A 232,451-nucleotide genomic window follows, 5' to 3' on the forward strand; every position below is an offset into this window, starting at 1 on the left:
AATAGACCAGATTGTTGCTAATGAAACAAAAGCACACCAAATGGTTGTTAATGCAATAACTCGGTTTCAGGTATTTTTAAAATTGTATCTTTATTGCTGCTTTGTGGCCAACATATTTATTTTCCCCCCAGTTATAATACCAGGATTATTGAGTTATTAAGAGTTACCTTGAGATGGGCAGCCTATAAATTTTATAAATAAATACAATTATTGACTGATAAATAATATACTGAAGTTTGCCTATCTGCAACTTCTCTATTTTTGCTTTACATTTACTTTAATCTCACACTTGCATAACTATGTAAGATAGAAATGTCATATGTTGTTAAATTAACCATAAGATTTCTTTACCATACCATGCAAACGTGTTCATGGGTATGATATATATGAGTGTAAATATATATCTATGTGTATTTGTGTATATATATACACACAGAGCTCACAACCTTAATATTTGCCTCACTGAACCCAATATATTTCTGGGCCAAAAGTAGATAAGATTGTTAGTCAATTTATGGTAGTCTGTGGGAAAGGGAATTTAGAATTTGGGTGTCACCATTAAGAAGACTCTTTTTCTAGTTATCATGGCATTTCATTCAACTAAAATATTTGGAAAAGGTAAAATGTTTTCCATGACCTCATAATTATAGGAAGACTGGAATAGGAAGAGTTAACACTTATTGATATTTGATCCTTCACTATTCAAAGATGCAAAGTAGATAATAACATCCTGAATTATAAGCAACCAAAACTACTTTGGAATTAGGATAATTAGGGATTCTTCTGTCTTTAGCATTGAACATACTAGAACAGGGTGTCAAACTGGATTTCTTCGAGGGCTGGATCAGCATTGTAGTTCTCCTTTGTGGGCCGCCCTGCCGGGGTGGGTGGATGGGAAATGGGACCGATGCCTCCTGCAGCACCTTGCTGGCGAAAATGGGGCACATGGCCCCCCATGGCCCATTTTGGCTGCCAGAGACACCGCGGCCCAGATTTAAGCACCCCACGGGCCAGATCCAGCCCATGGACCTTGAGTTTGACACCCCTGTACTAGAACACATTATTGATTTTTATATACTGTAATTAAGACCCTTGGATTCATTCTGCAATCTTGATGGTGTATCAGCCAATGAAACTTGACATGTTAGAGGTCCAAGTTCGCCATCCTTACAAAGGTATGCAAATGTATGTCATTTTAGTGATGAGATAGGAGTAAAAACACTTGACATATTTGGAACATCTGTTCAATTTTCGGCTCAGAATAAATTCAGGAGAAAAAACTTTGGATTCCCACCCCCCTCCACCGCCCTGTCCAATAGAAACCAGATTTTCAACTCTATTGACTTTCACACTTTTACTTTTTCAGACAAGCTTAAAATCAGACAATTCACCTGAAATGTGGGAGGACTGATAAAAACTGCACATGTATCTGTGGAAAAATGAAAGTGGAACTGAACAGAACTTCATGTTTCTAGATAAGACTGGGACCATTGCATTTTGATAGCACAAAAAGTAACACAAACAAAAGGCAACTTGAGTTATCTTTATACAGGTAGTCCTTGACTTACAATCATTCATTTAGTGACTGTTCAACGAGAACAGTGACATACAACTGGCCCTCGCACTTATGTCGGTTGCAATATGCCCAGGGTCATGTGATCAAAAATTTGGGCTTGGCAACCAACATGTATTTATGATGGTTGCAACGTCCTGGAGGGTCATGTGATTCCCATTTGTGACCTTCCCAGGTAGCTTCCAAAAATGAAGTCAATGGGTTGTTTAATGGTTGGGTGATTCACATAACAACTGCAATGATTTGCAAAGCAACCATGGAAAAAAGGTCATAAAATCAGGTGCGACTCACTTAGCAACCATCTTGCTTAGTAATAAGAAATTCTGGTCCCAACTGCCATCGTAAGTTGAGGACTATATATGTATATATACACTGCTCAAAAAAATAAAGGGAACACAAGCCGAAGACATCCGAGATCTGAATGAATGAAATAGCCTTATTAAATACTGTATGTTCGTTACATACAGTATTGTGTTCCCTTTAGTTGTTTGAGTAGTGTATAAACTACTGTATGTAACAAACAAAGTATTTAATAGGGCTATTTCATTCATTCAGATCTCGGATGTCTTCTGCTTGTGTTCGCTTTTTTTGAGCAGTGTATATGAACAGTGAAAATGATCTCTGAGTAGCTCACACACATTTAACTATTGTGCCCAATGCTACCCATCCTATTCATTTCTCAATAGAAGTGTCCTGTACTCCATCCTTCTGCTCAACATCCTTCCTGATGCCAGGAACTGAATCTTCCTGTGCTTCTAAAAGAATGAAATGAAATCCACCCTACTCTACACCTTGCAATGCACATAAATAGAAATGATATAAAATTGGGTTTTATGTTTATTTTTATTTGCTGCTCATCTTGTTTCAAAGTGATTTTCTTCTAATAATAATAATTTTAAAAAGCTGCAGCTGGAAAGTCTTTCAAAAATCTTACTAAACTGGTTGTAGGAATATTATGGATATTCAGATTCTCCACTATTCTGCTCATATAAGTCACAATTTCATTTCTTCACAGAACAGAATAGAATAGAATATAATTCTTTATTGGCCAAGTGTAAAGGAATTTGTCTTGGTGCATACGCTCTCAGTGTACATAAAAGAAAATATACATTCGTCAAGAATCATAAGGTACAACATTTAATGATAGTCATAGGGACCAAATAAGCAATCAAATCCTATTAGAAAACAGTCAATATAAATCTTAAGGATACCAGCAACAAGATTACAGTCATACAGTCATAAGTGGGAGGAGACGGGTGATAGGAATGATGAGAAGATTAATAGTAATGCAGACATAGCAACTAGTTTGACAGTGTTGAGGGAATTATTTGTTTAGCAGGAATTCTGGGTGCTTCCCTGCTAATTTTTCATTTCATGCTTCTGGCTTTCCTCCTTCATGGAGTTTTAAAGGGTGGGAATTTTGCATTATAGTCCCTTTGCATCTGTCCTCTGGCTGGGATTAAACATTTACAAATGGTAATTAATAGAAGCATCAGGTCCAACAAGGTTTCCCCTTAACTACACAACCCTGGCCTTATCTTGCCCCAGCCTAGAATTTAAGCGGTCTGTTGCTGACCCTTATCAAAACCAAGTTTTCCTTGCTTAAGCCAACCCACTTGGACCATAATGTGTCTCGGGGTATTGTTTCATTCCCTTTTGGTGAGAAATGAGGTCAAGGGGCAGTGTAACCAGAGGCATGGGGGAATTGGGTAAGGACAGCCAGTTCCTTTCTTGAGGTCATGGATTTGGGGAGGAATATCCGCCATGTCATTATGTAACCAGATGTTTAGCAATCATTGGCCTGAAAAATATTGCCACCAGCCCCCGAGAACAAACTGGTTAGCAATATGGTCTGAAAGGAGGCCATTGTTAGGACTGTCCAACTTCAGGTTGAGAGGTACATTAAACCGGCGTTTCTCAAACTCGGCAATTTTAAGCTGTGTGGACTTCAACTCCCAGAATTCCCCAACCAGCATAGGAATTCAATTTTGGGAGTTGAAGTCCAAACAGCTTAAAGCTGCAGAATTTGAGATACAACCCTAAACTAATGGGGGCTGGCTTAAAAGGGGGAAAAAAGAAGTTTGGATCTGGAGTACAGGTAGTCCTCAACTTAGAACAATTTGCTTAGTGACCGTTCGAAGTTTAGTGACTGTTTGATGTTACAACGGCACTGAAGAAAGTGTCTTATGACCATTTTTCACACGTATGACCATTGCATCGCCATGGCCATGTGATTTACATTCAGATGCTTGACAACTGACTCACATTTATTACTGTTGCGGCATCCTGGGGTCATGTGATCACCCTTTGCAACCTTCTGACAAGCAAAGTCAATGGGGAAACCAAATTCACCCAACCATGTTATTAATTTAACAAATGCAGTGGTTCCCTTAACAAACATGACAAGAAAATTCCTAAAATGGGGCAAAACTCACTTAACATTTAATTACTCACATAAATCTTGGGCTCCATTGTGGTCGTAATTCGAGGACTACCTGTGATAGCCTAATTATAACTGAGAGAAAGTCTCGCGGTTGGAAAGGTAACAACTGCCTTGTCACCATCTGAACGTTTTTTCAACTTTTTCCTCTCCAATAACCTTTCCCGGCGGCTCCACCTCACCACCCGGGACCCTAATTTGCCCATCTGCAGCCTTCCCTTCGGGTCTTCAGTTACCGATCGGCAACCACCGGGTGCATCTCTCCTCCTCCTCCAATCTTTGGGCTCAAGCTGGCGTCCCCGCAGGACGTGCTCCTCGCGCGGGGTCTGCCTCTCCGCCCCCTCCAGGGTCGCGATTCCTCGTGGCCGGCCTTCCTTTCCCCTCCCGCGACAAACCCCTCCCTCCCCCCCCCACCGCACCTCTGGAAAGCGGCTATCCCGACCTGCAGGTTGCACAAACGGCCCCTTAACCAAAACCGGCTCGCCCGTCGTCTTTTTTTCCGAGCCGCTTCTCTCTCTCGACGGCTTCCAGCCGCTAGAGATAGAAAATCCCCCCCCCCTCTCCCCACCTCCGCCCTTTCTCCAGCACCTCAGGGGAAGGCGTCTGGGCTGGCCCTTCTTGCCCTGCCCTGCCCTGCCCTTCCCCACAGCCGGGTTCTTCCCCAGGTTCGCATTCTGAGGCGGGAATCCTTTTAAAGTTGAGGGGGCAACCGCCGCACCTCCGGAGGCCCCTTCCGAAAGCAGCGCGCGCCCGCCTTTCCTCCCCGCGGCGTCCCAGACACCAGCTGCTCGACCCGGTCCTCTGCCCTCCGCGTCTCCTGCCCGGCGAGCTTCAGACGGAGCCGCCCGCCCTCGCCGCCTCAACCGTCTCTCTTCCTGCCTCCCAACACACACACACCTCCCCGGCTTCTCTCTCCCTCCCTCCCTCCCTCCCTCGCCTGGCCAGCCCAGCCCGCTCTCCGCTCGCCCCTCGGCGGCGTCCGGTGGCCCCTTCCCAGCCCTGCCCGCTCCGCTTCCCGCCGTCCCGCAGCGCGCGCGCGTGGGGTGGGGTGGGGAGGGAGCGAGCGAGGGGCAGGCAGCGGCCTCTCCGCCTCCTCCCTCGCCTGCAGCGCGCCCGACGGCGGCGGCGGCGGCGGCGGCCAGAGCCCGTGCGGCGCGGATCGCGAGCCGCCTGACGGACGCCCGATGGTGCCGCGCGGCGACGGCGGGGGAGGTGCCAGGCGCCTTGTGCAGCTCGCGCTGCGCTCGCCCTCACGGAGCCTGCGCCTCTGGCTGCTGCTGCTGCTGCTCCTGGCGGCTCTCGGCCACGCGTGGACCTACCGCGAGGAACCTGAGGAGAGCGACAGGTGTGTGTGTGTGTGTGTGTGTGTGTGTGTGTGTGTGTACACAGTCGTTTTCTTTCTTCTCTCTCTCTCCCCTCATTTGCTTTGCCTGCTTTTCCAAGCTCCGCTGCGCCGCTTCCGACGCCCGTTTGGCGACTCAGCGCCTGTCTCTCCTTTCTTGTCCGCTTCGCAGGGAAGTGTGTTCCGAGAGCAGAGTCGCCACCACCAAATACCCGTGCTTGAAGCCCGGCGGGGAACTCAGCACCTGCTTCAGGTGAGTGGCGCCGCGCGCTCGCGCCTTGGCCGCGGGTGGAAGAGCTGCTGGGACGGGTGGTGGTGGTGGGGCGCGTGGGTGTCAGCTTCTCCTAAGGACCGGAGAGAGAGAGAGAGCCCAGGTTGTGGGGCTCGGAGCCATCCGTCAGCTCGGGGTAAGGCGCCCCGGACGCCGGTGCTGCAGACTTTGAAAGGGGAGGGGATTCCCTAACACGTCGCGGAAGGTCGCCCTCGCCTCGTAAGCACCGAAAGAGACCCAGCGAAGCCTTATTAGCCACAGGTTGATTAGAGGAGGAAGGGGGCGTCTCTTTATTTATTTATTTTATTTTTATTTATTTCAATATGTATACAGCCCATCTCCAAATGGACTCAGGGCGGTGAACAGCCAGAACTAAAACACATGCCAATACAAAATTTAAAATTATTAAAAGAATTACATAACTGGCCCAATTTAAAACAATTCAATTAAAACCCAATGACAATTTAAAAACGAAAAAAGACTAAAAAAGGGGGGAAGGAGTTCACGCCAGCCCTGCTTGATGGAAAAGAAAAGTTTTTAGGGCACAGCGAAAGACCCGGAGATCCGATATCCTTCGTATCTCCGGGGGCAAATCGTTCCAGAGGGCAGGAGCTGCCACAGAGAAGGCCCTCCCCCTGGGGGTCGCCAGCCGACATTGCCTGGCTGACGGCACCCTGAGGAGTCCCTCTCTGTGGGCGCGTACTGGTCGGTGGGAGGCTATCGGGCGGCAGAAGGTGGTCCTGCAAATACCCAGGTCCTACCAAAGATACCCAGCATCTTTGATGCTGCTGCTGCTTTGGTTCCAAAGCCCACTAAAGATGGGAAGGTGAGCAGAGGCATAAAAAAAAAGAGAGAAGTAGATGGATAAGTTCCTTTAGGATATGAGTTACGGATTTATTTTTATTTTATTTTATTCATATTTATATGCCGCCCTTCTCCCGAAGGACTCAGGGCGGCTCACAACAATAAAAACAACCAAACAATAAATTAATGCTAAAATAATCCAATTAAAATCCCCAACAGTTAAACTAAAAACTCCCAGCAGATCAGGAGATTTGCTGAAAAAGCCATGTTTTCAGGCCACCGCGGAAAGAGTGGAGGTCGGGGGCCGTCCGGAGCCTAGTGGGTAATTCATTCCAGAGGGTCGGTGCGGCCACAGAGAATGCCCTCATCCTGGGCGCCACCAGCCGACATTGTCTGGCCGATGGCACCCGGAGGAGTGCAGCCCTATGTGAACGCACTGGGCAGTGGGAGGCCGGTAGGAGGTGGTCCTGCAACTACCCCGGGCCCATGCCATGTAGGGCTTTATAGGTAAGTACCAGCACCTTGAAGCGGATCCGAAAGATCACCCGCAGCCAGTGCAGCTCGCGCAGGAGAGGTGTAACACGGGAGTAACGGGAAGCTCCCATAACAACCCGGATCATGAATGAATATCTGTGTCCCAGGATAATGTTGCAGGATCTAATCTGGGTTGGAGCTTTCAGATTGGTAACGGTAACAGAGTTGGAAGGGACCTTGGCTTGGAGGTCATCTAGTCCAACCCCCTGCTCACACAGGAGACCTGTACTAGGGATTCAAACCTCCGAACTGCTGACCTTTCAAAAGCTCAGTGTCTTAGCCACTGAGCCACCTAGTCAGGCTCAGGAGAAGATGGTGCTGGAGCCCGTTTTAGGGAACATAACTTTCTATAGTTATGGATCTTTGAGGAATTCAGAGGCGGACCCTGTCTGCTCTCAGCATCCTAGCATGTATTATTGGCCCCATGACAGTCCCTTCCAAACTTAATGGGTTCTCTTTCCTTCAATTCTCAGGACCCTTCCTTACTTGCCCCTGACCTTGGTGCCACCTGGCAATTTCATTTTCTGAGACAGTCTTAAATCCTCCTAAACTGTACAGGTGTTTCATTAATGTTTATTTTGATCATCTCAAGTTACATACAAGGTGCTAGAGTTGGTCACGGTGACTTGGTAGGAGATCAGGTGATTGTCAGAGATCAGGAAGAGGCAGGATGGGGGTGGGGGTTGGTGAGAGGAACAGCTGTATTCATAACCATATAGCTTTTGTTGACTCGGAGTGAGAGAGAAAACTAACTCAATAGTGAACAGAGACAGCTGATCTACTATAATGTATTTCTGGATACAGGCAATGCTTGTTAAGTTCTCTGATTTGAACCCAAGGCCGCCTATTGCTCATCCTGACTTCAAACAGCTGTGAAGCTGGCGGTGAGCAGTTACAGATGGGCAGGTGGAGGATTAAATTGCAAGAGTCTTGAGTGCCTGAAGTTTCTTCTCATTTGCTCATTGTGTGATTTTGTACACAGATCTCCAGTTAGCACTTGTGTGGGGATCACTGCTTCCTTCCAAGTTTGTTCTGTCTTGAAGTTATAAATTGGACCCAACGTAAGGCATTTCACAGATAAATTTGTTCATTTTCGTCTGAAATGGATTTCCCTGCATTTATTGCCTTCTCGACCCTCACAATAGCTTTACATAAAAGTGCATGTAATATTCCCACGCACAAGGGGAAAAGTTTTTTTTGATGTGTAAGGAAGCAGGCTGCTCAACCGTTGTATATTTCTGATTACAGCTGATTGTCAGGAGCTTCCATAAGCCTGGCCACTGATTACTCAGTATAATTAAAACATGAAATCCTAGAAATGCTTTCTGCACTATCACATGAGCCAGGCAAAAGTCATGTCTGCTTTAAAGAGTTACAAATGGGTTGTGTGTTCATGCTCCCATGTGCTCCGAACCACTATTTTTGGAAGAGAATCTGAAGTTGTGCACAGTCCCGGTATGCTTATACATCAGAGCTACAAATTCTGTTTCTTTTTGTTTGATAATTTCAGTAAAAAAAAAAAAAAGGTAAGGGCCGTAAAAATACCTCCTTTTTTCTTTTTAGTTTAACACAGAAAAATCAAGATATAAGGGAAAATCCACAATTACTTGTATTCAAAATCCTGTAACCTGATCTACCATTGGTTTGTTTGGAATGTAGTTAATTTTGCTATTGATAGTCTTTTTGGTTTTGGTTTTGAAGAGTTTTCCAATGAGACTGAAAATAGTTAGGAAACAAAACCCAAAACATCTTGAATATTCATTAAGTCTCACTGAAATCTGTTTCTTTAATGAATACGATGATGATCTAATTTAAATTTTAACTGATTTTGTTTCCATGTAGGTTCTGCGCTCCTTAAGCATAGTCAAAACATTTTAATTTGTATGTATAATTCAAATTATGAATCACAGCAATGGATCTGTAAGCAGATTCCCACCAACGTACTACCAAACTTTGTTCTTGCACAATGTGTGCTAATTGTATTCAGAATTACTGAATATGCTCGTAGTTAAGGATTAGTGTTGCTGCTATACTATTTACAAAATTTACCGATGTGTACAGTGCTGAAAATCTAACTGCTGTAATTTATGGTTGTTTTCTCCTAGTATTGAGAGGAACATCTGTGGGAGAAAGGAAGGCAGAGAGTCACAGCTTTTTTAATACAAGGGAACCAATATTTCCCTTCAGCATAGAAGTTGTGTTTTAATTATAGCAGTGCCTAAACCAATGGTCAAATCACAGATAATCCATGAGGATTATTGACATGGATCTTCAGCCTTCCTGCATTCACCACTGGTTACTTGGTCTCTACCTGCTTGCCACATTGATATGTTTCACTACCATTCAGCTGTCTTCTTACCATCTCAGCGTCCGTCCTGATGTTCACCACCTCTCAGTTCTTTTGATGTTGTAGAACTCTTGGTGTTGTATGAATTCCATTTCCCTAAAAAGATCACTCTAAGGAGCTTGTGGATTGGTGGTGATCAACTGGACATTTTCTTTGTTCCTCTCCAGAGGCTGTGAGACAGCATTGCTTACAAGGAAAGATAATAGTGGAATAGTAATTGTTTTCTTTATTGTGTGCTAATATCTTAGTACCAACTATAGAATAAAACAGCAATTGATACAATAACATGTTGGGGGTTTCATGGAAATAGAAAGTCCATGAGATGATGCAAGATGCATTTGAAAGATGCTATTCCTTTTGCCTACAGTCTTATTTATACAGTAGTCCTGATTTAGAGTTCTCTAATTTAGAGTTCCTCATTTAACTAAATGAGGCAACGACTGCCTCATTTAGCAAGTGCTCCAAGTTACAATATGATGACAAAGTACTGCCATCAACCAGTCGTCACATGTATGACTTTTGCAGGTCTGTAAAACAAAGAAAAGCTGAAATAAAATCAGTAAGCACAGTTACGATTTCACTTAGTGACTGCTTCACTCAATGATAGTTATCAATCCCAATTGTGATTGCTAAATGAGGACTACTGCATTTGTGTGAATTTATTCATTGTTGTTTTAGATTTGTTTTAATGTTCTTTTTCTTGTACATTGTCCAGAGACATGCTTATGAGAAGGGCAGCTAGATAAATTTGCTAAGAAAATAAAATATTACAATACAATATTACAATTGATAATAACATCATAGTATAAAATAAGGATACTCTAAAATTAAAAGGTCCAGGATAATATACCGGTAATACTATAGAATAATATTAAGCTCTATACTTTCAAATGAACAAACATTTATTTTAAAGAAATTTTATATTAAATGAAAAAATAAAACAATATTAAATAAATAATTCATATTAAAATATTATAAAAAATAACTTGAAAACTCTTAATACAAAGTAACAATTCATTATTTGCAATCATTCTTCTGCTCCCAAACTGTCTTATCTTGTACTAATCAAAGGCCCTCTGCTGTTTATACGTAACTTTTTTTCCCCCAGTTTGTTGCATTCATGCTGGGTTTGAATTACTAATTTGTAAAAATGTTTCAGTAGGAGAAAAGCTCACCGAAACAAACAACTAGTAATACTAAAATTCAGAGCACAAATCAAGGGCAGTTCCTAACTTGACTATGCTAAGCAGAATGTTGATCTCATGCAAGCACAAATAAGAAATATGGTTCTGAGTAGCTAAAGAGACTCCTGGGAGTCCCTTGGACTGCAAGGCGATCAAACCAGTCAGTCCTAGAGGAGATCAACCCTGACTGCTCTTTGGAAGGCCAGATCCTGAAGATGAAACTCAAAATACTTTGGCCACCTAATGAGAAGGAAGGACTCACTGGAGAAGAGCCTAATGTTGGGAACGATTGAGGGCAAATGAAGAAAGAGACGACAGAGAATGAGGTGGCTGGATGGAGTCACTGAAGCAGTCGGCGTGAGCTTAAATGGACTCCAGAGGATGGTACAGGACAGGAAGGCCTGGAGGAACGTTGTCCATGGGGTCACGATGGGTCGAACATGACTTCACAACTAACAACAACAAGCTAAACTATGATCTTTCAAGTGGGCTATAGATCTTCCCACCTCTTTGTACATTTTATGATATGAAGATTTAGTATTTATTTGTTTATTTTTTTAAAGTCATACTCTTTATTCATATTGAAAACATTATTCCCCTGGCACTTAGATTGGTCTTTACCCATCTGGCCTGAAGACTTGGCTTTGCCATCTTGCCTAAGGATAGTGTTGGTATGTAGAGTCTGTGAAAAACTGTATGGTTGGTAAATTGCATTATATTTTGGCAGACTGTTTTTTTAATAGTTTTTGCTGCTTTCAATGGGTTGTACTGGTTTTTGTTGTGTGTTTTGGGATTTTTTTTGTTTTTTTTGTGTGTGTGCCTTTATTTATTTATTTATTAAATTTATATGTTGCCCATTTTGCCATCAAGAGACTGAAGATAAAAACCACAGTGTAAAACATAAAAATATTAACAATATTATATTATAGTATAGTACAAGATAAAAACCACAGTGTAAAACATAAAAATATTAACAATATTATAGTATAGTATAGTATAGTACAATACAGTACAGCACAGTACAGTACAGTACATTACCCTACCCTACCCTACATTACATTACATATTATATTAATTATATTATATTATATTATATTATATTATATTATATTATATTATATTATATTATTAACAAAAATATCTAACGAAAAAGCTGATATACAAGGGGGTGGAGATAGAGTCTCAGTTTTAACTTTGTGAGCCTTGTATATGAAATGGGTGGCTCTATAAATTAAGCAAATTAAAAAAAATAGTCTCTGGGTATTTTTTTTCAGAGTAAAATCATCATCCATAAAACCAAGACATTCCCCAGATCATAATTCCCACTGGCCTAATAAAATAACTTCAAAACAAAATCCTAGAGATCAGTGGAAGAATGCCCATTAAAAACCAGTGGGTTTCACAACACGCAGTTGTGAGAGGCTAGATGGCTTATTCTACAACATCAAGGCCATCGCTCATACTGTTGAGAAGATGCAACCCCAAGCAGACCCTATGGATAATGTTACAAGTTGTGCTAAATCATTTTTGAGGAGAACAATCCCAAATACAGATAGTCCTTGACTTACCGCAGTTCATTTGGTGACCGTTTGAAGTTACAATGGCACTAAAAAAAAGTGACTTATTGGCGTTTTTCACATGACCACTGCAGAATCCCCATGCTCACATGATGAAAATTAAGACAGTTGGCAACTGACTCATATTTATGACATTTGCAGTGTCCTAGGGTCATGTAATCACCTTTTGCAACCTTTGGACGAGCAAAGTCAATGGGGAAATCAGTGTCACTTAACAACCATATTATTAACTTAAAAATCACAGTAATTTACTTAAAACTTTGGCTAGAAAGATCGTAAAATGGGACAAAACCCACTTAACAGCCATCTTGCTTAGCCACAGAAATTTTGGGCTCAGTTGTGGTCATAAGTCAAGACTACATGTATTGACAGTAATGTCAAACAAAGCCATGAGTTCATAAATCAGTTTGAATTCTTATCCAAAAATTTAGATTATTTTTTCATATACAAAATTTAGTTTAAAATGCCCTTCTGGATAAGGATAGAAAAGTATACTCAAGTGCAATCATAATTATTTAATTTAATTTATTTATATTCTTAATGGAGAGGATTTTTGCTTAACTGAGTGAGCTGCACATCTTTCCAAACATTTATTTTGTGGTCTGTGATTGTGGAAACATTGGCTTAGGCAATTATTGTAGAAGTTATTCTAAGAGCAAATTGGTGTTTCTTTTTTTCAAATTGGACATGACTCAAGTGTTTGCAAGACAGAACTGATATCAATATTGAAATAATGTGAAAATTTTCTGGCACTGTAGAAATAGTTGCCATATAAAGATAGCATAGCCATTTTCTAGTACATTTTGTCTTCTGTTAGCCAAGTGGTATTGTGTAATACACAAAAGTACTGCTTGCAGGTTTACAGTTACACATTGCATCATTTTAATGTATCATTTTATTTTAAGTGAAAGCCTATAAAATATCATCTTGGAAATGTAAGATTTTGTAAGTGATTTACTTTATATAGAATTCTAATATTCTGCAGATAGTAGCATTGAATGACCGACATTCTTTTTATCAATAAAATGGATTAGGTATGTGCAAAATGTTCCATGCACAAACCATTTCAACTATGAAACATCCACATTCAGCTGGTCATTCCGTGTGGATTCAGCTGGTCTGGGAATAGTTGTGCTATGGGCAGAAATATTCTGGAAGAGGAACAGGGACAAAAAAGGACATTGACTGTTACAAATAGTGATTAAGGGAGAAAGAGAAAGATCAATGAGTTGATGAACAGGCCATCTAGAGTAAACAGAGAAATGAAATGCAATGTAAGTCCTTAACTTACAACTGTAATGGAGCTTGCCCATTATGGTTGTATGTTGAAACAGTTGTAAAAAGGTCAATAAAAGAGACCAATCCGATTTGATGACCTTTTTTGCGGTGGCCGTTAAGTGAATGTGGTGATGGTCATTAACAGAACTAACAGTAGTTAGTAAATGAACACTGTGGTTATGCTGAAAACTGTTACTGCTGGGTTTTGGCAAAATTGTTGTAAAAGGTAGTTGTGGAATTGTGGAATGCTTAAATGGCTGTAAATGCAGCTGTGTTGCTGAGGATCTGAAGTTTGGTCATATGACTGCAGGTGTGGTCTGACCGTCAAATCTGGGCTGTAAGTCCCCTTTTTTGGGTTAGTTGTAACTTCAAATGATCTCTAAGTGACCAATCGTAAGTTGAGGGCTACCTGTAACATTGTTGAACTAGCACATATGACTCTGAATTTTGTTTGTTGTTTTGTTAAACGGAAAACTAGAATAGTGTTCTGAGTTTTGTTTTTACTGTCCAAAACACAATTTCCAGATTGCTCACACCCGTTAGATTATGATTTATGATTTGTAAATGAAAAATGTTTTCAAAAGGAAATCTTCCTTGTTAGAAAAAGCAATGAAATCATTTTGGTAGGAGTAATATAGAGGTTTCTAGTATTACTAACTGGAATTATAATTCAACTAATAACATGTACTTCAGATGTTTGCATTAATGCAACATAATTCTATGTCTGTTTAACTAGTCAGAAACATGCTTACCTTTATGTCTATGGAGATTCTCAATCATCCAGGTCATTGTTGTCCCAAGGGACAACTGGACTTTCTTGTTGTTGTTGTTTTCTTGAAGACATTTCGCTTCTTGGATGAGAAGCAAAAAGTCTTCAAAGAAAAAACAAGAAAGTCCAGTTGCCTCTTGAAAAAGCACCTTTGGGACAACCATGACCTGGATGACTGAGAATCTCTACAGACTTGGTTGTTTTGAGTTCAACCAAACTTAAGTAACTGATATCACCTTCTATGACCTACATATTGTTTGCAGAATTCAAGCCTTAATCTCTTAAATATCTCTAAAGGTTAACAATTCAAAATTTATTTTGAAGTGAAAATTTAAATATTTGCAAAACCAAAGAATAATGCCACATAACACTATAATAAGGCAAAGTTAGGGCAAAAAGGGAGAAAGTAATGAGGCAGATTATACCCCTTGTTAACATGCTATGGGTGGGCTTCAAGGCAGACTAAAAACAATTTGAGAAAGAGCATGCTAACTATTTGGATATGCAAATTATGTAGCTGAATCATAATCAGAAAAATATGCATGTGTTTTTGACTGGAATACAGCTATAAACTTGAAGGGCTTCCATGTAAAAGCTAAGCATAATGTATCTGAAACATAGTGCATTGGCTTTGTGAAAGTGTGAAATTGCCGAGACATTTCTGCTGTGATTATACTATCGTTATATCAACAGTACATACTTGGTGTATCTGCTAGGGTCTGCAGTATGTTGTTATGACACTAGAAGACTTGTGAGATGTGCAACTATTGTGGTTTGTATGAAGTGGCTTTCAAGGGAAATATTCTCTTGGTGCTGAAGTCAGAAGATAATGAGTGTCTTTGAGACACCCTGTGTGTGTCAAAAGCAGCTGATTACCCTACATGTGTAAACATTTGCTATAAGCTGCAAGCTAGTCAAGAAGATGTATGGCGGGTTTAATGGTTCCAAGCTGTTTATAAAAATTGTTAACTAGACCCAGGCAGACAGCAGTGATTAACACTGAAAGGGTCTGACGTTTTCCTTAGTAAATACTTTTGGCCTCTGTTGGCATTCAAAGCCAGTTTGGTGCAGCCAAATGAAACCGATAATTACTTATGCTGCTGGGTGCACCTGATGATAGCAATTCCTTTTCAGCTTTATGGCACCAAACCACTCTCATTGTTTGCTTATTATCTGTCGATCCCCTGATCTGCAGCTTTTTCAGTCTCTGCATAAGGAAGGGTACATGAAAGATTCCCAAACTGAAATTAGACTATTAATTTGACTTTCTGGCTACAATCCAACAATGCTGTACAGTATGTGGATATATGAGAAAATGATGTACAGAACCTTGGCATTTGTAGAGTTTTCCTCTTCTCTTAACAATTTACATTGCTAAAGAAGCAAACTTTCCTGATTTGAAAATTGAATTTTTATTTATTTTTTTCAAAAAAGGGGCCTGTAGAGCAAGCTTTGGCAAGAATCTCTGATCCCGGAGGCATGACTGCCAGCAACAGCTACAAGGAGTCAATTATATGAGCAAATAAATTTACATATCCTTAAACTCCAAGGGCAACTAAGGAATTTAGTCAAGCCAAAAAGAAAAACATTTTCAGCTGAAATTTGGAATAACTTTCAGTAAGGATCCATAAAAAAATAAAAGTCAGGAAAAAAAGGGGGGGTTCAAACCTATGCTGGAAATGTAACCCACAAGATGGGACATTTTATAATGCTTGGTGGATGTATAAAAAAGTCAGAAAAATTTGGAATCAATTACATACAATAATAGAAAGATTTTAAAGATACAATTGAAACCAGAGATATATTTTTTTTGGTATTGATGGATAAGCAGCTGGAAAAAAATTATGGAACTTTGTTTTTATATATGATGATCGCATTGAGATTAGTATATGCACAAAGGTGGAAAGATTTGACTTTATCCATAATGGAGGAATGGATGGTCATAATGCACGGTTTTTGAGAATTAGAATATAAATAATAGATTATAGAAAAATGTAAATAATGCCGTAACCATGGAGTAAGAGGTTATTTTATATTTATACTTACAACTGCTGTAAAATAAAATCAGAAGTCACATCATTACAATTTTTTAATTTTATTTCTGCACTCTTTTCTTTCATTTTTCTCCTCCTTTCATTCTAAATATTAGTTCTGGTTCATTCTTATTCTGTATTTTAATTTTTTAAATAAAATGTTATTTAAAAAGGAAAAGGGGTACACTTGTTTTTGTAGAAATGTGGGTAGTCTTCAATTTGTGACTGTAATGGACCCCTCATTACATGTGATCTCCTTGCTTAATGACCCTGCTCTCCTCATTGCGGTCATTAAGCAATCCCACAAGTTGTTAAGCAGAGCATGGAGTGCCTCGGATGGGGGAGATCCCAGGAATCCTATTGCAGTTCTAGACCTACTCTGCAGCAGCTCTCCAGCTCTCATGTGGTCTGCCCTGGACCTTCCCCATTCCCCGAGGCACCCTTCCATCTTTCAGGGTCCCTGCAGGCCTTGTGCTGATTTTCCCACCTCTCTGGATCCCTGCAGCTCTTGGACTTGCTTGCCTTTCTATTGGACCCTAGATCTTCTTCCCCACTCCTCCAACACTGATTGGTCACTTTTCAGTAAATTCTTCTACACAATTTTCCTACACAGTGGAGGCCGCATGGTGCTGTGCCAGAAGTCCCCAAGGGTGCCATTTTGGGAGCAGCTGCAACGAATAATGATCTCTTCAAAATGGCACTTGCTTTCCTGACAGCACCACGTAGCCTCCTTTGTATAGAGAGGTTGAGAGGAGGAGCAACCAGATTTTCCTTCTTGAATGTGATCTCCAGATGGTGGGGACAAGAGTGTGAGAAGGGGGTGGGGGGGTGGGGACATGCTGCAGTGTCCCTGCAATTGGCCGTAAGGGTGGGTGGATTGCCAAATACCCAAATTTTGTTCACGTGACTGCAGGGCAATACAACAGCCATAACCTCAGGCAAAAGTCATAAGTCTCTTCATTCAGTGATTTCCTAATTTCAAACAGTTACTAAAATAATGGTTGTAAGTCAAGGACTCCTATCTGTATTTGTAAAATAAAGCATTAATAAATGGCTTTATTATTATATAGGGTAAGGTAGCCTATCTTAGATCACAAATGCCAGGGTGGGTAGGATCTAGATCAGGGGTGTCAAACTCAAGGCACGCAGCCCTCCCTAGCTCCATTTTCTCTGGCAGAGGGTTGCAGGAGGCTGTTGCAGCCAAAACTGGAGATCGGGACCCTGTTTTCGCTGGTAGAGTACTTGGGCCACCACAGGCGCCTCCGACACAAATGACGCCGAGCTGGCCACTCCCATTCTGACCAGGCCCATCCCAGCCCCCCCGAGGTCAAACACAATCCTGATGTGGCCCTCAATGAAATCGAGTTTGATACCTCTGATCTAGATCATTTAGTAATGGCCAGGCATTTATGCTAAGCTGTTTTCATCTTTCTGAACAAAGGCTTTGAAGTTGGCGATTCTTGCTTACTGCAGGCTCTCTATTTATCAGGCTTAGTTATGTCCTCCTGGTGTCTCATTAAAAATGAGAAGATCTCAACTCCTTGAATAGGGGAAGACCTTGACTGAACAGGTCATGAACTCCAAAAGGCATCTTGTTGCTCAGGTGACACAACCTGATGTTATAGGTTTTACACTGCAGAATATGTTTGAGTGACTAATAAGCAAGAACAAAGTAATGAGGCAGTGATGGTGATGTGTTAAAGGAAGTAGTACCATAAAGGATACTAGATGATTAATTCCATCCAGAATTAATCAGCCAGAAATGGACAATCTGTGGTCTTCCATAACTTTTTGGGACTGTCATTCTCATTAGACATGTTGGTGATCAGTAACCTCTGTTCCCCATCCTTTCCTGATTAATTTGTGCTGGGGCAGAGAGGATGTTGTCAGGGTTCTAAGTAACACCCCCCAAAAAAGAAAACTTCAAGGCTTGTTTCCTCAAAGTTCCATTTTATTAGAGATGCCACATTTGCACATCTGGGAAAACCCGAATCTGAAAGCTTCCAGGTTTTTTCCACTCAAAGAAAAGTTCAAGTCCCTAACACCCACAAGTCCATCACATGGTCCAATCAAAGCACCGTCCCAACTGGAGATACTTCCCAGTTCCAGGTGCAGGGCAAGATGTCCTTGACTTCTTGAGAAAGGAATGATGTTATGACTACATATCACCCATGCTCCATACAATCCCCCCTTCCAATTTCCCACAGTAGTAAATGTGGCAGGTCTGAAGACCTAATACAAAAGATAGCTTCCAGGCCTTACAGGCTGCCCCACCCACCCACCCTCCCAGCCAGAAAAGCATGTCCTGAAAGGAGAGTAGCATAGTCGTTAATCATTCAGGCCTGACAGATGTTGTCCAGCAATGAAGTGAGATTTACGTACAATTTTATCTAAAGCCTGTTCAAAATCTCTCATGCAGATTCTTTTGACTCTACTATTTTGATGTTCTGTGATGGGATAATGGAATTGTGTCCAATATATTTGAAGGACGTTGTATTGGGAAACGTGGTACAAATGCATTCAAATAGATCAGAATGGAACAGTTTGGGACAGCACTTTTTCCCCCAGGGTCTATAAGAAATTTTGGATAACTGCCTACTCAAAGATTAGATGTCTGTCCTATTTGTTAAGGATCTGCAGGTGTGTGTGTATAGATAGATAGATAGATAGATAGATAGATAGATAGATAGATAGATAGATAGATAGATAGATAGATATTTTTATAGAGATAAATAGATATAATATAGATATACTGTGGATATAGATATATTAACTTCAGTTGGTTCACAACTCGAGTGGATCCAGAGAAGAAAAGTGCCTCATTGAATGATCTTCATAAATCCAATACTTCTCAATGTTTCTTTATTTCCATCTTAAATTAAAAGAAAGAACAATCATGCCTGCTGTTGAATTTTAGCTGCATCAATGGTGTTACTATAATTAAAGTTCCAGTAAAAACTGATTGAGTTTCACCTTACCAAACTTCTGATTTGCCTTCTATTTCTGAACCTTCTGGACATTATCTTCTATTTCTAGAAGATTTTGATTTTCTTGATTAGTACTTTATATAAACTCAAAATATCCTTCTCTGCTAATGTCTAATATTTATCTGACACTGGTTGTCAAACAAAATGTTATTATTTGTTCTTCTGAGTAATTCTGCAAAGGCCAGCTTATCTTTCTCACCAAATTATACGGCCATACTTGGATGACACAAACTGGCTATAAAAGGTCAGGAAAGAGAACTCTTTTTATCCTACCATTCCTGTGTCCTTTGGGTGGTTCTGACCCAGAACCACTGATAGATGCAAGTCCTTCCCACGCAGGTAGGTTCAGGGTTGTTCTAGACACAACAGAATTCTCTGTACTTTCTCTGCCTTCTTACCAGTTAGCTACATTAGTGGCCAAAATTGTGGAAACCTTTTGGGAGAAGTGTATTTTTGAAGTTTGATGGCTAATAACACCACTTTTTTTTTTGGAGTAGTACCATAAAATTATATATCAAGGGAAAGTTAATTTAAACAAGAATGTAATGCTTTTTCAACCTTTGTTTGAGAGATAAAAGTGGCTTTTTTCATGGAATTCTAGATTTTAGGCCAAATTCCTGCAGTCTGCGCCTAACAGTCCTTGCACTCAACTTCACATTGCATTGCGCCATTTCATCTTGTATACACCCAGATGATTTTCTTCTATCACGTAGGCACAGTCTCTTAATTCTTCTATCATCACTTGCTGTTGTGCAGCTGCCTTTACCAGTGTGGTTTTGTAGTGACTGAGTCTCCTTATACCTCTTCAAAAACTTAGAAATGCCACCTTTGGTTAAGTTTCCACCAATTTTTCTTCTAGCTTCTTTATAACTCTAGCCTTGTTCACTTAATAATACTATTTTACATCGCTTTCTGGGCGACCAGTCAACTGTTTGCACCATTACTTTAATTTTATTATGTTTTACAAGCTCACTAAATGAAAGAATACATAAAAACCCCAACCAACTTGATAGCGATCACATAACACACTGACAAATGTCCTCGTCTCAGCTTCAGTATATGACATCGATAACTGAATCCTTACATTCTTGATTAAATTATCTTACCACTGATATATAATTTTATGGTACTACTCCAAAAAAAAGTGGTATTATTAGCTATCAAACCTCAAAAATACATTTTCCCCAAAGGGTTTCCACAATTTTGGCCACTGTAAATGATAAACAGGTTTGACAGAAACAAGCAGAGATAGAAGCTATTGCTGAAGTTACTGTGGACCATGTGTCTGCTGGAGGCCACAATTTTCTGTGGAAGAAAGACTTCCAGGAATGTCAGGGAAGTGAGAAGAAGATAAGCAGAGGCAGCTGTAAGTTTGCAAGGAAGAAAGGAACAAGTAAAGAGGTAGCAGTCCAGTAGCCAGAAAAAGGATATGCAGAGAGTGAAGCAGAGCAAAGACAGAATGCTGGAGGAGAAAACAAATTAGGAAAAAAAGGGATTGAAAGTGAAAGTTAAGAGAAGGGTAGTTAAAGAGCGCATCACCCATTTTGGCAGACATAATATCTTGATTTATAGGGTGCTCTTTGAATGTCTCAAACAATGAACTGTGAAAGTAGCACACAAAACTCAGATACAAAGCTAAAAACAAGTACTGGAACACACTGTAAATATGTCAGTAAGTGAACAGGAATTAATCTGGAAATTAGGAAATGGAATTTAATAGTCACTGAGTGAAATATTAGGACTTTTTGTTAATAAACTGAAGTATAACTTTTGTAACTGTTGACCAATAATCAAACTCCTAGTAGGGCAAAGACGCCCTTACACATCATTTGTCTCGTGGGTCTACAATACCAAGCAAACTCATGACATACTTATAATATTAGGCAGCACTTCTTGGAATGTCCATACAATACAACTACAGCTTTTCTTCAAAGAGTCTTGACATTACTATGAGCATATGGAACATTTTAAATGCTAAAGAAATCTGCAAGATCTCCATGGCTATTTTGAATTATCAGTAAATTAAGTAAAACCCTCCTGTGCTCTTCCAATTTTTAAAAAGGGGGTGGAGGGACTGAAGTTTAGCTGGACTTCTTGTGTGGTTTTCATTCAAAGTGTCATGGATCTGCTTCCAGCAGTGTCAGAGGCAAAATTATTTTTCATCCCTAACTACTATTGCTTTTCCCCTTCTAATCCTTTTTGTGGGCATTTGAGAAGGGATGTTCATTTCTGCACGTAGCTTTCTCAAGTGCTTGTAAATCCTACCAACTATAGCTTTCTGACAAAAATTTAAAACAGACACGTGCATAGGATTACATTGTTTAAAAAGGCTTGATGGGAAACTCCATCTGTCTACGCAAGATGATTTGAACAATGGTGCTCCATAAAGTGTAATTTAAAAACCATCTCAATTTTTCATATTTGGGTTTCAGTTATCTCCATTTTACTGGGGCTAAGCATTGACTCAAGTGGTTTGTGGATTGCAGCCAAAACAAAGCATATGGAAGGAAATTACTGGATGATTGCATCTAACCAGTATCTGTGCGGTATTGTCTTATTTTGGCATACGGTACAGTACGAGATTGTGATGTACCATGTAATCAAAAGATTTCCCATAACATCCATAAATTTTAAGGTGGGTGGTAGCATGGCCACATCCTAGTCCTCCACAGTAAGCCGGTACGGTAATTCATTCAATAGTTAACAAATTAAAAACTGAGGACAACATAGTGTGACTTTTCCAAGGCCACCCAGCAAAATCCTTGGCTAGGCTCTGATTTGAACTTGAGTCAAGAGCCAATATAAACTACTTCTTTTTTTTTTCATTTATTTAGGGATTGTTTTTGTAAACTGCCAAACCAGTGGTCTGATTCTTTGAATGGCAATGGGGCAAATTGTTTAGCTTGATTTTCTGCAGATCTACTTAGAAGTAGTTCAGTTGGACTCTCTTCCATGAAAGAATGCTACAAAATAAACCTACATGGCTTCATTTCAAAATAAGTTCCATTGCATTTCTGGAGCCTGTACTCATATGTGTTTGTATTTGCGCTTGTTGGGGTAAGTGGGTCCCCTGAAATGTCAGAGTTTATTGAGTTGCATGCCTCTCAACCGTTGGGGCATGGATTTCAGAAATCCTAAGAGGCCAAATTCCAGCTTGAGGGGCTCCTATAACTTTATAATAAAAATAAATTAATGACACATGAAAAGTAAATGAGGCTACAGCAGAGCGAGCCTATGCTTCCTAGCTTATTCCTTTTATTGGCTACCTGGCAAAGCTTCTATGTGCCACCCAAGAACTCGTAAGGATTGAGAAGCTTAGAGTTGTGGGGTCTGGATGGGGAAGAACAGGATCCAGCTCAGCCCTGGTAAGACTGAGTGGCTGTGATTTTGAGGCTCCCTGTTATGCAGAGACTTTTTATCATCACCGCTGAAAAGGGTAGCGTTGTCTTGCAACAATTGGTGCACAATTTGGGGGGCTCTTTCTGAACTCATGGCTGCTGCTTGGAGAACAGGTTGGCAGCTTGGCTACAAAGGCCTTTGCACAGTTGTGTCAGTTTCTGGATTGGGAAGCCTTACCTACAAAAACTCATGACTTGGTCACCTCTCGGCTAGATTACTATAACACACTCAATGTGGGGCTGCCCTTGAAGAGCATTTAGAAGTTGCAGTGTAGAATGCAAGGACGTAGGCAATTTTGGAGATTTCAGGGTAAACTCATGTGTGACACTCTGCTCTGCAAATGGCACCGGTTCCTAATAGGCTTGTGGGTACAATTCAAAATGATGGTTGTCATGTATAAAGCCCCTGATGGCACAGGACTAGGATATCTGCAGGACTGTCTATCAGTGGGAGTTTTTGATTGCCTTGTCAGAACGGGCAGGAAATCCATCAGGAAATTTCATCTTGTGGGACCCAGGAATTATATTTTTTCTGTCATAATGCCAGCCTTATGGAACAACACCCCCAATGATGCAGATGGCCCTGAGTATACTGGGTTTTTACAAGGCATTATAAATCTGAATGTTTCCTGGCCTTGGACCAGGAAGTTAAACCTAACCTCTTGGTGGATTTGTTTGCTTGGTCTTGAAGGATTAAAGCTGATTTATTTTAGATCCAGTCATATGCAATGATATTATCTTTTTTATTCATTAAACATGAAACTCAGTCAACTGATCAGTTAAAAATTTGTCATAAATACCATTGACTGGTGCTAATGGTTGATATGGGTTGTTGCCAGCATCCTAGGTATCGACCAAATATCATCTTCTTCTTCTTCTCCTCCTTCTCCTTCTCCTTCTCCTTCTCCTTCTCCTTCTCCTTCTCCTTCTCCTTCTCCTTCTCCTTCTTCTTCTCCTCCTCCTCCTCCTCCTCCTCCTCCTCCTCCTCCTCCTCCTTATCTCTTTTATTCATTAAACATGAAACTCAGTCAACTGATCATTTAAAAATGTGTCATAAATACCATTGACTGGTGCTAATGGTTGATACGGGTTGCTACCAGCGTCCTAGGTATCAACCAAGTACCTTCTTAAAATATATGATGTTCCGAGTAGCACAGTTTTTTGCAGTTCCGCTGGTGTTATTGCAGGAATAATTATTGTTGTTGTTGTTGTTGCTGTTGTTATTATTATTGCTATTTGGGTTCTATCTAGTATATTATGCTTTGATTTGAAACGTTTGTGCACCATCCAGATTTATTGCTGTAAGATGAAATGGCTGTATAAACTGTTTTAAATAAATAATTAAGCCATTACCTTGTTGACCTTGACTGGGATTATTGGCTTAATTGGATCAGGTCTGGAAAGGAATCTACAAAAGAATCCCAAGGATGTAGGGTAGATTGGGAATTGGGGGGGAAAAATCCAGAAGAAGGCAGTAACAAGCCATCTCCACACCACAACTAAGAAAACTGCATGGAGACTTTTCTGCTATTGTTACAACCAGTGGTGGGTTGCTCCCAGTGGTGGGTTGCTCGGACCGGTTTGCAAGAACCAGTAGTAAAACCGGCGGTAGGCTCTGCCCACTGACCCGGATGTCATCATAGGTGATCTACGCATGCGCAGAAGCTTCTGCGTGCGGGCGCGATGCAAACCGGTAATAAAGGTAAGTAGAACCCACCCCTAGTTACAACTACATAGAAGAAAGTGGATTGTCAACCTAGCACACATACGTGCTGTAACTGGAATAACAATACAGCATCTTAAAATGAAACAAATTGTTCTTGAATTGTTCTTCAAACAAATTGACTATTTCTTCTTGAAACACTTGTTTTATTTATTTTTTGAAGCATTTATGTAGCTGTCCATCTTATAACAAAACTTGGGCAGCTCCCAATCAAAAGTTAAAATAACATCTAAAACCATATTAAGACTATAAAACTTAAACACATTAAAACATTAAAAATAACAAAAACCTGCCGCCAAGTCAAAGTTCTCTGATGCCTAATCTTATCCCAATGCTTGGGGGAAAAGCCAGATCTTCCAAGCTTTATGGAAGGCTAAGAGAGTAAAAACCTGTCAAACTTCAGAGGGAGGCAGAGTGTTCTATAGGACAGGGGCAGGGTTGAAATCCAACAGGTTCTGACAGGTTCTGGAGAACCGGTAGAGGAAATTTTGAGTAGTTTGGAGAACTGGCAAATACCACCTCTGACTGGTCCCAGAGTGGGGTGGGAATGGAGATTTTGCAATATCCTTCTCCCAGGAGTGGGGAGGAAATGGGGATTTTGCAGTATCCTTCCCCTGGAGTGGGGTGGGAATGGAGATTTTGCAGTATCCTTCCCCTGCCACGCCCACAAGCCACACCCACCAAGCCACGCCCACAGAACCGGTAGTAAAAAATTTGAATTTCACCACTGGATAGGGACTGCCACGAAAAAACACGCTTCCTAGCTCCCATCAGATGGCAATATTTAGGGGAAGCGACTAGTCACTAGGAGCATGTCCACTCTGTCCTGGTAGGATGGGCAGATGTCCGTAAGGAAAGGTATCCGACAGATAACCAAGTCCTGTGCCATATGGGGCTTTAAAGCTTGCCCTTTTTAGAATATTATTTTTTTTTCTTGAAATACTTGCTGCAGCTTCAGATAGTAAGTGTAATAGAAATCAAGCACTCCATAGTGGCAAGAACTAAATAATTAGATTTAATAGAGAAGAATATATGTAACTCAACTGTGGAATCCTTGGTGCTCCCTAAGCTTGAATTGCTTGCAACCATTTCATTATCCAACTAGATATCAGCAGTAATGAGTCCGTGGTTTCTTCCCTGTTTATATGCCCGGTTGGGGGGTGGGGTGGGGGGCGGGCGGAATGTGTTTTTTTCCCTTTGTAGTTCATTAGGGTATTTTTGTTTTGCCTGGTGTTAGGATTTTTTTGGGTTTTGTTAACTGGACAGGATGAATTCTGGTCTGTTTATTTCTTTCCTAGCCTTTTTAATTATCTCTTTAAATGATGTGTAAATGAGGTTTATCTTTATGTATCTATTAATGGCTGATTCGTCTGAATGCCAAACTTTCTGGGTTTTGGTAACTGGAGAGCCTGAATTCTGGTCTGTTTATTTCCTTCCTAGCTTTTTTTTAATTGTCTCTTTAAATGATGTGTAAATGTGATTTAACTTTATGTGTCTATTAATGGCTGATTTGTCTGGATGCCAAACTTTCAGGAATTCCTTAACTCGGAGAGCACCAAGGACTCCACAACAAGATTTAAATTCAACTTTCAATTACTTGGAATTGGATTTCATCTTCTTGTATTTCTTGAAACTTAAGTTATAAGCAAAGATATTTCAATTGATATAAGGAAGGACTAACCCTCAAAAACATCTCGATTGGATTTATAATTATTGTTGTGTGGTGTGTATGCGTGTGTATGTGTGTGTGTGAGAGAGAGAGAGAGAGAGAGAGAGAAATGGATAATCTGGCTTGGCCTTTTACTTTTTGTTGTTAATGATGGTTTTTATTTTCATAAGAACACTAAAACATCTGTTGAGTTATAGCTGAACTCTGGCAGCATCTTTTTTCTTGAGGAAGTCTCTTCTTCATGGTGCACATTTAAATTGTCTGTTTCTTAAGTAAATAAAGTAGCATGTAAACAAGACCTAAATGCATAAAAATGAATTTTTAATCAATGTGCATGTGCAGGATGAATCTTTGCTATAGTTGAGTGCATAACAATAATTTTATTTTCATGTCCATCATCAACAACATTGGGATCAGTTTGGGGTAGTCATTAAGGTGCTGGCCGAGAAACAAGGACTGAGAGTTTTACTCTTACCTTAGTTAGGCAGGAAAGCCAGCTGGGTGACTTTGGGCCAGTCTCTATCTCTCAACCCAACCTTTTCCCCATTTTTCTGTCATTATTTTAAAAGCAATAAAAGAATAAAGGAAAAGATAAAGCTTTTCTCTGTCCATTCGTGTCTGACTCTATATGGTGGTGCTCATCTCCATTTCTTTGCCAAGGGAGCCAGCATTGTCTGATGACATTTCCATGGTCATGTGGCCAGCATGACTATATTGCAGGGGTGAAATCTAAAATTTGTTACTACCGGTTCTGTGGGCGTGCTTGGTGGGGTGTGTGTGTAATGTGACTGGGTGGGTGTGGCCAACCTTTTTTTTTTTTACTTTTAAAAGCATTTTTTCTACAACCTTAAGAGGTTGCAGAAAAAAATGCTTTTAGAAGCCTCTGATGATCAAGCAACTCAGCTGGGATCTCCAGAGGCTTTTAAAGGCATTTTTTTCCCTACAACCTCTTCGGCTGAAGAGGTTGTAGGAAAAAATGCTTTTAAAAGCCTCTGACGATCCCAGCTGAGTCGCGCAATCATCAGAGGCTTTTTTTTTTTTTACTTTTAAAAGCATTTTTTCGGCCAAAGAGGTTGTAGAAAAAATGCTTTTAAAAGTTGATGATGATCTCACGGCTCAGCTGGGCATGGGGGGGTCATGCACCGATTTTTGCTACCCGTTGCCATCGCTACTGGATCGGGCGATCCGGTCCAAACCGGTAGCATTTCACCCCTGCTATATTGTATGCTGAGATGTATGGAGTGCTGTTACCTTCCCACTAAAGTGGTACCCATTTATTTACTGATATTTGCATCCTTTCAAACTGTTAGGTGGGCAGGAGCTGGGGCAAGCAAGAGGAGCTCACTCTGTCTTGAACCCTGGCTGTCAGCTTTCCAGCTGACAAGCTCAGCATTTTTAATTGCTGAGCCATTGCACCCCTAATAAAATAATAATTTTTTTAAAAAATGGTTACTACAATAAAAACTAATACAAGCTAAACTTAGAGAAAGAGAATACAAAAATGAATGAAAAAGTGCACGAAAAAGAAAAGAAAGAATATAGTAAAGAAAAAGTGTAGAATATATAGAAGTAACTTCCAACCTTCGTAACAAATACAGATAAATTTATAACACTAAATAAACAAACAAACAGAGCAAATTTGAATAGATAGAAAGTGTCTTCACATACTGTATAACAGTATGGTACGCTGGTTTAGCAGCTGCGACAGGAAGGTGCTACAGAGAATGATTAATTCGGCACAAGAAACCATCGGCTGCCCCTTAACACCACTGGATGACATCACCAGGTCTTGCTGTTTTAGCAGAGTAAGGAAGATACTTAGGGATGATTCACACCCTGGCTAGTGTCTCTTTTCACTTTTACCATTGGGCAGAAGACACAGCCAGACAAACAGGTTTAAAAACAGCTTCTACCTATGGGCTCTCAGACTCCTAAACCAGGGGTGGGTTCTAAATTTTTTTACTACCGGTTCTGTGGGCGTGGCTTATTTTGTAGGTGTGGCTTGATGGTCATGTGACAATTCTTTAGGATTTAGCAGAGGTACTGGTCTACCAGGCTTTTAACTGCTTGCAGAGCTGTACCGGTCTACTCATTTATTTTTGCAGGCACTGGTCTACCCATTTATTTTTGCAGGCACCGGTCTACTCATGTATTTTTGCAGACACCGGTCTACCACCAAACTGCCTTTTACCACTGATCAGCTATAGGGCGGCCCTTTGAAGCCCAGCGGCAAGAGTTTAAACAGTTTTTTTCCTTATAGCCCATCAGCTGGGACGCAGGAAGCAGCAATAGATTGGGGGTGGGGCCAAATAAAAGGTAAGAATAACGTGGGGGGGCGAGGGGGCAGAACCGGTTCGGTGACATCATATCGTCACTGCTACTGCTCGGTGGAACCGGGCCAAACCGGGAGGAACCCTCCACTGTCCTAAACACAATATAGCACCACAAACAGATTAATATGATGAATTTCATTGGTGCCAGTGTAGTGTGTAATATGCATATATCATGATATAAGATCATACACCAGAGTAATATACATGTTGCACAGAATATGATGTACATATGGAAACATATGACTAGGTTTTCCCCCCCTAACTACTTGTATAAGGATTATTCTTTATATTATTCATGTTGTCTTGTATTCTTGTATGGACTGCACCAGTAGAGGTTGAACCAATTTCGTTGTATACATGATGTACAATGACAATAAAGGCTTTGAACCTACAAAGAATCTTGAAATGGCTGGCAGGAAGATCAAAGAATCATAGGGTTAGAAGGGACCTTGGAAGTCATGCAGCCCAGTGCAGGAATCCTCAGACCGTCTTAGACAAATGACTGTCCGGTCTTCTTTTGTAAACCTCCAGTGATGGAGCACCTACAGCTTCAAAAGGCAGCCTGTTTCATTGCTTAATAGTTCTCACAGTCTGGAAATTCCTCTTCTTCTTCTTGTGCCATATCCGTCATCAGATGTTGGCGATCATGCTGGCGATCCTATTTTTATCAACAGCCGCACGAAAAAGTGCTGCTGAGTTTTGTCCAAACCAGTCCCTTAGATTTTGAAGCCATGATGTTCTTCTTCTGCCTGGATCTGGTTTGCCTTCAATCTTTCCCTGGAGGATTAAGTGAAGTATGCTATATTTTTCTGGGTGTCGCATCACATGTCCAAAATATTCTAACTTTCACTTTTTAATGGTTTTGATGATTTCCCTTGGCTTTCCCAGGTGGCTTTTCACCTCCTCATTTCTGATTTTGTCAACCCAACTTATATGTAACAGCCGCCTGTAAATCCACATTTCAGATGCTTCTAGTCTCTTCAAGTGGCTTTCTGTCAGAGATCAACTCTCCACTCCATAGAGCAGGATAGAAAAGATGTACAAATTCCTCCTTATTTCAAATTTGGACCACTCACTATACAGTGGTAATGCTTTCATTGATTGGTTCTTGTCTTACCTTGAGTACTCTGTAAAATAAATCCACACCCCTTGCCCTGTGATATCTGTGCATATATTGGAAGATTGCCATCATATCTGCCTTAATGTTCTCCTCTTTAGGGTAAACATATCCAGTTCCTTTTAACCTCTCTTTGTAGAATTTAGTCGCCAACCCCATTACCATTTCTGTTGTTTGTCTCTACTTCGTTTCCCCTGAAATAGCTTCTTTGTGTTCCAGGCATGGCCTCTAAATAAGGTACTTTGAAGACAAGTCACTTGATCCTGCATTCAATTGAGCAAAAGGCTCAACAAAACACACTGTTTATTTACATTATGAGTATGGATGAAAAATAAATTTAAAAAGCAGAGACAGCTTGACCTTCCTCTTAGTTATGTTTTGGCATATTGCTTTTTAAAGATTAAAGAAACATATTATACTACTTTGAAAATTATATGGATTGGAGAAGGCTAATAGCATATCAATACTTTAATTGAAAGTACTTATTAAAATCCAATAAAGATGCTGTTATCTACAATAGGAAGGGTTTTTTTTCAGGCAAGCCTTATGATTATGTGCTGTTATATTATATGGAAATAGCACACAACCTATTTTTATAATGGCACATTTTGGCAGCTGATGAAAAAATGAAAGATCCTTTTAAAAAATAATAATAAAGCAGCGGCAAAAGTGAGATGTGATACAATCTTGTTATGGGCCCAAACACAACAACAGTGTTTCCTTCAATCAGTTCTGCTCTTGTTCTTCGACCAAGGTGGTGTGTGTTTCTCATTAAGGAGAATAATTTATCTGTGCAAAGAATGGAATTTCTGAGAAGGAACATGTATAGTTCAGAAACTTCATTTGTTAAGATGCAAATTTCAAGACATAACTCATATTTTCTTGCTAATTGCTACATATGTTGTCAGATACTAGGAATGCTATGCTATCATTTATGAAAAATTAGAGGCTTAGCATTCAGTGACAAAGACTGAATATAAGTTCAAAACCTATTTTAGAACTTGGACTCTGCTTTCAGTGTACAGGTAATCCTTGATTTATGGCCACAATTGAGCCCAAAATTTATGTTGCAGTTGTTAAGTGAGTTTTGCTCCATTTTAAGACTTTTCTTGCCAGAGTTGTTATGTGAATCACTGCAGTTGTTAAGTTAGTAACATGGTTGTTAAGTGAACCTGGCTGAAGCGTGCACTTGTAGCAGCAAGCCTTCTGAGTAAGAGGCCCAGTTTAAGAGACTGTGCAGTCCTGAGCTGGATGGGAAGGAATAGGAATAGGAATAAATAGTAGGAGTAGGAGTTGGAGTAGGAGTAGGAGTAGGAGTAGGATAGAATAGAATAGAATAGAATAGAATAGAATAGAATAGAATAGAATAGAATAGAATAGAATAGAATAGAATAGAATAGAATAGGTTGGAAGGGACTTTGAGGTCATCTTGTCAACAGGAGACCCTATACCGTTCAAGACAAGTGGCTGTCCAGTCTCTTCTTGAAACCTCCAGTGATGAAGCACACACAACTTCTGAAGGCAAGCTGTTTCAAGAGGTTGAATAAGTTCAGGGTGGCCACATCCTAGAATCTGTCAGAATATATCTAGTAAGTTAGTAGGTTATAGCTTTAATTTGGCAAGATTCTGCCCATTAGGTGCAAGCAAATAAAGAATTGAACTCAATGGGATCTCACTGCTTCATCTCTGGATTTGGGCTTGGTATGAGGGATGCTAGGATGCCGATGCATTTTGAACTCATTATCCGGTGTTTCAGAACTCTGATTACGGTATACTTATAAATGTTTTGTTTTATAATGTATCAAGTTAATGAACTAGATTTGCACCTGTGTTCATTACAGGTAGTCCTTGACTTATGACCACCATTGAACCCAAAATTTCTGTGGCTAAATGAAACATTCGTTAAATGAATTTTGCCCCATGTCATGACCTTTCTTGCTACAGTTGTTAAGTGAATCACAGCACTTGATAAGTTAATAACAGGGTTGTTAAGTGAATCTGGCTTCCCCATTGACATTGTCAGAAGGTCACAAAAAGGGATCACATGACTCTGGGACACTGCAACCGTCATGAATATGAGTCAGTTGCCAAGTGTCTGAATTTTGATCACATGGGGCCATCATAAGTGTGAAAAACAGCCTTAAGTCATTTTTTTCAGTGCGATTATAACTTTGAACAGTTACTAAATGAACTGTTGAAAGTTGAGGACTCCCTGTATTGACTTAGGAATCTGGTTTCTTTTCATGCAATACTGTAAAATATTTAGGCAGTTTAGGCATCATACTCAGTTTGCATTGCTTTTACTTTGCTTACTTGCTCTTACTTGTTACGTGCCTTTTGTAAGGCTATCTATATATTTTTATAAACAACCAAAGGCAATTTTTATAATCCCAAAACAAAAAGTAACATCGAATTCTATATTAAAAAGCTTCCTTTTCCTAGTCAAAATATCCAGCCTTGTGTTCTTCACTTTTAACTATGGCAGGTATTCCAGTATGGAGGCATTAAAATCCGTAAGGCTTATGGCATCTTTGAAAACAGAATTTAATGTCTTTTACTATGCAGGAAATTACTTAGGTTTTTATCTTAATTGTTTGAACATTAGGGGTTGCAATAGAGATACTCTGTTGCATACTCTGTTCTGACCATGAAAAAGAAAAAATAAACAAGATAAGATCACGATAAACCTACATTCCCAGCATAACCATACTGTTTCTTTTAGGGTTGCTAATTAGCAAAAAAGCACATTTTTGGAAATCCTTCCTTTCGTTTGTTGACTGCAGAACATACTGTACTGATTTGAAAGACCCTTCGTGGGCCACACTAATCCTCCGTAAATTTATTTGCTTATTTATTTCATCTGCACTCTCTGATACCACATGGATTCTTGACAGTTCACACAATAACACTAGTAGCAGTAATAATGAATCACCCATGGTAAATAAAGTTAATAAATTATAGACAAAACCAAACAATATTGCAATATTTTATGCATTATATGTAATATACAGCACTCCCTATATATGTACTGTATCTGTGTTATATAAAGCCATGCACTGTATCTATGTAGAAATAATAAGCAGAGAAATGAAATAAGCTACAGAATGAAATTGAGCAAATGAATTCTTTTTACTGAAGTCATAGGTGTATTTTATGTCAGTATAATAGGGTGGAGTAAGTAGGGTTAACACTGTAGTAAATATGTATACGTCTACTTACTTTTCTAGTTAGAAAATTCGGTTCTGGCTAAATTAGCCTGAGAAAGATATTAAAACTAATCCCCAAGTTTTTAAATACTTGAGACCTGAGCATTTTGGATAAATAAAAGAGGTGGAACAGCTTTGTGTCCTGAAAGCCTGTCTTTAGGAAAAGATTATTTTAAAAAGGTTGCTGGGCAGGAGAAACTGGCTGATATTCTGAGAAATACAGAAAAAAAAGGCATTATGGATTACATTTTATTTCACATATAGTATAAGAAAGAGCTTTAATATTTGTTTCATTTGTGCCAAGATAGCATCCTAAATTGCTATAAATTTTAAGTTTCCACAATATTGAATTCATAGGGTCTGTAAATTTTCTAGAAAGAAGATAATATTATTTATACTCCTGTTGTTCACACACTGTGGGTGTTACGATTACTGGGATTGAGTGATGGATATAATTTTGGCAATTCCTTTGCAAGCTCAGCTGGTAGGAATTAAACGGGATAATTCATCTGTCAGCCTCAACGGTGAACAAAACATGTACAAAGTTTTTTTTAACCCTACCTTCCCTTACACTAATAATACCAGTTTCTTAATTCATAAATTATGGGAAAAGAGCAGAGCATTAAAACTGATATGTAGCCAATCAATGAAAGGAAGGGGGGAAAGGCAACTAGATCAACTTTCAGCCAGATGTTTCCGATTATCAGCCTGTAAGAATGATTGGTTATTGAACATTGACCAGAAAAACTATTAGGCCTCTTCCTTTTCAGATTTTTTAAAAAAATCCCCCTCTTCCTTTTCCTGAACTATTGGAGCAAGTAAATAGGTAGGAGAACATATTGGACAAATTTTTTAAAAAAATTAATAGCAGCATCAGGAAATGGTTTATGTTGAACGTTATTTAGAGGCTTGCTGGGGTATTTTATTCCTAAATCAATGGCTTCCATGTGCAGTTGGTTCAGGTTTCCAGAATGCTTACCCTTGAATTCTGTTACATGGAAAATAAAATCACAATTTTTAAGTTACAAGTAAGAATTATGAATACTGAGAGGAAGTTCACTCATGGATTAGTCAGAGTGTTTCTAAAATGACCTTTCCATTTCTGAGGGGAAAAAAAAATCCTTGCGTGACCTGTTTCTTTAACTATCTTACATTACATTAAGCCAGACCGAATTAACTAATATTCTGTGCTGTTCTTCTAAACCGCATTTAGGGAATATTGCAAATGAGGCTGTTTGTTCTCAACCTTTACAACCTTACTTGCCTCAGTTGCTAAGTGAATCACTGCAGTAGTTAAGTTAGCAACACGGTTGTTAAGTGAATCTGGCTTCCCCATTGACTTTGCTTGTCAGAAGGTCACAAAAGGGGATCATGGGACACTGCAACCGTCGTACGTATGAACCAGTTGCCAAGCATTTGGATTTTGATCACCTGACCGCAAGGAATGTTGCAATGGTTGTAAGTGTGAAAAACGGTCCTGAGTCACTTTTTTCAGTGCTGTTGTCACTAAATGTACTGTTGTATATCGAGAACTATCTGAGTGTTGTGGCCCGTCACAGGCCGCTGCCTGTGCAGCTAGTAGCTGATTCCGACAGCGAGGAGGCTGGTGTGGTGCTGCGCCAGCAGCCTGTGCAGCTGGCACTCAAGTCGGACAATGAGGAGGCTGGAAAAGATGCGGTGCCAGAGGCGGGGATTCAGCCAGAGTCTTCAGAAGCTCCAGAAGCTCCCATAAGTGAAGAGGAAGAAGAGGAGGAGCCTCTTCTCGATGCACGGGCGCGCAGAGCTACCAAAAGGTAGGAGTGGCTCCTCAGGAGAAGGTCTCCTTGATAGTAAGGCTTGGGACTAATTGGCTACTCCCTTAGCCTATTTAAGGAAGGACAACAACTGAGGTAATTTGCAGGGATCAACTTAGTTCACTCTCCTTCGCATCTTGATCTTAGTTCTCTGCAAATTGCTTCTGGGCTTTCTGCCAACCATAGTAAGATTACAATTATTTATTCTTTGGATTCTTGTAGGCTGTTAAGAAAGTTAATTAACAGCCTTTGTTTGAAAAAAAAACTGATTTAATTTAGTAACTAAGGTTTGTACAGACTTTGTGTGTGCTGCGTTCTTTGGGGTCCGTAGCTGGGGCAGAACACTGTATGAGGTAGCAGTGAGAAGAATATTAACTTAGCTTTGAAAAAATAGGAAGGGGTGAGAGAGAAATTGCATTGGCTTTCTTTAGGTTAGGAAGGAGAAATGTGATGAGGTTTTCATGATTCCATTGTTATAACCTATATCAATAGAATAGGCTTATAGTATTTACTTGCCTGTTTCCTGACCTGGTCTGCCTCCGACGGCTGATACCCATTTCTTTGAAAGAGCTTTGAATACAAGCAATGTTATTGGCAGAGGTTACTGCTTTTTGTCAGACTGACAAAAGCACTGTCAAGCTTCATCTCTTTCATACATGTACAAAGTCACACCTACAAATGGTATGAGGATTATGTTACAATGCTTTAGCACTGCATTTGTCATTTTAACTCCTTTTGCCCCCTGTCCCATCTGCAGTTGTTGCTTAGAATAAACTTGAGGAATGGTTAGATTGGGGAATAAAAAGAACCAGTGGTGGGTTTCAAAATTTTTTATTACCGGCTCTGTGGGTGTGGCTTGGTGGGCGTGGCATGGCTTGGTAGGTGTGGCATGGTGGGCGTGGCAGGGGAAGGATACTAGAAAATCTCCATTCCCTCCCCACTCCAGGGGAAGGTTACTGCAAAATCCCCATTTCCTCCCAATCAGCTGGGACTCCAGAGGCAGAGAATAGATGGGGGTGGGGCCAGTCAGAAGTAGTATTTACCGGTTCTCCGAATTGGTCAGAACCTGCTGAAACCCACCTCTGAAAAGAACCCTAAAACACTCAGAAAGTAATGACAAACTACTTCTGTAAGTCAGTCAAGGAAACTGCTTGGAAAAAATCTAACTGACCAAAGTGTATCTTTATTTTCTTGTCTTGAAGGCAAGAGATGTTGAGATCAAACCTGAACACCTCTCTGGAAGGCTTAAGTTACATATTATTATCTTCAGAAGCATCTTCTGTAGCTACAACCTGTCTATCCTACCTGGTCTAGCAGGGAGAAGATTCTGCTGGTATCCATTGCACAAAAGATAATGAGGGCTGGGACTTGGAAGAGACCTCCTCTACTGCAACACCTTCATTGTGGAACAGCTTGTTTCAACAACCATATATATTCTGACCCCCTATTCTTTAGGAAAGAATTGAGAGCCAGTTTAGTCTAGTGCACTGATGGCTAACCTTTTTGCTGTCGCGTGCCAAAAGCAGGGGGAGAGCGGGGGGTCGCGCATGTGTGTGCCCACACCCATAGTTCAATACCCCCTGCCCCGCCCCCCCATGCATGCACACGTGACCTCCACGCACTCTCCTCACTTTTGTCATGCGATGGAAAAAAGCTTACTGGTGGGCCCATTAGGCCCCTTTTTCACCCTCCCCAGGCTCCAGAGGCTTTCTTGGAGCTTGGGGAGGGCGAAAACAGCCTCCCCCCCTCCCAGAGGCCCTTCAGAGGCCGGAAACGGCACATTTTCCAACTTCCAGTGGGCCTGGAAGGCCCGAAAATCAGCTGGCTGGTACTGCATGCACACTGGAGCTGAGCTAGGGCAATGCTCGCATGCCCACAGATATGGCTCCACGTGCCACCTGTGGCACACGTGCCATAGGTTCGCGATTAAGGGGTCTAGTGGTTCAGGAGTAGGTCTAGCAACCAGAAGACTGTAGTTCCACTTTAGGCATGAAACCCGGCTAGATGACTTTGGACCAGTCAATCTCTCTTAGTCCAGCAACATTGTTGTGGGGAAAATAAGAGGAATGAATGAATATTGGTATGTTTCCCTCCTTTGTTTCCCTATGGAAACAAAGGAATAAAAATCTATTAAAATTGATGAAAAGTTCCCTTTTACAAGGCTTTAGAAAGAAAGTTTTTTAACTGGAAGTTAGCAACTAAGGTATGTTTATTTTGTATTTTTTAGTTAGAATTTTGATGTTACCTAGTTAAATAGGATAATTAGGAAGCTACAAATTACTGCAATGAGTAAATAATCTACCCAGATATATATATATATCTGAAAAAGAAACATACTATATAATTTGAGAGGTATTTGCATGGGTGCTCTTTTTTTCCACACCATTAATATTTTATATACCACTGCCAAATTAGAAAGGAGCATGAGTGCGCAATCTTTCCTTGATATTCTCAAATTCTCACATGAATTTTCTAATTGGAAGTTCAACTTTGTCCAGCTCTTCTCTTCCTGATTTTTTAAGGGAGGTTCCTGCCTTTGAGCTTTAAGCAATATCTTTCTGCATCCCCATGGATTGATTCTAAATAATCCCCAAAAGTTAAAAGTTTGGAGAGCTATTGATATTGCAGTGGGATACTAATGGTTTTAAGATTCTATGAAGTATAGTATAACAGAATAGGATAAGAGTTGGAAGGGACCTTGAAGACCTTTTAGTCCAATCTCCTGCTCAGCTAGGAAACCCTACACCAGACAAATAGTTGTCTAATTTCTCCTTTAAAAACCTCTTTTTAAAAACACCCCAACTTCTGAAGGCAAGCCGTTCCACTGATTGTTCTAACTGTCAGGAAATCTCTCTTTAGTTATTTATTTATTTATTTATTTTTATTTAGTTTGTCAAACATGTACGAGATAACAGGAATAAGTATAAACATGGATATGAATACAGGAAATGGGTATGAATAAATGGGGACAGTAGGACAGGGATGGTAGGCATGCTGGTGCGCTTATGCACGCCCCCTTACAGACCTCTTAGGAAGGGGGTGAGGTTGACAGTAGACAGTCTAAGGTTAAAGTTATGGGGGTTTTGTTGTGGCCCGCCAGCAGCCTGCACTGATCATGGCTGATCCCGATGACGAGGAGGCTGGTGTGGTGTCACGCCAGCAGCCTGCGCAGCCAGCGCTCGCATCGGGCAGCGAGGAGGCTGAAGAGGATATGGTGCCAGAGGCAGAGACTCAGCCAGGGCCTTCAGAACCTCCAGAGGCTCCTTCAAGTGGAGAGAGCGAAGTGGAGGAGCCTCTCCTCAATGCTCGAGCACGCAGGGCTGGCAAAAGGCAGGAGTGGCTACTCAGGAGGAGGAGGTCTCCTCGAGATCAAGGCTTGAGGATAATTGGCCACTCCCTTAGCCTATTTAAGTCACAATTTGTTAGTAAGTTTCTTGCTAGAAACAACTTGTAATTACCATCAGAGCATTTTTTGGAAAAGTCTTATCGTATCTTGCTTTCTGGGCTGGTTGCCAACCTTTGCCGGACTTTGGTTTATTCTTGCTACTTAATAAACTTGATAAGGACCGTTGGTGTTTGTAAATATCCCCGGGAATCCGGAGCTGGGGCAGAACAGGTTTGGGGATGAAACTACAGAGTCAGGTAATTCTAGGTTGGATTTCTCTTTAATAAGTTTCCATCCATGGCTCCTTGTCCTTCAGGTGCTTTGAAGAATAGGTTGACCCCCCCCCCCTTAGAAAAGTATAAATTCTGTCATTCAGATCATTAACTGGGATTAGTGTAACATCATTACTGAATTGGAAAATAAAACCTTCAGCTTTCTTTTTTCAGCTTGGAAAAAAAAAGATGGTATTGTCTTATGAATGGTGTTTTAATGAAAAAGTTGATTTAAAGAACATTGCCTTTGATAGAGAATTATTAAAAGCCATTTGCTGTAAATTAAATAGAAAATGTTTGGAGAGCAAATTGTTGTCTGAAACATGAACTGAAGATTTTACATGTCAACCGAGCTTGAAAGTAATCTGTAACCCATCAACATTCTCTCAAAGCAGCCCTATCTTTGGAAGGAAGAAATAGAGTGAAGATGGTTCATTGAGCTTGACTCAAAAGGATGAATACCTTCAGTTTAGGGAAAAGTACTCCTGAAGGATGGACAGACAAGTATAGAGAGATGGAAGACAGAATTCCCAGGGAAGTAAAGAAATAGAAGCCATGAAACTAATTTGTTCCAGGAGAATACATAATATAAAAAGAAGAGAAATGGTGGACCTGTGGTAATGCTACAGTTGTATTAATATGACAAAAAAAAAACCCACCTGCTTTCTATTTCACTGCCGGAATTTATCATGTTGGGCCCTAAGTAAGTATGAAGTGAAAGCCAATGATCAACCATCAAGAATGATGGACTGACATAGTGTAAATCTACCCCATCTGAATTTCCTGCTACCATGATACACTGGTTGCAGTTGGCTTTTGGGTACAAATCAAGGTTCTTGCTGGTATCTTTAAAGCCTTTCAGATTTTGATATCTGTAGGTGGCCTACTTTCAATAGTTTGCACCCCTCCAGCAAAGGGGTTTCCTCCAGATATCTTTACTCGGGGAATATCATCTCCAGGGACTTGGAAGCATTCCTTCTCAATCTCTGCCTCTCTTCTGTAAAACAGCATCTCTCTGATGTATGCCCCTCCTATCCTGTTTCATAGGAAGACAGTTAAAAAAATATTCCCTCTGATTTGGAAGGGTTTTTAAAAAAATTTTTGGTGAGGTTGATGAAAGTTCCTGATGTTATATGTAGATTGTGCAATATTACCGTGTTTTCCCGAAAATACGACCTACTCAGAAAGTAAGTCCTAACTTGATTTTTACATGTGCACCCAATATAAGCCCTACCCCCCCAAATAAGCCCAAATTAAGACCCCACCCACTCCAGAGTGCACGGATAAAAATTAAGCTGAGATGGGGGCGGGGGTGGGGGGTGAAACTGCCCTACTTCTTCCCTTTGAATAGTTGCAGCCAGGCTCTGAATCGATCCGGAGCTCTGTTATCAGCTACAAAGGCCTTCAGGAAAGTCTTGCTGGCCATAGAAGAAATAGACCGAGGTGTGCGAGGCCTGGCTGCAACTATCCGAAGCCCAAGAAGTTCCTGAGGGCCTCTGACAGCAAAAATGAGGCTGGAGGCGATGCACACATGTGAGGTGAGTCAGTGAATGACATCCCCCCAAAAGACCTGGTGCCTTTTTTGGTGGCAAAAATAAATAAATAAATAAGACATCTTATTTTTGGGGAAACACGATATTAATTTGCTTTTTATTTCATTATTTTAAACACAGGGCACGTAGGTTGAGACATGTACTGCTCAGAGACTTTTCACAACCGGAATGTGAGAGTTCCTGGAATGGTTGGTTTAGGATGAGAAGCAAGGCAATCAGAGCATGATCTCATAAATGGCAACACAGTCCAGGTGGGGAGAAATTTGGCAACAAGCATTTCAAATGATTCAAAGGGATTCCGCCCTTAATTAACTCACTATAAATATGATTTCCAAGTTTCCAAGATTCTGTGTTTATTGCAAGCTTGCATTAAATATACAATATGGAAACCTGCGTATTTCTTGGTCTTGTCAGCTATGTAAAGCATGAAATGGAGCAGTCTATAAACCCAGATGAAGTAAAATTAAAGTAAAGGTAAAGTTAAGTAAAGTAAACTAGTGGTCAATCCATGATACTATAGCCTAGATCCGTGATGGCGAACCTATGGCACGCGTGCCACAGGTGGCACGCGGAGCCATATTAGTGGGCACGCCAGCTCAGCTCTGGGGCGCATGTGCGCGCCGGCCAGCTGATTTTCCGGCCTTCTGGGCCCACCAGAAGTAGGGAAACAGGCTGTTTCCTGCCTCTGGAGGGCCTGGGGGGTGGGGAAGGCCCGTTTTTTTTTTTTTCTTACCTGGCTCCAGATCCTCTCTGTGTATCTGGGAACGGCGAAAACAGCTTTCCCACTTCCTTGGAGGCCCTATGGAGGCTCAAAGGGCCCATTTCCCCACTCCCGGTGGGACAGGAAATGACGTTTTTTCCTGTCCCCGGCCTCCAGAGACTCCTAGAGAGGCTCCTACAGACTCCTAGAGAGGTTCTGGAGGCTGGGGACAGCAAAAAATGTCACTTCCTGTCCCACCGGGAGTTGGGAAATGGGCTTTTTCAGCCTCCGTAGGGCCTCCAAGGAAGTGGGAAAGGCTGTTTTCGCCGTTCCCAGATACACAGAGAGGATCTGGAACCAGGTAAGAAAGAAAAACGGGCCTACCAGGCCATCATGTGCCAGGAGCGGGGGGGAGGGGGTTGCGCACACATGCGCGTGGGCACATGAGCACACGACCCTCCCCCGCCCCCCCCCTCTCCTGGCATGCGATGGCAAAAAGGTTAGCCATCACTGGCCTAGATATCTGTTTTGCAGCATGAGAAAGCATAAGAGAGCTGATAATAAAAGCAAATCATAATCAGAATAGAATAGAATAGAATAGAATAGAATAGAATAGAATAGAATAGAATAGAATAGAATAGAATAGAATAGAATAGAATTTTTTATTGGCCATACCATGTTTCCCCGAAAATAAGACCCTGTCTTATATTCTTTTGAACCCTGAAATAAACATTTGGCCTTATTGCCATGCTCTCAAAAGCCCGATTGGGTTTATTATCAGGGGATGTCTTATTTTGGGAGAAACAGGGTACCTGTAAGACAGTGTGATTTTAAATGCAAATGTTATGGATGCTTTGCTTTGGAATGGCTACTTCTATTCTATTCTATTCAGTTATGTGGTTGTAAGTCTGAATCCAGCTATCCAATAGGTGGTTTTTGCCACATATATATATATATATATATATATATATATATATATATATATATATATATATATATATATATATTTAATTTGATTTATATGCCGCCCTTCTCCGAAGACTCAGGGCGGCTTACAATGTGCTCAGCAATAGCCTTCATCCTTTTGTATATTTATACAAAGTCAGCTTATTGCCCCCACAACTGGGTCCTCATTTCACCTACCTTAGAAAGGATGGAAGGCTGAGTCAACCTTGAGCCTTGGCGAGATTCGAACCCTGCAGTAATTGCAGGCAGCTGGTCTTAAGCAGCTTAATAACAGGGTGCCTTAAACCCTTGTACTACCAAGGCTCTTATATTTTGCCATAAAAACAAGTCTCAAAGCGTGATTATGTTATCGTGGGTCATAAATACGAGCTTGTTGCTAAGTGCTTAAAATGCTATCATGTAACCGTGGGGATGGTGTGGCAATTGTAACGTCAAAGATGGGTCATAAGTAACTTTTTTCAAATCTGTCATAATTTCACACAGTCATTAAGTGACCAGTGCCAAATTGAGGACTTCTTTTACTTAAGAAATCTTATCAGTGATATATGTGCGTAATTGGAACAGGAGAAGACGTAGTGGTCCCTTCCAAATCTTTTATTCTGTTAGTGTTTTGGACCTTTGCAATTGATCAGAAGAAGATGGGAGGCTTTTGAAATTTGGATCCAAATCATTGAGATGTGACATGGAATTGAGCAGAAAGCACTGGCAGAACTGTGAATCTAAACAATTATTGTAGATGATATGCGTGTTTGTCTTAATTGTGTATTATACTTTTACTTCAAATCACAAGGCAACAGAATTAATGCAGAATCGAATCATTGTGCAATATATGTAGATTTACACTAGTTATGCAACCATTGTGGCAAGAATGTCTCTGCTTTTTGTCTGCAGATTTGCTAATCATAATAATGCTGTTATTCCAGGCAACATCAGTAGAGATGGATGGTACAATTGTGAATCTTCAGGAGTGCTGCCATAGTTCTTAACTGCATCTTTCAAACAAACAATACCGCTAATGTATACATTTTTTAGTCTTTGGAACTCCTGGAAGTGTATGATAAATATCAAGAACCACTAGTTAAGGTTCAAAATCAGTTTCTTTTATTTTTTTAAAAAAGTACCGGTAAATACTTTTTAAGAGGATAATACCTTTCCCTTCAAGATATATTTTGTAAGCAGCATCAAACAGGTGCCTATATTTTTCTAATCTCTCCCCACCATATGAACAATCGGCCAAAATTCCTTTTGCTTCAGTGGAGCCAAGCCGAGTGCCTTGATGTTGGAATGGATCCCGTTCTCCATCTCATCAGTATTTTTGACTCTAGTACAAACACATGTTTATTTTATTCAGTAATTCTATATACGTCTAACATTTCTTAACTAACTGGAAAATATGGTTTAACTTTAAACTGGAAAATACTATATATTTTTAATTGCATAAACACGAATGTTTTGGTCTATATTTTTTGATGACAATAAATCACTTCCTTCAGACACACATTTTCTGTCCCTCAGTTTTGTGAAAGGTATCTTCAGGAAATGCATTACTATGTGACTATGAAAGCAGATATAATACCTAATACCTAAGATGTTTAATATTATGCTTAATATTACTAACTAACATTATTTGTGAATGGTTGCTTTAAGCATACTATGATGATCGTTACAAGTTATACTCAAGCTGCCTTTTAAAATTCATTGTGCTGTTTGGAAATGAAAGACTATTTTGATGATTTTTTCCCCCTTGTTTGTAGAAGTACTCCTTGACTTATGACCATAATTGAGCCTGCAGTTTCAGTCATAAGTCATCATGATCAATGAGTTCTGGCAGTGGTCAATAAACAAATATGGGATGGTCATTAAGTGAACTCATTGTTCACTATGAGTCATTTTTTGTCAGAAACTGGAAGTAAGCACCAGTTTCTAGCAAAAATGTCATAAATCGTGGTTATGTGACTGTGGGATGCTATAAATGGCTGTTATGGTGGGCTGGTTGCCAAGCAACCAAAATACGGTCACGTGACCATGGGGGGAGGGCAGACATCAAAACTTTGAATCTGAGTTGTACAGTTGCAAGAAAAAGTATGTGAACCCCTTGGGATTACGTGGAGTTTTGCATGAATTGGTCATAAAATGTGCTCTGAACATCATCTAAGTCACAACAATAGAAAAACACAGTCTGCTTAAAATAATACTACACAAACATTAGATGTTGCCATGGTTTAATTGAATATAGCATGTAAACATTCACAGTGCAGGGAGGAAAAAGTATGTGAGCCCCTAGCCTAATGACTTCTCCAAGAGCTAATTGGAGCCAGGAGTGAGCCAACCTTGACTCCAATCAGTGTGATGATATTGGATGTGTTGCTGACAGCTGTCCTCCCCTTTAAAAACACACACCTGTTTTGGTTTACTGGTTTCAAAAAGCACTTTCTGATGTGAACCATGCCTCGCAGAAAAGAGCTCTCAGAAGACCTACGATCAAGAATTGTTGACTTGCATGAAGCTGGAAAGGGTTACAAAAGTATCTCCAAAAGCCTTGATGTTCATGTGTCCACGGTAAGACAGACTGTCTACAAATGGAGAAAGTTTAGCACTGTTGCTACTCTCCCTAGGCGTGGTCGTCCTGTAAAAATGACTGCAAGAGCACAGCGCAGAATGCTTCATGAGGTAAAGAAGAATCCTAGAGTGTCAGCTAAAGACCTACAGAAATCTCTGGCACATGCTAACATTTTTGTTGACACATCTACAATAAGGAAAACATTAAACAAGAATGGAGTACATGGGAGGACACCACGAAGGAAGCCATTGCTGTCCAAAAAAAATATTGCAGCACGTTTGAAGTTTGCAAAAGAGCACCTGGATGTTCCACAGCACTTCTGGCAAAATATACTGTGGACAGATGAAACCAAAATTGAGTTGTTTGGGAAGAACACACAACACTATATGTGTGGAGAAAAAAAGGCACAGCACACCAACATCAAAACATCATCCCCACTGTAAAACATGGCGGAGGGAGCATCATGGTTTGGGGCTGCTTTGCTGCCTCAGGGCCTGGACGGATTGTTGTCATTGATGGGAAAATGAATTCCAGAGTTTATCAAGACATTTTGCAGAAAAACGTACAACCATCTGTCCGCCAACTGAAGCTCCGCAGAGGATGGGTGATGCAACAGGAAAATGACCCAATCATACAAGTAATTCAACAAAAAAATGGCTTCAACAGCACAGAATACGCCTTCTGGAGTGGCCCAGTCAGAGTCCTGACCTCAACCCGATTGAAATGCTGTGGCATGACCTTAAGAGAGCGATTCACACCAGACATCCCAAGAATATTGCTACACTGAAACAGTTTTGTGAAGAGGAGTGGTCCAAAATTACTCCAGATCGTTGTGCAGGTCTGATCTGCAACTACAGGAAACGTTTGGTTGAGGTTATTGCTGCCAAAGGAGGGTCAACCAGTTATTAAGTCCAAAGGTTCACATACTTTTTCCTCCCTGCACTGTGAATGTTTACATGTTATGTTCAATTAAACCATGGCAACATCTAATGTTTGTGTAGTATTATTTTAAGCAGACTGTGTTTTTCTATTGTTGTGACTTAGATGAAGTTCAGAGCACATTTTATGACCAATTCATGCAAAACTCCACATAATCCCAAGGGGTTCACATACTTTTTCTTGCAACTGTAAGTGCTTTTTCAGGGTCTGTCATAACTTTGAATGGTCATTAAACAACTGGTTGCAATCCAAGGACTACTTGTAATCTGATTCCTCTAGATAGGTTAGAACTTTCAACTCCCAGATTTCCTAGCTAGCAGTAGGTACTGAAGTTCCAATGGTTACTTTTTCAACAACCAAGCTTAGTGAAGGATTAAATAAATAAGGGTAAAACAATTGAAATTAAATTTAGAAAAGTTAAAGCAGCCTTGATCAGCAAGGCCTTGGTGTAATCAAGAACATTTTAACAGTTGTAATCTCAGTTATATTCCTTTATTTCCCTTTCCCTCAAATATTTTGGAGCAGATCCTTAAAAATTTAACAGATATTTTCTGTCTGTGTTGTCTTACTGCCATTCAAAATCTGCGAGGCTTTATTTCCTGATAGAGTAAAGAAAAATATTTGTTATAAATTTTTAGTGGACTTCTCAAATCCAGAGAGGCATGAAAGAAAATTTTGAAATGGTTTCTTATGTTGTAAACTAACCCAAACAATTTCCACAGGGGGAATATGTAAATGGTACAATGCTACAACCATTCCAGGAAAAAAAAAGTTGTGGTTCAGCCGAAATACTGAGATGGTGGGAAGTAAAACACGGGTTTTTTTGTATGTAGAACTTTGTCTGAGGTGGACAAAAACTGGGGGGGGAAAAGTTTATCCAACTGACATTTGGCATCTAGCTTATTTTATGTCTTACTGTCATGTGAAAAATAAGGAGACCCTCTTGTATTTGACCAAATAGTCATCAGAACTGGAAAACTGCTTTCCACGTGGCTAGCCCTAAATCTTCACAGAGCTCACATTAATCACTTTCTTCTCTCTTGTTCTCCAGCAGGTGGTCTTTCATAACATGCTATGTCTGGAGATTTCAAGTAGCTATCTCCCTCAACTTACTTTATTTATAGAACTGACACGGCTGTCCATCTCAGTTCAGTGATGCTGGGTGGCTAACACCACAAAAAACATAAAACATTAAAAATTATTGTATACTGTGTTTACTTTACAATAAAGCAATAATACAATGCAACTGTGGTTTGTAATATATTACATACCTCACAGTTCATGACAACATATAATGGATTCAGCTGATATCTTGGCCTCAGTGCTTGAAAGAAAAGCCAGTTCTTCAAGGCCTTTGGAAAGGCTAATAGTATTAGGGCCAACCAAATATCAAGGGAGATGTTGTTCCATTGGCCAGGAGTTCCAACAGAGAAAACATGTTTCCTATAGATCAGGGGTCCCCAAACCCTGGTCCATGGCTCATTGGAGACCAGGCCGTGCAAGCGACCTGCGTGCATGCAAAACTCTATTTGTGCAAGCTGCATGTGTGAGCACGTGAAACCATCCCCTCCCCACCACAGTGGCTGCCACCACTGCTGGTCCACAAAGCCAGAAAGGTTGTGGAGCATTGCTATAGAAGGCAATATTTCACAGAAGAGGCCTTGAGGATGCCTACTTTGCATGGTGGAATGGACAGAGGCAATTAGTGACAGGAAATTCCACAAACAGTCTAAGCCTTTGCCATGCAGGGTTTAAAGATGATAACCAACACCTTTAATTGAACAACAACAACAACAACATTTTAGGAGTTGATACAGCTTGTGAATCAGTCATATGCTTTGGTGGGTCCAAAATGGCACATGCCACTTCAATCTGAGCCAGTTGCATCTTGTAAATGGTCCTGAAGACTAATCCCATATAGAGCACATTGTACTGTCCAGACAGGAAGTGACTAAAACATGAATGATTTTGACCAGAACTTCCTAATCTAAGAATGGTAAATTGGTAAAACTATTTGTACAAATCTTTGGATTTGTACAAAGATCCTTTTATAACCACAACTACCCAAGTGGTTCTTGAGGAGGAACCATGACGCCAAAAGAATGCTAAAGATTTATGTGTCCCCTGATGTCCTTTTTAAATGAATCCTTAAAATCTAGTCTTTTCCCAGGCCTTGGATCTGAGTGGGTGATAGAGCTCTTATGTGATGTTTTGGTCTTTTAAATGACTGTTGATTTTGCCAGGTTTTCCTTCTCATAATACTGTTTTTATTTATTTATTTATTTTATTATATTTTGCAAGCTGGAAGTAATTGTAAAAGATTGGGGTGGCCTATAAATCTTATAAATAAACGGTGTACATGTTCTATCTGGATAGTGCTGTTTGATCCACAACTAGAGGAATCTCCAGATTTTGGGGGGCATGGGGGTGGGTGAGCTAAAACATACAACCACTTGGTCTGGTTGAAATTAAGTAGAAGTCCATATTAAGTAGAAGTCCATATTTCCCAGACCTCCACAATATCAGGATTTCAAGTACGAAGCTTGATGATGTAACTTGGATGGTATGGATCAGAAATGTACAGTTGAATATCGCTAACAGAATAATAGAGTTGGAAGGGACCTCAGAGGTCTTCTAGTCCAACCCCCTGCTCAAGTAGGAAGCCCTATACCATTTCAGACAAATGAATGATGTGTCAAATGTCTTCTTAAAAACTTCCAGTATTGGAGCATTCACAACTTCTGGAGGCAAGTTGTTCCACTGATTAATTATTCTAAGTGCCAGGAAATTTCTCCTTAGTTCTAGATTGCTTCTCTACTTGATTAGTTTCCACCCATTGCTTCTTGTCCTGCCCTCAAATCCTTTGGAAAATATGTTGACTCTCTCTTCTTTGTGGCAGCCCCTGAGATATTGAAACACTGCTATCATGTCACCCCTTGTCCCTCTTTTCATTAAACTAGACATATCCAATTCCAGCAACTGTTCTAGCATATATATAACACATACAAATAGAGGTGTTCAAATAGAGGTGGAGGGAACAATAAACAGTGATATAGCCCATAGTAGAGAGGGGTAGTGTTAGGGTCAACAAAAATGCATACTTAATAATTAATCCAGATTCAATATCATCTTGTTATAATGTTTGTTTGTTTGTTTGTTTTATTTGATTTGTATACCGCCCTACTCCCGAAGGACTCAGGGCGGTGAACAGCCAAGCAATAAAATACATAAATACAAAAATTTAAAAAACCAGTTAAAATCAAATTAAATCATTTTGACCCAGACAAATTAAAACACCCCAATAATTTAAGAACAGATTTAAAATTTATATATTAAAAGAGGGAGGAGATTAGGCCAAGCCTGCTTGATGGAATAAAAGAGTCTTCACAGCGCGGCGGAAGGTGCGCAGATCCGGGATCCTCCGTATCTCTGGGGGGAGCTCATTCCAGACGGTAGGTGCCCCCACAGAGAAGGCTCTCCCCCTAGGGGTCGCCAGCCGACATTGTTTGGCTGACGGCACCCGGAGGAGTCCCTCTCTATGAGAGCGTACTGGCCGGTGGGAGGCTATTGGTGGTAGTAGGCGGTCCCGTAGATAACCAGGTCCTAAGCCATGGAGCGCTTTAAAGGTGGTAACCAAAACCTTGAAGCGCACCCGGAAGACCACCGGGAGCCAGTGCAGCTCGCGCAGGAGAGGTGTCACATGGGAGCGCCATGACGCTCCCATTACCACCCGCGCGGCCGCACTCTGCGCCAGTTGGAGCCTCCGGGTGCTCCTCAAGGGGAGCCCCATGTAGAGAGCATTACAATAGTCCAGGCGGGAGGTGACGAGGGCATGAGTGACCGTGCGTAACGAGTCCCGATCCAGAAAGGGACGCAACTGGCGAATCAGGCGAACCTGATAGAAAATCTTCCCGGTCACGGCCGTCAAGTGCTCTTCTAAAGACAGCCGTGAATCCAGGAGGACGCCCAAGTTGCGAGCCCTCTCCGTGGGGGCCAGTGATTCGCCCCCAATAGTCAGAGATGGCGTCAACTGACTATATCGGGACGTCGGAAATGTAAGAGTCTGGAATATCTGAAGTCAATGAGTCTTATGAAAAACCAATGGGCAATTGGAAAAACCAAAAGACTTTATGAAATCTATTGAGGTTGGGCAAGTAAAATAAATTTAAATAATTATAACAACATGTAGAATTTCCTATGACATACTGTATAATAAAGTGAATTAATTATTCATGCACCTCCTCCTAATGTTCAAATTACATGCCCCTCTGAAATCCAATTTAGTACAAATAGATACCTTTTGTAGTCATTCTAGAAGATCAGGAATTAATGGAAGTGACTATTGTTTTCTAATGGTTATAAAGTAGTCCAAAATTGAGAAAATGTGCAATTCTAAAATCAGAAACCCCATTTCAAAAAGCCATTTTTTCCTGAACAAATAATTAAGGTGAACAGGCAGGAGATGTAAATAAACCCACTTTGTAGCAATAGCACTTAGATTTATATACCAATTCACAGTACTTGATGACACTCCCTAAGCAGTTTACAGTGTCAGTACATTGTCCCCAACAATCAGGATCCTCATTTTACCGACCTCGATGGAAGGCTGAGTCAACCTTGAGCCATACTTTCCTTTAAACAGTTCATCTCTATTGTAGACATGGGTATTGGTGCTTATCAGAAAACTGAGCTCCAAAAACCAAGGTGTAGGATACTTGTGGGAGTGATTATACATCAATGAAGTCAGGGTGTTATTTTCTAGATCACGTCTGGAGATCAATTGTATTTTGTCTAGTAATGAGCCTTAGTAACTTGTTAGAAGATACTGCACTGGTAGCCATAATTAATGGCTGCATTTGGCTAATTTACTGCATCAGTATTTGCCAGTTTATTATTTCTGTTCTGGTTCTGTTGTTCAAGTAAGATATTGCTCACAATTGAGCAGTCACTGGTGTTCTCAGTGGGTTGTTGGATACCATGGCCTAGATCAAGAACACAAAACAAGATAGACTCTTTTGCAAATGGAGCATTTAAGTTGCTAAAATTAACGTAAAGCTTCTTGATATTTTAATCAATTAAAAGTGTCTTTTCCACAGAGTCTTCTTTAACAAGATTAATTGAAAAAGTAACAGACAAGGATAGAGAAATTTCAGTGACTTAGTTATTTTCACATTAACACCCAATTTATCTTTCAATTCATGGGATGGAACATTTTTCAGTCTTTTCATAATGGCTTTCTTATGAATTGGCAAGCTGGCTGCCCTTTTACCAGAAAATTGAGAAAATGTGCAAGAGGTTGTTTTCCAAATGTCTCCTGAATTTTTCTCAAATTCTGAACAGAATCTGAATCATGAAAAGACACACTTTCATTTCATTTCATTATCAGTACACAATTTTAAAAATAGCGTCTGTTCATTTAGGTTTCTTCCTATGGATGAGGAATGAATTTCTTTGCTTATAACTGTGTTTCTGGGGTGGGTTTCTTGCCTTAAATCCATGTTTCTACTTCCAGCACTTCATTCTTCTGAAGGACACCTTATCTATTTATATAACTTTGAACCTGCAGTCACTCTTGCAGTGACTGTTTCCCTATGACTATCATTAAGTGTTGTACCTTATGATTCTTGACAAATGTATCTTTTCTTTTATGTACTCCAAGAGCGTATGCACCAAGACAAATTCCTTGTGTGTCCAATCACACTTGGCCAATAAAGTATTCTATTCTATTCTATTCTATTCTATTCTATTCTATTCTATTCTATTCTATTCTATTCTATTCTATTCTATTCTATTCTCTAGAGTGGGTTATAAATATGTATCAATAGTTAAAGCTTCTCCTGCTGTAGGCTATACTTTGCTCACCAAATGTTTTCTTTGAGGAAAAACCTTTTCTCTTACATCTATAGATCAGCCAGTCTTACCTAAATGTAGGCTGTCTGAACTTAGAAATTGAGGGATAAAATAGTTCCATGTGCATTTATATTGATCTTTTACATTTACATGACCATTCCCCATTGAACTCGGTGACTCTGAGTTGTGAAGAAATATGTACAGAACCTGGCTTCTATTGAAGTCAGCATTTTAAAACCCTTTTGGCAAATCCTCTGTTCTTCTCTCTTTCAATTTCATACTAACAGTAAAGGTTATACATTATCCTGTGATTCAGATTCATGGATTGCTGCTTTTGACAGTTCAAGCTGCAAACAATTTGTTAGTCTCAGTGGATATTGCTTTTTTTTTTTTCTTGGCTTCTAATTTTGAAAGTCTTCACATTGGAATGTTGAACTATAAATGCAGGAACTTAGTACAAAAATATTTGAGTTCCAGCTTTTTCAAATGGAAGCTATATGCCTATGAAAGTTTGGAACTCATTGAGAGATCATCATGAGCAGCCAAGATTTAAGACTAATTGAATTAATAGCCATGCTCATGACTGAATTAGCATAGTTGCATGTCAATGATGAAAGGCTCATCAAGTTTGGGATATTCATCAAATTTATTTTCCAGGAAATGTTGATGCTTAAGATTCTTCCACTCTCCCTCACCCCCAGTTCAGTGTTCTCTAGTTTGTTCTCCAATTTGTTGGTTCTTAGAATTTTAATTTCCGGCCAATATGGCCTTGTTGAGATTCATCAGGTTAAGGAAGGATATCACACTAGGGAATGCAGGCCAGACAGTTTTAATCCCTGACAACATTATCTTTACAATTATGGGACAATACTCAGGCAACTTTATTACCACGAATATTGTGTAAAAATGGAAAGTATTTTACAATATTAAAATCCAGTGGGGGATTGAAATGCAGAACCTTCATAACTAATTCCTATGCAGATCAAGCAAAATTCCCATCCATACTTGGTTTTAACTGGTTCTCACTTTCAACTTCTGTTTGGGTCAACTGACAGTATATTCTATCACCCTGGGTCATGAAGGACTCAGTTTCATAATCTGAAAACTAGAATGGTTAGGAATGTAGGGGGAATGGTTCACCTATCATGCTATGTCTTAATGTGAGTTGTATAATTTTTGATGTAGCCCGTGTCAATCCACCCAGCTTATAAAGAAAGCATGCTTTTCTAATTTAGTACTCTGGAGTGAAAATCTAATTTTCCATTAAGAAGAATGAATCAGAGGGCCTCCAGATATATCAATTTAAATTATCTAAAAAGCACATCTCCTCAATTTAGATTATAACATTTAGAATCTCAAATAATCTGAGCACAGCACTGATTTAGAAAACTCTTCCAAGGTTACCTCTAATCATGAACATGTGATATTATCTGCATCTCTGAGCATTTATTTATACAAAGAAATGGAGGATATCAATGCTCTTGAGTTGTTGTCCATAAACTATATGATCAGAGATAGCAGGTGATTCTTCCTCCATGTTTATAACGAAGTTCTGCATACTTCAAAAATGTTTTTGGAAGAAATGCTTTTATGCACTTTTAGGAACACAGTATTTCTTTGCTAGTCATTAAAACAGCTACATCTTTTTATAGGTTTCTGCTTGAGCCTGGGGGTGGGGTGGGGACTGTTGATTAATTGCTGGCTGTTGATTAATTTATCATTGCATCATCAATGCAATTCCCAAGGCAAGAATATTTTTTTATTTCCAGGCTTCCACAGAATTGTACGAGTTGCTGGGTTCATACTTGAATTGATGGTGAACAACCTCTTCCAAATAATTTTTGAAGCATGAACAGCCTTAATGCTACAGATTCCATGAAATAATTTTTATGAGGCTAATAAAAACCCCAGTTCATTTTAATCACTTTTTATGTTTTACCCTGTTGGACACTTTTATAGGAACATCATCAGGAAGGTGATGGTATTCTGCATAGTAATAATAACAAGAATCAATACAACATCATGTAATCTGATTTGTATTTTTATTTTCTTTTGTGGAAGCATTTTGTGGCTAAAGAAGAAGTCTGCTGAAATATTGCATCTTGTCTCATATTATTACTTTTAGAAATGTGGAAGAAGGAAGAAGCAAAGTTTGGTTGACCCATTTTGGGGGGAAAGTGCCCCTTCAAAGCCTCCCATATTGATAATCTTGTCTTTGCTTTTTAAATATCCTCTTTTTTAAAAAAAATATCAGAATGTTTATGCCCCACTGATAGGAGAAAATAAACAGCAAAAAGCAGTTTTTAAGAGGCAGTTCACAAGGGAGAATTATCCTGTTCATTTCTCTGACTGCTCTCTGGCAAAAATATGTCATTTCTATCTGCATGCATTTACAACTTCTTTAACTCAGAAGCTCAAACTCTGAAGAAAATGTAACAGGCAAACCTTTAGCTACCTCCTGTGATCAGATGTTAATGTGCTACAGGGCACGGCTGACTCAGCAAATTATATATAGCATTTTTTGTTGCTCGTGACTGCAAGACAATAACATGCTTTTTAAAATTATTCTCCGTTTCATGTGTTCTCCGTGCTTTCTACGAGGCACTTGAAGCAGTTTATGGACAGTTCCAAACAACTGAAAGCTTAAGTCTGCTTAATTTCACTTTGAGGCCACATCTCTCACACACGTTTTCTTTCTTTTTAACCATTCTCTGTTCTTTTCAAACTCTGGTGCTGCTTCTTTAAACATCATTTTAACCATCTGGAGAAAATGTAGTTAACTTAGAAGTGATTATGTTATTCATTGTTTTGAGGAACAACTTATAGATTTATCTTGTTTCACTCTTACTTGTAGGATAAGTGAGTGATAAAGTTAGGAACTATTGGATGGAATATATATTAAGATGTTAATGATGATTCAACCAGAAATCTGAATAAAGATTGGAGACATGTTGGAAGATGCTTTATACTCTTTTACCAGCATTTTGCTGAAACCAAAGAAAGGGACATTTAAGGAGTAAAGGAGCTTTCTGTTTTTATAAATACAAAGTATTTGGGGATTGAAACAGTAGATACATCTGGTTTTTATCTCACATACAAAAATGTGAAAAAAGTTGTGTAATCTTAGAATATTTTCTGTTGAGCATATCTTTCCTGCTTAACAGGGCACCATCAGGCTTGCTTGTTTGCTTGCTTGCTTTTGACCGACAAAGCTCAGAGGGTTAGTAATATATAATAGGGGAAAGTACTTTAGCTGAGAACTTGAAGCTTTGGCTTAATTTCAGTTTGGATGTGTTTGGTCCATTCCAAAAAGACACAAACCAACAGCTCCTGCTTGAGAAAGCATCTTTCCCTTTGCTTTGCTTTTGCCATTCTATCAATAATGTACATGGATTAGGATACATGATGATATATACAGGTTTGGTGGTCTGATACATAGTAAATACAACCCCCAGAATTCCCAGTTAGCAGGTTCTTTTGGATTTGGATCTGTACAAACAAATGGAAAGATAGACAATCCTTAAGATCAGGGGTGGGCTGTTGGGGGTTCGCAGGGGTTCAGGAGAACTTCTAGCTAAGATTCAGAGAACCCCCAAATCCCACTCCTGGCTGGCCCCACCCACCCTGCCCCTCCCAGGAGTCCCCACCCAGCCCATTTTGGATGCAGGTAAGTGCAGGGCATGCACGGAGGTTTAGGGAGGGCGAAAAACGGACCTACCAGAAGTTCAAGAAGACCAGAAACCCGTTTTCACCCTCCCGGAGGCTCAGTGAAAGCCTCTGGAGCCCGGGGAGGGCAAAAAGCCCCCCCCCTGTGGTGCAGGAGGCTGACTACATCATGCCCACCCAGCAACCAGGCAGAGAACCCCTTCCTAAAATTTTTGAAGCCCACCCCTGCTTTAGATTCCCACATGATGGTGTCAAGAATCTTTCCTGCATAAATGCAAGGTTCAGTAGAAGGCATTTGAGAAATGATTCATTTCCCCCAGTCTGATTACCTTGTGTAAAAATAGTATCTGGATCTCATCTTTTTGATAAGGTGATGTTTGGATTCCCAACATAATTAACAGCTTCAAGAAGATATCAGAAATGCATTTAGGATGAGAAGCACAAAATTTTCATAGTTTTAAGGCCTATACAACAGATAGGGTTTCCCATGCAGTTGCATGTGGAAAGCTGCACCTGTTGAAGCTCTCTTCTCTGTATTCTGCAATAATTAAAGGGACAAAATGTTTTTAAAAAGCAGTATCTTAATAAATAACCCGTTTTATTACCTCATCAGTGCTTGCCTGTGTACGCTTATGTCCTATTACATTGGTAATCTTTAACAGGGAAAAGAAAAGCATAGCTGCTGTCCAACAGACTGTTAAAGGCACCAGAATAGCTGGGAGTGGGACAGCACATAAATTTAATAAATCATTATTAATTACTGGCATCTTGCACTCTAAATGTACAAAAGGAAATACCCTTCAATGTATAAACCCATTTTCCAGTCAGCATCACCTTGAAATCTTATTCCTTTTATTACCTAGAATACCATAAACCAGGGGTGTCAAACTCGATTTCATTGAGGGCTGCATCAGGGTTGTGTTTGACCTTGGGTAGGGGCATGACCAGCTCGATGTCACTTGTATCCGGAGCACATGTGGTGGCCCAAGCACTCTGCCAGCGAAAATGGACTCACAAGCTCCGTTTTCGGCTGCATTGGCCTCCTGCAACCCTCTGCCAGTGAAAACGGAGCTCGGGAGGGCCTCACATAGCCCTCCCAAGCTCTGTTTTCATGGGCAGAGGCACTGTGGGCCGATCCTTTGCTGTTTCTAGGGTGACACCCCCCCACAGTATGCTGTGGGCCAGATCCGGCCCCTGGGCCTTGAGTTTGACACCCCTGCCATAAATCAAAGCTGTTTTGTAAAGATACTGAAATTCCTTATTAATCTAAGATTTGACCCTTGCAGTGATCCCACAGGGTTAAGGGTGGGGTGGGGGAAAATCAGAAAAGCCCTTTTCAAAGATAAGACACTCATCTTTCTTCTTTCACCCAAAGAGCTGCATGGGTGCCTCTGAAAGACAGTGCCTGTTTTATCCTTAGCTTACTCTCCCCCCCACCCCACTTATTGGTTTGCAGTCAAGTTGTGTGCTTAAGCAAATCAGACATCCAGATGTCCTCTGCATAGTTTAAAAGTTTATTATGATCATGCAATTGAAATACTGCGCCTTTCTCCTCTTTGTTCTTGAAGCAGAAACCCTGCCTTGCCAATTGGCAGAACCCATAGGCAGAAACAAACAAAAAAACCCTTTTCTTTTCCTCTTCTCTCCTGGGCGAACTCTTGCAAAAAGTGCAGAGAAGAATTGAAAGCTGCTTTCTTAACTGCCTTTTTTTTTTTTTTAAATGACTTGGTAAATTGGAGACAAGACACTTGTTGAAAGGGGTTGGAAGAATAGGGGTTCTCCTCCCACTTCCCCTATTTGTGAAAGTACGACTTTGTATGTTGTAGACTTTACACTCAATATGGATATGTGTGTCTCTCCTGATTAAATTGGATGAATAAATTAAATTGGATTCTGCCTGGAATCCACACTGTATATCATACATTAATACGATTGAGCGGGTCCAGAAGTATTTCACGAGAAGAGTACTCCACTCCTCTGCTCAACAATAGAATCCCTTATGCCACCAGGCTTGAAATTTTGGGCTTGGACAATCTGGAACTGTGCCACCTGCGGTCTGATCTAAGCATAGTACACAAAATTGTCTGCTACAACGTCTTACCTGTCAATGACTTCTTCAGCTTCAACCTCAATAATACACGGGCAAACAATTGGTACAAACTCAAGGTAAACTGCTCCAAACTCAATTGCAGAAAATACAACTTCAGCAACAGAATGGTCAACGCCTGGAATGCTCTACCTCACTCAGTTGTTATATCCTCAAACCCTCACAGCTTCAACCTTAAATTGCCTACCGTGGACCTCAGCCACTCCTAAGAGGTCCGTAAAGGCAGTGTGCATAAGTGCACCAGCGTGCCTACCATCCCTGTCCTACTGTCCTCAGTTATTTGTATTCATTTCATTCATTCATGTCCATGTTCATATTCATACCTGCTATCTTGTACATGTTTGACAAACAAACAAACAAATAAATAAATAAAATAAAAGATTTTTAAAGCACCATATGCTCTATTCTCATATTGCTCCTTCTTCCCTTCTTGCTGCATTGCAGTTTAAGGAATCCTGGATTTATTAACCATAGTTTTCTATTATATCCAAGTTAGGGAATTATGATTCATAAGGATTTAAACAAATCACTGTCTGAAATTAGGAAGTTGATTCATTTCCTGTTTTTTTTCTCCAGTTCTCGTAACCATCATCTCCTGATTCAACTGAAACTGGAAAGTAATTAGTCCAAGAATTCTGCAGGCAGAACATTTAACAAATTTCTTGAAAGCTGCAGTATATAAATGTAGAGAAGATTAGACATGATGCTGTATTAGTTCATATTACAATTCAAATTCATATGGGATTTAGTGGATTTTCTTCAAATTCTTTGTGAGGTGTAATTCCTTTTAAATCACTTTCAATCAGCCATTGGATATTGAATGTAAAGATAATGCCATTAACATTTCACATATGAATATGACAACTTCCTAGGTTATTTTAGAAGAATTAAAAGCAAATTAGCATGCAGTGTTATTGTGGATGGCAATGGCCATTTTTGATTGAATGTTTCTGAAGGAAGTGCTAAAAGCATCTGTCCTTCCTAATGCATGTTGTTGTTGGGTTATTGTCTGTTTTCCAATACATACATACTGTTGTGGCCTGTTGGCCGCTGGCCCTTCCAGCAGCCAAATCAGAGGAGGAGGAAGTGTGGGAGTCAGGATCAGCATCAAGGCAACCTGAGAGCTCCGAGGGGGGAAGAGGGAACGGAGCTATCAGAGAGAGAGAGAGAGAGAGGGAGAGAGAGAGAGAGAGAGAGAGGCGGAGCCCGGGCCGTCCATTAGCCCTCAGATGGAGAGTCAACAGCCCCCAGGTCTGGAAGTGGCTGATGAGGAAGAAGAGGAATAGCTGGGCCCAGTGCCTGATGCGCGGATGTGTAGAAGGCAGAGGAGAGGAGAGCAGTGGAAATCTGTGGGCCGATCCTTGGGACGGAAGAACAAAGCCCCACCCTAGCTCTGGGGATAAAAGGCAGGGGTTGGAGAGGAATACATATGGCAGATAACGATTCATCTCCCTGCCGGACAGACTTGTTAGCCTGTATTGAGAGAGAAACTTTTTGCTGAGGCTGCTAGCACTCCTAATAAAGGAGTCATTGATTTAAATACATAGGGTTTGTCGTGTTTAGAGATCTGGGTCAGAATACATACATACATACATACATACATACATACATACATACATACATGATACATTGTTTCAGTAAAAAAAAAGTAAAAGATTCTTAGATTCTTAGCATGATTGCAAACATTGGAAAAGTAAAATATCAATTTTTCAGAGGATCCGTGGTATTTAAAGGTAAATAGCTTTGACTGAAAAATGGACACCATAAAAATGAAAATACAGTGAAGATAAATTGTCACAAAACTGGTTAGTGTTTATTGGGTAAATAATAACATTAATTGGTTGTATACCAGAAGAAAGGTCAGTCTGGACAAAAATATTAAATAGGGATATTTAAAAGTCCTTTAAAAATAGTTTTGTTTAATATCTCTCTTACACGTTCTTATGCATTAAATATAGAAGAAGTCACTCTACTGCAACTTGAGATTTCTCCTTGATCTATGCTATTAAAAATTGGGTTGGGGACAACAAATAACTTCTATTAATGATGTATAATTTTTTTTTTTTGTAACCTGAATTATAGCTTTTGTAAATGGATTATTTATACCTCCTATTTTTAGAAAATTTTTGGAAGGAAAAACATTTGGCTATCTGCCTCTTTTATGTCTTTTATGTCTTCAATCTGGGAACTTTTTTTCTTCCATTCAATCATGTCTGATTCTCAGATAATAAGCCACAAATGCAATAATACAGTTTTAGAAATGGAATTCCTCATACAATGCATTTTTGTGGTCTGTATATAATCTTTCTGCTAACTCTTAATTTTTTTAGTACCAAAGTAGAAAATGTTTACTTTTCTTTGCCAAAGAAATAATATTTTATCCGGAATGTCTACTGGAAGAAGTTCCAAATAATAATAAATAATTAGAAATAATTTTGAAAGACCCATTTTTTTAATTGCTGCAATTTAACCCAATTCATTTAAATATTACTCATTCCAACTTCTTTAAAAATTTCTTCCATACTGGAATATTTTATTACGTTACTCATAAATATTTGAAGGATTTGTATTCTATCTGAATGTTTAAAATATTAGATATCTCAAATATTTTACTTTTTCAAGGAAAAGTGTTTTAAGAAAGGTACTAAAGAAGATTAACTTTGATTTCTAAAAAAATCTATTGTTAATTCTGATATTTCTGCAATTTCTTACAATTCCATCTTAATGCATTTGATTGAATTATTTAAAAAAATGTAAATGTTTTAATTTATGACTGATTGGGAACCCTTATAGCTGTTTTGCATGAAACAGAAAAAATTGACCTTGTGGCCTGTGATTTGATGACTAGAATAAAATGCATAATAGAAAAAAATGAGCTTTTTTATAATCATAGGATAAGAGGTAACTTGGTAATCATACTTATATTTGCTGCAAAAGAAAATATACAGTATTTAGTATAGTAATTAATTTTTATCTTATTTTTTCTCCTTTTTTTATTACTACTGTTACTGCTAAAATATTTATAATAATGTTAAATAATAAAGGGGTTAATGAATAACTTTGTTTGTTACTTTTTGGGATTAAAAAAGTCCCTACATATTTCCCTAGATCATTATTTATTCAAATACTCCCAATCAGCCCGAAATCCGACCATGTCTCAGAAAATATCTGAACAAACAACATTCAGACTAATTTGCATCTCATAAAAAGGTATTTAAAGACCTGTTTTCTGACATACGAGCACAATTCAAAATGATCGAATGGTAACCAAATTGCCAAGCTCTGAGCACAAACAGCCTAACTACCAAACCCGAGCTACTAATATTCAAAGACATTTCAACTCCCCATCACCTTTATTCAATGCTCTCATTGCTTTTTGTATAAACCAGATTTGATTAATAAAAAAAGCAAATGATATGGTTTTATTATAAAAAAACAAATATTGGCAATTGAAAAGAGTTCACAAACTTTTAAGCACTACTGAATGTATTTATGAATTCTACTTCACAAGATTAGACCACTGTCACTCAGATCTATCACACCCTTCCCTGGTTTCTTAATTTCACAGATAGGAAGGAAGGAAGGAAGGAAGGAAGGAAGGAAGGAAGGAAGGAAGGAAGGTAGGAAGGAAGGAAAGAAAGAAGGAAAGAAGGAAGGAAAGAAGGGAGGAAGGGATAGAGGATTATTTTCATTACACTTGTTGATATTCTTTTTCATTTACTTATCTTAACACTTAACATCATAGTCTTCCATATATCAAAGTTATCACCAGATAGGCTGGTAAATGCTGACCTGATAAGTATTCTAGTCCAACTCCTTGCTCATACAGAAGACCCTACACCATTCCAGACAAGTGGTTGTCTAGTCCAGGGGTCTCCAACCTTGGCAACTTTAAGACTTGTGGACTTCAACTCCCAGAATTCCTCAGCCAGCAAAGGAATTCTGAGGAATTCTAGGAGTTGAAGTCCACAAGTCTTAAAGTTGCCAAGGTTGGAGACCCCTGGTCTAGTCTCTTCTTAAAAGCCTCCAGTGATGGAGCATCCACGATTTCTGAAGGCAAGCTGTTCCACTTGTTAACTGTTCTCACTGTTAGTAATATTCCCTATATTATTCTTTGTATTTTAAACTTTGATGGACTGACACACACAAAAAAATCCTATTTATAATTAACCTGGCTGTAAAACATCTAAACTTAGAGCCAGTGTGGTGGAGTGATTAAGGCATCAGGTTAGGAACTGGGAGACCATAAATTCTAATCCTGTCTTAGACAGGAAGCCAGCTGGCTGATCTTGGGCCAGTTACTTTCTCTTAGCCCTGGGAAGGAGGCAATGGCAAACCACTTGCCAAAAAACCTGCAATGACTTGTTCAGGTGGTCTCTGAGAACTGGACACACCTGAACACCTGAACAAAAGAACAAAATAAAAAATAATAATATAAAAGAGATATGTATTTATTTTCAACTTTTTTTTTTGAAACCTTGCTTGCCTCCAGTGTTTCACTGGATAATATTTTACTACCTTTTCATGCCTGCTTGGATACCAAGGATCCATAGAGGGTCAAAAGAAGCAGAAAAAATGACATTCAGAGCCAATAGCTTTCATACTGACCTAGCTTCTCAGGTAACTTTTACCATTTTAGCAATATTTGTATAACTGCCAAAGCTTGTATAATAAGTTGCCTAAGAAAGGTAATTCCCCCAAAGCTGAGCAAAAAAGGCTTGTATGGATGATCCAAAAGTAGCAAAGCAAAAATGGCAGAGCATTTGATATTTAAAAAAAATCCAGCATGGCCTGAGAACAGCTGTGAAATTGATTCAATCAGAAATGTAATTAAGCAACTCAAAGAGGAACTAAAGGCAAAATTGGGTAAGTCAGCTAACATGAGCTGACAGGATTTGGCAGGAACATTTGAACAAGCTAATAAACAACTAAAAGTATTGTCTTCTCAAGTTTCAGAGGGTAACCTAGTCTACTAACAAATATGCTGTGAGAAAACAAGCTTGATGTTGGAAGAGACATTACAGTAGACAGGTTAGATCGGGTTTGGCCAGTATACAGAACCAGAATAGAAGAAATAATCAGAGGATTAGAGAAAGTGCAGAAAAGACTGATATAATTGGTGATCTTATCTCAAAAGTTACTGACAAGCTATCGGTATTATAATTCAGTTACGTATGTGGAATATGGCCAAAGAATATTTATTCCTAGATGGAGATGCAAAAATCAAGACACATAAAAATAAGGTTTTTAAATGCTTAGGTGACAGACATATTTTGAAAAAGACTTGTAACGGGGGGGGGGGACATCGGGATGGGGTAAAGTGTTTTTTTCCCCTCTCCAAGATAGTAGTCCACTCACATTGTAAAAAAGATATCTTTTTTCATGAATGGACTGTATGGTCATTGGTCAGTTTGGTCTGGTGATTAAGGCACCAAGCTAGAATGCAGAAAATCGTGAGTTCAAATCCCAGGGTTGTTGTTGTGGGGAAAATTAAAATGTGTGCAAGATTAAGCGCCCTTTTCAAACTATGCATTGAAGAATGTATAAATTAAAGTGGACTTTCAAAACCACATGTGGATGCGTATAATAATACTACTGATCTATTATATTTATATGCTACCCAATTCCCAGCAGCTCTGATCCTTATGCCAGTATCATATAAGAGATCCTTACATTTCTTTTTATTTCAACCCTTGTTAATATTTCAACAAAGCTTCATTATGAATCTGTATAAAGCAGACTTATTTTTTTACTTTGCCACCTCGCATGTAGACATGGTACAGGTAAGCTGTTCTAAATAAATATGTATCGAAAGAATAAAATATGAGTGTGGAAAGCTATGAATGATTACTTTCTATGGCAAACCTAGATTTGTCTCCATAATGTGGGCAGTTTTCCATTCGTCTAAAATGTGGGAGAGATGGAATTTCATCAGCTCTAAGTATATTGTTACCCTTATCTTCTGCGTGACCTCCAAAAATAAAAATCAAAGGAGATATATGTGATGGTTGTCAGATGATCTTTCATCACAACAGTGGCTGATCCAAAACCCCTTAACTTGAACAATTTATGTATTTATTTTATTTACTTATCACATTTCTACATTCCCCATCTTACCCAAGTAACTCTGAATCAGTGCTCTTTCAGAAAATTAAAGATGTATCTCAGTGAAAGAGCCACATGTTTTGGATAAAGAAAGTTCTGGTCCTGATTACTGAAGTTTTCACTTTTGAAGAATTAAATAGTAGCTGAGCTGAATCCCTGGAGGATGAATCCATCAGAGTCCTGGGCAAGAGGGAATGTTTGCACTGAGATACAGGGAGTCCTTGACTTATAACCACAATTGAGCCTGGAATTATGGTCATACGTCGTACTGGTGGTTAACGGATCAAATCCTGTAACCTACCTAATTTTCTGATATTTTTTGCACCATCTAAAGTGATTGCTGCATTCAAGCAAATGCTATGTTTGTTAAGTGAAACTATTGTCCACAAGAAAACAACCAAGCTCAGAGCGCACCAAAGACCCCTCTCTTCGCTCTCTTCGCTCTTATCCTTTGAATTTGTGCATGTTCTAAACAGTGGTGGTATTCAAATTTTTTTACTGGGCGTGGCTTGGTGGGTGTGGCATGGATTGGTGGGCGTGGCTTGGGGGCATGGCAGGATACTGTAAAATCTCCATTCCCTCCCCACTCCAGGGGAAGGTTACTGCAAAATCCCCATTTCCTCCCGATCAGCTGGGACTCGGGAAGCAGAGAATAGATGGGAGCGGAGCCAGTCAGAGGTGGTATTTACCGGTTCTCCAAACTACTCAAAATTTCCGCTACCAGTTCTCCAGAACTGGTCAGAACCTGCTGAATACCACCTCTGCTTATATATATATAAGCAGAGGTATATAAACTGTGCCTTCACCAAGGGCTGTCAGATCTGAGCTACAAAATATTGAACAATCACTTGATAACCATAAGAGATAAGATGTTATCTTATCAGATGTTACCATAATGTGTTTGCTGAGAAATATTTGTAGCCCAGTTCTAGCAGCTTGAATTGACTTGCAACTCTAAATAAAATGAAAATAGACTCAAAACTCGGACAAAATAATAAATATAATGAAATGCTTTGGACATTTGGTGTCAAACAGTGGTGTAAACTGGATCTGGCCAAAGAACATTTTGGGAGTAAGGCTATCTCTAACTAGCGTTAAAGGACAACTGAGCTCATATACAGTACATTCCTTCTGGGGGTGTGCAACTTTGATTTGTGTGGAGATAAAAGTTGTAGAGAAGTTTGGATTTCTGCCCCACTTTTTGTTTGAGTGCTTAGTTTTCTGTCTCAGCATTTTCAGTTGTCTGCTTGGAATGTCAACGTTTTGCAAACACAAGCAGATTTAGCAAGCAGTTGCTAAAAGGGGGAGAAAAGCAGAAGGGTTTCTTATTAAGTCTTTTGTTTACTTTTTTTTTTTTTTTGCTGGACTACAGAAGTTTGGTTGATACCAGGGGTAAAATGCACTTACCTTCGCTACTGGATCAGAAATGTGAGCGTGTGTGCCTCGTCTGCACATGCGCAGAGCCTTCTACACATGCGCAGAGGGTCAAATATGGGACATGATGACGTCCCGGCAGGTGGGTGGAGCCTCCTGCCGCCGGCCCTACCGGCTCACATGAGCCGGATAGATCCGGCCGGATTTCACCCCTGGTTGATACCCCAAATGATTAGAGCATATATCTGGGGATAGTATTATCCTATATGTTACAATAAATGTTTTCTATTTAGGAGACTTGATCTTCTGTTACTAATTAGACTTAAGGCCAGTTTATGTCATTGAACCTTGTTCTGTTCCACTCTATCACTCATAGGATTAGTGAATTGTGTCATGACTTTCTAGTAATTTTCACAGAGAACTGAAACAGCAATGAATCTGAAAATATTTCTGCACTGGTTCATAGAACAGGCACAGTCTCCTTGAGATCCAGAGTTAATTATCTCCTTCCTGAAGCCTTGTGCTTTGCAACGAGGGAGGGGAAATTCATTCGTTATTGTTTTTTCAGCCATTGAGCTGTTCTTTTTACCGAGTGGTTTCTATATGGGCTTTAGAGGCAGATATTAAAGCTCTTTTATTACATAGGTAGTCCTTGACTTGTGACTACAACTGGGACCAGAATTTCTATTGCTAAGCAAGGCAGTTGTTAAGTGAGTCACTTCTGATTTTATGACCTATTTTTTGTCACGGTTGTTAAGCAAATTATTGCAATTGTTAAGTGAATTGTGTGCTCATTAAGCAAATCAAGAGCCTTGATAGTACAGTGGTCTAAGCACCCTGTTATTAACACAGCTGCCTGCAATTACTGCTGGTTCGAATCTCTCCAAGGCTCAAGGTTGACTCAGCCTTCCATTCTTTCTAAGGTAGGTGAAATGAGGACGCAGTTTGTGGGGGCAATAAGCTGACTTTGTATAAATATACGAAAGTATGAGAGCTATTGCTTAATGCATTGTAAGCCACCCTGAGTCTCCGGAGAAGGGCGGCATATAAATTAAAAAAAAAAAAAAATCCACTTCCCCTGTTGACTTTTCAGAAGCCGGCTGCGAATGTCAGAAATGACAATCACATAACTCCAGGATTCTGCAACTGTCATAAATACATACCATGCCTAAATTTTGATCATGTGACTGTGGGAATCAGGGTTGGGTTCTACTTACCTTTACTACCGTTTCGCAACGGGAGCACGCGTGAAACTTCTGCGCATGCACAGATCACCCGTGATGACCTCATGGCAGGTAGGTGGAGCCTCCGGCCAGTTTTATTCTATAGAACCGGAGTAAACCGGGGGCAACCCACCACTGGTGGAAATGCTGTGTTGGTTGTAAATGCTGGGACCAGGTCATAAATCACTTTTTTCAGTGCCATTACAACTTCAAACAGTAACTAAACGAATGGTTGTAAGTTGAGGGCCATCGATACATTGCAGAAAGCTGTTCATCTTCTTAAGAATGTTTGACCCTCCATATTTTACTACTTATTACTTTGATTGACAGTGATCCATTCCTTTTTAAGCATATGGGGTACATGTTGCTTCTACAGTTGCTTTCCCTTTTCTTAATGTCTATGGAGATTCTTAGTCATCTAAGTCATGATTGTCCCAAAGGTGCTTTTTTTCATGAGGCAACTGGACTTTCTGGGGTTTTTTTTTTTGAAGGCGTATCACTTCTCATCCGAGAAGCTTCTTCAACTCGGACTGGATGGTGGAGAATGGAAGGATTTATACTCCTTACAGACCGCTGGTCATTTTCATTATTTCAGCGAGTTGTTAAGGCCACCTGGGGTTTATCTGTGTCATCAAGGTCACCTGAGTGGTGCAAATGGGTGTGGAGCCTTCTTGGAACTGTTGAAAGGACTGTGTTTTAGACTGGAGATAGATGATGTCGTATTCCTCCCCCTCTGTTGAGAGACGGCTGTTTAGTTTTGACATAGATGGCCTCTTTGCCCTCTTTCAAACCAGTGGACCTCTCTGTCCAAGATGTACTGTCTTCCCTTCTCTTCCACTTCTCATCCATCCCCAGGCCTCCTCTGGAGGATTCTGTAGTCCTCTGGATCAGATTTGAAGGCACATTCACAGCAGCCGTGGAGGAAATCTGTTTTACTATGGTATCTTCTTTTTCTACTAAGAATCAGTATTCTGTGTAATGAACAAATAAGACACATAACTATGCCCATCCATTTATTTGTAACATGTGACTACTAATTATCTTAAGGATTAAGTTGACTATATTTTAAAACTCAGTTTGAATTTGCCTCTTCAAGTCGCATCTATTTTTCTCTTTGGTTTCTCTTTATTCAAATGCATCCATCAATCCATTCCCACGTTTCTTGTATATCCCATATGTCTCTCTTATATCTTGCCCTCCTGCATTTTCTTCCTTTACTTATTAACTGGATGTTATTATTTCTTGCTTGTCATCTGACCAATTATTTTCTAAAAAGCACAGCCCTATACACTTACAAACTCCTGCATGCTTGTCTGGGAATAAATTATTCTGTGCTTTGGAGTAGAGAAGCAGAGAATTGCACTGTAAAATTAATTTGTTTGAGCTCCTCGAATGAATGTTTAATTTGCTGACTTAATTTTATGTTGGTCCCTGTTTTGACTGGAAAAAATGTTTGGAAATGGGACTTTCAAATGAGGCAGAGTACTGAATGTGTAAATTGTGCAAAATATATCTAGTGTGCAAAGAGAAAATATTCTAAATATTGGCCCAGACTGCAGTAAAGGTTTTTTGACAAAATTCTATATGTATGCTAAATTTATCTTGCAAAGTGAAGATCAATATGTGAAAAGCTATGTTTCCTACAGGAAAGTGCTTTCTGGGAAAGTAATTTGGCTTAAGAAAGCTCACAGAGAGGACAAAGCTTAAGACAGCCTTTGCTAATCCTCCCCTAGTTTACATATGAGAGCTGAACAAGTAAATTGAAGTTTCATATCCTACAGGACAAGAAGCAGAGGCAACTGGCTTTGCAGAGAACAGCTGGTAGATAAGAAAGTTTATGAATCTCTTTCTCCTTCTATTCACTCCTCCCTTTTTACGACCCTGTAATTTATTAATTAGGGATAGAGTCCCAGGGACTGGATGGAGCTGAGAGGTCACTGGCCGGATGCCCTTCCTGACACCTACATGGAGTTCACAGCAGATTTTCCTAAACCTGCTTTTTTTAAAAGAATAAAACTGCCCTTGGTTTTTACAAAAGAGGACTGCAACATTTGCTCTATAAAATGCACAGACATTTCTACCCACTCTAGGGGGCGGGGAGTGCATCTTATACACCCAAAAATATGGTAATTTAACAACCTCCCCAGAGCTACTTACAACCGATTTCTCAAGTTACAATGGCTGCATCCCCCCACCCACCCCCTGTGGTCATGTGATCCCATATTTGGTCTTTGACAACCAGTTACCTTTATTATGACTGTTCATGGTTTCCTGCGGCCATGAGACTGCAATTTATTATTATTTTGCTAGTTTCCAGCATTTACTTGTGGTTTCCAGCAAAAAATGCCCATTGGGGAAAATGGATTTGCTTAATAAGAACTGCATTCGCTTAACAATCACCACAAGAAATGTCAGGGGAAAAAACCAACCAGGTCCAGTCCTGTGATGTCTCAACTTATGATTACAATAACTTACAACTATAATTCCAGGCTCAATTACGGCTGTAAATTGAGGACTACCTGTACCTCCATTTCAAATTCAAGCTATTAATTTTAATAGAAAATTTAGTATTTCATAATATATTACTTAATAAATTGCTAATATCATCTTTTTTTTCTTTAGTCATTGATTTAATTATAGTTTAATTCAGAATACTTGCATTCCTCTTTGATAGTCATGTTGGCATATTAACCAAGAGTTTTTCATGTGGTGGAATGCTGGGAACTGATTTATGCATTCTATGTCAGTGTTCCAAGTAACATACCCATAGCAAACAAAACTCCGAGGCAGGCAAATTCTTCAAAGAATAAGTTTATTGGATATGTCATATTGGCACAAGCTGGTGAAAACCGACTCTGAACCTTCCCACGGTTTTTACCTAATTAAAAGTAAAAATTTGTCACTTTCTCAAAACAACCAGTCACATGGTCCAATCAGAATGCTGTCCAGTTTCTAGGGGAGTCCAGTCCCCTCCTTCCGAGCACCTGGAGGAATGTCCTTGGTTCCCAAGAAAACGTATTTTGTTTTGACTGCAACACCCCAACTATCTCTATTTCTCCCCCTCCCTATCCCTCTTCTCTAGTGTCTCAGCATTGAAGTCTTAAAATGGCCTCAGTCAGGCCAGCTTCAGGGTTGACATTCTATCAAACTTCAGATTTTTTTTTTTCTTATGCAAGTTTAAATTAGTTTTGGAAAAATAAGGTTATATATGAGACTAGATCTTATTTTTTCCAATTAAACGAAATCATATTTTTCCATTTTTCATTATGGAAAGGTATCTATTTATATCATCTCGGATACTGTACAATTCATGCAAGCCTTTTTTACTTATTAGAAGTTGTGAACCATCTTGCAAAATACTTTGCTAAGTACTGAACAAATATTTTCCTACATAGACAGTTGGCCCTTTTTCTTCACAGCATATTTTTTTGTGTTCAATTTATTTATGCCTTTATGTAAGATGAGCCTTGAATTTCCAGTTTCGGGGAACTGAAAAACAGTCATTTTGTGAGTATATTCTCAACCAATCAAAGGTGCTCATTGGATCAAACACATTTGGGAACCTCTTCCCTAATTTATATTAAAGCAGTGACACAGTCTAAAACAAATGACAATAAATGTGGAAAATGAAAATGCCACCCCTTTTCAGCAACTTCACATTTAAATTAGTGATAAATGCTAGACTATCATCTTTCATGTTTTGAGTTATATATTTGACTACTGTGCAGAGAATCCAAGATTTTTTTAAAAGACCATTTTTTTAGTAGAATCACAAGTTGGAACAGACTTCAGTGCCAATTTGCTGACAGCTCTTGATTCTTTTTAATAGCATAAAGGGAATTCAAGGTGCCTCTCAAAGTGTAATTAAAGTCTCCTTAAAAGACTTAATTGAAGCTTTAGGGTTTATAGTATTCATCTCAAAGGTTAGAGTTCTAAAGAATTTCACAGTAAAAATGATTAAATAACTACTGGCTTTGTTGTGACAAGTACTTTGCTTTTCAGGAAGTCCTATTATCCATAATTAATCTCCAAAAAGCTTAATTGGGATTTTGTTTAGGTAAACTTTTTCCTTTTTTATTTTTGTTGAATATAATTAATTCTTGTTGCATTAACTTTTGAGTTACTGTGTTTTATATTTACTCCTTGGTGCCTAGTTCTCTATCAAACTAATTTCATTCATTTAAAGTATTTTTTTTCCTGACTAAATCCTATTACATACATTCTCAGCTTTCAAAATATCCAGCATTGCATGCAGAACAAAGCTAAATATGTCAAATAAAACAGTCCCGATAGATCAGCAGTCATAGTAAAAACAGTAGCAAAGTCATTGTTGTAAAACAAGACTGACACTGTAGTAATAAGAGGTCCTTGGTGCTCTCTGAGCTTGGTTGGTTTTTGTTTTTTGCAAAAGTTTTATTACCCAAATGACTGCAAGAAAACAACTAAGCTCAGAGACCATAAGGACCTCTCATTTCAGCCCTGAGCTATAAATATCCTCCTTTATCAACATAGAAATACTTTGGCAAAGTTAAAAATGTCATCAATTGAATGTTAATGCATTTATTTATTCATTCATTTATATCTTGCCTTTGTTATTTTCACAAATGACTCAGGGCTTTACACATTTGCTGGATGTATTTATGGTGAAATGCAGCCCTTAAAAAGAATCAGACTTTTTTTAAAAAAAGAGAATATTCAGCCATTAGAAACCATCACTGGGGGGAAAAAATCTGTCAAGCAATTTTAGGTTTGGTGATCCTGCATGATGGAATTTTTCTAGGTCCTAAATGTTTCTTTATTATATTTGTACCCCACCATAATTCTACAGGACTCATGGCAGTTTCAGAATGGTACAAATTTTAAAAGTTCTGCGTTTAAAATCATAAATGCACAAAAAAGAAATTTTTGCTCTCAGTTTTCTAAGAACAATCTTTTTAAAAAGCCACTCTTCTGTAAAAAATCTAGGCTTTTTCTCCTATGTACATTTAAGGATTTTAAAATAAGTATATGCTAAAATTATGCTAATAAAATTATTTTGTTATCTGAACTTCTTTACTTTCAAATTTGTGTTTTGTATTGTATTTTCATGCTATATAAAGGGCCGTCCGTATAATATATATTGTGGGATGAGAATGTAAAATATGTTCTTTCTTCTGTTGCATTACTTTTTTTTATTTTAAAAAAATGTGAGTGGCACATTAATGTATTGCCTGCTTATTAGTTTGCTAAATAGTCTATGAAACCAACAATTCTATTGTATAAGGGAGTATTTTGCTTTTAATTTAATAAATAAGAGTTAACACATATAAGCTGTAATAGATGTTGTGAATTGAGCTAATAAGGTTAGTAAACCATAAGTTAAGTTTAGAATGTATGGATCCAATCATTATGGCTTAGTAAGCATTAAGTAAACATTGTCAACCGAAAGGTGGGCAGTTCAGCGGTTCAAATCCCTAGTTCAGTGTAACAGGGTGAGCTCCCGTTACTTGTCCCAGCTTCTGCCAACCTAGCAGTTCGAAAGTAAAAAATGCAAGTAGAAAAATAGGGACCACCTTTGGTGGGAAGGTAGGAGTGTTCTGTGTGCCTTTGGTGTTTAGTCATGCCGGCCACATGACCACAGAGACATCTTCGGACAGTGCTGGCTCTTCGGCTTTGAAACGGAGATGAGCACCGCCCCCTAGAGTTGGGAAGAGCTAGCACATATGTGCGAGGGGAATCTTTATCTTTACCTAAGCATTAAGATTCAAAAATATCTTTTAGTATGCTATGTAAAGCATAGTTGGTGATCTGATTCATACAGCATGTGAAGCTATAATGTGGTGCTTAATATGGATTAAATGTATGCATTAACCTAACTATTGTGTTTGGATTGGATTGTAATATAATACACTTCAGATACTATCAGACTGTTCCTTCCAGTATTGTTGACAAATAAATAAATAAATAAATTTAGCAGTATTACAATGTTTTTCTTTTATATAAGTCTATAATTATTGTAATAATTTTCAAATTATTGTGGGCTGTCATCCCAATGCCCACAAATCCATTTTGACTACTGTATGATCATGGAGTATCATTTCCATTATCTGGATTTTGCCTTTTTTTTTTTTTAACGCCTTTCAGTTTTTAAACAAAGATTATAAGCAGCTAAACAGATCCTGCAAGAATAAAAATACTGTCGAACTTTGTTGAGAGTTAATTAATGATTATGTTTTTAACGCTTAATGTCATTGTTTCCATTTGATGATCATGAATGTGTTTGATCAGTTATGAGCAGGGTAATGAAGTCATTTTTAAAAGAATATACTTGATTGATTTGTCTTTGTTTAGTCAGATAACCATCATTGGTCAATTTTAAATGTTTAATATTGTTCTAAACTTCTGTTAGAGTCTGGATGTGGGTGAGATCAATTAGTTCATTTTTTAGGTTTACCAGGTTCACCTATATTGTTAGCCATAGTTTCCATAACCATAACAGTAAATAATAAATAAAATAAATAAAAAAGTAAATAAGCCACAACTGACTGGCCTCAGTTTACCAATTGTAATTACTCGATCTACCTAATTCACCCATCAATACAGAAATTGTTGTTCTCCTAGCTTTCTTATTAAGCTTTAAAGTTATTCATCTCTATTTCAAGACTTTGGGCCCCATTTTCAAAGAACTAAAAACATATCCACAACTCCTGTCCTGCAGCTATGTACATTATTTGTATCATGAAGGAAATTAAAGATTATAACATAACATCTATATACAACTAACATTTTTGTTTGTATAATTTATAACTGGGGGAAACAGAACAACAATTTTTGAACAAAATTATCTGAAACAGATGAATTTATAGAATGTGTCCAAAATCTGGAACATTCTGTGAGAGCCACACTCACAATCTTTTGTTTCTTCTCCTACCCAGCAGCAGTCACTTACCTGCCTGATGGGATGGGATGGGATGGGATGGGAAGAAGTTTTCTGATGCTCCCTGCCAGCTTCCACAAGGAAATGCAATGGGGAAGCCAGCAGGAAATCAGAAATTGTTCCAATTCCCATTCCCACTACTGTTTAGCCCACCTGTGGTCATTATGTTTCTCTCTTTAGAGAAGAGACTATCTCTGAAATGCTGATCCAGTGGGACACAGTTTGGCTAGTGTAGAATAAACTTATTGAACTAATTGATATCCAAGAGAGCAGTGCTGTATTTGAACGGAATTTCATGCTGTGAGATTTTGAGAGAATCCTAAAAAAGAAGAGGGGCTGGAATTCATAAGACTTTTTTAAAGAAATGCATGCTATTCCTTAGTAGGACAGTGTTTCAAGGAAATATGTCTTTATGCTATAATAATAGTGCTCCATTTATATACATGGTTGTATAGTAATACAGTTTTTTTTTCATGGCTCCCCTTAGGGGTTTCACTGTCACAGTTCCCAAATCATTATGCATCTGCTCTGAAATCTAATTAAGATTGTGGGTCACTGGTGGTTACATAACCACTATAGATATATAAAAATCCTGAAAGCTTTACATGTTTCTTAATTTTATTTTATGCTATTGACCCTGAGGAAACTTATAGACCCTTTTAGAAAAATGCATTTAAATGCAATAAAATAAAATAAAATTAGAACGCAAAGATAATATATATTACAAAGAAAACAATTCTATTCAAATATAAATTAAGGAATTTGAGAGACCAACACATATGATTCACATTTCTTTGAGGTAGAAAATGTTGTTCCCCAACTCACTTAATGGCAACAAGGGGAGGGTGGGTTAACTTCTGGAATATTTTAATTTTAAGAAGAGATTGGATAACCATTGCAATGGTGTGGGGTTTCCTGCTTGAGCTGAGGGTTGGACTAGAAGACCTCCAAGGTCCCTTCCAATGCTGTGATTCTGTTTCTGTTTCAGTATGCAAAAGATTCATTAACCCAGTTAACTAACTCCTCAGAGGGTATAAGTTTAACTCTAAATGTTATGCAGAGAAATAAAGTAACTTCATTTCAGTCAAGTTCTAGGAACACCTAAACTGAGTCTTGGGCTATTTGGGTGTTTGAGAAAGTAAGAGCAGAAGAAAAAATGTAGCTGGAAACCCATTAAAGACATTGCAAATGTCCTGCATCAGCCACATCTCCAAATACTGATTGGATACAGTGCTTATGTGAGGTTATTGATCTGCTAATACTCCCTCACTGTAAGGGCATACAGGTAATTGCACACTTCTGAAGAAAGTGGACTTTTGCCCCAATTCCCAACTTTCTCTTGGAGAGTTGGATGGCCTGATCCTTGGAGAGTTGTATGGCCAGATTGGATGGCCTTATCTTCCATCAGCTTCTGAAAATCTGATTTCCCTGCCCAGAAATCAAACAGCTTGGATGGAATATGCAGTGGTTGCTTTTGGTTATATTCTGTCCTTTTCTTTTTATGGTCTGGGTAATTTTTTGGGTTTTGTTTCTCATTTCTGTGTCTTTGTGCTTCTAACCCAGGGGTGTCAAACTCAAGGCCCATGGGCTGAATCCAGCTCACAGGGTATTTAGATCTGGCCTGCAGAGCCACCCTGGAAACAGCGAAGGACCTGCCCATGGTGCTACACGCAGCCTTCCTGAACTCAGTTTTCACTGGCAGAGGGGTTGCAGGAGGCTGTCGCAGCCTCCCGAACTCCATTTTCGCTGGCAGAGTGCTCGGGCTGCCACAGGTGCCCCCGACACGAGTGACATCGAGCTGGCCACCCTACTGTGACCATACCCACCCAGCCCCCAAGGTCAAACACAACCCTGATGCGGCCCTCAATGAAATTGAGGTTGACACCCCTGTTCTAACCGATTGTACACTGCATTAACTGTTTTGCAAGTTGGGTGGTCGGATAATTTAAATCAAATCAATCCATCCATCCATCCATCCATCAAATGGGGATTGACCTAGTTAGTGTAATTGTGTAGTGTCTAATCTACCAGTTAAGCACATTGACTCAGGCTAGTGACACACAGTGGCTTAAACATTGTGGGAACACCGCCAAAGGGTGAGCTGAATCCTTACATTCTGTTTTTCCTGTTTTATTACTAGCTGGGTCCTTAAGCCTTTCTCCCTTTCAAGTTCTCACACCATCCTCGATATTACATTCTCATCCTCCTTTCAGAAAATAATTAAAACCATGTGAGAATTCAAACTTGTGCTGCAATACCACCTCTTCAGAGAATTGGAAAACAGAGAAAAAATAACTGACACAAAAGGAAACCATTATTGCTTGCACACTATCTGGGAACTAAAACATTAAAACTATGTTCAGCAATACATTAAACCTAAACAGTAAACAGATGATGTAGAGAATCAGATGATAGAAGCAGTGGATTGGGCAAGGGTTCTGGAGTTGTTATATTGTGTTATTTTTTTAAAGGGCTATTATGTCAACATTTTTGGAAGATGGTATTTTAGTTTTAATCAAATGTCAACTGCACATTAAGAGTGGCTCATTTCCCAAGTCTTTTCTTTTTGTCCTGCCTCTTTGAAGGATTAAGCATGTCCGTAAGTAAGTTGTTTAATACAAAGCAAAATGGTGGATTGAATTGAGCTGCCTGGTTGATGTATGTCTGCAAAGAATAGAGGTAGAACTTGTTTACCGACTGCCTCATACAGTGAACATTACAGTTATGACAGTGATGAAGGGAAAACACTGAATACACATCACTGGAAGTCAGAAATACCTATGGAATTCCATATCATGGATGTTCATCAAATAAAAGACTGGCTTAGGTAGCAAGCATTAATGTGGATGCTGAATGTATCTCAGTTTGTCTTTAACAAATGACAAATTTTTATAGCCCTTATAAAAGGGCTATAAAAACCTAACATTTAGCTATTCTAAATTCTGTACTATAAATTGTCATTCTAAAAGTTTTTCTTGTAATTCTATCTTGTGGTATGTGGGAATGACTTTTGCAAACTCTTATCTGACCACAAAAGATGTATGATTGGACCAGCATATGGTACATATCACAAATGAGTAAAAAACATTTAGTGAGTTTCTTAAAGACAGTTTTGTTATATGATGTCATAACAACCTTTTTACCACAATTATGATAATAGTGGATCCTCCAAGAGTTCATGGAAAAACATGCAAAGAATTGTAACATGCATATCCAAAGGTAAGCTCTCCATGAAGAAGAATTTAAGTGCTTTTTAAATAGCTTGGCTACTGTGGTAAAATTACATTACATTTGCTTTAATTTCCACAAACTGTAATAAATAGGAATAATATTTGACATGGTTTGTATTAGGTGATCAGTTCCATCTCACAAAAACATTTGATAGAGTCACTTTCTACAACTCTTCAATAAGCCTTGATATTCCTTTCAATTTCTGAGAATGTAAACTTGTGTATTGTGTTTAACTGCACTCTGCAATTTTAGTCTGTAGAAATATACAGGCAGCTGCACTGTCCCAGGGTCATTATTTTTAACCTTCCCAGCTGGCTTCCAAAAAGCAAAGACAATGGGAGAAGCCAGATTCACTTACTGACCACATGATGCACTTAACAACTGTAATGGTATGCTTAAAACAGCTGTGGCAAAAGAGGTCATAAAATGGGACAAAACTCAAGACTTAACAACTGTCTTGCTTAGTAATGGTAATTTGGGGGTCAATTTTGGTCATAAGTCAAGGACTGTCTGTAGTTTCACTTTAGGATGTCTTCTTTGCAGTCATCTACTGATTAATGTTGTCCTTGTATTGTTTTAAAGTTTTCTAAAGAAGACTGAAGTTCTTGGCAAAGTCGGTGCAATTGCACTGAGATGACTTTAAAGATTAGGGATGGTAGGGGGGAAAAATATCCAAAGCAACCTTTTAAAGTAGAAGCAGCAGCTTTCATCTGTTTTAAAGTTGCTTCCTCTTCACTTTTTGTGGATCTGCCAGATGTGGTCTCTGATTCTCGGAGGATGGAGTCAGGATCTCTGCAACAATGACCACATGCAGTGTTTCCTCTAGCCTGAGACCCTGCTTTATTGGCTGGGGTGACAGCTGTCAAAATACCAGCTGGCAAATTATAGAGCAGATTCCACAAATTTAATGTTGAAACGGAACGTGTCAAATTTGTTTATCTCTTTGTTTGTAAGCTTGCCTGCATAATAATCCTAACGCAGGATTTTTTTCTCTGTATTGTTTTACTGGATTTGCCCATTTAGATGATTTAAATATTGTTCCTAGGTGATTTAATCCAGTAGTAATAATAGGTATTATTGTGGTTTGTCACATAGTCAGCCAGGTGTTTAGAATAGATTTGATGTTTTTATCCATTTATCATGTCCTCCCCAAGGCCCTAAGATAGGCAGACATTGTTCAATGGTATTAAATGCTTCATCACAGGATGTAAGCTGTTCCAAGTAAAGCTGCCTTTTGCAATTGACTGGCAGTGATCTTGTCAATGCCAATAGTGTACAAATGGAGCTCCAGATGTTTTCGGATTGCACCCAAGATGTCTGTTACTATTGGTACCATCTTTGCTTTCTTTGGACATAGTTGTTCTAATTTTATTTGCAGATCTTTGTATTTTGTGATTTTTCTCCAGGTTTTTTTTCTTTCTCCTCTGCTGCCTCCAGGTACTAAAGCATAATCTATCACTTTGATCATTTGTACTTCCTTTGTCTGGGGCAGGGAGCAACAAGAAGTTTGATCATTAATAATCTTTTTTTCAATTGCCTTTCTGGCTTCTGATATTTTACAGTTTTTTTAAAAAGTGCTCTTGTTTGCTCTTCTAAATACATTTAGAAATGCTCAGAACACTTGACTAGTCTGCACTACTATTAACCTTCTCATCGTCCCCATCACCCATCTCCTTCCACTTATGACTGTATGACTGTAATTTTCTTGCTTGTATCCTTACGATTTATATTGATATTGTTTCCTTATTGCTTATGTGTACCCTATGACTATCATTAAGTGTTGTACCTTATGATTCTTGATGAACGAATCTTTTCTTTTATGTACACTGAGAGCATATGCACCAAGACAAATTCCTTGTGTGTCCAATCACACTTGGCCAATAAAAAATTCTATTCTATTCTATTCTATTCTATTCTATTCTATTCTATTCTATTCTATTCTATTCTATTCTATTCTATTCTATTCTATTCTATTCTACCCTAAAAATATTCACCAGAAAGGATTATTGTTTTCTTTGAGCAATAAACCAGTTTAAAGATTGCCTTGTTGGAGATTCCGTTTGCTATAGAGAATAATCTAATGTTGCGTTAGAAGATAATTCACCGATAGGTTTGTCGTCTCCAATTTATTTTTCCAGATTTTAGTAGAAAGGATTTTCATAAGTTCCATAAACAGAGCACATTGCTTTTTATGAGAGAAAAGATAGGATACAACAAATACATTACGTCTATGAACAATGTCAGTTCCTTCATGATAAAGAATTGTCCAATATGATCAGGAGTTCTGCCATTGGAAGTTAAAGTCTCCAGGAGAATTAGAAAGCAATGTGCATCTGTTTTTGGATTGTAGCAGTGTGGCTTCATAGTCTGGTTTTGGTTTTGGGCTCAGTTCTTAACGTTTTGTTTATTCAAACATGCTTAATGGAGTTTAATGAATTCTGTCTGTATTATTAAGCTTTCCTAATACCATTACCCCAGTAAAGTAAGATGAAGCAGAACCGAGTCTATTGGATTAGAATTGTTTACAACTTATTTAAATAAACAAATAAATATGCCATGAGCTCCAGATACCACCAATATGTATAGTGCTTTGTCTAGCTTTTTTAAGCCAGAGAAGTTGGAGTTGAATTTTTCCACTATCTTAAAATCAAAGCCAAAAAAATGGTTATTCCAGCCCACAGCTCTTATTTAATACATTTCTGGTTTGCCCTTTAAAAAAAAAAAAAATGAGATGATTTGAGTGTTATCCAGCAGCTGAAGAGTTTTGTTGTACTTCAGATTCAAATACTGTATACCTTTTAAAGATATATTTATTAGAAACACACATAAATCAAATCTATAGTTACTTAGCATCATGTGAAATGGTGTGAGAGATGCAGCTTATGTAGAATTTGGCAAGAATTCAAGAGCTCCTCCATATGTGAACTCCACCATTCCCCATTTTGTCAAATCCTTCATTAAAAGTCTCTAGCATTTCTGCTTTTGATTTACCCCAAAATAGATTTTTGTTTTCTAGCTTGGCTCTGAAAAATAAAAAACTGTCAGACAATAGGCAATGTTATCCAACCAGCAGTTGTTGCCGTATATCTGTCATTACTCTGAGGAACTTCTCCTTGAATTGGTATGTGGAAGTAAAGCCCTAGATCACTGAACCTGACATATTTTCTTGGGGTTTTGTTACCTTCCTTAAATCATCATTTTCTTTTCCAAAGAAGCCAAATGTTTTTATTTTTCTTCCTCTGCTCTTGCACTTCTTTGACCGATGCTATTATAAAGATAGAGTTTCACCAAATGATCATTCAAGCATCGCATCAGATGAATGATGGTTTATGTTGGCCTCTCATCTTGACCTCTTGGAGCAAAAATAGAACATCATGGGTTTGAAGGTGGTCTTTTTGGGCCACTGTAAGAAAGTATCCAGATGTTGAGCAGCTTTTATGTTTTATTATCAGGTCTTAATATATATTACTAGCAAGTACCTTTTTCCAACTACATTTTAAAGTTTCTGTTATGCTGCATCAAGAAAACATGACTCTGAAAATTTGCAGTTTAAGAGTGGACAATTTGTCATGGTTAGGAAAAAGAGGTATGAACTGCAATATTTCAAGTTCGGGCCTCGTTTCTCATAAAACATATGGGGTGGCCTTGGACAAGTAGTTATTTATCAGCTCCATCCTTTTCCTCATCCAATCTTATTAGTAATGGTTATCTTAGTTGTAAGAATTATGGAGGTCATGCCTGTAAGCAGTTTAAATGGTTGGAAAAGGAGTAAATGCATGGATTACTTGTTAGAATCCCACATTCAGGCACTTTGAATTGGACATGGAGATCTATGGAGATTCTCAATCATCCAGGTCATGGTTGTCCCAAAGATGCTTTTTCGAAAAGACAACTGGACTTTCTTGTTTCTTTTTTCTTTTAAAATGTTTCACTTCTCATCCAAGAAGCTTCTTCAGTTCTTCACTTCATTTCAGGCTACTTCTGTAACTGCCTGATACCTGCAATTTGGCATTTCGAATGTCACCAGGCTCAAGGTTGACTCCATCCTTCTGAGGTGGGTAAAATGAGGAGCCAGATTGTTGGGGTCAATAGGCTGACTCTGTAAACCGCTTAGACGGGGCTGTGAAGTGGTATATAAGTCTAAGCGCTATTGCTATTCTTCAGCTTCTTGAAAGGAAAGGAAACATTTTTAAAAAAAAAAAAAACCCAAGAAAATCCAGTTGCCTTTTGGAAAAAGCACCTTTGGGACATTTGAATGGTATAATTAATTTGATTTCTAAAAAATGAGATGAGATAAATGGCTAAATTGTTTAAGACGGCCTTCTACAACCTTTTATTTTCCAGTTGAGTTCAAATCTATCTGGAGAAACACAAGCTTGAGTAAGGCAGTTCCAGATATTACACCATAATGGATTAGGTTTGTACAATGTGAGAAACCATAAACAGTATGCCATGGTTTAAAACTACCATATTTTTCGGAATATAAGATGCACCGGAGTATAAGACACACCAGAGTTTTTGGGAAGGAAAATAAGAAAAAGCTGATCGGCAGGTCGATCAGCCTCCTGGAATACCCCCAATCAGCTGTTCCCTGAGGTGAATTTTAGCAACAGGTTCCTTGGTTGTGAGCACTGTGCCTTGCTTTTTTTTCTGCCTCTGAAACTTCTGAAACTCTATTTCAGAAAAAATTTTCTTTTCTGCCTCTGAAAGCCTCTGAAACAGAGCTTCAGAAAAAAAGCCTCTAAAGCTCTGTTTGGGGGCTTCTTTTCTGAAGCTTTGTTTCTGATGCTTTTTTCAGCCTCTGAAACCTCCGTTTGAGAAGCTGGGCGGGGCTACATTCGGAGTATAAGACGCACCCAGATTTTCACCCTCTTTTTTGGGGGGAAATGGTGCGTCTTATACTCCAAAAAATACGGTAAACGCTACAAAAAACTCAATGAGTAGGTGAGGTAGAGTCTGCAAAGAGGCAAGGACCTGATATGGAGGATGAAGATGAAAAATGGGACAAAAAAAGAGATTCCTCTTCCCCTTGCAATTAATGGTCTTTCAAAATCTCTGAAAAAATGGGTCAATGTTTATCCAAAGGAAGAAGACGGTTCTCCTATAATAAGCCAGTGGCTGAACTCTCCCTGGGTCCACAGTGTTGCTATTTATGGAAGGAGTCTCTTCCTGTAGTCTTCCATTGGGATATTCTGGGAATCTGAGAAAGTGCAGATAGCTGAAGATAACAATTTGCAAGATAAAAATGGGATATTTTTTCCTTGCAAATAGGATATTCACATATGTCCTTTGACCGCCTCCACTTCTCTTTTAAAACAATTTCTACAGCAAATTTGCTTTTTATCCAATTGAATGAAAAATGCTTAATTCTGGAGAACCTATTTGTAAAATATATATTTTTACAAAAATGATTTATAACTTCATTATTGCAGTGTTTCTCACTACCTTTGATTTCTAATTAGTATTTCTGCAAGTATTAGATTAGATTAGAATTCTTTATTGGCCAAGTGTGATTGAACACACAAGGAATTTGTCTTTGGTACATATGCTCTCGGTGTACATAAAAAGACAAGATACATTCGTTAAGAATCATAAGGTACAACACTTAATGATAGTCATAGGGTACAATAAGCAATCAAATCATACTAGGAAACAATCAATATAAACCGTAAGGATACAGCAACAAGTTACAGTCATAAGTGGGAAGAGATGGGTAATAGGAACGATGAGAAGATTAAGATTAAGAAGATTAAGATTATTAAGTTCTGTAAATGAGAGGCAGGTCTCTTTATAATGCCAAGAATTTCTTGTAAATCTTTTGCTACCCTGCTCTATTTTGTCCATTGGAAAGGCAACAGAACTGGAAGATTTATGTATCAGTAGCTGCATTTCCATACAAAGCTGTCAAAAACCTCCATTTAGAAATGAGATTTATCCATCCTGGCTTTCTAGTTTTGTGGTCTCTAATGTACCATCATCATACCTTTGTTTTTCGTTCTCCTCTTCTTCCATGTCGTAATATACATTAGAGGATGTTTGTCTCCTTACTGAACAATTTTGGAAACAAACAACTAAACCCAGAAAGCCACAGACTGTATTTCTGCCAAAGGTTATATTAATGTTGGGACTGGAAACCACAATAAGGTTGAGGGAGATTTTTGAATAATGACAACCCAAAGTTGGCTGTATTGCATCCAGACCAAAGCAGTGAAATTAACACCACACACAACAATGAAAGAATGTCAGATGTTTACAAAGGGTCTTGCACTGCAGAAGCTGTGCTGCGCTCAGTTTAAGTGTGGCTTCCTTTGTAACATTTCAAATGTTCTAACTCAGTACTATACTGTGTGTAATTGCACTTATTCCTCCTCTCTTTTCCATTGATCCTGTGAATATCTTTTATTAAGAGCCGTGGTGGTGCAGTGGTTAGAATGCAGTACTGCAAGCTATTTCTGCTGACTGCCGGCTGCCTGCAATTTGGCAGGTCGAAGCTCACCAGGCTCAAGGTTGACTCAGCCTTCCATCCTTCCGAGATGGGTAAAATGAGGACCCAGATTGTTGGGTGACTTGTAAACTGCTTAGTGAGGCTGTAAAGCACTGTCAAATTCAAGGCCCGCAGGCCAGATCTGGCCCCAGGGATGCTTAGATCTGGCCCGTGGGGCCACCCTGGAAACAGACCGGTCTGCAGTGCTTCGCCAGTGAAAATGGAGCTTGGTAGGGGCGCACGTAGCCCTCACAATCTCCATTTTCACTGGCAGAGTACTCGGGCCATCACAGGCACCCTCAACACGAATGATGTTGAGATGGCCACGCCCACCCTTGCCATGCCCGCCCCGGCCCCCTGAGGTCAAACAGAACCCTGATGTGGCCCTCAATGAAGGAGAGTTTGACACCTCTGGTCTAAATGCTATTGCTACTAACTTTGAAATAAGTACAGGTAGTCATTGAATTACAACCACAATTGGGACCACAATTTCCATTGCCAAGCAAGGCAGTTGTTGAGTGAGTCACACCCTATTTTACTACCTTTTTTGCTACAGTTGTTAAGCAAATCACTGCAATTGTTTAAGTGAATCCTATGGTCGTTTAAGCAAATCCATCTTCTTCCCCATTGTCTTTGCTTATCAGAAGCCAGCTCAGAAGGTTGCAAATGCCAATCCCATGACGGTGGGATGCTGCAAGCATCATAAATTCATGCCAGTTGCCAAGTGCCCTAATTTTGATCACGTGACCATGGGGTTGCAGCAACAGTTGTGAGCGCAAGGACCAGATATAAGTCACTTTTTTCAGCACCATTGCAACTTTGAACGGTTCTTAAATGAATGGTTGTAAGTCAAGGACTTACCTGTAAGTGCACCAGTTGAAGATGCCACCAAGAGAATTTCACAGAGACAAGTTGAAAATGGAAAGATTACTAGGTGTGTGGTTTTTTTGTTTTGGTCTGTGATATAAACTTCCTTTGGGTGACTGAATTCATGCTAGATATTAATATTAGATTTTAAGCCCCCCTTTCTTTATGTTGTTATTGTTTTACAGAGCTTATAATTTTCCACCTGTCTGCTTAGCAGCTCCCATCACTGCCACTTGTCCTGAACGAATAGGCAAGGATGTCTAATTGTGTTAATTTCTACAATGTGATTTCTCGTGGCTCATTCCATGTAGTGTGATCTCGAATTAAACCACGTTTTTGCTGCTTTGCAGCATTTTTGAACTATGAGAATGTCCCATGTTTTGATTATCTCTTGTGGCCTTTTAGTTTACTTTATTGTCATTGCACCTCGTACAACTAAATTAAATGCCCTCTTCAGTGTACATCATACATAAGAAAACTATAAAAAAATAAAACAAAAATCCTTCACATTCTATACAGTTGAATTGAAAACCCCTGATACTGCATTAATATCATTAATTAATTAATATGCATTAATTGTTGGGTTCTGTAACCCAACAAGACAGACACAGACTTCAGAGGATAATTAGAACTGCAGAAAAAACAATTGCTACCAACCTGCCTTCCATTGAGGACCTGTATACTGCACGGGTCAAAAAGAGGGCTGTGAAAATATTTACATACCCCTCACATCCTGGACATAAATTGTTTCAACTTCTACCCTCAAAACGACGCTATAGAGCACTGCACACCAGAACAACTAGACACAAGAACAGTTTTTTCCCTAACGCCATCACTCTGCTAAACAAATAATTCCTTCAACATTGTCAAACTATTCACATTAGCCTGCATTACTATTGCTATTGGTCTTTTCATCGTTCCTGTCGTCCATCTCCTCCCACTTGTGACTGCATGATTGTAACTTTGTTGCTTGTATCCTTGCAATTTATATTGATATTGATTGTTTCCTAGTATGATTTGATTGCTTATTGTACCGTATGACTGTCACTGGGTGTTGTGCCTTGTGATTCTTGATGAGTGTATCTTGCCTTTTTATGTACACTGAGAGCAGATGCACCAAAGACAAATTTCCTTGGCCAATAAAGAATTCTATTCTATTCTATTCTATTCTATTCTATTCTATTCTATTCTATTCTATTCCATTCCATTCCATTCCATTCCATTCCATTCCATTCCATTCCATTCCATTCCATTCTATTCTATTCTATTCTATTCTAATATTACACTATACAGTAGAATTCAATATAGTTACTGCTCTGGGATAGAAGCTGTTTTTCAGCCTATTTGTCCTTGTTTTTATTGTCCTGTACTGTCTGCCAGATGGTAATAGTTCAAAAAAAAGATGCCCAGGGTGAAATGGATCTTTAAGAATGTTTTGAAATAGTGGTTGTAGTCAGGTGACAGCACCATGGCAATCCTGATTGGACCTCAAAACCTAAGCAGGATTGAGCATGGTTCAATTTTGGGAGGGAGGACAGAGTAAAAAAAAAGAAAAAAAAAAAGAAATGATGACAAACCATTTCTATATTGCTGCCAAGAAATTGACAGGAACCTATCCATGAAGTCACCCAGATTTTAGTTCAGTTTGAAGAAGTTTTATTCTTAACTTTATCTTTACAAATATGCAACCATGCAAGAGAATAAATGAAAGCAAGAAGGAAGCACGTGCTTTCCAGGCAAAAGATCTGATTTGTTTTTAGCTGTCTTGCCATATTCTCTGTCTCTGCTTTTCATCATTCTCTCGTTGTCCCAAACCTCTGTTTGTTCCTCTCCTTAAACACACACGGTCTCTGTTTCTGTCTCTCACATAGGATGGGAGTTATTCTCCAAAGTTCTAAGAGTTTGCTTACTTAAAATACTGACATCTTGAAAAACCTGCCCTAATTGCTTTGCTCCCATAAAAACAGCCTTTCTTGTAAAAGAAGAGCTGCCTTAAAAAAACAATCAAGCAGACCAGAGGACTCCTGTATCTGGACTGGAGGGGAATGAAACAGTGGTGAAATCCAAATTTTTTTACTACCGGTTCTGTGGCCGTGGTTTGGTGGGAGTGGCAGGGGAAGGATACTGCAAAATCTCCATTCCCATCCAACTCCAGGGGAAGGATACTGTAAAATCCCCATTCCCTCCCCACTCCTGGGGAAAAGATATTGCAAAATCTCCATTCCCACCCCACTCTGGGGACAGCCAGAGGTGGTATTTGCTGGTTCTCCAAACTACTCAAAATTTCCGCTACCGGTTCTCCGAGCTGCTCAAAATTTCCGCTACCGGTTCTCCAGAACATGTCAGAACCTGCTGGATTTCACCCCTGGAATGAAACATTACTTTTAAATCTAGGCGGATTCTATGAGCCAGTCTTTGATATCAACCTGGTAAATGCAAACACGGAAGCTATTAGCTTGCAGAATGCTTTACTAGTTGATAAAGGGGAATATTTATTTATTTATTTATTTATTTATTTATTTATTTATTTATTTATTTATTTATTTGCTTGCTTGCTTGCTTGCTTGCTTGCTTGCTTGCTTGCTTGCTTGCTTGCTTACTTACTTATTTACTTATTTACTTACGCATAAGATAACAGATATGTATAAACATGATTATGAATACAGGAAATGGAGACAAATAAATGGGGACAGTAGGACAGGGACGGTAGGCATGTTGGTGCGCTTATGCACGCCCCTTAAAGACCTCTTAGGAATGGGTGAGGTCCACGGTAGACAGTCTAAGGTTAAAGTTTGGGGGTTTGGGGAAGAAACCATAGAGTCAGGTAGTGCATTTCAGGCATTGACACTCTGTTGCTGAAGTCATATTTTCTGCAATCGAGTTTGGAGCGGTTTATCTTAAGTTTGTATCTATTACATTGTGCTCGTGTATTATTGCACTTGAAGCTGAAGTAGTCATTGACAGGTAGGACATTGTAGCAGATAATAATAATAAAGATATTATAATAATATTGGTAGCTGACAGTTGAAATGAGGGGTCCTTGGTGTTTTGTGAACTTGCTTGTTTTCCTGCAGGCATGTCATTAACCAAACTAGGTAACAGTGATGGGTTGCCCCCAGTTCGGACCGGTTCGCAAGAACTGGTAGTAAAACCAGCGGGAGACTCCGCCCACTGACCCGGATGCAGTGGTGAAATGTAAACTTTGTTACTACTGGTTCTGTGGGCGTGGCTTGGTGGGGGGGTGTAATATGACTGAGTGGGCGTGGCCAATTTTTTTTTTTTAACTTTTAAAACCATTTTTTCTACAACCTCTTCGGCTGAAGAGATTGTAAAAAAATGCTTTTAAAAGCCTCTGACGATCCCAGCTGACTGGCCTGATCGGCAGAGGCTCTTTTTTTTACTTTTAAAAGCATTTTTTCAGCCGAAGAGTTTGTAGAAAAAATGCTTTTAAAATTAAAATAAAAAGCCTCTGATGGGCATGGGGGTGGGGAGGGATTTTTGCTACCAGTTCTCCGAACCACCCCAAACCACCTACCTCCAGCGCTACTGGATCAGGCGATCCGGTCCAAACCAGGAGCATTTCACCCCTGCCCGGATGTCATCAGAAGTGATCTGTGCATGCAGGCACGATGCGAACCGATAGTAAAGGTAAGTAAAACCCACCCCTGCTAGGTAACATCATCAGTGCTAGTAAGGATTGGGGTTTGCACTCAGTTTATATTCTAGTGACTTGTCCTGCCAGTGTTGGTGGGAAGTGGTCTTGGAGGTTCTTTGGTTGGGCTGTTTACTATTAGATAGTTTGGCAGTTCCTTGACTGGAGTTTTGTTTACTTCTCGATTGTTGGTTTGATGTTAATCTATGCTTATCTGAATGTTGATTGCTGATGGGGAGGTGTTTTGGGTTTCCCCCCACTTTTTTTGGCTTGTTGATTGTCTCTTTTGCACAGTATGTAGATGTTGTATGTCTATTGACTTTACTAGATGAAAGTATTTATCTCTCCTGTCTCTGCTAAGAGGGTTCGCAAACAAAGACGGCCTGTTTGATCTGAATGCTGAGTGCAGAGGAAAGATAAAATGCTCTGTTTCAGTTCATTAGCCCACTTGGTCCCTTTAAAAATATATTTGAGTGGAGATTGCATAAAGTGGGGTGGTTATGTTGTGGCTTAGGTATGCATGCATGTCAGGTATTAGGATGGAAATGATGCCTTTTGCTCAGATACTTCTGCTGTCTGCAGGCTGCCTGCAGTTTGGCAGTTCGAATCTCACCAGGCTCAAGGTTGACTCAGCCTTCCGTCCTTCCGAGGTGGGTAAAATGAGAACCCAAATTGTTGGGGGCAATAGGCTGACTCTGTAAACCGCTTAGAGAGGGCCTGTAAAAGCACTTTGAAGCGGTATAGAATAGAATAGAATTCTTTATTGGCCAAGTATGATTGGACACACAAGGAATTTGTCTTTGGTGCATATGCTCTTAGTGTACATAAAAGAAAAGATACATTTGTCAAGAATCATAAGGTACAACACTTAATGATAGTCATTGGGAACAAATAAGTAATCAAATCATATTAGGAAACAGTATAAATTGTAAGGATACCAGCAACAGTTACAGTCATACAGTCATAAGTGGGAGGAGATGGGTGATAGGAACAATAAGAAAATTAATAGTAATGCAGACTTAATAACTAGTTTGACAGTGTTGAGGGAATTATTTGTTTAGCAGAGTGATGGCATTCAGGAAAAAACTGTTCTTGTGTCTAGTTGTTCTGGTGTGCAGTGCTCTCTATATAAGTGTGTGTGTGTGTGTGTGTGTGTGTGTTTACTTATATAAGTATATAAGTCTAAGCACTATTGCTATTTACTTTACAGAGACTTAACGCACCGAGTTCCTAGCCTTATTTTTGGAAATTAAAGATCTGGAAATGGTACCTTCAAAAAGCATGTCTTTTGCTGTGAGCACTGAGTCTGGGGATACTTGTAGCTTTGTTGGCTGTATATTGCTCAGCTAAAATGCAAGGCTGCTTTCTGTGGTTACCATGTTTTATTCCATAGTCCATTGTGTTTGCACTCACACAAACTGCAGAAGAGATAAAAGTAAAGAAAACTTTATCCTGGCAAATGTACCTAACCGGGATGCAAGCTCATGACTGTCCCATCAAAGAAACTTGAATTGCAAGTGGCAGATGACAGAAGAGAGGGAAATGGAATCCCTGGGCCTTGTTTCCTGATACGATTCATAAGGAGGCCATGGGGAATAAGCAAAATTCCCTTCCTCAGCAGCTGCGGTCGATGTTGACACCTTCATTCTGTGAGAACAGTTTCCATCAAAAGAGGATGGATAGTGTTCAGAAACTGAAAACACTTATGCTCCAGGTGGTAAAAGCTCTCAGTTGCCTTCTTCCCAAGGAAGATTTATATGTCTTCTGTTACTATTTTTGGCCTGGAAGTTACGCTTTTCTGTAAAAAATATTTGGCTTGCCAGTCTTATTTCTGAACATTTTCCTAATATATAACGGCTGTGTAACAGCCAGGTAGGTGTGTAACTGAGAACATTCATTGAAATGGAAAGAAGGGGATGAATGAACAAAGGAAACAGAAAAGAATGAGAAGATTGACAAGAGTTTTAAATACTGATTTTCCATCCTATAAAGGAGGAGAAGAAGCATATTAAATAACAGTTGGGTTTTTAAAATATTTTTTTCCAAGTTTCACTTGGACAACTACAGTGATTCAGTGAATGACCACGGTTAAAAATTCATAAAATAAGGCAGGAACTCACCTAACAAATGCATCACTTAGCAAAAGAATTTCCTGTCCCAATTGTAATCATAAGTCGAGGACTACCTGTAATTAGTTCTGGGAATGCTATAACCGCTCTCAAGCTCATACTAGTTTTTAGGAAGTTCAGATGTAATAAGTCACATTTGTATTTACATGTAATAGCGGGAGAGGTGCCTTCATTCGCGCCCACCAAAACTGTCAGTTCGTTAGATGGAGAGTTTTCAGAAATGTTACAAAAATGCCACAATGCCCGAACTGCTGGGCATTTCGGGCATCGTGACATTTTTGCAACACGGCCAGGTGTTGGGAGTCCGGCACATATATTTTTAACCCTTTCCATGCAAGGCCATCACACCACGTAAGCAGTTGCTGGTTTGCCTGGAACCAAGGGTCGGCGAGCAGGGCTGTTTGTAGCAGTGGTGAAATCCAATTTTTTTTACTATCAATTCTGTGGGTGTGGCATGGTGTAGCTTGGTGAGTATGGCTTGGTGGGCATGGCAGGGTGGGCAAAATCTCCACTTCCACCCCACTCCAGGGGAAGGATACTGCAAAATCTCCATTCCCACCCCACTCCAAGGGAAGGATACTGCAGAATCCCCATTCTCTCCCCACTCCTGGGGGAAGGATATTGCAAAATCTCCATTCCCACCCCACTTTGGGACCAGCCAGAGGTGTATTTGCTGGTTTGCCAAACTACTCAAAATTTCTGCTACCGGTTCTCCGAACTACTCAAAATTTCTGCTACCGGTTCTCCAGAACCTGTCAGAACCTGCTGGATTTCACCCCTGGTTTGTAGGGAATGGAGAATATCATTCCTATCTTTCTCCCGTGGCCCCATACCTTGGTCCCTTTCATCCACCTGTGCCACTTTCAAGGGTCCCAGCACCATAGCGTGCACCATATCTCCTGGGTGCCATTGTATTGTGGCTTTCTTGATAAAGCATCAGCCAGGAAGTTCCTTCCTTCAGTGTGAAAGTGAAGCACCTGAAGTACAGTGCCCACCGAACTTCTTTGGGTGACAACTTACGTGGGATCTGTAGGGCCTCGAGGTTTTTATGGTCGGTCCATACCAAGAAACAGCATGTATCAAAGAGAGAGATGGAAAGAGGTAATTTTGAAATACCAATGAAAGAATTTTGGCTTATTTACAATTCACAAGTTGAGTATGTCCAAGCAGTAAGCATGCAACTACATATCTGGAGGCAGACCTCAACATTGCTGAAGGCTTATTGCTTTCTGCCATAATTCTTAGTTCATCTTATTTCCTCATTCTGTTCCTCAAAGCTTTCGTCTGTTCCTGATGCGTGAAGCTTCCTGTCCTTTTCTTTCCGTTGTCATTTTCTCTAAAGACTAAAGAAACCTTCATGTGGTAAACTGGAAGAAATGGAAGGTTCAAATGTTCTCTGGAGACTATTCCTACTTTGTATGGTCACTAATTTGAACGAGGGAAGTAAAAGAATATATGTAACTCAAATCAGAAAATAAGTTTCTTTTCTGCTCTGAAAATATTTTCTCAATGGAATAAGTTGTCGTTCTATAAAACTTATAAAAAAAGGCAATACATGTAGTCCTCGACGTACAACAGTTTGTTTAGTGACCGTTATAAGAGCACTACAAAAAGTGACATAACTGTTTTTCACACTTACAACCTTTGCAGCATCCCCATGATCATGTGATCAAAATTTGGATGCTTGGCAACATATTTATGACAGTTGCAGAGTCCCTGGGTCACGTGATCACTTTTTGCAATCTTCTGACAAGCAAAGTCAATGGGGAAGCCAGATTCACTTAACAACCAAGGCAAGAAAAGTCATAAATGGGACAAAATTCACTTAACAAATGTCTCACTTAGCAACAGAAATTTTGGGCTCAATTGTGGTCATAAGTCAAGGAGTACCTGTATCATTTCCAGACAACTTTTTCCGACTCTTGCTCTTTCACTCAGATTGGCCTCTTCAATGAAGAGGCTGCTTGGCTAGTAGATAGATCTCCAAGATGAAGAATCGTTGGGTGAAAATTGGTGGCAATGATGAGGCTTAAAGTAAGCTACATTTAGTGGTTTATGCTTTCGAATGCTGGTGTTGGAAAAGACTCCTGAGAATACCAGGGCCAGCCAAGAAAACAAACAACTGGAGCATTGAACAAATCAGTCCGGAGTTCTCTGTCAAAGTGTAAATAACCAGATTCAAATTATTATACTTTGGACACATTATGTGAAGATAGAAGGAAAGAGAAAGCGAGGATGACCAACAGCAACATGGAAGGAACTTAGTTACAGTGGAGCATCTTTGGAAGACCAGGTTATGGATAGATTGCCATGGAAAAACCTACCTAAGTAGAACTGCATTAAGATACCACTATTACATGAAAGTACTCTTTAAATATCGTATTTTTCAGACTGTAAGACACTCCAGACTATAAGATGCACCTAGCTTTTGGGGTGGGGAAACAAGAAAAAAAAATCTGCCTCTGCCTCCCAGCATCCATCCAGTATCCATCTGGCCTGTTTGCTGCCACGGCCCATTTGCCCCCGCGGCCCGTTTGCCCCCGCGGCCCGTTTGCCGCCACGGCCTGTTTGTCGCCGCGGCCCGTTTGCCACGGCCCGTTTGCTTTCGCCGCTCCCCATTCACCGCCACTGCCGCGGCCCATTCTAGAACAGCTGATCGGTGCCACACCAACCCCCCTCCCTCCCCCACCGCAATATTCGCTGTATAAGACGCAGACATTTCCACCCACTTTTGGGGGGGGGGGGGAAGTGCATCTTATACTCCGAAAAATACAGTACTTGGAAAAGTTTGATATGGAAAACATAAAGATCAGTTCTCTATCATTCCAAGGCAAAAGACATGAACTAAAGAATTTAAATTGTAGAAAGTTCCAAGTGAAGTTTAGGGGGGGAAAATATTAATAATAAGAGGTTTTTGACCACTTACTCAGAAGAGGTGCTTTAATTTGGATTCTTGCACAGAGTAGGGGTTAAGCCTGAGGGCCAAAATAGCTTTTCCAACTGTATAATTAGCTGCTGGAATTAGCTTTTCAACCCAGTGTTAATTGCAGCATATTTGAAAATAATCGTCTATTTATATGCTGCAATATTATCACATCTACCTATTGCAATTACTCTTTCATGCAAAACAGTGACATTCAAGTTTGCGATGCGTTTTGTAATCATTTTTTTTATAAATCTGCCTTGTTTTTTCATTTCATTTTTTTTTAGCACAGCAGAACTTAGTTAGGACTTGGGTTATGAATTGAGTCATTTTTCACAGAATGCACTTATCAGCAATAAATTTGTCTTTAACCAGATGAAGTAGAGCAAGATATAACTCAGAGTTACATATTTTGACATGTCTCAAATAACATTTGGACAAAAGCAAATTGGTGATATGATATCACTGCAAGCACGTGTCTTGGGGAATAGTGCCTGTTTATATTAATTGTCCTTCTGAGAAATAGCACATTTGAAGCTAGTGTCCAAATAACCTTCAACAAAAGCATTGTGTGGACTGGAAGGAATGTGCCATTCATAGGTGATTAATTGCAAGAAAAGGGGGTGATCCTGAAACCAACACGGAATGGCCAATAACAAGAAATTATGTCCCATTTATATTCAGATTGTTTCTTTTATTGCAATTAACAAATACTAATTCCAATTTCCTAAAAACTATATTTTATGGCATATAATATTTCTGTTGATGGACTGTACTGGAATATGTATCTGGTTTAGTTAATAAAATATTATTACTTTGTGGGTAAACAACTAATATAGGTAGTCCTTGACTTGCAACTATTCGTTTAGTGACTGTTCGAAGTCACAGTGGCACTGAAAAAAGTGACTTATGACTGGTTTTCACACTTACAACCGTTGCAGTAGTCCCATAGTCACATGATCAAAATTTGGACACTTGGCAACTGGTCTGTGTGAGGGTTGCTGTGTCCCTGGGTCATGTGATCAGCTTTTGCAAACTTTTGACAAGCAAAGTCAAGGGGAAGCCAGATTCACTTAATAATCCTATTATTAATTTAACAACTGCAGTGATTCACTTAGCTGTGGCAAGAAAGATTGTAAAAGAGCAAAACTCACTTAAATGTCTTGCTTAGCGATGGCATTTTTGGAATTTGTGAACTATCTGTATTTTATTTTATTACAATGCCAGGCTGGATAATTATTAATTCCTTTAGCTCAGGGATATGGAAACTAAAAAAGAAAGGAGCTTTACCTTTTTGTTCCCAAACCCCAGAAATGCCAAATTTAACAAATCTTGCACCAGTCCTGAAATTGGAGGGATTGCTCATTGTATAACAATGCAGTTTTACCAGCCCCTTTTTCTGGGATGTTTTTGGACTTTGTAATCTAACCTACAACATCATACAAAAATTCTAACCCACTTCTTGTTGAACTTAGTCTGATTCCAGTGTAACAATTAATTAGAATCAAAACAACCTACGTGCTCATTCTGTTTGTCCGTTTCAGTATTCCTAGAACGTTTTTAAACTATGTTTTTCTGTTATCTCTGAACATGAAATCTCGGGCTACAACTAGCATTGCAAAAAAACATCTTAATCCTATTTCACAAAATCCTTAATCAGACATTATTAGAAGCTTTGAGTTTGGAAACTCAAAAGTACACCAGGGGAAATCAGAATCAGAAAATGAATCAGTAGAGTTGGTCTTAGGTTATTGTTGTCAGCGAAATTTAGGACTAACTCTACTTTGAACATTTGTTTATTATGATATTATAATTTATCTGACTTGCTGAATTCTGCTCTAAAATATCCTGTTTAAGCAGCAAAAGAATGTAAGGTTTATTTTATTCAATAAACTGCAGCACTCAATTCCAGCTGCGTTGGAGTAGGAATTTTGGGAGTTGAAATCCAAACAAATCACGTAGAATTCATTTAACTTGCAAGGTTTAAGATGAAGATATAATATTTTGAGACTCATACTTCACTGTGATCCAATCTAGGTGATTGGCTTCACCATTTTCAAATAAGTAGTATTTTATTGAAATAAATGTAGAAACAAGAGAGAATGTTGAGAGACCTGACTAGTTTAAATCCAAAATAAGAAGTTACATTCAAGTAACTCAGGCAGACACTTCCCTAATTCACATGAGTATAAATAAAGCAAAGCTATATTGGCCAGATTCTGTTATTATAGCCAATATTAATAAAATTAATACAATTAAAATTGTATCTTCTTTTGGAGCTGATTTTATTGTTTGATCTATGTAGTGGGGCTGATAGTTGCAACAAACATAATTTCAGTGAAATAACATTACATTTACATTTACTTTAACTGTTATACTTGTAGACCATTGTATGTTTTGTCATTGATATATTACTCTAGTTCTGATTGCTATAGCAGACGATTCATCTTCTAAAAATGCTAAAAATACAACAAGGAGACCAGATCTTTTTCATATCTGGTGGCAGTGTTTTAAAACTCAGGAGTTCAGAAACTGAAAATGCTTCAAGTGAATCAAATCATGAAAATAAAATTCCCATTTCAACCTGCAATATTCTTGATAAAATATTTTAAATTACATATCCCTTCAAAGAGTCCAGAATTTGCTTTGATTATGCTGATGATATTGCTGCAAAAAATATTAAATGCTTTTTTGCTGGAAAGATTGAGGTTGTTTGAATCTCTCAATAAAAGAATGGCTAACTAAGTTTGGGGGTATGCTTTAATGTCTAGAATAACTCCATGTGTTAAAAGCAAACATGACAGAGAATTCATAGGCCATAGTTTCCTAAGTGGATTTTGGTTTTTCTACATATAGAATATATATTTTAATTTCACAGGATATAAAAACAGAGATTTTTACTAATATAGATTGAATTTATTGTAGCCTATAATTTTACTCAGTAATTTATTCTGACCATAAATCTTGATAGTCATTCTAAGTCTAAAGTCATCGAAACATAAAAAGCTTCTGGCAGAAAAAGACTCAGTGGTCCTTTGAGTCTGCCCTTTGACATTTCCTTTCCTTTCCTTTCCTTTCCTTTCCTTTCCTTTCCTTTCCTTTCCTTTCCTTTCCTTTCCTTTCCTTTCCTTTCCTTTCCTTTCCTTCCTTTCCTTTCCTTTTTTCCCTTCCCCTCCCCTCCTCCCCTCTCCTCCCCTCCCCTCTTCCTTCCCTTCCCATGTCCTTTCCTTCCTTCCTTGTTTTAATTATTAAATTTTATTTATTTTATTATTATTTTTTAATAGTTGTCAGATGATAGGCTTGTGTTTATCCCGAGCATGTTTACACTCAGTTACTGATGATATCATATTAGTTATCTTTATCTTTTATCTTTTATTAGATTTGTATACCGCCCTTCTCCTTTCGGACTCAGGGCGGTGAACAGCCAAAATAAAAACATTTGTACACAAAAGTTAAAATAATTTTTTAAAAATAATTAAATGAAATTTGGCCTATAATTTAAAACATTTCAATTAAAAATCAGTATCAAATGGCTAACTGAAAAAAGTAAGTTTTTAGGGCCCAACGAAAAGTTTCTTAGTCATTCTAACTTTAGAGTTTGTGATTTTCAATCTGAGAAAGCAGTACAACATATTTAGTTATTTAAAACTATGTTGTGCTGGAAAATGATAACCTAACCTCCATGACATTTCTAAATTGTTGATTTAATCATTTGTATTTTACTTGTTATTCTGTGTTCTTTTCTTTTTATATTTGTGTATAAATTTTTAGTAATGTTTAATGAAAATGGAAAATAAAAAAGGGGATACTTTAGAATTTACCATCCTAGTCACTGAATAACACTTAGCTGCTCCTGCTAAGATTCTCCAGAGAGAATTTAGGCCTTTTTGGAAATGGAAAGTTGTAATCTCCTGCCCCATTTTGTTTGCTTGTGAGTATGTATGCATACTCACACAAATTACAGAAACACAAGGGTATCTATCAGGTTTTCCCTTCTTAATGGATGTAAGACTTCCAGAAGTTATATAAATCATTTGGCTTTCTCATGCATTTATTTATTTATTTTATTTATTTGTCAAGCATGTATTAGATAATAGATATAAGCATAAACATGATTATGAATACATGAAATGGATACGAATAAAAAGGGACAGTAGGACAGGGACAGTAGGCACTTTGGTGCGCTTATGAACGCCCCTTACAGACCTCTTAGGAATGGGGTGAGGTCAACAGTAGATTGATATATGCATATCCCATAAACTGCCCAAGCACATGTAAAAGGAATAATTTTATTGCAAAAATAAAAAGTGTCAAAATTGTCTTCTCCAATCTTGTTCTCCATTGTGGGTGGAGACAGCAGCCAGGCCTGGGATGTACTCATCCGTTCAGATTGGTGGACTGAGTCTGTCAAAGTTGCTAAGTCCCGCCCTTGTTGCTATGGACTTCCAGCTTTTGACTCAGTCCGTCAGACTGGATGGTCGTGTGGGATTGTGTCTCTGGCCTTATTGTCTTCTTTCTTCTTTCCTTATCATCTATTTCCCTGATACCCTTCCTATTTTACATCGGATTTGACTTTGGACTGTACTTGGACTTTGGCTTGTGAGTTATTGGACTTTACATCTCTTCTAGAGTGTGTTTTTTTCGGCAACTGGCTTCAGCTAGGCTGCTGTGGGATCATTTTACTACTTGGACTGTTGATTACCTCGCCCCGTTGATTAACACCTTTCCGGGGCATTGTGGAGCTTCGCGCTCCCTTTAAAGGGGCGAAAATTGCCTGTGGTGGAGTTTCGTGCTCCCAACAGCTGGTAGAGTTTGTGTGGAGCTTCGCGCTCCCAGAGAGTTTAGTCGGGCGTACATTTTGGTGATTTGACAGCTGCTGCCCAACTTCGTTTCTGTCAAGGAGAATTTCGTGCTCTCTCCCGTTTGGGATTGTGCTGCCTTGCCGTTTTACTCTCCACCCGGCTTTATTGGGGCTACGAATTGCTTACCCTTACGCCCAGGCTGCAATTGCTGGCAGTTGGCAGTTTTTTCTCAGAGAAGTTTCGCGCTCCAGTTTCTGCAATCGTGACCGCCATTTGTTTCCTGCCGTGCCCGCCATTTTGTTTGCCGCCAGAGCTGTCTCAGCTAAAGCGGCTTCTTAAAGGGCCTCCAGACTTCGGTCTGTGCCTCGTTTAGTGCAGCCTGAGATAAGAAGAGCTTTGAGCTCTCTAGTCATTGAATTCTGCCACATTCCGCTTCTTGGGAGCCACGGACTAGGAAGCTTTGCGCAGCCTACAGCTTACTGACGGTTGGCATTTCTTCCGTGGAGCTTCATGCTCCCATTGTGCCACCTCGCGGCCGTCATTTTGTTTGCCACCAATGTCGCTTCAAACTGAGCGGCATAGTTACAGGCCTCCAGGCTTCGGTCTGTGACTGATCTGTTTGTCACCACATCCCGCTTCTGCAGCCTTACTGTAGCCTGGCCTCCAGATTTCTCTCTTTGTTAGTCTAGACTTCCACAGGAGTCAAGTGGCTGATTAACACACCTAGTTGTTCTGCAGGTGTCTGTGGCATAATTACAGTGACTATTACGGATAGATCTGACTTCTAAATATAGAAAGGGATTATACGTCATCTGTTCCCTAATTTAATTATGCCTAAGGCGGTGGCCAAATCGAAACATGGCTGGAAAGCAGGTGTGGAGGACCACGGTCCTTCTGATAGGTGGGCATCTTCTGCAAAGTTGGCCCGGAAAGATGTTCCACCAGACCCAGACGCTAGTGGTCAATCATCTAGCTTTCATCATAAGTCACACAAGCATTCTGTCACGTCCAAGGATGAGAAGCGCAGGCATAAAGTGCTCCAGAAGCTATGTGACAAGACTTCTTCCAAGGCTGTTTCTTCTTCTCTAGCTCCGGACAGGCTCGCATCTTCCAAAGGGGTGGATCCCCCTAAAGAGCTGCCTACTGCTGTTACCCTAGATCAAATATCCCTTCAGGACTGCCCTATCACCATCCCAACAGCTGGGTTGTGGGGGTCCGTCTTACCTGCAGAGCCTGCGCCAATGGCAGTGGCACCAGACTCTATGAATGTTGATGTTTCCCAACAACAGGGGTGTCCTCAGCTTCTGGGTCCTGAGCAGTTACAACAGCTGATTACCTCGGCAATCCAACAATCGTTGGCTGCATTTCTATTTACAAATGTTCAATCAAAACTTCCATAGTTTAGTATTTTCATAGACAAGTCATTTACTGTATATGCAATGAGCAATAAGAATAATATCTCTTTTCAACATCCATTTCCTGGTGACGCAGACTTAGATGTACTGATGAACATCTGCCTTGCAATTTAGTCAACTTTGCTGGGTATTAAAAAAAATACTGCTTTTATTGAAATTGGCAGGTTGGATGTGAGCTAAAAATCAACTTAAAAGGAAGAGGCCTACATAAGTAGTTGGAATTCTTCAGAAGTAGGAAAGGTATACATTAAAATGTTCCACATAGTTTTCTCAAATAAACACAATAATTTTTTTCCACTGTATTTTTCTAATTATAAATATTTAAAGTGTGCACAGATTTATCTTGAGAGAAAATAAACTTGGCAAATTCAGGCAGCATCGTAAAAATATGTATTGTAAACCAAAGTAACACAATTTTGATTTATTCTGTTCTTTGTTAAAGGACAAACCAGACCAGTGAACTTTGTATAAAGAATTGTGGTAGACTATTTACAGTGTTGTTTTTACAGCTGTGGTATTTGCCACCGCTACTTTAGATTGTAGACTAAACTGTGTATGACTACTATTTGCACTAAATGTTTTCTGTTTTGTGAAAACAAAAGTGTTCAAAATTGCACTCTTAAAATACTCATTTTGTAGTTTCTTATATTGGTGGAATTTCTAACCTATGTATAGAAATCATAGGCCAGTGGTGGCGAAGCTATGGCATGCATGCCAGAGGTGGCAAGCAGAGCCCTCTCCTTCTCACACGAGCTGTTTCCCCAGCTCAGCTCCGCCATGCATGCGCGCTCGCCTCCTGCCAGCCAGCTGGTCTTTGGGTCTCTGCTGCGTATGTGTGAGGGGCAGGGCACAAGTGGAAGGTGCGCACACATGCACCAGAGACACCTGCGGGGGCGCACACACATGCACAGGGTGAGGCGCATGCGGGGGCACATGTGTGCATTGCATTTGGGGGTTCGTGTGTGCTTTGGGCACTAGGTCTGGAAAAGGTTAGCCATCACTTTCATAGGCTATCCTTATGACTTCAGAGGAAGAAATTCCATACAAGTAACATGTGATGCATTAAGTGAAATCCCATCTACAGGTGTTCTTTAACTATCACAATTAAGTCTGAATATTTCTGTTGCTAAACAAGACAGTTGTTAAGTGAGTTTTCCCCCAATTTTACGTCCATTCTTGCCAGAGTTATATGAATCACTTCAGTTGTTAAGTTAGTTCCATAGTTGTTAAGTGAATCTGGCTTCCTAATTCACTTTGCTTGTCATAATGTCGCAAAAGGTGATCACATGACCCCAGGACAGTGCAGCCATCATCAATATGACAGCTGTCATGAATAAATTTAGCCAAGCGTCCAGATTTTGATCACATGACCATGGGGATGCTGCATGGTTGTAAGTATGAAAAACGGTCATAAGTCACTTTTTTCAGTGCCATTTCGAACTGTCATTAAACAAATTATTGTAAATCAAGGACTACCTATATTAGCCCATGGAAAAGATGAAATGGCTTCATTGATCTAAAACAGTAGTTTTTTGCTATTGGAAAAATGAGAGTCAAAAATCTATTTGCATGAATTCTCCACTGAAGTAGTAACTCATTTGCCTGTATTCAATAAATTCTTGTAGCAAAGTTCTGCTATTAACGCATGCTAACCACTAACACGTGTGCAAGTAATCCTGTTATACATCTTCATGACAAATTAAAAGTGTTTTGCTCTCAGTGAGTACTGTATTTTTCGGAGTATAAGATGCACCTTTTCCCCCCCTGAACGGGGGTAAAAATTTAGGTGCGTCTTATACACTGAATGTAGCCCTGCCCACCCACTGGCCCCCATCCTTTGGCCTCTGCCTTGCATCAGTTACCTCCTTGCAAGCAAACAGCAAGAAAAAACAGCTCCTTTCAGGTTCAGCACAGCCTAATTAACACAAGTTGATTGGATCGGCCTCCTGACTCTCAGCTGATTTGCTCTCAGCTGTTTTGTGGGGGGCCTCTGCTGCTTGCTGCAAGGAGGTAAATTGCTAGAGCAGATTTTTTTTTCTTGTGCTAATCAAGCTATGCTGAAAACGAAAATGAAAGTAAAGCAGGCTGTTTGCTGTTACGAGGCAAAATTAGGCAGAGGCAGAGGCAGAGGGCGATCTCTTTTTCTTCTTTTCTTCACCAAAAAGGGTAGGTGCGTCTTATACTCCGAAAAATATGGTAGTTATTAACCTCAATGGTCCTTATAAAATTAGAATGAACAGATTAGATCTCAAGCCAGAAAGGAGAAATAAGAGGATGTGTTATCATATAAAACAACAAAACAATATTTCTGTTGGCTATGTAGATGCCCTCGCCTACCTCTTGGAAGAAAGTTTGAAAAAGTTTTTCTAAGAGGGATGAAAGGTTAAAGTTGACTTTGTTCCTGAAAAATCTACATAGACTGATATGGAGAACGTGTCATTTGCTTTTCTCTCTTGTTTTTTGGTAGAAATAGAGAAAAATGCAGGGCTAATCCATTTAGTTTATTCCTTTGGGGAAAATGAATGAATGAATATGCACACAAACATCCACACACAGAGCGCATAGAGTAAATATGAGTTAATAACCAGTGGTGGGATTCAAAATTTTTTACTACTGGTTCTGTGGGTGTGGCTTGGGCATGGCATGGCTTGGTGGGCATGGCTTGGGTGTGGCAGGGGAAGGATACTGTAAAATCTCCATTCCCATCCCATTCCAGGGGAAGGTTACTGCAAAATCCCCATTTCCTCCCGATCAGCTGGGACTCAGGAAGCAGAGAATAGATGGGGGCAGGGCCAGTCAGAGGTGGTATTTACCGGTTCTCCGAACTACTCAAAATTTCCACTACCGGTTCTCCAGAACTGGTCAGAACCTGCTGAATTTCACCTCTGTTAATAACATACAATGATACTTTTTTTTTTTTTTAAAGTCCTATTTTGCCATCATTTATTTCAAACAGTGCAACATATGAGAGAGTTCTGTAGAATTTTGGCATAATGAGCATCCAAACACAAGCTGAAAAAGATCACTCTGTGTCCCTTTAGAACAGGGGTGTCAAATTCACATCATCACATGACATATCGAGACTTTTTCCCCCTTTGCTAAACCGGGCATGGGCATGGCCAACGTGTGACACATCCAGCCCACAGGCTGGGAGTTTGACAGCTCTGCTATAGAAAGACCTAGATTGGACCACACCACTGATCTGAAAAACCTGCATCGTAACAGGCAACAGCCTTCAAAAGTTGTTAGAGAAAAATTATTTCTCTATAGCTGTGCCTATTGATGGCTTTTGGAATGTACAGATGCGTGGGCCAATCAGAGGGCAGCTAGAATGTTTGAATCTCCAGGGCCATCCCCTAACTGTCACAGTTAACAGTTTAAAAGGTGATTCTTAACAGAAACCTTTGCTCTACAGTTTGGTATTCACCTTGCTCTTCATCTTGCTGTTCAGTTTGCTATTCTGTCTAGTATTGTATTGTATTCTAGGCTCTTCCTTTAGAGAACTGTGAGCAGTCTGGAAGTCCGTTAGAAGAGCAGTTCTGTGGTATATTGTGGTATTTCTTCTGAGGAAAAATATTCATAGATAGCATAGTTTAGAGAGAATAGATATGTATATAGATAGATAGCTGACAGTATAACTCATAATAGTAACTTAGTGATGTTTATTAATTGTATATATATTATGTTTTTATTGTGTAAATAAAAAAATTTGCTCTAGGCTGCTTCAGAGGCTCATTTGTTTAAGTAGAGTTTCATAGAGATAGAGGTTTACGGTTTATTGATTTATTAACCTCCACAACAAAAGTGTTTTCCAATTCTGGTACATTTTTTGTGGATTGAATGAAAACTACTGCCTCCACTGAAATAAATTGCCAACAGGTGGCCGTGCAGACATGCTAAAGGCTTTTTAGCATCTTTCTTTCCCTTCAGTTGTGTGAAAAAAGATTGTGTTGCTATCTGTGAAATGGAACCCTGCATTGATTATTTAACAGAATAACCGAGTTGGAAGGGACCTTGGAGGTCTTCTAGTCCAACCCTCTGTTTGAGCAGGAGACTATACTATTTCACACAAATGGTTGTCCAATCTCTTCTTAAAAGCCTATAGCGATGGGGCACTCACAACTACTGAAGGCAAGCTGTTCCACTGGTTAATTGTTCTAACTGTCAGGAAATTTCTGGTTAGTTCTCATCTTGATTAGTTTCCATCCATTGCTCCTTGTCTTGCCTTCAGGTGCTTTGGATAATAGTTTGACCCCTTTTTTTTTGTGGCAGCCCCTGAGATATTGGAACACTGCTATCATGTCACCCCAGTCCTTCTTTTCACTAGTCTAGGCATACCCAATTCCTGCAACCATTCTTCATACGTTTTAGCCTCCAGCCCCCTAATCATCTTTCTTGCTCTTGTCTGCACTCTTTCCAGAGTCTCTACATCTTTTTGGTGACCAAAACTGGATGCAGTATTCTAAGTGTGGTCTTACTAAGGCTTCATAAAGCTGTACTAATAATTTTATTCCTCTGTTAATACAACCTAGAATTACATTGGCTTTTTTGACTGCTGCCATACATTGCAGCAGGGGTGAAATGCTCCCGGTTTGGACCGGATCGCCTGATCCAGTAGCGATGGCGGCGGGTGGTTTGGAGAACCAGTAGCAAACATCCCTGTCCCCCCAACATGCCCAGCTGACCCACGCAATCATCAGAGGCTTTTTTTTTTAATTTTTAAAAGCATTTTTTTACAACCTCTTCGGCCGAAAAAAATGCTTTTAAAAGTTAAAAAAAAAAGCGTCTGATGATCACACAGCTCAGCTGGGATCGTCAGCTGGGCCGAAGAGGTTGTAGAAAAAATGCTTTTAAAAGCCTCTGATGATCCCAGCTGAGTTGCCTGATCGGCAGAGACTTTTGAAAGCATTTTTTTACAACCTGTTCGGCCGAAGAGGTTGTAGAAAAAATGTTTTAAAAGTAAAAAAAAAAGTGGCCACACCCACCCAGTCACATTACCCTGCCCCCACCAAACCACGCCCACAGAACCGGTAGTAACAAATTTTACATTTCACTACTGCATTGCAGACTCATATTTTTCACTGAGTATTTGTCAGGGTGCGTTTAGCAATGTACAGTGATTGAATCTTAAATTGCTGAAAGTTTCTCCAGCTGAAATTCAGCACTAAATGCAGATTGTTTAAGTTGATGATTTGGGATGATATGAGTACTGTGTGTCACTGGGCCAAAAATTGTAAACCAGAAAGACTGATTTGTGTGATCAAGGATGACATGCATGATCTGTGGCACCAATCAGTGACCTTTAGGTGAAAAATGTTGATGAACCAATTAAGGACAATTGCTGAAAGGCTCAAAAGAAAAATTATTGTCAAATGTGACATTTCACAGGAACGTGTGGGTCATATTACTGATGTTCTTCATTGGAAAGTTTGTGCAAGATTGGTTTCTTGCATACCGAATAGTTGAAACCCAGCTATTCTTGTTATGCTATGAAAAGGAAGATTAAATGAATTTCTTCATAGCACCATGACAGCCAAACAACTTCCTTATTATCTTCTGTTCTAAAAATTAACTTTTGCTGGTCCTAAACCTTTTGAACAAAGGGATTTCCTTTTTTCTTTTTCCTTCCTTCCTTCCTTCCTTCCTTCCTTCCTTCCTTCCTTCCTTCCTTCCTTCCTTCCTTCCTTCCATTTTTGGATTTATTCTCTACTAGTTAGATTCTACAAAACTCCTACAAGTAAAGCTTATAATTCCATATCTTTGCAATAGATTGTACTTGGCAGTGCACTTAAGTTTCGATCAACCAAAAGACCTCTTATAAAAACAGAGTGGGGGAGGAAATGGCATTTCCAATGGAAACTGTGTCATGACTAGAGTTTGGAAGATATGCTATGTGTCTGTTAGTGAGACAAATATCCTAGTACAATGATGGCTAACCTTTTTGCCATCATGTGCCAAAAGCGAGGGGGCCTCAGGCAGGGGGGGCGCGGGTGTACCCGCCCATACCCATAATTCTATGCGCCCCGTCCCCACGCATGCACGCAACCCCCCCGCGCTCCCCCTGCTTTTGGCATGTGATGGGATGGTGGGCCCAGTAGGCCCGTTTTTTGCCCTTCCCAGGCTCCAGAGGCTTTCTAGGAAGTTGGCAAACAGGCCGTTTCCAGCCTCTGGAAGGCCTCCAGGTGGGTGGGGAAGGCTGTTTTCGCCCTCCCCAGGCTCTAGAAAGCCTCTGGAATCTCTCTCTGGGAAGAGAGAAAAACGGGCTTACACACACACTCACGCACAGGCCCTCCGGAGGCAGGAAACAACCTGTTTCCCTACTTCCGGTGGGCCCAGAAGGCCCGAAAACCAGCTGGCCAGTGCACACATGCACACCAGAGCTGAGCTCGCATGCCCACTGGTATGGCTCTGCGTGCCACCTGTGGCACACATGCCATAGGTTTGCCATCACGGTCCTAGTAGAGTATAATACCCTCAAATAAATCTGCCCCTTGAGCATCCTTAACTTCACTTGAGAATCCTCATTCATGCCTAATAATTAGGCTAAGCCTTGATGCTATGTAAAATTTGGGACTGATTTCAACGTAACTATACCTTATGAACCTATGCGTAGTACAGGTAGTCCTCGACTTACAACAGTTCACTTAGTGACGGTTTGAAGTTACAACAGCACTGAAAAAAGTGACATGATCATTTTTCACACTTACGACCACTGCAGCATCCCTGTATTCATGTGATTTATATTCAGATGTTTGACAACTGACTCACATTTAGAATGGTTGCAGTGATCACCTTTTTGTGACCTCCTAACAAGCAAAGTCAATGGGGAAACCAGATTCACTGAAAAACCATGTTACAACACTGGAAGTTTTAAAGAAGATGTTGGATAACCATTTGTCTGAAGTGGGGTAGGTTTTCCTGCCTAAGCAGGGAGTTGGACTAGAAGACCTCCAAGGTCCCTTCCGACTCTGCTATTCTATTCTATTCTATTCTATTCTATTCTATTCTATTCTATTCTATTCTATTCTATTCTATTCATTTAACAACTGCAGTGATTCACTTAACAAATGCGGCAAGCAAAGTCATAAAATGGGGCAAAACTCACGTAACAAATTTCTCACTTAGCATCATAAATTTTGGGCTCAATTGTGGTCCTAAATTGAGGACTGAGATTGGAGAAGCTAAGGTTAGTTTAAGTGGGGATACCTTTTTAATGGCTGAAAGGATCAATGATGACAACAACAACAACTTCAGGAAGGTGTTGGTTTTTGTCAGGACTATGACCTGCTGGGATGAAAGCTTCAGTGCCACATCTTGGATCTTATTCCTTTGCCTCCAACAAGACATTTAATTCTTTGAAAACTGATACATGCCGTGTATTTTTGCAGTTCAGGTATCCTCCAGGTTCGTCTTTAAGACAGTTCTGCATAAAGAGTGCATAAGTTACCCTTGTAGTGAAGAAGACAAATTGGACTGCAAATGTCATTATCAGCATTTCAGAGGAATGCAGAGGAGGAGTGAGGAATTTCATTCTTGCCATTCGTGCTCTTTTGTCCTTGCTGATATGAGGTATTTCCAAACTCTGGTATGAAAACACAGCTCCTATTTTATCATTGCACAAGACACGTTGCAGCTGTGCCTTGCTACACAAATAGCTCTTCTTTTTTCCCTCTCGGCTATTGACTTGTTTGTCTCTGTGGCAGAAGAGAGGAGCATCATAGGTATTTGTTAGTTATCTGCATCCCCAGATATTCAACAGTATTAAGAATCTGGGGGTGCAGATAACTAACAATCTGAATTGGTCTCTCCACACATCATCCTTAGTGAAGCATGCAAACCAGCGTCTGCATTTCCTGCATCGGATGAGGAGAGCACATCTTTCTCCTTCTGTCCTGGCCACTTTTTACAGAAGCACAACTGAGAGCGTTTTAACAAACTGCATCAGAGAGCCTTCTCTGTGGGGGCACCTACTATCTGGAACGAGCTCCCCCCAGAGATACGGAGGATCCCGGATCTGCGCACCTTCCGCCGCGCCTTAAAGACCTTACTATTTCACCAGGCCGGCCTGGCCTAATTTTCCCCCTCTTTTATAAAAGATTTTTAAAATTTTAAATATCTTTTAGTATTTATATATTCAAATTTTAAATTGGTTTTAAAAGTGTGGGGTTTTAAATTTGTCGGGGCCAAAATTATTTAATTTGATTTTATTCTATTTTTTAAATTTTGTATTGTATGTGTTTTTATTGTCTGGCTGTGCACCGCCCTGAGTCCTTCGGGAGTAGGGCGGTATAGAAATCTAATAAATAATAATAAATAATAATAATCACTGTTTGGTTTGATGGCTGCAGTGCTTCGGATAGAAAGTCCATATAGAGAGTGCTAAGGACAGCTGAGAAGACTATAGGAGGCTCGCTTCCTGTTATTCAGGATACTGCTTATAAGTGCTATGCACTTAGAGCTCAAAGCATTGTTAGAGACCCTGCACACCCACTTTATGGTCTGTTTCTGTTGCTCACCTCTGGGGGGGGTGGGAAGGTTTCGAAGTATTTCTAGCAGAACTACCAGATTCTGTAACAGCTTCGTTCAGGGGTGAAATCCGGCAGGTTTTGGAGACCCGGTAGTGGAAATTTTGAGCAGTTTGGAGAACCGGTAGCGGAAATTTTGAGTAGTTTGCAGAACCGGCAAATGCCATCTCTGGCTGGCCCCAGAGTGGGGAGGGAATGGAGATTTTGCAATATCCTTCCCCCAGGAATGGGGAGGGAATGGAGATCTTGCAGTATCCTTCCCCTGGAGTAGGGTGGAAATGGAGATTTTGCAGTCTCCTACCAACGCCCACCAAGCCACACCATGCCCACAGAACCGGTAGAAAAAAAATTGGATTTCACCACTGCTTTGTTCCCTATGCCATCTGTCTGGTAAACTTGCAAGATTCGTTTTTCTCGCCATGTACATGTATACATCCGAACTAGACTGTATTGTTTCTCTGTGTCATATAATATATGTGGGTATATGCATAATATTTATTTATTTATTCATTCATTCATTCATTCTGTCATGTTCACATAGTGTATATTGGAGGTGGTGACCCTTTGAGAACTGTATGCAGAGAAATTTCATTTTAATGTATGCTGATTAGTGTACTTTCAAAGTAACAATAAAGCTATTCTATTCTATTCTATTCTATTCTATTCTATTCTATTCTATTCTATTCTATTCTACTCTACTCTACTCTACTCTACTCTACTCTACTCTACTCTACTCTACTCTGTAAAATACCTTCTTTCACTGGGAGAATCACAGGAATCCAAGCAAAGGCATGACTGTTACTACAGTAAAGGTTCTCACTGATGGGATATTTTTATGCTGCAAGCCACCCATCAAAATTTTTTCATAATAATAATTTCATCATAATATCATTTGCCCGCAAGAAAGAACTGGTAGGACCAAAAAAATAGAGAAAGTCATAGAAAATGAAGAAGCTAAATTCAAACAGGCAGGCACTGTCATGTAACAGTCCAGGTTTAACAATTGTCAATAAGAAAGACAAAATATCTGGCTTGTGGTTGTGGCAGTACCTGGAGACAGCAGAATAGAAGAAGAAAGAACTGAGAAGATAACAAAGTATAAAGACCTGTGAATACAAATAGAACAGTAGTACCAATAATAATAAGGCACCTTGGATGCAATCGCAAAACAACTGGAGCACCAATTGGATACCATTGGCATTAACAAATTCAGCATTGGTCAATTGCAAAAGGCGGCTTTACTCAGAACAGCTTACATCCTGCAATGATATCTTTAACACCATCAAACATCCACATCTGCCTATCCCAGCTCCTTGGAAAGGACTCGATAAGTGGATTAAAATGCCAAATCCAGTCTAAACAACTGGCTGACTGTGCGACGAACCATAATAACTGGATAGGTCAAGTTGGAAGTCGCACGTGGATGGTTCCAAGGAAACAGGAAATCCAAAAAGGCAGTGCTGCAGATGAAGCCCCTTCTCAAACAGGCAGGAACATATTGAAAGCATATGAAGAATGTTAATTTTCAAGGATAGAGAACGAGAATCTATTATGGGAGAACCTAATCAGGATTATTAGAAATGAGCACTGAAGGATGCTTGCAAACAAATAGACACACACACACATGCACACACAAATTTGGTGCAACTGAGCAGTTCAAAGCTTGAAGAGCTTTGAGAAGGGAAAGTTGCTTTTAGCTGAGCTAGTACCCTGTTGTCTAGAAGTTTGTGGATGGGACACCTTTGCCAAAAATGGTTCTACGACTACCATGTGTATAACAGAAATACTATATTCCTTGCTTTTCATTTTAAATTATTTTTGCTCATGGTCACTCTTGCTGCATACAGTATTGTGCTAAACTGAAGTGTTTCCCTGAAGTTTTTGGAAGTCTTTTTTTTTTTAAATTTGATTTATATGCCGCCCTTCTCCGGAGACTCAGGGCGCCTTACAATACGTTAAGCAATAGCCTTCATACTTTTGTATATTTATACAAAGTCAGCTTATTGCCCCCACAAACTGGGTCCTCAATTTACCCACCTTAGAAAGGATGGAAGGCTGAGTCGACCTTGAGCCTGGTGAGAATTGAACTCGCAGTAATTGCAGGCAGCTGGATGTTAAATGCTGCCTTAGGAGGCATTAGCCTCCTACGCCACTCAGGCTCTAACACATTACTTTGAGAGTAATGTGGAAGAATCCCTGCTTGCAAGAAAGTCTCCTTGAAATATAAGTTAGCCAGTTAACCTTTCCATGGTCACTTCACATCAAAGTCACATCAAAGAAGTTAAAAGAAATGTTCTTGTCAAACAAATATCAGGAGGAATAACTTCTGTGGGTGCCAATTTCCTGATCTCCGGGTATTTTTGCTAAAATCCCATCCTTGGTTATCTTTTGTTTCCTAATCCCAGCTATTAATACAGACAAGAAGTCAAAACTGCAAGAAATGGAAGTAATACATTTGGCAATTTGTGTCCTGGTTAGGCCAGGTCCATTCAGAAATTATTTGGTCTTCCATGGAAGACCAAATTATCCCTTGTCTGTTGGGCCTATCCTTCCTTCCTTCCTTCCTTCCTTCCTTCCTTCCTTCCTTCCTTCCTTCCTTCCTTCCTCCCTCCCTCCCTCCCTCCCTCCCCCCTTCCCTTCCCTTCCCTTCCCTTTTGAAAATAAGAACTATTGAATGAAATATCTATCAATTACTGAATAAAACAAGAAATACTTCTACCAGTCATCAAGTCTAGTCACCAGACCACAGACTAATTTCCCAGTCTACAGAAGTGACAATCACAAAAATCCCAGTCAGCAACAAAAATCCCAGTTTTTGAAATGGAGGACACTTGAAGAGTAACGACTTAGTTACTTACTTCCAAGAAAACATGGCTTAGAGTGTGAGCGATCATCCAGTTACTTGTTCTGCATCCAGGTCTTATAACGTTATCTGGCACAATTAGTATTGTTTGTTTGAGAAGGACAATTCTTTTGTTTCTCTTCCATGTCTTTTCCTGCCAAAAGAACACAATGATTTCTAACAGATGAGTCTACTCCAACTCTTGATAGTATTCCTCTGTTGTTCAAACTGAATATTTCTAGCATTAAAAAAAAGAAATTAATTTACAATACCCATTTGTAGCAGAAAGATCAAGCCCAATTTAGATTTTTGTCCTAACATTTAATTGGGGTTTTTTACCTGAATTTCACAAATTTTGCCATTATCAGTAGAGATATATCATGTTGAAAGTTCTGGGAAGGGAAAACATTACCTAGGAATAAAGCTGTATATTTCCCACCCTCCTTGAATTTCCTAGATGAAGAAAATTGTGATATAATTTCAAGTGTTCATATTCACATGATACCCACATCTGATAATTGTCTGAATTGTGGCAAGAATAGAAAGAATTGTGCTGAAGATCTTTTTTTTTTAAAAAAAAATTTGATTTATATGCCGCCCTTCTCCGGAGACTCAGGGCGGCTTACAGTGCGTTAAGCAATAGCCTTCATACTTTTGTATATTTATACAAAGTCAGCTTATTGCCCCCACAAACTGGGTCCTCATTTAACCTACCTTAGAAAGGATGGAAGGCTGAGTCAACCTTGAGCCTTGGAGAGATTCGAACCAGCAGTAAATTGCAGGCAGCTGTGTTAATAACAGGGTGCTTTAAACCACTGTAGTACCAAGGCTCTTGATAACTTGGGGTCTTTAAAGGATCCTGCTTCTGAAAGTGATATTAGTTCCAACGAGAAAATGTAAGCTGCTTTGTATATCGTCACAAATCGTGCTACAGGGGGGCACAGTGTGTGGAAGAGGAACAGAAATACTAATGCACAAGGTTGACTCAGCCTTCCATCCTTCCGAGGTAGGTAGGTAAAATGAGGATCCGGATTGTGGGGGCAATAAGCTGACTTTGTATAAAAAAGAACACTGCTTAGGGGGGGCCAAAAGCCCTACTAAGCAGGTATATACAAAAGTATGAAGGCTATTGCGTAACGCATTGTAAGCTGCCCTGAGTTTCCGGAGAAGGGCGGCATATAAATCGAACAAATAAATAAATAAATAAATAAATAAATAAATAAATAAATAAATAAATAAATAAATAAATAAAAAGATATTTTGTACATTATATTGTATGGAGGCTTCAAACTGGGGGAGATGCTCTAAATCAGGGGTGTCAAACTCAATTTCATTGAGGGCCACATCAGGGTTGTGTTTTACCTTGGGGGGGCAAGGTGGGTGTGGCCAGCTTGGCATCACTCATATCGGGGGTGCCTGTGGAGGCCTGAGTGCTCTGCCAGCGGAAACAGGCTCCCGAGCTGCGTTTCTGCTGCGATGGCCTCCTGCAACCCTCTGCCAGTGGAAATGTAGCTCAGGAGGGCCGCACACAGCCCTCCCGAGCCCTGTTTTCGCTGGCAGAGGCACTGTGGACACTGCTGTTTCCAGGGTGTTTCCAGATCTAAGCACCCCGCAGGCTGGATCCAGCCCCCTGGCCTTGAGTTTGACACCCCTGCTCTAAAAGAATAAGGACTAGAGCAGGTATGTCAAACTGGATTTCTTCGAGGGCCGGATCAGCATTGTAGTTCTCCTCCACAGTACAGCCAGGGAGGTGGCAAGGGGGGAAGACAGGACAGACCCTGCCACGCCCCATTTTGGCCAGCAGAGTGCTGCAGGAGGCCATCCAGGCCAAAATTAATTAATTATTAGTTCAATTTATATGCCGCCTTTCTCCGGAGACTCAGGGCGACTCATTGGGGCATGGGGGGCCTGCGTGTGTCTCCCTGTGCTCCGTTTTGGCCGGAAGAGGCACCACGGGCTGATCCTTTGCTATTTCCAGGCCGGCCCCATGGGCCACATTTAAGCAACCTGTGGGCCGGATCTGGCCCGCAGGCCTTGAGTTTGACACCCCTAAGTAAATTAACATAATTGCATGAAGTCAAATAAATACCTAGGAAGTTTATGAAAAATTGGGAAAGAGTTGTAAAGCTCATTGCCCATTAAAAAGACCAGTACAAATGTGAGTTTGATATAGCCAGATGTTAAAACATCTATCTTTTATAAGGACAGTTTCAAAAATGTCCTCTATGTTTTGAAAAGTTATGATGAAAATAATCTCACATACACAAAAACAAACCTCAAATGTAAATTAAGACGAATCATGTGGCCATTAAACTTACAAGTGCATAAATGTTGAATCTTCCAATATTTCCATTTATTCCAGGTGGGAAGATCAACGCACATTTCTTTGCTTAAAGATGGATATACCTTTTCTTTCCTGTGCAGAGAACTCCTCTGGTCTTCATTGTTAGTCTTTGATTTGTTCCATATCAAACCCAATAACTTGTCCAAGCCTCCTCATGTCTATCGCCAGGATGTGCTGGCATTCTAACTGTTTTTCTGCAACTCTATGTCTGGTTTTGATTTTTATTCCCCTTTCCTTGCTTTCCAATTCAAGGGAAGCGATGCTTACCCTGAAGTTGGTTTCTGTTCCACCTTTTTATTATGTTTGTCCATTCTAATCTCAAATCTTTGCTAATCTAAATCCAACACATTAAAACCTCTTCCCTAACATAATAAGATATTGTACATATGAAGCACCTTCATCTGCAAATAATTATTCAGGTAGAAAAATTAATGGACTCTGGATCTTTAACTTTTGTGACGGGCAAGCTACTTTTCCATAGTCAGGGAATGTTAACTGTAGGAGAAAAACATGCAGGATATAATTTTCACTGCAGCCTAAAGTCCTACGGGCAGTATTTCTCAATGTAAATTGTGACTGTAAAAATTTGTTTCTCTTCAAAAGAAGAGAACACTTTTGAATGTGCTTAACAGACTGCATCAATCATTCAGCAAATTATAGAACCAGAAACATCCATTTATCTATAACTCTAATGAAAATGGTGGGAAAGAAGGAGGAGAATCCATGAAAACCTCAGGATGAGGGTAGTGTGTCTATCTGGCCCTTCTGGATCTCTTGGTCATGTTGAGTACCATCAACCATGATCTCTTTCCAGACCAGCTCCCTATAGTGTCCCCTATTCTGAAGCCTCAGTTTTGTAATTGTTCTTCTCCTTGCATAGTCAGTTCCAGGTGATATTAGTGAGAAGGAGAGGTTTATGTCTAGGCCCCAATTTTTTGTATGGTGGGGTTGCTAACATCATGGACCCTCCACATCTCCTATTTAACATCTAGATGAAGCTGCTGGGTGAGGAGTGAAGTGGAATGGACCTTGGAGGTCTTCTAGTCCAACCCCCCTACTCAGGTAGGAAACTTTATACCATTTCAGACAAATGGTTGTCCAATCTCTTCTTAAAAACTTCCAGTGTTGGAGCATTCACAACTTCTGGAGGCAAGTTGTTCTACTGATTAATTGTTCTAAGGTAGTAGCTTGAGGTGTTATAAGTATTATAAGTATGTGGATGACATTGAGATATATATCAACACCCTAACTCTGTTACTATCTAATCTTCATCATTGCTATGGTTTTTGTAAGTAAGTTTGGGGTGATAGGGATATTTCAAATGCACTCAAATTATCTAAGGATGCCAGGCTGAAAAATAATAAGCTCCACCTGGATTTAGACAATATGTTGCAAGTCAAAAACCAGTTCTGTTCTTCTTCCGTCTCAAGAGTAAATTTTGGCCTTATTTTGGTAGGATACGGTTATGTTTCATGCCAGTATACTCCCAAGGTTCGCCTTTGTTTTTCATTTGTTTTTAAATTGCTCTCCAACCATTTATATTTACAAATATAATATAACGTCTGTTTGTAGATGTTGCTGGATTTACTCAGGGAAAGCAGGGGGTTACTCTTTGCTATTTGGCTTTTTTTTTCCTTGCCAAGAAAGTTTATGGAAGATATTAGGAAAATGTGTTGATTGAATTCCATTTCCTTCTGCAATAAACTATTTTTGCTAGTTGCTAAAAATATTCTTCTTTTCTGCACTACTAAAAACAGTGCTCGAGGAAATAAACTGCAGATAGTTGGAGTCATACAGCAAGAATCTCTGGTCCAAAATTTATAAAGGAAGGATAGTTAGAAAACTTCCAGACTCAAAAAATGAATGGTATAAGCACAAGCAGAAATAAAATAATCTCTTTTTAAAGCATTTCAGCTTATTACAGCTCGTGCATAGATCTTCAGAAGAAATCTTTATTCTCTCACCTTATAATGCAGTATACCCAATAGTTATCCCTAGCTATTTCTTTTTTGACACATATGTCTATTGAGATTCTCAGTCGTCCAGGCCATAGTTGTCCCAAAGGTGCTTTTTCAAAATGCAGCTGGACCTATGCTAAGACCATGCTGTCAGATGACTACAAGGAATATAAATCCTTCTATTCTCCACCATTCAATCAGAACTGAAGAAGCTTCTTGGATGAGAAGTGAAACATCTTCAAGGAAAAATAAAGAAAGTCCAGTTGCCTTTTCAAAAAGCACCTTTAGGATTTCTTTTTGGCATCCTTAGATTTTCTGTTCCTTTCCCTCTCCTTCCAATGGAAGCCATCTGGTAAGGCTTTATAAAGCATTTGAAAGAGGTACTTGGGTAAGGATCTTACTAGAGCAATATATCCAATTGGTGAAATCCAATTTTTTTTACTACCGGTTCTGTGGGCATGGCTTGGTGGGCGTGGTGTGGTTTGGTGGGTGTGGCTTAGTGGGCGTGGCAGGAGAAGGATACTGCAAAATCTCCATTCCCACCCCACTCCAGGAGAAGGATACTGCAAAATCTCCATTCCCACCCCACTTCAGGGGAAGGATACTGCAAAATCTCCATTCCTTCCCCACTCTGGGGCTAGCCAGAGGTGGTATTTGCCGGTTCTCCGAACTACTCAAAATTTCCGCTACCGGTTCTCTGAACTACTCAAAATTTCCGCTACCAGTTCTCCAGAACCTGTCAGAACCTGCTGGATTTCACCCCTGAATATATCCCTTCTCAAAGTTTGTGTCTTAACAATCCGTCTTAGAAGAAATTTTGTGGTAGCACTAGATCACTAGTCTTTCTCAATGTATCCCAAAATACAGGTTTTCCTCACTTTATGCAAATTTGCTGTTGTACGCTTGACCATTTTCTCCAAGAATATGTGCTGGTATTGTGCCAGCATACTCAAATTATAACTGAAGCCATGTTGTATATTAGTTGGTTTGTTTCTTGAAGTAAGCTGGTGTTTACATTTAATGTTACAGTACTGGCATCTTTTAATACTTGTGCTAGCTGTTTCTTTGGAACAAGCTGCAATGCAGGCAACCCTGTTCTGTTGTTTTTGTGCTGTTCCAGGTGCTCTGTTATTCTTTGTTTCAATTCTTCTTGTTTAGTTAAATGGCATTGTTCTTTCGGAGAAGGTGGAGGAGATAGTGTTGGGTTTGGGAATGAAAACGATTCAACAGTTATGCTGTCTTCCACTACTGCTGACTTTCTCTGGTTCATCTCTACAGTCTGAGCAACTTCTGGCAAAGCTCTGATATTTTTGCCCTGAATAGATCTTTGCAGATCTTCCAATCCTGTTTCTGTGAATACTTTATTTCATATTATAAATTAATGTTGATATGTTCTGTTGTTTCTGATTCTGAATGTTGTTCTTTCCAGAACTGGTGCATTCTTTTCAGATACCCTCTTCTTGTTGGACTTGATTTGTAATAATAGATCATTGTTTCTTTGTTTTCAATCTTTGTATATTTGCAATGTGTAAACAGATTTTCTTCCAGTAGTCCTGCAGCTGCTGGCCTTCGTTGTTCAGCCAACAATCCTGTAACCCATTTATCACCACATGTCTACGAACTCCAACAGCTAGTGTTGTCCTTGTTGACTGGGGCAATGACCGATCCAGTATATCTTTCTATAAATTACATCTCATCATACTGTTTATGGGAGAGACACTCTTCATCTGATTCTTCTGATTAGACCTGTCCTTATGGTTGAACTTTTGACATAGTTCTCATCTTCCTCAGAGCACAAGCTAGTGTCTCACTGGTGAGGGAATTATCATCATCATCATCAAATTTATATAGCAGCCACAGGTGCTATTCAGCAGGTTCTGACAGATTCTGGAGAACTGGTAGAGGAAATTTTGAGTAGTTTGAAGAACCAGCAAATACCACCTCTGGCTGGCCCCAGAGTGGGGAGGGAATGGAGATTTTGCAATATCCTTCCCCCAGGAGTGGGGAGGGAATGGGGATTTTGCAATATCCTTCCCCCAGGAGTGGGGAGGGAATGGGGATTTTGCAGCATCCTTCTCCGGGAGTGGGGTGGGAATGGAGATTTTGCAGTATCCTTCCCCTGCCATGCCCACCAAGCCATACCACACCCACCAAGCCATGCCTACAGAACCGTAGTAAAAAAAATTGAATTCCACCACTGATAGCAGCCCATCTCATCAAAAGCAACTCTGGGCAGCACACAACAATCAACTGTACACAGAACACAAGACAAGGTAGAAAACCCGAATAACATAATGCTTAAGGATAAGGCTGTTAAAAAAGTCATGAGCACTTGTGTTATTGCATTCAGATTGTCAAACTTGTACGTCATACCTCATAACCCTATTTCTCCCCCCCCCCCTCTGTTACGATGTCTCACTTTATGCAAGCTTTTCAGGGAATATGGCAGTAGCATAAAATGAAGGATGCCTGTATCTATAAAGAAAAATTGGATAAGGTTGCAGTGGAAGCAAACTGACTGAAAAAGGTTTATACAAGTTGAAATAGAAGAAATTCCATGGATGAGATGACAGTGTGGGGCCAGGAATGCCCACTCAGAATGGTGGAGCTATAAAAGAAGAATGTTTTAAGCATTTTAGATTTTTTTAAAGGAAAAAGCTATTGCTGATAGATCTATAGGGGAAAAAATGAAAAATCTTTCCAACACAACTGATTACAGTCTTCTACCACTATATCTTGCAGAAGATCAACAAATGATTTGATTCTCAGTCGACTAAGTGCAGCAGCAAGAAAGTGATGCGCCTTCATGGACAAATAAATAACTAAAATGGAGAAGCTTAAATAACCATGAGTGCTGTTATGTGTGGAAGGACTATGAGCGTATGCATTTGCTTGAAAAGAGTATGAAAAATAAAGTGTCTTTATTTAACCTTTCTTTAGGGCTATGAAGATGGGAGGTAACTGAAGATAAGCTCTTTCCTTTGACATTCCTAAAATAATACAAAGTAGAGCCCATCTTGGGCATAAATATGACATTTTGCTCCCTCAAGGGGAGACACAGAATAACAGAATAACAAAGTTGGAAGGGATCTTGGAGGTCTTCAAGTCCAACCCCCTGCTCAAGCAGAAACCCTATACCAGTGATGGCTAACCTTTTTGCCGTCGTGTACCAAAAGCGGGGGGAGCACAGGGGTGCCGCGCATGCGTGTGCCCACACCCATAATTCAATGTGTGTGTGACACCCCCCCATTCCCCCTGCTTTTGGCACGCGATGGCATGGTGAGCCCGGTAGGCCCGTTTTTCACTCTCCCGAGGCTCCAGAGGCTTTCTTGGAGCCTGGGGAGGGCAAAACAGCCTTCCCCACACCCCCAGAGGCCCTTCGGAAGTCAGAAACAGCCCATTTCCCAACTTCTGGTGGAACCGGAAGGCCCGAAAATCAACTGGCCAGCACGCACATGCATGCTGGAGCTGAGCTAGGGCAATGCTCGCATGCCCACTGATATGGCTCCACATGCCACCTGTGGCACCCATGCCATAGGTTCGCCATCACGGCCCTATACCATTTCAGACAAATGGCTGTCCAATCTCTTCTTAAACACCTCCACAACTTCTGGAGGCAAGCCATTCCATTGGTTAATTGTTCTGTAAGAAAATTTCTCCTTAATTCTAGGTTGGCTCCTTGATTAGTTTCCATCCGTTACATCCATTCTATCCATCTGTTCCATCCATTTGACACCATCAAATGCATTCAGGTCTTTAAGAACCACATTCCCCACCTAGAACATAAGCTTCCGTAGTTATAGACTATTTCATTGAAAGTTCATTGAGGCCTATACAAGCTTTATGGTTCATCTATACGATAGCATGAGCTTTAATAATTACCAGCTTTTCATTAGAAGCAGTTGGATATCTAAAATGCATTGCTACATCTTTAAGTCAGATCTTATTTTGCTGTGCAGATATGCTGTAGTTTATAGAATCTGACATTAGGCTTTTGGGACTAGCTTCATAAAAATGGTTTTTCCTCTTATTGAGCTACTTTCACAGAAAGTTTACAAACCCGCGTATCAAGCAGCAGGTTGAACTCTTCCAGCAAATGAAGTCACTGATCAGTTGCCAAATTGCTCTTTAATGCATCCAGAGGGTGTGCTTGTTTGCATTTGAGAATGTGACCTAGAGATTGTGTAGAAAACTTGGGGCTGGGGCCATGAGTATGTGAAGAAACCTATTTCTTGGTTGTGTTAGTGATGGCTACAGTTTCCTTGCCTGGTATGACTTTTCATTTCTACAGCTATGGTTGTAATGGTTCTTATTGTACTCATTTGATTTTAGATATTCAAAGTCATTTGCTGAGATGGGTGACTATAGAAATAGATTGCAGGGAGGAAGGAAGGAAGGAAAGGAAGGTAGGAAGGAAGGAAGGAAGGAAGGAAGGAAGGAAGGAAGGAAGGAAGGAAGGAAGGAAGGAAGGACCGGGCCAACAGATATAGGATAATTTGGACTACCTTGGCTAGAAATATTTTGTGAATGTGGAAATAATGATGCACTTAGCTGAATGACTAGGTGAAAAGCTGAACTTATAGATGTCAACGTTATATGGAGAATTTTATTGATTTACTTATTAAATTTATTTGCCGCCCATCTCGCTGCCACGCAACTCTGGGATGCTTACAGTTGGACAAAACTTTAGTGTAAACATTAAAACAATGAAAAGATAAATACATCAAAATTAACAAGAAATAACTAAGATAATGGTGGGGGGGAGTGTAATACAGTGGAGGTGAGATCTTCTATTTAATCCCATAACCACTTCCAAGATAACATATTCCTATCCGGGCCCCAGACTAGTTGGCAGAGCCAGGTTTTAAGACCTTCTGCCAATGAAGGACAAAGCCCTGGCACGAGCTACTGTGCCACCACCTGTGCTGAATTGCTTTGTACCAAGCTCACTTAGGCCTCTGACATCAATGCCTGTCACCAGCCACCACAGGAGGAAGGTAAGCCCAAAGAAAGAGGTAAATAGGTAGAATAAAAAATCAAAAATTTTTCCTATCAGGTTCTGTGGGCTTGACTTGGTGGGGGTGTCATATGATTGAGTGGGCGTGGCCATGAGTGACATCGAGTTGGCCACACCCACTCAGTCACAGGACCCCCCACCCCCACCAAGCCATGCCCACAGAACCAGATAGGAAAAATTTTTGAATTTCACCCCTGGTGGGAATGTATGCTGGAGTAGAATACACGAGGCTGCAAATCAGCACATTATAAGGGTGATTGCATGGTTTTCTATTCCTGCAGGCATCTCGAAACAAGGCACCCTAATAGCTTTCCTTTGACCTTTAGGGAAGGCCAAGAGGATGGGGACAGCTCTCACCTTGAAGGAGCACCATGTTCCAGAGGGTGGGAGCCACAGCAGAGAAGTCTTTTCTCCTGGATCCTGCCAGCCAAAATTCTTCAGTTGACCTAATCTGCAGCATGCCCCTTCTGTTGATGCAAGTGGGGCGGTCCAATCCCATTGGGTGAGATGGTTCCTCAGGTAATGAAAGTAGGATGGTACAGAGAGAGAGTCTATACTACCCCTTTGCTAGACCTGCCAACTCTTCCAAAACTCTTCCAATCCATCCAAAGTGGATGGATTGGAATAAATACAGCTATACAAATGAGGTAATGGAATTTCTTAATAGTGCATTGCATTATAATACATCCCATTACACAGTTTACTTACAGCTAATCTGGGTTGCTGCCCTCATTTTGTCTCCCTTCTTAATAAGCTCATGGCCCCTTTTCTAGAATTCATATTATCAGTGATCTGAGGATTCATTTATAAAATGTTTATTCAAAGGGGGATGTCCTGAGGGGTAACAGCTTAATCAGTGACTTGTAGGAATAAAAATTAAGAAGAGGGGAAGGACCTTGGGATTCTTGTGTTTCTTGGCTGCAAATTATAAACATTTCTTCATGGACAAGAGCTGAATACATTTTTTTTGTCCACTTTTAATGAGTGAGAGCTCAAACGTTTTACTGCCTTTTTTCTATTGCTCTCCAAGTGCAACAACAAAATTGTGTTCTTTAATTTCTTCTCTAGGTAATGTTGTAAAATAACCTTTTGGGGTATTGGATCATCTCCTTCTCCCCCATCCTACTGTAATTCTCTTCTTATGCAAATTTACAGTTTGGGTTCCATGTCATGTTCATATTTAATATATATTTAATTGTGTAATAACATCTATTGAAGCCAGTTAACTTCCTTGTCTCTGAAACCTTCCATTTATTTATTTATTTACTTACTTACTTACTTACTTACTTACTTACTTACTTACTTACTTACTTGCTTGCTTGCTTGCTTGCTTGCTTGCTTATTGTATTTATGTATTGGTTCGATTTATATGCCGCCCTTCTCCGGAGACTCAGGGCGGTTTACAATGCGTTAAGCAATAGCCTTCATACTTTTGTATATACCTGCTCAGTAGGCCTTTCGCCCCCCCCCCCCAAAGCAGTGTTCTTTTTTTATACAAAAAGTCAGCTTATTGCCCCCACAAACCGGGTCCTCATTTTACCTACCTCGAAAGGATGGAAGGCTGAGTCAACCTTGAGCCTGGTGAGATTTGAACTTGCAGTAATTGCAGGCAGCTGGTGTTACTTAACAGCACTTTAGTCTGCTGCGCCACCAAGGCTCTTTTTTTTGCTACCATTGCTACCATTCCCGTAAACACAAGGAAAATAGCGATAGCATTTAGGCTTATATAGCTCTTTACAGATGTCTCTGGGCAGTTTACAATGAAGAAGCATATTTGCATATTTCCCCCAACAATCTCAGTTCTTATTTTACCAACCTCAGAAAGATGGAAGGCTGAGTCAACTTTGAGCCCCATCAGAATCAAACTCCAAACTATGGGCAGATTTTGCCTGCAAAATGTTCCTCTTGGTTGATTAACACATTCAAAACTGGCATCAAATTCAGTGATATCTATAGACTTTAAAAGGGATTGGGGGGGGGGGGAAATGGCTTGTTCATCAAAGCAGGCCTGTCGCCTTTCAGCCTTCCGGAAGGCAGTTCATTATAATTAAAGCATCTCGTTATATAAATGCATTCAAGTTAACGTGTTTGTGATGTACGCTTCAGGGGGGGAAAAGAATTGTTTGTGAAACCAGTAAAAATTCTTGAACAGAGGTTTCATGCATCTAGGTTAGCTTTTTATTTTATGAAGTACATAAAATCAAATGTTGACTTATAAACATTTGTTTAGCAATCATTTGAAGTTTCAACTAGAGTGAAAAAAAGGAAGTTACAACGGTCCTCACACTTACATCTGTTGTATCATCCCCACAATCATGTGATAAAAAAAAATCAGGTGCTAGGCAACCGGTATATATTTGCAAAGGTTGCAGCACCCCAGGGTCATGTGAACACCAGTTGCAACCTTCCCAGCTGACTTCCAACAATCAAAGTCAACAGGGGAACTCAGAGTCACTTAATTACTTCATGATTCACTTAACAATTGCAATGATTTTTTTAACAATCGTGGCAAAAAGGATCGTAAAATTTGATGCGGCTCATATAAACGCCTTGCTTAACATCAGAAATTCTGGTCTTTACTGTAGTCATAAGTCGAGGACTACTTCAGGGGTGAAATGCTACCGGTTCGGACCGGTTCGGGCAAACTGGAATTTCCGATGATCAGCTGGGCGACGATCAGCTGTGGCACGCAATTTCTATTGGCTAGAATCGACAGATTTTCTGCTTTCTAGCTAATCTAAATCGTGTGGCACAGCTGATTTCCCCCCCTCACTGTTCTACTTATCTTTGCAGACTCTGAAGGCTTCAAGAAGTTCCTTTTTTAGCGCTGCGCGGGTGCGCCTGAGGAGTGCATGCGTGCGCAAAGCACACACTCGGTAGCAGACTTACAGAATCAGTAGCAGACTTCAGAGGATTTCACCCCTGGACTATTTGTAAATGAATGATCATTCCTGTTACTTAGTGGACAATTTTATGGCTATAAGATGGTTGCCGATGTGATTGGAAGTTCTAAACCGCTTTCCAAACTTGGTGTCTTCCATGTAATTGGGATGATCTGTCATAGCTAGCCAGTATAGTCAGAAATCATCTTGCCTAAGAATCAAAAAATTAAGAAATCCAGTTCTGCATCAAATTGGAAAAACAAAGAAAAACTCTTTTAAACTCTCTGCAAATGCTTAAATTTATTTTCAGATTTTTCCATTCCAGTCGCAGCCATATCTTTAATATTTTTCTAACCCTGTGTGAGATCTGATGTATTTTTTGTAATGGCTTTAAAAGTGCACACAAAAAAGTTGTATTACTAAAAAGAAGTACAGGCGTTAGAAAAGAGCTTTCAAAGCTGATTAGGGGACTGGAGGCTAAAACATTTGAAAAACGGTTGCAGGAATTGGGTATGTCTAGTTTAATGAAAGGAGGACTAGGGATGACGTAATAGCAGTGTTCCAATATCTGAGGGGCTGCCCCACAGAAGAAGGGGTCAAGCTGTTCTCCAAAGCACCAGAAGGCAGGACTAGAAGCAATGGGTGGAAACTAATCATGGAGAGAACCAATCTAGAATGAAGGAGAAATTTCCTGAGTTAGAACAATTAATCAGTGTAAAGGAAAATTGTAATAAAAATTATTTTTTTTAAAAAAAAAGAACAATTAATCAGTGGAGCGACTTGCCTCCAGAAGCTGTGGGTGCTCCATCATTGGAAGTTTTTAAGAAGAGATTGGACAACCATTCGTCTGAAATATTATAGGGTTTCCTGCCTAAGCAGGGGGTTGGATTAGAAGACCTCTAAGGTCCCTTCCAACTCTCTTATTCTGTTAAAGAGAACCTTATACAACAAGGCTAAATTGCAACAGAAATGGATATATGAATTAAAATATATAAAAATACATACAATATTTTTAAGATGACTTTATCTTAATACATTCATCCATATCCATTATACTATTCCCTTTTGGAATGTTGTTCAGAGCTCAGAAAAGGAGTAAGAGAGAGTGAGCCAAGGAAAATTAAAAGCATGCGATAAGAAAAAGAAGGGGAAATATAGGGAAGATTAGTTTTCAGCAGCATCATTCATAATACTTTCCTACTCTTGCAAGCCTTGCTTGCTTTTACCAGACCAAAATGCTGTTTTATAGCGGTAGTTTATTTCTGGTTTCTGGCAAAAATGCTGATTGGTGAAAACAGATTTGTTTAATGACCACAGCATTTACTTAACGTGTTTGCTTAGCACACGTGGTATTTACTTAATGACCACTGCAACAAAGGTCATAAAATCAGTCATGGTCATGGTGTTTCTTTTAACAACTGTCTTGATTTACAACCATAATTCTGGGCTCAATTATGGCCATAAATTGAGGACTACCTGTAAATGACCTTTTGTTCTTTAAACTACTTTCATCTTTCTTTTTGAAGTTCTCATTGACTCTAACCAACCACACTTTCTTAGTCTCATTCCATGTAATCCATTCAGTTTTCCTTCATATCAGGGCACTGTCAAAGAGGAGTCAAAAAAGTCAAAATGGCTGACCAGCTATGTAGAAAAGAAATGCAGCTTCAGTTGTGTGGTCACTGCTGTCAACTTACTTTTTTCACCCTTCTCTTATACATGGCCTGTTTCATATTTTCGTTTTGTAGCTTGATCATGATTCCTTTTCTATACAATATAGAGTCTACATCAGAGGTGGGCAACTACGGCCTCTTTATGACCTGTGGACTTCAACTCCCAGAATTCCTGAACCAGCCATATACTGGCTGATTATAGAGAGTATAAATCCTTCCATTCCCCACCATTTAGTTAGAGGAAGCTTCTTGGATGAGAAGTGAAAGGTCTTCAAGAAAAATCAAGTACATCCAGTTGCTTTTTTTAAAGCACCTTTGGGACATCCTTCCTGTTTTGGCTTTTCTTGAAGATGCCACACAAAACTTTCCATTTTAAAACTTTGGTAGCCACTGTTTTCATCACTCTTCTATTTTTCATCACTCTTCTATTTTTATATGGCTTCTAGTCAATGCTCCTGTATTGTACTATATTATCCAAAAAAAATTAAATGTTGCAAACTACTTTGAAGTAGCACAGAATTATTTTAAATAACTGGCCCTCTTATTTTGTCAGGACAAGTATTTTCTTTTGTAACTGATTTCATGGTAAATTTTCATGGAAGAAAATACAAGCAAGAAAGCTGTTTACATATATTTATATAGGAACTGTTGCAAATATTTCCAAATAAAAAGAGGAAAATTGTAAAAGAAAAGCGTGTTCCTACGTAAACAAAAACAAAATTCAATTTGTTTCATTCTGTTGCTTGACTGTTAGATTTTCTGGCTAGGAATCAACAATCATGTTTGTTTGGTTGTTTGTTAGATACGATTTTTCATGGTTTAAATGTAATCCAAAGGTGGGGGATTGTTTTTGTTTTATAGAACAATTTAAGTAAATAAAAAGGCAATTATAATTTACAAACAAATAATGCAGAAAAAAACCCTTTGAAAAGAACTTATATTCAATGCCATAAATTCCTTAAAATGCTGTGATACAATATGATCAAACCAGAACATAAACTCTCGCTTAACAAACAAAAACTAAGTAAAAATATACATCTTAAGTCCCCATTAAAAATGTCCAAAGCTCAACACTGATTTATAACTTAACGGAGAGAATTCTAGAACTACGGAACTTGTATTATGAATTTCAGGCTCTGGGGAGTGCATCATCATTAATACATTTTTTTTTTCATGGTATTAGATTGAAAATCAAGCAGATGCTTTATCAGAAATCTGGGTTTTAAGCTTATACCAGAATTTGCATATCATGGCAAGTGCCTTTAATTTAATTTGGTAGCCTGCTGGCAGCCTACTGTAATGCCAGAACCTTCAAAACATTTAGACAGCTCCAGGTTGGGGAAAACTGGGGGAAATCAGCTTGACAACATCCTTACAGCTTTCATCAGACTCGTAATAAGATATAGGGCTAAGAGTGGAATGTGGTTATTGGCTCCACTGTATTTTGAGCAGTTTGGAAAACAGTTCCTGGCTTAGTCAGTGACATAGGATACGCGCTTGGAGAGTCAATATATTTTTACAAGTTTAGCACTGCCTTCGTCATGAATTCCCACATTGAAATCAATTACAGAGAACTCCAAAGAGGAAAAGATGGACCAAATGTACTCAGTAGTCATTAACTTTCCAAAGATAGACTTGGGGAGCAGTCAACACACTCACCAGAATGCAATTCCCAAATTTCTATGAAACACGTTATGTTGGTTAAACTAATATGAAGCTAAGCTTGTAGTTATAACAGCCTGCAGAGAAGAATTTAAATAGCTCATATAAATGTATATGAAATGGGAATCAAAAAATAATGTTGTCCCGGCTTCTAACTTTATACTTGGTCAGTAGAAGATGATTCCACAAGCTGCTCAGAGTTATCCTAAGGTAAAATGGATGGCCAATAAATTTTACAAATGAATAAATAAACTTGTCTAGCTCTATGTTTTCACGTGAGATTTTGTGAGGCCCTTGTTGCCTCATGAGATCTTGTGGCAGAATAAAAGCTTACAAGATTTTGTAATTTTGTGATACTTGGTAAAAAAATATTGAGAAGGGGAAGCAGTATTTTGAGATGAGTGGGCACATTGATATCCACAAGTACTCCATTAGTAATCCTGAAGTATTTAATTATAATGGACATACATTATATTGCATGTGATAGTTTTCCTAGTCATTAGGAATTATCGAAACTCCAATTCCTACTCTCCCTGGAGGTTGCCTAGATGTCCCTTTCAAATCTTTATTTCTTTTATTCAATTCAAATCCAACCCAGCCGTTAAAACTTAACTTAAATCTGATAAAAAATGAAAACTCAAGACATACAGTGGTGCTTAATTTGTGAATCCTTTTGAATTTTCAATATTTCCCCATAAAAATGATCTAAAGCATGATCTGTTCTCCCCACAAAGTGGGCACTAGAGTGAATAATGCATGAATGATTTTTCAAAAGTATTTAAAATGTAATTTACACAAACTCTGTTTAAAGGAGGTCATGTGCTAAAATATCATGAAGAAAACATAGGCCTCCATTAAGTTAATCCTCTTTGGAGGCTCATAAAAGACATTCCAAGGGATCAGAAAGCACTGATTGTATCTTACAGACTCACCTCAGTGACCTCTGGAATAACAGTTTTTGAGTATCTACCTCACTGATAATCTGGCTTCTCTTTCAACTATATCTGTGTCATTTAGTTGGAATGACTGATGTTGATCCCTGGCTGGCTGGTTTCATTGCCATGTTTTCTGAAGGATTTCTCTTAAAAACTGTCATTAAGTGTGTCACAACTTCTACTCTACTGAATAGACAGACATCCAATGGTTGTCCCCCAGCTGTGGCTCATCTGGCATTCTATCCAGCTGTGGCTCATCTGGCATTCCATCCATCCCCCAGCTGTGGCTCATCTGGCATTCCATCCGAACGTATATTTACTTTTTTAATTGCCTCTTTATTTTACCACACCATCCCCAAACCTCTCTTTATTCACACAAATCCTGCAAGATTAGTTGGGCTTTAGGCCAAAACAGAAGTAAGGTCAGATGTGCACATTTGTCGTGCTTCGTTTTGCATCGAACCCATGCACTGTGGAAATAAAAAATGGTAGCACAGGATTAGTATTTTGGAAGCAGCAAACACAACTGCATGTACTGAATTTAAGTCTCTGGTATAGGAAAATATTATTTATACATTCAGGAAAAGGAAGTATTCTACTTTGAGCAAAAGACCTACTTGACTAATTTTCTCCATCCAAAAATACCAGACCACAGAAAGCATAACCATATTGAGAGAATTTCAATGGAGGATTTCTTCACACTGTGATAAATCAGTCAATCATAAAATCAATCCGAATTCTGAAATGGTATCATTTCCTTGAATGCTATTACATGTGTTTTTATTGAACGTGAAATTAGGTCCTAACAAACTGATTTTTGCTTTATTTTATCATCGCTTAAAATCTGGGTACTGAGGCTCATTAAAGTCGCTTAAAATTTTGAGAGTACTAATTTTTCATGAATTAAAATTTATGTGTTTTGTTCATTTTAAGAAACACCATGATCTGGATGTAATTAATTGCTTAAAAATCAAGTTTTTAACTTTAATTTATTGGATATATTGTGAAGGAATAGCATGCAGTGGATTTATGGCCCCAAATCAAGGACTTATATAATTCCTTGGACAAATTACTTGATCATTTTTATTCATATGTTGTCCAATTGTTAATAAATGTCTCATGTAGCCAAAATTAAAAAGTATGTCCCTCCAACATACAATAGATCCAAATTCTTATGTGCTCATGAGTATGTGTAATTTAAATGCCAGCAAGATCAAAATACCCTTGACACCCTCAAGTTTCCAATTGCTGTCATTATGATTTGTGTCAGGAAAATCTGCAAATTGGAGAGATAATCTTTTAAACATACAGTATGTGGTTGAGTCATTTAGCCCGCAGAGCTTGGAACCTCTGAACTATCATGTGTCTGGCAAATCTTAAGGGCCTTCTGAGATGAACGCTGAGTTCTCTGGAAGGAAGAGAAATAAAATGACATATTTAATCATTCTTTCTCACTTAGAAGCTTACCCCTTGATATCTATCTACTTTGTGACAGAAAAGCTGATCTCCATACAGAAGACCCCATATTCAGATTCTTGCGGTGGCGGGATTCAACCGGTGTAACAACCGGTTCACTGCGCATGCATTCCATGCGCACGCAGTACATTTGACAACAGCTCTAAAACTTACCTTCTACTGCAGCCCCAGTGAGTAAAACAGCTGAGGTGCGGCAATCAGCTCTGTTGCGCCTATCAGCTAGGCTTCAAACAAAGGAAATATAGGTCGGTATAGCACAGGGGCGGGCAGGCAGGCCCAGCTGATCGTCAGAGCTAATGGTTTGACCAAACTGGTCCGAACCGGCTGAATCCCACCCCTGAGTTTCTGACTTCCAAGGTTAGATAGAAGAGGCAAAAGGTCTTTGGTTGAAAAGCCTGGAGATTTGGTACCATTTGGAGCAGAGAGCGGGAGGTGAATTGCAGAGATATGTCAACGTATTTATGTTTCTTATTGATCTTCTCAGTGACTTTTTTTAACAAGAGTTCCTCTTCTGAGCTAAATGGAACCAGGGGAGACAATAAGAATGTTAAGTGATGCAAGCAAGAAAAATTGGAAACAGACTTTTCCAACATACTTTTCCTCTTCAAAAAGAATACAGATAGTCTTCAACTTATAACCATTCAGTTGGTGACCATTCAAAGTTAGAATAGCACTGGAAAAAGTGACTTTTGAACATTTTTCACATGTACAACCATTGCAGCATCCTAATGGTCATGTGGCCAAAATTGGGATTTTGGTCAATGGGAAAGCCACATTCATTTAACAACCATGTTACTAACTTAAAAATTTTAGTGATTCACTTAACAACTGTGGCAAGAAAGGTCGTAAAATTGGGCAAAACTCAGGAAGTGTCTTTCTTAACAGCAAAAATGTTGTGGTTGTAAATCGATGGCTACCTGAATTAGCAGCAACAGACAAATCCAATACTTGCATATAATCTATGATAGGCAGCAGTTTTTTAGACTTAATTTCACATGCTAGTTCTGTACTTTAAATAATCTAAAACCATTCTACTACTGCTGGCTAAATACATATATCTGATATTTTAAGATTCACCTCTAAGGCTCTGTTTTTGCTGTTTATTTGAATTATATTCAGATTGACATGCGGGATAGGGTTTTTTGTAGTGATATAATAATAAAAATGTGATGACCTACAGATATAAGTTGCTTCTAAATAATGATGGCAAATGCTCCATTTCTGATCAGATGCAGAATATCTCTGACCCAGATGCTGTAGATAACACTGTAACAAGTAAGGGTGATGAACATTACAGTCCAATTAGATATCACCAAGGAAATCCAATAGTAATTGCATACCATATGTCTATGATGGTGAACCTATGGCACTCTATGGGCACGAGAGCCCCAGTGGCCCCAGCTCAGCTCCACTGTGCATGTGCACACACCTCCCCCTGGCCAGCTGGTTTTTGGGTCTGCTGCGCAGGGGCGGGGTGCATGCGGGGAGGTTGTGCACGCATGCATGGGGGGCGGGGCACATGTGGGGGGGTCACATGTGCATGCATCGGGGGCAGGGCGCATGGGGTTCATGCATGTATGCAAGGGGGGTCATGCGCGCATTGCATTATGGATGTGTGCATGCACACACATGCTTTCTGCACTCAGCATCAAAAAAGTTAGCCATCACTGCCATAGGTATTCTCATGTATATGTATAAGTGCAAATTTAGACATAATTATAAATAGAATTATATCTCCTTTCACGTGTAAGAGTCTACTTTACCTTATTATGTACAGTGCTAACAGGTGATGGGCAACTTCAAGGCCTTTGCTTTCCCTTCTGTTCTTTCCTTTATAGTACAAGTAATCCTCGACTTACAACAGTTTCTTTAGTGACCATTCAAAGTTACATTTTTCACAGTTACAACCTTTGCAGCATCCCCATGATCACATGATCAGAATTCAGATGCTGGTTCATATTTATGACCGATGTTTGTGTCCCAAGGTCACGTGATCACCTTTTGTGACCTTCTGACAAGCAAAGTCAATGGGGAAGCAAGATTCACTTAAGAACCATGTTACTAACTTATCTGCTGCAGTGATCCACTTAACAACGGTGGCAAGAAAGGTCATAAAATTCCTATGATTTAACCACAGGAATTTTGGGCTCAAGTCTGGTCGTAAGTCGAGGACTATCTGTGGATAGTCTTTCAGATAAGCAATCCCTACAAACCCCTACATGTGTACAATGAGATACAAGGGTATTTCAGTATCTTCATTAAGTACTAGGCATGGCAAAATTATCTCCATGTGACACCTTTTTCCGGTTGTGAGTAGGTTCTTCTTAATTGCTGGTTCTGAAAATAGATATTAAGGCTGCTTATCAATACTTTTTATAGCATTCTTGGACAATATAGGCTACCAAAGGGGAGGGCGGGAAAGGCAGGTGTGGAAAGATGAATCTGGACCAATACCAAATCTGATCTCAAATGTTCTGAATGGTTTTCTAGTTCTTCTAATGTAAATTCCATATGCTGAGCTATTCAGCTACTATGAAGTCCACTGGATTTGCTTTGAATTGTTATCCTTGCCTCATGATTACCCAAGAGTTTAAAAATCAAACAAAAGTAATAATGCCCCAATGCAACCTTTTGTTGATCTCCCCATAATCTACCTGTCACATAAAAATAAATTAACCATATACGCGTTTTCCTAGATAATGTTTGTTTTATTGATGCAAAATACATTTTAAGCGGGCTGATTCACGAGTTCAGTATTGTTGGAACTAACCAAATAATCTTTGCCAATAAAAGGCAGTTAATGCTTTTAAAGTGTGTCAGATTGGCTCCTATGAGGTGAATTAACATTGACTACACTTTTGAAAGATAATCTGAAAAAACAAACTTCTTGCTTTAAAAATAATTCTTCCTCTTCACTTGCATTATTGTAAGAGAGATTTAACATGTTCCAAAAAATGCTGCCTGTCTTGTCTGCAGAGTAACATTTTGATACTATTAATCATTATCATTCTTATTTTGTAAATGTATTTATATTATAAAATCCCGAATCAATTTACAATTGTAAAATGTAAAATAGGTGGGAGGGAAAGGGAACCCGGAATAAACAGAATAAAACAATCCATTTAAAGGAACAAAATAATAGCGAAAGCTTGTGGCTAGGGAAGACTAATATATACATACATATATTGAGTTTTTGTAGATTTTTTTTATCTCACTTTTATTACTTTATTAGAATGGAATGGAATGGAATGGAATGGAATGGAATGGAATGGAATGGAATGGAATTTTTTATTGGCCAAGTGTGATTGGACACACAAGGAATTTGTCTTGGTGCATATGCTCTCAATGTACATAAAGGAAAAGATATGTTCATCAAGAACCATAAAGTACAACACTTAATGATAGTCATAGGGTACAAATAAGCAATCAGGAAACAATATCAATATAAATCGTAAGGATATAAGCAACAAGATTAGTCATACAGTCATAAGTGGAAGGAGATGGGTGATGGGAACAATGAAAAGATTAATAGTAGTGCAGACTTAATGACTAGTTTGACAGTGTTGAGGGAATGATTTGTTTAGCAGAGTGATGGCATTTGGGAAAAAACTGTTCTTGTGTCTAGTTCTGATGTGCAGTGCTCTAAAGCGTTGTTTTGGGGGTAGGAGTTGAAACAATTTATGTCCACGATGTGAGGGGTCTGTAAATATTTTCACAGCCCTCTTTTTGACTCTTGCAGTATACAGGTCCTCAATGGAAGGCAGGTTGGTATCAATTGTTTTTTCTGCAGTTCTAATTATCCTCTGAAGTCTGTGTCTGTCTTGTTGGGTTGCAGAGCCAAACCAGACAGTTATAGAGGTGCAGATGACAAGACTCAATAATTCCTCTGTAGAACTGTATCAGCAGCTCCTTGGGCAATTTGAGTTTCCTGAGTTGTATCTCAAGGTTTTAGATTAGTATCTCAAGGCAATGAAAATACCTAATCTTCCTTCCTCCTCCTCTTTTTCGCACAATAACTTGGGAACAGAACAGAATAGAATAGAACAGAACAGAACTGAATTCTATTCTTGGACAGGTATGATTTGACACACAAGGAATTTGTCTCCAGTGCATAAACTCTCAACCAAACAACAAAGTGATAAATCATAGATCATAAATCATAGTTACAATCATTAATCATAAGATACAATCATAAGATGATGTTCCCTGGTTTGAGTAATAAAGCTTACTCAAGAAAAGAGCAAGAAAACAGACGAGTTTAGAGAGCACCAAGGATCCCTCAAAGAGTGACAGGTCCAAAGTCACCCACCCAGATTTCATGTCTAAAGGGGGACTCCAACTCACTGTCACCTTAACCACTACACCAAATTGGCTCATCTAAGAGGCTCAGGTGTTAGGACCCTTATAGGTCACAGAAGAGTGGGTCATTCCACACAGAAGACGCTAAAAGACCCATCTTCACATTGCCACAAATTAGCATTTTGACTTCACAGATAATTGGACTTCAGGCTAATATAATAGACAATCTTCTTTGACACAGTTTGCTCTCGAGATGTCTTGCTTTCAGTTCATTTAGCCCAGCGCCATCTACCCACGCATACAGCATTTCTGCATAGTCTTATGTTGCCTTCCACCCTTCCAGCTAAAGATGCTAAAGTAAATCTGAAAAATGGGGGGGGGGAATGCATCTGACTCCATGTCTTCCTTAACGTGGAATCATGATATAGCTAACAATAAGTTAGGTAATGAAATAGACAGAGGGAGAGAGAGAGAACATTGTTAAAACATTGTTAAAATTCTGAACTGATTAACTTTAGTTTTGATTCTATGCATCGTTTGGATTGCTAGAAACACAAATTATATTGGGGGTGAGGGAATGGGGGAGGGCTGCACATGTCACGTTTTTAGGGGCAGCCCAAACAGGAAGTGAATGTGCTGGAAGACAGGACTTTGAAGGGGAGGATATCCTGCTCTCTGGCTCTACTCATCTCAAGGGACTTCTGATGGACAACACTCCATCTATGTCAAGAGTGAGACCTTCTTTAAAGCAGGTCAATCTAACCCAATATTTTTTTTTTCTGATCACCACTGACGGATTGTAAGCAGAGAAGGATCTTTGGGTATGCAATAATATTGTACTTTTGAACTTACCTAATTGGTATAACATAAATCCAAGTATTCAAATGAAAGGCAACTATTCTGGGGTATGTGGACTTTTCTAAGTATTACTTTGAGGTTCCTTTTAAAAAGTGCATAGAAAAATACATAACATTATGTGTAGTAGTAAAAGGCTGATAGAAACATATATATTGGTGAAAATAGTGTACAAAATAGTGTTTGAAAAAATGTGCATGCTGGTAGAAATAAATTCAAATGTTTGTGTAAACCATATTAGGGAAATTACATATGATTATGATATCTACAGTGGTACCTTGGTACTCAACAGTACCAAGGTACCACTTGAAACGCATGGAATTTGGTACTCATTTTGATGTGAACATTTTGTCCCAGTACTCATTGTTTGTTTGGTACTCAAAGCACAAGGTTGTTGGTGTCGATTGCCTTTTGACTCACTACATTATTCCTTATAGGAAAAATTTGTTTGGTACTCATCGTTTTTGGTACTCATCACACCTCCTGGAACCAATTAATGATGAGTACCAAGGTATCACTGTACCTTATATAGATAAATCAGGTCCAACAGACCCTAAAGAAATCTTCAGATTGGAGCAGAAACAGAATGAAATGAACAAAATATTGGTAAAATGAGGAACTGTGATAATTCTGTTCATCTATAGCTTTTTCTTACATTCATAACCTGTTTCTTTTAGCCTGAGTGTGTGAAACTGGGAATTACAAGTAATCCTCAATTTAGCAACCACTTATCTAGTGACAGTTCGAAGTTACAATGGTACTGAAAAAAGTGACTTTTGACTATTTTTCACACTGTTGCAACGTCCCCATAGTCACGTGATCAATGTTTGGATGCTTGGCTACTGGCATGGCAGTGTCCCAGAGTCATATGGTTATCTTTTGCAATTATCTTCTGACAAGCAAAGTCAATTGGGAAACCAGATTCACTTAACTGTGTTACTAACTTAACAACTGCAGTGATTCACCTAACAATTGTGGCAAGAAAAGTTGTAAATTGGGGCAAAACTGACATAAGAACTGTCTCGCTTAGCAACAAAAAGTTTGGGCTCAGTTGTGGTTATAAATTGAGGACTATCTGTACGGTCTTCTACAAGAAATGAACAATGGGTTATATTCAAAGGCACACATCTCTCTCTTACATTTTTCTTTATTGGAATGCAGTGTCCATCAGCTGTTATGACGTCCTTATGATCTCATTTAATGATGCAACTGGACATCTAGCAAAAGTAAAAAAAAGACCAATGTGGACTCAACACATTAATACGGAGCAGAAAGGGGAGAATGTCAGTTCTTATTTGGACATTGAGCTGTTTTGCAATTTTTATCAGAAAATTTCTGGAGGATTGGGTCCTGTGTTAACTGGTAGAAGGGGAACATTTCACCTTTTCCACCTTAGGCACCAAAATAGCTTGGGCTGTTCCTCTGCTTATGCTACATTGGAGCATAACCTAGTGGACAATCGCTTGAATATGAGCCAGCAGAGTGCTGCAGCTGCCAAAAAAGCCAACACAGTTCTAGGCTGCATAAACAGAGGGATAGAATCAAGATCGCATGAAGTGTTAATACCACCTCATAATGCCTTGGTAAGACCACACTTGGAATATTGCATTCAGTTTTGGTCACCATGATATAAAAAAGATGTTGACACTCTAGATAGAGTGCAGAGAATAGAGTGCAGAGAAGAGCAACAAAGATGATTAGGGGACTGGAGGCTAAAATATACGAAGAACGGTTGCTGGAATTGGGTATGTCTAATTTGATGAAAAGAAGGACTAGGGGTGACATGATAGCAGTCTGCCAATATCTCAGGGGCTGCCACAAAAAAGAAGGGGTCAACCTAATCTCCAAAGCACCTGAAGGCAGGACAAGAAGCAGTGGTGGGTTGCTCCTGGTTCGGCCCGGTTCGGCCGAGCCGGTAGCGGTGACGCTATTACATCACCGAACCGGTTCTCTTTCTTCCGGAGTTGGGCCCTCCCACCCGCCCCCTGCATTATTCCGACCTTATATTTCTTCTTTTTTCACCCAGCTGAGTGGTGCGGCAGAGCGGATTGCCGCACCTCAGCTGGGCAGATTCGCAACGCGCTTGCGTAAAGTGCAAGTTTGGCAAAGCGTGCAACCGAAGAGGCGATCGCGCGCAAAGCGCGCGCACAAAGAGAACCAGTAGTAAAGCCGGTTAGAACCTACCCCTGACAAGAAGCAAAGGATGGAAACTAATCAAGCAACCTAGAACTGAGGAGAAATTTCCTTACAGAACAATTAATCAGTAGAACGGCTTATCTTCGGAAGTTATGGGCACTTCAACAACGGAGGTTTTTAAGACAAGATTGGATAACCATTTGTCTAAAATGGTATAGGGTTCCCTGTAGAAGACCTCCAAGTTCCCTTCCAACTCTGTTATTCTGTTATAATCTCATTGTTCAGCACTCGTTTTCAATTCAGATATCATACTCATTTTAAAACAATTGTACTCTGACATTAGCAACTCCTCACCATGTGTTCCCTAATCTGCCTGCAACAAGCAACAAAGGGTTGAACATATCTAAATATAAACTTGGCTTAGTTTCTACAGTGTAGCAACAGCCCATAATTCTCCACTGCATTATCTCCCTAAGATAGAATCTCCACGATATCATCAGTATTGGGAGCTGTTCATAAGGGGGAGGGGGGGGAAATCAGGCTTGTATCTGCAACATATGTTACTAACATCCTTATGAGTGATTAACATTTGTCTGGCATGAGAGTAAACATTTCTCTGCTCCTACAATTAATTCCTGATCATTTTTCTCTTTCTCATGTCCCTCACCCCACTCCCCATTTTTATGAAATCAGCACACTTCCAATTCATTTCAGAATGGCGTGCTTTAATAGTGCTCTTCCTTAAAACATTGAACAGAAATACAGACAGAGAACAACTGGATTTTTACTGAGATGTTCTGAACTACCATATTTTTCGGAGTATAAGACACACTTTTTTCCCCCTAAAAGGGGGTGAAAATTTGGATGCGTCTTATACACTGAATGTAGCCCCACCCACCCACCCTTTGGCTTCTGCCTCCCAGCAATTTACCACCTTGCAGCAAGAAGAAATAACCCCTTTCAGCTTCAGTACAGCCTAATTAGCACAAGTTGATTGTCGGTTGGACCGGCCTCGCGACCCTCAGCTGTTTCAGGCTGCAGGGATTGCCATTGCCTATTACTGCATGGGCCTCCGCTGCTTGCTGTAAGGAGTTAAATTGCTGGGAGGCAGAATTTTTTTTTCTTGTGCTAATCAAGCTATGCTGAAAATGAAAATGAAAGTAAAGCAGGCTGTTTGCTGTTTGCTGCAATGAGGCAAATTACTGGGAGGCAGGGGCAGATTTCTTTTTCTTGTTTTCCTCACCAAAAAAGATAGGTGCATCTTATAGTCCAAAGCATCTTATACTCAGAAAAATACAGTATGTTTGCAAGTGTTTTCTTCCCTTCCTTTGAGAGTTTTTTTAATGATTGATTGATTATGTGCCATCATAAACATCTATGGAGATTCTCAATCATCCAGGTCATGGTTATCCCAAAGATGCTTTTTCCAAAGGGGAAACTGGACTTTTGGGGGGGGGGGTTTCCTTTGAAACCATTTTGTTTCTCATCCTGGAAGTTTCTTTAGTTCTGAAGATCCAAAGAAACTTCTTGGGTGAAAAGCAAAACATTTTCAAAGAAAAAAAAAACCCAAGAAATTCCAGTTACCTTTTGGAAAAAGTACCAATTGAAGTGGCATCATAAACTTTTTTTTAGATTTTTTCAATTTGTGGACAAAATTTCAGTAGACTGTAAAAAGGCAAACAATACCCTGAGAGATTTGATAGCTTTCTCTAAATAGAGAAGGTAGATTCTAAATGGTGGTAGAAACAGAGCGAACAATCCCAGAAAGGTATCAAAAAAAAAAATTATATCTTTAGTGATAAGTTCATATTTAAATGTTGGTTTTATATATATTTAAAAACACAAATATTTAAAGTTGATTGGTTCATTGGCATCAAGTGCACATGCACTTGAAAAAAAAAATTCCTAGGAAAGTGTGCAATATCCATATCCACATATGCGCATCAGAGCAGGAAACATTATGCAAAGATGAGTAAGAAATAGTAAGAGGAAGAAATTGAGACATGAGACAAGAAAAACAAAAAACAGACACTCATTTAGTTTACATTTAAAAGTGTGTGATTATGATTTTAATTCAGCCCTGCCATGCCTGACAATCTTCTGATATTACTGCTAAAAGAGTACAGGTATTCCTCGACTTAACATTTCATTTAGTAACTGAAGTTACAAGGGCATTGAAAAAAGTGACTTATGACCGTCTTTCACACTTATAACCATTGCAGCATCTCCATGGTCAGGTGATCAAAATTCAGATGTTGAGCAACTGGCTCATAATTATGACGGTTGCAATGTCCTGGGGTCGTTTTGTAACCTTCTGACAAGCAAAGTCAATGGGGAAGCCAGCTTCACTTAATGACCATCTATTACTAACTTAATAATGCAGTGATTCACTTAACAACTCTGGCAAGAAAGGTCGTAAAATGGGACAAAACTCACTTAACAACCATCTCACTTAGCAACAGAATTTTGGGCTTAATTGTGGTCGTAAGTCAAGAACTACCTGTATAAGTATCTGGACGCTTTACTCCCATGTCCTGGTGTGAAGCCCCTTTCTTTCCAAATGTTATTTGGGTCTTTTTCTTTCCCTAATGGACTCTACTCTGAGATTTCCTTTCTAGTGAGAAGATGTAGGGACTTTTAGCCCTTTCTTGAAAGAGAAAATAGTGCCAGAGGGACTGATAACAGTTTTTTCAATTCTCCTCCTCCTCCATTTCCAGCTGGGAGAATGGGAAGGCAGCATCAATATCTTCAAGGGTTTCAAAAGAGCTTTTTGGGAAACCTCTGATCACACACTAGCAAAGAATTTTCCTCATCTTGTTCATCAGCTGTAAACTATGACAAAGTTGCATTAGATTTTCAAGACATTTTTAAAGAACTGGAAAGTATGGAATCTTAAAGACTAATAAATATGTTATTTTCTAAGTTTCTATGTACTGCAACCTACAGCAGCCATTATTATTTGCAATAACAACACTGTAAATCCTTTTTGTTTATGTCTTTCTCTTCTTTTCATCTCTTCCTTAATTGTGACTACATTGTGGATTGGAAGCTAACTTCAGTTTGTGTGTGTGTGTGTGTGCATGTATGTATGTATGTATAAATGTGTGGGTCGGTGGGTGGGTATAGTGCCAGTTCCATTATTATTAAAATAATAATTCTCAGTAACTTTAAATACTGTCATTTGATTCCGGGGATGTGGGGGGGAGAGTTTCCTGACTTTTTAACTTATTTGGAACATAACCAAGTATATACTTTCTCTTGCACATTTATTAAATCCATGTGTTATTCTTTGGATGCCCCTGTATCATGTTCATGTGTGCATGCACTGTGTGATTTGATTTTTATTGGTGTTTGTACAACACTTTTTGTGGTCTTGCTGATGAAAGGTACTGTATTTCGTTAGACTGGAATAGACACAGTAAATCTGACAAACCCATCAATGACTTGTTGCTATTGAATTTTGTTGACTTAGCAAAGAGCTGCTCCTGTCTAACTAGCTCCGAATTCCTCCTTTGGCACTTCATTTGTTAGCAAAATGGAATTTATCGTTTGCTATGTAGCATGCCTTTTTTTTTTTTTTTTTTTTGGGTGAAATTAGAGTCCCCAATCAAGGATCATGGAAGTTTAAAAATTCCAGGAGACTTCGAGCAGATATATAGCAATTAGTTCTGGTTCTGGCTCACCTTTATTTAGACAAATAACTGATAGTGTGCCAATGTCAAGACATTCGATTTACACACTTGGAAAGAAAGTTGGCTTGGAGACTAATTGGGACTTGGAAGACAGTGGAAAGAACATTTGTTCTTTCTCTCTCACTCCCTCTTTTCTACCCCCATCTCCCACCCCTTTATTCATATCTCTAAGAATTTCTGTTTTAGATCTGGTCATCTTAAATTTTCAATGGGGTCCCTTTTGAAAATGGTCTAGAAACATCATTTAACCGAGAGCAATGTGACTGAGATTGGTGGCTCAGTAAGAACATTATAAACATGGCAATGCTTCACTATTAGGCCCATACTCAAAGAGCCAGTTTTAAACTGGGGGGGGAGGGCTTATATATCTTCCTAAACAGATAGTACATAATCCTCAGAAGTTCTTCTCCAGATGATCCATTAATGAATTGCAATGGGTGGGTCATAAAGAAAAGGATGTGATACACCAGATCTGAAATGTACTGTACAGGGAAACTTGGCTAGTATATATTGTGGGGTCTGTTCAGAGTTGGACAAAGACATATCTTCATTTCACATTCCTTTATATGTGTTTCAGCCTCTTATTATGTTGAGTCATAATATGATCATTTCTGCCCAGGATTTTTATCTGAATGTTGAGTTAATGTATCTGACTTACCACCTTGAAAACATCTTGATATAAAACAGCCCAAGAATATTACAAGTCAACACCAAACCAAAGGAAGATCAATGAAACAATTAAAAAGTTCAGGTGAGGTGAATAACTTTAAAGAGAAATTGAAGAAGCAATTGTAGGAGATGACCAGGCTGAGCCTGCAGGAGGGGTCAAATGCACCATCAGTCTTGAGTCCCTGCACACTCGCAAGAGAACTAAATTCAGCCCAGCTTGAATTTCTTCTTAACTTCTACTTATTTCCTTTGACTGTTAATAGTTCAGATTCTTATAGAAAGCTTAAGCTTACAATAAATCTTTATACTCATTTGAACTGCCTGAATCTCCTGATTTTTCTGGCGCTTGGCAGCAATCTAATTATTATTCCAAATATGTAGAATATTAACGTAAGCATATATTTACAATCTGTCTCAGCAGGTAGTAGCTGCTGGCTAATTTTGGGCTTGGAAGTGATGCAGATCAGATCTGGTTAGTATCCCCAGACCTCTTGGGAATTCCAAATTAGACTAAGAATTTGAAAAAGCTTTCTGAGAAAGGCAAATGGAAAACATTCTATATGGATGCCAAGAAACATACGTGGATGTGTTGGTCAGTCTGAAAGAGATTTTAGCTTCACCTTCATGCTTAAAATATTTAGCAAGGCATGTATGGTTTATGAAAATTGTAAGTGGAGGATTGGTCATTTATGTAATACTAAACACTGTATGCTTCATGCACTTATGCTAATATGCAAAAAGATATATTGAGAGACGATGCATGCACAGTCTATGTTCTTAAGAGTGTATTGATATAAGACATAGTTGTGCTGGATGTATGAAAACTAGTATCCATTTATAGCTTTGGTTGCTAATATTTTTATGATACATGTGGTATTTTGATATCATTGGAAGAAGCCACCACTAGAAGAAAAAAAATCAATTCATCAATTTTACTGGCTAGATTGTGCTAAACATACAGCAGCAAGTACTTAACACTACATTTAAATGAATGCCATCTTTAGTTACATATTTGTATAGCTAAGAATGGGAAATATTAATGGGTTAAGATATTTAGTCCATGGAATGTAAATATCAAACATTACATGTGATAAAAGTTAGGCATGGGCAAGGGACAGATTCCTTTTCTATCCAAATCAAAATCTATGATTTGGAAATACAAATTCCCAGCTGGGTTATTCCTCTACTAAAGCTTCTGAGCAAAGCCCACTGAAGTGTACTACTGAGCTCCTTTATCTTCCAAATCATTGTTGCCTGATTGGTAGGTTTTTATCCATTTTGTTATTTATTGTGTATAAACTTCCATTGTGTTTCTTTTGGAATTATAGAACCCTGATGTTGAAGGGATGATTTAGGCCATCACATTCAACCTTTGACTCTGTGCAGGAAATCAGATTAAAGCTTTCCAGACAAAAGGAAGGGCACCCTTCACTTGAAGACAGCCAAGGAAAGGGAGCCACCATCTAATTGGTTCCACTGTCAAAGTGCTCTTACTTTCAGGAAGGTTTATTTTTCCCTAACCTTCAACTGAAACTTGCTTTCCTGTATCTTAAATCCATGACTCCATGGATTTAAATTCTCTACATTGGTATGACAGAAAAGCTTTCAAATATTTTTGAGTATTTGAAGAGTGCTGGCCTACTGTCCCCTAGTCATAGCTAAACATGTCCAGTTTTTTCAACCATCCTTCATAATCTCCCATCACCTCTGTTGCCCTTCTTCGAATCTCTTCCAACTTCCCTGGGATTTCTTAAGACATTTCAGCCCATTTGTGGAGCATATCAGGACTACTCTGAATTTTACTTTGCCTAACAATAGGCAATACACATATAATGGCCTAGGTCCGGGATATTTGGCGGACCATCTGCAGCCAGCAACAGCTTCCCATTGCCCGGTGCACTCCCACAGGGAGGGCCTACTGAGGGTGCCGTCGGCCAGACAATGTTGGCTGGCGACCCCCAGGGAGAGAGCTTTCTCTGTGGGCGCACCCGCTCTCTGGAATCAACTCCCTCTGGAGCTCCGGGTGGCCCCCGACCTTCGCTCTTTCCGCTGTGGGCTGAAAACTTGGCTATTTCACCTGACCGCCTTGGACTGATGGGGGTTTTAATCTGGGTTTTATTGAATTTCTTAATTTTAACTTGGACTTCTGTTTTAATGGTTCGTCTGTTTTGTTTTATTGTTGTGAGCCGCCCTGAGTCCTGTGGAGATAGGGCGGCATACAAGTGCCAATAAATAAATAAATAAATAAATAAATAAATAAATAAATAAATAAATAAATAAATAAATAAATAAATAAATTTAATGATTTATGCAGAGATCTGTAGTCTTTAGAGTAGGTAAGTAGCTAGCATACTACTGTGGTAAAGGATGGTGAGAAATATGATTAGGTCCAGGGGCGGGTTTCAAAACCTGTCACTACTGGTTCGCTCGTGGGCGTGTGCAAGCTTACATACGCACGCAATGCTTGATGCTTCTGCGCATGCACAGAAGCGTCCGAGCGGGTGGACAGAGCCTCCTGCCGCCACCACTACCGGTTCACCTGATCTGGGGCGAATCGGTAGCAACCCACCACTGATTAGGTCATATCTCATGATACCATTTATGAAATATTAAATTAGATTTTTAGATTAATGGAAGGAAAACACTTTTAGATGCTGAATGTGCTTGTTAATGTACGGTATTATTTGGAAATGTGGTTCAATTTTCAGTTAGAGCACTTCAAAGAACATACAGTAGGTCAGTGATGTCTAACCTTTTTGCCATCGCATGCCAAAAGCGGGGGGAGTGCGGGGTGGTCGCGAGTGTGCGTGCCCACACCCATAATTCTATGTGCCCTGCACCCCGCGCATGTGCGCACAGCCCCCTGTGCTCTCCCCACTTTTAGCATGTGTTGGCTCAGTGGGCCCGGTAGGCCTGTTTGTCACCCTCCTCAGGCTCCAGAGGCTTTCCAGGAGCCTGGGGAGGGCGAAAACAGCATTCACCACCCACCCAGAGGCTGGAAACAGCCCATTTGCCGACTTCCGGTGGGCCCAGAAGGCCCGAAAATCAGCTGGCCAGTGCGCGCATGCATGCTGGAGCTGAGCTAGGGCAACGCTCGTGTGCCCATCAATATGGCTCCGCGTGCCACCTGTGGCACGCGTACCATAGGTTCGTCATCACGGACCTTCCCTTTCTTTCCTTTTGGTGTGAGTGAATTATTACTTAACTCCTACCAGCTTCTGGGTTATTTGCAAACACAGATGGTTATTATTTATCCATATAAGGTTTTGGCAAAAAAAACAAAGGCCTCAGTAAGAACTGTTGATGCTTGGATAAAATAAATAAGCATTTTTGTGACTTACTGGTTCACTGGATAATCATGAATTTACTCAAAAAACTATGTATGTTTTTTAAAACGGGTCTCCAGCCTTTCTGGGTCTGCAGACCAGCAACGGCTGTAGCGTGTGGCAGCAGTTGTGGGGGGGGAGGGGAATGGAGATGGTTTTGTGCACACAAATGGAGCTTTGCATGCTCGCCCAGTGCTTGTGCAAGCTGGGTCCCAATGGGCCAGAGACCAGTATCGGCAGGAGTGGGCTTCAAAAATTTTAGCAAGGGGTTCTCTGCCTGGTTTCTGGGTGGGCATGGCCATGGTGGGTGTGGCCTAGTCGGCCTCCTGCACCATGGCGGGGGGCGTTTTTGCCCTCCCCAGGCTCCGGAGGCTTTTCTTGAGCCTCTGGGAGGGGGAAAACAGCCTCCCCAGGCCCCGGAGGCCTTCCCGAACTTCCGGTAGGCCCGTTTTTCACCCTTTCCGAGCCTCCGAGTGCGCCCTGCACTTACCTGCGTCCAAAACAGGCCATGTGGGGACTCCTGGGAGGGGCAGGAAGGGGTGGCGGGGCCAGCCAAGAGTGGGATTTGGGGGTTCTCCAAACTGCACAGAATCTTAGCTAGAGGTTCTCCCAAACCCCTGCAAACTCCAGCAGCTCACCCCTGAGTATTGGTCCATGGACCGGGGGTTTGGGGACTTCTGTTTTAAGACACTGCAGCTAAAATTCTGCACGATCAAAGCAATTACATTCATCCAGATTTGTGGATCTATATGAACATATCTATTTATATTGCTTTTTAATGATGAATGTGCCATTCAAGTTAACAAAAGAGTAATAGTAATAGAAACTATCAATTTCAGCTGCTAAGACAATAACTGAGTTTTTTGGAGGGGCACCCAATTGACTTTTTCTGGGTCCAGAAGCCAAGCAGAGCTGGGTCTGGTTAAATCTGGGCCAGAAACCTCCAGGGAATATGGACCTATAAGTTACATTGAACATAGAGATAATTTGAGTTTAAGTTATTGTGTGAGAGTTGGCCAGCCACATAAACGTGGCTTAATTAATTAAGAAACTTTGACAGATGAATAGATGAGTTATTAAGGGAGGGGAAAATGACATTTAAAAATTGAGAGGTAAGCCAGGTCAAGAAACTGCAATAATTCCATTAATGCCACATTATTGTTGAAGGGCATAATAGCCGAATCATGACGGTTTGGCAAAGTTTCTTTCTGACCATATTATACCATATAGAACCCAGGCAGAATGTCTATGGGGATTCTCAGTCATTCAGGTCATAGTTATCTCAAAGATGCTTTTTTTTTTTTTCAATAGGCAACTGGACTGTTTTTTGAGGAAGAAGAAGACGCTTCGCTTCTCATCCAAAAAGCTTCCTCAGTTGTGACAGGATGGGGAGTGGGATGAGGACATGGAAGGGAGACCATCCAGTCTCAACTGTCAGTACCTATCCTTCCATCCTTCCACCATCGAATCACAACTGATGAAGCTTCTTGGATGAGGTGAAACATTGTCTTCCTCAAAAAACAGTTGCCTTTTGAAAAACAAAAAAGGCACCTTTGAGACAATGCAGGAAGAGTTAATTTGAGTTTCTCATACTTTTTCCGGAACTTTTCTGGAAGTTCTTTTCCATACTTTTCCTTATCTTATGATTTATGATTGTATCTTACTATCTATAATCTATAAATTGTCATTTTGTTGGTTGTATGTACACTGAGAGCCTATGCACTGGAGACAAATTCCTTGTGCGTCCAATCACACTTGGCCAATAAAACTGGCCAAGTGTGATTGGCCAGTTGGCCAATAAAACCTATTCTATTCTATTCTATTCTATTCTATTCTATTCTATTCTATTCTATTCTATTCTATTCTATTCTATTCTATTCTATTCTATTCTATTCTAATTCCATTCCACTCCACTCCACTCCACTCCACTCCACTCCACTCCACCTTACCCTACCCTACCCTACCCTACCCTACCCTACCCAAAACAGTTCCTACTTTCCTTCATCATAGTTGTACCGCCTCTATACTGGAAAATTAGGAAATCACTCAGAAGATTTTAAAATATTGCTAAAAATGATACTGGCATACCCATAGAGATACTAGAAGTCAAATGCAACTTTAACGCTGATGTTTATTCCAATCCATCTCTTCTAGTCCACAGAGCAAAATGACCAAGCGGTTATTTGATTGTATATTTGTTGGTAAGCCTATTCTCTAGTAGCTACTACTTTAAGTTCAAGATGTTGCCTATTATTTGAAGACTTGCAATTCCAGAAATAACACTCTAATTCAGCAGCAGAACTGGATCCATGGGGGAATGTTAGTTCACATTTTCTTGATAAATGTGCTTAGGTGATATATGTGTTTTCCAACATGTCACTTTCCTATGTTAAATTTCTGTTGGGTATTTAAAACATCTTAGGAATACACTTAAAGACAAGATAACTTAAATTTACTGTTGCTTAAGATTACCATCCCAAGCATGCATTGCTTGATGTTTGGAAAAAGCCATAACAGCCTGCTGGCCTGTCATTTTGAAAGTGTAACTGTATAATTTGGTGAAATAAAGCCAGTCTTGCTTGCCCCTGCTTGTCTGACAGCAAGTTTTGTCAGGAAAATATCACTGCAAATAATCGACTTCACCACCAGTCATTTTGATAAATTGCTTGTGGAAATGTAATTGGCAGTGAGAATGCCAGGGGTCATGTCAGACCTTGCAATTTAGAATTACGCCTGTTATTTAACTTCAAGGGGACTCCCAGATTATCTTCCTTGTTGCTCTTGAAACCTGACCTGTCTTGACGCAATCAAACCAAGCCTGCAAGAGTTCAAGAATGAGGGAAAAGTCCCTGCCCTTGGGTTCAAAATATAGGCTTCTTCTAACTGGGAGAATAATGGGATTTATGTGCAATTTGCTACTAAAAAAATAGCCATTGGTCACCTCTTCTCTAGTTCTGATGTTTGTATGGAAATAGCAGCTTTTGCAAATGTTTTTTATTTGAGGTTCTGGGAGTTTACAGCGTTTTTATGAATGTTTGGCTTAGTTTTAATGGGTGTTTTAAAACTCACAGCCAGTGTTTGTTTGTTTTTTAAAAATCTAAGCTGCCTTTCGAAAGGATGGTTTTCCGGTGCTGCTTCCAAAACATTTTTAAAATGCAATTTAAAATTTTTGACTTAAAATATCGAAATACTCATGAATACGAAGTGCTCATGAATACTGAGACAACAGAAATGAAATTAATATTAAAAATTCTGTTAGAGGATAATCGGGTTTGTTAAATACCTTACTTGAATATTAAATGACCCAGAAGACTACAAATATCTGTTTATAGTTTATAGAGACTTTTTCAAGAATGCAAAGAAGGACAGCTCTTGCTATATTTCAGGATTGGAGAAGCATTATGAGGAAAATCCTTAAGATTTGGGTAAAAACTTACAGAATTAAGGCATTTCTTCAGATGCTGTGATCTTAAAACATGGTAGATTAATGTTGTAAGAGTTGGGTGAGGAATCCAACTTAGGTAAATAGCTTTCATCTCTTACCTCTCCCAGCCACATATGGTAACTTCATAACTCCTGGTCAGAAGTGTGAAGAAGGACAACACATCTATGACACATCTACCATAGGGAAAGCCTCAAAGCAGGGGTGAAATCCAGCAGGTTCTGACAGGTTCTGGAGAACCGGTAGCAGAAATTTTGAGCAGTTCGGAGAACCAGCAAATACCACCCCTGGCTGGCCCCAGAGTGGGGAGGGAATGGGGCTTTTGCAGTATCCTTCCCCTGGAGTGGGGTGGGAATGGAGATTTTGCAGTATCCTTCACCTGCCATGCCCACAAAGCCACGCCACGCCCACAAAGCCACACCCACCAAACTGGTAGTAAAAAAAAAATTGGATTTCACCACTGCCTCAAGGTGATCTCCCTGCTTCATGTGGAGTAATGCAAAATAGGATTTCAGATTATATGAACAATTCTTGTTCATATATAGGTCACTGCACAGCAGCAGCTGAGATTTGCTTACATTCCAGACAGTAAGCTTGAGATGCTCTTTCTGGTAATGAAAACATGTCTCCACTTTACACTACACTGTGTGGTTGGAGGTAGTGGTGGCAGCCTTCCTGAGTACCTTTGAACTGTTTTCCTCCTTCCTTTGTTTTTTTAGAAGATAAAACTTTACAGATGCATTTTAAAAGGCCAGCTAATGAGGACCAGTGTTTGCAAAACAAGGAAAACCTTTCTTCGACCTCTACCCCACCACCGGTTTCAGACAGCCTAACTTCATTAAGGAGGATTTGTACTCCAGCTTAATCTCTGAAACTGTAGAATATGCGTGGTGGAGTGGTGGGTGTTTTACATAGTTTTGATCCTTCCTTGTTGATTTCTAAAGGTCACTTCTTAGAGCTGAGAGCTATTAGTTTACTGCCCCCCCCCTTTTTTTTTTTACAGTTTTGCTGACTTTTTCTCCTGAATTGTTAGCACTGGGGAGACGGTGGGATTGGGGTGGATTTTAATCAAGACTTGTGTTCAGTTATATGTATGCTCTTAAGGATAATATGCTCTTAAAAGCAACCAGGATGATTAGGGGACTGGAGACTAAAACATATGATGAATGTTGTAGGAACTGGGCATGGCTAGTCTAGTGAAGAGAAGGACCAGGGGAGACATGATAGCAGTCTTCCAATATCTCAGGGGCTGCCACAGAGAGGAGGGGGTCAAGCTGTTTTTCAAAGCACCTGAAGGCCAGACAAAGAATAATGGATGGAAACTGAACAAGGAGAGATTCAACCTAGAAATGAGGATAAATTTTCTGACAGTGAGAACAATCAACCAATGGAACAGCTTGCCTTCGGAAGTTGTGGGAGCTTCATCACTGGAGGCTTTCAAGAAAAGATTGGGCTGCCATTTGTCAGAAATGGTGTAGGGTCTCCTGCTTGGGCAGGGAGTTGGACTAGATGACCTACAAGATCCCTTCCAACTCTATTAATCTAAATCTAAATCTTAACTGGACACCATGCTGAAAATGGAGTCAATTGTAACCCATGTGGCATTCTAGCAAATTTGGCACTTGGTGGGTGCTTTAAGGAACACAATAAGCAAAATAAGCTGGGAGGTGTTTTTTTTTTTTTTTGGTATCTAAATAAAATTTCCAAATCCACCATCAGGTAATATCTTTATTGGGATCAAACGATATGCATGAAATTATGGTTAATGGGGGGGGGGAAGAAGGATACTCTTGATACAGCTCCTGGAATTGACATTATGGGATCATTTCAAGGAACGACTTTGGCCCTGTTTGAAAGCACTTGGCTAAAACTTCCCCTTTTAGTCTTTTTTGGAAAGTTCTCTCTGTGCGTGTGCATTTTGGAGAATTAATAGAACACATTTGGGCCAGCTGTACTTCCATTCTAAACATATTACTTCAAAATCTCATAGAACATCCATTACCGTAATTCATGGCAAGGCTTAAAAACTCCTTTAATCTGAGACCACCTCACGGTGACTTCACATCTGTGTAGTTTTCTTGGCAAGAGTAAAGCAACTTTTTTGCCCCTTCCTTCTTCCAGTTCATTTGGTGGGAAAATTACAAATTACAATGGGATCCGTTCACCCATTAGCAATATCCATACTCTTGGATCTGTGTATGGATAAAAATGTCAGAAGAATAGAGTCATGCTATGCTTTCAACTGACAGGCAAGGTAAGGTCAGATCAGGTGAGGCACACACCAAGACTGGCCTAAAAACAGCAAGGGAGCAGATGCTGTTGATGGTGGGGAGGCAGGGGAAAAAGGGATTGGAGAGCTCAAATGGCTCACAGTTGATCCCACAGCATGTTAGTAGAGGTGCAAATATAGTCAGGGCATGTAGACTTAGAATCCACTCTAATTCTATGCAAACCTGATTCTGTTCCTCCTTTTCCTTAGTGAAGGACAAGATTAGGTAGTGAATATAGGCAGGACCACCTAAGCTGCAAAAGTAAGATCACCTCTAGGTGGTGACAAAGAACATTTTCTGCCACCTAGCGGTTGTTCAGCATATTGCAGCCTCACCATGGCATGCCTAAAAGAGAAGGCATACAAAGGGGACACTAGATGTAATGGACTGTAAGAATAACCTTGAAGAATAAGAAGAAGAGCCACAACCAAAGCAATGGTCAGATAAAAGAAATCTGTAGAAATGTAATTTGAGAAAATATCTCGGGCTTGACCCTCCCTAGTTCTCTTGTAGGTAAAACCAGGAAGGGGGAAGACGCTTTCAGACTTGTGATATTCTGTTACCATTACCCTATAATAAAAGTAGTTTTAGTATTTATAACTTTGCTTTTCAAATTTGGTTGACCTTGAAGGACTGGCGCTTAGGCCTTAAAAATTGCATTTGGAAAGGGGAATGACCCTGAGTCTTTTGTTTTACAATACAACTAGAAGAAGTTGAATTAAGGGGTTTTTTTTGTTTACATCTGTGGCTAGGAGACCACTATTCCATGGATTTGGAGTTTCTTCTTGGGGGGAAAGGAATGAGTTTTTAAAAATATGCATGGCTGTATTTTGAAGGGACTGAGGAGAAAGGGTGTGTCAGGGTTCCAAGTAATAAATCCATAACGAGCAAGACTCCGAGGCTTGTAGATTCCTCAAAGAATTCTTTTATTGGAATTATCATATTGGCACATATCTGGTGAAAGCCAACTCTGAAAACTCCCACGGTTTTCATCTAATTAAAAGTAAAAGATTTTCTACTTTCTCAAAATAATCAGTCACATGATCCAATCACGTTGTGGTCTGCCAACCAGGTAGCATCACTCTGCCTTCCACCAACCAGGTGTGAGAATGTCCTTGGTTTCCAAGAGAAAGTATTTTGTTTTGGCTACAGAAACCTCTCTATCTCAAATCCTCCTTCCCTATCCCTCAACTCCAGTGTGGCAATACTGAAGCGGTCCAAATGGCTTCAGTCAGGACAGCTTCAGGGTTGACAGGATGATAGAATGAATAACTTCAAGTGACTACCAGAAGTTTGGGAAGGCCAGAAACGGGCCCATTTCTGGCCTCCAGAGGGCCTCCAGAATCTGGGGAGGCCATTTTCGCCCTCCTGGAGGTTCGAGGAAATCCTCCGGAGCCCAGGGAGGGCAAAAACGCCCCCCCCCCCACCATGGTGCAGGAGGCTGACCAGGCCACGCCCACCATGGCCACACCCACCTAGCAACTGGGCAGAGAACCCCTTGCTAAAATTTTTGAAGCCCACCCCTGCTTTGATAGTATCTTTTCTCCAAACCTGGAAGTTAATTATGAGGATCATCATATGTAGCATCCATCAATAGACCCATGTCTCTCTGGTTCCCCTTCTTTTTTTTTTAATAAGGGGCATAGCACCTTTTGCTATTTTAATTACATCCTGTGTGTAGTCATTATTTTTACATCTATTGACTCATTCAGCCTCATTGAAGGCCTTTCATTGCTAAGACTACAGGGGAAACAATTGTCCCAATCATTTTCATGTTGAGTCTACATTTTACCATTGAAGAAGCCAAAAGGAGGTGAGCGAGACCTTATTTCAGCGTCTGATCTTTCCAAATAACATCTGCAAAACATTCTAGAAATCATACCTCCACAACCTTAAACCTTGCTTCTGGTTGTATAGGTTTGTATAGGAGCCAAGCCAAATTCTTGCCTATCTGTAGTGACAGACTTAAAGGCATCCAGTCAGCTTCATGACTGAATAGAGATTTGATTGTATATAGTTGTATATCCTCCCACTCTTCCTGCTGATCCTAGCCCAAGTGCTTTTGAGTAGGCTTGCATAGAATTGTGTGGTTAATTAATAACAGCTTTTCAGAGCTCCACAGCATCTCTCTATGATCCCCTGCTCTGTTTTGACTTCTACAGGTCAGCCCGGGAATTCTGCCCCATTTTTGCTTGATGATCAGGACATTCTGCATTTCAAAGAAGAAATGGAGTAATGTCGTGCTTTCTCAGGCGCATGAGTCCATTTGTGAATTGTCTGCCTGCTCCTCTGTCTTTTAAATAAATCAATGAGAAATACATCTTTGCATGAGGATCCTGCATTCAGGAAGCATACCAGAATCAATAGTTTACAACTAAGTAATAATTAATATAGATCCTCAAAGACAATATCTGGGCTCTGAGTTCAGTACGCTTTGTTTCCAGGGACTGTGGGTCCTTCCTGGGAAAAATGATAAAAAGTCTGAGATTAGGATTTCTCTATCTATCTATCTATCTATCTATCTATCTATCTATCTATCTATCTATCATCTATCTTATTTGTTTTATCTATCTATATCTACCATATTTTTTGGAGTATAAGATGCACCTTTTCCCCCCAAAAAAGAGGGTGAAAATCTGGGTGCGTCTTATACTCCGAATGTAGCCCCGCCCAGCTTCTCAAATGGAGGTTTCAGAGGCTGAAAAAAGCATCAGAAATGAAGCTTCAGAAAAGAAGCCCCCAAACAGAGCTTCAGAGGCTTTTTTTCTGAAGCTCTGTTTCAGAGGCTTGCAGAGGCAGGAAAAAAAAAAAAAAAAGCAAGGCACAGAGCTCACAACCAAGGAACCTGTTGCTAAAATTCACCTCTGGGAACAGCTGATTGGGGGTATTCCAGGAGGCGATCCACCTGCCAATCAGCTTTTTTCTTATTTTCCTCCCAAAAAAAACCTAAGGTGCGTTTTATATTCCGGTGCGTCTTATACTCTGAAAAATATGGTATTTACCTACCTACTTATCTATCAAACTACAAATCTATTTGGGTTACTTCTTCAGGGACCTGTATACAAGTTGCAAAGAGAGGGTAGCAGTACCATCTTCAGGAGAATCCCAAATTTGCTGAAGGAGAAAATATACGAGGCCATAAAAAGCAGCAGAACCTCAAAATCAGCCAGTGATGTCTAGACAAGCATTCTCAATGAATACATAATACTGAAGGGGACAGGAAATGAAAGAAGTCTGGTAAGAGAATTAAATGGATGCTGTTTAGTCATATGGCTGAAGCAGTATATAAGGGTGGGGGTTTTTTTTCCTTCCGTTCAATCGTGTCCAATTTTTGGAGATTGACTGGATAAGTCCCATTACCTCCTTCTTAGAAAGTGACTGGCCCAAAGAAAATCACCCAGCTGGTCCTCATATTTCTAGCCTGATGCCTACCACCGGAATGGGACAATTCTCCACAGCCGACTCATCATGGCTGACCTGCCACAGGACAATTCACCACGGCCTTCTCGCTGCAGGAAATTCAGTGAGGGATAACTCAAGAGAGGGACAAGAGAGAGAAATGATTACACTCTCACCCCAGCCTCACCCACTCCAGTTTTGAGGACTTGAGAAGGTTCAAACCTAAAGCAAGACAAGGCCTACTGTAATTCACTTGTCCCTCTCTTGAGTTCTTCCATGCTGAATTGTCCCATGGTGAGTTGCCCATGGCTTATTGGCTGCAGTGAGTCAGCGAGGGTGAGTTAGAGAAGATGAAATGTCCTAGGCCAGTGATTGCTATCTGAATGCCCAAAACATGCAAGCGTGTGCACCCGAACCCCCAAAATACAATGTACACATGGCCCCCCGCATGTGCCCCGGCCCCACGCACATGCGCATCAGAGACCTGAAGACCAGCTGGCCGTCAAGAGGCGTGCACACATGCACAACAGACTGAACTGGGGCGACGGCTTGTGTGCCATCAGAGAAGGTGCTGCATGACACCCCTGGCACGCGTGCCATAAGGTTCGACATCACGGTCCTAGGCCCTTTAACCACTACACCAAACTGACCCCCCGTATAAGAATTAACAATAAACAAACCTTTCTGCCTCACCCTCTTTTCTTGCTTTTTCAGCTATGTAGATTTAACAAAGCAATGAGTATAAATGTGCTCTCAAAGTTAATTCAGAAGAAAATGCATACCGTGCCTATCAGTTCTGAAATGGTGCATAAAAATATATAATTTCAAAGGTTGCTATGCCCCACAGACTGCTGCTCATAGATATGCCAGGCAAAATAGAAATTGGCAAATGAAACCACTTGCTTTGGACTGCAGATTATTAGAAACAGATGGGCTCCCCCCCTCACTCTCCTGGAACACGCTCCTATCTTGAGCTAGTTGAAAGCTCTCAGATCTTTTAGAATCTTGCTCAAGAAAAGCAAGATCGCATGTTATGTTAAGTAATCCCCAAGGGAGTTAGACTACGTTGTTAATCTCATCTGTTTTATGTTCTGCTTTCTTTAAATTATGAACATTCAAATGATAACATTGACTTTTCTGACACTGCTTTTTTTTTTCCCCCATTTAGCCAGATTTCTATTATCCTTCATCATGTTCAGGAGATTTTATTAGGCTTTCCTACAAAAGGATGATTTTAAACATCTATTGAAATGTAGAACTGTGTTTGTATATTGAGGCCTTGGGCAGCTTCCATAGTTACAGGGTTCAGGGCTTTCTGAACAATTGTATTTTGTGGCATGGGATTTGGGGCAGGGTTTAGCTTTGCAGTTTGCTATGTATTGTCCTTATTTCATAGCAATAGCAATAGCACTTAAACTTATATATCGCTTCATAGTGCTTTTACAGCCCTCTCTAAGCGGTTTACAGAGTCAGTATATTTTCCCCAACAATCTGGCTCCTCATTTTACCCACCTCGGAAGGATGGAAGTCTGAGTCAACCTTGAGCCGGTGAGATTCGAACTGCCGAACCGCAGCTAACAGTCAGCTGAAGTAGCCTGCAGTACTGCATTCTAACCACTGCGCCACCTCGGCTTTATTTATTTCCTATCCCTCCATTTTTATTTTTCTAAATAACCTAAGGTGGAACAATGCTTTATTTGAATCATTACAGATAATCCTCAATTTATGACCGATCACTTAGCCCTTTGATGGACCTTCCCAAGCTACTTATGACCCAGTTTCCAAGTTCCAACAGCAGGCCCTCCCCTGCTGGCACATGACTGCATTTTGGGCGTTTGGCAACTGGTCCGCATTTATGACCATTTGCAGCATCCCACAGTGACATGATCACGATATACATTTTTGCCAGCAACCAGTGTTTACATCTGGTTTCCATCAAAAGTCAAGCAATAGTAGACAATATGTCCCCTTAACGACTACCCTGTTCACTTAATGACTACTCAAGAAAGGGTCATAAAATTAAGTCAGTCTCACGATGACTATTTTTTTCTCAGGCTCAATTATGGTCAAAAGTTATGGACTACCTGTATGTAAAATTAAAAGAATGGATGATCAAAGCACTGCTATCTCTTAGACTTGCTTGCCCAGCTAAGCCCCAAAAGACAAGGTCGATCAAAGAAGCCTGATGGGGCATTTTAACTAATATTATTAACCTTAAACCAATAGTGACTACAAAAAACTAGTCTTGCATAGTAGCGTAAATCAGAGGCCCCCAACCTTTTGGACATCAGGGACCGGTTCCATGGAGAGAGATCTTTCCATGGACCAGAGGGGGCGTGGTCTTGTGTGCTACCTGCATCCCGTGGATGGGGCTTCGGTTGTTTGCGTGGCCCAGTTGCTGGCATGCCACGGCTCAAACCTGTTCCACAGACCAAGGATTGGGGACACCGGACATAAATGAACTGTTGTAAATCTAGGACTACCTGTATAGGAAGACCACAAACCAGCAAAGCCCCACCCACAGGATGCAGGCAGCATGCAAAACCATGCCCCCTCCAGTCCACGGAAGTTATAATAACACTGAAAAAGTGTCTTATGACCATTTTTCATACTTACGACCGTTGCAGCATCCCAATGGTCATGTGATCAAAATTTGGATGCAAGCGGTTCATATTCAAGACATTTGCGGTGTCCTGAGTTTTATGTGAACAGTTTTTGCGAACTTTTGTGATCAAAATTCAAGACGCTTGGCAACTGACTCATATTTATGACGGTTGCAGTGTCCTCTGGTCATGTGATTCCCCCTTTGCGACCTTCTGACAAGCAAAGTCAATGGGAAAGCCAGATCCATTTAACGACCATTTACTAACTTAACAACTGCAATGATTCAGTTAACAACCATGGCTAGAAAGGTCGTAAAACGGGGCAAAACTCGCTTAACAAATGTGTCACTTAAATTTTGGGCTCAATTGTGGTCATAAATTGAGAACTTCCTGTGTAAAAGAACCACCGCTCCAAATCCTAACAAATTCCTGCTAGAAATCTTGACTTCAGTTAAAAAGTTGACAATTTCACTGATCTTAACATATCATGTAATGTCCTAAGCCAGGCAATGGCAGAAAGATTATCCTCCTAGGCCTTTTGACAACTGCTATATGAACTATGCATTTATACTGTAAATGTCATAAATCTAGCAGCTCACAATCCTTAGAGGAAATACATGAACATTTTCAGGCATTCTTTCTTAGTACCAATGGTGTATACCCTTCTTTTTCAGCCAGGATTCATATTTTTAATGCTCCATTTAAGAAACGTACTTTTCTTAGGGTCAGAAAGTAAAATAATAGTAGCAGGCTGTTTCCAGAGTTATTCATTCCGTTAGCTCCAAGCAGTAACCACAGGATCTCTCTCTCTCTTTTCCTCAGTGTGGCCACACATTTCCGTAAGTCCTTTTGTGGCTAGCACTGCTTCCCACCATACTGTTATTGTGTTGATTGTACTAGAGTTTTATCCCAGGGAACATTCAGTAACGGATCATTGCTATTTAACTATGAAAAGGTCCGTGATCGTTAAAATTATATTACTACTAGTTAAACCTGTCTCTTTGAATTTGCTTTGGTTAGCAAGATAGACAACATATAAATTTAATGAATATATTTTTTTAAATCTGCAGAAAAACATATTCATATAATGCTCATTAATCATAGCACCACAAAATAGGAGAAAAAAGAGAATGAGTGGTTGATGGAAGATCTGCAGTTTTTAGCCATGCGCTCATCGTAATTTGTATTCATTTTTATGCATTGAGGAAGAAACAAATGGGAAATGCTTACTATATTGATAGAAAACAGTGCTTGTTGGGAATAGTCCACTGTTGATGTTATACAGCATTGTTTTATCTGTTTGTGTTTTACTGATACTGCTGAGAGCTGCCCAAGGTTATGGTATATAAGATGGGTGACTATGTAAGTTTTACAAATAAATAAATGCTAATGCCTTGGAAGGCATAAATAATATTTAAAGTAATCTAATGTATTTTTTAAAAAAAAAAACTGGCCAGGGAATGCCAGATTAAAATGAACAGAGATAAATGCAGTTATTCATTTAGGTAAAATAAATCAAATACATCAGTCTAAGATAAGCCATACCTAGCTGTTAGCACAATAGTACATCTGAAAGTGATTTTGGAGTTACAACCCATCATAAGCTAGAAGTCAGTAGTATAATGTAACTGCAAAAAGAGCAAATGAAATTTTAGTCTGGGTCATAACTTTACAATAATGAAAATACTTCCAGTCTGTGTGCAGTTCTGATCACCACATTTTAAGTAGATCAAGTAGAAATTATTTAACTCAGGGGTCTCCAACCTTGGCAACTTTAAGACCTGTGGACTTCAAGTCCCAGAATTCCTCAGCAAAGCAAAGCTGGCTGAGGAATTCTGGGAATTGAAGTCCACAGGTCTTAAAGTTGCCAAGGTTGGAGACCCCTGATTTAAAGGACAGTGAAGAGGATCAGGGAACTGAAGTTAAGGAGAATAGAAAATTGGGGAGGGAAGCTCTAATTTTGCTTTTCAACAGTTCATATAGTGACTAATAGAATGCACACTAATTTACCAATTCTTTTATTGTAGTGGTCTGTACTAAAGTAGAATCTCTATTATTATGATGATAGTAAATAATGATAATAATTAACCTTGACTCCCATAATTGTGATTATAATACCATATAATGGTTGGGTTTAGAGGACAGTAGGCTCATTCTCATATACTATGTTTTGCTTTTAAGTACTTTTTATATTATGGGGTAATATATGGATAATATCAAAGCCTGTTTACCTATTATGACTATTAGAGATGATGGTGCTTTATTAAAAAGTTTAAAGAAAGATTTAATTAAAAGCAAGTTCACCCTTCAGCATGTTGCAAACAATCCCTTATTTTCTTCCCATAACTGACTTATCTCCCTGTCTGTTTCAGCAATAATATTGATTGAGAAATGTCAAAAACATAACATAGTCAATTATAGCTTTAATGTCATTTTATATATGCACTAAATTGGTGGGCAATTTACTAATTGTCTTAACTTTTGGTAGAAGAATATTACAGGTAGTTCTAGATTTACCGTTTGAAGTTACAACGGCACTGAAAAAAGTGACATACGACCGTTTTTCACACTTATGACCGTTGCAGCATCCCCATGGTCATATGATCAAAATTTGGATGCTTGGCAACTGATTCTATTTATGACAATTGCAGTGTCCTGGGGTCATATGTTCACCTTTTATAACCTTCTGACAAGCAAAGTCAATGGGAAAGCCAGATTCACTTAACAGCCCTATTACTAATTTAACAATGCAATGATTTATTTATGTGGTAAGAAAAGTTGTAAAATGGGGCAAAACTCACTTAGCAAATGTTTCACTTAGCAACATAAATTTTGGGCTCAATTGCAATTGTAAATCGAGGACTACCTATACATGAAAGATATTTATATACATGTAAAAGGGCTATTACTTGCGTTTTGTATCACAGATTGAAAACCAGAATAGTAGACTCAACTTCCTAGGTGTAAGTTTGTAGAATTAAGGCAAGTGGGAATTTTGAGGAATTTTAATGACACCTTCCAGTCCTATCGTTTTATGTGAAGAATAGGATTCTTAATTTACTGATTTCCTCACCAACCTCTTTTTTGTTGTTGTTGTTGTTGTTGTCTTCCAGAAAAAAGTGCTGCAAAGGTTATAAGTTTGTTCTTGGACAATGTATTCCCGAAGGTATGTAATTAAATGTTTCTTTATTGTGGTTTATCCCTTCCATGGTTCTATCTTCCCTTGCTAAATAATAAATATAAGATTGAGTGTTTATTTAATAGGCATGGTAATGAACCAGAAATTCCTGTGATGTCCCCCAGCTTTATGTTATTCAAATGTGAAAGAATTTGGTTCGCTTTTGCGATATCTTAATTTGTTTATCAAAAACCTTTCAGAACGCAGGGTGGGGGTAGTCATAGCTAACACTGAAATCATAAAGAATGTATGGTAAGAAATGACACGTGGAAGGAGATGACAAATTCAATTTAGGCCTCGTCCCAATTCTGAAGATACTGAATCCAGCTGGACGTAAAACTGTACACACCACATTTCTTTCCTTAACTCAGACTCTTCCACACACAAGACTCCCAGCCTGACATGAGGGCTGCACCCCACGGGATGGGATAGACCTGAGAAGTTTCCAAATTGAGTCCATTAATTATTAGCTCAGCTCCTCTTCAGAAGAGAGGCTTCAAAGAGAGTTATGCAGCCCTGCCTCTGGAGCTGCAAGGGAGACAGTTCCTATGGGCAGGAAAACTCATGGCGCCTGGGATTTTGTTTCTGACATTTATCCTTCTTGTACCCAAACAGCCGCCATTATAACTTCAAGAGGTGATGTTGATGTTTTGTTTGCGTAGTGACTCTTTCAGGAAGGGGTTCCTCAAAAAACTACAGCAAGGGAAGAACAAAACTGGACCTGAGATGCTAGCTGGATGCTATTTTAATATAAAGGTCTTTGAGTTTATGACCATAATGGAGACTGCCCATTAGAGTCAGAAGTCAGGACAAATGTTACATGAATTGCCTCAGGTAACGACCAGCTATCCTTGTTCTCCCCAATGCATTTGTTAATCAAATGTGTGGGTTGCTAAATGGAGCCTGGGGTGCCTCGGGGCGGGGAGGAGATCCTGGGAGGCCTAGTGCAGGCACAGGCCCACCTGTCTTGCACCTCCCAAAGCCTCCCCCACCCCCTGAAGTATCCCATGATCCGCTTGCGGTATTGGAGCATTACAAACTCCATTATAGTTGTAATTTGAAGACTACCTGTATTCATAAAATCAGTTAATAAAAGATTCTAACGGATAACAACTTCACTTCCTCATAGCCATAACACAGCCTGTCTTTTATTAACCCAGTGCTTTCCCGAATAGCCTGGATGCAATGCTAATATTCCTTTGACCCGAGCTGGCGTCTTCATAGAGCGAAGCCCCACCTGTCTTCACCATACCGCTTTACCCTGTCCATCTCATGTCAACAGCTCTGTTCTTTCCATTTCTTTTTTTTTTTTTTTTTTTTTTTTGGAAAAATACAATTTTGGAAAGTTCTGTTTAAAAAAAAACAAGTTAGACCAAATTTTACCTATCAGCAGACTTACAGTTTTCCCATCAGCTTCATGACTGAATAGATCTGAATGTGGGTCTTGCTATATACTCTGCTCATTTTGCCATGTGGACTCTACCCAGGAGACATGATGGAAAGAAATTGCTGAAATCTTGCTTGATGTTCATTATGTCTTGGGAAAGGCGGCTTTTGGGGCAGAGGTGGGTTCTACTTACTTTTATTACCAGTTTGCAACGGGAGCGCGTGCACACTTCTGCGCATGCACAGATTGTCAATTATGACATCTGGGCGGGTGGGTGGAGCCTCCTGACACTTTTACTACCGGTTCTAAAGGACCGGACAGGAACAGAAGCAACCCACCACTGTTTTGGGGGTGTTCTGGGGACACTGACATCTGTGAAATTTGTGTTGACTTCTCTGGCCCACTTTTGCCAGGTGCATGCTGGTAAATGTTCGGATAGATGTGCCATTCCTCTTCTCAAAACATTCTTGGAAGATTCCACTGTTCTGAAAATGATAACCATTTGTTTAAAAGGAAATGTTGTAATATTACAACCTATGACTCATTCTTTATTAAACATTCACACACATAGAATGTACATGTAAGAGTGTGTTTTATAGGTCATGCACTCTCAACTCTGGCAGGCCTGCATTGTTAGAAGAGTTGTAAGACACTGCATAAATTTGACACTCTTCTTGTGAACCAACTTTATGAAAATAGATTAAAGGACTCATCTTATTTTTATGGCACGTAGATGTAGCATCAGCAGATGTTCTAGCTTTGTAATGGTTCAATGTTTGGGATTATTGGCAGCCAGGCATAAACTTGATAGTGTATTGGGGCAAAACTGTGATAACAGAACTTGGTAGATGATCAAACTCATGAAGTGATTTCTCTTTTCTTAGCTCTGTTTTCAGCACTGAGAAAACCCTGGGGACTATACATTCTGTGCTGACTTTTGGTAAAAACTTTGAACCAAACGAGAAACTGTGATTATAACTCAAATAGATTCGACACATTGCATCATCCGCTTACACACTTACCACCAATTGGAAACCAAATGTAGTTTGTGATTTCAAATCAGGTTTGGAGGCACACATCAAAATAACCATTTTGGGAGATAAATGAGAAAATGGGGTTACAATCCTCAATGGAAAACGTTATTAATTCCTCCGAATCTCATCAGTTGTTCTCTTCTGCAACTATTTCTGATGGCTGACCAAAGAAAGATGCCCCAAATTTCAATCAATTTTGGTATGAACTCGACATTTTTGGAACTACTTATTGGCACAATAACAATGATTCTTCCTCCTTTCTATTTAGTTATGTGTTGCATGCTACACATAATTTCAACAGTGTGCTTTGAGATTTCCTGTCCTTGAAAGCAGCAGTCAATGAATTTATTTTACTAATGTACAAGAAGCTATGCAAAGGTGCAGGAACATGACTGCTTCCAATAACTAATTCCTGCTATTTGGGATTAGTTGCTTTTTAAGTTAATTCTTATTAAACTATAAAAGTCCAATTGTGCTTGTGGATAGCACACAATTGGAGCAGACTATACATTCATGAACATATAACAGCATTTCTAGAAGCCTGGAACTCTGACAAATCAGCCACCAATAGACACATAGACATTAACAACATCTATAGTCTCTATGCAAAAGAGACAATCAACCAGCCCAAAAGAGAACAAAAAGACTCCAGCACTTCTCCACTAGTAATCGGCACTCAGATCAGAATAGATTAACTCCCAGGTTAACTTCAGACCAGTGGTGAAATGTAAAATTTGTTATTACTGGTTCTGTGGGCGTGGCTTGGTGGGAGGGGGGGTAATGTGACTGGGTGGGCGTGGCCAACTTTTTTTTACTTTTAAAAGCATTTTTTCTACAACCTCTTCGGCCGAAGAGGTTGTAGAAAAAATGCTTTTAAAAGTAAAAAAAAAAGCCTCTGATGATCATGTAGGCATGGGGGGGGCAGGTATTTTTGCTACTGGTTCTCCGAACCACCTGCCACCATTGCTACTGGATCGGGCGATCTGGTCCGAACTGGGAGCATTTCACCCCTGCTTCAGACCAACAATCAAATAAGCAGTACTCCAATCAAGAAACTTGGAATGATCAAAGAGTCATCAGTAAACAACCCGACCAAAGAATCCCTAAGACTGCCCCTACCCACAGAGACAGGCAAGACACCAGGATGTAAACTGACAGCAAACAGGATTCCTTACTAGCACTGATGATGTGTAGTAAATTCAATGTAGAGTAAAGTCTTACACTTAGGTAAGAAAAACCAAAAGTACACATATAAACTGGGGGAAACCAGGCTTAATAGCAGTGACTGTGAGAGGGATATTCGAGTCTTAGTGGACAAGCAGCTAAATATGAGCCAGCAGTGTGCAGCGGCAGCTAAAAAAGCCAATACAATCCTATGTTGCCTTAACAGAGGGATACAATCAAGATCAAGTGAGGCACTAATACCACTCTATAAAGCCTTAGTAAGACCACACCTAGAGTATTGCATCCAGTTTTGGTCACCACACTATAAAAAAGATGTTGAGACTCTAGAAAAAGTGCAGAGGAGAGCAACCAGGATGATTACGGGACTGGAGACTAAAACATATGAAGAATGGTTACAGGAACTGAGCATGTCTAGTCTAGTGAAGAGAAGGACCAGGGGAGACATGATAGCCATCTTCCAATATTTGAGGGGCTGCCACAGAGAGGAGGGGGTCAAGCTATTTTCCAAAGCACCTGAAGGCCAGACAAGGAATAATGGATGGAAACTGACCAAGGAGAGGTTCAACCTAGAAATGAGGAGGAACTTTCTGGCAGTGAGAGCAATCAACCAATGGAACAGAAGTTGCCTTCGGAAGTTGTGGGAGCTTCATCACTTGAGACTTTCAGGAAAAGATTAGACTGCCATTTGTCAGAAATGGTATAGGGTCTCCTGCTTGAGCGGGGGGTTGGACTAGATGACCTATATGGTCCCTTCTAACTCTGTTAATCTGTTAATGTTACCTAGTTAGGGTAATGAAACGTCTACAAGAAAACAAGCAAGCTCAGAAAGCACCAAGGACCCCCTCACATATAAAACAGCATGTCAACAACATGATGAGTTGCCTCACAACCATCAATAAATTCATTCATTCATTCATTCATTCATTCATTCATTCATTCATTCTCCACCCAAATCAGCCCACTGTAAGATGAAGACCACTTTGGCTGCTTTCCAACTGTTGTGATATGTTACCCCTTTGATAAGTTATATTATTTGGACCTTAGTTCTTTGGTTATTTTCTGGCTCTTTTAAAGTGAACTATTACTAATGAGGATTGTTGTTATCTGCATGCATCTATTATCACGAGGCCACCACTTTCTTATGTCTTCTAATCCCAGCTTTGGTGTATCTACGTATGTATGTCTTGCCTTGCCTTTTTAGCATTTGTCATCCCAAGCTTCTTTGAGTAACTTTCAAATTCAGTATTGCTTTCACACTTAATGGCCATTTTTTTGAAACCACATGTCAACGTAAGTAGTACTTTTTGATTTAACACCTCACCAAAAATATAACTTGAAGCCAAGATCGCCAAACAGAGGCTGTTATACTTTGGTCATGTCATGAGAACTGACTCATTTGAAAAGTCAATCATGCTGGGAGTGATCAGTGGGAAAAGGAGAAGGGACTAACTTAGCACCCGCTGGCTGGACATTAAAAAGGAGGCAGTGCAAGATAGAGGGGCATGGAGCATGCTGATTCATAGAGTGGCCGAGGGTTGGACACAACTGAATAGTTGATGACGATGATGCTGATTTAACAATTTTCTCTTTAAGGAGATTGGTACACTGCTTTTGAATTGTCTCCCAGTTTATTTTTTACTCTGGTTCCTAATTTATTCCATGATAAGACTTTCTAGGATGATCTTTGGACTAAGTTAGATACAATTATTGATCTTCTCCAACTCATAATTTTCCATTTTTACTTATTGCACGTGACTTTCATACTGATAAATTCTTCAAAGGCAACTTCTTCAGAAAATTTCTTCGAAAAACAGGATCCAATTGAAAAATTGTACTTGTCTTTCTTTTTCTGTTTATTTAGATAGTCCTTTATCATGGGCAGTGGTTTGCTACCCTTCCATGATGAGTAACTTTGAGTAGATCTACATTAACACATAGAGATAAAATGCATATCAACATTCCATTGCCCTTGCGGTTTGGGGCAGCTGCTAACTTGAGCCATATTCTCTCTTTAGACTATGACGTTTGTGCAGATGCGCCTTGTGAACAGCAGTGCACCGACAACTTTGGTCGAGTCTTATGTACGTGTTACCCTGGTTATCGGTATGACCGTGAAAGACACAGGAACCGAGAAAAACCCTATTGCTTAGGTGGGTGCAAAGAACTGCAGTTGAAATACATGCAGAACTAACAGCCCTTAGTTTTATAATAATGTAACTGTTTAAATGCTGATTTTGTGCCTTTCCATACATGTGAGCGTGAATTTAGCTGTCTTAACTTTATACAGTTCTGAATAGGGACAGTTCTATCAAAAGATACAGTGAGGCAACTATTGCAGTTATGTCTGGAAAGTCTTTCTGAAGTTCCTGTGTTGTAGGACAGTGTGCTGTGGATTGTGTTCTGCATTCTGTAAATAAGTCTGCTACCTCTGGTACATAAAGTACTGTATTTTTCAGAGTATAAGACACACTTTTCTCCCCCAAAAAAGGGTGAAAATTTGGGTGTAGCCCCACCCACCCACCGCCACCCACCCTTTGGCCTCTACCTCCCAGCAATTTGCCTCCTTACAGCAAACAGCCTGTTTCTTCAGCACAGCCTGATTAGCACAAGAAGCTGATTGTCGATTGGATTGGCCTCCTGACTATCAGCTGTTGCAGGGATTGCCATAGCCTATTGCCGCCTCCCTGTGCCCCATTTTCTGCCCCGCTGACTAAAAATGGGGGTGCCCGGAGGCCAAAAACTGGGCATGTGGAGGCTGAAAACGGGATGCGGAGGCCAAAAATGGGGTGGGTGGAGGCAGCAATAGGCTATGGCAATCCCTGCAGCCTGAAACAGCTGATGGTTAGGATTCCGATCCAACTGACAATCAGCTGCTTGTGCTAATCAGGCTGTGCTGAAACTGAAACAGGCTGTTTGCTGCAAAGAGGCAAATTGCTGGGAGGCAGAGGCAGATTTTTTTTTCTTGTGCTGAAACTGAAACTGAAACATGCTGTTTGCTGTTTGCTGCAAGGAGGAAAATTGCTGGGAGGCAGAAGCAGAGGCAGATTTTTTTTTCTTATTTTCTTCCTTAAAAAAGGTAGGTGCATCTTATAGTCCGGAGTGTCTTATACGCCAAAAAATACAGTAGGTTTATCACATCATAACATCAAAAAAAAAAAAATCCAGCTGTCAATCTAGCTCAGTTCTGTATGTGGAACTGGAGAAATGCGATCTCTCTTTTTTCTATTAGATGCCATTTTGTCCTTTGGCCTTTCAATAAGAACATCCTGAGCTCTCTCTCTCTCTCTCTCTCTCTCTCTCTCTCTCTCTCTATTCTTGAGATCTTGTTTATTAGATGAAAACTCAGCACAATTTCTCCCTGCATATTAGTTTTCAATTGAAAATAAAAGGCTTGCATCAGGAACATGATTACTTTTGGAATTTCCTGTTCTTTTCCAAATGTTCTGGCATTTTGGATTGCGGTTTCACAAATATACATGCAAAATTGTGCAAGTATTCCTTGTTGCTATCAGCTCACTGAGGTTGCAGTACTATACATTCAAAAGCACCTATTTTCTATCATTTTCCAAAAAAAATGAACATTCCTATTATGTATTACAGTTTTTCCCAACTTGATAACCATCAGATGTGTTCAATGACAATATGCTTGCCCAGGTCAAGAAACAGACACCGGAGGGATTCCAGGAATGAATCTTTATTGTTGAAGAGTAGAGTAATGGAATCTTAAAAGCATACCCAAGTTTCTCTCTGTCCCATCGTATATTAAATAAAATCAAGTTGAGGTTATTTTGAATTGCTTTATCATGCTTCTTTTAATGTTTTAATTGTGAATTGTCAAGTCCCTCCTAAATCACTTTCTCATTCCTTCCTCCCTTCCAAAATGCCTTCCCCAAGATCATAAATAAATACTTCTATAGCAGTGGTGAAATTCACATTTTTTTACTACCAGTTCTGTGGGCATGGTTTGGTGGGCATGATATGGCTTGGTGGGCATGGCAGAGGAAGGATACTGCAAAATTGCCAGTTCTCCGAACTACTCAAAATTTCCGCTACCAGTTCTCCAGAACCTGTCAGAACCTGCTGGATTTCACCCCTGTTTTATAGGATATTGGAAGGACACCTGATTAGATAATCTGTAGTGGAAAACAACCAAGGATTTTCCTATGCAAAACATATGTCTCTCCTGAGCTACAGCCTCTCTCCAAATTCAGTACAATGAACACAAACTTATATGTACATTATATTTACTTTTGATCATTTCATTTCCTCAATGCTTACATATATTTCCTTTCAGATGTTGATGAGTGTGCCACAAGCAGCGAGCCTCTCTGTCCTCACATCTGTGTAAATACTCTTGGTAGCTATCGATGTGACTGTCACGAAGGATACCTACGTGAGGATGATGGGAAAATATGCACCAAAGGAGATAAAGGTATTATATCAAGTCATCTAATTTATATAGACCAGTTCTTTGCAGACATAAAGGTTATTGTTGTGGCCCGCCAGCGGCCTGCGCGGATTGTTGCTGATTCCGACGAGGAGGAGGCTGGTATGATGTCGCGCCAGCAGCCTGTGCAGCTGGCACTCGAGTTGGACAGCGAGGAGGCTGAAGAAGATGTGGGGCCAGAGGCGGGGATTCAGCCAGGGCCTTCAGAACCTCCAGAGGCTCCTATAAATGCAGAGGATGAAGTGGAGGAGCCTCTTTTCAATGCACGGGCACGCAGAGCTGCCAAAAGGCAGGAGTGGTTCCTCAGGAGGAGGTCTCCTCGAGAGTAAGGCTTGGGGCTAATTGGCCACTTCCTTAGCCTATTTAAGATTGCACACAGCTTGTAAAAAGCTGCAGGAAACAACGTTCGTTGGTTTCGCTGATCATTGAGTTTGGATTTTCTCTGCAAACAGTGCTTCTGGGCTTTCTGCCAACTCTAGTAAGACTCTATCTTATCTGTGGAATTTCTGGCAGGTTGTTAGGAATGTTTTATTAACAGCTTGCATTTGCAAAAGACTGAGTTTTGAAGTAAACTGAGTTTTGTTCGGAGTTTGTGTGTGCTGCGTTCTTTGGGATCCGTAGCTGGGGCAGAACAGTTGTTCAGGTAAATTTCATGTAAGCTTCAGGCCAGTTGACCATGCTCCAAATAATGTTTTATTAAGATTATTCTTAATATTCTTCATCAGCATGACCCATGCAAAGGATGTTGGGAGAAGTAGTTCAGTAAGTCTTATAAGTCTACAATTCTGTACCCTTGTTCTTGAGGGATTCAGTAAAAGTAACAGAACTTGCCTTCCATAACTTGATTCTCTCCAGATGTGTTGGACATAAAATTCTGTTAATCAATGGTCCTCATGAGTCATCCCTAGCTATGGATTATAGGAACAGAAGATAACACATCTGGAGGATATCCAGTTAGAAAAGTGTAGACAAACACTACCTGGCAACAAAGAGAAATTTTTAAAAAACCCTTTAATTTTACTGCCATCTAGTATTTATCTTTCTTTTTTTTTTTTTTCATGTCAAGTATTGTAGTCCTTTCAACACTTTACTTAGCAAGTCGCATGATCAAAGAGAAACAAATTATAGCTGACATTTTGGAGATGAACTTTTGACTGTCCAAAGTCTCATACTGAAATTTTCCAGTTCTGAAAATTGCTGATTATTTTCATTGCAAAGCTACAATTCACTGTCTCTTTGCTATTCCTTCTATGGTACAAACCTTTCACTAAAGTAGAGAAAATAATGCACAATTTTAAAAAACATAAATCATGTGAATATGCAGGTAACATTGGCCCATATAAAGTCCAAGTAGGGGGCCTGTGTCATTCAGCATTCTTCATTCTTGCTGGTTGCAATTTAGATGTTACAATCGTTTTAACTATGCTGACTGGGACCTCTACATGCAAAGCACGCTGTCCTGCCATTGAACTATTACCATCTAATTTGTTTACCTTTTAAACTTTACTCTGATTCTGCTAATCATAATAAGGAGCAAATACTACAACGAATAAGGAATCCTATTGCTCTGCTTAGGTCCTCTGATGATAAGGATTCATTGATTGATGGGTAGGTCCCTACCCCACCCCTCCCAGTTGGGGGAGCAAGCAAGATGGCCAACAAAACAATATAAAAAAACCATAAAAACAAAGTTGGAAAAATAACAATAAGATCTATTAAAAATGGTGTGTTTTTTGCATATATATATTTTTTTCAATTGTTAAGCTTTTATTTATTTATGCATTTGTTTGATTGTTTAATTTTATTTAAAAAAATTTATTAAACATTTTTTAAAAACAAACAAAAGGAAAGCTTTAACACTTTTTCTGTTTCAACAGTTTCGCATCCGACAAAAATTTCATATACATTTTTCCCCTCCCTTATTTCTACTATATCTTTGTTTATTTACATATATACATAACAATACCCATGTACCCACTTTCATTTCTACAATTTTTGTTTCCTCATATTAACAATTATACTTCAACTCCAATTTCTACCATTATTTAATTTTTCCCTTCCTTTTATCTCTCTCCTCCTACCATTCATACCATTTCTCCCACACTAAGTAATATTCTGTTTCCTCTTTTTCTTGTATCTCCTTTGTTAATTTATCCATTTCCACACGCTCCAAAACTTTTCTAATCAGATTCTCTTCGGATGGTATATTGTCATTTTTCCAATTCTGAGCATAGATTATTCTTGCTGCTCAACATATTTGTGTAGTTGCCTATATTTGAGGTGGTGAGCAATGCAGGTTAAAGCCTTTTATTGTGTACCTGAAAGACAGCATGGCTGAGAAATTCTGAGTGTTGAAGGCCACCTGTCATAAAATTGCCAAGCTTGAAACCCAACTTTCTTTTAGTACAGAAAGAATAACATTAAACCACCTCTCTTTAATTTTAAACAAACAACATCAGTCTATGAAGTATCTTAGAATGCTAATAAACAACATACTAAAAAAACCAGCATTCACAAAGTATTCTTCATTTCATCTGAAACATAGTAAACTACCAACCAAAGAGAATATTTGTAGTTCAGGGTTGAATTGTGAGATCCTTGATGCTCCAAGCTCAGAGAGCACTAAGGACCCCATTTAGTAAATCATCAAATGTAAATAAACTTATATTCAAAAAGCTACAATATTTCTCAAGTCAAGTCCAGTCTAATCTTCAAGTACCAAAGTCAAAGGAAGACCAAGTAGTTTAAGGAGGAGCATGATGGCTAAATATCATTACCAATGAAACAAAAAGAAGGACAAATTCTCAAAAAAAAGTTACACGGAGACAATACAGGTCCAAAGTTGTAAGCAGCTGAACAGGTCACCATAACCTACAGTGAGGGGCAGTGATCTGTTTGAGGCGCTGCTTCAAAACTGAAACATCTCCAGAATTTTTTTTCTCACCTCAGTTGTACAGAGGAATGATTGAGTCTGTCATCTGCACTTCTATAACTGTCTGGTTTGATTCTGCAACCCAACAAGACAGACACAGACTTCAGAGGATAATTGGAACTGCAGAAAAAACAATTGCTACCAACCTGCCTTCCATTGAGGACCTGTATACTAGACGAGTCAAAAAGAGGGCTGTGAAAATATTTACAGACCCCTTGTATCCTGGACATAAACTGTTTCAACTCCTACCCTCAAAAACGATGCTATAGAGCACTGCACACCAGAACAACTAGACACAAGAACAGTTTTTTCCCGAACGCCATCACTCTGCTAAACAAATAATTCCCTCAACATGTCAAACTATTTACTAAATCTGCACTACTATTAATCTTCTCATCATTCCCATCACCCATCTCCTTCCACTTATGAATGTATGACTGTAACCTTGTTGCTTGTATCCTTATGATTTATATTGATATTGTTTCCTGATTGCTTATTTGTACCCTATGACTATCATTAAGTGTTGTACCTTATGATTCTTGATGAATGGATCTTTTCTTTTATGTACACTGAGAGCATATGCACCAAGACAAATTCCTTGTGTGTCCAATCACACTTGGTCAATTAAAAAAAAATTCTATTCTATTCTCTATTCTCACCTTGAAGGAAAGACTTTAAGTACAGCCTGATGAAATTCCTGTAGTTTTCAGCACAGTGCATCTTTTCATCCTTAATGGAATTTATCTGGTAGAAAGAAAAAAAGGTTGAAGAGAGTGGACAAGGAACATCATCTGGATCTTCTATGAGCTGAGGTAGTTTGGTCATTAAAGCTTCATGTAGAAGCACATCAGGGTTAGAAACCAGGAATAAGTTGAGGCAGCACACATGGAATAAACTGAATAAAACAAAACAATAAATTATTAATCGTTTGTAGCTGGAATTTTAGACCAGCACATGGTTAGTATAAAAATATAGTTCCCTCCAGTTGATAATTATTTTTTGGAACACTCTACTTTGAGTACCACCTAGTGGTAGATTTAAGTATCTACCTTTTAGAAAACTATAAACAATTTGCATTATTGATAACCCATTAAGAGCCTATTGCAATCTTACTCCATTCAGGCAGAACTTACAATAAATTCATGTTTATAGAATTAAGGCTGTTTGCCTCTTTTGGGGCTTCAGGAATATTTTCAACTTTTGCAAAGCAAGAGGCAACATCTTTGTGACATGAGGAATCTTCTTCCATATTACCCAGACAATAAAGCATAGCTAATCATCAAATGAAGGCACAGTGTAGCTAATACAAGACAGATGACAAATTTAGTCACCTCCCATGAGCAAGAATGCATTACAGACTACTTTCTGGCAGCAACTGCCAAAATAAATGAGACAAGATTTAGGTTTCAGGGCTTAGGATGTGTAATTTTTCTAACCCTTCACTAAACAGAATTCACTTAGCAGCCTCAGCAACCTGGTTCATCAGCTTCCTAACTAGAATGGAGCTACAGGTTGACATCAAAGGATGCAACTTCTTATGACATCACACAAATTCTCACGGGGACCCCTTGGGAGAGACAAGAAGGACCGATGATGAAGTACATGTGATGACATCACTGTGCAAATATCGGTATTATGGTTTATTTAATTTAACCAGAGGTTGGGATGCAAATGTGTAGTGGTGGTATTTTCATAGTTAGTCATTATGGACATATCTTTTGGGTGTCATCACATTTTGCTATATACAGCACTGCAGATAGTATTTACCCATTAAGTCATGTTAGTTTGACTTACTACAGTATATTTACTATATCATCCAAACCAACCCACAGATAAGATTGTGGATAAAACAACATAACTAACAACCTGTGATTCTTTTTTGCTATTAAGTCTTCCTTACACTAGCATGTCATACAAACTCAAACTAATGGTTAACATATAGCGAAACACCCAATATTCCTTGAAGAAAAGAATACGGCATGCTAAAGAGGAACCATTAAATAGAAATATTTCCCCAGTAAGATCTGTTCTGTTCTGTTTTGTTCTGTGCTAGTTTATTTTATTCTCTGAGCAGAAACTTTGCTTTCAGGAAAAGAAGAGATCTATATTGCTGATCTATAATATCAGCTTTTTATATTGTCAGAATAATACTTGTAGTTATCACATTAGAGATGGCATATTTTAAAAGTTAAAAAGCTACTCTATAATTCAGTTTGCTTCTTTTTCACTCTTCTATAAAGTGTGCTGTGGAATTAAGTATCCCTAAAATCTCAGTGCTCAGTTTTACTGAGATTCTGCAAATCATCATTATGCGTGGAAGTTTAGAAATAGGTTGGTTATGTTGGTCAATAGCCTATCTCTCTAGGAAATCATTTTGGAGAGGACAGTGAATACCTGTAGTCCTACAGTCCTGTCTCTTCAACTGGTACCTTCTAAATGTGCTGGGCTTATAGCAATAGCACTTAAACTTATATACTGCTCCATAGTGCTTTACAGCACTCTCCTGAGTGTTTAAAAGTGTCAGCATAACCCTAACCCTACAATCTGGGTCCTCGTTTTACTGATCTCAGAAGAATGGAAGGTTGAGTCAACCTTGAGCCAGTGAGAATTGAACTGCTGGCAGTGAGCGGTGAATTAGCCTGCAATACTGCATTCTCACCACTGTGCCACCACAGCTCATTATAACTTCCAGATTCCCAGGTATTTATACTTAGTTGGGATTAAGATGCCATTAACTCAAGGTTATTGGAGAGAGTAGCTGGCCTGAAATCGATTGATGGATCTATCTGCATCTTGTATTGAGCCTACATAGGAAGACTGTATATTTTCCATTACTGCATTCACAAACTATTATTTTAAATACCTTGATCATGGAGCCAGAACTCAACATCTGTAAAATCTCAGCCTTTATCTTTTCTAAAAATCAAGTTTCTAATCCTTTCAATTTAAGGAAACTGACTTTAAAGCATAAAAGCAATTCTGGGTTGGAAAAGGTAAGAAGTGAAGCAAGAGTTCGAACCATCAGAGATAAGATTTCCTTTTCCCTCCTACCCTGTCATGATTTTTTTAAAACAAAATATGTAAATGACTTGTTCATTTATGGGGTTTATATGTACTTTTTTTGTCACTGGATACAAAATAAGCAGAAGTTGTCAATAGTTAATAGTTCACATCAGTGGTGGGTTCCTCCCAGTTCTGCCTGGTTCCGCCAAGCTGGTAGCGGTGACGATATGACGTCACTGAACTGGTTCTGCCCCCCCTGCCCCCCCATATTATTCGTACCTTTTATTTGGCCCCATCCCCTATTGCTGCCTCCTGAGTCCCAGCTGATCGGCTAGAAGGAAAAAAACTGTTTAAACTCTTGCCGAGGGGCTTCAAAGGGCCACCCTACAGCTGATCAGTGTTAAAAGATAGTGTGGTGGTAGATCGGTGCCTGCAAAAACAAATAGGTAGACCAGAATGCTCCAAACACAAATGGGTAGACCGATACAGCTCTGCAAGCAGTTAAAAGCCTGGTAGACCAGTACCTCTGCTAAATCCTAAAGAATTGTCACATGACCATCAAGCCACGCCCACAAAATAAGCCACACCCACAGAACCGGTAGTAAAAATTTTAGAATCCACCCCTGGTTCACATGTGACAGATTCCATCAGCAATTCATCTGTATCTCTTTTTAATAGTTAATGCATCATACATTTCTACTTTATATTGTTATATAGTTGCAGTTAATGCATCTAGGGATGCAGTGGCTCAGTGGCTAAGATGCTGAGCTTGTCGATCAGAAGGTCGGCAGTTCAGCAGTTCAAATCCCTAGTGACAAGTAGCGGGGTGAGCTCCCGTTACTTGTCCCAGCTTCTGCCAACCTAGCAGTTCGAAAGCACGTAAAAAATGCAAGTAGAAAAATAGGGACCACCTTTGGTGGGAAGGTAACAGCGTTCTGTGCGCCTTTGGCGTTTAGTCATGCCAGCCACATGACCATGGAGACGTCTTCGGACAGCGCTGGCTCTTCGGCTTTGAAACGGAGATGAGCACCGCCCCCTAGAGTCGGAAACATCTAGCACATATGTGCAAGCGAAATCTTTACCTTTACCTTTTAGAATGCATCCAAACAGAGAGTAATTAGCACAATTGCTGAAGATGCATAAGTACTGGAAGGACGGGGCAGAACAAAAACTTGCTCTTTTAGGACAAAAAGTTTTATCTGATTTGGTAACATTACCATGTAAAAATTATTAAGAAAAGTCAATGATGTATCAAATTCAGACATTTTTGGGGGGGGGAAGTTTAAGCATTTTTATATCATTCTGTAGGAAAACCATGAAGCCTTGATATTTTACCATTTTTCATACTATCAATAATAATAAATTTCTTCATACTGGAAAGACTCAAGAAGTAGCTTATTTTCTTGATTCTCCAAATAGAAAGAAAAAGCTTTAATTCATTTTCTATTGAATCCTTATATTTATTTATTTATTTGTAAAGCTTGTGAAATCTTAAACATAACTTTCTGGGCATGACACAGTTGTGCCAAATCATTTAAACAAAATTGTAAATAGTTTAGCACAATTGCTGAAGATGCACCAGTTATAGGGGGAAGGGGCAGAACAAAAAATGTGCTCTTTTAGGACAGAAAGTGCTTAGCCTATTTTTTCCACATTAGAAAGGACTTGATACATATTGATAATTATTGATAATCATATTGATAATTGAGAGAGTCCAGAGATATTTCACAAGAATATTCCCACTCCTCTGCTCACAACAGAATACCTTATACCACCAGGCTTGAAATTTTGGGCTTAGACAACTTAAAACTACGCTGCCTTCAGTCTGACCTAAGCGTAGTACATAAAATTATCTGCTACAACGTCCTATCTTTCAATGACTACTTCAACTTCAACCGCAACAATACACGAGCTCATAATAGATACAAACTCAAGGTAAACCACTCCAAGCTCAATTGCAGAAAATACGACTTCAGCAACAGAGTGGTCAATGCCTGGAATGCACTACCTGACTCTGTGGTTTCATCCCCATAACTTTAACCTTAGACTGTCTACTGTTGACCTCACCCCATTCGTAAGAGGTCTGTAAGGGGCGTGCATAAGAGCACCAACGTTCCTACCGTCCCTGTCCTAATGTTCCCTTTTATTCAAATCCATTTCATGTATTCATAATCATGTTTATACTTATATCTGTTATCTTATACATACTTGACAAAATAAATAAATAACATAGAATAAATAACATAATATAACATAATGTCAGATCGATTGTAGAATTCCCTTTTTGCTCTCAACCATTGCCCTGTATCTCTACTCCAGGAGTCTCATTTGCACATTAGGGACAATAAGGTTTGCATTTGTGCAAACTTCAGGCAATTCTCTTTGCACAGGTTACTGTGTCACAATTTATGGGCTCTGAAATTTGCCCTCTTAATGGGAGCTGATAAATCATTGTGGGTCTTTTACATTTTACGTTTTTACAATAAAGATTTAGATAAATGTGGAGTAGTACACCCTTCCCCCCCCCCCCACCCCTTCTCTTAAGATATAAAAGAAGTTTTCTAAGAGGCATTAAGAGCTGCTAACTGGAAACAGCTGCTGCTAAGACTTTTTTGCAGCTCTCCAGGCATTTGTGAGGATCCACAGGAAAAGCTGTTAAAACAGAGGGCACCTCTTCTTCTCACGGAATGATCAAGAAGGAACTTTTTAAAAAGTACCTCCGTGCACAGCTTCCTTTGCCATTTTTCTCTGCTCTTCCTAGTCTCATCTCTATTCAGAAAAGAAGAAAAAGTTTGTACTGAAATACTGGGCCATGCTTTTCCTTCCCTCCCACTTTCTTTCTTTCTTTCTTTTTTTTTTTTTAAAGCAGGCTTTTCGGAGAAGGTGGACAATGTGGTGAAACCAGGGGCTTGCTGTGCCTCCTGCCGAGAATTCCACCAGATCAAGCAGACGGTATTGCAGCTGAAACAAAAGGTACATTTGCGAAATACATCCCTTCTGCCACCAACGTTGAAATCACAGGGGTTGAATAAGGTGGAAAATTGGCAGGTGAATTTAATTGCTTGAATAGATTGTGGTATTCAATATGTTTTTTGGGAGATACATCATCCATTTTAGAATAGAATAGAACAGAACAGTTGGAAGGGACCTTGGAGATCTTCTAGTCCAACCCCCTGCTCAGGCAGGAAACCTTATACCATTTCAGACAAATGGTTGTCCAACATCTTCTTAAAAACTTCCAATGTTGGAGCATCCACAATTTCTGGAGGCAAGCCATTCGACTGGTTAATTGTTGTAACTGTCAGGAAAATTCTTCTTAAGAAATTTCTCATCCATTGCCATTCCACTTGACATTTTTCTAAAACAGGGGTCACCAAACCTGGCAACTTTAAGATTAGTGGACTTCGTCTCCCAGAATTCCCCAAGCAGCAAGTCCATAAGTCTTTAAAGTTGCCAAGTTTGGAGACCCCTGTTCTAAAAGGCAGATGGCCTACCTGATCTGGTTTGGGGGAGAACTACCGGGACATAGTTTAAAGGATCTCTTTCATTTGAATGGCTGCTTTTAAAAAGTCACTTAAATGTGTGCTCATACTTTCCACTTTGAAAGGAGCATGTCATGGGGCCCCACTGGGTCAAAGTGATTTGTTATCATTGATTTTTTTTTTTTAATGGGAGTGTTTATCATGATCTCTAAACCATTTCCCATGCTGTTGCAGGGAAAAAGCACAGTGGCCTTATACAAACATATTTCTGTACCGAAGCTTGGTCCTTTCTCCCATGAAGAAAATCTACTGTATTTTTCAGAATATAAGATGCACCTTAGTTTTTGGGGAGGAAAATAAGAAAAAAGCTGATTGGTGGGTGGATCGGCCTACTGAAATACTCCCAACCAGCTGTTCCCAGAGGTGAATTTTAGCAACCGATTCCTTGGTTATGAGCTCTGTGCCTTTTTTTTTTTTCTGCCTCTGAAACTTCTGAAACTCCATTACAGAAAAAACTTCTTTTCCTGCCTCTGAAAGCCTCTGAAACAGAGCTTGGTCACGAGAGATTGATCACGTGACCTTGGGACACAGCAACGGTTATTACTATGAATCAGTTGCCAAGCCTCTGAATTTTGATCACATGATCACACGGGCTGCTGCAAAGGTCGCAAGTGTGAAAAACGGCCATAAGTCACTTTTTTCAAAGTCATTGTAAGTTTGAACCGTCACTCAGTGAACTGTTGTAAGTTGAGGACTACCTGTGCAACCAGGATTACTAGCTCTGTCTTTATGGTAAGATTAAATTAACAGAATCTTGCAAGTCTCATACTTTATTTTTACTCTCTCAAAAATTAGGGAGGATCCCTTCTGTGAGATGTGTTTGTCACCTTTCAGATCCAAATTTCATTTATCAGACAGTTGTCTGGACCAGGGGTCTCCAACTTTGGCAACTGAAAGCCTGGCGGATTTCAACTCCCAGAATTCCTCAGCCAGCTGGCTGGGGAATTCTGGGATTTGAAGTCCGCCAGGCTTACAGTTGCCAAAGTTGGAGATCCCTGGTCTGGACTGTGGCTCTTCCGCCTGTTTCCTAGGGTCATTCCCACATGCCATTACAGGCAAAAAGAGATTGAGACTGAAGACAAATTGCAGATAATGAACTCACAAAGAAAGTTTTGAGAGTTTTACCCCTTCGATTCACTTTCCCCCCAAATTCCTAAGATGCTTATTGTGGGGCATTCTGGGGAAAAACATGACAGGTATGACAGACCTCACAAAATGTGTAAAACCAGCATTTCAGTGATGCCTCCAGGACATTATTGGGTGAGAGAGAAAATTGCATCGAGCAATCCGTCAGGTGGTAAAATGAAACATTGGCTCAATTAGTGATAAGATTGTTCTGGTGGTTTATCATAATAACTTGATAGACATTTTTTTACCAAACCTAATATTGGACGCGCTTTCTAAATTGCAATCTGAATTTACAGTATGTGATGGCAAAATTCAAAGAATATCGTGCATGAATTAATCCTAAATTATCCTCTGGAATTCTCTGCATTGGTTGGGATTTGGGGCAGCCATGCCAGAAAAGCTTTCCTGGACGTAGACATTTTTCAGAAATTTCTGGTTTAATCTTCTACTCTATCCCCTTGACAGAATTGCAAAACTAGTCAGAATGCTTTTGCCAAAGGAAATAAATCACAGACCGTCTAAGCATACAAACAGTCCCATGTGTGCAAATACTCTGTATGCATATGTGCTTACTCAGATACGAGCAAGTATGCATTTAATTAGAAGAAAGTCCTAGACTGGACCTAGCCAGTCCATCTCCAAGCCAAGTTGGCAATTATTTCTGCATGGAACCTCTTCAAAATTACAACATAACATGTAGGTTTCAGCAAGGGTTAGAATTCGTCTCCGTGACTGTTGCCCCTCTGGATAGGGTTCTGTACAAGTATTTACATTCTTGTGGGGAAAGATTTGTGCATGAAGTAAGGCTGAGGTCATTCTCAACTTGCGATTCCAAGACTGAATCAAGACAGTGGAATGGAATAGAAATGAGTTCAGTGTGTGTTAGCATCTGGTGAGGGCAATAAGAAGGCTCCACATCAAAAGCAGACAAGTGTTGAAATCCAGAAGAAGTCAGGGGTTCTTCCAGGAGAGAGTGGGAAGTGAGCACATTGGCAAGTGGGAGAACCAACCCATGTGATCTGGACTTCAAAATCAGGTTGTCATAGCAAGCTGGCCTCTTTAATAGAAATATTTAACGCTATCTTAGATACACAATTAAAATACTTCACCTTCCTATCTGAGAAAGAAACGGTTTTTCAATGTACAAAGTCTGATTTCTAGAAGTGAAAACTCTTCTTTGGCTCATCAATAGATCACAGTTCTTGAATGGAGGTTGTTCCAAGAACAATCATGAGCCCTTCATCAAGCAGTGCAAGCAGGCATCTAACTTCAGATCTCAGTACTCCAGCCCATATCACCAATGTTAAAGAACAGTGGATTTGGTCTTTCAGAATATTTGCAGGGTATTGGGCTTTTAGTCAGGGGTGAAATGCTCCCAGTTTGGACCGGCTAGGGCAAGTAGGTAGCGGCAGCGGCGGGCAGTTCGGAGAACCGGTAGCAAAAATCCCTGCCCCCACCCCCCCATGCCCAGCTGAGCCGCACGATCATCAGAGGCTTTTTTTCTTTTAAATGCCTCTGATGAGCCAAGCTCTAACAATCCCAGCTGAGTTGCCTGATCGTCAGAGGGTTTAAAAACCCTCTGACGATCAGGCAACTCAGCTGGGATCGTCAGAGCCTTTTGAAAGCATTTTTTTACATGGTTTTACATGTAAAAAATGGTTTTAAAAGTAAAAAAAAATTGGCCACGCCCACCCAGTTACATTACCCACCACCACCACCAAGCCACGCCCACAGAACCAGTAGTAACAAATTTTAGATTTCACCACTGCTTTTAGTCCTGATGAGAGACTTGGGTAATACCCAAGGTAATGGTAAAGGGGGCGGTGCTCATCTCTGTTTCAAAGCCAAAGAGCCAGTGCTGTCCGAAGACGTCTCTGTGGTCATGTGGCCGGCTTGACTAAATGCCGAAGGCGCACGGAGCACTGTTACCTTCCCACCAAAGGGATCCCTATTTTTCTACTTACATTTTTTACATGCTTTCGAACTGCTAGGTTGGCAGAAGCTGGGACAAGTAACAGGAGCTCACCCCATTACATGCCGCTAGGGATTCGAACCGCTGAACTGCCAACCTTCTGATCAACAAGTTCAGCTTCTTAGCCACTGAGCCACTGCATTCCCTGAACCAAAGCTGTAGATCCTAACAAACTGCTTGTATTCACAATGTGGGTATGAGGCAGCACCTGAATCGGATTTTACCCTTCATTCTAAATCCTCCTTTTTTTTTTCGGCATTCAGATCCATCAACAAATTTAATCCTTCAGTGTGTCAGACTTGACATCAACCATTTTGTCCCCTTTGCAAACAGTTAGATCACAGTTCTGACTGTGATCATAATAGTGCCAGCGTTCTCTAGTTTCAAGATAAAGTAGTAGCTGAGGCCTCCCATGTAGCAGAGTTTTCGGGGTGGGGGGTTGAGGGAAGAGCTAAGAGCTATACTATGCTAAATTACATGGCAGAAATCAAATCTACTCTTCTGACTTTGGTCCTCAGTTGCAATTTGAATCTGAACGTAGTAAATGTAGGCTATCAATTGTGTTGGTTTTTTAATTACATTTACATGATACCTTCAAGTTATGCAAGACAGTAAATATGGAGGCTATCTCATTTTATTCAGTAAAAGGAGGAAGGCTGGGAAACAGATGGTGCTTCCTATCGCAGCCTGGCATGCTATTCACTCTATCACTTTGAGGCTTCCAAACTTAAGAGTTATGGACATGGTAGTTGAGTCCTGCATTGAGGTGAAGAACTTTTACAACTGATGAAGTCAGTCACTCAACTAGATGAAGTTGAACAGGCAAGTGGCTTCTAGCCTATGACCTTTCTTTTATTGCAGGTTGCTTGGCTACCAAATAACGCTGTTGACCTTAACAAACCAATCACAGGAGAAAAAGTACTTGCATCCAATGCTTATGTACCTGGCCCTCCTGGACAGCCAGGCGATCGGGGTCCTCCAGGTAAGGCAATAAAAAAATATCATAAAAATAAATTTGTATATATTGCATCTGTGTATCACTCCTCAGACAAGAAGCATGGCTCAGGAGCAGACATTAATTTTTCTTAAGATATTGTTAGGGTCATTTAGTCAGTTTTGCTCCATCTAATGATTTCCTCATCTTATGAGCTGTCCAAGGTGCTGTAAACTTCACTTCTCTCTCCTAACTGAAAAACCATCCACTCCCAAGTTGTACTATTTTTGCACGATTAGTAAAACTCAAGATTGGGAATGGCAAAGAAATTAGAAACAGACTGGGAGTTTTCCATGAAAACCTCAGCCTGGAAGCCTTTTATACTTGCATTTTTATTTCAATGTATTTAAGTGACCATTAAATTATTATATAAATGGTTATATTTTTTTAATGGATAGCCCACCCCAAATCTGATATTTTGGAACTGCAACTCCAGTTCATATTAATGTTATGTATTTGTGGTAGAATGTGCAATCTATTCTTTTGCTAATGAATTGCATTATGGATTGCTGACTCTATAACAGTCTCGTATTTATACTTTGTATTACAGCAATATTTTATTTATTTATTAAATTTCTATAATTGCCTGTCTCATATGAAGTGACTTTGAACAGCATGCAACAATCAATACTAAAAGCTGGCTAATGCATTAAAATTACAAAAACAAACTTCTTCTATTTTTTTGTACTGCACCATGATAAGTTGATTATGTGCCATCAAATCATTTTCATCTCCCAGTGGTTACATAGAGAGATTTGCTCAATGGCAATCTAGGACAATTTGAACCTGGTTGCTTGTACCTCAAGTAAGAATTCTGGGTTGATTTGTGGGATAATCCATTGCTTTGTTTTCTTGGTTTTCAGACTATACTCTGGAATCTTCTCCTGTCTCTCTTTTAAAGTCCAACTTCTGTGTCCATAGAGCAGAGGTCTTCAAACTTGGCAGCTTTAAGACTTGTGGACTTCAACTTCTAGAATTCTCCAGCCAGCTGGAAGTTGAAGTCCACAAGTCTTAAAGCTGCCAAGTTTGAAGACCTCTGCCATAGAGTGTCATAGGTTGCATCTTTGCAAATAGAGACACATCACACCAGTGGTAAAATATAAAATTTGTTACTACTGGTTCTGTGGGTGTGGCTTGGTAGGGGGGGTGTAATATGACTGAGTGGGTGTGGCCAACTTTTTTTTTTTAGTTTTAAAACCATTTTTTCTAAAACCTCTTCAGCTGAAGAGGTTGTTTTAAAAAATGCTTTTAAAGCCTCTGACGATCCCAGCTGACTTGCCTGATCGGCAGAGGCTTTTTTTCCTTTTAAAAACATTTTTTCTATAACCTCTTTGGCCGAAGAGGTTGTAGAAAAAATAGTTTTAAAAGCCTCTGATGATCCCAGCTGAACTGCGCGATCATCAGAGGCTTTTTTTTTTTTACTTTTAAAAGCATATTTTCGGCCAAAGAGGTTGTAGAAAAAATGCTTTTAAAAATAAAAGAAAAGCCTCTGATGATTGCGCGGCTCAGCTGGGCAATGGGGAAGGCAGGGATTTTGCTACCGGTTCTCCGAACCACCCACCCCCATCACTACCAGATCGGGCGATCCAATCCGAACCGGGAGCATTTCACCCCTGCATCACACCATTTGAATCATGTTCCAAAGCCTTCATGGCTGCTTTACAAAATCCATCTGTGGTGGATTACAAGATTGCTTGTTCCTTTATTGTTGATCCTAAAGGGCAAAAACTATTCATCACTTCAGTATCTTCATTGTCAGCTGCAAGCCATAGCATTAGCACTTGGACTTAAATACCACTTCATAGTGCTTTACATCCCTCTCTAAGCAGTTTACAGAGTCAGCCTATTGCCCCCAACAATCTGGCTCCTCCATTTTACTGACTTCAGAAGGATGGAAGGCTGAGTCGACCTTGAGCCAGTGAGGATCGAACTGTCAAACTGCAGGCAGTTGGCAGTCAACAGAATTAGCCTGCAATACTGTATTCTAACCACTGCGCCACCCTAACCCTAACTCTATCTGCACCACAAGGCTGGTTGCTCTATCTGCTGTCATTAGTTTGGTTGCCTTTATACTTAATATTTTATACTAAATTTTGATTTAACAATTGCAACAACTTACTATGGAAATTCTGGTCCCTATTGTGGTCATAAGTCGAGGACTAACTGTACTAGCTTTGGCTGGGCAGTCGGGTGAATATACCCTCTTGGCATATATTCCCAACATTCTTTGCTCATCCTTCTCAGGAATAGCCAAGCACCACAATGTGTGTGGTAGCACAGCAGGACCGGAAGGAGATTGTGAAAATTACAGTCAGGGGAAAAAATTAAATATGTAATATTTGCGATTATTTAGACATAAGGCTACATTCAACCAAACTTTGAATATTAAGGTCACAATATAACGGTGTGAACTATGTTAATTTTGAACATGGCAACTATTGTCAGTGTCAAAGCAAAAAGCTCTCGGTTTGTACTAGTGGATTTTGATCTGGAAAGCGAGATGTTAACATGGAAGCAATTTTTCCTCAAAGTTCATTTTCCACACTGGGAATTCAAAACATCTTTTATGGGCCACCCCCCTGCCTTTTTCTTTAACCTAAAGCAGAGGTCTTCAAACTTGGCAGCTTTAAGACTTGTGGACTTCAACTCCCAGCATAGCTGGCTGGAGAATTCTGGGAGTTGAAGTCCACAAGTCTTAAAGCTGCCAAGTTTGAAGACCTTTGGCCTAAAGGAAGACTTTTCACAGCCAGACTGATCTTTTGCTTCTACTTACCAATAGATGAGCATTCTGTGCTTGATGTCTGACAGTGTCTTGGACAAGTAGTTGCTGCTCAAAGTTATGCATTATTTGAATTTCTCTTCTTTTTAATATAAGATTGCATCCTAGACTTCTAATTCATCAAGTTATATAACCGTAATTGAAATACCGTACATCCTGATTTTCTTGGCACCAACAAAAAAGTTAGCTCCCCTTGGCTTTTAAAGCACTTCTGGAATACTTTTAATTGCTGTTGACTCCTTTTTCATTTACTTGCTAGGTTTTTTTCTCCCCCATGGCTGATTTATTTGTAATTTTTTTAAAAAACTTTGTCAACAGCCCTAAAAGCGACTTCCAATTTTTGACTTAGAAAAATCATAAATATCCTTTTTTATGCAAAATTGTCCAACAGAGCTACCCGCAGCCTTAATTTTACTGCCATGTTTTTATTCCAGGGGTTGCAGGTCCAAAAGGGAGCCCTGGATTTCCTGGTGCCCCTGGTCCTCCCGGGGTGCCGGGCCCTAGAGGAGCTATGGGGCCAATGGGACCATCTCCAGACCTCTCACACATTAAGCAGGGCAGAAGAGGGCCTGTGGTCAGTATGATGTCTCCATTCATAAGTGTGTATAATAATCTCTTGATCATGTTTGACACCAAGTTTTTGAGGAATGCAAATTTATCTTCTAGGGTCCTCCAGGTGCACCAGGAAGAGATGGAGCAAAGGTTAGAAGTATAATTTCTTGTCCTCTTCTTCCTTTTTCTCCTTTCTTCTTCCTTGTGAGAGTCCTTCTCTTTTATATTATTCACATTCAGTTTTCTTAATTTTGGAAAGTGGAAAGGGAGAAAGTGAATAAAAAGGTAGGCAACTTTTGACTCCATCTACTCCCACTTCCAATGCATTTCTGTTTCTTGGTTTGCTTTCCTTTATTTATTTATTTATTTATTTATTTATTTATTTATTTATTTATTTATTATTTATTTATTTATTTATTTATTTATTTATTTATTTATTTATTTATTTATTATTTATTTATTTATTTATTTATTTATTTATTTATTTATTTATTTATTTATTTATTTATTTATTTATTTATTTATTTATTTATTTATTTATTTATTGAATTTCTATACCGCCCTACTCCCGAAGGACTCAGGGCGGTGCACAGCCATGAAATAAAACACATAAATATACAAAATTTAAAATCGAATAAAATGGATTAAATAAATTTGGCTGAATTAATACCCATAATTTAAAAATACCCATATTTTAAAATCCATTAAAATTTAGAATTTACACTTAAAAGGGAGAAGATTTAGGCGAGGCCAGCTTGATGAAATAAAAGCGTCTTCAACTCGCGGCGGAAGGTGCGCAGATCCGGAATCCTCCGTATCTCTGGGGGGAGCTCATTCCAGATCGTCGGTGCCCCCACAGAGAAGGCTCTCCCCCTAGGGGCCGACAGCCGACATTGTTTGGCCGACGGCACCTGGAGGAGCCCCTCTCTGTGGGAGCGTACTGGTCGGTGGGAGGCTGATGATGGTAGTAGGCGGTCCCGTAAGTAACCAACTAAATAACCAACTAAGTTGGTTATCCTAGTAACCAACTTAGAATTAACTCACATAGACATTAACCCAGAAACTTACAGAAACGTTTCACTGAAATTGCAACTTGAGACATCAAAAAAGTATTTTGATGCAGTAATCACTCTTTATTACTCTATGATTTATCATAGATTGTATCCTGATGTGTATTTTTTGCTGACTTTCAGAAAACCATTAAGAACTTGAATGTTTATGTATTGCACAACCTACTGTAATTACTACATTTGTCGTGTGTTGTTTTGCCTTGAGTCATTTCAGTTAGGCAGTTCCACAAAGGGAATAAACAAATGTGTAAATAATCTTTTAAATTTTGAAGGGAGCTTCTCTGTGTAGGATGCAACTTGTTGATCTGAATGATTTCAGAATAAATGTTGTAGTTGGGCATGTTATGCTTAGTAATAAATAAAATTAAGAATGTGTAAGTAGTTTAAGTTTTTGTTGCCTTGGATCACAACTTTGGTATGCTTAGAATACATCCACTGCAATCAATAGGAAATTAAGTTAGTCACAACTAATAAGTCCCTTTAATTTCAGTGATTATCCTTTGGATATGAATGATTGTGAATCTAACAAATAAATCTTTGTTCTCATGGTACATACTTAGAAAATGCTGCAAGCATTATCTTTGGTAGGTAATCAATTACCAATTTTGCTATAAAATAATTCATTAATCTAGTTAAGATAAGATGAATTAAACTAAAGGCTGCAATCTCATCTACATTTTACTATAAGTTAGTCCTACTGAACTCTGTCTTCTAAGTTGATATTCATAGAATTTTAAGCAGACAGTTTTAAGTGTGTGACTAGCATTGTTTGGAATTTTCATTTTAGATCAACAGGTTCTTGTTCAGTTTCAGTCAAGGCCACTTAACCAAAATTATGTTTGTTGCAGGGTGAAAGAGGTGCACCAGGAGAAAAGGGCCCACCTGTAAGTATCACACCCAAATCTAATCTCAATGGAAATATAATCTGTTCATACATTAGCCAGGAAGTATTGTATTTAAATACCAAATATTCTTCATTTTAAAGGAGCAGTGTCAAACTCGATTTCATTGAGAGCTGCATCAGGGTTAGGTTTGACCCTGGGTGGGCCAGGGTAGGCGGGGCCAGGATGGGTGTTGCCGGATTGATGTCACTCTTGTCAGGGCACCTGTGGTGGCCCAAGCACTCTGGGTTCCTGAGCTCCATTTTCGGCTGGGACGGCCTCCTGCAACCCTCTGCCAGCAAAAATGGAGCTCGGGCGGTCCACACACGACCCTCCCGAGCTCTGTTTTCACTGGCGGCCAGTCCTTCACTGTTTCCAGGGTGGCCCTGTGAGCCAGATCTAAGCACCCTGTGGGCCTGATCCGGCCCGCAGGCCTTGAGTTTGACAACTCAAGTTTTAAAGGAATATCCCTCTTATAATATTGTAATAAAGCAGATGTAAAAGGCTGTTTGTTCATTCATTCAGTTTATATAGCTGCCCATCTAACATACATAACTTTGGGTGGCTCAAAAAACGTAGTCACAAAATACAACTAATCATAAAACCATATTAAAATCAAATTTTAAAAACCCTTAAAAACAATATCCAAGGCATTCACAATTGATACACCCATCCATACATCCCCAAACAATACAACAATCATGAAGATGTCACATCACAGCCCGATCCCCAGCATGATGGTAAAACAAAGTTTTTAGTACTTTCTAGAACACAAATAAGATTCTGGGCCAATCTAATCCAATCTACATGATGCTCCAAAGATGATGTCACCTTGTGGTTACCTTACTAAACCTTTGGGGGGGGGCCTTCCCGAACATCCAGTAGGCCCGTTTTTCACCCTCCCCGAGCCTCCGTGCATGTCCTGCACTTACCTGCATCCAAAACAGGCCGCATGGGGACTCCTGGGAGGGGAGAAGTGGGGTTGGAGAGGCCAGCCAGGAGTGGGATTTGGGGGTTCTCCGACCTGCACAGAATCTTAGCTAGAGGTTCTCCCGAACCACTGCGAACCCCCAGCAGCCCACCCCTGCCCTATCCCTTACAACCTTTTGATCACTGGAAAGAATGAAAGTCTTGATTTATTGTGTAGGTTCTCCATGACTTTGGCTAGTTAGCACTGAGGTTGTTTTATATGCGTCAGGCTGTTGAGTAGACGCTATTACTTCCAAGTGAAATTCATTATGCCTTTATATCTTTTGTACAAAAAAATTGCTTTTGGTTGGATTTTGTAAAATATCTTCAATTTTATTTCAGAATGCAATAGACTGTCATATACGTTAAACTGTGGATAAGTGCTCCTCAGTTGTGGTTTCTTTGCAAGTGGGAAATTCCTTTAAAATAAAGAACATTTAGCATTTGAATGTTTCCTGGATAAATGTCAAGAATTTAAAAAAACAAATGGCTAGCAGGCTTCTATTTAAAAAAAAAATATGAAGGAGAATTCAGCATCTTTTTGGGTCACTGAATGGGACACAGGAAAGTTATTATTTCCTTTCTCTTATAGGTAAAAAAAGGGCTTTACAAGGGAAAAAATGTTAGACAGGATGGTTAGTCTTTTATTGTCTTAATTTCCTACTTACCCATCTTGCAAGAACTTGCAAAGTGCTGAATATGAATTAAATTGCTCTTTGTTAAAGAAACTTTGCATTAACACACTTAGAATTAGAATTAGAACAATAGAATTAGAAAGGACCTTGGAAGTCTTCTAGTCCAACTCCCTGCTAAGGCAGAACAGAGTGGTTGATTTGTGTTTGCAATTTTTAGCATTTGCAATTAGTAGTAAGGTTTGCGGGTTGAAACTTGCATATATGGGGCCTACAGTGGTCATGTTTTGCAGCCAATATATTGACATTTAGGATAATTGATAGTATTGGAACACTTCTTGAATGGTGTATAGATTGATCTAAATCTGAATTATTATTATTTTTTAATTTAGTTGTAAAAATAAGTGTGTATGTTGATTTCAATGATACTTAGAGGTACTTAGTGAAAGTTAAACTTCAAATATCTAGAGAAAGGTTTATGTTCTGGGAAAAGCAGAGCAGAGACTGTTGTGTGCCATCCAAAATTGCTTTTGTTAACATGGGAGGCTACATAAATTTGATTAATAAATAAAAGCAACTGGGCTAAATTGACCTTAGTTAAGATGAGTGTTTGGGAAATTGCTTTTTACTCCAGCATAGTTAAGGCAAAATAAGATGGTCTTGAAAAATTGCTTTGTTTCTGCTACTAGCCTTGGCAGTCAAATACCTGGGCCCTAGTTTATGACTGGGGATAATGGGAGTGGAAGCTAACCTATCTAAAAAATATCCAGTTCAATGGACAAAGTGCCCATTTTAATGAAAGACAAGTAATGCCACTCTTTCCTTTTTTTTAGGGGCCACCAGGTTCCTTTGACTTCTTGTTGTTGATGATGGCAGATATCAGGAATGACATTGCTGAGCTGCAAGAAAGGATCTTTGGACACAGGACTCATTCATCAGCAGAGGAGTTTCCACTACCTCAGGAATTTGCTAACTACCAGGATGTGGACGTTGGATCTGGAGAAGACTATAAACAGAGGACTATACCAGAAGACTCCAGAACATCTGAAGAAGGCAATCATTAAAAAACAAAAAAAGGACCTCTGCTTTGGAAAGAGTGAGAAGGGGTTGGGTTGTGATCCATAGGTCACTTAAGCCAGCTTATTTGCACGCACCTCAGCTTAGCAGTAGAAAAAAAAATAAGTGGATTGTAAGACTATGTGTCAGGAGGGCTACTACATTCCTTTCCGTAAACATTTTGGCCCAGACAAACAATGAGGCAAGGAAGGTTATTCATGATGCTATGTCGAAGTCTTGTCTTTCAGTATCTTCCTGTGTCAAAGAGATTTCTGGCTTTTTTGCCTCTCAGGGTGCTTGGGAATTTTTGGGGGAACTTATTGAGGTCCTTTTGAGCTTACTTTTATTACCTGCCCACACTTCCCAATCTGAAGAAGCCCTACAAGAGGATTAACATACGGTGGTACCTTGGTACTCAGCGTTAATTCGTTCTGGAAGGTGCGACAGGTACTAAAAAGGATGAGTCCCAAACAAACCACATGACCTACAATGTGATCCTTTGTTTTGGGAAGAACTTTCTGACTCTCCCTTTTCCTATGTCAGTGACCTTCCCAGCATGGCCAATTTCCTGTTCACCCTCTATGGCTGTCCTCCTCCTTTTGCAATGACCTTCCCAGCATGGCTGACTTCCTGTCTGTTTCTCACAGCCGTCTCCCTCTTCTGATAGCATGCATCAAAGACTAAACAAAGGCCGAGTACTGAGACATTTTCACATCAAAATGTATTGAAAATGAAATTCGATGAGTTTTGAAGCAGTCAAGTACCGAAGTACCACTACAGTGCCTTTCCTTTGGATTTAATGAAAGTGTAGGAAGCAGGAACTGGAGAGCTGGCTGTACAATGGAACACCCATCAGAAGAACAGGACAAAGTCATCTTAATTCAGAACTTTCTTACAATGGCCAATCAGTTGCCTCTCAGGTGCCCACAAAGAAGAGACAGAAAAATGCCTTTTCTACCAATCTTCCCCTGAAGACATATTGGCCTCAATTGAGTAACATTGCATCTTCATCATGAATAGCTTTGATGGTTCTGTCCTCCACGAACCTATCTAATACTCCTTCAAAGACACCCAAGAGAATGACTATTACTATTTCTTGTGGGAGTAGACATATGAATTTTACAAGAATTTACTTATAAAAATTTCATTGGAAATTCCTTTTTCCTTGGAGGGAAAAAAATGGTTTTCATCAAATTGAATGAGAACTAATAGCAACAGAAAAGCGGCAAAATCTTTCAGCACAGCACAAGTGATTATCAACCAGAGGAAGTCTTTGTAACTAGAAAGTCCCACTGAAAATTGTGTATTTGAATGTTTTCTCTAGAAAAAAAAATAATCTTCCTTTTATTTGGAAACCACTAAAACTTGCTCTGCTACGAAAGAAAGCTTCTGTATCGCTGTTTCCCTTAATATGCAAGAATTGGTTAGTTGGAGCACTCAATCATTCGATCCCTCATTGATGCTTGAGGCACTAGAGCTAGTCCTCAATTTATGACCATAATGGGAACCTACCCATTATGGTCGTAAGTCATGAGAGCCGTAAAGCAGATCACCCACATAACCAATCAGATTCTAAGATCTTTTTTTGCAATGGACTTTCAGTGAATAGGTGATGGTTAAGCTATGGGGCATTTCTATCCCGAAGCAGAAGTAAACATTGATTTTCAGCAAAAATGTTGCAAATCATGGTCATGTCTCTATAGGACACGTCAAACAGCCATAAATGTGGGCCGGTTGCCAAATACCCAAAATGTGGTCATGTGACCATGGGAGGTCAGCTGTGCGAATCAGGTCTATCTGCATCATGCAATAGATTAATATCAGCACAATAGGGGCGATCTCACATCTGTAACAGCAAATGTTCTGAAAGAGGCAAAGATACTTCAGATGCATCAGTGTAACACTCCAGGCAAAGAAACCTGGATGTTGGCCACAGTACTGTGGCTGAAACCGTTTGTAGATTGCACTGTTAAAAAGTTGTACTCTATTTTAAACATGCACTGATAATGTATAAAGTTATATAAATATTTTATTGTCCAACACTTTTTCCTCTGTTTGAATTTGACTCTTCCTTCTTCACCAGTGAAATTATTTTAGCTGTATGCACCTGAACATAGAACCAGATGCAAAATAAGATTTAAACAATTTACCTGCAAAATATCCTCATTGTGGACAGTCTGAAATAGTATTTCCAAACCTCATAACTTACAATTTAGTCTATCTGTAATTAATTCAGTGTTTCTTCTTGTAATAGTGCAGCAAGATGGGTCCCTCCCAGTTGCCTCTTGTATCTTAATCATTGTGTCTCCTGCTAGTGGCACCTGATGAGGGAAAGTCTTTAACGAGCTCCACTGTCCACTCCTGCTTCCTACTGGCAGGTCTATTGTAAGGAAGAGTTCAACAGTACAATAATGAACCAATTGAATTAGACGTCTGGAATTGTATTGGACAATTGATGGGAAGATTATATAAGCCAGAATTAGAAATGGAAAGATTACGTGTGTTTATGAAATCAAGCCCTCTTGGTTGCCATAGAGGTTAAACATATGCTCTGTTTAAATCATGCCATTGCTATTTTATTAATGCCAATTTAATCAACTATTTTGTAACACTATAACAAGACAATCACAGGTATATTTTTGCTCTCTCTTTTTAAGCTGTAGTTTAACATGTCTGCAATAAAACAGTGGCTGGGTAGTAAATGCTTTTTAAAACCGCTGTCCCAAGGATGCTTATGCAATGCTGAGGCCAAATTCCATTGGAAATAATGGTAAATAATTTTGCTTCTCAAAAAGAGAGGGAACCTCTCAACATTTCTGCCACTGGAGAAGCCCTGTGTATTTACAGAAAGCTCTGTGGTTTAGTTGCATTGTTGGAAGGATGGCTTAATTAATACAACAGTACAAATTGATAAGACGTGGAGTTTAAGAAGTCCTGACTTTTTCAGCTCATTGGCATACCCTAAAATTAGACATCATTCATTTCTTTAAGGAGACCACATTTTAAAAGCCAAAAAGGATATTAATATGATAACATCTTTCCATTTGGCACTTTGATTGGAATGACACGAGTAATGCTTGGAAAACACAGTTCCTTTGTTACAATCTTTTCCTTTTGTACCCTGTGTCCCTGAAAATAAGACCTAGCATGCTTTTAACATGTGCATCTAATATAAACTCCCCCCCCCAAAAAAAGTAAGCCCTACTTAAGAACTTGCATCACTGCCCACCCATTCTGTCTGGTTGCTCAGTGATGTGGCCACAAACTTATGCTGGGGTGTGGAGCTGCCCTACGTGCCCTGCACCGGCTTACCTCAAGGCCGCCGCAGCTAGCCCATCCATACCCTGACACCTGCCTCGCAGCCATGTGCAGCAGGAGCCCACGTGGCCCTCTGCCCACTTCTGCTCGCTCGCGGCCACAATGGAGCAGGAGGCTGAGTGGTGTGTTGTTGCTGCAGCCACGAGGTGAAGTAGATAGTGTGTGGCTGGCCTGGCTGTGGGGGCCCTGAGGTAAACCGGGGCAGGGCGTGTGAGGCAGCTCCAACCCTCCGCTTTATGGTGGCACTGGCGCAGCATGTGGACTCACCACAAACAAGCAGAAGAAGTGGGCCTCCCGTACTTGGAAAAAGAATAAGACATCCCCTGAAAATAAGCCCTAATGCTTATTTTGGGGCCCAAAAGAAAATAAGACCTGGTCTTATTTTTGGGGAAACACGGGTAGGATTGCTCTGTAAATATAAATATTACTATTCAAAGCTGATAATTGCATGGAAGGGTTCACCCCAAGAATGGCTGAAGTCTAAAACTTTCGCCCAGATTCCCTGAGTTCACAGGCACCTCCTGTCCAATTCCGGTAAATACAGGTAGTCCACGACTTATGACTACAGCGGGAACCAGAATTTTCCGTTGCAAGCAAGGTGGTTGCTAAATGAGCTGCATCTGATTTTATGACCTGTTTGGCACAAATCCAGCTTCCCCCATGGAGTTTGCTTGTCAGAAGCTGGGTTGGGAAGGTCACAAATGGCAATCACAAGACCTGGGGATGCAGCAACCGTTATAAATGCATGCCGTTTGCCAAGTGCCTGAATTTTGATCACATGACCATGAGGATGGCTGTAAGTGCGAGGACTGGTTGTAAGCCATTTTGTTTCAATGCTGCTATAACTTTGAACGGTCGCTAGGCAAATACCATAGTTGCAAGGACTACCTGTAGGATCACAGCCTCACGTTTTACACATGGTTGTTTCCCACAAGAAAATGAAATCTAGTATTTCTCCAAGTACAAACATTAAAGGTTTTTTTGGCTTGGTATTTCGTTATTTGGCACAGAATACAAATATGGGTAATTAGAAGCAGACACTTAAGTATAACTTTACTGATTAATCAATTGATCATTTCAAAGCAATGGGCATCTGCCACAAGTTAAGTATTAGTAGTGAAAGAAGAGGACAAAGTAATAGTTTCCATTTGAGTAATCTCTTCAGATTTTAAGGCGATCTCTGCCTATAATCTGATGAATAAATTCTCCCACAGAATCCTCATGTTAATGAAAGAATGATTCTAGGGCAAAACAAACTAATTGACCATAAATTTCTAGGATTATATGCTATCATTTTTGAGATGTTTTATAGCAAACCAAAGGAACCAAGTATTGTGTCTTTGTGCACATGTAGAAACATATGTAATACATTATTATTTATACTAATTATATGAAGTACTAAAAATGTATAAAACTGTAATTGTGCAGTATATTTGCAAATAAAGAGGAATATTTTTTTAATGGTGGTGTTGGCTCTCGTTATCTTTTTTTCCTGGCTTCTTTTTACAATGCCTTTAAAGAGACAGTGGCTTCACTGGACAGCAGAGAGGTCAAAAGGCTAATAAACGTATCTCTGAATAAAGAGATAGTACAAGCTTTTCCTTTGCGTTTCAAACACAGAGATTTACATTTGCCTCGGATAACAACCAAAAACAACAAGACATAACCATTTTCTCTGAGGGAACACACCATCGCCATCCATTATTACTCCAGATTTATTTATTTATTTATTTTATTGAATTTATATACCGCCCTACCACCCGAAGGACTCAGGGCGGTGAACAGCCATAGAATAAAACATATGAATACAAAATTTAAAATAAAATAAAACGAATTAAATAATTTGGCTGAACAAATTTAAAACCAAATTTAAAATTTCCATTTAAAAAGGGGAAAGACTTAGGTCAGGCCAGCTTGATGAAATAAGAACATCTTGAGCGCGCGACGGAAGGTACGCAGATCCGGGATCCTCCGTATCTCCGGGGGGAGCTCGTTCCAGATAGTAGGTGCCCCCACAGAGAAGGCTCTCCCCCTGGGAGCCGCCAGTTGACATTGTTTGGCCGACGGCACCCGGAGGAGCCACTCTCTATGGGAGCGTACTGGTCAGTGGGAGGCTATTGGTGGTAGCAGGCGGTCCCGTAAATAACTAGGTCCTAAGCCATGGAGCGCTCTAAAGGTGATAACCAAAACCTTGAAGCGCACTCGGAAGACCACTGGGAGCCAGTGCAGCTCGCGCAGGAGAGGTGTTACATGGGAGCGCCACGTTGCTCCCGTCATCACCCACGCGGCTGCACTCTGCGATAAAGTTCAGGTAAAGCGATGCAATTTACTTTCAGCAAGTCAAGAGTGGTAGGTTATTCCTGCATCTAAAAGGGGTGTTGTACCTGTTCTCCAGTTATTTTTTTTTTTAATCTTGCCTTTATTAGCGGTGAACATACCTAAACTCCTTCCTCCTCCATTTTCCTCACAACAGTCCTGTGGGGTGAATTGGGCTGAGAGAGTGACTGGACCAAAGTCATTCAGACATCTTTCATCCTGAAGGCAGGAGTAGAAATTGCAAGTCTCCTGATGCTGTAACTACTTAGACCAGGGGTGTCGAATTCACTTTTTTGGGAAGCAAGTTTCCAGATAATCATATTCCACTGCTGGAATGGCCTGGGAATAGCCCAGATCTTAACGCAATTGAAAATCTAGGGAGCCGACTAAAGAAACTTGTTAGTCAGAAGCGACCCAGCAATAAAACCCAGTTAATAGAAGCAATCATTCAATCTTATAACAGCTGCAGAACTAAAAGACTTGGTTCACTCCATGGGAAGGCATTGTAAGGCCGTAATTCATGCTAAAGGTTACCCAACTAAGTATTAACTGACGTGATAATTTTTGTATATCTCGTTTTTTCTACGTGTTTCACTTTTCTTCTTTATACTATAACTGCTATTCTAATAGCAAATCCTTCATAAAAGTTATTGCATTACATTCTTGATTAAATTATCTTTCCATTCTACCGGCCTCCCACCGCCCAGTGCACTCACATAGGACTGCCCTCCTCCGGGTTCCGTCGGCTAGACAATGTCAGCCGTCGGCCCCCAGGATGAGGGCATTCTCTGTGGTCGCACCGACCCTCTGGAATGGGTTACCCACCAGGCTCCGGACGGCCCCCGACCTCCGCACTTTCCGCGCTGACCTGAAGACATGGCTTTTTCAGCAAATTCCCTGATCTGCCGCGAGGTTTTCATTGTCTGCGGATTTTAAATTGGCTTGTTTTAGTAGTATTCTATTGTTATGTTGTTTTTATTCTGTGAGCCGCCCCGAGTCCTACGGGAGAAGGGCGGCATATAAATTTGATAAAATAAATAAAATAAATAAATATATAATTTTAGGGTACTACTACTCTCAAAAAAAATGTTGTTATTAGCTCGTTTTAGAAAATACACTTTTCCCAAAAGGTTTCCACAATTTTGGCCACTACTGTAATCACTATGTATATAGGGCTCATCGTGAGACCTAAAGTCTTTTATGAATAGAATAGAATAGAATAGAATAGAATAGAATAGAATAGAATAGAATAGAATAGAATAGAATAGAATAGAATAGAAAATAACAGAGTTGGAAAGGACCGTGGAGGTCTTCTAGTCCAATCCCCTGCCTAGGTAGGAAACCCTACATTACTTCAGACAAATGGTTATTTATTTATTTATTTATTTATTTATTTATTTATTTATTTATTTATTTATTTTCCGATTTATATACCGCCCTTCTCCCTGAGGACTCAGGGCGGTGTACAGCCGAATAAAAACATAAATTACAAACATTAAAATAGTATTAAAAGAATACATATAAATTTGGCCCCGTAATTTAAGAACAATAACAAACCCATTTAAAACACTTAAAAAATTAAGAAAAAAAGTTAAGCCAGCCCAGCTTGCTGAAAAAAGAAGGTTTTAAGGGCACGGCGGAAGGCACCGAGGTCGTGGATTCTCTTTATCTCTGGGGGCAGTTGGTTCCAGAGGGTAGGTGCCCCCACAGAGAAGGCCCTCCCCCTGGGGGTCACCAGCCTACATTGTTTGGCTGATGGCACCCCGAGGAGGCCCTCTCTGTGGGAGCGCACAGGTCGATGGGAGGCCAACGGTAGCAACAGGCGGTCTCGAAGATATCTAGGTCCTATGCCATGGAGCATTCACAACTTCTGGAGGCAAGTTGTCCCACTGATTAATTGTTCTGTCAGGAAATTTCTCCTTAGTTCTAGGTTGCTTCTCTCCTTGATTAGTTTCCACTCATTGCTTCTTGTCCTGCCCTCAGGTGCTTTGGAGAATAGCTTGACTCCCTCTTCTTTGTGGCAGCCCCTGAGATATTGGAACACAGCTATCATGTCTCCCCTAGTCTAGATTATCTATGAGATAGATAATCCTATATAAGAACAAGCCTGGGTTTCATGTTGTTCATCTTTTGTTAAGGACTGCAGGATTTTTGTAAGGCCATGAAAGAGAGTGCAGTGTTAGAAGGCTTCATCCAATAGTATCAAGATCAAATTAAATGACAGTATCACTCTATGTTGCACTGGTCAGACCACATCTGGATTATGTAAAGTTCTAGTTGCCACAATTCAAAAAGGATGTTGAGGAACTGGCAAGTGCAGAGAAAAGTGACATGGATGATAAGAGACTGGAAGGCTAAATCCTATGAAAGTGGTTAAAGGAACTTGGTATGTTTAGCCTCAAAAGGAGAAGGCTAAGGGGAGGCATGAAACAGTCTTCCAATACAAGATTTATTTTCCATAGCAGTCAAGGATAAGATAAGAACCAATGGGAGGAAGCTTAACAAAAATTTAAACTTGAAATAAAGAGAAATTTCCTGATGGAGCTATTAAGCAGTAAAATTGCCTGTCTCCTGAAATGTGATGTGTGTATTCTGTCACAGGAGATTTTCAGTATGAGATTAGACAGTTCTTTGTCTGGGATGATATAAAAATTCTGGTTCTAGGCAGGGGGTTGGATCAGAAAACCTCCAAAATCTCTTCCACTCTATATGAAATGCAATCCAACTGCATCTAATGGAAACCAACAAATTTCCCATTGGGGAACATGCGCTACATCCATGATTTCTAAACTTTTTAAAAAATGTATCAAAGAAAAGTGGCCGATGTTCAGATGTGTTGTAACTTTAGGGCTGGGAATGTACTCAGCTTGTATGTCGTTCCTCTCTTTCTTGGGTGATAAATCTGATGGGAAGAGTCAAATGGTGGATATGATTTCCCATCCAAAAGCTGTGCAAATCAGAATTTCCCGTGTGGCTTTTGCTCCACATTCACTGTGCTGCTGGTGCCAATATTCAACTATTAAACCCTAATTGTTTCTTGATTGGAGGAATCCAAAAACAAATTTTAGGAGAGTTTTGCTTGGTTCCATGCATGGGTGATGAATACATTCTGTCATGCCCTGGCATATACCGTATTTTTCGCACTATAGGACGCACCGGTGTATAAAACGCACCAAGATTCCGAAGAGGTAAGTAAGAAAACAAAAGGGTTTTGCCCGCCCTGACCCTCAGGAGCGCTCTATGGGCCTCCCAAATCCTCTGCGTGCCCCATTTTTGCAAAAATGGGGACGTTTTTGCCCTCCCTCAGCCCCTAGGAGCACTCTGCAGGCCTCCCAAATCCTCTGTGCTTGCCGTTTTTTTGCAAAAATGGGCAAAAAACAGCCTATTTTTTGTCCGTTTTTGCAAAACATGGGGTGTGCAGAGAGTTTGGGAGGCCTGCAGAGTGCTCCTGGGGGCTGGGGGAGGGCAAAAACGCCCCCGTTTTTGCGAAAAATGGGCAAAAAAGCAGACCTGTTTTTTGCAAAAATTGAATGAGTGGGGCAGGGCTTCGGGAGGCCAAAAATGGCTGTATTCGGCGTATAAGACACACCAACATTTCCACCAGTGGTGGGTTTCAAATTTTTTTACTACCGGTTCTGTGGGTGTGGCTTGGTGGGCATGGCAGGGGAAGGATACTGTAAAATCTCCATTTCCTCCCGATCAGCTGGGACTCGGGAGGCAGAGAATAGATGGGGGTGAGGCCAGTCAGAATTTTTACTACCGGTTCTCCAAACTACTCAAAATTTCTGCCACCGGTTCTCCAGAACTGGTCAGAACCTGCTGAAATCCACCTCTGATTTCCACCCTCTTTTAGGGGGGAGGGGGAAGGTGCATCTTATACTCCGAAAAATACGGTAACTTTTATATACTGTTGTTGCGCTCTAGCCCCAACTAGAGGTCAGAGAGACAAAATACCAACTATATTGTTTGAAGCTTACCCCACCCATTTTACCCATCAGCCAGCACTCTCAAACCAAGGGCACGCTGGGAAGCCAGACTCCATTTCCTTTAACATTTGGAGGAGGCAGAAGCACAAGAAGAATCCATCTTAATCTGTGGCACATGGTCATCCAAGGACAAACCCACATCCCACACACAGAGCATTGCTGCTGAGATTTAAATTGCTTGTATTTATTGTTATGTTCAGCAGTAACTTAATACTGCCTGTCTTGCATTTGATTCTTATTGTTTGTATTCCTATTTTCCCCCCTTTCACCATATCCTGTTCTTTCAATAAAGCATTCAGAACTACGCACACGGTCTGTTTTATTGAAAACAGAGGGGTTTGGCTGCATGTCGCGCTCCACGCAGACTAACGTGTAGTGGGGACAGAACACATTCCATCACATTGAGTTAAAGGCGTTCTTGGTGGTTGTTCTTGGCTACTTGAATATTTAGTTATTTATTGTAAATTGGTCTGATTCCCCGGACCCACGTTGCATCTTGTTTTCTTTCACTTGACAGTTATTATTGTTTTCTAGCAATGATACACTGCCAACCTTGAACTTAAAAGAGAAGGGGGTGCCCGATCCAAATAAAAATTTCTGCCTATTTCAGACAAATTCTGTCTTGCAGACACTTAATCCAAGAATACACTGAGTGGCCTCAAACAAATGATTTCTCAATAGAGCTTTTTAACCATCTGCTGTTTTTATCTGCTTTATCTGACATTCGCCTTAAAAACAACTGCAGTATTATGAGTAGCAGGCATCCCAAACTCTTTAGATGTGTTTGATTAAGACCCCGTTCTGGTGCCATTTGCAGGAGAAATTGGCATTTTTAAAAAATCCTTATGGGCTTTGTCGTGTTTATACATCAGTGAAGCACTTAGCAAATGATCTAAGGAACTTCCATTTTGTCACACTATGAAAGGATTAAAACAAGAAAACATGTTTTTCAGACTAAGCCCTCCGTGGGTTTTTGCCTATATCCTATAATCTGTTGAAACTATCCCCAGGGAAAGCGTGTGTAATGTCTGTTCTAAAAACATCAGTATTGCCAATTTGCTGATGACATACCCAGATTCATAGTACAGGTAGTCCTTGACTTATGACCATTTAAAAACTGCCAAGCGCCAGCCAGGGAAATCAGGAGATCCAGGCAATTAAAATGGGTATAAAGATTTATTGCAGAGGTGTCAAACTCAAGGCCCACAGGCTGAATCCAGCCTACAGGGTGCTTAAATCTGGTTCACGGGGCCAGCCTGGAAATAGCAAAGGACCAGCCCGTGGTGCCTTTGGCAGCCAAAGCAGGGGTGAAATGCTCCCGGTTCGGACCAGATCGGCCGATCCCGTAGCGATGATTGTTGGTAGTTTGGAGAACTGGTAGCGATGGCAGCTGGAGACTCTGCCCACCCGCCTTAGCCTCTGCAGCCCACACTGGGCCCTCTTGCCCTTCTCCTTCTGGGTGCAGCACTTCTGCTTGTTGGGCCACTTCCCCGCAGCGCTTCTGCTGGTGCCACCACGCAAGCCTCCCATGAGGAAAAAGAGGGAAAAAGCAAAGCGGCTGGCTGCAGAGCTGCCAGCTTCAGGAAGTGGCCCAACAGGCAGAAGCAACACGCCCAAAAAGAGACTCCGGCCTTGCCCCGCCCTCTCACCACCCGTTCTGCCTTCGCTTTGGGTCGTGGGCTGGAACCCAGAGACGCGCCATTCACTGAAGCCCCAGAGTTGCCGCCTGCTCACCGCCTGCCTCAACCGGGCCAGGGAATGCATCATTCCCCGACTCCAGCCTTGCCGCAGAGCCGCCGCCCACGCACCCTTCGCCACGCGGTGTGTCCTACTCCTTACCTTTCTCCCGCGGCTGGCTGCCAGGGAAGACAAGCGCCCAAAAGTTACCGGAGCTGCTCTCCTTCTTGAATGTGCTGCCACCATCGCCGCCCTGGTCCATGCACCGGCTGTGCAAGCGCACACCATTTATTTCATTCATTCATCAGTGGCAGGTTGGGTGTGTGCTTGCGCAGCCGGCGCGTGGACCAGGGCGACGATGGTGGTGGCACATTCAAGAAGGAGAGCAGCTCCGGTAACTTTCGGGCGCTTGCCTTCCCTGGCAGCCAGCCGCAGGAGAAAGGTAAGGAGTAGGACATGCCGCGTGGTGAAGGGTGAGCGGGCGGCGGCTCCACGGCAAGGCTGGAGTCGGGGAATGGTGCATTCCCCGACCCGGTTGAGGCAGGCGGTGAGCAGGTGGCAGCTCTGGGGCTTCAGTGAATGGCGCGTCTCTGGGCCCCAGCCCCTGACCTAAAGCGAAGGGAGAGCGGGTGGTGAGCGGGCGGAAGAATAGAAATTTAAATTGTGATTCCCTTAATGACCCCTGTAAAAAAAAGCTGATAGCGTCAGGCGCACCTCACTTAACAACATATTGCTTAGCAACCGAAGTTCTGGTTGTGGTTGTAAGTCAAGGACTACCTGTAATCACCAGGCAGTCTGGGTTTTGCTAATGCCAAGAGGAATGGCAGATAATAATAATAATAATAATAATAATAATAATTTTATTTCTATACCGCCCTTCTCCCGAAGGACTCAGGGCGGTGTACAGCCAATTTAAAAACACAAGACACAACAATAATTAAAAATTAAAATGATTAAATAAATTTGGCCGATTTAAAACCCCAAAAATTTAAAATACCCCAATTTAAAATTATTAAGTCGATAGCCCGGCCTGGCGGAACAACAGGGTCTTCAATGCGCAACGAAACACCCGGAGGTCGGAGATCTTGCGTATTTCCGGGGGCAGTTCATTCCACAGGGCTGGGGCTCCCACAGAGAAGGCCCTCCCCCTTGGTGTCGCCAGCCGACATAACTTGGCTGATGGCACCCTGAGGAGACCCTCTCTGTGGGAGCGGACTGGTCGGTGGGAGGCTATTGGTGGCAGAAGACGGTCTCGAAGGTACCCGGGTCCTATGCCATGGAGCGCTTTAAAGGTGGTAACCAACACCTTGAATCGCACCCGGAAGACCACTGGGAGCCAGTGCAGCTCGCGCAGGAGGGGTGTCACACGGGCACAACGGGTTGCGCCCATAACCACCCGCGCGGCCGCATTCTGGACCAGTTGGAGCCTCCGAGTGCTCTTCAAGGGGAGCCCCATGTAGAGAGCATTACAATAGTCCAGCCGGGAGGTGACAAGGGCATGAGTGACTGTGCGCAAGGCGTCCCGGTCCAGAAAGGGCTGCAACTGGCGGATCAGGCGAACCTGATAAAAGGCCCCCCTGGCCACGGCCGTCATATGCTCTTCTAAAGACAGCCGTGCATCCAGGAGGACACCCAGATTGCGAGCCCTCTCTGTGGGGGGCAAAGATTCACCCCCAATAGTCAGCGATGGCACCTGCTGACTATATCGGGACGCCGGCAGCCACAGCCACTCGGTCTTGGACGGGTTGAGTCTGAGCCTGTTCCTCCCCATCCAGACCCGCACGGCCTCCAGGCAGCGAGACATCACAGCAAGGGCATCGTTGGGGTGGTCTGGGGTGGAAATGTACAGCTGAGTATCATCAGCGTACAGATGACACTTCACCCCAAAACCACGGATGATCTCACCCAGTGGCTTCACATAAATGTTGAACAGAAGGGGCGAGAGGACCGACCCTTGTGGCACTCCCCATGCGAGATGCCTCGAGGTCGACCTCTGCCCCCCTGCCAACACGAACTGCGAGCGGTCAGAGAGGAAGGAGGAGAACCACCGCAGAACGGTGCCCCCTATTCCTAACCCTCTTAACCGCCGCAGCATGATACCATGGTCGATGGTATCAAAAGCCGCTGAGAGATCTAATAGGACTAGGACAGAGGAGCAACCCCTGTCCCGAGCCCTCCAGAGATCATCCACCAACGCGACCAATGCCGTTTCTGTGCTGTGCCCCCGCCTGAAGCCCGACTGGCACGGGTCTAGATAGATAGCTTCATCCAGGTGCCCGGGCAGTTGTCGTGCCACCACACTCTCAACAACCTTCGCCACAAAACGAAGGTTGGAGACCGGACGGTAGTTAGCTAATTCAGCCGGGTCCAGGGAAGGCTTCTTGAGGAGGGGCCTCACCACCGCCTCTTTCAAGGCGGCGGGAAAGGCACCCTCACTCAGAGTAGCAGTTATAATCCCCTGGAGCCAGCCTCGTGTAACCTCCCGGGAGGCCAGTACCAACCAGGAGGGACACGGGTCCAATAATTTTATTGCTTGCTTGTTTGCTGTTTTCCAATCTCCCTCGTTTCTTGGGAGACCATTTTGGATAAGTCACTTTCCAAAGAGCCCAGCCTCATTCAGGAGAGGTCGAAGACGACATTTGTGTTTTTATTTAGAGCGAGACAATGCTGTGCCACAGAATGCAATCTGGATCTGCCTTCCAAGTTCCCCTTGCAGAACCGCATGTGTCCATGATTTTCCGTTTGAAAGCAGTGCTGATGTTGCAGCCGCTGGATTAGATCTAAGCTATTTAAAAAAGCAAATAGTTGGGAAGCATTTCAGAAAGAAAATAGCTGCTTCTTCCAGCTCTCCAAGTTATGTGTAAACTCTTTGCAGATTTCTGTCACCTCTCATTAACTTTTAGACCCTTTGAGACTTCAGTCTTCTGGCCCAGAGACTGCAGCCAAATGCTTGACTTTAGGAGATGCTAAGAGCTTCTTCTAATGCCGTACACGCCCTAAGACAGATTTTAACATCATAGGTCAGCTCCAGGCCTCTCTCTCTTCCTCCCAGACTAACTTCTTCTCAAACAGGTGCTTTCTTTATCAATGCACTACGGCCCACCTTGTAGTAATGGTTCTCAGGGTCTAGATAGATGTTGAGTTTTATTTATTTATTGAGCTGTTTATCACTTACCATTTGGCAAGGATTCTCAGCCTAAGTTAGAAATAAAAGCAAACAAAAATAAGAACACAAGAGCAAAATAACTGGTCTGACCATCCAACAGAAACAGAAGTTGAAAAGAAGATATTTAACCCACATTTGAATGACCATCTAGGCCAGCAATAGCTAACCTTTTTGCCATCACATGCCAGGAGGGGGGGAGGGGGGTCGCACGCACATGTGCCCACACCCATAATTCTATGCGCCCCGCCCCCGCACATGTGCGCCCCCCTCCCCCCGCTCCTGGCATACGATGGCCGAGTAGGCCCATTTTTCTTTCTCACCTGGTTTCAGGGCCTCTCTAGGAGTCTGGGGAGGGCGAAAACGGCCTTCCCCACTCCCCTGGAGGTCAAAAATGGCCTGTTTAACAACTTCTGGTGGGACCAGAAGGCCAGTTTTTTGCTGTCCCCAACCTCCAGGGCCTCTCTAGCAGTCTGGGGAAGGTGAAAACGGCCTTCCCCCTCCACCTGGAGGTCCTCCGGAGGACCTCTGGGGTGTGGGGAAGGTCGTTTTCACCCTCCCCCGACTCCTAGAGAGGCCCTATAGCCAGGTGAGAAAGAAAAACAGGCCTTCACCACCACCCCAGGCCCTCCGGAGGCAGGAAACAGCCTGTTTCCCTACGTCTGGTGGGCCCAGAAGACCCGAAAATCAGCTGGCGGAGCTGAGCTCGCGTGCCCATTGATATGGCTATGCGTGCCACTTGTGGCACGCATGCCATAGGTTTGCCATCACGGATCTAGGCCTTCTCTTGCTACAGAAATTTAACCCCCATTTTTGCCCCATGGGTCTTTGGAGAAAGGGTGTTGTAAAAAAAGGGTGTTGCATTGTTACACATTCTTTCAATGCGATACACAGATAAAAGATCCTTCTGCAAATGTACAGTACACTCTCAAGCAGATATGTGATATGGGAGGCTCTCTGTCAAATTCCTTCTGCTTGGGGCTTTCAAAGTTATCACCTGCACATTGGACATGGTCTGGGAATCTTTTAGCGGCCAGCGCGGTTCCTTTAAATTGGTGCTTTGGGATTTCTAAATAATATTGTCAGTTTTTTTTTTTTCTGGACTAGCCGCTGCTGTGACATCTTCAAGACTTAAGAACACAATGCAGTTATAAGAGAGGAAGGTGGAAGTGCTGGAGGAGTTAAGCGGCTGGATCTTCTCTGTGAGTGAGATGAGCAGTCTCTAAATGTAAAAAACAAACAAACAAGCAAACAAACCAGGGAGACCATATCCATAGTCTATTCTCAACCACAGAAGCTCACTAAGTAACTTTGAGTCAATCTTTCTTTCTCAGCCCATCCTACAGAAGTATGGTGGTTCAGTGGCTTTATGATACTGGGATACTGGTGATGTTCTTTGCTCCAGCAGCTCGAGTCCCAGCATTGCATGTCAGGGTGAGTTCTTGTCACTCGTCTCAGCTTCTGTCCACCTAACAGTTCAAAAGCATGTTTTTTGCAAGTAGATAAATAGGTACCACTTTGGTAGGGAGACAAGTTGGTGCTCCATGCAAGCAGCCAGATTCCTGCCAGCATTGAACCTTCCTTGCTGCAATGCCTGTTTGGGAGGTGGCTCCGGGGAGGGACGAAGCCTTGGATGAAAGAAAAGCCGCTCATCTTTCTTTCTGATTCAAAGCCAGTTTACCCTCCTGTGGTACACCCTGGGAAGCATACAAGCTTATCCTACAACAGAGCTGGTACCTTGTCAGCCAAGCTACTACTCTGTAATAGCACTGTGGTCTCCTGGCTCCTGTAACAATGCCATCCGCTAATAACAGCGCATCCTACCTCGCAAGATTGTTATTGTGAGGCGAGACAACTACTCATGCTGCCTTGAGGTCCTAGAGGAAACACTGAATATAATTCTAATAAAGAAATAAGTGAACAAAGATATAAATGCACATGTCCTGAAAAAGCTAGCTCCCCTTAGGATAGTGGTGGCTAACCTTTTTGCCGTCGTGTGCCAAAAGCGGGTCACGTGTGCACGTGCCCATACCCATAATTCAATGTGCCCTGCCCCCACCATGCATGTGCACACGACCTCCACCCCGTGTTCCCCCTGCTTATGGCCCTGTGGGCCAGGTAGGCCCTTTTTTTGCTCTCCCCAGGCTCCAGAGCCTTTCTAGTAGCCTGGGAAGGGCGAAAACAGCCTTCCTCCCCACCCCCAAGGCCCTCCGGAGGCCGGAAACAGCCCGTTTCCTGACTTCCGGTGGGCCCGGAAGGTCCGAAAAGCAGCTTCCGCGTGCCAGAGCTGAGCTAGGGCAACGCTTGCGTGCCCACCAATATGGCTCCGTGTGCCACCTGTGGCACGTGTGCCATAGGTTCACCATCACGGCCTTAGGAGGTATTCCCATCAATTTCCCATATCTGCAAATAGTGGCAGCTGTCAATCCTGGAGCATTTTTGCATCTGCAAGAGAAATTCAGAAAACTTAAACATTCTAATCTGATTCACAGAATATGTTTTTGGACTGATGGAATGTTAGTCTGGAAAAGAAGGTGGAATATTCATTAAACGAAGGGGGAAAGGTGAGTAATATCTTGGATTATTCTTTCTTCTCTCATAACATCCTCCTCTGCTGCCAATATACATTAAAGGGAAAAGAAACAACCTTTCAGGGAATATGAAAAATTCCAAGTTTCCCGAATCACACAAATAAAAAATCCATGGGGTGCACAAACTGAAAAGTCCAGTGGGAAATGCAAAAGTAAATATGTGACAGAAATAATGGGAAATGAAAGACATGTGTGATAATTAAAGTGTTATGTCATTTGAGAAAAATCTCCATAGTCTTTCTTTGACAAAGGATTTGATCTTAACACAGACATATTAAAAAGTTCAGATGTATGTGTGAAAACCACCCACAGCAAAGACAGTTCTCCTAAAAGGCACTTGAGGAAGAAGCAGTCTCAAAAAAAATATAAATATAAAAGCAAATGCAATATAAGTAAAATGCAATAATATACCGTATTTTTCAGAGTATAAGACGCACTTTTCCCCCTAAAAGAGGGTGAAAATTTGGTTGTGTCTTGTACACCGAATGTAGCCCCACCCAGCCTCTGAAACGGAGATTTCAGAAGCTGAAAAAAGCCTCTTAAAGGGAGGTTTCAGAGGCTGAAAAAAGCCTCTCAAAGGGAGGTTTCAGAGGCTGAAAAAAAGCCTCTGAAACCTCCGTTTGAGAGGCTGGGAAAAAAAAAAACAAGGTGCAGAGCTCACAACCAACGAACCTATTGCTAAAGTTCACCTCTGGGAACAGCTGATTGGGGTTATTCCGGAAGGCCATCCACCTGCCAATCAGCTTTTTTCTTATTTTCCTCCCCCAAAACTAAGGTGTGTCTTATACTCCGGTGCATCTTATAGTCCGAAAAATACGGTAATTATATATTTATTTGTAGAGGAACATCACCAGGCTCAAATTGCCCAGACACATTATGTGAAGACTCATCTCCCTGAAAAAGGTTCTAATGCTGGGAAAGGTGGAAGGAAAGAGAAGAAAGAGATCCCCAACAACAATGTGAAGAAACACTGTTATGTCAGTTGTGGGATTCAGCCGGTTTGGGCCAGTTCAGGCGAACCGGTTGTTGAATTGCTGGCTCTCCCTACCCCACCCCACCCCTTCCAGGAGTCCCTAGGCGCCCTGTTTTGGCTCCCAGGGAAGTGTAGGTGGTGTAGTACTGCCTGTCACACCCCTTGGCCACGCCCACCATGGCCCACCATGGCCATGCCCACCCAGCCGGTCATTAGGGCAGCGAACCGATTGTTAAATTATTTTAATCCCACCACTGAGTTACATGATAGTAGGTGCACCATTAGAAGTCCCAAAGTACGAGGTTAGAGGCAAGGTGGCACAGTGGTTAGAGTGGAGTACTGCAGGCTACTTCTGCTGCCTGCCGGCTGCCTGCAATTTGGCAGTTCGAATCCCACCAGGCTCAAGGTTGACTCAGCCTTCCATTCTTCCGAGGTGGGTAAAATGAGGGCCCAGATTGTTAGGGGCAAGATGCTGACTCTGTAAACTGCTTAGAGAGGGCTGTAAAGCACTATGAAGCGATATATAAGTCTAAGTGCTATTGCTATTGCTATTGCTATTGCTATTAGGCGTAGATCATCATGGATAAAATTATCTGTGCAGTTGCTAAGAGTTGAAATCGATTTGATGGCACCTAGTCAATCAAGCATTCAAAAAAAAATACCCATGGATTTTTTTCTGAGATCCTGAATGCTAATATTATCAAACAGGGAGAAAAAACTTCTCAATCCATAATTGAATTCTGCAAGTTTTTATATATTTCTGTCATGTACATCCTTGGCTTCCCTTGCTTCAAGCCAAAAAACCCCATTGGCTGCAACCTTTCTCCAGAGGGGAGTTGCTCTTGGACTATCCTTCTCAAAAACTTTTCCAACTCTTTGGTATCCTTTGGTATCCTTCCAAAACTGCATGGTGCCCCATAGACCGAGGGATTTCCAAACTTGGCAACTTTAAGACTCCCATGCTGGCTGAGGAATTCTGGGAGTGGAAATCCATCAATCTTACAGTTGCAAAGTTTGGAGGTAGACAGCCTCATACAATCAAGTTATATAAGACCATTGCAAGTAGACCTCGACATCACCCAAAATTTATGTTGCTAAGTGAAACATTTGTTAAGTGAGCCTTGCCCCATTTTATGACCTTTCTTGGCACAATTGTTATTATTATTATTATTATTATTTATTCAATTTATATACTGTCCTTCTCCTATTGGACTCAGGGCGGTGCACAGCCAAGGATAAAAAACATACCAATACAAAATTTAAAATCAATTAAAAGAATTATACAGCTTTGGCCCACAATTTAAAACAATCCAATTTAAAACCCAATTTACACTTAAAAAGCTAAAAAGAGCTAAAAGGGGGGGGGTTCATGCCTGCCCTGCTTGATGAAAAAGTTTTTAGGGCACGGCGAAAGGCCCGGAGATCTGGTATCCTTCGTATCTCCGGGGGCAAATCGTTCCAGAGGGCAGGTGCTGCCACAGAGAAGGCCCTCCCCCTGGGGGTCGCCAGCCGACATTGCCTAGCTGATGGCACCCTGAGGAGTCCCTCTCTGTGGGAGCGTACTGGTCGGTGGGAGACTATCGGCGGCAGAAGGCGGTCTCGCAAATACCCAGGTCCGATGCCATGGAGCACTTTAAAGGTGGTGACCAACACCTTGAAGCGCACCCGGTAGACCACTGGAAGACAATGCAGCTCGCGCAGGAGAGGCATCACATGGGAGCGTCCTCTTGCTCCCATAATCCCCCGCGTGGCCGCATTCTGCACCAGTTGGAGCCTCCTGGTGCTCCTCAAGGGGAGCCCCATGTAGGGAGCATTGCAGTAGTCCAGGCGGGACGTGACGAGCGCCTGAGTGACTATGCGTAAGGAGTCCCGATCCAGAAAGGGGCGCAACTGGCGAATCAGGCGGACCTGATGAAAAGCCCCCCTGGGGCCGTCATATGCTCTTCCAAAGACAGCCGTGTTAAGTGAATCATTGCAGTTGTGAAATTTGTAACACAGTGGTTAAGTGAATCTGGCTTCCCCGTTGTCTTTGCTTATCAGAAGGTCGCAAAGGGGGAATCACATGACCCCAGGTCATAAATATGAGTCAGCTGACAAGCGTCTTGAATTTTGATCACATGACCATGGGGATACTACAATGGTCATAAGGGTGAAAACTGGTCATAAGTCAATTTTTTCAGTGCCGTTGTAACTTTGAACAGTCACTAAATGAACTGTTGTAAGCCGAGGACTATCTGTATTTTACTGGACATTCTACTTTCCAGCAAATGCATAGAAAATGCAGCCCTTTAGGATAACAGTTGCTTTGCCCGTTAGCTCTCTCTGGCACAGGGATTAACAGAAGCCATCCATAAATGGGACTGCTGAAAAGTTTATCAATATCTGGAATGAATGTGCTCTCAGCTATCGCCATAAGTCTTTTTCTGCTTGGTTCTCTCCAGATAAACTGGGGCTACAGCTGTCAAAATTCCCAGCTACGCAGCACCTTAAATTCTAATTGAATATTTTTAAAATGTTTGAATGAATTGGAATTCAGAACTGGCCATTCTGATTCCTTGCCGAGCCCACTTGCTTTGAAAAAAGCTGATGTATATTCCAAATAGGGGAGAGGGAAATCTCCCTTTCTGATTCTTTGGGGGTGGGAAATAAGATGACTCGCCTCCCATTAAATGGCTCCCTTCTCTTTTATGCCCATTTGGTTCCCACGGAGAGTTTCATTGTCAGAGGTATCCAAGAATTGCCTGCTGCCTGCTCGCTTGTATCCAAATATTTGCACTGCTTAGACATGAATTGCTCATTCAGCTAAATGCTCAATTGTGCCAGAACTCTTTTCATTCAAGGATAATAGGCAGGCCAGGTAGCCACAGGAGAGCTGGGAAAGAATGCCCCCAAAATCAGGCATTTCCCCAATGAGCAACTGTGATTCTCTTGAGAAAATTCAGAAGCTACAGCTGGTGCAAAATGCATCTACCAGAACGATGCTGATGCTCAAGGACAACATTAGTGCATGTGAACAGCTAGGCTGGGGGGCATTACAGCCACTCCCCAGTCTCTTTGCGTGCTTCCCTTAGGCAAGATTGCCAAGCCTGCCACGTTCAGGAAGCACACTCTTCAGATCTTTCTCACCAAACCTAGGCTGGGGGGGGGGGGGCGGGGGAGGAGGAAGAAATGAGTTTGTTTCACATTTTTCTGCATGAACGTATTTAATTTTGCATTTTCAAAGCAATCCGTGAAATAAAAAAAATTACTTTTAGAAAGTGTACTTGTGTACATTTCACCATGTAATTTTAATAAGAATAATAAACAAACCAGCACTTGCCCTGTAATACCTTAGTTTTTTAAAAAAAATGTCAGAAAAAAAAAAAGAGAGAGAGAGAGAGAAAAGTCTGGATAGTGGATGTGGCAAATCCTGGAGACAGCAGAATGGAAGAGAAAGAAGTGAAAGAAAAAAAACCAAAGCAAAGATCTGCAAACAAAAGTTAGAACGGATGTGGAAAAAGAAAGCAAAGACAGTACCAACGGGTCACAGGTGCCTTGGGTGCAATCCCAAAACACCTGGAACAGTACTTGAACACCATCAGTCAATTGCAAAAGGCAGCTTTACTTGGAACAGCTTGCATCCTGCGACAATACCTCTAAAACCGTCCAACAACCACCTGGGCCTATCCCAGGTCCTTGGGAAGGACTCGATAGGTGGATAAAAAAGCCAAATCCACTCTGAACATCTGCTTGATTGTGCAATGAAGCAATAGAATAGAATAGAATAGAATAGAATAGAATAGAATAGAATAGAATAGAATAGAATAGAATAGAATAGAATTGAACAGAACAGAACAGAACAGAACAGAACAGAATAGAATAGAATAGAATAGAATAGAATAGAATAGAGTCGAGTCCCGATATAGTCAGCTGGTGCCATCGCTGACTATTGGGGGCGAAGCATTGGCCCCCACTGAGAGGGCTCGCAACTTGGGTGTCCTCCTGGATTCACGGCTGTCTTTAGAAGAGCACTTGACGGCCGTGACCAGGAGGATTTTTCATCAGGTCCGCCTGATTCGCCAGTTGCGTCCCTTTCTGGATCGGGACTCGTTACGCACGGTCACTCATGCCCTCGTCACCTCCCATCTGGACTATTGTAACGCTCTCTACATGGGGCTCCCCTTGAGGAGCACTCGGAGGCTCCAACTGACGCAGAGTGCGGCCGCGCGGGTGGTGATGGGAGCGACGTGGCACTCCCATGTAACGCCTCTCCTGTGCGAGCTGCACTGGCTCCCGGTGGTCTTCCGAGTGCGCTTCAAGGTCTTGGTTATCACCTTCAGAGCGCTCCATGGCTTAGGACCTGGCTATTTACGGGACCGCCTGCTGCCACCAATAGCCTCCCACCGACCAGTACGCTCCCATAGAGAGGGGCTCCTCCGGGTGCCGTCGGCCAAACAATGTTGACTGGCGGCCCCCAGGGGGAGAGCCTTCTCTGTGGGGGCACCTACGATCTGGAACGAGCTCCCCCCGGAGATACGGAGGATTCCAGATCTGCGTACCTTCCGTCGCGCGCTTAAGACGTTTTTATTCCATCAAGCTGGCCTGACCTAAACTTTTCCTCTTTTTAAATGGAATTTTAAATTTGGTTTTAATTTATTGGGGTTTTAAAATGTCTCCGCCAAATTTATTTAATTAGTTTTATCTCTATTTTAAATTTTGTATCTATATGTTTTATTTTATGGCTGTTCACCGCCCTGAGTCCTTCGGGAGTAGGGCGGTATACAAATTTAATAAAATGAAAAAAAAAAAAAAGAATAGAATAGAATAGAATAGAATAGAATAGAATAGAATAGAATAGAATAGAATAGAATAGAATAGAATAGAACAGAACAGAACAGAACAGAACAGAACAGAACAGGAGTTGGAAAGGACCTTGGAGGTCTTCTAATCCAACCCCCTGCTTAGGCAGGAAACGCTATAGTATTTCAACTTAAAAACTTCCAGTGTTGGAGCATTCACAACTTCTGGAGGCAAGTTGTTCCGCTGATTAATTGTTCTAACAATCAGGAAATTTCTCCTTAGTTCTAGGTTGCTTCTCTTCTTGATTAGTTTCCACCCATTACTTCTTCTTCTACCCTCAGGTGCTTTGGAGAATAACTTGACTCCTTCTTTTTTGTGGCAAACCCTGAGATATTGGAAAACTGCTGTCATGTCACCCCCAATATAGTCCTTCTTTTCATCAAGACATACCCAAATAATACCTATAGGAAGCTTGCAAAAATGCCTACCTTCATCAAATTGCTAGCATTTTCCCTTCCCATCCCTTCCACGCTGATTGGGAGGCAGAGCAGGCCTAGCTTATTATTTAAAGAACGCCTTCCATTATGTCTGGTTGGACAAGGAGTGCTGGAGTGAGCAGACCTGCTTAGTCAGCTTGTCTCTTTCTCCTGCTCTTTTTCTCGAAATACTATATACACCAAACATCTGTTCCTGTTTAAAATGTTGCTATTAACATGTTAATGCCCTGGAGACAGGTCACCTTAATAAATGCTTTGGCCCATAAGACACTTGTCTCGTAAGGAATCTATTCTCTGGCAGAACAACCTGAATATTATAATCGGAGAGGAGGGACTTCTTGATGGAAGTGACCCAAGTTTATTCTTTATTCCCACTTCTAAAAAGAATTTATGATATATTTCTATTCATTCGGAGAGCTGAACTAATTAAAAATTAGGACGACCGTACTTGGATAAGATACCAGGACAAGAATAGCATAGTATCATAACACTATAACCAATCACTTTAGAATCAAGGAATCAAAGAACAGAAGAGATCTTGAAGATCACTTCGTTTAGCCTTCAGTTCTGTGCAGGAACCCATTATATTGCAGTCTTACCCAAGAGACATTCACCATCTTCCAAATTAATCTGTTCCATTGTTGAACAATCCTTACCATTAGGAGCTGATTTCCTGAAACCTTCTTTTCAACTGCTTTCTTGTAAGTTTAACCTACTGCTTTTTCTAGAACAATTCTGAAGCATTGTTTTGTCTTATAACTGAATTACGTGCTCGGGAACTTGAAGATAAATTGAAGGCAATTGTCATATCTCCTAACAGGTTTCTCTTCTCCAGCTTCTCCAGCTTCCAACATTCCAATTGTTCCTCATAGGTTCTTCCTTCTAGGCCTCTGGCAATCTTGACTGCATTCCTCTGGACGTGTTCCACAGTGCCAGTGATCAATCGATCACTCACTCCAGTGGTGGAATTCAAATTTTTTTACTACCAGTTCTGTGGGCGTGGCGTGGCTTGGTGGGCATGGCAGGGGAAGAATACCACAAAATCTCCATTCCCACCCCACTCCTGGGGGAAGGATATTGCAAAATCTCCATTCCCACACCACTCTGGGGCCAACCAGAGATGGTATTTGCCAGTTCTCCGAACTACTCAAAATTTCCACTACCGGTTCTCTAGAACCTGTCAGTTCATTCATTGTTTTTCATATTTCTGAACAGTCCCATCTCCCTCAAAGAGGAACTCTTGAGGTGTGTACAATAAATCCTCCTAAAATGTGGTGCGTAGAACTGGATGCAGTACTTCAAATATGACGTATCTGACCAATGCAGAATAGAAAATACTTCTGATATTTCTATTGAGCAAACATGGGGTGGCCTTTTGTGTGGTTGCATCACACAATTGTCTCACTGTCTAAGTGTGATCTATCAAGACATCCAGATCTTTCTTGTGTGTTCAGGGCAGCCTTATTCCAGAATTTGCCATGTGCTAGTGGTACTATATGTGAAACCTATTTTAATAAATATACCATACCCAAAATGAGATGTTTTAAAATTCTACTAAAATGTTTTTTGGGGAAAATTGAACTTGTTCCTGCTAAATCAACCTTATCTTTGTTTAGTTGTTTGCAAAGAAAAGTGTTTTAATTTTCATTTTCCACATATCTACAATTATTTTTTTCTGTTGTCCACAAGATGGCAGCAATAGGTTTGGGATTCTTTCACAGAAAGAGGTAAGAAAAGTACCTCTTTCCTAAGAACTCAGATATAACCTGACATTGTTTTGGGAAGTAAAATTGGGAGGAGGGAATTCTAGGTACAGTATGCAGCCTTTAATCCCTAAGTAAAAGCAGAGTATAAATTAGACAAAAGTAAAAATTAAAAACCGTTCTCCTAGTGTCAGCTGCTCACCTCCCAAAATTGAGGTACCTCCAGGTGCTTTTCTCAGCAAGATCAAATTGATCAGCAGATTCTGGTAGATCTTGAAGGAAACTTGATGCTGAAACAAGTCCACAGGAGTTGTGGAGGTTAACAACATGAAATGCTAAAAAGAGCAACAGAATGAAAGGAGGTGTGCAGGCAGGAGTGACCTGCTGGGGGTTTGCAGGGGTTCAGAACCTCTAGCTAAGATTCTGTGCAGTTCAGAGAACCCCCAAATCCCACTCCTGGCTGGCCCTACCCTGCCCTGCCCTGTCCTCCCCTCCCAGGAGTCCCCATGCAGCCCGTTTTGAAAGCAAGTAAGTGCAGGGTGTGCACGGAGGCTTGGGGAGAGCGAAAAACAGGCCTACTGGAAGTTCGGGAAGTCCAAAGAGGGCCTCCAGAGCCTGGGAAGGCCATTTTCGCCCTCCCAGAGGCTCGAAGAAAGCCTCCGGAGCCCAGGGAAGGCAAACTCTCCCCATCACCACCACCATGGTGCAGGAGGCCAACTAGGCCACGCCCACCCAGCAACCGGGCAGAAAACCCCTTGCTAAAATTTTTGAAGCCCACCCGTGTACAGGACAGCAAGATTTGCTGTTCATGAATTGAGCAAGAAATTAAGGCAGAAGCATGCTTGCCCAAATAACGTGGGGTGTGTCTGTAGTACACAGCACCCCCAGCCTGTGCGGCTATGTTCACACAACACACTAAAACATTATTTGCCAGTTGATGGCTCAGTGTATTGTGTGCCTTCAACCAACTGGTTTAACTCATTAAATCACAACGAAGCTCAGAAACTTCACCAAACCATACTCAGACCATTAGGATATAGTTGTGTAAAACAATACCAGATCTCCTTTTTAAAAAAAAACACTGTTGGAAAAAATGTCCATATGGATTCAGTTCCAAGTTGGGAGAAAGACACTGGAAACATGGAGGCTGATTGGAAAGATGGTTTATTGAGGGACAGGACTACATGGGTTTGAAGTTCTGGACAGCTGACTACATGGAGTAGAGAGTGTTATTTATACCCACTCTTGGGTCTTGCCCTTGAGCTTCCTGTTCCTGTGGCAAGGACGTGTATTCTATTGGTTGCTGTCAGATTCCCATAGGGCTATGCAGGGATCATAACTAACTTTTTCTAAGCTCCCAGGTTTGGTTGAAACTTGGAGGGTGATGATGTAATGAAGAGGCTTGTGTTCTGAAAGTGTGTTGGCCAATTCCTATTATGGCTTAATGGCTTTGTCCTGGTTTGGATCTTGAGTAAAGAGCTAATCTGATCACCCTGAGGCTGAAGGTCTTTTTTTGTAGATAGGATGGCCCAGTCTTTCTGGGGCTATTGATAAAGGTGGGGGCTGCTTTCCAACAGCATGTTTCTCCTTTTCTCATCCAGGGCGGTATAATATTCTGCCTTTTTAATATTTCCTAAAACATTTCATTCTTCTAGGAGAGGGATGGGTGCTAACTTTCTAAAACACTGTATCTTCTTCAACTTACCGTATTTTTCGGAGTATAAGATGCTCCGGACTATAAGACATACCTACCTTTTTTGGGGAGAAAAACAAGAAAAAATATCTGCCTCTGCCTCCCAGCAATTTGCCTCCTTGCAGCAAACAGCAAACAGCCTGCTTTAGTTTCATTTTCATTTTCAGCACAGCCTGATTAGCACAAGAAAAAAAAATCTGCCTCCCAGCAATTTGCCTCCTTGCAGCAAATAGCGGAGGCCCGCGCAGCAATAGCCAATGGCAATCCCTGCAGCCTAAAACAGCTGAGGGTCGGGAGGCCAATCCAACCAACAATCAACTATTTGTGCTAATCAGGCTGTGCTGAAGCTGAAACGGGCTGTTTGCTGTAAGGAGGCAGAGACCAAAGGGTGGGGGCCAGCGAGTGGGGAGGGCTACGTTCGGTGTATAACACGCATTCAAATATAAGAAAGTGTGGCTTATACTCTGAAAAATACAGTAAGTGGGGAAGCGATGATTACAACAGGGCTCTTTCTAAAGCATTTGCTTTACAATGCTGTTGTGCATGGATCTGCCAGGAGAGACTGCCAGGGACAGCTTTTGCAAGACATAATGAGTCTTGCTTTAGTAGTGTGAAGAAGATGCTTCCATTATACTTCGCCTCCTTTTTCCAAAAAAAAATAATATTCCAACACCTTGGAGACCAGATTGGAGAAGCTGTTCAAGAGTGTATAACTTAATTGCAACCCCTGTCCTGGCTGACAAGAGGATACTCCCATGTTTGATTCATCTCCCTGCACTTAATTCCACTTAATCCACAATTTAAAGGTGTTGCTTCAACAGCCAGGAGTCATCTGGACTTTTAAACGATGTTAAGAGAGATATTTGAATTATATCTCCTTTTTTTCCCCCCACTCTGTTAGTGATACGGCAAGTTCAGATAAAGTTCTGTTGGAGCTCATTCCTAGGAATACGTAGAAACGTCTTCTGATCTTCCCATCGTCTAACATTATACAATCAAAATGTAGCTGAAATACTTTTACGCCCTTTTATAAAGAGTGATTAGTCTTCCTAGTCCACTCCTTTATTGCACAACAGAATTGCATCTATTCTGCGTTGTTTCAGATGGAGCTACGTACTTAGAAGAGCTAAAGCTTTAACTTTAAGCCTCTTGATAATACCAAATCTCCTTTCCATAGGAGAGAAGAACGATAATAGTACTGCAATCAAATCCATTCAAGCTGCTAAGCAAGACATGACAGGGCCCTGGAAGTTGTCAAACTCTTTCCGAAGAGAGCTGATGGAATTATGTGGGGAAAAACTTAATTTTCTGCCTAACGGAGCAAAATTCATTTATTGGTGGGATGAGTTTCTAATGGAAAAAAGATTTATTTTTTTTAACCTTTTCTAATGTTGGTAGAGTTTCAGGACTTCAATATTTTATTCAATAAGGGATGTCGAGGACATAAAAACAATTTTAGGATTAAGGAAAATTTATTGTCTTTTTTTTATTATTCCACTTTTACCTCTCAAAGGATTATTTCTGAGAGAAGGCAGCCCACAACAAGAAAAAGAAAATCCAGGCTGATTACCCCAATATTAAATAAATACTGCCAGACGATGCTGAAATATATTCAGTCTGAATATGCTGAAATTTACAGGGATCTTTAGTCCTTATAAAAGGGGGCAGGACATCTCTAGGTCTATTAGATCTGAACTACAAAACTCCAAAATGACGGCTAGATGGCAGTAGAATCAACATAAAAACGTAAGTCTTGGTTGCTATCTAGTAGCCATCCAGATTTTTACAGACTGGATCTGGTAAATTTTAATTAATTCTTTGTACTTTATTTCCTATAACAGGCTGGAATTATATACATGCAGACAGGATTATGGTGCAAATCCATTGACTTACTTCTCTAGTAAAGGTAAACCTGCTTGATACTAACTTACTCATGTATTTACTTATTTATTTAATTTATATAGCTGTAGGAAGTTAGCACCCACCCTTTCCTAGAAGAATGAAATATTTTAGGAAATATTAAAAAGGCAGAATATTATGTTTCCCTATATGAGAAATGGAGAAACATGTTTCAAACACAAAGCAGCTCCCACCTTCTTGCCCCCCCCCACCCTTTGTAAATGGGCCAGAGGCAGAAACTCAATTCCTTCCCATCTTTGTCAATGGACCATCATCTGCAACACAATAAAACCCATCTAGCAACAGAAACTAACACAATGGGACCCATCTAGCAACAGAAACTCACCACATGGCACCTGGGAAGATTACATCAGCCAGCAAGGCTAGCTAAGACCCCCACCCCCTGGGAGTCTGACAACCAATCAGGATACTTTTCCTGCGCTCCAGGAAGTTCAAAGCACAGAGAGTGCATAAAACCAAGGCGCGCTCAGCATCTCGGCCCTTTTCTGTTCAGGAACTCAAACCATGTGATCCTGTCCACCATTAAACCATCTTTCCAAGCAGTCTCCATGTTTCCAGTGTCTTTTTCCCCACTTGGAACTGAACCCAAAAGGATATTTCTTCTTACATAGCTACTCATCTCATAAGAAGTGACTCTGGCCAATGTAATAATAATAATACAGGTAGTCCTTGACTTATAACAGATCATTTAGTGATGGTTCAAAATCACTGAAAAAAGTGACTTATGACTTTTCACACGTAAGACTAATGCAGTATGTTCATGTGAACAAAACTCAGCCGCTTGCCAACTGACTCATATTTATGACAGTTGCAATGTCCTGGGGTCATGTGATCAAGCTTTTGCGATCTTGACAAGCAAAGCCAGATTCACTTAACAACTGTGTTCCTAGCTTAACAACTGCAGTGATTCACTTAAAAAATGTGGCAAGAAAAGTCGTAAAATGAGGCAAAATCAGGGGTGAAATGCTCCCGATTCTGACCAGATCGGGCAATCCGGTAGCGATTGTGGCAGGTGGTTCGGAGAACCAGTAGCGATGGCGGCCCGAGGCTCCGCCCACCCCCCTGGATGTTGTTACTTCCTGGTTAAAATCTGGTTTTGCGCATGCACAGAGGGTGTGCGCATGGCACGTGCACTTCCAAACCGGTAAGGAAGGTAAGTAGATTTCACCCCTGGGCAAAATTTACTTAACAAATGTCTCTCTCAGAGAAATGTGGAGCTCAATTGTTGTCGTAAGTCGAAAAATACCTGTACTCTTGTTGGTTTATTAACTAGAAAACTGAACAGTCGTTTTACTTTATGATAGACGTTTCCAACCTGATGCTACCTAGAAGTATCGGGCTGCAATTTCCATCGTCCCCAGCCAGCATATCCATTAGCTGTGCTGGCAAAGAATAATAAGAGGTTGCTGACTAGCTGGGGGAATTCTGGGAATTGAAGTCTCCGTACCTTCAAGCTTGAGAAGCATTCAGTCTGGGAAGCCGTTTGCCAGGGATGCTCAAATGTAGATTCCTGCATTGAACAAAGCATTGGGCTTGGTCAGCGATCTCTTTCCAACTATGATTTATGAAATAATTAGCTCCAGGCCTCCCTGCATTTAATTTGCCCTTGTAGAGGGAAGGGGAGATGGCCTGAAGGACATGAGGAAGATCATCTACCAAAACAACGATCCGATAAGAGGAGTCTGAACTTGGCCCAAGAAAGCAACTTGAGAAAACATCTCAGACAAGGCGTTCCCTAGTTCACACAAAGGTAAAGGGAGGGAGGAAGAAGCACATTCAGATTCCGTTACTATAGCTTTCCAACAAAAACAGCTGGTTTCCTAGTCTGGCCTACCTTGTAGAAGCGATTGTCCCCATCCACCCCCCTCCAGTGGTGGGATTCAAGTAATTTAACAACTGGTTCTCTGCCCTAATGATTTCTTCCAACAACCAATTTGCCAAACTGTTCAGAAAGTTAACAACCGGTTCTCCCGAAGTGGTGCGAACTGGCTGAATTCCACCACTTCCCCCCACCCCCACTTAAATATTGGACACGGAGAACATCAAACTAGAATAATGTTGCCCACAGACAGAAACCTGTGTCCCTTTCTTCTCCCTTTATCTTCAGATCCATGGCCAAATCAGGAACAAAGTTGGCCTGTGCGTACGTGTCACGCACCAGGAGCGGCAGAAGCCCAGACGAAAGCAGAGATCAGAACAATTGGCGCAACGTTTGAGGGCCGCAGGGCTCTGCGGACTTTATAACTGCAACGCCATTTAAAGAGTTATTTATCAATACCAGCAAGTCTTCTTTCATGCCTGCTCAGGTACAGTTAATTTCAACACCCTGTACACCAACCGAACCGTGGATGCAGTTAATAGCTACAGACCCCATAGGCAAAAAAAGCCTTTGAAAAGCCTTTCCTATTCTCTGAAGTGCTGCTTGTATCCAATTATAAGTCACTACTTGCCATCCTAATAATTTAAATCTGCCCACTCGTTGGATGAAGGGTTAGTGGGACCAAAAACCAGGGGGGGGGGGAGGGAAAAAAAACCCCTCTCTCTCTCTAATCAAACCAACTTTGCAGGTTTTTTTCCTCCCCCTGCTTTTGACAGCATCAAATTAAAACCTAAAGGGGAGCTCTTGAATGAGTTACTGTGCAAGAATAAAGGCCTTAATGAGGTAATTTCATTATGGAGACTCATCCAAGCCTATGTGAAAACAAGGGGAAGGAGGGAGGGGGGGGAAAAGGAGGCCAACGGGGACAGGAAATTAGTGTTCCTTCCACCCTAATTAATGTTTAAAGGCATTTGGTACAGTCACCAAATTAACTGCTCCAAAGAACTTCTCGTCGGGAGAAAAAAAATACATTGTTGGCCTCTGCCTGTAATTAGAAGGACACTCCAAGGAGGACACTTAATGAGCCTAAAGCCGCCCTTTTCAAGCGGGCCCAGCAAGCGGGGCTTCTCTGCCCAGGCAGCGCGGCGCGCACAATGTGGGCTTGTTTTTAGCCCTTTGCAAAAAAAATAATAAAAATAAAAAAAAGCAAGGTAAGCGCTGAATGAGGGCAGGCCAGACTCCCGGGAGGCCCGGCTTCCCAGCCAAAGAGCCCCAAAAAACCCCCTCACCCAAGGGGGAAGAAAGCCCGGCGGTCAGGCTCCGCTCTTCCCCCAGGGAACGGGCCCCGGCTGTCTTAAGCCATTACATGCTCTCCTGCCCGCCTCCACAACCCCTTTCCCAGTTATCTTTACCCGGCCTTTGTCTCCTCTAATTGGAGCTGATGAGGTGCTAATTGGGGGAGTCGGGGAGGGGAGGGGGGGGCGGAATGAGGAGGGCTCCCTGAGCTTTGCAAGCCGAGGGAGGCAGATCGCGGGGAGGTTAATGAGGGTTTAAATCGGAAAGGGGGAGAGGGCTGAGAAGGGGGAATCTTAACGGGGAGGGGGGGGAAGCCTTGGGTGTAACCGGAGGGTGGGGGGGAAAGTGCGTGTATGTGCACGTGTGCAAGGGGAGAAAGGCGAGTAGAAGGTGCTTGCAGAGAGGAAAGTGCTTTTGAGTGCATGGCTTGGAGAAGGGATAGATCAGTGTTTCTCAACCTTGGTAGCTTGAAGATGGGTGGACTTCAACTCCCAGAATCCCCCAGCCAGCAGCGCTGGCTGGGGAATTCTGGGAGTTGAAGTCCACCCATCTTCAAGCTACCAAGGTTGAGAAACACTGGGATAGATAGACAACGGAATGTTTTCATCTGGGGCTCAAATGGAGGCGGGGAGGCCTGACTTGGGTTCAAGGTAGCCAGGGTGGATAAAAATCAATGATTTTTTTTAAAAAAAAAAGTCAAAAAAATCAGATTTTTTTTATTTAAATCGTTTTTTTTTATTATTTTTATCGAATTTATTTTAATAAAAAACTTTTGGGGTAAAAATCTATCATAAGGTAGTTTTCTATTTAAGATACATAAATAATTTAGTTTATTCAGCATGAAATGGAGCTTAGTTATGTAGCACGAGGCTGTTTATTCTGCAACACTGGGACTATCGGTGAGTCAACAGTGGGTCAAAGGAGTAGCAGAGATGACAGTTGCTCTTTAAAAATTATGATTTAAATCGAGTTGATTTAAATCAAGCCTTTTTACTAGTGATTTAAATCATGATTTAAATTCTGATTTAAATCAACTCGATTTAAATCAAATCCACCCTGAAGGTAGCCCTCTTGCCTTAACAATTGTGCTTCTTTACCCTAGCAGCTTGCTTTCCGGAGTTGTGGGAGCTTCATCACTGGAGGCTTTCAAGAAGAGACTGGACCAGTGGTGAAATATAAAATTTGTCACTACCGGTTCTGTGGGCGTGGCTTAGGGGGGAGGGTAATATGACTGAGTGGGTGTGGCCAACCTTTTTTTTTAACTTTTAAAACCATTTTTTCTACAACCTCTTTGGCTGAAGAGATTGAAGAAAAAGTGCTTTTAAAAGCCTCTGACATCCCAGCTGACTTGCCTGATCGGCAGAGGCTTTTCTTTTTTTTTTAAAGCCTCTGACGATCTCAGCTGATTTGCCTGATCGGCAGAGGCTTAATTTTTACTTTTAAAAGCATTTTTTCGGCCAAAGAGGTTGTAGAAAAAATGCTTTTAAAAATAAAATAAAAAGCCTCTGATGATTGCAGGGCTCAGCTGGGCATGGGGGTGGGGAGGGATTTTTGCTACCAGTTCTCCGAACCACCTGCCACCATCACTACCGGATTGGGCAATCCGGTCCAAACCAGGAGCATTTCACCCATGGACTGGACTGCCACCTGTCAGAAATGGTGTAGGGTCTCCTGCTTGCGGGGGGGAGGGTTGGACTAGATCAGGGGTCCTGAACCTTTTAAATCCCATGGACTTAATGGGACGGTCTGGATGGCCGTGGCTAGGTGGTCATGTGACTGAGTGGGCGTGTCCAACTCGATGTCACTCACATGGGGGGGTGCCTCGCCGGCTTCTACTCACCCCTCTCCTGCCAGCCACTCCTCACCTCTCAGCCCGGGCTCTTTAGGGCCCCAACAGAAGTAGTTGTTGGAGCTAAGCAGCCACCATGAGAAAGAGTTGGCAAAACAGCTGGCTCCGTTCAAATTGGAACTGACCGAAAAGGAGGCTCAGCAGAAGCACCTCACTCAGGACTACGAGCATAGGCTTTCCAAGCAGAGGGAAGACTTGCAGGAGTGCAAGGCCTGGAAGCTCAGAGGGCTGAGATGGTCAGCCAGTTCCAGGCCATGATGCAGTCCCACTGGAACAAGGCCCTCCAGCTCCTTTTTACCAGTGGCACTTCCCTCCAGCCTTCGCCCAAAGCCCCACACCAGGAGGCTGAAGCAGACCCCAAGTCGGAATTTCTCCCACCCTTCAACCCGCACAAAAAGACCCCGAAGGAGGAGATTCTCTGCAGCAACACAAACGTTAATTGCACATATTCGGTCCAAGGGGCCATAGTTTCAGGACCCCTGATTTAGTGCAATATAAAAAAATGCAAATAATTTTTCTGTGGACCACCAAAATTTTCTCGTGGACCACCAGTGGTCCATGGACCACCAGTTGGTGACTGCTGGACTAGATGACCTACAAGGTTCCCTCCCAATTCTGTTAATCTGTTTAAAAAAAAACCTTTAACATAGGCCCATGATAGCAATAGCATTAGCATTTAGACTTATATACAGCTTCATAGTGCTTTTACAGCCCTCTCTAAGCGGTTTACAGAGTCGGCATATTGCCCTCAACAATCTGGCTCCTCATTTTACCAACCTCAGAAGGATGGGAGGCTGAGTCAACCTTGAGCCGGTGAGATTTGAACTGCCGAACTGCAACTAGCAGTCAGCTGAAGTAGCCTGCAGTGCTGCACTCTAACCACTGTGCCACCTCTGTTCGTGATACCTACGGCACGCATGCTGGAAGTGACATGCAGAGCCATCTTTCTCGCACGCACGCACGAACGCACACTCCCCTTTTTGGTGCCGAAAAGGTTCACCAACACTGCCATATTTGGACTCCAACTCCCAGAATTCCCCAGCCAGCCTGCTTGTCCCCAAACATATACTCAGAGAGTCCACGCATGCTGGCTGGGGAATCCTGGGAGTTGAAGTCTGAAAATGTTGCCAGGGTTTGAGAAACACTAGTCTAGAGGGAAGGTTGTGGCAAGTCCCAGAGACTTGCCACAACTTTCTAGGAGAGGAGGCCCATCTCCCCTCTCATCTCATAATTGCACTTTCCCTCTTGGCTGCCTTAAAACACCACACGGGCCTGTTTGCTCTCCTTGGATGACTCTACTATAGAAATGCCTTTTCCTAAAAGAAGAATAATGCTTTTATCCACCTACATGAAGCCTTTCCCAATGTTTTTTCTGCAAATGGAAGAGCTGGCACTTTTGCTTTTCTGCTTTTAAGAAAAGATGAGGGTCTCTAATCAACCTCTGCCGAGTCTTATCTAGTACTTTAAATTGGACTTGAAAGCAAATCGGTCACCAGTGCTGTGACTGCAGCAGACATCAGCACTGTTAAACCTGCCTGGCATATTTTGGACCATTTCAAATTCCTGAGCGGTCTTCAAAGGCAGCTGCATGTAGAATGCAATACAGTAGTCCATACTGTTCTCCGCCAAAAGTCCCTATGGTTGGACTCGATGACCGATGAGCAAAATACTTCTCTGTCCAATGCTGAGATGTGTTCTATTTCTATTTAAATGATTTTGGTCCGTATTGTCAAGAGACCATGGTTTCCTCAGTTTTAATACAGCGCTGAAAGCTGGACCATTGAAAATACTGAACAACACCAAAACGATGTTTCTGAAGAAAATTGTTCAAAATACCATGAATTCCAAGAAAGGCAAATCATTCCATATGAGATGAAGTTCAACCCAACTTCTCACCAGAATCCCTTGTAATGCAACTAAAACTTAGATATTTTTTTTGATCACATAACCCCTAAAGGCAAGGGACTTTGGAGAAGACTCAGTGGCTAAGACGCTGAGCTTGTAGATGGAACGGTCGGCAGTTCAGCGGTTCGAATCCCTACTACCGCTTAACGGGGTGAGCTCCCATTACTTGTCCCAGCTTCTGCCAACCTAGCAGTTTGAAAGCATGTAAAAAGCGTAAGTAGAAAAATAGGGACCATCTTTGATGGGAAGGTAACAGCGTTCCATGCGCCTTTGGCGTTTAGTCATGACGGCCACATGACTACGGAGACGTCTTTGGGCAGCGCTGGCTCTTCGGCTTTGAAACGGAGATGAGCACCGCCCCCTAGAGTCAGGAACGACTAGCACATATGTGCGAGATGAACCTTTACCTTTACTGATGCTCGAAAAAGTAAAAGTAAAAAAAGTAAAGTAAAAAAAATGAAGATAAGGTAGTTAGGTACCATCACTGGTGATACAAGAGTAAGCTTATAAGAACACAAAGAAGCCAATAGAGTATAGACAGGCTACCCTGACAAATCATGGATATTGGATATTATACAAACATTAGGAAGCGATCAAATCACTAAACAGCAACAATCCTTTAACAGTATTTTTCAACCCTGGTTACTTGAAGACATCTGGACTTCAATTCTCAGAATTCTCCAACCAGCCTTGCTTTAACCATCTTCAGCTGGGCTTTTCCAGGTATATGAAACTCTGTTTTCTGGAATTATTATCCAAACGGGACATCAGGTTAAAAGAACTGGTTTGGGGTAGAAATAATAGTGGGCTGCAGGTAGGGATTGTCAGGGGGTAAGGTCTTTCTGGAGAATGAGGCAAAAATATTCTCTGACGGATCTGTGAGTTTTCATGTTTGACTTTTTACTGTTTGTTCCAGGATCACTGTGTATATGTATGTATTTACTTTTTTTTTATTAGCCTTGCTAAAGGACCAACATGGATTTCTCTTGATAAAGATATTTTGACACATGTTTGGATGAAAATAGAGCCTGCACAGCTGCTTCTTGTATGCTGGTATTTATGCAGCCAAGATTAGGTTAGAATGTGGGATAATTCATATTCTTGCATTTTACTTAGAGCATTTATATGACTTGTGTTGAGAATTTTATTGGATGTTTGTCCTGTTTGTATCACTGAGAGCAAAGTAACCCAGGAATTAAATAACAATGAGTCTGGAGAAGTCTTATCAGAAATAACCCCACTGGGTTCAACAGGGTTTACCCTGAACTAAAGGATTATAGAATTGGACCTAAATATCCATTATCTGGCTTAATAACTTTTATTTATCTCCATCCTTATCAACTGTAGAGCGTCCAAGATTGATTTGATTTTTACTGAGAAGCAATTTTCTTTTAAAGAGCTCTTTCTTATGTGCTAGTTTGGCAATGACAGCTTGATGGCCAGCAGCCAGAATCTAGCTAAATGTTTACTGGGTAATTTCTAGCCTGTTCACAGTTTGAATTAAAGGCTGGTTGTCTCCAGATTCTCTCAAACTTGTGCTTTTGCTTTCTTTTCTAATTGTCATGAAAATTGAGGATTTCCTTGAGAATGGAGAGGGGAGCAGTAAATGACTATGAACAAATTACAATTAACTGATGTAAATAGAGGTTAATCCAAGGTAGCTAGAAAGCAGCAGGAGTGGCTGCTAGCAGCAAGTCTGAAGTTTCAAAGAACTAGGCCACTAACACAATTTTTTTTAAAAAATGCTAGCATGCTCTAACAGAAGAATTGGTTAACACTAAGCCATCCTTCCATTACCTACGATCCTGTAGACAGGTTAGACTAACATTCGCATAATCCCTGGACAGTATGGATTTGGCCATAGAACGTAGAACATCATCAGAGTTGGAAGGAACCTTAGAGGTCTTCTAGTTCAACCCCCTGCTCAAGCAGAAGACCTTATTCCATCTCACACGTTTCAGGCTGGCCAGTTATATAGGTCAAGAATGGTGGGGTGACTACAAGAGGTTCAAAAAAGTCGAGATGATGGTTGCAGCTGTAGAAGGTAAGCACCCACCCACCCACCCCTCTCCTAGAAGAATGAAATATTTTGAGAAATAATTAAAAGGCAGAATATTATATTTCCCTGGATGAGAAATGGAGAAACATGTTTTTTTAGAGGGAGAAAGCACCCCTTGCCTTTTCTTAATAGCCCAGAGCAGATGTCAGCACTTAAGAGATAAAAAGAGAGAGAGAGAGAGAGAGAGAGAGAGAGAGAGAGAGAGAGATAGCTCTATTCATAAGCAAATACCCTCACCCAAGATCCAACAGGAAAAAGCCATTAAGCCACAACAGAAATTACCCAAGACCCTTTCAGAACACAAGCCCTTTCATTGCATTACCCTCAAAAACTTCAACCAAACTTAGCTCAAACACCTAGGACCGTGATGGCGAACCTATGGCACGCGTGCCACAGGTGGCACGCAGAGCCATATCTGTGGGCACACGAGCCGTTGCCCTAGCTCAGCTCCAGCGCGCATACTCGCACTGGCCAGCTGATTTTTGTCTGGCCCCGCCCATGCTGCCCCTCCCCTCCCAGGAGTCTCCATGTGGCCCGTTTTGGATGCCAGGTAAGTACAGGGCTCACACGGAGGCTCTGGGAGGCCATTTCTGCTCTCCTCAGGCTCCAAGAAAGCCTCTGGAGCCTGAGGAGGGCGAAAAACAGGCCTACTGGGCCTACTGCTAACCTTTTTGCTGTCACGGGCCAAAAGTGAGGGGAGCGCAGGGGGGCAGGGCACGGGGGGTATTGAATTATGGGTGAGGGCATGCACGTGCGTGACCCCCTCCATGCTCCCCCCGCTTTTGGCACACAATGGCAAAAAGGTTAGCCATCACTGACCTAGGATTTGTACTTTGCCTATAGAGCCAGCTATGACCGCTACATAACCCCTACATGACCCCATGGGAGTCTGACAACAGCCAAAAGAATACATGTTCTTGCACAGGAACAGGAAGTTCAAGTGCAAAGCCCAAGAGAAGGTATAAAAACCCCTCACTCTCAACTCCATGTGGTCAGCTGCACCACAACCACAAACATGCAGTTCTGTTCATCAATAAATGGACCCTCTTTCCAAACAGCCTCCAGCCTCCATTTTGTCTCCAGTGCCTTTCTCCCGGCTTGGAACTGAACCAGATGATATTTCTTCCCATACAGCCGTACAATCAAAACTCCACTACTTGTTAATCATTCATGTGATGCTCACATAAACATGTGCGCACGAAGAACAAAAGCTTTGATAACACCATTGTGGCCATCATCTTGCCTTTTTTAAAAAATCACCCTTTCAGACCAACTGTTAACATTCATAATCTTTTCTCCGTGTAAGGCAAAAGGAAAAAGTTAAAAATGCGGGGAAACAAACTTACATTAAGTATGATAGGAAAAGCTGTATAATTTCCGTACTGATACCAATGGCCTTAATATCTCAAAGCATCAACTTTTATAATTTCCCTCCAGCAAATACACTCAAAGAAAACATCCCTATAGTGCTGCCGTTACAAACATTAAAAACTCCAGAATACTAAAAAAAAAAAAAAAAATCTGGTCATTGATACAAATCTGAACAATCTTACTGAGTCATGTCAGTAAATCAGACTTTCTAAGTTTTGACTATTGAATTATTCTATTAGAGTTCCCTTGCCCAAATGATAAAGGAGAGGTTGAAAATACATCCATAAATTGAAGTTAAAATTAAATTATTAAAATATTAAAATATATCAAAATTATTAAAATATTCTCACTTTTCTTATCTTTCCTACTACCTTCTCCTAATGGTGTCTTATGATTTATCACTTTGTTGTTTGTATGTGCACTGAGAGCTTATGCACCAGGGACAAATTCCTTGTGTGTCCAATCACATTTGGACAATAAAGACTACTCGACTCGACTCGACTCCTGTCCTGTCCTGTCCTGTCCTGTCCCTTATGATTCTTGATGAACGTACTATATCTTTTCTTTTATGTACACTGAGAGCATATGCACCAAGACAAATTCCTTGTGTGTCCAATCACACTTGGCCAATAAAAAATTCTATTCTATTCTGTCCACATCTAAGTATCTTATGTAATAGGGTGATTTATATTTTGGCTGCAAATTAGTAGATGCCAGCAAAGAAATGCCCTTCCCCCATTTTAGAGCCCATGTGAGTCTAGGCAAGCCAGACACGGTGGCTGTATTATATAGCAGTAAATTAAGAGGTTTTCTGAAACAGGAAAGATTTCAAGGGCCAGAAGAATACAAAAGTAGGAGTAAATAATGTAACCTCTTGGGGCAGGGTGCGTGGGTTTTTCCAGGCAGTGTGATTAGAATTCGATAACTTCAAACAAATTCTTGCTGTGGAGTAGTCAAAAATGCACTTGAGCCATTCTTTATCCCATTTATTAATCTGAAAGTAATCAATTCAGGCCTCATTCTGTTAAGTGATTGCTGGATAATTGAAAAGGGATGTGAACTGTAATTACAAAGTTCATTTAGAGAGGAATGGTTTAGAATGAGATTGTACACAAAGAATGTGGAAAAGAGATGATATATGCAGTGGATGCTACCAACTAAGGCTTACCTTGTTTGCAAATGCTGTTAGTACTGTAAAATATAGTGGTGCTGTGCTCTTAAAAAGACCAATCTTTTTTTCCTGATTATTGTAACTCAATTTCTCTCCTGATGCACTGATCACTGATGACTTCAGAAAGTTACCCAAATTTTACCTCAGATTCAGATTCAGATTAACAGAGTTGGAAGAGATCCTGTAGCAGTGGTGGGTTGCCCCTGGTTCGCACCGGTTCTATAGAACTGGTAGTAAAACCGGCGGGAGGCACTGCCCACCGACCCCGATATCACCAAAATGCTTCTGCGCATGCGCAGAAGAGTACACGCACGAGCAAAGCGAGCACACACGTGGCCCCATTGCAAACCGGTAGTAAAGGTAAGTAGAACCCACCCCTGTCGTGTAGGTTATCTAGTCCAACTCTCCACCCAAGCAGACCTTACACCATTTTTGACAGATGGCAATCCAGCCTCTTCTTGAAAGCTTCCAGTGATGGAGCACCCACAACTTCTGAAGGCAACTTCTGTTCCATTGGTTGATTGCTCTCACTGTCAGAAAATTTCTCCTTATTTCCAGGTTGAATCTCTTCAGTTTCCACCCATTATTCCTTGTCTGGTCTTCAGGTGCCTTGGAAAATAGCTTGAGCCCTTCCTCATTGTGACAGCCCTTCAAATATTAGAACACTGCTATTATGTCTCCCCTGGTCCTTCTCTTCACTAGACTAGCCATGCCCAGTTCCTACAACATTCATCGTATGTTTTAGCCTCCAGTCCCCTAATCATGTTTGTTGCTCTTCTCTGCACTCTTTCTAGAGTCTCGACATCTTTTTTATAGTGTGGTGACCAAAACTGGATGCAGTATTCTAGGTGTGGTCTTACTAAGGCTTTATAGAGTGGTATTAGTACCTCACTTAATCTTGATTGTATCCCTCTGTTAATGCAATTTAGGATTGCATTGGCTTTTTTGCCTGCCACCGCACACTGTTGGCTCATATTTAATTTAACTTCAGAAAGATTCCCAAAAAATAACGACACATTATTATAGTTTATCTTTATTTATTAAGTCAACTTACATCTTCTCAACTGCAGGTTCATAAAATGCAGGTAGTCCACAACCGTTCATTTATTTGTCTGAAATTACAATTTATCTGTCTGAAATCATGTCTGAAATTACAATGGTGCTGAAAAAAAGATGACATAGTCCTTACGCTTATGACCATCACAACATCCCTGCAATCACATGATCACAATTCAGGCACGTGGCAATGGGTGCTGTATGCCAGGACTGTATGATCGCCATTTGTGACCTTCCTAGCCAGCTTCTGACAAGCAAAGTCCTAATGACCACAACAAAAAATGGTCGTAAAAATCAAGTCAATTGTGTGATGATTCACTTAACAACCATGAGCGGCATCCCATTTGGGAATCTCCCAATCTCCAAAACCACCATTCTGTGCAGCGTAACCCTGAATCGTTCTTACGACAATAAAAATATAAAGAAATAATTGGTCACCATAAAAAAAAAACTCTTAACACCCCAAAAATTAGGATTCCTCCATAATGCAATATCTAGAAAATAAAACATAGATTTATGGGGCTGAAGGGGACCTCAGCGGTCATCTAGTCCAGCGGTCCCCAACCTTTCCAGCTTTGCGGACTGGTGACGGTGTCAGCAGGGGAAAGAGAGAGGGTTTGGTTCCATGCAAATAGAGCTTCAAACACTCAAAGAGCCATTTGGACCTGTTTCCCACAGAAAAAAAAAACACCGGGAGCCACAAAACCCTTCTCGTGCCTGACTATTCCTTGAGCGGCCACAAAACTAGCAGATGTAGTTGAATTAAATGTTCTGTTTTCTTCTGAAACTTTTCTTTTCTTTAATTTATCCATGGTTGGCCTACCGGGGGTTGAAAAGCTCAATAAATTGCGTGCCAGCGGGTGTTGCACATTGGTGGTTGTGATGCATATTTTGAGTGACTGGGAGCCGCAGCAGAGGGATGAAAGAGCCACATGCGGCTCCAGAGCCACAGGTTGCTGACCCCTGGTCTAGTCTATTCTTGAAAACCTCTAGTGATGAAGCACCCATAACTCTGGGAGGTAAGTTGTTCCATTGATTAATCTTTCTATCAGGAAGTTTCTCCTTAGTTCTAAGTTGGATCTCTCTTTAACAAGCTTCCACCCATTTCTTATCTTTATTTTATTTTATTTTACCGGGCCCCAGCCTCATTGTAACCCAATTACAATATACTTTATAATGGCATAGGAACATAGGTGGTTGTCTGTAACTGCCTTTGTTTTCCTCTTTCAGATAGTATAAAGGAGGAGGAGATTGTAGTATCGGATGGATCATTAGAATAGTTTCTCATGGCTGCCCTCTGAAAGTCAGAGTTCAAAGGCTGGGCTATTCCATAGTTTTTCAGGGTCTATTCCAGGTCACCGGCTTGATAAAAGATTCTCAACTTTCCAGCTACCAATGGTCAAAGAGTCTCCAAGATGCCCAAGCTTGTGTGGCTCAAATCTTGTTTTAAGTGATTGTGAACAAAGTTGGTGTTTCCTTTCAGTGCAGATCTCTTTATGCGCACATAGTGGGCAGCGGCGCTGTTAATATTAAAACTGCTTTGAAAAGGATTCCATGCTAAAAGAGGAAGAATTTACTAAGTTAGTAGAGCAGATTTACTGAGAAAAAAACAACCTGATCTACTATAAGAAAACCGGGTCCTTTAAAAAAAAAAAAAAAGAAATATAAGGGAGGTGGCTCTTCAGAAAAAAGAAAATTATTTTATTCTTAATAGAAAAAAAGATTGCATGGAAAAGGGTCGATCTTGTGGTGCATGCTCTGTTGAAACCGACAGGATTTAAATGAAAACTCTAGCTTCTTCCTGTAGAAAGGTAGCCCCCACCCATCTCCCAGAAGAATGAAATATTTTGAGAAATATTAAAAAGGCAGAATATTATATTTCCCTGGATGAGAATTGGAGAAACATGCTCTTGTTTCTTAATAGCCCTCAGTAGATGTCAGCACTTAAGAGATAAAGAGATAGCTAGCTCTATTCATAAGCAAATTCCCTGCAGCAAAGTCTGGACAAAGGTAGGATTAGCCCTCAGCCACAATAGGAATTGCCCAACAAGCCCCTTCATTGCATAAGCAGACCAAACCACAACCAAACATAGCTCAGGCAAACACCTTGGATTTGTACTTTGCCTATAGAGGCAGCTATGACCCCTACATGGCCCCATGGGAGGCTGACAAAACCAATAGAATATATGTTTTTACACAGGAACAGGAAGCTCAAGGGCAAAGCCCAAGAAAAGGTATAAAGTTGTGAACCTTGTTCATTTCAAAAACATGAATCGAGGTACTGCAAGAGAATTTTCTATGCATATCAGGTGGTGCATGCTCACATTGGCTTTGTACACAGCTGCTTATATATTTTGGGGCAACCTGGTGATATATTAACTTTCTTTAGGGTTTTTGTACTGGTTCAACCTAGCCCTGTTGACCTGCTAAAGCCGAAAGGACTACTTAATGTGCTCAGTGTCTTTAAATACCATCTCCTTTCCTTTCCACTGTCAGCTCTCTCATTTGAGATGATGCAGAGGGAACATTAGACCACCAGGTGGGGTAATCTGACCAGAAACCAAAGAAGCAAATTACATTGATTATGGTGAAGTGTACTGAAAGTTTTCAAGCCAGAATATCTTGAGATTTTCACTGTAGTTAAGCAAGATCAGTAGAAGAGCTGTGCTGGATCAAAGTAAAAAAATTGCCTAGAATATGATCCTCACAACAGTCATTTGATGCCTTGACAAAGCCAAAAAAACTCAACCTGAACTCTTCCAACCTAAGTTCTTTCAGAATTGTGATTGTACATAGTACATAGTCTGTGTATAGCCACCATGTTGTTAGGCTCTTCCTGCATACTTGTTTATTCCATTTCAAAATTAGGTATAAATAATATAGCTAATATGAGGCAGCAAATTCCTTAATTTAACCATGCATGTGGGAAAAAATGTTTCCTTCGTCTATCCTAGGGGTCTGCAACCTTAAACACTCAAAGAGCCACTTGGACCCGTTTCCCACAGAAAAGAAAACACCGGGAGCCACAAAATCTGGGTGGGTGTGGCCAACTCAACATCACTCACTTCCACCAGTCACATGACTCCCTCTCTGTATCTCTCTCTGTCTCTGCCCCAGCTGCTTCTCCATCACCTGCTGTCATCCTTAGCTTTTCAGGCCAGGCAAGGAGTGATTGGGTGGGGAGGGCAAGGGGCAGGCCCAGCCAGAGGTGGGATCACCCAACAGGGAGCCACAGCAGAGGGCCCAAAGAGCCACATGTGGCTGACATCTGTTCTATCCTAACCTCCCACCATTCAGTTCCATTGGTTGGCCTCAAAATTCTAAAACTAAAATTTGCAATTGATATGAAGCAGTGTGTCATAAGTAGTGCATCCATGCTCATGTCCCCATGGTTGTGTAGATGAACATCCCATGATTGAAAGCATTTGGTTGGAATAAAATTCAAAGCACTACTGTATACCATACAGTATTAACATTTACTGAGTATTGATAATGAGAACTAATGGCTAAGACTCTAAATAATATATGGGTGCATGTATGTATTTAAAACACGTCTATACGGTTTCCCATTAAAAAAAAACAAAGAATATGCTAATATTCAGACCTTGTTCAGACCTAGGCTTGTTCTAGCAGTTAGTTAAGCTCTTGTCTCACATGGCCTTACAGCTTTAATTATTTAATTGTTCAATGTTCAAATCAGTTATGCTTTAAAACAACGTGGCATCTGTTAAACTACGGTACGTTAGTTAAACTAATTATGGAAGACATAATTTAGAAGCTGAAACTATATGACAATGTTAAAAGAAATCGTTATGGAATTATTCTAGGTCAGATTTTGTTCTTAAATGTGGTCCAATTACATGGTATTATCATGGTTTTTTTTATTAAGTGTGAACTTGTGAAGGAATTTCCAACATGATTCAATTAATTTCAGATGAAGGAAGCCGCTGATTGGACGAATGGTGCATCTGCCATGTGGGTTAATTTCAGTTTCTGTAATATCCTCAAATGACAAAATTTGGGCATCATCTTGGGGAATTTAAAATGAAAATTGGATCCATTAGAGCCACTCGCAAGAGGCTGCCCCCCAAAAAACTATGGAAGTATTCATGTACCGTAGTCACCAAGTGTTGAATTGGAATTGAAATTTTTAAAAATCTTTTCTATATCATCTTCTATACGGTTGCTACGTGGGACTGTTGCCTGATCCTAAGAATGCAGAGAAGCTGTTTAGTGGGATGCACAGAGGAAATAAGGTTGCTTATCTTTTTAGGTTTCTCCTTGGATGCTGGGCTGTGTTGACTATCAAGATAAAGTCCCTGCAGTTCAAATGTGATTCTTCCCCCCCAAGAAATGGGGGATATGACGAAAGGATGAGTGGAGTGATTCCTCCCTCATTATGGCCTTTCTTGTCCTCTTTCCCTTGAAGAAGTTGAGATTTTAGCATATCTGGAAGGTTTGGAAAGGCTACCTGGAAGAAATAATGTATTATTCTTCAAGGTGTGATGTAAGTAATCCTAGATGGAGTTGAAGTCAAGGTATTTTTCTTCTAGAAGACCGTGCATTTAGAATCAAAGTGAACTTGCGTGGTTCAGCTTCTCGATGGCAGCCTTTCCTGTTCCAATTGTACTTTCTCAAGGAAAAGGAAATAATATTAATGCGATGGCTCAATGGCTAAGACACTGAGCTTGTCGATCAAAAGGTCAGCAGTTCAGCGGTTCAGATTCCTAGTGCCGCATAACGGGGTGAGCTCCCGTTACTTGTCCCAGTTTCTGCCAACCTAGCAGTTCGAAAGCACGTAAAAAATGCAAGTAGAAAAAATAGGGACCACCTTTGGTGGGAAGGTAACAGCGTTCCATGCACCTCTGGCATTTAGTCATTTATTTATTTTATTTATTTATTTTATTAGATTTCTATACCGCCCTACTCCCGAAGGACTCAGGGCGGTGCACAGCCAAACAATAAAAACACATACAATACAAAATTTAAAAAATAGAATAAAATCAAATTAAATAATTTTGGCCCCGACAAATTTAAAACCCCAAACTTTTAAAACCAATTTAAAA

General features: G+C 40.4%; 1 protein-coding gene across 1 annotated transcript; it reads left to right on the forward strand.

Moving 5' to 3' along the window:
* The first annotated feature begins 5,197 nt into the window (after positions 1 to 5,197).
* CCBE1 (collagen and calcium binding EGF domains 1) lies at positions 5,198 to 186,251 on the forward strand. The gene is made up of 11 exons (XM_070935966.1): positions 5,198 to 5,358; positions 5,528 to 5,608; positions 156,616 to 156,668; positions 162,302 to 162,436; positions 164,581 to 164,718; positions 173,535 to 173,641; positions 178,172 to 178,292; positions 181,518 to 181,657; positions 181,750 to 181,785; positions 183,554 to 183,589; positions 186,021 to 186,251. Exons 1-11 carry the CDS (start codon positions 5,198 to 5,200, stop codon positions 186,249 to 186,251), a joined length of 1,239 nt encoding a protein of 412 aa, XP_070792067.1.
* The last annotated feature ends 46,200 nt before the right edge of the window (positions 186,252 to 232,451 follow it).

The sequence above is a fragment of the Pituophis catenifer genome, unplaced genomic scaffold, assembly GCF_029215685.1.
Source record: "Pituophis catenifer annectens isolate HBS135680 unplaced genomic scaffold, rPitCat1.0.hap2 SCAF_2, whole genome shotgun sequence".
NCBI classification, from domain to species: Eukaryota; Metazoa; Chordata; class Lepidosauria; order Squamata; family Colubridae; genus Pituophis; species Pituophis catenifer.

Bases quoted from the DNA above. Each gene is read 5' to 3' on its own strand.
- CCBE1 (XM_070935966.1), top strand. From the start codon at position 5,198: ATGGTGCCGCGCGGCGACGGCGGGGGAGGTGCCAGGCGCCTTGTGCAG. The intron at 5,359-5,527 runs GTGTGTGTGTGT...TCCGCTTCGCAG, and splicing joins GAACCTGAGGAGAGCGACAG to GGAAGTGTGTTCCGAGAGCA. The intron at 178,293-181,517 runs GTAAGGCAATAA...TTTTTATTCCAG, and splicing joins AGGCGATCGGGGTCCTCCAG to GGGTTGCAGGTCCAAAAGGG.